Here is a 286,087-nt window from a genome sequence, read left to right on the forward strand (position 1 = left end):
CAGGGCTCAGGCACAGCAGCCCACCTACACCCCAGAACACATCTCCCACCCGGGACCCCACCAACCCTCGTTATTTCACGCACCCACAAGCAGTAGACTTTGGGATATTTATTCCTAACCCATGCCAGAGCAGGGTGTCCAAGGGAAATCCTGTGCACGGTGAGGGTTTGGTGAAGGGATAAGACCTGGACCAGGGAAGCCTTGTCCTCGTTCCGGCAGCAACGGGACTTGCCACTGGCTTTTTGGGGTGCAGAAGGCTGAACATGCTTGTTGCTTGAGAACAGGGAAAGCAGGAGGAAGGAAGCAGTCCAAAAAATCAAGGTAGCCTTGATGTGCAATCACAAGCCACTGCAAACACGGGGGATTTAGGGAAGAAACCCAAGTTGCTGTAAAATTGTGAATGTGAACATAGAATTTAAAGAAAACACAGCATCCTTCCATGAACTGTACTGATTTATACCATTTATACCATGAACTGTAAATTTATACCATCTCTCCAGTTGTGCCTGCTAAGAATAAAACCAGGGATGCACCATAGCCTCTGCTCCCATCCTATAACCCCTCTGTGAGCTCAGGCTTTATTTTTAGCCCGGCTTCCTCTGTCTCATCTGATTTCTCCGGAGAGATTTTTTTCTCCTAAATGCCACTCTCCTGCTAGAAACTCCCATTTTCCCTGGCACTGCGGGAGGGGTTGACATTTTCAAGCAAATTTGAAAGATAATTGAGTCAAATTTGGAAAAAAACTGGCAGTCCAACAGAGAAGAGTGAGTTTAAAAGAGGATCCTGGAGTGAGAGAGAAGTGGGTTGCAGACATCAGAGTAGCTGGTCAGTGGCTCCGAGAAAGTCAGGATTACTGCAGGAGGAAGGAAAATAGGATATTTTCCTTCTTTCTTGCTTTGATTTGGCTGGTGTATCACTGCCAAGCTCTTGGTGACTCGCTCTCAGGCAGTTTGCTGCGAGTGCTCAGTGTTGGTTGCTGGTGTTTGGTCCTGTGATGTTGTTTCTGGCTGGCAGTGGGTTGAGCTCATGTCTTGTAATTAGTGGGTGGGCTTGAGGAGACCACTGCGGCTTCCGATCTCTCAGGGAAAGAGAGAAAATAAGCAGGATTAAGGAATTTTAGAAAATTATAGGCATTTTCATTTCACATAAGCCTTGCCAGGAGCACCAAGCCCTGGAGAAGGACGGCCACTGCAGGACACATTGCCCATGGGCAGGACTAAAGGACTTTGTTTGTCATCACAGTCACCCAAAAAACCCTCTCTCTCTGTGTGTGTGTGTGTGTGTGTGTGTGCACATACAGCCCTGCTTGGGCTGGCAGTGGCCCTGGGAACACGGCACTTCTGCAAAATCAGAGGGATATATTCCATCTGCAAGCACAATTTTGTGCAGATTCCACTTTTAGAGCAGGATTACTGTGACTGGAGGGTTGCAGAGGGATGTTAGAGCAGGAAGAGCACTGGCTCCTGTTCGTTTTAAGCCAAGCCTGTCTGCTGAGGTGATAATGCTGTGAGTCCAGACCAGCCCACTCCCACCATTGGACATCACTGGAGCTAATCTCCTTCTCACTCACATGGTCTTCCCTGCAGCAGGGAGAGACAGAAAAGCAGCCACAAATTCCCCAGGAAAATGCCAGTTGTGAACCTGCAACAACTGAGGAAGAGCTTTAGGAGTGCACATAGCGCTTGAAACTGCTTTTCACTGGGATCTCTCTTTGTCCTTGGTGTAGGGGCCTGGCAGGGGGTTGGGAGACTGATCCCCAGCCGATCTCATCTACCACCCCAGTGGACATTTCCTCCATACATATTCACTCAGCAGCATTTCAAACTCATGAACAGCTGGTACTTGGTGCTAAATGCACAAAAAACCCCATAAGTTCTATTTCAGGTGGACATTTATTGTCCTGCTTCTTCTTCAAGGTGCAGGATACAGGCATCCCATTACCATCTGAGTGAGAGGAGGTTCCACCTCCAGCATCACCAAGCAATCCCTTGCTGCTGTTTTTCCCAGATAACATTTTTTTTTTCCTGTCAAGATCTGATAGCAACTTTTGTCTTGAGAGAAGGACTGATCTGGTGTTCAAAACAGAGGGGATCTGACCAGCCAGGCAATGAGGCAGATGCCTCAAAACACAACTTTTTGAACTACAGTAGACACAAAAAAACCCCAGTATCTACTTTATAACTGCAAACACAGATCTAATCCTGCACATCTTGCTCCTGGGAATGGCTTATCAGGAGGGTTGTTCTACACAGTGGCTCTATCAGGTGCATTTATCTCTCTATGTACATGTATATGGAAAGGATATGTTTATGTATTCTGTCTCCCCCTCAGTGTAGGCATTAATCACATGCTGCTCCACCCAAAAAACCTTAAAAGTGGCCTATATCTTGTTGGCAATGTCTGCTTCCACCATCACTCGCATGATCCTTGTTTGAGGGTTTATTGCACCACAGCTGCCACCCTTAAAAAAAAAGCAGTTTTTACCAAAAACCAGTGAGGTTTGGGCAAGAGCCCATTGCTTTTTCTATTATTGCTTCAGGCAACCATTGTCATCCCATGGGGACATCTCGCCCTTGGGATGGTGCCCTTTGCTGGCACCCCTGCCATTCTGCACAGATCCAGTGCTGGGGCTGCACCCACCTCCAAAGCAGCCAGCAGCCTCTCTCTCCCCCTCTCCTTATTTCAGCAAAATAACCCCGCGATTATTTTTCCACATGAAAGTGCCCCGGTGTTCAGGTGGACAATCTGACTCCGGCTGAGCCGCCTGGAATCCCTGTGGTTTTGATTTTCAGCAGGGAACAATCTTATCAGCCCAGATTGTACACAGAGATAGGGAGCCCTCGGGTAGGGTTGCATAAGCACAGATTGCCTCAGCTGGGATGGGGAGGGCTCCACTCCTGTATTTATTTGTTTTCCCCACCGAGGGTTTCAGGTTCTCCTGGTGATCATCATTTCAGCTTTCTTTGCCCGCTCATTGTTTGAGCAGCCAAACCTTCCTCATGGATCACTGGGCAGGAGGTTCAATTTAAATCTGGCCTCAGCCCCCGGCCACTTCCATGTTGCCTTGAGAGGTTTCTTGCAAACAGGGCTTTTTTTCCCCCCCCATCTCACTATGATTCTGCTCTGTGCAAGGATGGGATGAGGCTCAATTTGGGGTGGATGTGATTCTCCCCTCCCTTGGCACACCCGTTTTGGCCTCTTCCCCTCCTGCCAGCTCCTCTTTCAAATCTGGCAACCGCGTGGGCACCTGGTCTCCGATTGCAAAGGCAGGATATACGGTTTCCGTGGAGGCCATCAGCAAATAGCTGTGGCTACGTAACCCTGGCAGAAGAGAGGGATGAGGACAGAGAGGCATCCTGAGCAAAGCAAAGCCCCCAAAACGTCATCCAGAAGAGCACGGGGGGGGGGGGGGGGGAGGTGCAGACTGGGATACTCGGGCATCCAAGGACAGCACATGCTGCAGCTGGCACAGACATGGGGGGCCCATCCCATGCCATACAATGCTCTGCTGCCAGGACAGTCCCCTCGTGTGCTGCCCAAGGGCAGGGGCTGAATACACCCATGAGACATCCGTGCTGGTGATCTGGGGTGTCACTGGGACATGGCATGAGACATCACCATGCAAGTCAGAGTTTGTCTCTTAGAAAACTGTTTAGGTTTGAAGTTAACCCTGCAGCTGCAAGGGAGCCATTGTGTGCACAGTGAGCTCCCCTTTGCTGTGGGAAAACCTTATGTCTTGGTCCTGTTCTCAGCTTTTTCCTCTTGGTTTAGAGGATTTTAAGAAATCCCCCTTGTACTAGTGCCTTTAGATCATATAACATCACTGTTTTTCCTTCTCTTGGGTAGATTATCAAATTTGACATATCCATAAACCAGAAGGGACCACTGTGATGATCTGGTCTGCCATGAGCCCAGATCAAGCCTGCTAAACATCTCCCAGAAAGTCATCACCGTGTAGGGTGTTGATTCTCTTCCATACTAAAATCTCCCTTTTAGGCTTGAATTTGGCCATGACTGGGTGCAGACCAGAGTGTGGGGGGGGAGGGGGTGACCAACTGTTGATCATCTTGCTGTCACAGGCTTTGGCCACACCACTGACCCCTACCACCCCACAACCAAGTTCCCACGGGGTGATGAGAGTCCCACAGGCCACAAGCAGAGCCCCAAAGGCCCTTTTGCTGAAGGTCTCCTCCAGCTCAAACCTTGCCTGATGGGGAGATCAGAAGCAGAGCAGACAGGGATCCTGCAGCTCCCCGTCCTCATACCCTGCTTTTCCTTTGCCCTCCTGAGGGCTTTTTGAATCCAGTCCAAGTCACTCTTGGGACCTGGAGGGCTCAGAAGCAGATCCTGCACACAGAAGTAATAGGTGGGTCTGGTACAGCCCCATGTGGCATCAGCCTCTTCTTGGCCAGCTTGTTGCACTGAGTATGTCTGTCCACTTCATTAGGCATCATGTCTCCTGGGGACAGCACAGCTCCAGCATCCCCACTGCATCCTTTGCCTGCACTCTTCCATCCAAAAAATAATCCCACCTCCCTGACAAGCACCATCCTGGACCTCTGGGGATGTTTTCACAAGGTGCACTTCTGCCAACAGATAGTCATAGAATCATAGAATCATAGATTAATAAAACCATAGACTTGTAGAATCACAAAATGGTTTGAGTTGGGAGGGACCTTAAAGACCACCTAGTTCCAAGCCCCTGCCATGGGCCAGGACACCTTCTGCTGAACCAAGTTGCTCCAAGCCTCATCCAGCCTGGCCTTGAACACTTCCAGGGATGGGGGATTTCTCCTGGCTCAAACTTTGGCACCTCCCCCTCCCACAGGGTGGCAGTGACATGTAGCCCAGCCTGAACTGTCCCAGCAGTGTAAAACCAGCATGTGCTTCCCTCATCATGCACCCAAAAGACACCAAACACCCAGGAGAGGATGAAATATGTCAGGGCATCCCCTCCTCAGCTCCACTGCAAAGGGCACATGGCATTAACCACCAGTTGTCCCATGTGCCCACAGGGTTGGAAGCCACCGTGACGGGGGACAGAAGTGTCCCCTGCAGCTGCTCATTGCTGAGCCTGAACAGCACTCCCAGCTCCTGCTCACTGGGGTCCTGCTCCTGCAGAGAAGGGATGCAGTGGGTGGGCAGAAGGCAGCCACTGCCTGTGGAGACAAGCAGCCCCTGGCTGGGTGCTTGGGCAAGTTCTCTGGTTCCTTTGTGCTGGTGCCTCTGCCCAGCCCTGGAGGGCTCCCAGAAAGGGAACAGCAGTTCATAAACTGGTGCTCCTTCCCTCTTGCACTCTTTCTTTCTGTGGTTCCCTGCCAGCTCCGGGAGATTAGGCATACATGATCTTAATTCCCTAAATACATCTCTGATTTGCTCCAGCATGACACTGCCCTTCTGTTGAGTGAAGCGTGCATCGAGGCTGTGCCCATCCCCAGCCACAAAATCCCTCCAGTGCCTGCATGGACAGGGCTACAGATCCCTGTGACACCCACCACCCTGCACAGGGCAGTGGGAGCAGTGGAGGGAGGGACAGGCGCCCTTCGGGGCTCAGGAGATGCGCCCTGATGGTTTGCAGATGTGATTTCATTTTTCAATTGTTTCTAATTTGTTTGGCTTTGGTTTATTTATTTTCTTTTTTTTCAATTCTAGAAAAGAGACAATTTCTTCAGGGAGTGTTAGCAAACGAGTCTCATTTGGCATTGTTTTCTAGTCAATTGGTTTTGTGTTGCATTATTAGGAATATTATATTACATAATGATAAGGCACTTATTTTGGGGACTATAAAGGGAGACAGCGTGGGCAGCACCAGCCGCCCTCCCCACTTCGTCATCTGCCCTTGATCTGACCTTCAGTAGGTCTGTCATCTCTCTGGGTCTCAGTTTCCCCTCCTGTAAAACAGGGCTGATCCCTGCTACAGCTATTAGCTTAAAAGTTTTTCCATCCTTAAGTCATAAAAAGAGGAGTTTTTCCAGCCTGAGGATCTTCCATACCTTTTCTATCATGGCTGAAAGCCATTGGAGTCTGAGCAGGTACAACACTGTACCAAAGCATCCCTGACCTCTGCAGATCTAAGCTGAGGATGAGAAGCTAAGATGGGAGATGGGAAGGAGTTGCTCTGCCCACAGAAGCATTTTCAAAAAGCACTGGACATGTGAAAACAGGAAACTGTAATTGAACTAAATCTGCCTCTTTAACCTCATTATTAGGATTGGGATTATATGCTTTGGAGAAAGTTCAGCCTCTGTTTAAAATTTGGGGAGCTGGAGTTGAATGCTAGCAACCACAGGGGGGAGAGGGAATGTTCCTGTGCTTGGTGAAAAGTCCAGCTGGAAGGAAAGACAGGGTGGCTCAGGATGGGGGTTCAGCCTGGTGCCCTTTCCAGACAGCATCAGGCTGCTGCTGGGGGTAGCGCTGATAATCTCTGGGGAGCCTGGTAATTTGCTCTCTCTGCCTGAAGATTAAAGCAAATTTTCCTTCATTTCCATATTTAAAACTGTGTCCGCATCCAGTTGGGAAAGATGACAGTGTCTCAGGTTACTTTGCACACTTGAGCTGCACTAAAGCTCCCGTAGATCCGGCCTCTGCCACCTCTGCTCTCCCCACACAGCACCTGGTGCCCTCAGAAAACCTGACGGCTTTGGCCACAACAGGAATAGCAAAGTCCATCCTTGGAGATGAATTGCCACAGCCGGGATGTCCAAGCACTCTGTTCTGCTCCTGCTGATGACATCCACACACCTTGGGCAGGTTACAACACCTGACCCTGAAGGCAGTTTACACAGACAGCAGCTGCGAGCAGTGTCACACCCACACTGAGCTCTTCCTCAGGTGCAAAATTACTGACAGCAAAGCACATTGGGCAGGCAGACAGAGAGATATTCCACCTGTGCAGTGCCCATGAGCTGCTCTCCAGAGAGTAGCAGGAGTAAGGGAGAAGCTCAGAGGTGAAGTGTTATCTCGGGGCATGTGCTGTTTCCTTTACAGAGTCTGCAGAGTCTGAAGCACTTCAAGAACAGTTAAACAATTGTTAAATAGTACTTTATCTTCAGGCTGGATAACAGTGCAAGCAGCTGATGGCTGCCTAGTAACAGGCAGCTCCATAAACCATCTACCCGGGAGAGAGGGAGTTGGGATATCTTGGTCCAATCCTGCCTATCCTGCACACCCAACCTCATTCCAGCTGCTGACATTCCCAAACCTGTGCGATCAAAATGAAACTCCAGTGTCTGGCTGTTCAGGTCTCATTTGCAAAGATACAGAGTACAAATGTGCCACATCTCAGCTCTGGGCTTCTGGAGTTGCAGCTGGGGATGTGAGAGCTTTAGGGAGCCAGTCCTGGAAATGTTGCACGGGCTGAGCAAGCATCCACTCCTCATGGCGAGCCTCTGTGGAGGATTTGTCAGCACGTTGCCCAGGGCTGTGGGGCCAAGAGTGGGACCCTACCTGCCCCTCTGGGAGGCTGGGGGGCCGACAGGGAAGGGGAGTGGGCAGGGGCTGGCAGTGGGGCAGGGGCAGGGCAGGCGTGTGGTTTGTGTGCGGGACAGCGCTGGCTCAACGTGACATAGGAAATTAACTGAGGAGAGAGAGAGGAGGGGGCTGGCTTTTTCCTTGGGTGTTTGTTTTTATACACTGAATTTCCTGCTTGGGGAATCCAAGCACACCCCCACAACCCCCCAGGCTGCCCCCAAGGTGGAAGAAAGCTGGGGAGAAACGGGCTGCCCGTCTGACACTGATGGAGGAAGAAGCGCTTACGGTAGAGGTGACCTTTCTAAATCCCTGCTTTGGACAGACATTTCCAATAAGTGCTGAAGAAAAGCCTGCCAGTTCCAGCTTTCTCAGCCTGCTCTCCATTTTCCTTCCATCCTCTCCAGGCTGAATTTAATCCGAGAAGGTTCCTTTGAGCTTTTGTGTGTTGCTGGGGGAGATGTGGGCGCACAAGGGATCGCGTTACAACTTTCATTTCCTGAAATGTTTGAGGGAACATCCAGGGTTTTATCCACACATCAGGCAAAGTTGAGGGCTCGGATTTCAGGTCTTGTCACTCAACTGTCACCAAACAAATGAGCTTCTCAGAGCTGGAGACGGAGAGAGCTACCTGCTATTCATGACCCCGAAAGCAGGTGATCACTCATGGGAAAAGCAGGTAGAATTAATCATTCCGCTGTTCTCCATTTCCTCCCCTTTTTTGGCTGACCTGGACACAGTGTGAAATCTGTCCTGGGGGGTGAGCGGGAGTGGAGGGGCGCGAATTAACTCCTTCCTGCCGGTGGAAACACAAAGCAGCGCTAGGTGAGAAAGAGCCCCAGGCTGCCTCCCCAGGCTGGCTCTGCTGTGAAAAGCTTGCTGCGAGGTCAAGCCTAATCGAGAAGAGCTCAGCAACCTGCGCCTGGCTCGGCTCCAGGGCCTTCCTGCTCCTACCTTCCTGTCGGCCGGGGAGTTGTTTCCAGGGAGGTGCCCACAGCACCCTCCATCCCTCATTGCCGCCGTCCGCCTGTTGGCAACCTCGTCCCTCTCCTTTTTGGGGAAATGGAGGGTCGGGGAGTGGGTAGGGCTCTCCGGCCGGGGGCGGTGGGGCACGGCGTGCGCGGTCCCGCTCTGCTGCCGTCGGGCCTGAGAGCACCCCCGGCCCGGAGGTGTGCGCTGGAAAGGGGGACTCAGTCAAGGGGGGCATCCCCTGGCAGATCCCCCTCACCCTCCGACAGTCAGCCCTGCCGCTGCCTGTGCTCAGGAAGCGCCTCTACGCTGTTTGCTTTGAAAATAACCCCTGGTTTGTGAGTCCCTGCTTGGCTTTCCCGCCGCGCAGGGTTGGAGCCTCGGGCAATATTTATCCTTCCTCTTCAATGAGCCCGTGGTTTGGGAAAAAAAAACGGAGCTGGGGCACAGAGCCCACAGCTGCTCACCCGGAAAACCTCCTTCGTGTCCAGGGGGTTTCCCCCCTTTCTGCCCGAGGGGCTGGGAGCGGCTGCGCTGCTTTGTGACGGATCACGGCGGGGCTGGACGAGTCCCCCGGGAAGAGCGATGAGGGTCCTCGGGAAGGGCGAAGAGGACGATCCTGGACCAGGGGGCAAAGACCCACCCCTCCCGTCCTCTAAGGTCCGAGCGGGGCGCGGAGCGAGATTCGCTCCCGGTCACCCTCCTGAGCCGGGCACCCGGAGTCGGGGACGCTGCACACGAAGAAGGGGGTCCATGCTCCCTCCACAACGTCTGTTCTTGCCCCTCTCCGCAGACAAGCAGCTGCGCGTCCACCCGCGCGGTTTGCGCGTCCCTGCGCGGGATTTGCGCCCTCCGAGCTGCTCCCACGGAGCCACGCTGTGCCCCGCCCGGGCGAGTGATCCCCCACTGCCCCGATTATGGCCCCGCAAAGGGTCGTGGGCGCAGGAAGGCCGGCGGGATCTGGGCCAGGTTTCCCGAGGGGGCGGCCAGTGCCCATCCAGAGGGAGAAGGGAAACCATCCCAGCAGCCCGGGCACCGCGCCCCGGCTCCCCCGCAGGGCGAGGGGTGGGCACGGATCCGCCACCCCGTCCGGGCGCGGGTGGGAGCCCCACGGGGGGCTCTAAATCGTGTCCTTGTGCCAAGGCCGGCGGATCCGCTGGGGATTGAGCGGGAGACACGCAGAGCGCTCCGGCCGGGCAAGACCCTCCTGCAGAGGGTGACATTTCTCCATGGCCCAAGACCCCGAGCACAAACACGGCAGCGACTTAAATAAACACGCACTTAATGATGCAAAACGCTAACAGGGGGGACCGGTACCAGCGAGGCCCCGACGGGGCGGGCGGTGGGGGAGAGCCGCTCCCTCTCGGTCGGGAGCTCGACTCCCACGGGATTATTCCAGGCAAGGCGGGCCCCCTCTCCCCGTCCTTCCTCGGTTAGGAAAGCACCGGCTTCCCCGCAGCCCCGAAGCACCTCCGCTGCAGCCCGCGGGGAGGAGCGTAAGGATGGGCAGAGGGGCACGAGCAAAGATATCCTGCAAAGAAAAGCGCAGCCTGGATGTTCTGCCATCAGCGTTGTTTAATTTAGACTGTTTAGGTACAATAGAAAATAAACCTGAAAGCACATGCGATTTTTGGTAACAAATACTCGAGACAGGCAGCGTCATCCGCGGGCTCTCTGCAAGCCGGAGGAGGGAGGCGGCGAGCGGGGACAGACGGGAGAAGGCAACGGGGAGCTGGCGGAGCAGCCCGGGGGATACTCGTTTAGGAGGAAACGGCCGTCGACTTTTATTATTACTATCATTCTCCTAACTTTTAGCCACATTGTTGCATTTCACCACCAAGGAGGAGGAAGCTGGGGGATGTGGGCCCACAAGAGCCCACTCAGTAACTGCATCGCACGGCCGCACTCAGACACAGGCACTTGGTAAAACCCTAATACTGAAGCTTTTGATTTTTTTCACTCTTTTTTTTTTTTTTTTTTTTTTTAAATTTAAACTACATCGAAATCTTTCTGGTAAAGCTAAATATGAAAAATGTAAACGTAACTTCCCCTTCCTCCTCCCACTCCGACACAGGGCTCAGTACAGCGGTTCGCTCCCTCTGTCCCCCTGTCTCAGCTCCTCGGGGATCCAGCCGGGCAGCAGCAGGGATGTGCTGGCCGCCCCTGCCCCACTGCGCGCTGGGATTTGTTTGGGTGGAATCGGATCCAGCTGAGGTTAGGTTTTCTATTTTCCTTTTTTTCTCTCTCTCTCTTTTTTCTTTTTTTTTTTTTTTTTTTGTAATTCCCGTTGGGATCAACTTGTTTGAACTCGAAGGGTTGACGAGGGTTATTGCCGCTCTTTGCGTTTGGCTACGTGGAAAAAAAAAATAATAATAATAAAAAAATCGTGGTGATTGTGGGAGATGCTGGGGGAGGGGGGAACCGGAGCAGGAGCCGATGTGGGGTTGTGTGAAAAGAGCCGAGAGTCCCGTTAAGAATCAGCGGGTGAGCTGTAAAACCGGGTGCTGTCCTCTATGTACAACCCAGAGCCTCTGTCCCCGAGCAGAACCTCCTCTCCTGATCCTCCGGCCGTTCACCGAGGGCCTTTAGGATCCCAGATCCACCAGGCTGGACGTGAGGGGTCCCAGCAGCGAGTCCTGGAGCTGGTGGCCTTGGAGGCTGTGAGGGGTCTGGGATGTGGCTAAACCGCTCAGGGAATAGCCGGAGCTCCTGGCGTGGCTGAGGTTCCCCTGCAAGAGCAGGACCGAGTTCTGATCCGGACTTTGGGGAGGAGAAAACTCTTCCTCGGAGCTGGACATGAGAGGTTTGCTCCCATCCAGAGGCGAGAGTTGGTTCGGTTTGTTGGTGGCCGCGTTGTTGTTTTCCGTGTTCTCCCTGCAGAAAGGCAAGAAAAAAAAAATCCCACAACGAGGATGTTAGGGCGGGAGGGAGACGGCGGGGATGGGCACTGTGCTAATGTTCCCCTTAAATCCTTCATATTTAATTCCAGCGTGGGAGCAGATGCTTCTCTAGCGGGGGGGGGGGGGGAAAATCCTAATATTTTCATAACGAATCATCCCCATTTCTTTTACCCCTTCTTTAAATAAGCGCACACCGCACAGCCCGGTAATTTAGGTGAGGAAGAAAAAACTGGAGGGAGGGATTTTTTTTTGAGAGGAGATTTTTCTTTCTTTTTAATTAAAAATGAAAGTGCGGCCGGGAGACGAGCAGGGTGCGAGATTTTCTCCTGGAGGCTCGATGGGGAGGTTGCTGAAGGCGATGCCCTCCGTGGCACTCTGTTTCTCCGGGCCAAGCTGCCGCCTCACTCCGAGGCCACCCCGGCGCCTCCCGGGGTGGCCTCGGTGCGGGGCGGCGGCTCGGCAGGGCCAGCGTGTCCCCATCCCGGTCTCCTTCCGATCCCCCCCACCTCTCCATCCCGGAGCTGCATCTCCCTCCTCCTCCGGGCTTCGGAGCTACCCTGACCGATCCCCGGCAATGCCCGACCCGGCATCCCGACCGCTTTCCCGGCGGCTCCGGGACGGCATCGCTCCCGGTTTGCTCGGGGCAGCAGGCGGCAAACAAAGGCGGCGGAGCGGCCTGGAGAGGACGGTGAAAGCCTCGTTTGTTCCCCCCGGGCAGGTGGGGTCGGGGTTGATCTCGAGTGGAAAGCCCACTTGGGTTTCCACAGAAGGAGAGACGCAACACGGTTTATGATTTTAAAAAATGAGATTTGGAGGGAACCGTGTGTTTTCGTCGCTCCCATCCCATCCACCACCGGGTACTCGCCGCGCTCCCGGGGTTCCCAACCGACCCCCGCAGGGTGGAGCAGGGAGAAGAGGGGGAGATGGAGTGGATGGGGGGATGGCACGTACCTTTCCTTCGCCTCCGCCGCTCGGTCCCGTTGCCTCCTGTTCTTGAACCAGTTGCTGACCTGGGTGGTGGTGAGACCGGTGGCTTCCGCCAACTCCCGCTTCTCCCGGGGGGACGGGTAGGGGTTGTGGGCGTACCATTCCCGCAGCACGCCCCGGGATTTCTCCTTGAAGCAGTAACTGGTTTCCTCGCCGTCCCAGATGGTGCGGGGCAGAGGGAATTTTCGGCGGACGCGGTATTTGCCGACGGCGCCCAAGGGTCTGCCCCGCAGCTTCTCGGCTTCCACGTAGTGCGCCTTCAGCCAGAGCTGCTGCAGCTTGGGGTGGTTGTGGGGGGAGAACTGGTGGCTCTCCAGGATCTTGTAGAGCTCGCGGAAGTTGCCGCGGTGGAAGGCCACCACCGCCTTGGCCTTGAGGACGCTCTCGTTCTTGTGCAGGTGGTCGCAGGCCGGCAGCGACCAGAGGAACCGGCCCAGCCTCTCCAGGTTCCCCCCTTGCTGCAGCACCTCGCAGACGCAGGCGACCTGCTCCTGCGTGAAGCCAAACGACGGCAGCATCGACATGGCCGAGCGCGGCGGCGGCCGCAGGAGGACGAGGAGGAGGAGGAAGAGGAGGAGGGCACTCCGCGGGAGCGCGGCGGCGGAGGGGCGCGGGGGAGGCGCCCGCCGGGCCCGGTCCCGGTGCTGATCCCGATCCCGGTGCCGGTGGCGGCCCCAGAGCGGGGAGGCGCTGCGGCAGCCGGGGGCGGTGTGTCAGGCTGAGCGGGGATGCTCGTCGCTCCGCCGGGGGGACTTTGTCCCCGCTCCGCCGCCGCCGCGCTTAAAGCGCCCGAGCCCCCGCGCCGCGCTGATTGGGCACCCCCGGCCCGGCCCGGCCCAGCCCGGACAGCCCAGCCCAGCCCAGCCCAGCCCGGCCCGGCGGGCAGAGCCTCGGCACGGGCGGGCGGGGCCTGGCGGCGGGGACACGGCCCCGGACACGGCCCCGGCCGCGGCTGCGCGTCCCGCCGCCGCCTCTGCGCGGGTGCGGCCCCGCCGCCCGCGCCCCCGGGCGCATCCCCGGGGAAGCTGCTCCCGCCGGGCTCTTCTTGTCTTTCTTTTTTGCTTGCTTGCTTGCTTTCTTCCATCTTTTTTTTTTCTGCCCCAAAACCCCTTTCTCCCCCTCCCCCCCTCCTCCTCGTCCTCACCCCCCCCGGCCGCTGGCCGTCCCCTGCCAAGGCACCCCGTATTTAATTACCCTAGTGCTGAGGATGAATAAATAATGGTTTGGTGAATGGCTAAATGACACGCGGGGACCCGTGCGCCCCTTCCTGCCCCCAGCTTTGCCCAGTTCCCCTCGGGGGGGTCCCGACGGGTCGGGGCAGCCCCGTGCGGGCGGCGGGCAGCGGCGCTGCACCCATCGGCGGCGCTTTAATTAGCCTAATCCTCATTTGCACACCTCACTCAAAAGCAATTATTTGAAAAATTAGAAAACAATTAGGCTCCCTAAGCAAAGATAATCTATTGTCAGCAGGGAGGTGAGGACAATGCGGTGAGATAAGGGCAGGGCGCGGGGGGCAGGGGGTGCCTTTATGGCTGTATTTATCTTTGATTAGATAAGTCGAAACCCGTATTTTCAGCACACTCCAGAACGCTTTGGATTCAAGAATGAGTTCGCTCCGTGGGTGTCAAGAGCCATCGCGGGGCTCTTTAAAACTTGTTTGTCCTCACTAAAGACAGTCGGATTTATTTGACCTTCCAAGTCGGATTTATTTGAGTTTAGTGCTCCAAGTGAAGAGGAGCCCGTTCACAGCCGGGGAGCCGCAGGGCTCGGAGCCGGGGCCGGCGGCTCTCCCGCTGCCCGCTCCCTGCCCGCAGCCTCTGCCCGCGATACGACATGGGAAAGGCCGGTCCCGATATTTTCCTAAATCCAGATTGTTGTTTTTCCCACGTATTTCGCGTCTCGGGGCTGTTTAAATTAAGCCCTTGCCACCCAGTCTGTACAGCGACTGTACTATGTCCGCTGGAGTCAGGGCTCTTCCATATCCCATGACCATGTGTCTGGTAATTTTCCCTTGCCATTTTATTTTAGTACTTATGATGTTGCAGATGAAGTCTTAAAGAGCTGCAATGTCCTCCCAGAAGGAATGTCTGCTTGGAACAGATCCTTATTGACAAGGCAGCTGTGTGGGGACCGGAACGAAGCCTTAAACCCGGCTCTAAAATCAACTAATACCCTAAAGTCTGGAGCAAGTGCGCAGAATTATAAGGCATGGGCTCGCCCGCGGCCGCGTCCTGGAGGAACAGCGCCCTGCCCAGCCTGGGGGTGGGCTCCTCCATCGCTCCTGTCTTTTGTTATTAATTTTTTACTTTATTTTCTTCTTTCTAATAAGGTGCTCACTTCGGGAAGAGCAGAGATCTGAGGGTTTGTAACTTCTGGATGAGAAGGAGAGAAACGCAACTCGGGGTTGAGAAAGCCCCTGGCCATTTTAACGAGAGCGGCTTTTTCTTGCCCTCACATTTCTTCTCTTATTTTTTTCTTTATTTTTTTTTCTTTTTTCCCCCCCCCTCCTTTAAAAGGTCGACAAAACAAACACTGCTCTTACTGGAAATAAGCAAATTATCCTAATGTGGCCGGCGGAACTGCTGATAGGGAAGGGCGAGGGTTGAGCCGAGGCATCCTCGCGATTCCCGAGCGGGACTTTATTCTTGCGTCTCATCAAAACTCACACAAGGAGGGGACTGACCCTCCGGGATCTACCTGGGAGTTACTGCAGGCGAGAACCGCTCAGCATCAATGTTCGTTGTGGCCCGGGGTTGGTTTTTCGAAAAATTGGGAACCTTTCATTTTAAATCGCGGAAAGAGGTCCATGTATTCCCAGAACACCCCATCCCATTTAACCCTTGAAAACCACCCAGAGAAAAAATAGTTTCGAGCCGCTCGAAAAACAAAAATAAAAATATAAACCAGGCAGATGCAAATGAGGATAAAGCTACCGAACAACACAACGGCACGGAGCTGCCGCCGGCCGCTCTCGGTCCTTCCTTTCCCGGCGGAGCAGGAGCAGCACGGCAGCATCACCCCGGCAGCATCACCCCGCTCCCCGCTCGGGCAGAGCCCCCCAGAGCTGTCCCCCGCCGTCGGGGCCTGCCCGCTCCGCGCCCGCGGAGAGGGGGCGGTCGGACGAGGGGCCCTCCGCTCCTCGCCCCCCTTGCCCGGGCACCCATCGGCTCTGTTTGTGCGGGAAATTCATCTCTTCCCTTGTTTATTCGATGTGGTTTTATACAGCGCGAAGCGGGGATGAAGATGCAGCCCATGCAACGCTCTGCGGCTTTTCCTCGATTTCGACAGAAAGCCAAAACAAATCAGGAAAAAATAGCCCGAATACATCCCCCCTGTACCCACGAAATTAGAAATAAAGCTCTTTCCCAAGCAAAAATAAATTTTATTTTTTTTTTCTTTAAGTGTGAGGGTCTGAAGGAAACAAATAGAGCAACTAAATAAAACCAGCAATGGTTTTGTTGTTTTTTTTTTTTTTTGGAGCCGCGTCTCGTCGGGATGAGGAACCGGGGCTGAAGGCTGGGAGCCGGCGGGGCAGAAACACAACGCTGCCGCTTGCCGAACCTTTCGAAGGCGAAATCCAAAACCGACCCATTAAGTCAATGAGGTTTGTGTTGTAGAGGCTCCTTTCCCATCCACTTGCTGTTCTGAAAAATAGATCGCATTTCGTTATCTCGAGTGAGGATCTGCAACGTGATACCGGATCCGCGCCGCCTTCCCTGCCGAATGCGAGGCGCAGGGAGACAGCCAGCTTCCCGGCTTATTCCCCAACAATAAAGGATTTGTATTTTCTTTCTCTCCCTCTCTTTCCCCCCCTCCCCCCCCGCCCCTTTATTATTCTATTTTTTAATGAGGAAGGACAAACCCCTCTCCATATGCACGGCTCTTCTCTCGCAGGAGCCTCTGGCCCGGCGCTCCTGCAAACCGGTGCGACCTTTAATTGCTTGTTAGTAAATTGCCCTCCCGACACCTGTAAAAACAAAGCCGGTGTCCGCGGGGCGGGGGCCGCGTCCCTGCCCGGGCCCCCCGGGCCCTGTACCCCGGGGGTGCCCGACGCGGGGGTCCCCCCGCACCCGGCGGGGTCAGGCCCGGCCGGGGCTGCCGGAGGAGGGCAGGGCCGGGCCGGGATGGTGGGGCAGGATGAGGATAAGGATAAGGCCTTCCCGGCGTGGCCGATCCCCAGGGCACAAAGGGCTCTTTCTTCGCGCACTTACCGGGACATTTTTCAAAGGATTAGAGGTGATCACGCGTTGTTTTTTTTTTTTCTCTCCGAGGGCCGATACGTCTTTCTGTTCCTGTCCCCCCTCCACCCTTATTTTCTCCTGCTTTTCCCAAAGGACCCCCAGTCCTTGTCCCCCTCTATTCTCTTTGCTAATGTACCTCCTGGATGCTGATTCTTTTAAGCTACGAAAAATTTCCTTTTGGGAGGTGAAACCCTCCAGCTCCTCCTGTTCAGAGGAAAGTGCTAGTGATGGTAATATGGGGTGACACTAAATAAACAGTTAAAGCAGGGCTGGAAAGATGGAGTTAATTATCCAGTGAGCTACATTTAAACCGAGACCAGGAGGGGCTGATTTGTTTTGGCGCAGGGAACTGAGAAGGAGACGAGCCATCGAGGTCTCCTTGCCCCTCTCTGGTGGCTCCTTAACTTGTCCTTGCTGTCGCCAGCCCGGGGACTGGCGTCCTTTGGCCTGGGTGGGGGAGCCCCCGGCTGGGACCCCCGAACCGCAGCCCGCCCGGCCCCGAGGCCGCGGAGTTGGGAGTCTCTGTGCGAGCCGTACACGGAGGAGGGCCATTTAAGGGTGCCCAGAGATGGGGGTTTCCCCCATATTTGTTTGCTTTTTCTTTCCTAGAAGTTAGATAAATTCTCGTCCTTGAGGCTAGCCGGTGCCTGTGCTCTCAGGTAAGTCTGCATCCGAGCAGGAGCCCCGCGATGCGCTTTTGTTTTTTAAATTTTCCCTCATTTTCCCTCCTCCTCCTTCCCTCTTTTCCTCTTTTTTTTTCCCCTCCCTCCTTTTTTTTTTTTTTTTTTGAGAAGTCTGATATTAATAATCCCCGTATGCCCCGCTTTCCGGGTCATTACGGTACTGCTGGTCTCTAATCAATCCTAATGCGATGGCAATTGGAGTCTCTGATGAATGCATCTCAGGTTTCTTGTAATGGCTCTACCACATTTTCCTGGACCTCCTTCTTTAACCTGAGATGCCAGGGGGACGTCTCCGTTCTCAGCTGCTGATTACTTCAAGATGTTTGGGCTGGTGTGGGGAGAGAGGGAGCGAGCGAGGCAGCCTGCCCCTGAATAATCTGGAACTGAATTGGATGAGCCATTTCCTAAATCAAAGGACAACGGCGGGGTTTAACTCCTTTTCAGCACAGAAGCCCGCCGGCTCGTCTTCCAGCCGGCACTGGCTGGGCTGCATCTCCCCCGCGTGTCCGTGTCCGCCACACGACCCTCGAGTGCCCACACGCCCCCGGAGTGCGCAGCTCCCCCCGTCAGTGGCAGTCCCCCCACGCGGAGGGGGGAGACCCCCACCCGCTGCATCCTCAGCTGCTCACACCTCCTCGAAGCCCCTGAGCGCTACCGGGAGGGTCTGCACCCCCACCCACGGGGGGTGGCAGTCCCACGGCGGGAGGTGGGATTCCCGCTCCAGGAGGGGCTGGGAGCCTCCCGCGGGCGCGCAGTGACCCGCGCGGTATCAGCGCGGCGCTTCGCGTTTGTCGCGACGTTGTTTTCCTCTCGTTTCTCGGCGTAATGGCATCTGCCGGTACCCGAGACAATGGTAGTTGCAACTCCTGCAGCCTTATTTTTTTAAATTTTATTTATTTATTTATTTATTTATTTATTTAAAGTAAGATAATGCAGCTGGAATTCGGCTGCGGCCAAACCAGGCGCGGGGCTGCCGCGGGTTCGAGCGCTGCTTCCCCGCAACCGGCAGGATGTTCCCCCGAGATGTGCCTCCTCCGTGAAAGAAAAACATGTCCCTGCTGCCCCTCCGCAGCCACTCCGCGGCCGGCAGTGGGATATGTCCCAGCGCAACCCGACACGTGTGGGCACCTTCGTCTGCCCCCCTGTGAGAGGAGGGTGTGCTGGAAGGGGGGGGGGAGGGGGGGTGGAATAAGTATTTGAAACGAATAATTTAATTTCTCAGCGCCGGATGCGATGTAAAAATGAATCCCCGGCAGAAAATCAGCGAGGGGTAAAGCCAGCCCCTTCCCCGCGGGGTTTGGCCCTCTGTGGGGAGGCAGGAGCACGGTCGCGGGGGGGGTGGTGGAATATAAGTACTGAGTGGGTGGGTGGGTCCTCACTGCACCTCAGCGGTGCCACATCTGCCAGGAATGAGTCACTTGCGAAAGAGAAAAAAACTTCGGGCGCCTTCTGCGCTCCAGGAGGGGCTGCTCCAGCCCTGTCCCGACGGGGTCCCGGGGCTGGAATGGGGGTGCAGGGCCACCCACGCCAAGCCCGCGCTGTAACACCCACCCTTGTACACCCAGACACCCCACGGGCAGTGCCCCAGTGCCCACAAATACCCATGTGTGCTCACCACCGATGTGCACACACACACCTGTGACCCTCCCCGGGGTGCCGACACCCCAAAATCCACCTGTGTGCACTCCCCTACCCACGTGTGCGCACATTCCCCCCCCGCCCGCCCCGAATGCACACCCTCCTGTGTGTACAGCTCCTCATGTGGCACAGACATCCCTGCCTGCCCTCACCTGTGGGCAGGCACCCGTGTGAGCACACACCGAGCCATGTGAACGCTCCCACAGCCCTGTGTCCAGGTGTCCACCCACGTGTACACCCCCCCCCCAACACGCGTGAACCCCACACCCGTGACACCCACCCAGGAGCACATGGACCATGCCCACGTGTGTCCAGGGCAGGAAGACGGATGCTCAGGAGTGGAGCGTGGGCGGGTCCCATCTGTCCCTTTTTTTAGGTGATGGCTGGGGCAGGGGGGCGCTGGACACCGGGAAAACTGCAAAAAGAACCTAAACCTCCTTATTAAAAAAAGAAAGGAAAAAAAGGGTGTGTGGGGAAACGCGGTTTGTTTTGGTTTTGGTTTTGGGTTTTTTTGTGCAAGACACTGCAACAGGTTTAGTGCAAAATACTGGAAAAGAAAATAAGTTAAATTTCAGGCCCTTCCTGGCTTGAGGAGGGCAGCCCAAGGACCCCCTCCTTTCACATCATCCTCTAGCCCAAATCCTTCTCCCCACCCAGTAATGCCCAGTCATGATTCATGCTCAGAGCAAGGTGCTTGCCCAGTGGCTGGAAGGGTGGCAGCTGGACCAGGGACAGGATTTACATCCAGGGCTCTCTTTGCCTACCTGCTTTGCATTTGGGTACTGAAATATTTCCATTGCTGGGGGACTGTGCCAGTTTCAGCTGGGCCAAGGGAAGAGGCACCATCAACCCCTTGTATGAGTGTGTTTGCCTGTGGTGGATCAGTGGGCACCTGCCCAGGGGGATATGGAGTTGGGGGGCAGCAGGCCCCTGCCTGCAGGGATGTGGGGTCAGGGGGACAGTGAGTGTCTGCCTGCAGGGCTACAGGGTTGGGGGGCCCGTCCCGCACCCGCCGCCTCGGTGGGTTTCCGAGTGAGCTGCAAGGAGGGGACCTTTCACCTCTCATTAGTGATGCCATCAGTGGCTTGGCAGAGCAGAGCTGAGGTCATGTTACATATGGCACACAGTCTGTTCAGCGCCGGCAACGCCAGCTTTGAAATTTTAGAGAGGGGAAAGGTCACCTTGCGTAAGCCGAGGTCTGGGGGTCCTCTGCTCTGTCTGCGCCCTGGGTGGGTCTCCATATGCCTCTGTCGTCGCCAGCCTTGCTCTGTCTGGCCCTGAGAGATGCTCAGCTCATCATCTCTTCCACCTCCTGAATTTGCAGGGAATCACTTAACTGATGGGAATACTTTCACACTGCCTTTCCTTTTCCCTTCCGGAAAGTCTCTCCCAGCACTGCTTTTTTTTTTTTTTTTTTGTCCTTCCCCTTCCCAGCATAAACCTGTCTTGAACAGCTGATTATTTTTTCAAACAACATAGAATGCAGCTTTCCAGAAGAAAATGAGTTGTCTCTGTTTATCAGCAGATCTGCCCAGACAGATAAGTTTACCCTTTCTTCAGACCTGGGTGTATAATTTCATAGACCTTCAAAAGTGTTGTGCTTCCATGGTGATTAAAACTTCTCGCTCCTGAAACTTGCTGGGGCATTTCAGGTTTCATGCCACTGGATCTCAGAAAAGCACATCTGTACAGCCGTATTCCTTTCATCTGAAGAGCCAAAAAAAAAAAAAAAAAAAAAAGCTAACCCAGTATATTTTGTGTTTGGAAAAATATGACACATTGCAATAAATTAATTCCCGGTTTAATTCACTACACTGAATTTTAGTGGGCTCCTGTCAGAGCTTCCTCCGGAATGATTCCAGAGGTGATGACTGCGGGGAAGAAGTTACCAATTTCTCATGTATGATGGCTGACAGGTAAGTTCATGCCCCTTCTCAGCCCTGCTGCAGAACCTTATTTTGCACTTTATTTTTTAAATACTTGGGGCCTGATCCTTAAGCTCTTCAAGTAACTTGGCCGGGACTCTCTGGTATGCAGCTGTTGCAGGGAGATCTTCAAAAGGACATTTGCTTCTTCACAGGTCATAACTAAAAAGGCTCTAAATGAAATAGATGCTTATCTTGAGAATCCGGGAGAAGCTGGAGCTGAACCAACATGCGGTGTGGATTCGGGATACACCTTTCTGCCTGCTCCAGTGAGGCATCCAAACAGCCACATTAAAGGGAGCTCAGTCTGATTTCCTAATAGGGCTACTCGTATGGATTTTAATTTTTAAACAGTACTCTTCTGCTGCCTATCAAAGAGGGACCTTGGGAGCAGAGGTATGAGACGGCTTATTTTCAGAAATGGAAACAGATCTGTTTATGGTTTTTGTCACAAATGATGCTCTCCCAGCACAGGGTTAAACTCTGCCCTTGGTTATTGAATGCAAATCTGTCGATTTAAATGGAGTTCATTGCAAGTGGGAACAGGATTTAGCGGTCATTTTCCGCTGCTGCCTAATCACTGTAGTCTGAAGAAAAGCAACATATGTATAATGGTAGCTGAGATGCAGGAGGGGTGGAAGCTTTCTACCAACAAGAACCACATTAAATAATTAATTCCCAATTGCCTTTCTACATTAGTGCTCTCAGCTAAAAAAGCCGGTCAGCTTTGTAAGGCCCCAGGCAATGAAACATTTGGTGCATTGTCAGTCCAAAAGTGGACTGGTAATAGATATCCAGCGTGGCTGGGAAAGTGCTACTCTCCATCCTGCCATTTACATATTCCAGCTGCGCAGCCTCATTCCTCATCCCCTCCTTTGCCTTACTTAAGTTTGACAGGACAGCATCTCCTCTGAGGTGGCTGCTGAGGAAGCCAAAAATGTATTTATTTTATCAAAAAAAACAGAGGAGCTTATTGTTTGAGCCTAAAAATGGGGTATACAAAGTTGGTCTCTCTTTTATCAGCAGACAAATCTGATGGGTTAATAAGGAAAGGACTGAATTTCCCCCTCCTTTCCCATTTGCCCCTCCTTAACCCATCTGCTGGTCCCCCAAGCTCAGCCTGTCACCTCAGGTCACGATGGGATCTTCTGGGCTCGTACGTCATTCACAAGAAAGATCTTGCCATGAGAAATGAGTTAACAAGCCTTTTGATGTGCAAGTCATCAGAGGCTGCTCCGCTCACCTTCTGAGATAAAAATATGTGTGTGTGTGTGTGGAGAAAGGTGAAGAAGAAAAGGAAGCATTGGAATAAATTGCCCCGGGAGGTGGGAGATTCTCTGTTAAAAACAGGTCTAGACAAACATCTGTCAGAAAATACCGACGTCTATTTGATCTTGTCTTGGATCTGGGGAAAAGACTGAATGGTGTTGTCAAGTCCTTTTCAGCCCCGAGAGAACACAGTTACACGCTCACATGTAGGTGTGTGTATATATATATATATATATATATATATATATACACTTTTATATGTATGTGTGTATAAATGTATGTATTTCCACAATTTTGGTGACAGGCTCTTGGCCTCCATGATACTTTGTGGCAGTGAATCTTGCAAGCTAATTACACACAAGTTTGTGTCTCTCAGCTTCATTAAATTTGAGTTTCAGTTCTGTTTAATGTCCTTTGTACCTTGAGTGGATCAGATGACAGTGTCTAATCTACTGACTGTATTTCTCTCCGCTCCCTTTTTTCTCATCTCTTTAAATATCAAGTGAAGTCATTTCAATTCTTGGAGATTTCCAGCAATTCCACTTATGGAAGAGCTCCCAAAGCACATCTGTGAAAGCACATGGGGTTACACTTAGTGAGGTAAGGTCATGAGAGTAGAAACTTACCTTTATTATTAGTTGTAATAGATGGGTACTTGGAGAAGCTGTTTGGCTGAGCATGAGGACAGAATGAAATATTTGGGGGATTTTTATGAAAGGCATTCACTTTCCAAAGCATTCCTCTGCCTTAAAGTCATCATGGTCATGGCCACTGCTGGCACACCTGTATCTTCTTCCCAAGCATACGGACCTCAGCAGGACCAAGGAGCTGTAGGATACAGCTTTGAGGAGTGTTGGCAGCTTACTTGTGTTTGTTCATGGAGGATGGAGAGATACCAAGGGCCAGAACTTTGATCCTTTACACAGGAGCCAATATTAAATACAAATACTTCCATTAAAATTCATTTGAAAGGGAGTTTTACCACAGTGACACGTGGAGGCTTCCCTAAAGGTGGGGTCCTGTGCAACTCAGCATTGGAGATAGAGGAGAGGCTGCTCCGCGATAGAAAACTTACACTCCAAGTAGGTGTAAAAGAAGTTTGCAGGGCTGTTGTAGACAAAATTGTATAGTAATTCTTCTCTCACTGCTGCCAGAGCACATTTACAACAGGCGATGCAGATATTCCCTTGACACTGTGGCGAGTGCTGGGTGGAAGCAGGAGATGCTACAGGTGAGTTCGAGGAATCAACATCAAACTTTGCAGCAGAAATTGAACCCTGAATTTCTGAAGCCAAATCTAAAATGAACCAGGCTGAAAAGTTCTCCGTGATCCAGGCTTTTAGCCCCACTCCTAGCCTTCATGAGATCCCGTCCATCTTATCTTTCCCAAAGATCTGTTCTCCCACAGCTAAAGCATGAGCAACCACTTGATGTTCCAGCTGAAGCCACCTGCTGCTGCAGAGGACATTAGGGCAGTAGGTTGCACTCTGAGATGACCGTGGAGGGGACACACCGTTACTTCTGCCAAGACCACAGCAAGGTAGCAGCCCTCTCCTGGGGACAGGTAGGGGCAGAAAGTCCTGATACTGCCTGAGAACGAGCAGCTGGAGCTCCTGAGTCCATCCTTGGGCGGGGTTTGAAAAGCAGCTGTGAGTTAAGTTCACCTTTTGGATGAACCCTCCTGGCAAATGGCGAACTGAACTCTCCTGTGTGTTCATTCAAGGACTGTTTGCAACAGGGAGGGGAAGGTGACTTGTGAGCTCCTTGGGTGTATGAAACCAGCAGGGCTCTTCCAGAGTGTGCTGTGTCTCAGCTGATCATGGCATGTGACACAGGTTTTGACATCGGGACAAGGAGCTCAAAGGAGCTCTTTGCAAGCCAGCTTCCAGCACAGCTTGGTTAGGCTGTGCAGTAAAGGCAGAGGTGAGAGAAGGGAGTGTGACTGTCCCCTATAATCGTGTCCAAGGGGAAAGAGCTATTTAAGGGGAAGGACAAAACGGGCATGGGATGGATGGGCACAGGCTGGCTGTGAGCACACATGAGCTGGATGTTGCAACAAGGTCTCCAGCCATCGGTACCTGATGCTCTGCAGCAAAGGTGATAGAAATCATGGCAGTTTTACAAAGGAGTTCAGTGAATGTACAAAGGGTTGAGATGGGCTGTTCCCCTGCTCTCATCTCACCCTTAGTATTTTAAGCATCACTTTTCCTGAGGTCTGCCTGCACAGGGTTGGGCAGGCATGACACTGTAGTCAAAATTCCCAGCCAGCAAGCAAGTCCCTGTTTGCCTTTCCCAAGTGGCACATTTGCATGCAGTGGAAGTATCAGCCATGTCAGATAGTCTTTTGGGGGTAAGGCAGAGGAGGAAGGGGTGGGGGGGGATCTTCCCCCCATTTTGTTTTCTACATTCCTTTTTCTGGTGAACCATTACCATTGTGGCTGAGGTGGTTCGTCTGATGCCTCTTGGGTTTGTACTGCAGCCAGTGCTTCTGATTCTGTCTGGCCACATATTGTATTTGGCCAGTAGGCTCTCTCCAAAAATTCCTCTATTTTTTCATGTTTGGGTTTTTTCTTTCTCTGTGGCATTTTAATATCTCACAGCAGGCACCTTTACCAAGAGATTAAAGGTCTACAAACAAATGGCTGCTTCACAGGCAAGCTTTAACAAAGGTAACAAGTAAGAACCTTTCGTAAAAGAGAATTTGGGGAGAATTTCTTGAGTGTGGGTAATGCTTTTAAAACATTTCTTCCATGATACTGAGGAATTACAAACAATTCCTGAGTTAGTATTCATGTAAACCACTAGGAATTATTCAGATAATAAAAAAATATTAAAACCATTTTAGGGAAAACTAGGTGAGAGGGAAGCTGTATTGACCTTGAAAAGTTTCTACAGTGATGAGAGAAAATCCACATGCTTTTGGATGGGGAGTAGATGCAGTTCAGCTATGGGGAAGAAAAGAGAAGAGCTACAAATCCTTTGTGCTAATAATTCTTTTAACCCTCTGGTTGAAAAACCATTGGAAACATATCCAGGGCTCTGCTGTAGCTGACTTGCCACTGCAGATCCAGCCTTTTTATTGAGGTTAGTGAAAGCACTTCAGAGCCTTGCTTGGCCCTGGGAATTGTGAAGAGCTGGATGATGAGGATCACACAGACAACAGACTTGTGCAAGGAGCAGGGATCCCTTGTCAGGGAGATCAGGAGTGGGTTTGTCCTACTGTGGACTTGTGTAAATGGAGTTTTAACTCAAACCCTTCCCTTTCCACGATCTAGAGATCTTTTCTCTTCGTCACCTGAGAGTTCTCATGTTCTCCTGTTCTCTGTTAAAACTTCCCAGCTGGTAAGTCTGGGGAGCTTTTTGCCTGGCAGGGTTTCTTCTCCCACATCCATCCACTCCTGCCTGGCACGTGGTATGGGATGCACCAGCAGGTGCTGGAAGGCTGCAAGGGCACAGGTCAGGAGTGACAACAGCTCAGAGTCCTTCCCAAGGGCTGGTTTTGGCAAATTCCAGCCAGGTCCAAGGTCATGGAGGACTCTTTACACCAAGGCAACAGCATGGTCCTGGCTCAGTGTGGAGCTGGTGTCCTGTGGGATGGGCTGAGGCTGTGGCCATGATGGAAGGAGCTCAGTTACAAGGACTCTGGGATGGTGGTGAAATGAAGTGCAGGGGACAGCAGTGTGGAGATGGACTAGCTAATTAATGCACAGCTTGATTAGGAAGCTGGAGCCAGGCATGCAAGCCCCACATTCCTCCTCTGCCATTCCTGGTGCTGACCCCTCTCACCACAACTGCAACGTAGGGAGCCACTGGAGTCCACTATAGGTAAAGTAAATATTGTTGTTTCAAATACAGAATGGTTCATTCTGTAGCAGAACAGAGGGTGCCTTCTCTTTGAGAGGCATCACTGAGCTCAGGGGAAATTATTGCAGCCCACCCAGCTGCCAGCAAGGATGCTCTTTCTGACAGTCACAAGCCCTGGTGCTGGGTGTGCCACCTGAAACCCACAGGTGAGAAGGGGATGTGCTTGGGGCTGGTGTGAACACATCCAGTGTCTCCAGAGACTGTCCATTGCCTCCTTCCTTCAAGCAGGTCCTTTGCTGGTGTTTGGGCCTAGTTTCGGGCAAGGTGCCCAGGGCAGGATGGAGTCACTGTGGTACCAGTGGGAGCTGTGTGGGGCATGGAGCAGTGGGAGCAGGGGAAGAAGCCAGTGATGCTGGGGCAAAGGAGGGGCTGTGCCCTTCCCCACTGAAGCTGTGTAATCCTTTGTACAATCCCTTTAGCTTCGATGGCACCATGTTGATTTACAGCACTAATGCTTTGATCCAGAACGTGATGGACCATGGGACACGAATTAAAATACGAGAGATGAGTGTAAAGCTCAAGTTTCCATTAGTGGCCAGCTATTTTGTGAAGACGTGACCACAACCAGGTGTGAAGGTCTTGCAGGAGATGAGGGAAAACCAAGCCAGTCCAAACAGATTTGTTAGAATGTGAATGGGAGCACAGCAGCGCAAGTGCTATTAATAGGATTTACACAGATTAGTAAACTAATCTGTGCATTTCAGATTGGATTTCACATTATGGAAAAGAAAATTAAGCCACATACCATGCAGACTTTCCAGGCAGTGATTTGAGAGTGTGATCTATTCGCTGGCTGCTCAGGAAAGATGTGGCAGCTCCATTTGGTGGGTCAGTGACACCCACTGTGAGCCCAGGAGGTGACAAGGAGTGCCGAGCTGTGCTGGTGGATTTGGGAGACAGACAATGAAAGGAGCAGCACTGCAGTCTGCTTAAGGAATGGCTCTTAAAATGCACTTAAAATGCAGGAGGTAAAGCAGTGTCCAGCCTTGGCTCCATCACCACTGGTGCAGAGCTGTCCTCCTGACTTGCCTGAAATGAAAAGGGAGGGGAAGTGTGAAGAAGAAAGGCTCATAAACCAATCGTATTCTGGGCTGCATCAAAGGCAGAGTGGGCAGCAGGTCCAGGGAGGGGATTCTCCCCCTCTACTCTGCTCTGGAGAAACTCCACCTGGAGTTCTGAGTCCAGCTCTGGAGTGCCCAACATAAGAAGGATGTGAAGCTGCTGGAGCAAGTCCAAAGGAAGCCACAAAGATCTCAGAAAGCTGGAGCACCTCTTCTGTGGGGAAAAGCTGAGAGTTGGGGCTGTTAAACCTGGAGAAGAGAAAGCTCCATGGAAATCTTACAGCTCCTTCTAGTACCGAAAGGAGCCACAAGAGAGCTGGAGAGGGACCTTTCCTAAGGCCTGGAGTGATAGGACAAGGAGAAATAGCTTCAAACTGAAAGAGAGTAGGTTTAGATTAGATATAAGGAAGGAATTCTTTACTGTGAGGGTGGTGAGGTGGAACAGGTTGCCCACAGAAGCTGTGGATGTCCCATCCCTGGAAATGTTCAAGGCCAGGTTGGATGGGGTTCTGAGCAACCTGGTCTAGTGGAAGGTGTCCCTGCTCATGGCAGGGGGATTGGAATGAGATGAGCTTTAAAGACCCCTTCCAACTCAAACCAATTTATGACTCTGTGATGAATGACTTTCCCTTCTCTGTATGTGGACTGAAGAGGAGAAGAATTGGCCAGATGTTATTGAAATGGGAGGGAAAAGGCCTCCTCAAAGGTGAAGGGCAGAGTGCTCTTGCTGTGCCCTGCTCACACTCCTCCTGGTGCACAGGAGGTGGATGGTGGGCAGGAACAGGGAGGTGAGAGGCATTAGCACAACTTAGCGAGAGACCAAGCACTCAGGCCAGTTCTGAACACTTGTCTGTGTAAGAGGTAAGCTTAATAGTATCTTAACAATGCATTTTATATATATTATATATATATACACATTATATATTATATATAATATAATATACATAATTTATATTATATATGAAAATATACTGTATAATATGTTTAAATATATTTTTAATATATATTTTCTGTTTCACCAGTGGGGTCTAGCCTCAGTATTTTGACTGTGCCATCCCAGATGGGTGAATCTCAGCCTGGCTATGCCTCTTGCCATGAAGGAGGGAAGTGCTGTGCTGTTGTTGTACTGAGGGGGAGATGGAAATCCAGATGTTTAGGAACTGTATTTTTGGTTCCCAAAGGTTAACATCAGCTAGTATTGGGCTGATGTTCAAGCTAATATTCAAGCTGCCTCTGAGTAGGGCTTGAAAAATAAAGTATAACCCATCTTTCTCTTCACGCTCCCTGTTATTTTGCAAAAATACAAGTATTTGGAACATTTCAATGCCCATTATAGTCAGGACTGAAGGAAGAACACCATTACCCTTTTAAATTTCTGTTTTAGGCCAAAGCTTTAGAACTCAGAGTGAGCTGAGCAGTCCACTGATTTCTCTTCTTGCAGCATCTTGTTATGTTGCAGCAAATAATAAGTCTTGAAGTTGATTTGGTTGACCCGGGAGAACAAACACTTCAGAGTTTTCCTGGACCAGGGCTGAGGATGGTAGTTAATATAAGGCACATCAGGAAGGTTTCTCTCCCTTTTCTGGCTCCTTTTCCACAGCCTTTGAGGTTCGTCTGGTCTTTGCAATGGGTGATAACTCAGCTGAAAACCATTTGTTACACCCAGGAGCCATTTGCTTGTGATAATTATGGATACACGGATATGCAGTTTGTATGCAGACAAGTATTTAGGTTCGGTGTTGAGCTGTGGCCTTGAGTAACCTGGCATGGGATGGCTTGTGCTGCCAGTCTCGATGGGAGCTGCCAGGCAGAGGATGATCTGAAAATCCTGCCTGTGTCATATAGGGATGTGGAATGAATTTGCTTGAATTCCTGGAAAACAGAACTGCTTGTACAGGTGCTGATTTTAAGAAATGCATTTGTATGCTGTTTTCTGGGGCTTGTGTTTAGGTCAGTGAAATGTTTCTTCATCTTGAGTTATACTGAGGTTTTTAAAAAATCAGCTATTGGCTTTACTGATTAGACCACAGTAGTCTAGTAAATTAACTCAGAAATCTAATTTTAAGTTTAAGGGAAATTAGGATCCAAAGGCATCTTTGACAAACATTCTCCTGAATTCATAGACCATTTATTAATTTTATTTCCAAAATGGTACCTTTTTGATACCCTGGTTTATCCTGCTGAAGTGCCTTGTTGCACACAGTGCTATCAGACCCAAAGGCTTGGAGAGTAAGATGCAACACCAGCTTTGAGATAAAATGCTTATATACAGTTAGATAGATGATATACCTAGATTTGTATGCATTCTGGTTTGGAGACCTTCAACACCTCCACAATTATTTGCATTTTTTAAAACAAGGAACTTAAGAATGAAGTTGATCAGGAAGCTGTGGCCGTAACCCCCCTGCCTAATTCTACTCTCTCACCAGCTACTGAACATTGCAAAGCTCATAAATTGTGAAAGTTGGCAAATCAGAGCATTGCTTAAGTATAAGACTGAGACTTGGGGCCAGGAGATTTCAGTCCTGTGTTACCTGGGATATATCATCACTGGCAGACTTGTTGGGATTCGGTTTCTACCAGCTATAAAGTGAGATTCTCAAATCATGTCGTGCCAGCCTAGTTGCCTTTGATGACATGATACACTGTTTGGAAAGGGAAGAGCCATTAGAAGTGACACAACTTGGCATCCGTCAGCCTTCTGATGCTGTTCCATGCCCCGATGAACTGAGGAAATGCGATCTGGGAAAAGTCCCTGTAGGATGGGTGGGAAATTGTTCTGAAACAGTGATTATCTTGTGGTTCCAGGTCAAAATACCACAATCTCTTGATCAAGTGTTTCTACTCAGCGTGGTGTTAGTCAGTGTTTTCAGGAACATCTCGGATGCTGGAAGAGGGTGTGCTTATTAAATACAGATAAGCTGGTGATCCTGCACAAGTTTCACAAGGTGGAGACCTGGATCCTGAAACACTGGCTGTGGTGCCTATAATGGAAGTAGAGCTTGCAGGGCAGGAGGCCCTGCTTCCACTGGACTTGGCTCTGGTAAAACCCAAGTGGGAGTGTTGTCTAGTTTTGGGCTTAGACACGGCTCTGTAATTGCCTTCCAGTGTTGTACGTTAATACCAGATGATTATTTTCACAGGGATATTTAATTTATTATGGCTTCTAAAAAGATCCTCAGATTTGAGAATAGCTAAGAAATGAACAGGAATAGGCTCTACCCTGTACTTTAATCTGAGGGGCTGGTCCTCAGTCCATCAGCAAATGACTAATCCTTGATTGCTGTGAATGTCATTCACCTGAACAAGTCTTGCTTTTGTAACCCAAACTGTAAAAATTCAGACCTTTGTAGGGAAATCTGGAAGGAACAGGAGCACTTCTCACCATGTATATGTGAGCAATACTTGCTGCCATTACTGGTTAACAAAGATAAACCAAGAGCAACTGGTCAAGTAGCCTCATTTGCTGGGACTGACTTTTCCGAAGGAATGGGATGAAGCTTTCCTGACTTGAGGTTCAGGTTAACTCTGCCTTTGGTTTGCACAAAAACCCTCCCACAGCAGCTATAGGAAGCTATTCCTAGAAGCTGAGGCCAGAAGGGATTCACTGAGACCTGCCATGTGTAGCAGGAGGTGCCAAATGTCCCCCTGGCACCACTCTCCTGGGCCAGTAAATTGTTGTGGAGCCATGGAGGACTGGCTGGCGTGGTCTGATCTGGGATCAGGCATCCTGCAGTGCTGCTGGCCAGTACAAGGCGGCCCTGCCTGGTATGTGCAGCATTCCTCATACTCTGGGAGCACTTCCAGGCTCTTCCTGATAAAACAATACCTCGAAATAGGCTGCTGTCAGCAGCCTGCTTCTAGGTACTGGTGTTTTTGGAAGTCCTGGGTTCCACCACCCTCATATGAAAGAGGTCTGGGGGTTGAGGGGAAGATGGCAAATGAGAGCAGCCCCTAAACATCCCCTTCAGAATTTATCTGCGGGGTCCTGAGAGGTCCTAAACAAAAGGTGCTGTGGGGAAGACACTGTGGGGACTCAGCTGAAGCACCTCAGTGCTTGCTGACTGGGAGGATGGACCTGCTGTGGTCCTGTATCCAGCCCTTGTCCTCGTGGGCAGACATGTAAAAGTGGCCTGGTGGCAAATCTTGGGGACACCAAGCCCTGCAGGTGGTGTAAGAAGTAAAACCACCTCAATATTTTGAGGCTCTGGGGAGAACACCACTACATTTATAGGGAAGAGGAAGAAAAGGGCTATAGCAGCCTTCAGGAGCTAATTTGACTCCTCACTAAGGGGTGTTTTGTGCCTAAATCCCTCCACATGCAGATGATATTACACCCTTAGAGGTTTCAGCTTTTTCTCTTACTGATACTGTTTGAGCCTTCTTCTCCTTCAAGGCCAACACTAATGGGGCACTCAGCCCCTGCTGCCTCTGCTGCTCTTCTGCCACAGGCTCTGAGCGAGGGGCCAACACATTTAGCAGCAGCAGGTCAGGAATCTGTGCCTGTCTGGGGGTGTTGACCCTCAGCCCAGTTCCCTCACGGAGTTTTGGGACCTGGTTATATTATATGTTGCCTGCAAGAGGGAGCAGAGGTTGCTCCTCTTACACAAATGCATAGTGAACCTCAAAATAAAGAATTTTCTTTTAGACTTAGTCTGGTCAGTGCATACCTGCATGCATACAGCACAACAGATAATGTTTTTTAACACAGACAACCTTTTTATTTTTATGTGCTTTATAAATGTACTCGGGTTGGTACAGAGTGTTGTGTTCCAGATCTGCCTTCTGATCCTGCCTGCCTTGGTTTGCCTAAGCAGCAGTAAGCAGCAAAATCCCCAGCATTTTCCTAGGACATGGGTAAGCTGTAAATTCTCACTTGTTGTTGATTTATTATTTTAGGAAACCACTGTTTTAGGACATGCACAGCTCAAGCTCCGAACTAACCCTTCCCCACTCTCCTGAGCATCCCTCCCCCCTCGGCTTCTTGGACTTGGTGGGAGATGAGTCGAACGTTTCTCAGATTGCCTTGATGTGGAAGTGGGTGGCTGGGAGTCAGTCCTTCAGGGTCTGTGTTTGTAGGAGCAGTTTCTCTGGAGCCTGAGTGCTTGCAGGCTCAGGGGTGCTGGTCCAGGGCCAGCCTAGTTATTGACAGGGCTATTGGTTGGCACCAGGAGGTGGCTGTAAACACAGCAAATAAATAAAAGAAGTAAACTCAGCTTTGGTGTCAGCAGCAAGTCCTTCTGCTGCTTTCAGGGGACATCACATCCAAGTGGGATTGAGCTCCCATGGAGGCAGCATGAGCCAGTGGGCAAAGCAACAGGGGGAGTCAGAGACCTGGCTTTGCAACCTGGCTCTGCCACCCACTGCCTGCATTGCCCTGAGCTCATCACATCACCTCCCCTCACTGCCCTCCTCCCCTCTCCCATTCCAGCCTGGGTTGCTTTGATTTCTGTGTACTTTAAGTGCCTCAGGGGAGGGGCTGTGTTTTACAGCTGCAGGCAGTGTAAGGGATGCCATCAACACCGAAATCATGGGCTGTCAGCTTGCGGACTGGGAAAGAAAATGATGTGTAACGTTCTGGGAGTCCTTTTGGGTAATGTAGGATCTATCACAGAGCACTTTGGCTCCAACAGTGAAGCTTATTGATCAGCCCCAAGTACTACAGACTGTGTCTTTCTGCCCGAGAAGTAGCAGGATGAAGAATTGAAGTACTTACACAGGAGAATATCGTACATGAGTTATTGAGTAACCATCAGCTCTGCTCCAGGGCTGCTCTGTTCCTCTGGACTGCATGCAACTTCTGAGCATTTTATCTCTTTCCTTCAGCTTCTGGAGGCATGTGCCAGCTTCTGTAGCACATAAACTAGGTGCTATTTTTATTGAATCTGGCTTTAATGCAGTAGATTTTTCACACGTGTGTTGGTTTTTTATTGTTGGTCTCATTCCTGAACTTTCTGGCACCTCTAAGCATAAAGTCGGTTATGTGCACATTGTTTGGCAGATGAATTCCCATTTCTGGGAATCATTTTCCTTCTAAAATGTATTTTTATATTAAAAATGTGATCTGTATCCATATACCGGACTAAGACTTCAGCCCAGAGATTTCTGCAGCCAGAGATCACCACAAGAGGGGATGCAGCCCTGTGAGGAGACCTCTGCTTTCCAAGCCTTGGGTATTTATATTAAAATCCTGTTTTACTGACCCAACCTCTGCCTCTTGGAGCAGCGAAATTTCCTTCTGATCAAGCCAGAAATAGGGGATAATAAGTGCTGTCTTCCAACATTGTCTCCCTTCCCAGCTTGTCTCCCTGCTAGATCAAGAGCAACCGCTCATCTCCTTGAGACTTCCCACTATCAGCTCTATCCCAGCTACCGCCTTGGCAGCCCCCCATCCTCCCTCCAGCATCCTCAGGCCCCGTGTGAAAGGCGGGGGCTCCGGGATCCAGCTGCCCACCCTCCCAAAGGTGCTGTCCCCCCTGCACAGACTGCCAGGGAAGAAGGAGCTGTGGCTGTGTGTGGTTTTCTCGCCCAGGGTGACCTGGAACACATCTGCAAAGCCCTCCAAAGTAGCAGGAATGCGCTCAGTTAGGACATGATTCATCCTGCATACCGCATGGGTGGCTGCTCAGGGAGAATTCTGACATTTGCATATGCTGAGACTTTCCGCTTCTCTTGCTCTGCAACCCCTGCACTTCGTCTGCTCGAGAGCATGAGGGCTGCACAGCCAGAAAAGCCTTCCCAGAGGGGATTCCCTCCAGCTGGATCAAAGCCAGCAGTGGTGGTCCTGGTGGTCTTCCCCCCCCCCGGGCTCCGTTAGGAGGCAGAAACGAGAGAAGCTGCTTGCAGCCAGGTTGAAGGATGGCTTTAGCTCCTCAGCTCCTGCTCCAAGCAAAGCTGGGACAGAGCTGCTGCCCAGGGATCAGTTAGGAACTTGGTATCTGCAGGGCAGGAAAATATTACCACAGACCTACTGCTCAGGCAAAAACCAAAGCATGTCACAGGGGAGTGCTACCAACAGGACTGAGCCAAGCGCGCTGCTCCTGGGGAGGAAACAGGAATTGGGCAATAAGGCAATTGGTTCTCTCTGCCTTAGGGCTGCTCCCCCTGGATAACTGGATTTACTTTGGCAGCTGCAGAGTGCGAGTTGGATCAGCCTCAAGCAGAGAGGGGACATGTTCCCGGGATTGGGAGGTGACTCCCTGTGCCTTGCCACCATCACTGGAGCTGCGTGGAGCGAGTGGGACATGGCTGCAATGAATGGGAAAGGTGGAGGAATGGTGAATAACAGTAGGGAAAGGTAATGTCTTAGTGACTAATAACATAATGGGTATTACATTTTCACTGGAGCTAATAAAAAAAAAATCTCTCAGACCTCACCTTGCTTCCTGTGGCATAAATAGAACTTAAGAGGCATGTGCAGGCTGTTAATTACCTCTAATGAATATATAGCTTCAGCAAGTGAAACTGTTTCACCTGTACAGATTAGTCTATTTGAACTTACTGTCGTTCATTTTGGCATCAAAATCTTGACTAGGTAATCCTGGTACTTGGAACACAGATCTAAAGTAATATGGTAATATGTTTAAATCCTTTAATATCAAGGGAACATAAAATTTCAAGCTGTTCTCAAAAGGCTGCCAAAACCAAGTCTGACACTATGGGAAAAATTTTTTTTTAAAGAAAAATTTCAACCACCACAAATTTAGCAAATAGGAATTCACCTACCCAAAAAAAAGGCCCTGACATAGAATGCATGCCAATGTCACAATGGCAGCCACAAGTAAATACTGACTAGTCCTAACTAGCAGGTGGAAATGTATTTTAATAGTATCTAATTAATTATGGTATAAATTTGGTTTGAGACACAGATTTAATAGCTAGGTTCAATATGAGATGTAAGATTTATGGGTTTTAATTTAGTATTTTAGAAGCAAAGTTAGGGTCTGACAAAACCCCCTCAAATCAACAGAGAGTCTCATTCTAGCTTAAGTAGGGCTTAGATCAAATCTGTGGCAAGCACAGGCGCTCCTAGTTGCCATCACCTTCATGATGAGTCCTTAAAAGCCAACTTACTACTTTAGATTGCTTTTCAAACTCAAAATTCAAAGCCCTCACATGCTATCCACACAGAGATATTTACACAAGATGTGTATAAATATAAAGTTTATTCAGTATAGTGTTTAGAAAAATAAGTTCACATCATCTCAGAATACAAATAAAACACTTAATTGTCCAGGCACAAACCCCTATTACAGTACAACAAACATACATACTTTAGATCTCTTTGGTTGGGTAATTAAGCACAGAGATGTCTGATGATACACTCTGGGGCAGCATCACCTAACAGTGCAGTAAAGTCTCCTTGATTATTCCCTCCTCTAACGTGTACATTCCGCTTAAGTTTCGTATTTGTTGTAAGGCACAATAAACCCATATTGGAGAAGTAACTGGTTAGTGTTCTGGACAAACAGTACATGCAGCAAAAAGAACAAACATCCTCTGAATGTGAATCCTGAAAGTCAGAAAATTCACTCCCCCCCCCCCCCTCCTTGAGTTCAGAAATTTAAGAAGCAAGTTTTAAATTATATGAAACATACAACTAAGGTATAAAATATCCTTCAAGGTAATAACTGCTAGGAGATACAGGAAGACTTCAGGTATCCTTGCTAGTAAAATAACACAATTTTTGTTTCCAGAATTATAAAATTACTATTCTTTTGATGATTTGACATACTTCTTGACCACAAGCACTAGGCAATTCATGCCCCCCAGAGTCCTGCACACACATTTCATATGAAACTGGAGAGATGCACCCTCTTGTTCATCTGCCTTTGCTAAGGAAAGTGCACAGGCACTGGAAATCTCTGTGTGTGAAAAGCTCCTGTGCACACAGGGCCAAATTCTGCCCTGCTTAATTTAACTGAAAATAGTTATTGAGGTGATTTTTCAGGATTTGAAGTCAGAACCTGCCCATTATTATCATCAACATCAGATTGACGGTAATAACAATAAAGACAGTTCCAGTCTTACTTCTGGGTAAAGTTGCTTTCTGAATGTGTCTTCCTGAATCCACAGATAGGGAAAAGCAGTAAATGGGAAGAGGTATATGCTTTGATAGACTGTGACTGTTTGGTTTTACCAAAGTGTCAGCCTTGTGCTCTGGTTCATGCTGCCACCATCTACGGGGCCAAATTCGTCCCTGACCTAACACCAGTGAAATGAATGGACCATATTCCCAGCTGGTATGAGAGGACATTAATGGAAATGTGCTAGTGTAGCCCAGCTGAGGACCTGGCCATCAGATGTCCTTGATATTTACATTGCTGAAATGTCCTTGTAGGTAAGACTACAGGAATAATGCTGCAAATAGTCCAGACAGAGCATTCAATTTAACAAGTTTTCTGCAAAAATCTGGGTGGAAAAGAGGCAGCTTTAATCAAAAGCAGTAAAGAACAGAGGGGTTTTTAACATCGTGCTTTGTAAGAATTTGCTTAAACTTTAAGCGTAGTTTTCAAAGCTGAGTCTGGGACCAAAAAAGTAGTAGAATTTGGCAATGTTTCCTGTAAGATTACCAGTGGACTTACAAGTTACAAACATATGTAAAGTTGAAATGATCCTTTATTCTCATCCATAACAGAGAGAGAGGGAGGGAGGAGAAGGAATGTGTATGCCAGATAGACATACCTTCCATTTAAACAACAGAATGTGATAATAAGGGCTGTCTGTGGGGCTTGGACACTCACTGCCTTCACATGTGTGGGAGACCAGCATCCATACCCCCTAAACACCACGTTAAATCCTGGGTTTGGGAATCAGTGGAGTAATGCCTTATTTACAGCAGCCAAGGATCCATCCCTGGACACTTTTCAGGGCTTTGATTATTGTCTATTTAGAGCAGTTACCCTGCTTGCTTGAGGGCCACATAATAAAAACTTAACCTTGATAAGGAGTAAAACTACTTATTTAAATTTCTATTTTAAAAACATTGTACCGTGCAATGAGTCTTTATATTGTGCATATGTACCTGCAGAAAACATGAGGTTATAACTACGTTATCTGGAGGGAATGACACTTATTTTCAATGTGAAAAAGAAAGAGTAAAAGATAATAATAAGTTACTTGATATCTGGAAGACTAGAATAGATTAATCTTACTTTGTCCCAAACCACTGCTTTTATGTACATCCTCCACTCCCACTGAAGAGTGGGAAGTCTCCTATTAGAAGTACCAGACACTCCAAGATACATGCCACTGTAACAACATACACAGTTTTCATGTCAACTGTGCTGCAAAGCCATGGAATTCAGAGCCTCAGTAACACAACGAATGCAAAGGAGGAAAAAAAAAAGAGTAACAGGTACTAGTGTAACACCACAGTCTTTTCAGTTATAAGACCTGATCTCACCAACAGGTGCTCTGAAATATTCCCTAGCTTGCCTCCAAATATAGTCTGAGCTTCACAAACCAAACATTAAGCCTCAGTGAACTCCATCAGAACCAAGCACACATTCTTCATTAAAATGACAATGATATAGGGTATTTCTAATTTTCCAAATGGCCGAACAATTTCATGCAAAGCATTTACAGCTACTATTACTGTTACTGTCATCACCATCTTGGTTTTATGGGTGAAGAAGAGGTGGGAAGCAGATTGCTCATGCTGGGGCCCAGCAAGCAGATAAACAAGCAGAGCAGACAGGAGAACTCCGGCCTATCCGATTCCCTGCTCACGCGGAGCTCCCCTGAACGTCAGGGAAAGTTGTGCCAGGGGAACATACAGCTCCATGTTCTGCTTGTGATAATCTCTGCTTTAAAGCGCTTGCCTCAAGCACCCTGTTTGTTTGGGAGCATGTGGGGACAGCCAACTGCTAATGGGCTGCTTCTGTCTGCAGAGAACCAGCGAGGCCGTACAGCTGCAAAGTGCACCCCTTGCACACTTGCTCTTCCCTTTCCCTGCCCTTTTCCCTGCAGCCCTAGGGACTCCAGCTTGCAGCACGGACTCCAGTGATCACCAACAGGGCTCAGCTTCAAGGTTCCACAGAAAACCTTGGAAAACGCGCTGTATTCAATATAGTGCAAAACTGCAGCGAGAGCACCGATGCCACGCGCACGGTGCACGGAAGAACCTTCATTCCTCAAAGGCTTTCCACAGAACCAGTTACAGCCAAGGCAAACAGACTGGGATGTGCTGCCTCAATCATCCTTCCTTTCCATTTTTTTGTCCTTTACAAGTGACCTTGTTTTGTCCTGAGCCTGATTCGGAGCCCACAGAAGCTTATGAAAAGATTTCCCCTTGCCTTCCAAAGGCTTCAGACCAGGCCCCTGATGAGGATAAACACATGCTTTAGTTACTGTATATATTCACATTAGAGTAAAAAAATAACAAAACAAGACCGCAAGGATTAACAGCATGTCATTTTTGTACATCTGCATTCTTCTTATTATTTTAAAGCTTAAGGACGTGCTTTCCCATGCTACAAAAAAAAACTCCTCTGGAGGAAAGGTAAGATCTGTTCCACCTGCCCAGAGCCCACCTGCTTCTGCTGTCCTTGGGGAGAAAGGTGTGGAGACCCATCCCCAGCCAGGCAGGGACCATGGCTGCTGCCAGGAGCCCTTCAGAGCTGCAGTTCCCACCATCAGCCCTCAGGCTGCTCATCCTGGAAAGATCTATAAATACACACACAAGAACACTCCTGGATGGAGACCTGCTTGCTCAACCAGCAGCCGAATCCCTCCCACACGGGCTATTTGGCCAATGGGCCCGTGTAAACATTGGGTTCCCCTCCCTGGCCTGCCCATCCAACCCTTCCTGCTCATCTGCCCGAGGCTGCAGCCAAGACCTTTCCCTTGGCACAACAGCTGTGCCCATGATTCCTCTCCAGACTCCTCCTGCCCTGGTGAGGAAGGACCCACCTCTGGCTCTCTGCACCGCCAGTAAATGTCACCCACGATGTCCAGAAGACTTAAAATTTCTCTTCTTACTCGTGCAAGTACCCAAGTCAGAGGGTCTACCTGCAGAAGTAAGGCATCAGGATTTGGCCCTGAGGACGGATATTTGCAAATCAGTGTTTTTATGCCTCCTGCCACTGTGCTTTAGTAACAAAGATAAGGCCACTAGAAAGAAAGGCACATGGAATTCTGTAAAAAATACACAAAAAGGTTCAACTAATTCGCAAATTACTAACAAAACAAACAAAAAAACCCCTGAACACAAAGACAGAGGGGGTAGAGACAGTGACCTCCTGGGTTTGTGAGACTGGGAATTCATTTTCTAGTTTCAGTGTGATTAACATTTTACTTTTACAGTCTATTGCTTGAAAAAAACTACAAAAAAAGTAAAACCTTGTCAGAAATAACTACGCTTACTTCCTGCTCAAACAATAAAAATAAATTAAACAGCCAGAAAACGTTTTCCTTTTCAATGCATTGTGTCTAAAGTGAAAGGGAACATAAACCATAAATAAAATCCATTGTACTAATTAAAAAAAAAAAAAGTCTCCTTTATAAGAACTGAAACAATATTTACATTCATACTGGAGAGAAAGCTTCTGAGTTGCATAATTAGAGTTTCAAATGATGCTTTTTCTGGTGCACTGACAAAATGCTCGCTGCAGCATTTAGAGACCTGTACATGATTGATGTGAGATTTTTGGTTTGAACGCAAGTCTGCTGGATAAAAAGCAAACACACCAGTAACAATATTATTCGTGACTTTGTTTCATTTCTTAACCTCAAACAACATAAAAGTAGCCGGAGAGGTATCGTCTAGAGTTCCTTGAAAATTTCTCAATGCCCATGGACTGGAAGTAAACAGCAAAAGTGACTGCATTGTTCCTACGGTTTTGGAGCGAGATTTTTCTATCTGAAGTTAGGAGTGTATACTTACTGTTCAGAGTATGTTGTACTATGGAGAGTCTAGTTAAATTTTCAGGGTAGCATCTGGTAGCCTGTACCCATTCACTCAGTACTTGCCTTGGCATTTCCCTTCTCCTTTAATCTGCTTAAAAGAGAATACTGCATGCAAACCAAGTGTGGCAACCTAATTCCATTGCTGGAAATTCCTCTGTACATCAATTCAGACCATTCAAATGTTCTTCTGGTTTCTTTAAATGAAAAAAAAACAAACACCAAACAAACAAAAAAAAAACCAACACCAAACACCCCACTCGGTGCTTGTTAGGGCCTCAACAGGAGACTTATCTATTAAAACAGAAAGCAAGGGGAAAAAAAAAAGTTACAAGTCTTGCATATCTTCATCTATCTGAACTGTCTGCAGTTTGGCAAGTTCTTTTTTGTCCGTTTCCAGTTCTTCACAAACTGTGTCAACTATATTACTCATAACATACTTGGATTTGGAATCCAGCATCATTAAATTGCCAGTTGACTTGCTCTCAGAATTAGGTAAGAAATTCTCTTTGACGTCAGGTACGGCTTGCAGGACTAACCTGTGCTCCCTGCCAAAATCCTGGTGTACTTGTGCAGAGGGGTGGCTGACACGGTCTCCGCTCGTAGAAACTATTTCTCCAAGCACGGGCTGTGCAGTGGAAATGGACAACAGATCTTGACTGGTAATGAGGGAACAGTTCTGAAGGGTTGCATAGTTAGTGTTGCTGATAGATATCACTGTAGAGGTACTGGTCACGGGTGATGACATGGACTGGCTCTCTGAGATACCAGAGTTCAGTTCTGCAGCATTTAAAAGAGTTGGTGGCGTGAGGGAAAAATTATGGGAGGGCGTTACATTCACTAACGAGGAGGCCAGGGACTGGAGTCCTCCGCTGGATATATTTTCAGAAGACATGTTTACGTTTAATTGTGTGTTCTGACTGACTGGCATCAACTGAGAAAACACCAGGCTTCTTTCCAGTCCTTCTTGCTTGACAGAGCCTACTGCCTGGCCCGAATTGGGAACTGTATAAACCACTGCACTCGGAGCGAGGGGGCTGAAGAAAACCTTTCCTTGCTGCACTGTTGAAGAGTCAGTTGTGAAAGTTCCTCCATCAGATGTGCTGGGATTTACTGAAACATTACCTAGGGAAAGGGAAGCAAAAGAAAGCAAAACAGAGATTACAGCTGGCAGAGAGTTGTGCAGGTATTTTTGTAAGAAGTTCTGGTCTTTTTTATGTTTGCAGTACATAGGTATGCTAATATCTCACACAACACTGAACAGCAATTTCTTTAACAGGTGAAAACGAGGTTGGTATAAAGAAATAAAAGCTGTTAACAAAAACAGTTTCTAGAAAGAAAAACAAACAAACAAAAGGGTTCTGGTATATGAGGTATCTTTCAGACTCTAGTTAGGGGCAAACAGTCCCCAGCCATGTGACTGAAATGAACGTGCTTTGGCCTTCACTAGTTGCCACCACTCCATTTCTAAGAATAGAAGCATGAAAAGCTATTAAAGATAGTTCAGTGACAGACTACAGCTTGTGTGTGGGAACTGGAGACACGTCACATGAAATCCACTCCTGCTGGGCAGAGCCTGCCCGAGTCAACCTGCACAGAAAACATGAAAAACCGGTAATTTCTATCAGTTTAATGAGGTAGTCTGTCAAGCAGTCGGATCTATTGCCTTTCACCTTGCTTTATCACATATTTCTAAAATCCTAACCCTGCCACATCCACCACACTGTGTAGAGTCACCCAGCACTGCCTCCCCTTGCTGAAAGCCACAGCACTGCTCGCGTGATGTTGCAGTGAGCCAAAGCAAGGAGAGGTGGCCAGAGATGACCTGAAGTTGTTTTTACTGGACATAGCATGTAAGTTGTCATTATGATACCTCCTAAAATAAGAAATACTGGCTCTTGGCACTGGGTCCCACTCCAAACACCTCTCTTTCTCCAAAGCAGTTTAATTATAGAAAGCTACAGTTGGATGCACCTGAAGTTTTCAGAAGTGCAGCAAAGATGAATTTCTCACATGGGAAACATTTTATCTCCCTATCAATTTCGGTTTATCAATGATAATTTTTTGGAAGGTGTTACGCATATGTGTAAACCAGAGAATAAAGTGAGGCAATTTGAAGTTACCTGTCAGTATTATTTACTGTGGCTTACTTAAAATAGCCTGCAGCATGCTTCACTTGGAATAGGCAGCCAGCTATCCATCCATCTCATGTTAAAAAAACCCAAAACTTTTCTCTGCACCAGACATATGGTGGACCACTCTCCAGTGGGAATCAGCATTTTTAACAATGGGGAAAATGTTAAAAAGAGAGGAGCTTATTATGAATCTGAGGACTTTCAAGCACAATACTCCCACATTACTCAGGGGACAGAACTTTCTCACCGTTGCTGACTGTCAGTTTATGCCTTGGAGCATGTGGATTAAGTGGCTTTTGTAATTACAGGTGGCATTCAGACTAAATGTCTTCTCTCTTTAATCTTGGTTAAACTATGTACCAGTAACTTCCAGTGCCTGTGAGTGCCACATTTTAGGAGTTTATAATTGTGCACCCATTTAAAATGTGTTTGTACAGCTCCAGTGTTCCTCTCCGTGCTCCAGCAAGAATAATTCACTCCCTATACACATTTAATTCAAAGAAGTACATGAGCACAATTTGATTTTCCTTACAGGATTCACAGCTCCCGAAACTAAAGAGATTCATTCCAATTTAATCATTTTCATAACCAAACATACAGTGTCTAGTAAGTAACAAAGCTGCTCAGTTCTGCATTTTAACTGACCCGCTTCAAAACAAGGATACAGAACCAGGTTTGTGCTCCCTGGGATTCTTCCTGGCTGGCTGCAATGTTCAGTCTATGGTATGTTAAGACAAACTCTAAAGCAAACTCGGGGAGGAGCCTGCACACTTGGCACGTGAACCTGTGATGACATATTTCCCTTGGACTGAGGGTAGCTTTATCCAAATACCCTCACATTTTACATCTACGAGCTATTGCTTACTTCGATTGCTTCCCTCAAGTTTAATCTTTCTTAATTATGGAACAGAAAATGTACAAGTGTAACTACTTGGTCTTGTTGTGTCTACAATAATTTAATATGTGTTTTTATGACATGCTTTGGTTAAAAAAACAAAAAACCAAAACAACCGCCACAAGGGCAACAGCTGTAACAATTTCCAGCTGCCGCAATTTTCATTTTTATGAACCTTCTCATTGGAAGAATTCAGTGGTAAATGGGGAATATTTTGACTACTGAAACGTGTAAAATTTACAGATATTTGTGAAGATTGGTATCACAGACTTCTGTGAACAGCATGAGATGAAAGCGGTGTAAATTACCAGACCTCCTTCCCTGGTCTTAGCAGAGCTCAGCCTCATCTAACAGTCTGCCCACGAGCATAACCCACTATAAAAGGAAGCAAAAGGTATTATTTGATGTTATTTGATGTTCTGTGTGTGGCCATGGCAGAGATACAACCCTGGTACCTTTGAGAAAAAGGATCACAGCTTCTAAAATGCCAAGTGTGCCTGATTCCAACTTTTTCCTCATACCTCTTACTGCAAGAGACAAAACTTTTACCTTGTGAAGCTGCCACAGAAACAGGAGGCAGCTGCAGAGAAGAAAAACCAATGCTTCCGTTCAGCAGCTGGCCATTTGTTCCTGAATTGGGGATCTGGACAATGCCATACTGGTTTATTTGGACAGGAGCAGTAAAAGTAACTACAGAGCCTCCATCTTGGGAAGTAGCAGTTTCTACGCCTTCCCTTTTCACCTCTGAGCTCGGTATCAATCCTGGGAAAGAGACCGGGATGTTGCTAGGGCTGAATGTGGCTGCTGTGGCGTTGGGGACAGAAGCCTGAAGGAGTTTGAAGTCTTTAACATCTTCTGATGACGATGATATTATGTCAGTAATGGACACCCCGTTGCTCACAATGCTCGACGCAGTTTTGGGTGAATTTAAGGTAACTGTCTGCGAAGTGCCCACGCTGAGTCCATTGAGTATGACACCGTTGGGTCCCTGAAGAAAAGAGCTACCATTGAGGAAGACAGGAGAGGTACTGGCAGGCACGAGGTTTCCATTCAGCAAGACACCAGACGAGCTCAAGGCTATTTTAGTGTTTCCAAGCTGCTGCATGTAGACGGGCTCCATGTGGCCAGGAAGGCTGAGGCTGGTAACGCCATCGGATGAGCTGGAGAGTGGATGGGGAGATAAATCCTCCTGTCCCTTACTGGATTCATCTTCTGTGCTAGGGTTGCCATCTGACTCGCTATGGGAAAAGATGGAGACATGACATTGCATTACCACGGCATGCCAGGATCTCTGCACCAAGGCTTTAACACAGTTTGCGAGAGTTTCCACGAACGTTTTTTTTCTGCCTTTACAAGGCACTTTAAACGAATATTCAAGCCAAATTGGGGGGGGGGAGGAGGTTTCTTGGAAAAGAACACATCAAGCCAAACACTCGCCGAGGAGAAACTTTACAGACTCGGGTTATGGAGTTGTAAATAAATTCCTCCATCCCGGCGGCCAGAGGGGGCTGCCCGGCGCGGGGTGTCCACACGTGTGAGAGTCGGCCGCGGCCATTTGGCAAAGCGCTGGGAGGTGAGGGAAGGCCGGGAAGGCTCTGCCCGCCGCCCCCGGCCCGGGGGAAGGGGGGGAACCCCGGCCCGCGTTGCCCCCGGAGGCACCTCCGGCCGTGCCCGGCGGCCGGGGGAGGGACAGAGGCTTGGGGGGCGGCCTTTGTGCCTCCGCCCGGGGCTGCGTCGGGGTTTTTTCGCTGACTGGTCCGCCCTCGGCTGCATTTTTCGGTCGCTCCCCCCCCCTGCCCGCTCCCTCCCCCCTCGCCCTTTGATGTGTCCCGCGGAGAGGGGCCGCGGCGGCACAATCGCGCCCTTGGTTGAGAAATGCCTTGGGGCCCCCTCCGCCGGCCGCTTTCCCTCCTTTCCCTCCCCGCTCCCTTCCTCCCTCCCTCCTTCTCCCCGCGCTTTCTCCCCCCTTTCCCGTCCCTTCCCGGGGGGGAAGGCGGGGGGAGAAGGGGGAAGGTCACCTCCACCTGCCCGCGCCCCCGCGGCGGGGAGGGGGGAGCCGAGCCCGAGCCGCGGGCGGAGCGGGGCCGGGCCGGGGCCGCTCTCCCGCCCGGGAGCCCCGGGAACCGGCCCCGCTCCCCCGCTGAAACCCGAGCCCGGCCCGCTCCCGAGTCAGGTTTCAAAACAGAAGGAGCGCCGGGACCCCGCGCGTCCTCCGGCCGTCAATGATTAACTCTGTCAGGCGCGACAATTGAATAAAAACAAGGACCCGGGGGGGGACACACACACACACACGCAAACACCCCCCGTCCCGTGTCCTCCCAGGAGCCCGCCCGGCGGCTCCCCCGGGCCGGGAGCTGCCCCGGGAGCGCGGGGCAAGCGGGTCCGGGAAGTTTCCCCCGCGCCGCCTCGCACGGCCGGGCCGGGTGGGTGTGTGGGGAGCGAGGGAGCGGGGAGGAGGAAGGAGGGGAGGACGAGGCGCACCGAAGGTAAGCGCCATGTTTGCAAGGGAAGAAAGAGCCGGGAGAGGGAAAGGCAGGCGGGAGAGGGGGGCGGGGAGGAAAAACTTTTCCCTCACCTTTTGGACTGGGTCTCGGAAGGGTTGCGGTCCCGTTGCCTGCGATTCTTGAACCAGTTGCTGACCTGGGTGAGGGACAGCCCCGTGATCTTGGCCAGGTTGCGCTTCTCGGCGGGCGAGGGGTATCGGTTCTGCTTGTAGAGCTCCTTCAGCGCGTTGCGGGACTTCTCCTTGAAGCAGTAGACCGTCTCCTCGCCGTCCCAGATGGTCCTGGGCAGGGGGTATTTCCTCCGGAGCCTGTACTTGTCCACCGCCCCCAAAGGTCTGCCCCGGGCTCGCTCCGCCTCGGTGTAGCGAGCCTTGTACCAGAGCTCCTGCAGCAGCGGGTGGTTGGAGGAGTCGAAGTTGTGGCTCTCCAGGATGCTGTAGAGCTCGGCGTAGATGCCCTGGTGGAAAGCCACCAGCGCCCGGGCTTTCATCAGGCTCTCGTTGCCACGTAGCAGATCGCTCGGGGGCAAAGACCACAGGAACCTGGCCAGGCGGTCCAGGTTCCCACCTTGCTGCAGCGCCTCGCACACGCAGGCGACGTGGTCCGGGGAGAAAGCCAGAGGGGTCTGCGAGGAGGAGGAGGAGGAGGAGGAGGAAGATGAAGAGGAGGGAGAGGAGGCAGCGTGGTGGTTCCTGGCCAGGAGTTCAGTGTGGAGCAGTACCTGTTCCGCGGCTCCCTCCTCACCGGCGGCGGCGGAGCCTGCGTGCTCCATGGGGAACGGGGCAGCGGCGGGAGGGGGCGGCGGCGCGGGCGCCTCGGGGGCTTCCGAGAGCATTTCCATCACATTTTCCTCCTTGATCTCCACCGCGATCACGATGTCGTCCGTGGCGGGGGAGGCAGAAGACATGTTTCGGTTTAGTTTTCCTTTTAATTTTTTTTTTTTCCTCCTTTTTCGTTTCTTTTTTTTTTTTCCCCCCCTTTTCTTTCTTCCCCCGGTCCCGCCCCCCCGCCCCTCCCCCCCCCCCCCCCCCCCCCCGCGGCGTCCCCTTCTCTCCTCCTCTCCCCCCTTTCCCTATCTGTCTCTCCTCCTCCCGCTGCAGCCGATCAGGTTTCCCCGCGGCCCCGCAGTGACCATCCGGGACCGGCGCTGTGTCCCGGCCGCGCTCCCGCCGCTCCCCCCGCCGCGGCTCCCGCACCCGCCGCAAGACTATGTGGCCCCGCCCACCGCTGCCCGGGCCGCGCCCGCCTATTGGGCCGCGCTGCGCCGGGAGGGGCGGGGCCACGCCCGTCTCCATGGCAACCGTCAATCAAACGGGCGCGCGCCCCGTGCCGCTCCCCCCCTCACGGCTCCACCTGGAGCCCCCGCGGGCGGGCGGCGGCGGCGGGTCCCGGCACCTGCGGCTCGCCCTGGATGGGGCAGGCGGTGAACTTTCTCCGGTGCTGTGGTTGCCCCGGGGTGAGGCACCTCGGTTGGGACGGGTTGTGGCGTGAAGGGACCCCGCTGCGTCCGGTTCTGGGCTCCCTCGCTTCAATAAAGTCATTGAGGTGCTGGAGCGTGTTCAGAGAAGGAGCAATGGAGTTGAGGAAGGGGCTGGAGCGGCGTTTAGCCCGGAGTAGAGTAGGCTCAGGGGTGACCTTATCGCTCTCTACAACTACCTGAAAGGAGATTGTAGATATCTAGGAGTAGGTCTCTTCTCCCAGGTAACAAGTGACAGGACGAGAAGATGATACACATCGTTAGGCTGTGCCAGGGGAGACTTAGGGTGGACATCTGGAGGAATTTCTTCACAAAAAGGGCGATTAGACACCGAAATGGGCTGCCCAGGGAGGTGGTGGAGCCACAGCCCCTGGAGGTGTCTAAGGAGAGACTGGACGTGGCACTCGGTGCCATGGTCTGGTTGACACGGTGGTGTTGGGGCACAGGTTGGACTCGAGGATCTCGGGGGTCTTTTCCAACCCAATTGACTCTCAGCGATTCCTGTTGGTTACTCGTAGGCCAGTGCCGCCTTCTCCCCCATTACAGCCGGCTCTCTGGGGCCGGCGCAGCCCCAGCCCCAGCCCCACGGCCGGACGGGCGCTGCCGGCCCGCTCGCACCCGCTCAGCCCGGCGGGGCCGCGGAACGCGCGGGGCGGCGGCGGGCGGCGCCGGGGCCGTTTGTCGGCGGCACCGGAAGGCGGAAGGCGCGGCGGGCGGAGGGAGCGGGGCTGGGGCGGCCATGGACGACCTGGGCTGCCCGCGCTGCAAGACCACCAAGTACCGCAACCCCTCGCTCAAGCTCATGGTGAACGTCTGCGGGCACACGCTGTGAGTGCGGCCGGGCCGCGGGGGCACCGGGCGGCGGGCCCCGGGGGAGGGGTCGCTGTCCCGGCCGGGCTGGGGGTGGGGGCGGTATCTGCGGGGCGGCGGCGGGCCCCTCGTGCCGCCGGTTCCTCCCCCGGCCTCCGTGGTCAGGCCGAGCTGGGTCCGGTGCGGGTCTTCCCTCTGTGCAGCGAAATTCCTGGGGGGAAGCGGGCGGGAGCCCACGGGACCCGGCGTGTGGCTGGGACAGGCTCCTGTCCCGCAGGGCTGCGGGGCTTCGGGGTGCGAGGCCGGTAACGCAGAGGAAAATAAATTTCTCATCGACTTAAACGCTTCTTATTTGTATTTAACGCTGTGCTCGAATAGTTGAGAAACATAAGAAACATAAAAAAGAGGTGTTTTGTTGTATCCTTTTAACGCGTTCATTCTCCTGAATGAAGAATGCTTTGCTGAAGTTTTGAAAACCCTCCAGTGAACCAGTGCAGATGGTCGTGTTCACTCATTTCTTTTTTTTTTTTTCCAAGAAGAATTATGCCTTTTTTTTTTTTTTCCCTTTCCCCCCAAAGCTTAACCCTTAGATAATTCCCAGCACTGGCTCTACCTGATTTAAGTTGCAGATAGTCTGAACTCATTCACTTTCAGACCTGGAGATCATCCTTAATGTGGAAGTTTAAAAGGCTGTACTCTACATTCTTTCTGGATGTCCATGATAGAAGCCTCATACTGCAATAGCAGCCCTTTCTGTTTTTTTTTTTCCTGATTATTTTTGTTTGGAGCTTTTGTGTCTTTTCATCTTTCCTGTGATGTATTTTTATACTTTTTAAGCTACATGTGAATTACATTCAAAACACCCAGCCTGAAAGCTTTTACTTGACTTAATACTGTGTTGGAAGTGAACTTGATACTGCGAATGAAGGAACTGAATTGCAAGAAAGGATTTATCTTACTGTCTTAGGAAAAAGTAGAAAAAGTGTTACCTTCCATTCTGTTCCCTGATCCTGTTCTCTGTGGCCACACAAGCACTTGTGTTGCCATGAAGGTGTGGATCTCCTGGTGGTGGTGGTGCAGGAGAGGTGGCATCAGGAGTGTCCCTTTGGTGACAGGGGTGCTCTCTGTGTCCAAGTGCAGCATTAGCTGAAGCTCAACAAGCAACAGCCAAATTTAGGCAAAACAGAGCAGATTTAAAATGATCCCTCGGTCTGGTATTCAGTGAAGATCAAAGGACTTGTGGTCTTCATGATCTTCTGCTTTCAGGCTCATCCAGAGCCTCTTCCAGCAGAGGACAGCACGTCTCAGTTTCCTTTCCTGCTTTGGTTCCCTGTGTTTTGTTGTTGTGGTTTTATTTATTTATTTATTTATTTTGTTGTTGTTGTTGTTGTTGGTTGTTTGTAGCTGAGCTTTACTTGAGAAAATGGTGTTTTGTGCTTTGGTGGGTGCAGCTGCTGACACCGTGTTTGGCGTTGATGTCCTTGCCTTGCTTCTTGTTTCTGCACGACTTCTGCCTCTGCTTCCCCCAGCTCTTGTTGTTTGCACCTCTGTTGTTGCAGAGTAGAATCTCTGCATTTCTTTGGTTTTGTTGTAATTAAGGACTCTCCATCTTGATCTGGTTCAAGTGTGTCACTTTCCCTCTGCATTTTCCTTCCCATAGCTTCTTTAAGGTTGTGGTTTTATTACTGTTTCCATAAAATGTTACAAAGGTTTTGTGCTGGAAGTTGTTTCAAAGTAATGGTTAATAAATTCTCACAATAACTAATCCAGAACCTGGAAGCTCAGATGATCCGCTTGTGAATGAAGGGAGGGGGAAAAAGGGAGGTAATTGACATTTTTTCTCCCATAAATTCACTGTGTTTCAAGCACAAGGAAGGAATGTTTAGCTAGTTCTCAAAGCAAGTGAGCTAAAGGAAGTTTCTGGTGGAGATTTATCCTTAGGCAATCCATTCTGATAGTTTGCTATTCTTACCATTGAAAATACTTCTAAATTCCAGTCTACATTTACTTGCTATAACTTAAACATTTAAGAGTTCTAACATGAAGTATACCTTGTGAACTCTTGATTACACCTCTTCTGCAGGAATGCATTGCATGTTTTGGGGGCTTTCTCTTTGGAGTTTTCCACTCTGAAGAAATCCCATTCCTTCAGTCTCCTCTCTAGAGTGATTTTTTTAGAAATTATTTTTTAATACGTCTGTGGTCTGTTCTCACTGTTTTTCTTGAGGCCTTTTCCACTTGGTTTGAATTTTGCTGGAACTGGACCTGCTGTTCCCTCTGAGTCCTTAGTACATCAGCCAGAGTCAAAATTATTTCATGTGCTTTTCACACGATTCACATGATTTTACATGATTTCACATGCATTTCGTACAGGCAGGATGATGAGTCTTTATTTTTTTGCAGTGACATGTTTGATTTATTGTCAGGATAAGCCCAGATTCTTTAGCCCTTTGCCACCCAGCATATCCATGGGCAGAACAGAATTTAACTTTGCCTTCCATGTTGTGTTTTGCAATTTATTATGTTTTTGCTCTGTTAAACAACATGTTACTTCAGGTGACTTTTGCACTTGGTTCAAGTGACTTTAGATTCTGAGTTCCTCCATCCAAGCTTTTGAAACTGTCCCAGATTATCCTCTGTTACTGCCCCCATATTTTCCAATGTGTAGTTTGTAGACAAAATGTTGTCAGGGAGATCTTTCTTGTAAAAGAAAGAAATCACACCAAGGCAGAGCAAAATATGGAGTTGCCTGCAGTGAGCTCCTTGCTGAATAACCCTCTTGCACTGGTTACTTTCTGTAGCAGTGGAGAATGAGAAAAGATTGGAGCCATGTGAATGGGCTTGCTATCAATTTTCTCTCTTGACTGAAATAATGGCAGCTTATCTCTGGGTGTGGGGTTCTAATCATCTCCCAGTACTTCAGTGTGTTCTGCGTTTGTTTCAGTTATATGACTGTCAGTTTAAGAGTGTCAAAAATCCTGTTAAACCAAAACTATTTTGCCTGTAATTGCTGTTTTGCTACCTACTTTGTTACTGTGTCATTGGATAGAATTATATTCCTTTGATGTGATTTTTTTTTCCTAAGAAATTGTGTGTTGAATCTTATCTACTTCATTATCTGAAAGAGGTAATTTGTCTGATTATTTCGACATCTTCCCAGGGACTGATGGTGAGCCTGACTCTGGTTTGTGTTTCCCTGTGTGTTTGGTTTCCTGCTCTTTAGAGGCAGGTGCTTTTGTCCTTCTCTAGGTTGTTGGCACTTAATGCAGAGAGCAGAGATGATCTGCCTTTGTCCGTTTTCAAAGGGTAAATATCGCACCTACCAGAACTGAAAACCTTGAAGTACTCTTAATATAACCCCTGGAAATAGTCCACAGGTTTATGGACTACACATCCATGGGTTTATGGAGGCTCATTAAGTTGCCTGCAATTGCATATTGCCTTTACTGTGCTTTCTGTTTGAAGTTTCCCGATAAATCTGCATGGAAAATTCAGAGTCTCGGCTTTGCTGGCTCGGGAGGTTTGGAGCAGTTGCTGTAATGCATTTCCCAGTTCTGGCTCGTGCTTTTGCTCCTTCTGCTGTGATATGAGTTACATTAGCCAGCTAATCCGTCTTACTGAGTGGAGATTGATGCAGAAAATGCCCCAAGTGCTTTGGCATCATCTGTTAGAGATTTTCCTTCCCACTGAATAGCGGGTTAATGTGCTCCTGCTTCAACTGCTCTTTCTTTCGCTGCAGGCATTCTGAAGGAATATTTTCGTGTTGCCTCCTGGTAGTTTCTTTCCTAAAGCTTTAACCTTTCCTATTCTGTTAACTGTGCTGTTCACTTAATGAGGTGACCTTCAGTGATTTGCTTTGCCCTTGTGCAAAATACCTTGAATTTCAAATTATTGAAGAGCCTGTATTTAGCTGAGATGATTTGTCAGTAAACTTCATATTTTTTTCTCCTGGGTTACTGATAGCTTGTGGTTTTAGCATTTTGCCATGAGTTTATTTTCTTTATTTTGTGGCTCCCCGTTTTCCCTTTTCAAGAATTGTGAGAGTTGCCTTCTTATGCCTTCTGTTAGCCAGGTTGTTTCCACTTTCATGTTCTTAGTCAGTTCCTCCCCTTTGATAGAATGAAACTAGAAGAGCCCTTGTTTTTATCATGGCTTATTTTTTTTCCTCTTCTTTTTTTCTTTTCTTCTTACCTCCTATATAAAAAAAAAAGAAATCTCCAAGTATCTGAGAACTCATTGGGCAGCGTGTGTCCTGGTTTTTCCTTCTTTTTTTGACAGATGCCTGCAGTGAAGGTTCCTCTTGCTATGAAGTCCTGTGCTTTGGAGGTTTGGCTGTTCATTCTTCTCCTCTTCCCCACCTCATTAATTTAAGTCTCTCTCATCTGAGGTAGATACTCTGTGTGAGAGTGCCCCTGTTGGCCTCCCACCTCTCTCTTACTCCGACCTTGGTTCTGCCAGTGTGTTCATTCTGGATTTCAGCAGTAACGTGCGGGGAGCATTTCTCCTCCCTCGTCCTTCGCGCATCTTCCCGTGTCAGTGGGCTTGACCCTGCGATAGAAGAACTCACAGTGGCTTTCTCCTAACGCCACATGTTTGCCATGTTCAGTTCCCCTGTGGTCAGTGGGGCTCTGGAATGTGTCTGCTTGTGGCAGAGCAGGATCATTGTGCTGATAAGCACAGCAGAGCTGTGGTGCAGATAAGGGATAGGCAGGTGGCTGCAAGAGGATGAAATGGGACATTTGGCCTCCGGCTGTAAACAACCTTCAAGTTGGAATTCCACTGGAGTGTATTCCAATGGAACCAAGCCAAGGCTTACAATTATGGGAATGGGGTTTTTTGGGGGGTTATTTCTTAGCAGTTTGTTTTCCTTGGTTGTTGCTTCTTGACCAGTATCGCCAAAAGTGTAATACCATGTGTTTTTGGCATCAGAGTAATGTTAAATAAGCCTTTTCCACTATAAATCTTCCCTGTCACTGGGAGGGAGGATGATAAATTAGCAGTTAAAAGTTGTTTTAGGATGGGACTTAGTAGGGAAATGCTTAGTTCAAGAATAATGAATGTCTTTTTAAGTTTATTTTCTTAAGTATAACAGAGGTTCAAGGCATGAGACACTTGGCTTTAAAAATGCTTTTGTGCAAGGGACAGTGTGTCAAATCATGGAGCAATACTTAATTCAAGTTCTGCAATGCACTGGTTTCTAAGGTGCACTGATGGTTTCGCCTTTTAGAAGTCCACTCAAGAATTATATTCAAAATCCTTTGTGCATGCATGACAATTTTTGATTATTCAGACGATTTCTAACGTCTTTTCTGAGCATGCAGATGCTGGGTGCGTGCTTGCCAACGGAGCTGTGATCCACCTGGCTTCCCTTGAGACCATGAATTATCTTTTACTCTGCCCGCTTGGATTTCATGGCCTGTGTTGGGTTTTAGGAGGGAGGTGAAGTGTATCCCACTGATTTACTTTCATGGAGAGGAAAGGAAATGCATCCATCAAAACCTGCATTACAAGAATGTTAAGGTTGCTGCTGCAAACAGGAGAGGGTAAAGAGATTTATTCTTGGCTGTAAACTTGGACCATATGGTCTCCAACAGTGACACACAAAAATCTTAGGTAAAAAAGGTGGTTAATCTGGGGTGCTGGATCACCATTGTTATCCCACTGCCTGCTACAGGGAGGGGGGAAACTGGTGTGTGAAGCAGTTTCTTAAGAGTCAGTCCTGTTGCTCCAGCTACCTGTGACCCACCCTGGATTGCAGAGGGGGGAGATGTGGATGTCTGCAGAGCAGCAAAAATAAAGGAGCACTTTTCCTTCCCCAGTGTCATGCCAGCTGTTGTGCTGTCTCAGCAAAGTGTCTTTTCCATGCTTGACATCTTTGGGAGACGGGCACAGGGACCAGAGCAGCCTCTGCAGAAAACTGAGAGGCTTGATTTCAGCTGCTGCCTGTGGAGTTTTGGGATTTGTTCATGTGCTGCCACAATCTTACATGGTAGGTAATGTACTTGCTCTACTATCAGTTTCTCTGCTCTCTTTCTTGTTCACAAGAACCGTGTGGAAAGGTGTCTGGGCTCCTTATTAAAATGTCATTTTTCCCCTCCTGTTCCCAGAGGGAGATGTATTTATTTCTCATTTAATTTGTTAATAAAGCTTCAAAACTGAGACAGCGTAAAAACGCTCGCTGTCTCTAGGCCCAGCTTTGTGTTGCTCAGGGGAGACATCAATTCACCAAGTTGTGTTGTGGGGATTTCATAATCTACCCTGCACCCTGTTATGACTGTTCCAGGGATTCATTAGGGGGTAAGTGCATCTTTGGAGAACTCTAATTGCGGTGCCAACGGCTGCTGAAACCAAGAAACAGAGTTTTCATTATTTGCGTATTTATTTTAATGTTAGGAGCTTTTTGGAGTTCTGGGGCTGTCAAATTCCCCGGGAGTTGGAAGTAGGAACATCCCTGGTGAATTCAGGGGAGCGGGGTCTCATGCCAGTGCGTGGGGCTGGAGTCATCTGAAAAGAAGTTTGGAATCTTCTCGTTTAAACTCCTTCCAAGTGAAAGGATGGCTTGGCTTCCTGCTGCATTCTTCTCTGCAGTGTGGTTCAAGAAAATGCCTTTCTTCTAGGATGGGGGGGAAGCCCTGGAGATTTTGGAAAAATAACATAAAACTGTATTTCAGCCAAGTGAGTTTGAGTGAAGAAGTCCAACTGGAGGTAGGCACTGAGGATCTGTCAGAGCTGTAACTTTTAACCTGAGCACGTGGGAATTAGGGGGCCTTAAATGTGTATTCGAATTTTATTTGGCAAGCTTTTTTTCCTTAAGAAAATACCTTGAATGCAAGATATACAAGGACAATGATTCAGGGCTGTCATTTGTAATGTAAAGGTTGGCTGATATGTATATGATTTTTAGGCCAAAAAAAGTGGTGTGTGGGCTTTGGAGTGCAAACAGTAAGGTATGCTGGTTCAGCCATGGAAATGTGGATTCAGGACTTGTGAATGGGCAGCAGGCACAAGGAAAAGAGTCACCAGACTCTGGTACTTAGTGGACCCTTGCAGGAGCTGATCTGGTTTGCTGACCTGGCAGAAGATGAGAAACTTTTTGGTCAGTTGATGTGGTGGTGTTTATACAGGACTGGTGAGTTGGTTAGTCAGACATCAGAGGTGGTGCAAGGTCATTTATAGGAATGTGCATCCACAGGAAAGGTGGAATAGGGTAGAATAAAGGACCTTCCTATGGCACAGTGTTAATTTAGCCTTTGTGCAGCTTAAAAAGCTGGCTTATCTGGGAGAGCAAGTGCTCTGTTTTGTCTCTTAGGCTTGATTTCTTGCTGCTGTTACCATATCACACCTCAAATTAGATTCCTGGATCCCTGCTGGTGTGAAAAGCATAAAGTGGTCTTGGTGGTCTAAAGCAGACTGGGACTACATACAGCTAAAAATCTCAACCAGAGCAGAAAAGTGGTGTGGTCCAAAAAATGCCTACTTTGCTTTTGGGAGATAAGTAATGACAACTATGTAATGCATTTCAATCCCAGTGATTTCCATCTCTGAGAGAATTCTTTTCATTTCTTCTGGGTGGCTTGAGAGTTGCACTGGGGAGGTTTTTATTTGCATTTGTCAGGTCTACTATAGGAATTTAACTAGTTGGTGGTTTAAATAGTTGCACAATCGTGGCCTATCTGCTTCCTCAAAGGAAGAAGCAAAATGACTTTTTTTTTTTTTTTTTTTGTAAAGTGGAATGTATTCCCTCAGAAAGAAATCTTTTTCCTGACTTCTTAGGGAGCAAAAATCTAGGTCATCTTTCTTCTTAGTCTTTTTGGAGTTATTCCTGTTTTTATTAATTGGGATTCAATGCTCTTTGGATCCTGTTCCATCCCGTTAGTCTTCCAAAGTCTCTCCAAGTTAGTCATGGGAGGTGATTAAATCATTGCTGAAATACCACAGAGGTTATTTCCTTCTGCCACTCAGTTTTGACAGTGAATATTTACTTTTACATTTGGCTCTGAATCGTGGTCTTAATACTTCTGATGAAGTGGTGTTAATGCTTCAGTTAAATTCTTTTGTTTTAAAACTGACATACTTAGAAAATCTTCTCTTTTCTCTGCTGGGCTATCAGTTGCCATGTCTGCTTGCTAATACTTCTTGTCTGCTCAGCAAAGCTCACGGAGCTCTGCTCTTCGTTCCCTGTAAGTACTTTTTGGAAATTTTAAGTTGTGGTTCCACTCTGTGATGTGATCTCAGCAAGAGGAAAGCTGTTGTTTATATCCTGGCTCTCCAGTCAGTAAATGGAAAAATAAATTCTTTTTTCCTTGGTTCTGAAAATTCAGTCTGGTTAAATCTGCAGCCTGGGATTGAAGACTGTTTATAAGGATGTGTAGTGACAATGGCTTCAAATGGAAAGAGGGTATGTACATATTGGATATCAGAGAAAAATTCTTCCCTGTGAGGGTGGTGAGGCCCTGGCACAGGCTGCCCAGAGAATTTGTGGCTGTCTCATCCCTGGAAGTGTTCAAGGCCAGATTGGACAGGGCTTGGAGGAGCAGAAGATGATCTTTAAGGTCCTTTCCAACCCAAACCATTCTATGGTCATGAAAATGTGTTTGGGTCCCCAGCTTGAAGAGTCTTCTAACATACTGGGCTCTTTTTGGGTTGGGTAAATGTTTACCCTGCTAAGGTTGAATATTGTAAATGCCCAGCGTGGTAATGGCCCAACACAGGTGTGTGTAAATCTCTGTGGTGAAAACAAAGGCTTCTCCAAAAGAAGCCAAACACAACAACCTCTTAAACAATTTTATGTTAGGCAGGTTTTTCTTTTCTCTTTCTTTTAATTGCATCTACTGCATTTTAATGGATACCAATAATTCTGTGGGTTTGTGAGGAAGAAGGACATCAGACTTGCTCCTGTTTGGCTGCATTAGCTGCCAAATGTTAGTAAGCCATTTGCATAGGTTTACTGTTTGTGAAATTAAGTAAATATATTCTTGAGTCATTTTAGGAAACGTGTCTTGGTAACTGTAAATTCACAGCAGGGCAGATCCGAAAGTGCCCCTTTGGGGTACTCAGAGGTTCCATTTGTGTGCATGTTCTTTGTTTGGGGCTTTGGCTGGTTGTTCTTCCCCCTGGAAACCGAAGGTGAAATTTGAAGAAAAGCTGGGTCAACATTTTGGAAATTGAATTGAGTGTTTCACTGTTCACATATGATTAGGATATACAAAAAAAAAAATTCCCTGATAGTAACAGACTGTAGGACAGGCAGCAGGCTGAGCTTGTGTTGGGGACACCTAAATTTCATATTGCTGGTTCTCTCTGTGGTTTAATAATGTGCAGGAAACAGTGGATATTTCCTCACAGAAATGCCACTCTCACTGTAAAAAAAGTTACAGGTAGTACTCCTAACAGTGAACTGAATTTTGTAATGGCATTGGCTTGGTTTTCCTTTTTATAAAAAATATTTTGCAGGAATTAATTTGGACAGGGCCAGATCTGAGAACTTACCAGAAACTGCTGCTATATGTGACAAAAATCACCTAAGAACATTTTTTTGATGGTCTGAAAATGATATTCTAAGGTTTTTTTTTTTTTGTTTTGAATATAACACATGAAGGGGGAGAGAATGTATTAGGAAACTCTTGCAGGGTTTTTTGTGTGGAATGTGGGTAACTTGGCAAGTGAGATAAGTGAGAACAAGATGGCTCTGCCACAAAGGAACAATGAGGAAATCATCTGGTCTGATAAATATTTTGGCTTTGAACTGAGAAACATGTAGGTAATTATTTTTGCTGTGTCCACACAGTTCTGCCTCAATGACTGGCACTAAGGTTAGTTTCTGTGTCTAAGAATTTGCAGAATCCTGGGCTTGGTGTGAACACGACAACTTCTTTAGCATTATAGAGAAGTGGTTCTGCTGAGCGGGATGGGCAAAGTGAGAAACAGGTTTTTTGTTGTTTTTTTTTAAGAAGCAATCTTGAGGTGAAAGTTCCCAAGAAGGTGGCACTCTCCAGTTTTTATTGGTGCCAAGCAGTGTGGCCAGGCTGTCACAGCCTCTCTGCCAGGGTGGCAAAGGAGGACTGATGTTCCTAGACAGCAAAAGGCGAGGGAGTGGTTTGGCTAATGCTGACACCTTCAGACTGCTGAGCCAGAATGGGAAGTGTTGGGTCTAACTGGGCAGGAAAGTTTGGCACTGGGGTTAAATGTATCACAAGAGCCGGGGCGAAGGAGGAGGATCCCTGGTCCCAGACAAGTGGAGGCAGACTAATGTTTAATGTCTTTGTCATCCTTACTTGCAGGGTGTCATGTGTTTTTCTGTAAAAAAACCCAAACAAAACATGATGTCTTTGTGGGGATTAGGGGCTGAACAATCTCGGTAGGTACAGCTAGTGACTAGATAATCTTTGGTATGAACATATGAATAGCCTTGAGTAAACAGAAGAGTTCAGATCCTTCTGGGAGTAGCTGTCTGTGGGTTTTAAAAGACTGAAAAAATTGTCCTTACACACCCTGAACGGAGTCAGGAAGGACCATTGGTGGCAGTGGTGGGGTTTGATAAGCCTGTGACTGATGTGCTGTGAACTGGAGATGAGAGGCTGCCCTTAAATCCCCAAGATCCCTTGTTCTAGGAAAAAAAATGAACTTATCTATAGCTTTGGGATGTGGTTGTATTGTATAAAGGGGGACAGGGAGGTTAACAGGACTGAGGGCAGTGCCAGGGTGATGGGATGTTTTTGTGAACATCATCAGCTGAGCAGGCTTGGAGGAATTCAGGAGCTGGAGAGACACTTGTCTTTTGAGCTCAGTCTAGAATAGCTGTATTTGTTTGAGCCTTTTTGTTTCTACTCTTGCAGCAAAGGCTGACCTACAATTTTGCTAAACAAACCCTAGATTTCTATTCTATCTGCCTGGTTTTGGGGAAAGATAATACAGGAGATGTGTCCAGAATTAGCTGTCTCTACGTGGGCAGTATCTCCATGATGTGTGAGTGAAACAGCCCCTTGGAGGTTTGTTTCTTAGGATGAGGCTAAAGAACTCAAATTGCATGGGATCTGTGTGGGAACCTTTGCTGCCAGCTGACAGATTTTGGAAAGGAGCCTTGTCTTTTGCAAGGAACATGTGACTGGGAAACATCTTATGGCTCTAGGGAGACTTTGAAATGCTGCAGGGGAGTTGGAAGGGGAAGCTGACTCCCAGTCCTATCATGTGGCAATAAAGAAGCAGCAAAGATCATGAGGGAGACTTGTTCGGAGAAAGAAATATGACTACGTGAGAAGTTGAGAGAAGGAGTGATGGCTGGGCTAGGGAAGGGTTTAGAACTATCTGGGAAGACTGAGGAAAAACTGGAGCTAAAGAACTGTGAGATTCTAGGAGGATGAAGGCATGGTGGCCACGGGAAGATCAGAGGTGAGGATAATGAGTGTGTGTGTGCTTGAACATTGTGGTGAAGAGGTGTAGGTTCCTAAAGGGAAATTAGCCAAGCAAGGAGTCTGTGCCTAGATCCAAAGCTCTTGGCCAGGGGAAGAAGGAAGGGTGCAGAAGGAGGTTGGCACTTGGATCTTGTGTTCTGTCCCTGGGCTGGAGCAGCACCTGGCTGTTTGCTTTACAGAGCCCTGGGGTGTGTTGGCCGAGTTCCTGGAGCCCAGCATTTTGCAGGGGCTCTGCTGTGCCGGTGGGACGCCCCTGTGGAAGTGCAGGCTGGGCTTTGAGCAGAGGAAATCCTATGGAGCACTAATGCTAATCACTCCTAAATCAGGAATGTGAAATTTGGGCATGCTTCAGGCATTAATTGTAGTGGCTTAATTTCCTTATCTGGTAATGTGGGGATAATGCTGCCTCATGGTGGTTTTGAGAAGGTCAGTTATTTAATGCTGACTCTGCATGCCAAAGAAAACTGGGGGGGGGGGGGAACAGTGAACATGTCGAAGCAGGATTTGAGCAGGGCAGAATAAACAAGGTCTGAGGATAAACCAGCATTGCCTGCATGTGTGTTAGCTGAGCCTTGCCTATCCAGAGGGCTGTAAGAGGTGGGAGTCCTAACAAGCTGGGAAGAGCAACCCCACATCCCAGTTCCTGGCAGTTCATGCACATTAACTCTAAGGAAAACATGTAATGCTCACCCTGTATATGGTGCAGGTTGTTAGAGGAATAACATGACACTGAGGCCTCTACCCTGCTGCCTGACTTAGTTGACATAAGGTAATGGATATAGAGGGGAGGAGCTGAGTAGCAGCCTGGTTGCATAAGCCTTTTTTTTTCCAAAGGAAACCGGCTGATGTGATGTGGAGATATAATAAATTTATATTGTAGTGCACGACCACAAGAGGGATCAGACCACTTGAATTTTCACTTTTGTGTTTTTGATTCTGCGTTCTTTCATGTAGCCTGGGGATGGGTGTTCCACATATGGGGGTTTTAATTGTTTAACTTAATATTAGAAATGTAGTTGAATAATGGGCTTGTGTCTAGTTTTTCTGTCACAGGTCTATTTCCTGGCTTCAGTCTCTGCAGTAAAATTAAGGCTGCATTACTGCATGACTTTGATAGATAGTTTTACATTCCTGCTCGCACAAAACGTTATCTCTTGCTGTTTGCTTGGTAAGGCTTCATTACCAATGCTCGTGATGTCTTTTTAAGTGAATATTTTAAACAGATGACTGTGCCATTGAGTTCAGAACCCGTACAGAGTCTGTGTTTTGTACGAGCTTGATCATTCAAACCTCATTTTTCTCTCCCGATTCCTCTCTTCTGGAACATCAGTTGTATAACTGACAAACATATACAAGACAAATGCTGATCTGAAAGTAATCATTCCTTGAATATAATGGACCACAATCCCTTTCTCTTACACCTAATTAGTCCAAGATTTTGTTTTAAAATTCATTTGTTTTTTAGGGAAAGTAGAAAGATGCAAAGTTGCTTGAAGGAGAATTGCCCCAACTTACTTGCTCTGTGTCCTTCTCTCACAAATATAGAAGCAGCTCTATCATTGAAAATTTAATGAAGCTTTCATCAATATAATGCTGTGCCTCTGCATTCTCTGAAACACATTCATATTTAATGAGCTTCTAATTCTAATTTCAGGTAACAGGAACAACTGTATATAATCATAAATCTGATTTGTTTGTGAACAGCGTGTCCCACGTCATTTACAATTCCTAAAGTCGTCACTGGTGACTTTTGACTGCTTTTAGTAGTTTGGTAAAAATGTTTTGTTTCAGAACTTTATTATTTTTGTAATAAAATCAGCCTCAGGAGACAGAAGCAATGACCTTAAAGCAACGAGGTGGTTGTCCTGGTATCATATTTGAGTATTTATGTGGAGTTTTTTGGGGTTTTTTTTTGGTTTGTGTGTTTTTTGTTTTGTTTGTTGTTTTTTTTTTTTAACAAGCCTAAGGTTAGTTGCTTAGTTAAAAAATACAATAGTGGGAAAATATTTTGGAGTGTGGGGGAGCTGGTAATACTGAAAAAATATACAATTGTGGATAATTAATTACAGAAGATGGAAATAGTCTAGAAATAACTGTGAAAATGTCCTACTGCACTCTGGACAGCCTCAAACTGAAGATTTCTATGAAGCATCCAATAATGTTGCACTGCTGGGCTCGGCTGGAAGAAACAACCAGGCTTGTTTGGCTTTTCCTTACTGGGAGTGAATCATAATTCTGAAAAGATGGTATTGTTTACCAAATTTTATGCGATAACAGCACCTATGAGTACATTTACATTTTCAATTAGAAAAAGAAAACATTAACACTGAAACATTGTTTTGATCATGTGAAAAAACTTTATTGTTCTCTCTGCTTTATTTAATTTACGGCCCTTTTATTGTTTCTCATAATCATAATTGACACTTATCCATAAATATTTAATTTGTGTTTTGGAGGTTAATTGCAGAAAAAGGCCGCATATAATGTGATGCCATTGAATATAGCAACATAAAATTTAATAAGCAGAAACATTCTCTACTACACATAGTATTGCCTTTGTTATTATACAAAGGGTAATGTGCAGAATGGTATTCACTCCACCCCCTTTCATGGCAGTATGCAATTTTCTGTTTCATCTATTAAGGTTTTTGAAAAGAAATTTTAATTTAGTACCAGGAGAAAGCTGCATTTGCATGGCACATGTATCCTGATTGCTTTTGACAGTTCTTATTTTCTTGCTTTAATTTAGTTGGAGCGTTACACTGGCAGAGCTGATCAGGATGTTTTCCCACATGTTTTTTTAATCCAACTTCTTATGCACATTTTACCAGCTTTGCCAAGGAAAACAATATGCTGAACATATTATATGGATATTTTTAACTGTTTCAGGTGTGTGAAGCAGCCCCACAATTTTATTCAGTCTTTAACAGGACTTAACACTTGACCTCGGTGGTCTCCTCTTGGAGCAGACCAGGAGAAGGTGTCGGACTGGCACCTCCTGGGAGGGGCAGCTCTGGAGCAGGTTCCTTGGCACTGCCAGCATGGAGCACTCCACATGGCACAGGCTTGGGTGGAGGCCCTGAGAGCACAGCCAGCAAGGATGGGGCAGGGAGGAGCTGCCTTTTGTCCCCTCAGTCAGCTCTGCCCTGCTGCTGTGTGAGCCCTTGCCCAGGGGAAGGAAGCTGTGGGAAGAGCAGTGCATCCTGCGGTCCCTGCGGCACCCCGGTTGTAATCCCTGCTCCGGATGGTTCCCGCTCCCTGCTGCATGTCCCTGCAAGAACACTGCTTTTTTACCTCCTGAGTTCTCCTCTGCCTGATTTTTAATGCTTGCAGAGTCCCTTTGCTTACTAGAGGAGGTGTGGTGTGGGCGAGTGAATCTGACACCTCCTAAAGTGGGAAAGTGAACGTTTGCTGTGCAGCTCTGTTGTGGGGATCTCATCCTGGGCAACGTCAGCTCTGTATCAGTGACAGACACTGATTTCTGTATTTACTGAATTTAGGTTGGCTAATTAAAAAAATTCAATTTTCTAATTATAATTCTTGTTTCCTGGCCATTTGGGATGCAGAGCAGTACAACAGAGGAATGGATTAAAAGAACTCTGCTAACAAGACTGTTGTTTCAAAAGGCTGGCTCAGTTCATCAGGGGCTTGAGTGCCAGTGTAGCCCCACTCATGCCAGTAACCCATTGAAATAGAAAGACTCTCCCTGTGATGATTATTTTTGGGATCAAACCCGTATGATTTATTTTCACTGCTAAAAAATGTACATCAGTTTTTCTGACAGTCAATTTTCTGTTAAATAGTTTACTTAACAGAGACAAACAGTTTATTTAAGATAAGTTGATAGCAGTAGACTTGGAGTTTGTCCTAATGCAGTCACTTTTCATATTTGGTTTGGACTATTTACAGTAGAAGCTGAAGGTGAATGAGACGAGGGAGAGGTGTAGGTTTGTGTTGCCCTCCCCCCCCCCTTTAAATATTACCAGTTCAAAGGTCTGAAATTTCTGTTCCTCATCTTTCCCTGAGTGATATCAGATCTTTTACTTGCCAGTCTTTAGCACTGACCTCTTTTGACTAAAGATTGCAATAAATATGCTGGTCAAATTTCATTTCATGGTGAGAGCATTTTTTTTGGTGCAAGTTTGGAGTGACTACATTAATAAAACTCTGTTTATTTTCCTTTCCTAATATCTGCAGATTTATTTTTTTTTCAGATTCAGTAACGATAATTTGAGTATTTTTACCTGAAATCTGTTGAGGAATGTATGAATTGCATGTAAAAGCTACATTCCAAGCTTTGTTTTGGAGTTTAGCACCCAGAAATTAGAAAATACTAAAAAAAGGATTCCTTGTTCAGTCTTAGTGTGATTCCTCTGTGTATATGGTAGGGTACTATTATTGATGTAGAATGGTATTTTTTATCTTGCAAGACCTGTTTTAGGCCATAATCAAAGAATATTTTAATCAGTTATTGTTTGGATGTATCAAGCATATGTAATGAATAAGAGGATCATTGATTTCTTCCTTTTCTGTAGCACTCTGGATATAAAACTTTTTATGCCTATGTATTTCTCCTGTGATATATGTCACTTACTGATGAGAAAAATTATCATGCTTTTGCAGGGATCTCTACATTTTTAAATGCACTATAAGGGGAATGTAGAGCTTCTTTTCCATCCACCTTTCACCCTCAAACACAGAACGTGCTTCCACAGCAAACAAAACCAGCCTTTTGAGAGCCTCATAATGAAAAATGTTGAACTTAGGTTGTGCCAATCCTATAAATAGATGTTGGGCATTCCAGAAAAGGGGATTTGCATTAGTTAAGGTAATTATGCTCTAGCTTTGCTCTGCAGTATAGTTTTGGAGTTTTTAGGAGTTTTATTTTATCATGGATTCATGGAATGTTAAGGGGTTGGAATGGGCTATAAAGATCATCTAGTCTCACCCACCCCTGCCATGTGCAGGTACATCTCCCACTAGACCAGGTTGCTCAAGGCCTTAAATTTTGTGTTACAACATTTAGCTCGTAGACAACTGGTGGTTTGTACAGCCTGGTGTCTGGGCAGGTAATTCACTGGATCATCCCAGTGCTGCTGAGCAAGACTGAAAACTGAAGTTCTGGTCCTGGGGAAAGGAAGCTGGGTATAGAGAGAGTTTCAAAAGGAGTGGGGTTATAAGGGACGTGCTTTTTTTCTCCCCCACTTTGATTAGTTATTCTGTTTGCTTTGTTATCCATCCTCACACAGGGTTGTGTTGTGTGGGCACACCTGAGGGGCAGGAGGCTGTGATGCCAGTGCAGGGACAGGGAGGAGATGGGGATACACAGCAGCAACGAAGTGTTTTTGCCACCAGACAAAACCTGTTGTCCAACTGCCCCTCTGTGTGATTTCTGGGACACTTTGGCTGCCCTGTGCCTTCACGTGCAGGTTTTGTCTGTGCATTTTTAAGCTGAATTAGAGCAGAAGGGCTGTGCTTTGCCAAGCATCTGTGGTCGTGCCCTTTCAGTGGTATTGTTGCTTGTGCTCAAAACGTTATGACTCTTCCCACACTCTGCTTCTAGCACAAATGAGCTTTGTGACTGGCCATGCTGTTGTAAAATATTTTTATGCTTTGTACATGATCAGACGTCACTGGTCGTGCCTTTTATGTATAAAGGCAACAGAAGAGAAGTGGTGTGCTTAAGAGAAAGAATAAAAATTAGTGGCTGCAGGTGTGTGTTGACTTTCACCTGAGTCTCCACGGTTACTCCAGCTAACTGAAATCCAGGTGTTCCCTGTGTCACATGCCTTCTTCTTGGCACTGAGTGCTGAACTGGTTCAGGAAGGTGATCAATTTTAGCATTTTAGTTATCAGCTCATTAGCTCCTCGTGCTGCTCTAGAGGTGGCAGGGCTTGAATATGGGGTGGGAGACTATGGCAGCCCAGATCTAAAAGTAGGATAAGCTACTGTAGGACTAGACGTGCATTCCTTTGCATTTGTAGTAGCCATGTTTGATGCCAGTAAAAATAAATACATAAATCTGTATTAGGTACCTGTATGTGTCTTTGTTGATAACTTCAGTGCTGTCCTGGTAACATTTCTACATAAAGGGGTAGGAGTGTGTCACCCATGCAGAAAAAACTTTGATCTCAAGTGATCCCACACAATCTCCCCAGTACATGCTGTGGGAGTCAAGATGTTTGTTTTAGTTTACAACCTGAGCTTGCAGAGGAGGCTCTATTTGTCTTTTGCTCAAACACTGTATAGCTTGGATTTGGATTTAGCTTAAACAAAACCCAAGGGACTGCCTCTTCATGTTATGTAAAGTTTGTTCCTGAAAATAAAAGGATCATTTGTGGATTACTGAAAGTGTTGCAATTTGGAAAGAGCTGTGCTGGGGAGGAGACAACTTTCTTCTTGGAGTGGGGAGAGTTTTCAGATCTCATCTCATTCAGGTCTTCTCATGGTCCTTTCAAAGCTTGGGCAGGGGGATTTGGTTTACAGTGGATTTCTAAAATTGTCACCAGTGTGAATGAAAAGCTGGTACAAGAGATTACTCAGGAGGGTGCTCAGTATGGTCCTTGATAAGAGTGATGGTTTTTGTTCGGCTTATTTTTCTTCTCTACATAAATGAAAGTGAAGATAATACAAAGCAAAAGTTGTTTGAAAGGTAACAGGAATGACAGTGAAGCACGTTTGATCTTTGCATCGCAGCTGTTACCACCAATCTGCTTTTTCTATTTTTTTTTAATTTATTTTTTAGCATTGTTTACACTGGTAGCAACTAGAAGACCTTTCATGAGTCCCAACTTAAGAGTTTTCTGCAGGGAGAGGAAAAATCCTTGAATGAGCTGTAGTCTAAAGTAAGTGGATTTGAGCAGGGAAGGTGAAGATACAGTGGCAATAAGAAAAGCACAGTTTATTCCTCAGTTAGTTGATAGAGAGTGTATAGTGCTGAAGTGCTTGCTCAGTTTCGTGGGTTAGTTTTCTGTGGAGCTGCAGGATGGGATGGGGAATAACACTGGAGTTAGAGCTTCATGGAGCATAGGTTTAAGTATTTGTGGCTTTTAATCTCTGTGCTGTTTTTCTCCCCCTCCCCCCCGTGAGGCAGAACAGGTGAGCTGGTGTCAGGGGATGTTTGTGCACTATCAGAGGGATCATGATGCAAGTCATCTTTGTCCCCTGGCTTGGGAAACCATCCCACAACTTTATGGTGCAGGTGGAGAGAAGGACAGGAAAAGTCATGCTCCCATCAGCCTCCTGAAAGTACTTTGTGTCCCCGCAAGCAAGTGCTAAACTTGGGGGCTTTTCAAAGTGTACTAGATGCTGTACAGGTGAGTCAGCCTTTTGTGCTGAGGGCCAGGTGCTTGACTTATTTTCAAGCTGGCATGCTAGGACACACTGGCATTCATCACTTTTGTAAACACTCCTCAAAGCTGAGGAAGGCTTTTGTCTTGTAACCGGTTTTCCGTAATGCTCTGGGAGTGACTGGCTTGACGCATTTTCCCCAGGTGGCATCAGCAGCCTGTGAAACACAGAGGAAGCATTTCTGGTCTGTGACCTTTACAGCAAGGTGTTCTTCAGGGAGGACAACCAGCAGTGAGTGTGTCTGTATTTTTGGTACTTTGCCCAAATACGTGCACTTTTGCCTCCAGAACGGGAAGTGAAAGACTCCATGTCTTGGACCAGTCCTTTGGGCAATGCAGTTTTGTCCTTGCTTTTCTGCCTCATGTGAATTTGGTGGTTGACAAGTCATTGCTGAAGAGCATGAAGAAATACCTTTTGTTTTTAGTGGTGGAAAGATTGTTGCTGGTATTGGGAGTGAAACAGAACAGGGCTGTGGTCTGTTGTGCCGAGTTTTATGTCAAGTTTAGGCTCTCACTTTTCTGAAAGAGTGTTCAGGTTTCCCTTTAATAATCTATTAGTCTTTATAGCCTTTGTTTCTGAACAAAGACCGGAGAGTATTTGTCTGTAGAAAAGAACAAGTAAAAAGGAGTTCCTAATGAGTTTTCCACAATATTTGGTGTGTAGCCTCACTGCTAGGGCTGCTTGGAGAGGGGAACGTTGGGGAGTCCTGGATCCACACTGCGTTGCTAGGGAAAGCAAAAACTCCAGTTACATGGGAATTATCCAGCGCATGTAGTAAGTGTTTTCTCAAGTCTGTATCTGTCTTTTTTCTTTTCTCCATTCTGTGTTCTGAGGTTTTTCTGTTTGCTTTCAGTAGGCCGTTGTCTTGAGAGGCCTGGTCTTGCAAACAGTAATGAACAGAGTTTTTATTTACTGTTGATACCTGTGGGACTGTCCAAATAAGTATATGGAGCTGAATCCAAGACCCCCTTGAAGCCCACCAAATATTGTGGTTTTGTTTCCACTCCTTCCTTGAGACCTCAGTTTCCAAAGGACCGTGAAACCACTTCAGCTCTCCCGGTAGTAACTGGCTGAAGGATTAGACCACTTTTGTTTGTTTGTTTTTTAAATAGTAAAAAAGACCTGAATATATTCACATTTTGACGTGTTATGTCTGAGAATGTACAAGCTGGGAGCTGTTGTTTAGCCACACATTTTTTAGCTTACTTGTGATGAAGTATTGAGTGTTAACATGCCTGTTAAACTAGTATTTTGGGGATGGGAAAAGTGACTTAATTGTATATTGTCAAACCCAAAGAACCTCTTTTGGCCTGGCCATTTAATGGACCATTGAGCTTCACTTGAATCTGGTTTTGCTAAAAGCTGCTGAGCAGAAATCACTTGGGTTTGTCTTTCACTGTTCACTGCTGTGTAGGTGGGGGTACGAGGCAGGTGCTGGTGACAGTTTGAACTGTGACGCTGTGCCCAGAGTGACAATTGCTGCAGAACCAAAACATACCATTATCTTATTAGTGCATTCACCTCTTCATGCAATTAAACCATATTATGTTTAAGCTGCCTCCACTATCCACATTCCCACAGTTTTAGCAGTTTATAATTTAAAGCCTGTGAGAATTTGACTGAGATTTACTTCCACCTGTACAGCCTGGGTAGGAGTTGGGTGTCATTGTATCTGTGTGGTTAAGGGCAGCTGCCCTGAGAAGTGAGAGTATTGTCAAGGTCTTCAGCAAACAGATAAGAGGGAATGACCAGCAGAAAATAACCCTTTGTGGGGGAGAGTCTCTTCCTTTGTTCCATGAAAGCACTTTCAGATAAAAGGTGAAAATTGATCATCCTGGTATTCTGCTGAGTTAAATTTACATAACAGCAACGAAATTCCCTTCCAGTGTTTAAAAATGCTGATTTCTGCAGAAAACCCAGTATTTCACAGGTGCCTCACTCAGTTCTGTCACTGGAAAGTTTTGCAAACAAGTACTTGTCAGTTCTGGAAACTATAATATATATTGCTGTTAAGGTGATATTTTGGGGTGGAATACTGAGTAAGCATATATGTCTTAAAACCTTCTGAGTCATGTATTCTATTTTTTAATACAGAATGGTTTTGAAGACTCAGCATGCTGTGGTGGAGATACAGCACTAAGCATAAAGAGACATGGAAAGGTGTCTTAAAAGGAGGAGAAAGAAGGGAGAATCTTATGTACATCCCTAGGATCACCAACCATAGCATGTTTTTTACCGGGGAATTTTGTTAAACTGGTTAACTTTGTACATTGGATTCAGGTCGTGCTGCAGTGGGTGTCACCAAACTCGTTTTACAGGGTTTTTCCAAGGAAAACACCCATTATGGTGTTTTGTGAGGGCCCTGGGTAGGCTGGTGGGCTGTAAATGGCTTTTTCAGATGAGCTGCAGTTGCTTTTCAGCTACTTGTGTTGCACAATGGTACCATGAGTCATGAACCACAGCCTGTGTCTGTAACTGCATTCTTTTCAGGGTTTAATTGTTGAGTGCAATAGCCAGGGTACAGACTTCAGGATCTGCAAAAGACCCATCTTTTCTTTATCTTTGCCTACCTTTGTTTTATTTTTGTTTAGTAAACTTGGCTTATGTCCTTTGTGTAAGTAGGCAAGGTGATCAACTTCTCTATAGCATCTTAATGTTTCTTGGAGAAAATGCTGGTAAACACCTTACATGTCTGTCCAAAATGTTGCATGTGGTTTTAGGGGGTGGAAGCAGCTTGGATTGCACTTCAGGTAAAAGTTGGAAAGTTAAGGAAGTGCTTGAAGTTCATGGGAGTCTGAGAGCTTTAGAGAACTTTAAAAAAATATTATAAATAGCAGGAGTAGATTTATATGAAGTAGACTGCTTGCTAATTGTAGGTGTTGGTGGTGAGTTGAAATTGTCTGTGTGACGGTGTTACAGTCGTGGTCCTCAGCATGAAAGTAATCACCTCCCCAGATGTGTGCCACAGCACTGAGCTTTCAAGCCAGAAAAATTCAGATTTCATATCAACATGGAATCATTGGGTTGGAATGGTTTGAGTTGGAAGGGACCTTAAAGATCATCTCAGTCCAATGCCCTGCTGTGGATAGGGATACCTTCCCATAGACCAGGTTGTTCCAAGCCCTGCCCGACCTGGCCTTGAAATTTCACACAACTGTTCTGAAAAGCCTCGATGGAAGGAGCCTTGTTTGCCCAGGTTATCCCCTGTTGGCCATCAAGGACAGTTTGTGCATTAAGCTTGCAGGATTGAGCCCAAAAATTCATTGTAATACATAATTCCATAAAATGATGAGAATATTTTAGTCTGGGATCTCCTTAGAGATTCATTTTTGTGTAGAGAGAATTATGTATTTTGCACACATACAGCTTACTTTGGCCAAGAAGGTTAAAGGTGATCAGTGTTGGCGGGCATCTCCAAAATGTCAGGAATCGGAGGGGTCATTGCCTTCTGAAAGGCTTATCCTTTGCTTTTTTGGGGTTTCTTCACTGGGTCTCCTGATCTGTTGGTCATCATGGAATTTGCTAGTGCCCATTGCTTTATAGGAGGGTCTGCAGAATCAAAAAGTCATGTGGAAAATAGATGTGTTGGTTTTTATATTTTGAGTGAGCGGTTGTGAAAAAAATCCTTTTCATTACTGTGTATAAGCTTATCATTTGGATTAGACTAGGAGCATGTAAAAAGCATGAAATTCTGTGTTCAAAGGCTTTTGATCTTCCCAGAGTTGTGTGCTGGAGGGTTTACACTCCTGATTTGTTTTAATTTGACTGCTTTAGTGGCACTAGATAATATCAAGCATTTACCGTGTGTGATTTATATGGAGAAGGAGAATGCTGTTCACTGTTTCTCAGGCCAGGAACAATGTTCTTTACACATGGCCTTAATACAGTTGTGAGCCCAAACAAATGCTGCTTTTCAGTACCTGCACAGATTCCCTGTAATTATGGAGCAGTGTGGTGTTTATGGGAGAACCTGGAGCATTGTTGAGTGTTCCTCAGCTGATGTTTGGGTGAAACAGAGCAGCTCAAATATTGTCTGGGGCCGGATTTCCATTTCCTTACTTGTTTTCAGTGGCTTTTTACTTGATCAGTGGGACTAGTGGGCTATGATGCCTCTAACCATGGAGAATGGTGGATTTTGGTTGTCTGCTGAAGTAGTGAATGGAAATGGAGAACTTTTTGTAGTTACCATTATGCAGATACAGGAATGAACAAAAATGTTCTGCATAACGAGTAAATTAGACCAGTCCCACAGACGGTGGCAGGTGGGGTTTGTGCTAAAACAGGCATCCAAAAAATACTTCTTCCCAGCTATTTCCACACACAAATAACAAGCAAACAGCAAATCTGTGCTCCGAGTTTGGCGTTTATACACGGGAGGAGCTTCACATAATGATGAACAGATTTGTGGATATTTATCTGACTTCAAATCATTTGACAGCAGTTCGGTCCTGATCAGCTCACCAGTGTGGGGAGGCAGCTGTGTGTCATCCTGCCTCTTGTCCCAGAATGTGCCTCCACTGCTGAGTAACTACACTGGTGTGTTCTGCTTTGTGTGGTTTGTGGCAGAACATGTACTGATATAAATACTAACAAGAATATAATGTATTTCATGAAAATGTAATTTTTTTTTTTTTGCTTTTGTCTCTTTGATCCTCCCTTAATACAAGTCTTCTTGCTTCTTGCTCCCTCTGTGCAACTGATTCTCTTCACTGACTCTCCTACTAACAAATACTAAAAGAATGAATACACGTCACAAATTTCATCATGATAAAGTTCTTCAAAATGTGCTGGAACTTTGAGAGAACGGTTTGTGTTACGCCTCGGGTATGGTGAGCAATGTGTTTGCTCACTTACTCCTTTGTGTTTGATAACCTGTGAAGCTGCTTCCAGCTTCCCTGGAATAGGGCTGGGTTTTTATTCCCTACTGTCTGTAGGAAATGATTGAGATGCCAGTGTAGCTAATGAAGGTCTGATACATCCTCCTTATTTTTTGTTTAATACCTAAAAGTAGTTGCATTGAATATGACCTTATAATTTAGCTTCCAAAAGTTTGTGTGACTTTCACCAACGAGTTTAAGGTACTGAAATAGCAACTGCCATTTATTTTTAAGCTTGAGGAAAAAAGCATTTTTTGAAATGATTAAATTTACAATGCAAAAAAAATGTTCCCTACAAGGCTTTTAGTAGGTCAGGATCTCTGCCACCCTTGAAAAGGGAATTGCAGTCTGACCTGCTCAGTGGCCAGCGTGGGATGGGGGAGAGAGGTTTTGGTGTGGTTTTACTTCTTTTTTTTTTTTTTAATAAGTCAAAACATACTTATTTTTTGAGATTTGTTTCACTGGCCACGTGTTGCAGATTGTAGGATATTTCAAGACATCCCTGAAACATTGATCGTGCTGTGTCCCACCAAGAATGTAATCTTAAGGTCTCCACTGTTTATGAAACACAGTCTATATTTTATCTCCTGCTGAGAAAAGATGTGATAATGGTTGTTTAGGGATTATGTGAAAATGAAGTGAGGAATGACCCTTAAAAATTGGTAGGAAGTAGGAGATTCCCAAATGAGCCTAGGGAGGTGGGAGAGCTGTTTCAATTGCTGCTGTTGGGCTTTTGTAATGAATATCTTCTTTGCAGTTGTACCGGTGAAAATTAAGGTTGGTGAGATAAAGAAGCGTTTAAAGAAAATGAGGTAAAAATCTGTTGGGTAGAGAAACTGAAACTACAACTGTAACTCGAGGAATTTTTAACTCCTGGATTCGTTAGTGCTACAGTGTCAGAGAATGCAGGCACAGAGCCTGAGAAGGTGCCTGTGCTGCTGAAAGAACATTAATGGATCAAAAGTGCTGGCTCTGGGAAGTGACAGGGCACACATGAGGTTCAGGCACAAGTTAGCACAGCCACCCCTAAACGAGCCATCCATTTCAACAGGGGGTGCTTTACTCGGTTTTGGGTTTGTTCTTTACACGTCCTTTAACTTTTTTAGGTTAAAATAAGAAATAGATTTGTCAGAGCATTTCTTTTTAACATATACTTGCCTAGGCTTATTTCTTGGAGGATTAAGTCTGTATTTGGGTGAAAGATGGCAATAAAATGTTATTAAGTTGCATCTTTTCTTTGTTTTTCTTTCTTCTGATGAGATTTTCCGCAACTTAATGTTCAGAATAATTTAGGCTCTGCTCTGTAAGGTATTTAAGGACTCCATAGAGATCATTTTTCCTTCTCTGACATCCAGCTATTCAAATTGTAATAGTAAAGGCAACAGAGGTTTAGCAAGTCACTTCAAATGGTGCTTTAGGGCAGGAAATAAATAATGCCCCAATCAATTGAAATTCCAGTCGCGAATTGGGATATGATGTAAAATTACCTGCATTAGTCTGGGAAACCAGCGTGCTCTCAACAACAAAAATGCTACTGAGTCCTTAGAATTCAAAGGCTACTGGAGCTTTTGGTCTGTCTCATTGAAAAAGCAGCAGTTTGTTCCCTAAGGCTGTATTGGACTGATGAAGAGGCGGGAATGATGATTTGTTGAGTCATGACCACAGCCCTTTGCTGCAGAAAGGACTTTTTACTGTGCTGATAGAATATATCTCCATATTAAATTGCATGTTTTATCTGAAACGAGACAAGCTGAGGATGTTTATTCTGTAGTTTTCTTCTGTGCTGTTGTATCAGCTATTAGAGACAACCAGAATGGTGTGATCTTACTTTCTTTTTCCACAATGTGAAAAAAGTTGATCCAAGTGAATCAAGTTTGGATCTCAGACCTATATGTTTTATGGTGTGTGCCAGATAAGATAAATTAATTGGGGTTTGATAAAAGAATATGAATCTGTGTAGTTTGTGAAGACTGCTTTAGACTGATGGCAGGGTGGTTTCTATTATGAGCAGAAGGAACAGATGCTAGAACATCTGTGCTGTGCTTGTCATCCTTTAAAATTTTTTTTTCAGTATTCAAAGATGCATGCAATAGTAGCTTTTTTTCCTCCTTTTTTATTTTTCTTCCTAAGCTCTCATTGTCTCTGGGCTTCAATCATTAGAGCAGCTAACCAGGACCAACCATGGCTAAGGCTGCAGGCACCTTCTTCGTTATCAAATCTAGTTACCTGTTGAAGACAATCAGCTCATCAGATCCTCCCTGGGAGCTTATAGAACTTTTAAAAACTAATTATTGTAAATTTTTTTTTAAACTAATTTTTGTCCTGTTACTTCTGTTGGTTCTGATTCCAGACTCCCACTATGGTGACTGATGAGAAACACAGTTTCCAGTATGAATTTTTTACTCTATTGGTTGGACTCGTGTTAGTTTAAATAGCTTTTTCTGCTGTTTCTCTTGAAAAACCAGTCTTCCAAATCTTGTGATCATCTAGTTGCCCTTTTGTGCATTTGTAGGATGAGCTCATCTGTTTTGAGAGTGAGTGACCAGAACTGCAAACATCACTTCAGGTGAAATCTCACATCCTGCTGGTAACTCTTCCTGACAACAGCAGCTTTTCTGATGTGTCCTTAGGCTCCCTTTTCATGACTGCACCTCATGGCAGAGGGACCATGAGGTGCTATTTAATTGGTATGGAGGTGTCTCTGCCTCTGTGTTGTGCTCTTTAAATGATGAGCTCCCACAGTGACTTTGTGACTTGTTTCAAGTGCTTGAATTTTCGTTCAGTTGTGTTGCCTTCTGTTTCTATTGTGGAAGGACTTGGCTGTAAAATAATCTTGTGTGCTTTGTTTAAAGTATTCTGAAATAATTTTTCCTGTTCTTTTGATTCTCTTATTTTTAGCAATCCTGAAAAATACTACTAATCCTCTGTCTACTACCCCAGCTGTTATTGCATTCTTTGTGTTCTAACTGGGCTTCCACTCACCTTTTTAGAGGTGTGTTGATCAAGCAATTTGTAGGTTACCCTGGAATAATGATCAACACTTCATGGGTTGTGTTCTCTCTCCTTGTAATACTTTTGGATCAAGCTAAACTAGCTCAGTATGTCACAAAAGCTTTGTAAGAGGGAAGGGAAGGAGAAACGTTAATAAACAGCATAGGGTGCTGTTGACTCAGATTGGGAAGAGGAACAAGCAGATTTTTATGCCCTCCCACCCAGTGGATATCCCTTGGATCTTAGTTCAAGGCTCTTGTTCAGACTGTGACCTGCCTGTGTGGTGAACCCAATGGGAAAGTTTGTCTGGCTGAAAAATAACCCAAAAAGTAACCCAAAGAATAACCATGTGGCTGCACAAAAGTTGTTCTGACCTGCTGGAGAGGACAACAGGGCAAGGACAGTGCACAGCAGTGCAAAGACAGGTTACAGGAGCTTCTCTGGCATTGGTGCTGATTTAACATGTAGGGATAGAGTTTTAGTGTTCCTAGGCTGCATATATAAACTCAGGGTTGTTGGGACTTTTGCTGCTCATCAGAATGGGAGCTGGTGTCTAAACCTTTGAGTTCGATCACCCATTTCTGACAAATTAGGTAAAACCAGTTGATTTTATTGTATCATAAGCCAAGATTTATGCAGGAGCTCCCACTTTGTCATGGCAACTTGTTCTTTCAGTCTTTCCAAGCCGAGCAAGTTCAGTGATAGAGAGGACATCACTTCATTACACTTGGCTTTTTTAGCACTGACAGGGGGTTCAGAGCTGTCCAGGACACGGACGATGCACTTACTGCCCCAATAGGCTGTTTCCTTCAGTCGTTTTTAGTTGTGTGTACAATACACCCACACTGTGTCTGTGTTTGAATAGCTTAAGGAAGCTGGACTGTGTACTTTTTATACTTTCAGTGAAACACAAGCCTCTGCTCTTGGCAGGAATTTGGCTTGGTTCCTCCCAAAAGCCACGAGAGATGAGCCAACATATGCAGATCATTCAACAGGTATGTTTGCAAGAGACAAGTCAAGATCTTGATTTTTGAGAGAGTTTTAAACCTTTGCATGTGTCCCATAGGGACCCCAAACCACTGTTGTTTTTATGGAAAACCTTGGTCATATGCCTGGTTCTCTTACAGATGTGTCTTATCAGCTTTATCTTCTTACTTTCTGAGATTAGGAATGAAATATGGGAGTGTCTTGTGACAAGCCCTCAGTAATGTGGTCATGATATCCCATCATGCCACAAATACCTTTTAGTGTTTTTCCCCTTTTACCATATAGCTGCATTTCCTTGTCTTGTTCTCACATGCTGTTCCCGCTCTAAATACATTGAGAGTACAGGACAGAAGGTGAAAGCCTTGTTTTGGATCAAGTAAAAGTTTTTTTTTTTGTGACTATTTTGGGTCCCCAGAGCGTTTATTTTCTGTTGTCCGTGTTTTATTTTTTTCCCAGTGTGATTTTCTTGTGTGTGCAGGTGTTTGGTACAACTGAGTCAGTGGATGCTTAGAGCACTTCAGCAGTCAGACCTGTCAGCCCTGGTGTAGGACTTTCTCACGAGGTAACACATGGAGACAGAAGGAGAAGGGAGCAACGTGTCTTTGATGGAGTTCTGTGTGGGATCTCAAACTTGTTAACCATAAGTATGTTTGTCTTGAGACAATGGGCAACGTTGAGCTGGATCATGTCTCAAAAAGTGCAGTTTCTGCAATTTAGACAGACGGGAAATTTCGTAATTGTGTCTTAAGTTCAGGTGTGCTGTGGGCAGCTGCTGGTCCTCATAGCTACCCAATTTGGTGTTTGCTGAGAACTTGCAGAGTTCTCATTCAAGGAGAATAAAGCATAATAGAAGGGTTATTGACACAGTTGAATTATTATTTTAGCGCATGTGTTTGCCCAGTAGAACATAATGGATTTGGAGTAGCTGTTCTGGTACATTGGGTAAATTCTAGGTCAGTTTTGGTGTGCCTAATCATTGTGAAAGCACTTATTTCTCAATGCCACACAGCTGCTCTTGAAGTGTCAAGTACTGGCCTGTTGTTTGACCAAATTGACATAATGGTGCTGTAAGACATGTTTTTATGATTGTGTTCTTAATTGACTAGGCAGTAGTATCTCATAAATAATCACTTTTATTTAAATACCTATAGAAATGTTTTCTCTATGCTGTCCACAGTCAATACCAGGTTTAATTTTTTTTTTTTCAAGTTAAAACAAAAGGCTCATCTGTACTGGATAAATGTGAGTTAAGTTTCAGCTTGCTGCAAATTCTCTTGTCAGGTCCAAGCCACTTGAAATGTTTTTGTAGTGAGATGTTGAAACACAATGGGTGGTGGAAATGTTTCTGTTTATTATTAATTGAATCAGTATGTATTTTTTTTCCTTAAAATGCCAGTCAGTCAAGGCTGTAGTTCAACCACTACCTGGTCTACTTTCTTTCTGGTGAGTGCAGCTGAGATGAACGGGTCTGTATAGCAGTGCATGTACATGAGTGTTTGGAAAATAGGGTTAACTGTGGTTGTCTCCTAAGTTTTTGAGATGTCTGGGCTCATTTAACCTCCTCCTTTCTGCAATACGGAGCAGAACTCGTCTGACAGAACAAAAATGAAACAGAAGTGTGTGCGTGCATCCTTTTCCCAAAAGATATAAATAGTCTAAAAGGAGGATTGTGTGTTTAGCAGCTTGGCAGATGATGCTGGGAATTGACATAACACAGATATAGGGAAAGTACTGGAGTCTCTTTTTGGTTTTACTTTGTTGCTTAAAGGAGGGGGTTCAGATCAGCTCTCTGGAGTCTTGATATTTCTGAAAAAAATGAAATGTTAGCGAAGTAATCTCTGAGATTTTGTGTTGCAGTGTATGTGACTGTGGGCTGAAGAAAAGGGAGCTGCAGACAACTGCAGGTAGCTTATCAACAGTGTTTAAAACCCAAAAATTCATATCTACTGATTGATAGTTTTGATTTCTGCTGGAAAGCTGAGATGTGTCCTGTTGCCATAATGAGCTGTAGTCTCTGTGTGGCTCATGGGCTGCTTGTGACACCTGTTGGTTTACTAATTGAAGACAAGACCGATTGTGGGTTTTTTGGCCAGGTAAGGTTTTGAGAGCATTCTGGAGGTGTCTCCTTACAAGGTGAGAACAGCAAAATCCCCGTGGGTGAGATTTCACAGAATCTGAACAGGGACCAGGGAAAGAGTAGTTGGTATCACCTCTCAGCTCCCTCTTGTATTTGGCACTCAGAGAAGAGATGGCCCAAAACACGTAGCCAGCAGCTTCTACAAGTGCTTGAATAAGGATTTATGAATTGCTGAAGCTGAGGTGTGAAAAAGAAAAGACTTGTCCCTAACTCCCTACTCATATGGGAGCTCATGATCTCATAAGCTCCTTTATTCTGATGCTCTTGGAAGTGCTTGATGTCATTGCAGTTACTCTTCTCTCTCTTCCCTCTGCTTTTGGGATCCCTAAGCTGTAACATGGGAGATAATTGCTTTTGCTCGGTTCTTCTGGATTTTTTGAATCACAGAGATCATCACTGCCGCAGACTCTGGGAAGAACCTGCCTTCTAGGCTGTGCCTTTTAGTCCATCAGCCCAGAAAATAAACCTGCACTGGCCAACTGCAGATAGCTGATGAGCTCTTGGCTATGTAGCAGGAACCACTGTGGGTTATGAGGATTTGTTAAATGTACTGAAGGTTGAGAAATAAACAGGTTTGGTAGCTGCTCCCTCCAAAGGGGGCCGTTCTTGTCTCGGTTCAAGTATCTCTGTAGGAGAACATGAAATTGTCTAACCTAAGCTAAGCAAAAAGCCTGGGGATGTTTCTAGAAGCATCTTTGATTTTAAAAAAATCTAGATGTCATTCTGTAAGCTTTCTCATGTGTGTGTTTTTTGTTGGTTTTTAATGTTCCCTTGCCATAAATCAAGTCATTCCATTTCTGTAAGTAAATTTCCCTCTGACATCAGAATTGAGGAACAAGTGAAAACACATCGTTTTTGCTGATTCTTTCCACTCCACTTGTTTGTGGTTCAGGTCTTGACTATGTATTGAAGACTGTTATTATTTTTTAATCTAAACTGGTTTTTCCATAGTGGAGAGGATTATTTGTTTTGTGAGTTACTTAATGGAAACATCTTGGTTATAAAAGCAGAAGAAAGAGGGGCTTAGAGATTTTAAATATTTGATACTGTTTAATGAGTGTATCTACTAAAAACAGGCTTTGTAAAGAAGGGTAGTAACTCATTCTCTAATATTCCTAGTCAACAGCAAAAACCATAAAGATTTTTTTTTTCCTGAAATGATTAATGGCTGCATATCTAAAGCCCTGCAAATTTTTGTAATGCTCAGCAGAATCTGCAGTTTTATAAGAGAATATATTGTACTCTACTACTTGTGAAAATAGCTCTTCCTCTGTTCTGTTTTGTTTGCTCCCTTGCCAGCCAAGCTAGAAAAGTGAGCAGCACTATCGAGCTATGCTAATTTTGTGAGCCATTTTAATCTGTTCACCGTCCCAGAGGCTTGATTCCTTATCTGCCATCATCCCTTCACAAAGGGAATGTGTGGGGAATGCAGGATTGGGCACAAATCTTGTAACCTTTGAAGACATTCTGTCCAAAACAAACACTTAGTTCCAGTAAGTGTAATTTAGTTGATAAATATCTTAACAGTTTTCTGGAGAGGAACCTCTGCTTGTTTACCAAAAGCATTTTTAGTACAATCCTGGTCCTGAAGTCCATGAACATTGACATGAGGGCATGTAGTGCTGTTTGTGCACAGATGGTGCCAAACCATCTAGATGCTGTACTGTTTGCTTTCCTCAAAAATGTGGTGTTGTTCTAGACTGCTTAGAGACCGAGCCTTTTGTTTAATATTTCATGGAATGAAAGAGAAGAACAAGACAGATCAAACCAGTGTCCGTGGAAATGAGAACGAGCATACTGATATTTATTATCCTGGTGTCAAAGACCAGGAGACTTGATTGTTCCTGGAGGTGCTGTGATGGCTTTTGTTGATGGCATTACAAATTGTAAGAGTAGCTTCCCTGTCTCTGTGCACGTGTAACTCCTTGGATGTTTTCTGTTGGTATCTTCATCCCAATTAACAATTCTTCAGGATAAAACTCAAATCCAAAAGGTAATGGAATGTCTTGGTGTGTGAAATAGAATACAGATTGCAGGGACTGTGAAACCTTGGTGTGAAGAGGAGAATCAGCAATATCACACATTGAGTGTTTTAGATCTCGTGTGAAGCTCTTGTCTTCAGGCATACTCAGTATTGAACCAATATATAGACCTGATTTTTAAGCATGAACATTTATCATGCATATGAAAAATTGCCAATTTAAGGCTTCTGATTTAAAAAAAACTTATGGCCCTCTGTTTTGGCCCTGATTTGAAGGTGAATTAAGTGTTTTGGTGCTTTGCTCATTTGGGGAAAGCATGTGTTGGGCACTGAAAGATGCACTGGATGATGTCCTGCTTCCATAGTCAACTGTCTTTACACTAAGGCCTATCAGGAAGAGTTGGACTTGCAAAGAAATGGAAGGACCTCCCAAATTACTGTGGTCTGTGTGCCATGAGGAGCTCTGTAATACCAGTTGTGGTGTTGGGCTGTCCCTCTGCTGCCCAGGATGTCTGGCTGTTGTTTTGAGTTGAGTACCTTTGGTGAAGTCACAGAAATTGCTGCGTATCTTGAATAAATAAATAAACCACAGACAAAAAAAAAAAAATTATGCCGTATTTTTAAATTTTACAGTACAAGGTAAATTTTTTTCAAGTCACATTTTGAAATCTTTATTTCAAGACATGAAATAATTCATTCAACCCGTCTTTATAGAAGTCTGCCTTCCTGATGTTGGCCTATGCTCTGGCTTTTGCCGCCTGCAGTGAAACCAAAAGGAACTCTGAGTGGGATTTGGGAAATGGCTTTTTTTCCTTCCTCGAGGATCAGATGGGAATGTGTGACCACACGTCGCCGTCGCTGGCAGAGTGGCTGCAGTTTGTGGGGGCAAGAATGAACAAGCCCGGAAGGAAGCTTGGGATCTAACTGTGTGTATTAAACCTATCCGGAGATGGAGAGGAGGGAGGATATGGACAGAGTCCAGGTCTGCCCTTGACTTGTCCCACACAGCCCCCTTTGAGTTCAGAAGGAATTATCTACAAATAAATATAAGGGTGGATGTGCGTGAGTGAGCAAGAACGTGATCACCTGATGTGGGATTCCCATAGTGAGGTGTTGACTCATCTTTTCATGTATGGAAAGCTATTTTCCAGCCCTAGAAACAGTGGTTTCAGTTTGGGAAGGCATCGAAGCACTTATATGAAGTGCTTTTCCTTGAAGGGATTTTTCTCCGTAGTCGAGTCCTGTGTAAACTTGAAATATCGATTTAGGGAAGGGGGGAGTGAAGTAATTTCAGGTGCTACTGTCAGTGTGTAATATCCTGCACATAGAGCCCCTGTTCTGTTGGTCCTTAGGCAATACCATGACAAAAACCCAATACAGACACCTGCACTTGGATGCACCTGCCGAGTTCTGTAGCTTTACACTCCTTTTTCTATAACTTAGGAAAGAAGAGGCAGGGGTTTTCTGTGCGGTGGCTGCTGCACGGAGAGAGACACATAAACAGCACGAGCTGCCAAAATGAAGGAGACAGTGAAACTGTCTTTATGTTGGGCCCTTGCATCCATGCACAGGTTGGGGGAGGAAGGAGAAAACCCTTTCCCTGCCTTTCCTGCTTTAGTAGTGCTTCTTCTGTAGTGGGAACCTAAATTGTTTTCTTTATATTCATTATACTAATTTTTCATTATTTTCTTGAGCCTGTGTTCCAGAAACGTGTGAATTTCAGACCTAGTGTGCTAAAAAAGTTTGATCTTTCCTTCCCCAGATAACTTGTGTTTATAAATACACTTCATTTTCTAACCAAAGGAATTCTGGAGCAGGAAAATGCCCAACTAAATTCAAGGTCTGCTCTTTAACATTGGCAACTGCTGTGCAAGATGCATTTCAAAGCTGAAAATGAAAGTTCTCCTTGTGTTAACAACAGCAAAAAAATTCCTCTTTTTTTTTTTTTTTTTAATTCTGAGATACAATTGTGTTTGTTTTGCACTTTCTAATCTTGAAAACAGAAGCTGGGTAAAACTGGTTGGCTCTCCTCAGCTCTGCCTTTGCAAGGACTGGAACCAGTTTAGCTGGGGGTAGGTCAGCAGAGTGAAAGTTTTGTTTAAGATCCTTCGCAACTGTGTCAGTGTTGTTTTTCTTGACTTGTTTAGCTTTTGTGCTGGGTTTACGAAGGTGCAACACAACTTAGCCCTTAATGTACAACTGTTTTGGCTTCAATATAGCAAAGCTATAAATAGGCACTCCTTTGCCTCCCCAGCAGTAGGAAATGACTGCAGCAGGTGTTGTCCTCTGCTAGAAATTTGCACACTATTACTACCCAAGTAATTTTTTTAAAATTGGCTTTCTTGTTGTTTGTTCTTCCTTTATTAAATGCTGACTGACTGGTCAGCAAGCATCACATTAAAATAGGAAATCTTCGTTAAGACAAAAGAAATAAAAGCAGATAATTTTGCTTTACTTCTGTGCAGCCTCTGTGTAAAGTTTATTTTATGTGCAATTTTAAAAGTATTACCAGAAGGCACAGGAAAGCTGCATAATGCTGGGTTGCTGCCTGAAATGGTTTTTTGGTCCTTTTGGCTTTGCCTGGCTGGAGTTTAGCTGAGGTTTGTTATAGCAGTTCCTCTGTGGTAGGACTGGTAGATGCTTGGAAGGCTTTGGGCAGGGTTTGTATCTGTGCTTGTACTGAATTGTCCCTTGCACTGTGGCACCAGAAAATAAACTGGGCTTTTTGTGCAGCAAGGTGGTGCTTAGAGCGAGTGAGGATGTTGCAGCACGGCCCATTCAAAACGGGTTTGATGGTGTCAGTAAACAAACTTCCCCTCAACACAGACCCCATCGTTGTTTGGATTAACTTTAGGTCCCAGCAAAGGGACGGAGTTGTTTGGGCAGGGAGAATAAATGTGTTTGTGCTGCCGAGATTGTTTCCGTTCAGCCGCGGTGCAGAGCCCTGGCCTCCTGCCGCACTTGGGTGCTGCAGGAGCGGTGAAATCCGGGGGAGATGTAGGGTGCAAACAAGGGGGGCAATCCTGTGTGTCAGTTCCTGTTTAACACCTGTCTGCCCTTACACCCCTTCCTTTCCCCTGCAGATGTGAGAGCTGCGTGGAGCTGCTGTTTGTGAGAGGGGCTGGGAACTGCCACGAGTGTGACACCCCCCTGAGGAAGAGTAACTTCAGGGTGCAGCTCTTCGAGGACCCTGCTGTCGACAAGGAAGTGGAAATTCGGAAGAAAGTGCTGAAAATGTGAGTGTCACCAGTTTAAAGAACAGAAGGTGGAAGTATTTAATGGATCACAATTTTAAGAAATCTACTTTTCCAGTAGTACAGAGGAGATTTTTTTTTTTTTTAAAGTGACGCAATAAAATTTGACTCCATTTATCATGGAGGGATTTCAAAGAATATGATTTTATGCAACGACTGAGGACTTAATTCTCAGTTAAGCCTTGAGGGATTCCTGCTTAGCATTAGAAAATGGGTGTTTCTATGTGGCCTCCTTTGGCAAAGACTTGCCTCCTAAATGGAGATGATTAGATGTTGAGGAGTACAGCTGCTTTCCCTTTGAGGGGGTGAACATGGGAGTAGGGCAAGAAACAGGACCTTGATTGTTTTGTTCCCTGGGGACCTGTTCTCAGAGTTGAAGGCTGGTTCCCTTAAAAATCAAAATGGACAAAATAGAGTTCACATTGTTTTTTAACTTCACACAGCAATTGTTAGTGGAAATGGTTCCCTACAAGCCTGGTGTTACTAGCCTGTCATGCAGATTTGAAAGCTCTTGGAATTGAGATAAATGAGTTCTGAAATTGCATCTCCCTCCTTGTGGCCAAGAAACAGCATTTTATAAGGAAATAAGGGAGCCAACTGGTGTTTGATAGAAGAGGGTCTGGTGAAATGTAACAAACCCAGAGAGAGTTGTGTGTGCAAAAACGAAAGTACAGGTAAATTGTAAGCTTGGCAACCTTTTATTTGAGATTTAGTACAATACTAAATAAGTCACGATGATGATGTGGAGAAACTGTGTTGCTGAATACCAAGATGCTGATGTGGAAAGCGATAATAATTTTGATGTTGGATTTTAAAGTCTGCTAAAGTTAACAGAAGTCAAACTGGAATGAAGTCAACTGAGTTGACTAAACATGGAATGAAGTTTACTTAGAAGAGAAAATATTGGAAAATGCTTGGCCCACTTTGTTTTGCTGGATTAGTTTTTGGGAGGCAGGAAAAACACCTCCAAATTGGAATTTTGCCTGAGTGCTTGGGATTAGATTTTTGTTACTCCTGGGTGTTGTGGTCCATGGAGCAGGCAGAATCTCAGCTTTGTATTTTCTTGGGAAGAAAGTCTGCACATCTTGACTTTCAGAGGCTGTCCATGTTCTAGCCAGCTGTCTCTTCATCTTTTTACTTTTTCCAGCTATGAAGAGGTGAATATGAGTCCTGGAATGGTCTATTGATATGAAATGAGATAATTGCATAGCATTTTCAGTTTGCTGCTGACATGTGCTTTCTGTTGTTGGCACAAAGCCAAACTCCCTGTTCCGATACTTCTAGAAAAGGGTTTTTTTTCTCTTTTTTCCTGTGGGTGTTACTGTTGTCTCTGCCTTTGTTAAGAGGTTGACTGGGAATGACTCTGTCTTGGCCTCTGTGCTCGTGTTTACCTGTAACCCTGGAAAAGGAGTCGGCAAACAGTAGGCAAAGATAGCACTGATTTATTCCAGGCTGGCTCCTTTCCTTTGGAACAAGCACTTCTGTCTCCCATGAAAGACTCTGTATATTGGTCAGTTTGGGAGCTGCAAAGTACATAGTTGATAAAACTAGATCAATACTTAATCAGCTTGCAGCAAGAGCCTTGTTGAATGGAAATTGCATCTTTGTGTGTTGTATAAATACTTGTTTCTCTTCTCTCAAAGATACAATAAAAGAGAGGAAGACTTTCCCAGTTTAGATGAATATAATGATTTCCTGGAAGAAATAGAAGAAATTGGTAAGTCCTAATGCTTGCATTTTTGATGTGCCGTGCTCATGAGACCATAGGCTTTTGTATTCTGACTCAGCTGCTTATGAGAATGTCTAAGTCAAGTTTCTGTAATAGGATTTATCATAGTATCACATTTTTATCTAATTACTTTATTCTGCACACTTTTAATCGTATTTGCTGAACTATAGGACATCGTTGAGTAAAACTTTTTATCTGCCAGAGAAAGAACACAATCCAAAGAGGAAACAGTGCTTTATAGCTGGAAAAGAAAGGCTTGCAGGGTACTGTCAGTGCTACACTGGCAAAGATTAAACAAAGAGAGGAGAAATTGAAATTTTCATTATATGCTTCCATTAGCTTTATCTACCATGACAGAAGCCATATGGTGTCTTTCATCATTTCTGCTTCTACAAGTACAGTAGTTGAAGCTGCTTTGAAGCTGATGACCTTACATACCACTGTGGTAGCATTTTATGTTGCTGTGCAGAAGGAGGAGGTTTAGGAACAGACGTTGACTTCTTTCTCTTTGGATTAGCTGAAGCAGAACTTTGCCCTTTGGGGAAGGGACAATGTTATCAACAGAGTTTATTTTCTTCTTAGTTAGGGTGACTTGTGATTTATGGTGGACTGATGGATTTTGCTTAGAAAAACAAGGATGTGTTCAAAGGAGTGACTCCTAAATGGTTTGTTTCTTGATTTTTATGAGCTTCTGAGGCTTTTCTTTTTTTTTTTTGACCTGGAGGAAGAAGAGGTGACTTAGAGCATGCAGGAAGGGCAGTGAATGTGATTTGAAGGAAAACATGGAGATGCCACTCCCCTTCAGTTTCTCAAAGGAGCCCTTGCTCCTCTTTGCACTGTGGTGTTTTGTAGAAATGTATCCAATACACTTACTGCTGTGAGTAATGTATCGTGTTTTTGTTGGCATCAGAAGGCTGAGGCTGGAGAGCCAAATTGTGTGGCTGGGAAACACCAGTCACACTCATACGGGTCCAAATATCTGGAGGAGATGATGTGGGTGTAGTTCTGTTTGTATATTTTTCTGAATGGTATGGGGGAAGGAGGGAATGAGCAGAAAGAATGGTTGCATCTTGGCCAGAGGATCCTGGAAGAATCTGTGTGCTTATGGAAGGGAAAAGAGCTTATTTATGTAGCATTAAATGCAGTTACCCCACTTACTGCTGTTGCAGTTTTCAGCATCTGCAACAAGGGATTTGAAGTCTTGCCTGAAATTGCCTGAATCTCATGAATTTGTGCAGGACATTATGATTCTTCAGCTCTTGGGATTAGGTGGTTACATTTCAAATGGTTCCAAAGTCTGCACTGGGAACTTGGTTTAGAAGCAGCAGGAATCCAACTGGTCTTGGTAACCTTGTGAAAAAGAGTGAGTTTGCCAATAATTGTGTTGACCCCGCAAATGCATAATGAAGAAGCTTGATAGAGTCATTAGGAATTGGAGTTAGTTGCCTGAGAGGGACACCTAAAATACTAAAGGAAGTCTGATTACCTCTTAGTTCCTTCATGTAGCAGCCAGGGTGATGAGAGGAAAAAAGGGGTGCAGTCAGAAGGCTCTTAGTTTTCACTGTCAAAGGGTTCATTTGTGATCTAACTCCAGACAGATCCCAGAGGACAGGTTTGACTCAACAACACTACTTTAGGCAAGAGTTCAAGCCCTATTCTCTCTCCCTGGTGACAAAGCCCACTGCACACGTATTGCTCTCCCCAAGCCCTTCCCTGCTGTGCTCCTGGGCAGATTTCTCCACCTAGAAGTTGTCTGGTGGATTCTTCCAATGCATGTGGAGAATGGCATGACTGAATAATGTGTTAAGGGTGTATCTTTGACTCTGTATGGTCACTTCATATTATACTGCAGAGAGTAGTTATTTCATTTTTGTGTGTGTGTGAATTCCCTGCTGGTTTGTGCACATGAAAGACTGGGCTGCAAGAAGGGAAGGAAAGGATTTGGTTGTGCAGGGCAGTTTTGCCTCATGGAGCCAACGTACAGCTGGTTGAGAGTAGCTGGTGGTAGTTGTTCAAGCTGCCAGGTTGGGAATGTAGGGAGGCAGAGAACTGGATTTCCCCTCTCTCCCCCTGCCCCAAACTTTCAGTTTTTCTGCGGGAGGGTCAAAGTGTGGCTTTACCTTGTTTTCTCTTTGCTGGGAAGTTTTGTTTCTCGAGTTGTTGTGGGAGTTCAAATAATTACTTAGCAGAGTCAAGGTGTAAGCATCAATTGTAACCTTCATATGACCCTGGCACAATTCAGATAGTTTTTCCAAATACTTGCAGCAATTGCACTGTCTTATTCCATTGATGTGATACATGACCTCACTGGAAACACATTTTCCCCCCTTCATATCAGCCGTGTTATACTTACAGACTTTTCCTATTTAAATAGAAGAGTTGGGTGGTACAGCAGAAGCGTGTGTGTGGGAAGGTCAAACAAACATTGGGGTAGTCACCTTTTAAGATTTCTGTTATAAAAAACACGTTTTTGAAGTGGTTTAGAATGTAGCCACTAAATAATGCTTTGGGCTAAAATGTGTTGTTACAAGGCTTTAAATAAAAACCACATTTTAAAGCAAGTTTTCACCAGAAGAAAAATCAGTTGGACAATTTGAGAACACTGTAAACACAGTTTGTTGTCATTAACACTAGGAATAAAAATAAAGTGAAAGGGTTAAAACCTGCCTTTGGGAAAGGTGTGGACAACATCCATCTGAATGAGTCAGGTCTGTGCCCATATGATGAGAGCGACAAGGTTAAACCTTAGAGTGTTGCTACAAGTTGCAGTTTCTGGACATAATGCGAACTTTGCTTGTTATTTCTATAAGGTTTTCTTCTTTCCCCAGAGGTTTTCTTCTTCCCCAGGGTATATCTGTGCCCAGTTTTTTTTAAACCCTGCTCTCCAAGCAGGACCCGCCTCCCAGCAAGTGCCTGGCACCCTTCTCCTGGTACCTGAGTGAGGCCCGCAGGCATTACCACAACACAATTGTTAGCAGTAATTATTGCTTTTTAAAAACATTCAGTAAGTTCAGCTTGGAAGGAGGCTGCTGTATTTGTGCCCTTCGGATTCCTGCCTCTCCTTGCTCCTCCAAGACTTTGTGCAATACCGGCTGCCTCGAGACTTGTCTTACTCAGAACATTTATCTCACAAGTGATCCTCGGATAGGAAGGGTTTTGGTATCTGTGATCACTTGTGGGTTGTATTGTTGATTGTTTTGCGGTTTGTTTTTTTCCTTCTGTGTGTGTGTGTTCTCGAGGATGGTGTTGCTGGTCCTGACAGAGGCAATTTCCCAACTGGAAACTGGGAGGCTTTATCAAAGAACCATTTCAGTCATTTCCGTGTGAAGAAAGATTTCACACTGCTCCAGACAAAATGGTCTCTCTTAGACTGATGGGGCTGAATGAATTCTATCATTTATGACTATGCTAAGGTAATTTTCTGGAAAATTATTGACCCAGTAAAAGACAACTGAGGATAAACAGAAATAATTATTAATACCTAACTAGACTTTTCAGGCATATCTGTGGGTTTTCTTTTGTTTCTGATAATTATTTTGTTATAATCACAGAAATGTTGGTTTGGAAGGGACCTCTTACAATCTATTTCATCTGTTTTCCACCTCACCCCTCTCCTACCCCTCTTAAAAGTACAGGGACCAGGCATCAAAAACACCAAGAGAAGGTGCCAAAGTAGCCCGGGACTCCTTGGGCAGACTGAGGGTGTGGCTGTGTGGTTTGGGCTCCCTCTGCCCAAAGCAGTTGCTCTTCTACCATTCCCAGCCTCTCGCTGGGGTTTTATGAAGCTGATTATTAAGGAGTTTTTTGTAGTGGGATGGGAGGAATATTGTTTATATCAAACTAATGCTAATAATGTTTAGTCTGAGACTAAAATGGAGATTTTGATGGACTTAGAGTCCTGCAGTGGAGTCATATTCATTCATACTGCTAGGTCTCCGGGCAAATGATTGTGCCATATAATTAAAATTTTTCTCATTTTCTTTTTTTATAGCTAGGAAAATATTTTTCCATTTATTGTAGAATTCCATAATGAATGTTGTTGTTTTGAAAAGCAGTGAAAGTCTCTCTGTAGAGGCTGAATTTCAGAAGTTGGGAGTTTTACCTAAATAGAATGAAATGTTTCAGAAAAACACAATAGTCTTCCTGTTACACTTCAACAGATGTCTCAAGGCAAGTCATTTTATAAACCAACCAATGTGAGATGGATAAGTAGATAAATAATTGTTGCATACAAAACAGCTTCTGTTTCTTTTCCCTGAAGGGTTTCAGGCCTCTTATATCGGCTTATGCTATATTTCAACATGGACAAAAATAAGTCTGTCTTCTCTTTGAAACCTTTTCAAACCAGCCATCTGCTTTGCCACTCATATTCAGATCTACACCAATATTTTTTCAGGGTAGGTGTGGCTTATGAGTTAGGGATTTTTAACCCTTTCTGGTTTTTTTATTTTTATTGTTTTTTGTTTTTGGTGGTTTTTTTTTTTTTTTTTTTTTTTTTTGTTATTGTTGTTGTTGTTGGCCTTTTGAAAAAGGGAAGAATTATATTTAACATAAATTTCTGGCAAAACTCAAAGCAGACCAAATAAAAAAGTGCTGCTTAGTCCTTGCTATGTAAAAGGTAAGATGTCAAGTATTAGCAACTGTGTTCTTTGGTTTGATATTTGTTGGTTTTTAAATGCCAAGGAACTTGTGGAGGGGAGAAGTTTCAAGAGAAAGAAAGAAATAATCTCTTAATTATTTTTTTGTAGCCTAGTGCCCCTTGCAAAATAGACTTGTCAACTGTAATTGCAAGAGTACAATGGCAAGAACTTGTATTCCGTGAATACTGATGAAAAGACGTTTGAAGCTCATGAAAAATTTATTAGAAAATATGTTGAAAGATGTTTTGGTGGCTGGTTGGCCTCTGGTAACCATGCAGTGTCAAAGGGCAGAGTTTGCTTTGCTGCTGAGTACTTACTGTAGGAGGGAAGATGCTTTTGTCATGTATTAAGGGCAGCTGTTGACACTGATGTTGATGTAGAGACATCCAGGTTACACTGCTACCCTTTCCACTGTTCTACTTCTTTTTTTTTTTACACTTTTTTACACTGTTTCAAAAACTGATTTTTTACAGTCTTTTTTACAACTGTTTCAACAAAATGTACCTCTTCAGTATTTTCACTCTTGAAATGTGGGCAAGCTAGTGTTGAGGAGCAGATGCTTAGGACCAAGATAATGTTCTTCATCAATCACTGTACATCAATGTTCACTGGGACAAATCTTCTCTGGCCTTTGAGGATGCTGAAAGTTTGAATCTTTCTGATTGCTGATGTCCTACAATATCCTTGAGTGACAGAGCAGAATCAGATGGACAGAGCAGATTGGGTATGAGCAGATCTGACTGTTGGAAGGGTTGTATCTGTGGTTTGGTTCCAGCCACAGCAGAAAAACAGAAGGGGAAATAAAGTCTTTCACCTTGCTGTGAGCAGAGCAATGGGCTTTTAAGGTGGCTGTGCAGGTGACTGCTGAAGATTTCTCAAACACTGATGAAGAAATAGGTTCCTTACATGGAAATGTTGCTTCCTATCAGGTACCAAACTACTCAGTAAATACTGGAAAATGCACTCACTTTTGTAAGTAGTTCCTAATAAAGGCAAGCATTTGCACATGTTTAAAACTTGCCTGCTCTCCTTGTATGAGTTTTAAGTCTTAAGCTTTTGGTTTTACAGACCAAATTCTCACTGGTTGAACCTATTTAAGATAACTGAGAAAGGGGTAAAAAGCCAAAGCCTGAATGTTTCAAGCAGCAATAGTTGCAAAACAGGGATCATCAACTTATTGCTGGATTTATTTTTAGAGAAATACTCAAGATGTTCAGGAGCCTAAAGGCAGTTTGGCATCTCATCTTGCTCCTCCTCTTGCACCTGAAGGTGGCATCTGGGCATCCTGCTAGCACAGCATGTCTCATGTGCTATTTCTTTCTTGTGTCGTCATTGAAGAGTTTAGAGAGCTGGTGTGTGGATTTAAGTTGTAGGAAGTGCTGACATTCCCGTGCAGCTGCTGTCATAGCTGAACTCTGGGCTGATTGTATGCCAGCATTTTCACATGACAATTCTTCTCTGCCCTAATACTCAAATATTAAAGGTGCTTGTCAATTGGGAACCGTAGGCTGGAAATTTGGAGGCCAAATCTCCATTAAAATACAAAAAATTTAGACTGAAGTAATGTGTTTTACTAAGGAGAGGTTGCTACAACCCGAAAGTTTATGTTTGTCACGATATGAAATAGGAAAATGTTATGCCTTTTGGAGGAAAAAAAACCCCTCAAACATTTGGAATGGGTAACTTGCTTCCAAAAGCCAAGGAGCTGGACTTCGAATGGCTTGTTTGGGTTATGGCAGTGCCCAGAGGTTCCACTTGAGATGAGATCAAGACCACAGGGATAAGTGCTGCATTTAGCTATAGTATGGAGATACAGCAGGTGATATATAGGAGAAAGGAAGCTTTATTCTCCTTTTCCTGGTTCTTCCCAGTGGGAGACCTTTAGTATAGAGGTTCAGTGATCTGGAACAGTAGCAAAGTTAAAAAATTGAACTCAGGTGTTGATTCTGAAATTCTTGAACCACCAACTCAGCCTCCATCTCAGATCTTCCTTCTGAAGTGAAGATACTGGGGTGGGGTTGAAGGAGTTTAGCTGATTTATGAGCCAGGCTGAATTGAAATGTCAGTCCTCTTGATACTGTTTATTATTTGGAAAAGAGGGGGGAAATAGATAGAACATTTTAGGGATTTTTTTTTTTGTTTAAGGATAGGAATTCCTTCAACTGTATCTTGCTGAACCCTTTTTGTTGCTGTTAGGGCAAATGGAACACTGTTGATAATTGTAATATGATGTGGTGCTCCAGTACTTCTGGAAAGGAAGTATTCCTATTCCCATCTGTACACTTTTATTACTTCCCCTTTGTTTCTGTTAACACTGCAAAGCATCCAGGGGTGTTCTGGAGTCAGAGCAGGGGAAAGAATGAAACCTGTGCCTGAGAGGAGGCACCTAGGAGCAGGACTACCCCTTTTGACTCTACAGCTGGGTTTGTAGAACTGAACTGTATCCTACAACTGTAGCATTTCCTTGCTTTTTCCCCCGTCCCCATTTATTCCCTGGCTTTGAATTCTTGATGTTTCCTTTGCTGCTCTCAACTGGTTTGCCAGTCAAGGCTCTTCATGATTTGGTTTGCCTAGAACCCTCCTAATGCACATTTCTACCATGTTAGCTGTGGAGAGGATGAAAGAAGGGATATAATCTTTCCCAAACTGAGATGTGAGCTATCCTGATGAGTAACAACAGACTTCATGCTGCTTCCTTCTGTTCCTCTCTAGCAGCCTTACTGGTACAAATGACTTGGCAGTGGTGCAAGTGCCCAGGGATCATTTGGCCCTGGTTGCCTGAAAGCCTATGAAGAGAGAACTAGACTAAAATCTTCCAAGTCCTGTGCTGGTGTGTTCACAAGAACCTCCTTCCGTTCCTCAGGGTCTGACTGAGCGCAGTCACTACGCGGTTGTTTGCTTGTGAAGGATTTATCAACAGCAGTGCAAATTTCTTCGCTGCTCTTGACAAAGCTCTTGGAGGCTTTGAGTGCTGTGTGTTGTGAGTGTTCAGTAGCTCTGAGGCCATGGGCATGAGCCCAGCATCCACTCTGGATGGTGATCACCGAGCAACTTCCCAGTGATAGCGGCTCTCAGTTGGAATTCACTTGACCCTCAACTGAACCAGTGACCCAGGGGTGAAAGGCTCAGGAATTGTATCAAATTACTAATCATCCAAACCATCTGCATCTTTCAAGCTGTTGATTATAGACACTGTTCAATTTCTTGAGATATCTTCTGTGCCATGTGTAGATAATTGGGAATGTTGTGCTAAACTGTGGAACTTGCTGGCCAACCCCCCTTGCTCATGATGACATGAGATATACTCTGTCACCATTGGGAGACATCAAAAGAATGTCAGTTAGCCTATTAATCTGGAAGCATCTGTAGATTCCTCCTAATAAAGATAATTGTACATTGATGCCTTTTAAGTTATCAAGCAACGTGAATTTTTTGTGTATACCTGAAAATTCAAACAATCTCTGACTAGTCTTTGTGCATTAGATAATTTTATGAAATAGAATGACTTAATTTCTAACTTTGTCTTAATATATATGTGTTTGGTGTAATTTAATTTTACAGGAATCACTGTGTTCTTAGCTGTAACTGCTACTTGGAAAGGTCAATGTTTTATAAATAACATGATCAGTATCACAAAAGAGGATACAAGACTCGGATTTTATTCTCCTACAAATGTGTAAACCTAAAGGAACTCTACTGGCTTCTCTTGAAGTTTGCAATGACTTAGCAGATTGTGTCCGGCTTTACTGAGCATGTTTAAGTAAATTCTGTTACTGCAATGTTTATATCAGGTGCTAGAAGGGATAGAGAACATAAGAGTCGTATTTCTTTGTCATAGTCATGCATGCTGACCTAAATACTTTTGCTTTCTGTCTTTATGTAGTGTTTAACTTGACCAACAATGTGGACTTGGAGAACACCAAAAAGAAAATGGAGCTGTACCAAAAGGATAACAAAGAAGTCATTCAGAAGAATAAGTTAAAACTGGTTAGTTAACTTTTCTCCTCTGCAATTTTTATTCATTAGTTGAAGAATTAAAGGATTTGTGAAGTGCTTTGTGTGGTGCCTTAAAAACAAAGCTAAAAGCACTATGCAGATTTCTCTTTCTGTTTCAGTATTTAGTTTGATAGCTGAAATGTAGTTATGGGAAGAACTTGAAAGGAGGGACAGGCAGTAAAGCCTGTGTCTAATACATCACCACTGCATGTGTGCTGGCAGTGTCGTTGGACAATATCCAGGAGAGATGAAGTTCATTCCTATACCAGGACAATCGTTCCTTTCTCATCCGAAGGAAAAAAGGAATCCAGACGCAGACATTAGGAAGCTCCCAGGAGAGAGTTGTAAAATTGAGGGAAAGCACAGGTCTGGTTTATGCAAAATTCAGAATGAAAGATGTTGAAACAAACATTAGAACTCTTGTTCAAGAGCTGATAACAGTAACGTCAGGAATATTGTATATATGATCTGTATGCAAAACACATGGTTCGTTGAAGATTCATTCATTAAAATATGGCTCAGATATCTTTTGGCTCTTTAAAATAAACTTGCAAGCATTTATTCCTGTAAGACAAGTTTAATCTGCTAAATATTTTTTCAGTATAAAAATACACACTGTTATCGGTTCTTGAAGCAAAATGTCTGCCCAGAGTGTGACATAACAGGGTTTTGTGTTTGTATTACAGTTGCACTAAGGACTTGCTTTCAAATCAGTAGGGGTGAAATCCTCACTCCCCTGAAGTCTGTGGCAAAACTCTGAGTGATTTCTTTAGCTCTAGGATTTCACAGGAGGAGATTGGAATCTGAAAAATGTTTGTTTGAACCTCTTCCTTTTAAAGGCAGGGAAATTTCCCTAGGGGTCCATCTCTGATCTGTTATCCTGTCTCTGACACTGTGCAATATCCTATGCTTCAGAGCTTGAAGAGACCTGCCAAAGCTTTGGCTTCACATCTTATTTTACAATGTAGCTGCAACCTTGAGGGTCACTCTGTTAGCAGTGTGCTTTGCCTGCAGCCCACCTTCCCCTCATGGAGGTGACTCTCAACCCGTGCAGGAGCTGTGTGACCCTGTCAGGCAGCACCATAACACCCTGTGCCCACCAAGGCCCCCAGGGCCTCCTGTGTTCTGTACTGTTCAGTCCTGCTGTGCTGGAGGCTGGCTGGTGGCAACTGGGCAAGCCTGTGTGAATCCAGACTCACTGGAGATCTGGAGACGTTTCTCTTTTATTTCTTTTTCATCGTTTGAAACATTCAGCATTTCTTTTTCGACAATCAAAACATAATAATAGACTTGACACAGTGACTATTACAAAAACTGCACAATATTGCCCATAAATTTAACCCTCTCCTAAAAGCTGAAGGGTTGCTTTCCCTCTCTAGCTCTTCTTGGCAGGTTTTGGAATGTCTTAGCTCCATACGTGGTAAAAAGTGTCCAAATATTTTTTTCCTAAACCTCTCCCAGCCAGTCATTGTCCCTTCATTCTTGGACTGATGTAAATTTTTCTGTCCATTGTAACAGCTTGCTTCTGAGGAATATAGATATTTTCTGTCCCTCATGGTGTTTTTGTTAGCCTTTGCCTGTTCCAGTTTGAATTCTTGTTTGGGAAGCAGAAGGGACCAGAGTTGAATGCAGTATTGCAGCTGAGATCTTAATGCCTCTTGTAAAGAAATGCCTGTTTTCCACCTCTGTTGGAAATACATTGACATGATCCTAAAACTGTGCTTTTGTAGCACTGCCATGTGGAAGGTTCACAGTCAGTAGTTGTCAGTGCATCATTTTGGTTTCTAACTCGCAAATTGATGTCCCCAAATCTGTGACCTTTAAAGTTATTTTGATCTCACTTTTACTACTTTTGTCTTTGTGAGCTTGTCATTCTTGCAAACCAAAATATTAAGTTACTGAATAAGTCACCTCAGGATTTGAATAACTGTTTGTTCTCCTGTCAGTACAAGCCATATTTGTCATCTTTGTAGCCAGTTCCTAATGACTTTGCTACTTTTTTACTAACCCATCTATTAGATGTGTAAGTTTGATGCAGGACCATGCAAGGAAAAACTTTAGGTAGCCAGGTTAGGAAAACAAAAATGTGAAAAACTATCTAAGGTCTTGTCATTATAAATTGATTTTTATATATAGATATTTATGTACACTAGTTATTTTTAAAAAACCTTGCACTTGGAATGAACTACAGCTTTCCCAAACATGCCTTCTTCCTTAAATACCTGCAGTTCTCCAGTCATGGGGTAACCTGTTCCTTCCTACTTTGTCACTAGATATTTAATTTCATTTACTGCTTTGTGCAGTCTTGAAATAGTTTTGTCTAAGTTCTGTGATGTGAATCTGCATGTTTTCTTGATTGTCCTTTCCTGAATGTGATGAAACATTATTACACTTTTTATTTACTTCTTCCACTTGTCTTCTTGAGTTTACTCCAGGCTTCACTGTCATCTTATTCTTCAGATATCAGGACTGTGTTTAGATTATCTTTAGGCTGGATACAACCCTTGCTGCCTATTGAACTCGTCTCTCTTCTGTTTTACTGTTCTGCTTGGTCTTCCTTTCAGAAAGAATTTGATCTGACATGTGATAATTCTTCCATTTTCCTGTAGTGTGGTCTGGTTTAGATTTGTGTATCAGTTTACTTATTTCTGACTATAATTTTTCTGGGCTGATTCCTCGGTCTGGGTCTGTCACCACTTCCCTACAAGTTTTCTTCTGTTCCAGTGCAAATTCCAGGCAGTTTTTAAAGATAAATGTGGAATAGCCTTGGAATGTCTTAAAGACATCCCTGAGCTCTTCAGTTCTGTTGACTGAACAAACTAAATCCCTTAATTCTCAGAAACAACCTCAGTTTGCAACTTGGGGATTTTCTTGCTTTGGTTTTTTCCTTTCATTCAGTGCAAAGAGAACCCAGTTCCAGGTGGTCACTGGTTGGTGACCAATGTTTTACCAGTGTCACTGCTCACAATGGAATGGAAGCAGCTCCTGTTGGCTCGGTGGCAGGTGACGAGATCTGTCAGCTCTTGAATCCAGGACATACTGGGCCTTGCTGGGACCCATTGGCTTGATCTGCCTGGTGAAGGGATGTTTCTCAGCGTATTGTGGCCAATATCAGATTGCTGTGCTTTCTGAGAGAACTTTATGATTGGAACAAACTTTACTGAGCTCTTGGCTGCAATGATGTTTTCCTGAAACTGCTTCCATCAATAAATCGTCCATTTAAGTTTTATAAAATTTTAATTATCTCGGTGTTTTTACTGCATCTCCCTTTGCTTTAGTCTTTTTGGTGGGGAAGTTTTGGAAAGTGTTTCCTGGATGTTTTTACCTTCTTGCAACAAAACTGATGTTCTTTTGATTCCCTCTTCTTTATAAAATCCTTTTTATTTTCCCCTGTCACTGAACCCTCTTCTGGTTTTTAATTTCATTGTGATTTTTAAATACAGATAACTTAATAGTTTACAGATTAAAAGAAGACTTGTCAAGAAACAGATCTGTAACAAAAACTAGTAATTTTTTACTAATAATCTTTTGTTTCATCTCATGTCACATGGCTGCAATCCAGGTTATAGGAAAAATTCCTAATTTTCTGTGACTTTTTTTACAGTTCATGCTTAAATGTTTTAACTTACAGGCTTCTTAATATTCACCTATTTGTAATTTCTTATTTTTCTTCTGCACCACTGATAAGCACAGAATGTACTTTGCGCAGAAGATGCAGCTGGTGGAGGGGACGATCAGGAACAGTATTTTGGGATTATGTTTTTGGTCACTGTACTTATATCACTTGGGTTGTAAGATGTGTGGGAATAAAGAAGGGTTCCTTTTAGGGTGAAGATATAAGGAGAAACACCATTGTCATTCTCTAACTTTTAAAGAGTTGGATCCAGACTGCAGGGAGCACCAAGTTAAAAATCTAACTCCACACTGGACAATAAGAGGAGGTAGAATAATCAACCATAATCATCTTAAAATTCTACCTAAAATTTTACTTTAAAAGGTAGAATTCAGCTGCTTTCCTCTTGCGTGGCCTGCCCTGGGTCCTTTGGCAGGCAGTGGAGCTCTGGGCTTACTGTGAGCCCATTTCTGATTTCCCTTTCAGACACGGGAGCAGGAAGAGCTGGAGGAGGCTCTGGAGGTAGAGCGACAGGAAAGCGAACAAAGGAGGCTGTTCATACAGAAGGAAGAACAGCTACAGCAGATGATAAAAAGGAAGAATAAACAGGCACTCCTGGATGATCTGGTGAGTAACAAAACCAGGGTAGCAGTACACTGACATTCATCTCTATCATGTGTTAATTCCCCACCGTTAACCAACTGCCCCTGTTTCCCTGTCTTGCATGTTTTGTGTTATTCATTTCAATGTTGCAAACAACTCTGGTTTTGTTAAGCTAAGGGCTGGATGCATCTGGGATTTGTAAGCTCAGTTGGACTCTCCCACTGTTAACTTGTTAAGCAGTTCTGAATACTGGTTGATAGCCTGGTGTGTTGAAGCAAAATGGTCATTAGGAGCTACTTTATGAGCTCAACCACCTCTGCAATGGAGACGGAGAGCAGAGGGCAGTAACCTCAGGAGTTATTTGAGCATTGGTCAGCCCTTTATGGGTCAGGGCACCTAAATGATAAGTGGTCTCTTCGTATTCAAAAACTACTAAAAGGAAAAGATTCTTGCCTTGAGTGTGTCCTGTTCTCTTACTCCAGCTTCTCATGTATGAGTTGCTCCTTTTGAAGTGAACAAAGCCTGAGTTCATTTGAGGGGTGTACAGATAAATGGAGAAAAACTCAAGTTACTCCTGGAAACTGTTAATATAACCGATTCTGCATCTAAAATGCAATGAAGTGTGGCCATAGAGAAGCTCAATAAATGTGTTATTTAAGCAGTAATTTCAATATAAGTATTTGTGCACAGATGTGCACACACAGAGAATCATGTCCTCTAACACCTGTGAGGACAGTCTCTGTGTAGCAGCACAGTAACACATTTCCTTGAAGGAATGCAGAAAAAAGAAGTATGTATCCATACACACAGGTGTTCAGCTATTCAGTGTGGTTTAAAGCTGTTTGGTATGTTTAAATCAGATAAATCAGAATTTCTGTCTTGTTTCAATGCATCTCACACTAATAAAGTGTTAATTCCTGCTTTGTATTCTCAGTTTATACTGAAGATACAGATGCTTTTCTACTTTTCCTGAAAAAGCAGAGTTCCTCTCTGAGCCAGTGCAGAAGGCACTGACATGAAGAGAGAGGATAGAAGTGTAATTTAGAAGTTTTAGGGCCTCTTCAAGAGTTGCCTTTTTCCAAGCCAGGGGTTCTGGCAACCTGTCATTGGTTTTCCTGAAAGGAGCTGGTGTTTCATTTTTGGTAGACAAAACCAGAGATGAGCAGAAAGGTTCTTTGAAAATTCCCAAAGTCTGTAACTTTGCATCCAGCAATCTATTTTCACTTTAAAGGTAAATGGGCTTACAGTTCACACAATTAGGAATAGTGGATCAATTAATAAAACCTCCACTATGAATTTGAATTTAATTTCTCAGAATATGGTTCTGAACTGGTTTCTAACTTACTTAAATCCTGTTCTAAAACACACTCTTAACTGACTAGAGACCAGTGGTGATGTGTATTTGGTTGTTTTATTATTATTTTTTTTAACACAGTAGTAGATTTTACTGGAAACCTTCACCAGATGGCTTTCAGAAAGAATGGTTATAAATAATCCTTAAAACATGACTAAAATAGGTAGTTTTAACTGTGATTGCATATGTATTGCTATTAAAACATATCTTAATATTCTAAAAACAACATAAAGGTGATTTTTAAAGGCTGAGAAAGGAAACTGAGCAGTTTCAAGTTGTATGTCTGTTTCTGAAGGGGCACTGTCAACTTAAATTTGAGCCAAAACTTGTTTTGTAATACTAAAGCTTTATAAAACCAGCACTTAAGTGTTTGTGTAATGACTTATAAAGTCTCTGGAAAACCAACAGTTGTTAAACAAATAAACATTTCCTATGGTCTCTGAAGTCCCTCTAATGCTGTGCTGCAAATCTGAAAATGAAGCTGATCGTAAGTAAAACTTAATTAAGAAATGCAGCAAAAGCCAAGCATAAGCATTAATAGTGTAAAGAATCAGGTGTAAAAAAATAATCTTGTATCTAAGGTCGCTGGTTCTTTGCTAAACCAACAAAGATTAATTTCTGGCTACAGAGACACCAGTGGCAAAAGCACTGACTCAGCAGGATTGTGAGTGCAGAGGAAGGTGGGAAGTTGACATTTCACCCGTTGGTTTTGAATCTTCTCTTTTGGATAGATCACCTGGTGTGGGCAACCTACAGCCCAGATCTCCTAGGTCTTGGTAATTTTTTTTCCAGGATTGTCCTTGCCACTGGACAGCAAGAGAAAATTTAAGACAAATTTGTTGTGTGTGGTGCAGGTTGAGATACTGGGTCTTTCCTCTTCACCCTTTAGTACTGAAATCCTAAGAAGCTGTGAATCTCATAGAATCATAGAAATGCTTGTATTGGAAGGGTTCTTAAAGACCATCTTGTTCCAACCCCCCTTGCCATGGGCAGGGAACATTCCACTATCCCAGATTGCTCAGAGCTCCATCCAACCTGGCCTTGAACACTTCCAGGGATGGGGCATCCACAGCTTCTGTGGGCAACCTGTGCCAGTGTTTTACCACCCTCACAGTAAAGAATTTTTTCCAATATCTAATCTAAACCTACTTTCTCTCAGTTTAAAGCCATTTTCCCTGTCTTGTCACTCCAGACCCTTGTAAATAGTCTTCATCTTTCTTGTAGGCTCCCTTCAGGTACTGTAAGGTTGCAATTAGGTCACCACAAAGCCTTCTCTTTTCCAGGCTGAACTATCCCCATTCTCTCAGCCTTTTCTCATAGGAGGGGTGCTCCTTCCCTCTAATCATCTTGGTGGTCCAAGTCATTATATGTGTTGTGGTGGTTTTGTATGGAGTAAAGGTCTCAGTTGTTTGCAAAAGTGCTTGAGAATGCTGTGCCATTTTCAAAGAGTCTGTAATTTAGGTAGTCCAGAGGCAGGGAAAAAGGCACAGAAATGTCTGGTATTTAAAGTGCTGTGCAGCAGGCTCTGGTTTTTGACCAGCCTGGGGAGTGCAGCAGCTCTTTCAGAAAGGACTGGTCCTGGGGCCAAGTTTCCATGAACCCATCCTAGACTGGGAACAGGGAGGGGAAAGCTGGTGTCACTTGGTGGAGAGGTGACCAAGGCGTTGTGGAGGCTCAAATTTTGCAGGCCACTGGAAGAGCAGTTTGGTGCTGTACTTGTTTTGCACTCCAGTACTAAATTAGATGCTATAGTATCTTCACTTTAAGTGACGTCTTTTACAATAAAACCTCTCACTTTAAAAGCATAGCACCTTGTCGTAATTTAGACTTGTAGTCTCAAATGCATTTTATACGTTATTGGAAGATTGAAGGCATTTTCATTATTTGCTGCATAAACTCTCTCACATATATACAGAGGATTCTCAATCTGCTCTTAGATGTCTTGTGTGTTGTGGGATTTGCACTCTCTTGTTCAAGAGGACACTTCCCAGCCACGAGCAAAATGAGATTGCAGCACATGGCAGAGAGGCAGGTTTTCCCTGAGCTGTGGCCTAGCTTGGAGCCAAGCAAAGAGCAAGGTGCCTTAAAGACACCATATCCACACTTTCACCAGAACCTTGTGGGTTTTGAGACCGATCTTTCAGCCATTGTTGCCATTGTTGCCTACAACCAGCAGTTTGTTTTCCCATACAGAAAATTGCTGCTGTGGGTAAACGCTCACAGCATTGGAACTTTCACGTGTGTTAATAGTTAACAGAAGGGCTCTGTGTGCACTCAGAAGGACAAACAATCAGGATGTGGTGCCTTGCTGGCACGGTGTGGGTTTCCCACAGTTGTGTAATCTGGTCACTGGGCATTGTGAGAACTCTTGAGAAGTTGGTGCGAAATTGGCTTCCTTGAGTTATTTTGTTAGAAATGCAGTGAGTGTTTGAGGAATATGAGAGGACAAAATGAACCAGAGATCTCTTCCCACTCTTCCCTTCTCTCCCAACATGATAGATCTGATGATTAAAAGAATTCAGCATCCTTAACCTCTGGCAGCTGGCAGCATATGCTGCTGTGTGGTGTTTAGAGATGTACAACTCTTGGAAGAAGCAGACTGTAAACTGTTGCATTTGTGGTCCAAGTTTTCTTCAAGTTTTATAGAAATTAGATGTCTCTTACTGTCACTACAGTTTAGATTTTTAGCATCTTCCCTCTCCTCCTCCCAGTTAATCACAAAAATGTGAGTAGGATTATGTGTGTTAGTTGTTCTGTTTGTAATTTTGGAACAGATTTTACCATGTGAGGTTTTTCTACTTTTAACTTGCAATCTGCTTGTTAGATAAAGGGAGTGTAACAAAAAGTAGAGAGGAAAAAGGACTGGTAAGTGATGTGAAAAGTCAGTGTATAATGTGACTGTTCTTCATGATCACTTCAGAAGATTTTTCTTGGATACCATGAAAACAGCAAAACATGTCATGGCATTAAAAACATCCAACTTCTTGCCTTGAACTAAGTAAAAAAAATCACAGTCCAGTTAATGAAGTTTTGTGAGTAACAAATATGATTTCATAGTTCAGTGTTTACTTCGTTTTTGAAACAAGTGTATGTGATGTTTGAGGGCCTTAGGAATAAAATACTGCACTAGAGCAGTTCAGGAAGAATCCATCTGAACTTCTTCCCTACTCTCAACTTTATGGCAGTTCTAGCCAGGAATTCTCAAGGATTTCTCTGTGTGTGTGGATAGTTGCATTAGCCTCTTAGAAAATTACTTAGCCAACAATTTCCTGACCCTCTCAGGAATGCAGTTACATATATGTATGTTAATAATCATTTTGTCCTGAGAGTTTAAGTAGTTCATTTGCTTAACTATTCATTTTACTACTTTATATATATATTTTTTTTTTTTAAAATTGGCTGGCTTCCCTAAAAATAAGTTGCTGAAGGAGAAAATAAATATGCTGTTGGTTGCACTTACAATAGTGCCATTGTGCAGAGCAGAGCAAGGATCATTTCCAAACGGCCTCAGGTGAAATCTAATGGGAAACAATTTCAAACTGGTCTGAGTTCATTGGTAGAAAGAATGTGTCTTAGATAAACATCTGATCCAAGTTATACTACTTGGTATTATTCCTTCTCTGATTAAGTTCTAATTTTTTTTTTTTTTAATTTTAATAAATATAGTTGCATTGGCCACTTGGAATAAGGAGCCTGTTATATTGTCTTTAATGTGGATTCTATAAAAATGGTTGTTTGCAGGTTGCTCTGATTTATGGGGCTGCTGCAGCTTTTTCTTATTACTGAAAATGATCTTTTTCTGCGAACTGTTTCTTAAAGGATTCTTGGCATTACGCTGCTCTCCTAGTGATGGCCTTGCAGACACAGCTTGCAGTTTTGAAGAATATTAATTAATATTTGTTTTGGTTCAGCATTCAAATTTGTTCCTCGTATGTTTACAGGAGAGCTCTGATCTTCCTGCTTCACTGCTTTTAGCTCAGCATAAGGACAGATCTACTCAGCTAGAAATGCAACTGGAAAAACCCAAACCTGTCAAACCAGTCACGTTTTCCACTGGCATCAAAATGGTAAGACTTGCTTGTTTCTTCTTTTAACGCCTTTCAAAAGGCCAAGGGTTTCCTCATAAGAAATTCAGAGGTTATTTAAACCTGAATTGCGTATTATGTTAAATGCCCTGTTCTCTTCCAATTAAATAAGTAATTAGGAAATTAATCGAAGAATTTCATCGTTCCGCTGGTTGGAATACTGAGACGACCCACTCATCACAAATACATGAAACATTTTCGTTGCATAGTTGTCAAAAAACAAGCTATACCTCTCTCCTTGCAAAATCGTGGTGTCTTTGAATTATTTTTCTTGGTTTTGTACCAATTCTGGAAGTTGAAATTTTGGAAGTTCAAGATTAGGCTTCACTTTTTTCAGATTTTCTTAAGCACTGGAGCAATCTGTGAGTATGAAACTGACAGTCTAGATAATTATGCCAAGGTTAAGGACATTATTTTCATTGTTATTTGGCTCTAGGAAGCAACAAGTACTCTTGCAAATGTGTCACTGCTACGGTGGCAGCTGAAGCCTCTGTGTGTAAATGTAAAGTTGGAGGTGGGAGCATGAGTTACTGATCTTTTCTGCACCTTACTGGTCTTCTGTTTTGTATTCTTTTAAATCCCTGCATATTTTAGGCTTTGTATTTTAGAACTGATAGTGGTAAATGACGTCTTAAAGATAACCAACTCTCTCCACCCTTCTCAATACCCAAGGCAGCAAAGCAAAAACCTTTGCATTAAATTAGTTTCCTATCAGCAGTCAATTTATTTTTGCCAGGAATATTTATACTGTGTTCATTATCTGCCAAAGTGTTCGCAGTGTAGAAGCATTTGCAGCTCATTTTTCCAAAAGTAGTGCCAGCTTTTGCAAAGCTGTGTGGATTGTTTTCTTGTTTTCCTGTTCTATAAATTGATCTTCTTCCAATTTCTTTTAAAATCTAGGAATCTGGGGGAGATTGATATGGTTTGTGAGATATTTTCTGTTTGTGTAGGAAAGCCAGTGGATAGAAAATGTTTGTTGTTCTGTTTAAAAATACTCCAGTTGAGTGCCTGTACTTCTTCTTGCTGTGACCTTTCTCCTGGGAAAAAGAAGATAACCTTACATTACATGATAAGGACAGCGGAAGTATTTTCTAATGCATTTATAAATTAATATTAAATGCTGTATATGGTAGTGGAGATCTTGAGATCTGCAGCCTTAAGTACACTTTATCTGGGAATTGTTAAAGACTTGGATGAAGAGATCTCTAGCAACACGACATTTAAATCTTAACATTTGGAATAACAGAGGATACATCAGATAACTAATCGTTACTATACCAGTGTTCAGAAAATGTGAATAGATAACTAATTTAATTTGTTCAATCCCAGAAAACAAAAAAAAAAGCCTCACTCTGATTGAGGTTAGTCCTAAATTAAAAACGAACAATTTAACTGTATTTATTTCTACTAATGTTTTTAATAATAAAGTTAAGGATAGGGGTATTTCAAGTTGGTGACTACTGTTTATGGAAAATGGATTGCATCAAACAAAAGTTTTACATTGATAAAATTAGAGGTTTTGTTGAGAAAGGTGAATGTGTGCATATTTTCTGTACAGGGGGCTTGATTTAGGTATTACATCACACCAATTTTTAGAAGTATATAGAAGTATTTAGAAGTATATTACACAATAATAACAATATTGAGATTCTGGACAATAAATGTATTAAGTGGCTTAATTGTAATTTTTAAAGTAGTTAAACAGAGAATGTTCTGTGAGTGTTCTGCTAGGACGAAGCTCAGTGCTTGGAAGCAGATGTTGAATTGCTGTGGATGATATGCAAATTGGCAGTTTATGGGGCTGCTTTGACAAGTTGGCCTCATTTGAATGAATGTGTTCTAATATGGTTAAATACAAAATTATAAATAGGGGGGTAAATAACAGGCATTGTGAAGAGGACTTGGAAGTTTAGCTAAGCAAGTAAAACAGTTTGACCCTTCGTCACAGCATGTGCTGGGTGGACCTTGAGTATGTGAATAACCCAGCAATAAATAGGAAAGGACTTGTCCTTCTGAATGCAGTGTTGGGAAGAGCTGGGGACTGGAGAGTTCTGCTGACTGCATTTTGAGTGCAAAAATCAGAACACAAAATGAACAAAAGTCCATTCAAAGGCAGAAAGATCTGCTTTCTAGTGTGATCTGTGTCTGGTTTGGGAGAAGGTATGACTCAATTTACAGTAAGTACCTCCTTCACACAGAACATGCCAAATCTGAGCAGTGCAGCCATAAATGCAGTGAGATCCAGTCACCTTAGTTAAACAAATGGGATCTAAATAGGAACTGAAGGAACGAGTGAGACCTAAAGTTCACAATGCTCCAGCGGTTAATTGGCCTCACTGTTAAAACTGAGTCTGGAATGCAACGAAATCTCTGATTCTTGATGTTTTCAGATTAGGATTGGGGTGTGTCTTGGAAAGTTATTGTAGTCAAACGCAAATTGCTGGGTGCAGAACAGAGTTAGTTTTGTAACAAGCAATACTGCCCGTGATTTGGTGGGGTTGATGATCCCTGATGGTGTGTTCTGGTGACAGTGTAAGGTGAATCCACACCTGGATACTCACCTTATTGATAAGTGTATTTTCCAAACTGAGTGTTTTTCTAAGAACCCGAGATGCCCAGTCCATTAGTTTTGTGTAGGTGTACACGTGGAGTAGGTGGAGCTTTTGTTGTGCTCTTTATAGTTGCTTTGGCTTTACTCCTCTCTAAGCCATTGGGGTTTGCACCACCTGTATTGGTAGGGGCAGCTCTAGGGGAGTACTGGGAATTTCTTAAGAAATATAGTTGTAATTAATCATAGAATCATAAAATCTACTGGGTTGGAAAAGACCTCTGAGATCATCAAGTCCAACCCTTGATCTGACATCACTGTGGTTACCAGACCATGGCACTGATGCCACATCCAGTCTCATCTTAAAACCTCCAGGGGCGGTGGATCCACCACCTCCCTGGGCAGCCCGTTCCAATGTCTGATTGCTCTCTCTGTAAAAAATTTCTTCCTAATATCCAACCTAAACCTCTCCTGGCAGAGCTTAGTGCTCTGTTTGGCTCAACAGTTCTGCTCATTCGGTGTATTTCTGGGAAAAGCCTCCTCTCGCTGTCAGAGTTTCGGCAGCGCACATTTAATGAATCACTGTGTACATTCTTCTCCCGTGCTTTTAGTTTTTCCTTGTAGTTTGGTCACTGACCTTTTCTGGTGGGTGTTTTCCTTAATTTTGTTTCAAAAGAAAGGAATCCAGATAGAGCTAGCTGAGATGCTGGCTAATCCAAAGCTGGTGTTTACACAAAGGCTATAAAAGTGTGCCAGTTGTGGCAATCCACGGGTTTGGGGTTTTTTCCGGCTTGAACATGAGTGTTTTTCCTAGGAAGGCCTTGATCAGAGATGCTCTTCTGCCTGGCTGCTAATTGAACATGTTTCTCTGTGTCTGAATTAGGAGGCATGTCCATTCTAGTCTCCTGGGCAATGCTCAAGGAAGTTGGCTCATTTAAGGTGTCATATTAGTGCTGTGAGTTCCTCTGCTTGCAGTGGGAGGAGGGAATGTCTTTCACTTGTAAGCTAAGCAAGAGCATCCCCTATAGCACGAGACAGACAATTAGTTCATGGGGACAGGGTCTCCTTCACTTTTCCTTTTGTTAAATTCCTTCTTTTTTTTCACCTTTCAAGTGGAAGCAGAGTTTGTCTCTCTAGTCTACTGTTTAACTTTTTCAGTAAATTGTATCTTCTGTGCACCAAGTTTACCTTCCAAATCGATCAGTTTGATTTACCTCTGTGAGTGGGGGCGAGGAAGTGCTTTGGAGCTTTCTCCTTATCATAGTCTTCATATTAAGAAATACACTTTAAGCATATCTGAATATTTAAAACAGTCTTATTTGATCTCAAGTCTGTGTAAAGCCACAAAAGTAGCAATCATTGCAGTAGTGCTAAAAATGCTATTTCCTGTCAATTCTGGTACTTCAGATTTTAGTAGCTGTCAAAAAGAGCAAAGGTTGTTAGGAATGAATGATGTTTCCAGTGTTTCTAGGGCTTATCAGGGGGTGCAAAACAAATCTAAGTCTGGCAAGAGAATCGTTCCTCTGTTTCTTGGTGAATGGAGTGACCATTTCTGGTTGGAGGTAACTTTAATGTGAAGCTCATTTTGAGATGTAAAAGAGATGCTCATATGTATTGCACACAAAATGGCAGTTTGCAAGTGCAACAGGAATTAATTTTGTTACAGGAATTCAGTTTTCTTTTTATGTCTCTGGCATTTACAGGACTGTAGGAACCTTTTGGTGCTTGTAGATCTGTGCTTTACGTTGCCGTTGTGGTTAAAAATGCATAGAAGTGTGGACGTATTTAACTCCTCTTTAATTCACTGGTGTGGGAACATGGAACCTTTAGAGTCTGTGGCCCAGCCAGTTCCATATTTGTAAAAAATGAGTGCCTTAGGCTTATGCTCTCTCCAGCATGTTTCAGGCTGTCCCTTTTCTGTTCCTTCCAGTTGTATAATGTTCCTGTTCTCCCTTCCCCCAGCCTCCCAGGACACTTTGCCTCTAGTGATGGTATTTTTGAAGTAATCTCATGTAGTTAAAAACCCAATTACCTCTAATTGGATTGCCAAAACACTCAGGAAAACAACATAGGTGTCCTCTTGCCTGCTACCGCATGGGAGAGTTTGCCTTTTTGCATTTTGTCCCTGAATGCCTCAGAATTAATGTAACACGTCATTGACCTTTCATTTTCTGCCGTCATTTTTGTTTTATTACTTAATAGCAGTGGGGATATTTATTAATAGAAATATTAGTGAAGAGTGCTGTACATGCTTCGTCATTACCAAGATGGTCTCTGCCCCTCTGAATCTGCAGTGTAAATAGATGTGTCAGGGAGGGAGGGGAACCAGATACCAGGAGGGGATGTTCTCTCCCAGGATTAAACGGCAGAGCAGCGGAGGAAGAAGGAATAGGATCCAGCCCTGCTGAATTCCTAACCTCGTGGCTCTTCCGCTGAGCCGGGCTCCATCTCCTGTCAACAGCACCCCTGAATGGCAGCGAATTAAGAGTGAAATATCTGCTCCAGCTACTGCTTCCCTTGCCCAAATCACAGCAGCGATGTTAAATATAACTTTGTGGGTCTGAACGTTGCCCGGATTTATTCCAGTTCTTGTAGTTTTGGCTTATTAGCAGCTGAATGCTGGGGAGAGCAGCGTGCAGTCTAGGGCAGCCAGAGCTTGCAGGAGGGAGCAGTCACAGCATCAGTATTTCAGAGGAATGGATTTGTGTCAGACACAGGATGTCTAGGACACCTCAGGAATGCGTGTTACCACTAAGCTGCACATAACAAGTGTCAGGGAATAGATTTCATACAGCGTTACACTTGCAGTATTATTCTGATGGGAAATAATATTCTTATTTTATGTTATGTGGAGCTATTTCTTGTAAAACATTGACCTCATCAGCTCAGGTCAAATTAACTGTTCTTTATTATTGCCTTTTCCTGCAATATTGCTTCCTGTGCAAACAACTCCTGAGCGGCTGCTCCTGTTTTTCAGTCTGTTTCTTTTATAGCTTGTGGAGCAATTATCCAAAATCCTGTTCCAAACGCAAAAAAAGTCTGTCAAAATATCTTTTTAATCAGTTGTGCTCCTTCAAAGTTGCTTAGACATATGCCAGGTACTCTGAGGTAAGTGAGGTGCATGTCACACTGTGGTTTAGACTACAACTTTTCTGCAGCTCCCACGGGGGCTTTGCCACCCTGTCTGTGTGTCTAGGGACTGTTTCAGCCTTTCAGCTTTGCTTTACTGACTCTTGCTGCTCTGGTTTGGTTGGTTGGTTTGTCGGTTTTTGTGTAGTGTGTTTTGGTGTGTGGGTTGTGGTGGTTTGTTTCCTTTTTTTTTAAGTGCTTTTAGTTTTTGCCTCAAGTTAAAAAAATAAATCAGTCAATCAAGCCCTCCTTCACTGTTAGCTCAGCTGGTCTGTCTTCAGGCTGAAACTCTTCAGATGGAATTGATTTCTTTGAGATCTATGCCATTTTGAGTTTAATTGGTGTTTTGTTTTTAATCTTCGTTTGGCTCGTACTGCACACATTTCTCTTTTACAGCTGGGTGGAATATTTTCCTTTTCACAGCTCTTGGTAGTTTAGAATCACAGCAAAATCACAACACTTACTTTCAAGAGGAGCTGGTGTGTTTGGGTGTATTGATCCTTTCGGAATAGATGTTTTTGTTTAGAGAGCATGCACGTAAAGGTAAAATTTCCAGTGGCACTGAGCATTAGGTGGGTCTGTACCACTGCATTGCCCTCGCAGTCTTGGTGCCTGTGTGTGGTGGCTGTGTCCCAGCTCAGTGCTCTGACACTCTGGGCTGGCTGTCAGTGCCATGAAGCTGAGTCCCTTTGCAGAGGAAAGCCAGATGTCCCAGGCAGAGGGCAGTTACAGTGTGTTCCAGCAGGTCTCTGAATGAAGGTGCTCAGGGAACGAGCATTCCTGCCAGGCAGCTTCCCTGGAGTGGAGATTCTTGAGGTTGTGCATTCTTGCCCTGTGACAAGTGGGATTCTGCAGTTGCTAAGCACCATTTCCTGATTCCTAGTAATGGTATATATTGTGTATTGCTTTAGCTTTGGATTTTTGTCATCAATAACAATGCCTTGTTTTTAGCAATGAGCACTGCATTGATCTGCTGAGAAGGATAGTACTTCTGAAAAGAAAAAAGGAAAAAGAAACTGTGACTGCTGGATCTCCACTGTCTTTGACAATACGTGGGTACAGAATTCAAACATATGAACTGAGGGACACCAAAAATGCTGGATGATATAACTCAGGTTAGGACTAACGTGTTGGATTTAAAAAATTATCCAGAGCTCTGTGATCCACATACTGCTCACTTAAATCTCATAGGTTTATATATACAATATGATTGCATCTTCCGAGTGGCACGTTGGAGAATGATTAGCAATAGTAAATACGTTTGTCATACCAAGTCCCTAGCCCTCTGTTTATATAAAGATGTTTTGTTAAGAGTCAAGCACATACATGCAGAACTGTGCTTTAAGTTTTTGAACTCTGGTTTTGAAGTGTATGCCAGATAAACTTTATTTAAGTGATCTGTCATCAGAACGCTTCCTTTGCACTCCAGCCCACGGACTGAAATCCAAAACATTAACTGGGTTCTGGCCTTACTAAATAATTACTGTTATATCAAAGTACGTAAACATTCAACACGTTATGTTGACTTAATGAATTTTTTTTTTCCTAATGTAGGTAAGAAGTATTTCTGGAGAAAAAAGGACGAAAGTAAATGATAGTGCTTGTTATTCCTCTCACCTCATTTACACCGTGATGGCCTTGGAAAAGGAGGCTGGATTTTGAAAATGCGGTTCTATGTCTCCCCAAATCTCTCTGCAGGATTTCTGTTTGGAATGCCTTAGGAAAGATGCCATAGCAGAAATTAAGCTGTTTGGTGGACAGACATAATCAGAACTTCTTGACCTGATTCTGTTTTATAGTTGGTCTCTCTTATACTGCTCTGTTAAAATAAATATTTGTTCATTTGCTTTAAGGCTCCTTTACGTGGCTAAAGCAGCACATGTTTATATACACATATTAGTATAAATACAAATCAGGCCCATAAGTTTGCACAGCTGTAATGATTGGAATTTAGTAAATGAAATAGTGCCAACAGTGTTAATTGTACAGGAGTGAACAGCACAACTGATGTACTTGTTAGAGTGGCTGTAGCCAGCAGTGGAGCAGGTCTGAGCTTTAGCTGTCACTTTTATGAATTAAACTGTTCTTAGGGTTTGGGGGGTTTTGAGGTTTTTTTTGGTTGTTTGTTTGGGTTTTAAGGTGTCCTGTTTGGTTTATGGAGTTACCCAAGAGCTTACTTGCTTGCCCAGCTCTTTACCATCTGTTTGCAGAGGTACATCTCTGTTCACGCAGCGTGTTTTGGTCCCATGAAAAGGCTTGTAGGGAGAAGGCTGCTGGAGGGGTCCAGCCAGGTTGTCAGCTGCTTCCTTGCTTGTGTGGGAACAGGCACTGGGATAGAGCATCAGGAACTGGGCTTCAGGCCCTAATGTAGGTTGCCCAAATTCCATCCCAAGCGACAGCCAGACCTGCCACTAGCTACAATAGCACAAAGACACTTTGTAGAGTGTTCTAAGGAAAATGCCATTTAAATCAGCCTGAGATCCTCCTGTTTCTGAGTCTTATAGCTCTGAATATGCCATTGCTTGAGTAGGTGTTACTATGAGCAGTAAGGAGAGATCTGACTGAAAGAAAGAAGGTGGCTGAGAGGAGAGTCCAACAAAACAGCTGGCAGGGAAATAAAGAATAATAAAAAATTTCTCAATCATTGTTTGTTTTGGAAAGATCATGCTTTAAGCACATGGAAATACTTTACACATTTGAGAAGTGCTGACTTCCTACATGCCTTGTGAAGGAACAGCAAATCATTCATATAATGTAAACACATTTATAGATTGTTCCAATATAACTTTTTTCAGTGCTGCTGTTCTTTTTAACAGGATACAATTCAGTGCATACATGCTCTTTTGATGCTATACTTTGACCAAGAGTTGCAAACATCATAAATGTTAAATCTTAAGAGTTCATGCTAAATGAGCAGTGCAAAGTTATTGAACCACACTTTTGATGCAAAAAGTTGTTAAATGGCGCTGCTCGATGCACTGTTTTAAAGTAAACATACCAGAAAGGAGTGCTGGGGTGAAACAGAAAGAAATAACTTGTCCAAAAGTGTGAGTATGAGGAGACTCCTTATTTCTTGGTGTAGAGATGGTATTAAAAAATGGGAGCGGAAATTTCCTCTGTGAGCGTGGAATTTTAAGTCACGGAAGCAAAATGAATAAAGTGAGAAGCGTTGGTGCCAAAATTGCAGTGGATCCTTGTGGAATTGTCTAATCATAGTTCTGGGAGGGCGTCTTGAGAGGTCGTGGGGTCCTTCCCCCCACTGTGAGGCAGAGCCAGGGGTACTTCATGCCAGGTACTGGTCTAACCTGTTCTTAAAGACCTCCAGAGATGGAGGCTTTGCAGCCTCCCAGGCAGCCTCTGGTAGCACTTACTGCCCTTGCTTTTACATTTTGGGGGAAATTCAGTAACTGTGTGTTTCCTTTGACCTGATGCAAGTTCATTTTCTGCCTAGGTAGGTGCCAAGAGTGGGTTGTTCTTTGCTTTTTTGTGGGAGGTTATTATGTACTTGAAGATGACTATCTGAAGATGACTATTTAAAGAGGACTTCACAGAACTAAATATTTTAGAATTTAGATATAAAAAAAAATAGTTCAGATGCCTTAATTTTCATTTAACAATAAAAACATTAGTTTCTTCTGCAAATGGTTGGTAGACTGTCTCCACTCTACAGACTAGATGTGAAATGACATTCATCAGCTGATGACTTTTTAGAGAGGAAAATTCTTTTAAAGAGAGCATTAAGAACATTTGAAGAATTGTTGTAAGTTCGATGAAGGATTTGAATCCATTTAGGGAAGCTAAAGTAGTAAATTTGGATATATACCTAGAAAAATGTGTGACCTTTTTGCCATGATCCTTTCATTCCTAGCATTTGTCTGCATTTGTGAGAACATTACATGTTTTCTTCTAATCCTTTCTTCTGTTGCTGCTGATCAAAGCAGTTCTGTGTCATTCTTTCATCTTCTCCGTTGTTTACCTGGAGGAGCGCTGGTGACCTGGAATGGCAGAGCTGGGATAACATCTTCACAGATTCCTCTGAGTCAGTGGCCGGTTGGGCTGTGTCTGTTTGTCTTGCTTTGAGAGCAAGACAGGCATGTGTGTGCAGACTTATCTCACAGGCTGGTTTTATTCCTGGTTATTCCATTTCTCAATGAATGGAGTCTGTTTTCCGGTGTAGAGGATGTTGTTCTCGCAGCACAGATGAAAGATCTCCCAAATGCCTGTGTTGTGTTCCATGCTTATTCTCAGGGCCACCTTCAGACAAATTTTGGGTAAGCACAGCCTACACCTGGCTTTTCTGAAATTCTTGCCAGACTTCAAGGGTCATGCAAGGAGAGCCAAGAGAAGGACAAAGGGATGGTCATAGCGGGAGGTAGTCGCTGGAAGAATGTGGCAGGGAAATCAGTACCAAGTGCTGGCAGCAGCAGCAGTGGTGCCGTGGTGGAGCATGGGATCAGGGCTGGGGGATGGGGAAGCACGGGGCAGCTGATCAGATGGATGGAGGGAACATGGGGAGACATGGTGCCATTGCTCTGAGTGGGGAGATTTAGGACAGCTGGGAGTGCATGGGATGAGAGTCTGGGGAGAAGGGCTGAGGGGTTTCTGCATGAGATTGGGAATTATAGGAGAGCTCTAGGACAGAAGGATTTGGTTCTGGTACTCATCTGTCTGACTCAGTTCCTCTGTAAGAAGTCTGGTCTTCGAGGACTGCGGGGGTTTCAAATGTACCATCTCCACACCTGGTTAACCAAGTGTTCTGGCTGTAGGCAGGGGTGTGGGATTCAGGGCTTGTGTTTCCCCACAGCATCTTCTGTTTTGTGTTAATCTCTGTTCCAAGGTACATCAGCCTTACTAATATATTAATTTCCTACAAAGAAAAAATCATCAGTGTGCTGGTTGAGGCCGTGCTGCGTGTGCATGTACCACATTTCTGCACCTCAACTCCTGCCTAAGTGAACACAGCAAATAAATGAATGTTTGCTACAGGGTCTCGGTGGAGTTGACTTTTGAGCTTTAAAACAGCACATTTGTGAATTAAAAATACATTTAAAAATGAAGCTGTATTTCAAATGAGCTGTTGCGGGCCCTAGTTTTAATTAGTCATTATTACCATCCAAGGTGCACCCATATTGTGCTAGGGTACTTGCAGCAAAAGATATTTGGATCAAAGAGACAACGTTCTGTACCAAGGAGACTTCAGAAGTGGTTTTCCTTAAAAATGTTTGTTCAGGTGCAGAGGGTGGGAGAAAGGAATCTTGTTTTAGGCAGTCGGCATTGTACATCAAAAAGTAAATGTCCCCATATACACCTAGTGTGAGCTCAGAGTGTCAGTCAGGGTGCCTCTGGAAAGGAATATTGACAGCATTGGCTAATAATGAAAGAGAAATTATCCTTGTGAAGAAGCACCTTGGTCTTTGAAAGTTTGGCTTATCTTTATTCCTCCTAAATGTTTTGGGTTTGTTGAGGCTTTTATTTTAAAGGAGAAAAACCCCAATAAGAACATATATTAAAGTGGACAATTGACTAGTTTAGTTTGTTGTTTTGCTGCGTCTGAAAATAGTTGCTACACTGGTAACTCTTGTATTTTGGGGAAGTGTGAGGCTCAGGCGTAGTTTGTGAGATGTGTTATAGTTCAGTGGAACGTGTGGCAGAGCAGTAAAATCCTCTGCCTCTTACCAAGTCGATAATAGCATGGTAATAGCTTGTGTTTTATGCAGACTTCTTTTCCAGAATATAAAGTACTAAAGAATATTGTAACTACAGAGAAACCTGCTTTGACTCACTTAGACAAATGTGTGCAGCGGTATGGGCAGGAAATGGAAGGACAGAGAGCACATGTGGAACCATCTATCTAAATTAGCTGGATGGGGGCCAGGAGACTGGAGCTTGCAACGTTTGCTGTGATTCATAGAAAACAAAACGATGGTTTTGTGTAAGAATAATGGTTCTTGTATTATTCTGGGCCAGTGAGGTAGATCCTGCAGGACACAGATGTACCTCTCAAGGTGGTGTGTGTGGAATGGGAAGATGGTGGAAAGGTAAGTTTGGAGGAAGGAACAAGTTAAAAGTGAGGGCTGTGCAGAGGACGAAAGCAGCATGTATTTTTAAGTCTGAGGTCCATTCTCCTGTTTCATCTCTTGAAAGAGAGACAGAAATAAATAGAGCATTACTCTCTTCTCCAAAGCATAGAGAGAGAGTCACAGAACCATGATTGTCTGCAAGACGGTTGGAGGCAGTGCTCCAGGAACCAGGAGCTGCTGGGCTGGGCTGCGTAGATGTGCTGACAGATCCAAAGGGGATCTGTGTAGGCACCTGATCCTCACCATCCTTAAGCACTCCCTGGCACTGGGACTTGGGGTTGCCTGTGCTTGGGTACCTGTGGACACGTGTACATGACTAGCATAAAAAAAAAAAATCCACATACATCACATGTATCCCAGACTATGTAAAGATGGCCAGCTTGTAATGCTTCCCTGTGACAGGCCTTTTGGGTTCAGACAAGCAACGTTTGAATAATCAGTTAGTAAATATTTGAAGAATTTTCTGCCTTTCCAGAAGGGTGGCACTATCCTGGCCGTGCCTGCACGCTGAGGATGCCCCATTGTCATTGTTGTTTACAAGAAAACATGATAAGGGTTTCCTTTTCTTGGGGGGGGGAGAGGAAGAGGGCTTGGCTTGAGAGCTGATGGGAGGATGTAGAGGGGATTGCAATGGGAGCCTCAACCTTTCTTTGTCTTCACCTATTCAGTGTCAGTTAGGCACCTTAATCTTCCCCTTCATGGGATGATGCCACATTGAATTCCCATGGTAATTTAGGTAGAATTCTGATAGGCCAAGAATTTATCATATCAGGCACTTCTAAAATCTGTTTGGAACATGGGGTAAAAAACCCAAAACAACACAATCCCCTTAAGGTGCAGTTTACACTAAAGCTTAATGTTGCATCAGTTTAGTTGCATTGATAGTGTTATGTACAGCATTTGCTTTGTGCTACTTTTTAACCTATTTTGTGTCTGGTCAGTTAAGTGAATTTGAAATACAAAAATTAAACAGATGTGTCACTTTTAAAGTAATAGAAATACTCTTGAAGAATGTTGTACCCATTTAGCCATTAGTTGCTTTTAGGTTTTGTGTTACTAACTTAAGCTATAGCTGAGTTGCCAGGTATAACTTCAGCATTAAGTCTCTCTGTCACCTGACTGAAAAACCTTTGGATTTTTTTTTAAAAAGGACCCTGAATAAAATCTTGGTGGTATCAGGGTTATTCTGTTTGTCATGAAGACCGAAGTATAAATGTAGCTGCTCTTTAATTCTTCTTTAGTGTATTTATGAAGAGGCAAAGTGCATAGCAACTGCAGCTTTTCAAAGTGTTGAATTTCTTCTGTAGGAAGAAGCCTCCCTGTAGAACTGGGGATACTTTATCTTTGTTGTTAAGTACAGCACTGTATGACCATGCTGGTTCACCTTTTATTATCTTTAGTCCATCTCTGCTCTGTCTCACTGGTAGCCTCAGGCTAAGAAATGAAGGAGTGGGCTGTGCTGGAGGTGGCAGAGTTGGACCTGCAGGTGGGAACTGAATTTAGAGGGTAAAAACCACTGCTGCATATTCTGTTTGGGAAAACCTCTGCCTGCAGCTCTGGAGCTGTGAAAGTGCAGTCTGGAGCTGGAAAAGGTGGGAAGAAAGTGTATTTTCTTGTGCTTTTGCATGGGGAGGTTTTTGCTGTTGTGCATTCTGTTGTCTTTGGTTTTGCTGGCACAAAAGGAGGAGCAGGAAAGTTGAGGAATGGCCATCTGAGGCTTTTAGGAAGGGGAGAGAGAACCCCTACCTGACATCGCCTGTGGGTGACGGGGAGAGGCACACACAGCAGGTCCTTATTTTGGCAGTGGGAGGTATGTGTGTGTGTGCATTGTCAATTGTCTGTGACAGCTGATGTTGGGGGAAGGGAGCTTTTGAGGGGAATTCAGAGATTTAGATCAGGGAATATGTGCCTCAGTCAAAATGCTTCTGTTGTAGTTAATACCAAGTGACTAAAGCTAGTTTGAACATGATTTTTGGATTGAAGTATCAATGCAACTTTGGTTGGGTGGTTTTTTTATGTTGGTTTCCCCACCTTCCCTAGGAGAACATGTTTTGCTGAAGGATCATTTGGAAAACCTGAAAGAATGTTGATGATGTGAGTGACAGGGTTACTACTGTGACCACTTGGACAGATTCATTGAATTTATAAAATCTTCTCTTTTCACAGTTTTTTTTATGCCTTTATTTGATTTGATTAATGGCATCTTGAATTTTGTTTTAATTATTTGCATAAGGTCACACGAAGTATTAAGTTAAAGCCATGGAAAATAACTCTGCGAATTCTTACTGCTCTGAAATTTAATTAAAAACCTGCAAACTTTGTCATTCATCATTTTACCATAGGAGTGTATTTCTTATGGAGACAATCTAATATCCTGCAGCAGCTTCATGGCATTACAGAAATAATTAATGGACCCTTTTAGGGCAATGTGTGTTGCTACAATGTGGAATAATACTTCAGTGTAGTCAGTGAATGGTGTGCTTAGGAAACACTAATCCCTTGTGTATAGTAGCAGGAAGTATGAATATTACTTATTAATAATAATATAAAACACCTTTGCACACATGCCTTTTTCTGGGCATGTCTACCTTTTTGTAAACGACAGCAAATTTTAATTGCAGAAAATTGGTGAGAAACAAGAAGGATTTGTGTAATTAAGATGATCTGTTTATTTAAAAGTCTTCAGAAGTTGTAAGAGATGGAACTTAGCTGTATGTGAGGGATGACTGTTGTGCAATAATGCCCCTTCATTCCCCTTTCATAATAAATCTCCGCAGAGTATTCATCTAAAGGGCTGGATGCCAAAAAGAACAGGTTCGACTTGTCTGTGAGGATTTACACCACAGTAAAATGCACAACTGCTTTTGTAGAGGTCATTGTGAAGGTCAGGGAGCCAGTACTAAGGGCTGAATGGGAGCAGCCTGGAACAATGGTGTGAGAGGTTGGGCTGCCTGAAATCTGTGTTTAAAACCTCATCTGAAATGTAGCAATGAGCTGGAATCGTTAAAACACACGACTTCAAAGCATCCAGGCTGTTTTGCAAGAAATAAATGGTCTCTTTTCCAGTAGTTTGCATCTCATACTCTCTGCTGAATGTAGCTCCAAGCTCAAAAAGCAAGAGTGCACCCGATTCCTGACAATTAACATTGAAATAACTGAGTATGTCTGATATAAATGCCCTCAAACTGTTAATAATTACCTCTGTCCAGTTTTTAAAAACCCCTAGTTGATACTGGATTTAATTATCTGAAATTTGGCACACTTTTTTTTTTTTTTTTACAAATAAGGTCTGAGTTTGACCATAGGGTCTCTATGTCTTTAAATAAAAGATGATGATCATTTCAAATGGCAACCGGCCATCGGTGAGGTTTAGTGCAGAGATTAATTAGTAAACTTTGGAATGCGCTACAGCAAATGCAGCTGATTGGCAATAGCATGTGGAGCAGCAACTGGTGGAAAGCTGGTGCTGCTCAGCAGCAGAGGTATTTCCAAAAAGACTTAAAGGGTGCTGTGATGTGCTGTGCTTTAAATGGCACTGTGCTGATTGCATCAAACCACCGGTTCTGCGTTTATGCAGTTTGGTAAATGCACAGATTAGGGAGATCTGATGTGCACTGGAAAAGGAAGCAAGTTTTCTTGGGTTGTTTTGATAAGCTGAGGTGCACCCCATCGATAAAGTGATGTCCCTGAACATCAGTTTACAGGGGATTGTGGTCTATTTGCAGTGCATTTTGCAATTTTTTTTGCTAGGAAGACAAATGTCAAATGCTAAGATAGGTATTATTCAAAAAAGATGCTGAAGGGAATGTGATCAATTCAGTGGCTATTGCAGTGAGCTATTCCTTAGAATTCTGGTCTGCTTTTTAAAATGATACAAATTTCTGAGTATGACTGCATGATTTATAATTGCTTGCTGTCTTTGTTTTAAGTTTTTAAATACATGATTAGAGAAATTTGGAAACTTTCTCTGTTAATTGGCTTTCTAAGATACTTAATCAATTTGGTATGAGTAATGGACCCTGTTATGTATAGTCCCTAATGGGACTGTTTTTTCAATTTTTTAGACCATGGGATTGGGGTCCAGATAATAAAATTAAGATGATTTATACAATAAATAACTATTCTTGAGACTTTACTTGGAAGTCCAATATACTTCTTAAAATCTATTTAATAATGTTGTGTTAGTCTCCTAATGTCCACCTTCAGGTAGAGAGGGATGGCCTTCTTACCATTTAGACTGGTAAGAAAACGCTCCAAAACCAGTGGGTTTTTGCTTTGGAAATGGCTTGTGCATCTTGACTAGACTGGTAAAATCCATCAGACTACCTGTATCCTGAGCTAAAATCTGTCCTTTTATGCTGATGGTATCACTGACACGGCCATATAAATTTTTGATCTAAGACTGACGGAGGTGCTTGATCTCATAAGATATGGATCATCCTGGCTTTAACCCAGGAAACCCTTAAGCACGTGCTTTAAAATGAAGGAAGCATGTATTCCTGTTGGCTTAACCCTCAGCTCTGTGTCTTTGCCCTTATTGCAGTTCACTCCCCAGGGCCCATCCAGGTATCCTGGTGGATCTGTGGACCAGGCGATGGCACAAGTTGGTGTCCAATACCTGGTTGTGAACTGCTCGACTTGGAACAGTCCACGGAAGGACAGGGAGCGGAGACTGGAGTCCTCAGGGTGCTGGTTGTTTCTCTGGAGGCCTGTTTCTGCAAGCCTCTGCTTCCTAGACCGTGGTGTTTATTGCCACAGGTAATTGCAGCGCAGCGGATGGGCTCAGTTTACGCCGTCAGGTTTAGGCTTGCTTGGCTTTGTTGGACTGGACTTGTAGGCCACGATCCAGACAAAGTAATCGGAATGCGACGGCTCCTTTGACTTTGTGAAGCTCTTTGTTTGCTCGAAGCTGTGTAGTTTTCTAAGCTGAATCATTGTTGCTGAATCTGGGTCTAAGCCCCAGGTAAGTGTACGATAAAATTTTCTGATAGGAAATAAATTTGTTAGCTTGACGTGCCTCTAAATAAATCCCGTGTGTAAATGTGCACACGATTGGGGAATTACAGGGTTGTGCAAACATTCTGTGACAGTATTGGTTTAAAACTGTTTAGCTCATGCCCTTGTTTATTTGTGTCTGGGTGTGTCTGTGTGTACACACAGAATAGAAACCTCCATGCACATAAAAAGCATCTCATTAAAAACTGCAGCATTTGGGCACAGTAATCAGCTAATTACTGAGATGTGGTTATTTTCTCAAATAAATCTACTATGTGTATGTACAGTATACACATCCAAGTACATTGCAGAGCATTATGAATAATTAAAAGGAAACTGTAGCCCTTTGCAGAAACGAATGCAGCAGTGCATTATCCTGGCCAGGCTGCTGATTTGCTGTGACTCAACTATTGTATGAATTATAGAATGCTCTTGATAGCACTTGAGGGCTGCCTCTTATATTGGTCTAAATCTGAGACAGGAAAGGTTAAACAAAGTCTGAATTTCGTTGACTTGGTAGCAAACAATCACTGCTTTTGCTAATGCCCTGGAATGGCTGGTAGAGCTGCTGGAGTAGCTGAGCTGGGGATTAGATGATTTTGTAAGGTGAGCTGCTTTTGGGCTCTTGGCAGGCTTTTGTTCCTTGTAGGTCCCTTGGTCAATGCTCTGTCCTAGCCATAAATGTTTCAGCCAACACAGCAATGGCTATGAATAGAGAATGGGGGGAGAAAAAAGTTGATGCAGGGTGGTGTTTTAACTGTGACCCAAGATTAATGTGAAACTGAAGGAGAAAACGTGGCTTTCTCAGTATACTTCCAATTGATGAAAGTTTACATCCAGAGCCAGGGCAAAGTTATTTAGGCTGGTAGTGATTTAAAGGGTGATTTGAATTTTTTGTTAAAGCTTTTAGATGTGGCCCTGCCATCTTTTGCTGAAAATATAATTTTCCTAAGAGTTATACATCTTAGCCTTCATTTTCATTTTCTTGTCAAATCTTGGACAATTCAAAACAAAACCCCAAAACCCCACCCTGGATTATTAAGCCAAATGTGCCGTGAAAGCTTCTCAAACAGCTTGCCTTGGCACGCTGAAATTAATGTGGTTCTAGTCCAGCAGTGGTGGTGGTGAGAAAAATACCCCTCCAAACTGTCAGCACTTGGGAAAGGAAACACAAAAACCTATTATTATTCATATGTACTCTATAGAGTTTCTGATTTGCTCAACGGTGCGGTATCAGTTACTGCGATGCCTGTAGCGATGGGTTTGTGTTTCATGTGATGAAGTGAAACAGCGATGCAGATGCACAGTAGCCCAGTGTTGCTGGATGGATGGCTTCCAGGTAGATGGACTCTTGGGCTGACCGGCTCAGGAGGCAGTTTGCTGTGGTCAGCCAAAAAATCAGCCCTTGCTGGTGAGTCTGGAAGTGTGCGTGCGCGCTGAGTCAGTCTCTTTAGAAAGCTGGTGATTGTAGTTCTGATTAGACTCAAAAGGCTTGGCAAATCCTAGTTGTGTGGGAAGCTCGAGTGCAAAAACTTGCCTAATTTTCTTTATTTAAATCAGTATCGTCCTGCCTGAGGCCTTTTGGAAAGCACATCTAAGGGGACGCTGTTTTAAGTTAACACAGTGTCTCTCGTGTTCACAATAAAGGGTACTTTCATTGGAAAAGGATGTGCTTACAGTTACCTTCCACAGGCTTTTGCCATATTAAACGTGGAAGGACTCAACTCTCCTGTATGCACACAGTGTCTTTTGTGAAATTTGTACTTAGAAGATTTGATATCTTCAAGTTTGCTTTATGATCAGCAATTCTTTGAACTCGCAAACAAGACAGTGTGCATAACTTCAAATATCCATTTGAAGTCTGATTCTGAGGAATGCTTATGGGGATTTTGACCTTAAAATGTGAAGTTTGATCTCTGTCTCAAAACTGCAGTTTTGTAGCGGAAATGTAAATACAGTCTGAACTGTTTCTAAATACCTTTAAAGTGTGCTGTGTCTCTTAAAGACAGGGACTTTATTCCAGAGATTCTGGATATTCAAACCATGGAAACCTATTTCTGTTCATAAGGCCCAAGATTCAGGAGCTGATCTCTCATCAGCAAAGCTCACTCTCATGTGCTTTTGTTCAGGAGACACCGATCCATGGTGGTTTAGCTCTGAATAAAACATTTTTGGTAATTGTGAAACCTCATATACCAGTGAAGGGCTAAGGGTGGAAGCTGACTGAGATGATTTAGAGTTTTATATAAGCACATAAAGCTGTAAGTTGTCTTGTTGTGTTTGGGTTTGGAAAGCACTTTTTAACTACTTTGACATCTCGCTTTTATTCTCAAACATCTGCTTTAGATTGTTTGCCATAAAAGTGTAAGAATTAATCTTGCCCTCGTTTTTGTTATTGCTACCAGAAACTGAACTATTTTTATTACTTCTTGTATAGGGATTTGGATGCTGAACTATTTTCAGAGTTGAGGAGAAAAGGAGTTTGTATTTTATTTTCTTCCCCCCCCCCCCCCCTAAGCTTACAGGTAAAATTAATTAAATTAGAGTTTTTAAGTGCACAGAGATGTTAGACACGGCTTGTTAAACTGTATAATAAGTTCTACTGTGCTTTATTTGGTCCAATATTAAGAGTTTTAAGGGAATTCAAATGATCAGCTCATTTTGGTTTTTTTCTCAGAGCAGGAGCTTCCGTGAGCCGGGGTAAGACATTTGCATCATCTGTGGAGAGCCTGGTACATATTTTACTGAACGGATATAATATATGAAAGAGAAATGAAAAACTTCCTATATGTTTAGTCCTTTGATTAACAAATGTTCTTAATACTTGTTCTCAGGGCTTCCTTTCTCTGGGATTCCAGCTTGTTTGTGTTGTTTCCCAAGCAGCAGCCAGTAGCCATGGCATGGGATGTCAGTGCAAGCCCTGATCTCCAGCACGCTGCGTTTGAGCGATTCCCTTCCTTGTGTTGGGTGTTATTAAATGTCAGAGCATTCTGCTGATATGGGTCCATCCAGTACTTATGTCAGAGCATACAGGAATCTTCCTTTCCACAATGGAAGTGTTGTTTTTAAGGCAGAACTGTCTGTTGTAAGCCCATAGCAGGAAATACTCAGGCAGCCTCTCTAACTTGCTCAAAATGCGGTGTTTGTGCTGCAGTTGCTTTCACAGCAATCTCCTCTTTCAGAGCCTGTGGCAACACTTGCCATTTTTTTATTTGAATACAAGTGTTTTAGCAAAAGGGTTCACAAAGGAGCCAGTTAACAAGATAAAACAGATGAGGCATCTTTTTATTTTACAAGCAGATAAATAGGATTTTTCTGGGACTAACTGAAATTACCATATGATTTTTATCGCTGCTTTTGCTGCCAGCTTCTGTTTTGTCTGAGACTAGATTTTTCATGGCAGGAACCATTCCTTTTTCTTTGTGTCAAGGGTGCCTTAGATATTTCTGGTTATTGTGCTTCAAGGAGTAACGAGGCTGTAGCCACTGAAACCAGAGCAATGCAGTAGGCTGTGGTAGCTCGTGGAGGGACTTTCTGCATCACTCTCAGGATCAGACGAGGTTTACAAATAGGCTCCTGTGGAGTTCAGTGAACCCTGTCCGAGGGACTGGTAAAATTCAGGTACCATTGAAAGTAAGTACAGACAACATGAAAAGCTGTCCTGTGTCTGTGGTTCAGACTGAAGCATCATTTTGATACATCCACTTAAAACATAGAGGGAAACTTGCATGGAAAGCAACTAATCCTCTCTGGAAGGAAAAAGGAGTGTGTTTTGTGCATATTAAAATGCAGTTGCTTCTGCCCCAGGGAAGTTTTTTGTTTAGTTTGGGAAAATTACTATGTGTTTTCAAAGCAGTGCTGTGAAGTGTGTGTTACGTTTGCAGTATGTCCCTTCCTGTCACAGAATAATTGGTTCATGTTTACTTGGGCACTCTGCATGCAAATGAGGAAAAATGCTAGGAATAGTACTTCCACTTTAAGTAGCAATTTTCAAATATGTTGCTAACAGGTTTCAGTTTTCATTTAAAATTTTTTAGTAAATACAGTCCACAAATATGAAAATGTATCTTGTACTGCTAACATCTGACAGTTTCTTAGTTTTTTAGCTTTAGACTTCAGTTTTTCTAAATTCCTCCTTTTTATCTTTTTGCCTGTTTCTAATAATTCACTCTTCCTGTTTTTCTATTTTATTCGTGCGTTTCCTTTCATCTGCCTTTATTGTCCTTTTCTTCATATTTTATTCCTTTTTTTGTTCCTGTTGCTATAAAAACTTCCTTGCTTTCTTTTGCCAGACAATTATCAACCCTTAACAGTCTCTCCTTAAAATCTAGCTATTCAAGGAATCTCACTTTATTTCTTCCCTTTATCAGGCAGACATAAGCCATGCTGAATATGATGTTCTGCATGTTTATCAACGTTTATCTGGGTCTAGGCTGGATGCTCAGTAAAACAGGGAATATGTATCTTACTTTCACACACAGAGTTTCTCATCTTCTGCAGGCCGAGGTCAGCTTTCTGTTTGGTTTTGTTATTTTAAGCAGTCTTTAGTTTTAAATCATCTATCAGACTTTGCATTCCTCAAAAACAATATTGTAGAGCTGTGGCTGTTGGGATGGGGGGAAGCTGCTTTAGAGAATCCCAGGAAAGAGCAGATAGTGCAATGATGTATAGCTCTTCGTGAGCTGCTGTTCTAATACAGTAGTTGATTTTTGCAGGTTCCACTGTTCTCCAGGAAATCCTAAATAATTATCTTGCACAATAGAGGGATTATATCAGCATAACACACAGCTTTACTGCAACAAAATAGGAACACCAGGAGATTCACCTGTGGGGAGGCTCAAACAGTTGTCACTGGTCAGTGAGTGATTGGCTGTGTGCTCTGACCTCCCCTGCCCTGTCTGTCCCTCTCGATGTTATTCCTCGTGATGTACAAAGTGGCATTTGCCAAATTGATTTCTACTTCACGTCCCTTGAAAAATTAGGCTCTTAATGTGTGTATTTAAAACAGTGTTGTGTTAAAACCCTAAATCCTGTAATTAGCTTGGCTGCTGTTGATAGTTGATACTGTGCTCTGTTGATAGCCAAATCAAAATGAGCAGGGCTCCAGAAGTCTGATGGCAGAGATGCAACAAAAGTTTGCTTAATTCTGTTTAATGTTGCATTACCAACATGGCACACTGAGGACTGGCTTAACAAAGTGAACAGAGCAGGGACTTGGAGTCACCTGTAGTGAAACATTTATCTGAAAAATGGGAAGAGCCTGCAGTGGTACCCTGAGAAGGGCTGTGTTGGTGAAAACCATGGTAGGAAAAAGAATGCTTGAGCTGATAGTGAGGTTTGTAAATGCAATTGGCGTTCCCAGGGCATCGGAACACCACACAGCAGCCAGTGGCATGGCTCTGCAGTGTAGCTGAAAGTGGCCAAACAGGTCTTGTGTGCAGGGTAAAGGTCCTGGGACCAGAGCAAAAGGAGCAGAAGCAGTTGAGCTGCATAGATTGGGTTGCACAGAAGTGAGTGCTTAGGAGCTGAGGCAGAGTTGGGAGCAAGATTGAGAAACCAGTGCTGAAAACCCAGAGGGTGACCTGAGGGCTTCCTAGTGACATGAAAATGCTGTTGTGTTTTAATTCTTTATTTCCAAAAATGATGCTGTCTTGTGTAGTGGGCTATCCTTCGAACAGTGCTGGAGATTTTGAGGAAAACTTGGCAGTTTCCTGCAGGAGCTCTGGAGTCTCCGCTGAAAACAAGCGAGTGACTTGTTGCAGCAAACATCCAGACTATCCCCTGAATCCTGCCTGGGCTTCAGCAGGCAGTGCTGGAGAGGACAGTCCCAAGCAGGGGCTGCAATCCATGGACATGAGGAAAGGGCACCGGGCTTTTCTGTGAAGGGAGCAGGCACTAAATCTGCTGCTGGCACAGACCCAGCAGAATTGTATTTCGGCATGTTAGATGGACACGGGCTTTATTCTGAGAGATTACAGAAATGGGGCTTTTTGGCAGGAACTTGAAGATAAGTCTGGTCAGGTAATTACTTATGTCAGAAAGTTGTAAAGGAAAATTTTGGAGGCAAGTAGAACTGATGGTGTGATTTAACCCATGTCACTCCGTGGTTAATTGCCCAGGTACCTGTTTGTGTATAACAAATCACATATCTCTGACTGTTAATAGCTTCTTCAGTGCTGTTGATCTCCTGGTTTAATTCTGCCATTCCTAAAGAAAGCACATCTTTTAAATCTGTTTTGGCATTTGAAAATCAAATTAAGTTACTGTGGAGGGGGAAAAAAAAAGTCTAAATTTAGTAGTTTAGTCAGATTGTTATTAGGCATCTGAAATCACCTACCTCAGGGAGAAGGGAGGGTCACAGTCTCCTATCTCTGGTCCTGCCACATGTGATCAGATTTTGGTTTTGTGATCAACAGGAAATCTAATGTTGATTCTGTTGCTTTCTATCAGATCATTTGTTCTCTTTCAGTTTTGCTGCTGGAATATCTCAATACCACTTCTCATAATTGAGTAAAGAAATTAGATTTATTGTTGATTTTTCAAGAGCAGAAGAAAGAGAAGTTGATTTCAGAAATTCACGTCTTTGGAAAAGCCTCACTGGCTTAGGAATTTTAGGCTAAGGAATGGAATTATACATTTTAGTTTGACATTCTTTGTGTTTATTTAAAAAGGCTGTGGAAGACAGAGAGGGTAAAGGTTAAAATAATATTAACTGAGCCCTCCAAATCTATCAGTTTCATTCTCCTTTTCCTGAGTATTACTGTAGTCAAAGTAGTTAATCAGAATCAGAAAACCACATTAGCATTGCTGACATGTATTTGTCAATAGTGAATTGGGAGGCTGGAAACTGGAGGGGGGAAAAAAAACCCCACAACAACCCAACTTTTGGCTCAGACCACATTGCCAAAGATATTTGCATTAATATCTGTAAGAAATAGTGCTAACATGAAACCTTTCCAAAACCTGAATTCTGTTACGAGCTTAACAGTAAAATAGTTTCCTAAGACTGAAAAATTCAAGGAATTTATATTTTTGTTTTAACGTTCTCTTGAAAGCATTTGGATAATTATACACTCAGATGATGGTGTGTCAAAAAGGGCCTTTGTTAACCTCTCTGTTGTGCCACGTGCAATCAAGCAGTGTCATGCCCTGGCATCCCACAGGCCTTGGTTCCTTTTATGCTCCTTATACGAGGCAGGGGAAGGTGACCTGACAGTGAAAAGGGTTAAATAAAAATAACATTGCTGCAAACTGACTTAATGAGACATAGCATGAATACTGCTATTTCTGTTATCTGACGTGTACTGTGCTCTGGAAATGTGGTGATAGCAGAGCTGAGTAAGGTCCTAAGCAGAGAGAAATTAAAAAAGCAAAAAGATTGGCTGCAACAACTCATCCAGCTGCTGCTAGTACAGAAACATGCCTTGTCTGGACAAGTTTTACTGACCCCAGTCTCTGGCTTCTGTCTCTTGCCTGGGGATGTTTTTGTGGCATAGCTGTTCCTCCTCTTTCCCCTACTAGTGCATTTTTGGTGTCAGTCTCCTTTCTCCTCCTCAGCACTTGAAAGATTTCTGAGGAGACTGTCAGTTGTTTCGTTTTGCTGCAGAGGGAAGGAGGTGAAGGAAGGCGGGGAAAGGGAGAAAGGACAGGATGGGAAGAATTGTGAACGCTGCACCTTGAGCAGATATTTCTGGACTCTGTTAGCTAAAATAACCTCTTCTGCCAGCAGGCAAATACTGATATACCTGACATTTGCCAAGAGTCCCCCAAACCCGTGTGAAAGGTGCACTGATACTCTATAATTTTGATGTTCTAGTAGCCATGATTCTTCCTAAAAGAGCATTGTTTTTGTTTAAAATAAACTCCTTGTCACTGCCAGGGCAGCTCTTCTCTGTGTATAATCCATGGCTTTTCTTTTATTAATGCCATGTTGTATCACAGTCTGAAACCAAAATTGGCCATGGCTGTTGTTTCTTATTATTTCAACTGAGAGATGTCTCAAACAGTATATTTGAATAGTGAAAAGTAAATCAACGGGGTCAGTTTTATTTCTAATGCAAAGGCATTATTTAACCCCCCCCTCCCAATTTAATCCTGTATTTCTCTCCTCTGAAACCACACAGTACATGAATGGGAAGTCAGTTGCTCACAAATCCACTGCTGTGCAGGCTTTTACATAAACAAAGTCCTAAGGATAAGCAAATGCCTTCCTTCTAATTAGCAGCATGTTTTGTGGTTCCATACATTCCAATATGTAATAGGCAGCTCCAGTGCCTAAAATAATCCCAGAGAAAACACTCGTATGCCGTGAAGATAGGGGTGGGAGGGAGAGGAGGCAGGAAAATGTGTTGTCTCTGTTCTTGGAAGCCTTTTCTATCTCCGTTTGGATACTGTCAGCTTCTTTTACACAAACATTACAGCATCCAAGGGGAATTAGAAATACTTACCCATGACCACAACATCAGATTTTAGGTTTGTCAGGAGAAAGCAATGCAGAAGTAGGATCTTGGCCCCAGTGCTTTCATTTTGGTTTTAGCATGCTGATAAATGCCTCCTAATGCTGGAAAGAGGTAAGGCTGACTGTCTAGGTGGAATACAGGAAATTTAAAAGTCTTACCTCATAGATTTGAAATGGGTTTTGGATCTGTAAAAATGCTGTGTAAGTCCTAAGTAACAGTTATTGTCTTTAAAGTTACACAGCAGCATCCCCATTATACCAGTGTGTTATCAAGCTGTTGGGGACCACTTGGGACAGAGAGACAAAACTGGGATGCTTCTGGTCAAACAGCTTTTAACTGAGATAACAGTGGTCAAATTGAGCCTTTTTACCTCAACAAGGTTTTCTTTTGTGAATTGTCTTGTCCCAACATCAGTGGAAATAGGGAAGGCAATGCTTTTGGTTTGCATCCCAGCCTTTTGCACTGCTCTTTACCATACCCACTGCTTGGGACCACACTAACCTGGGCAGGGCTAAACAAGCTGGAAGCCCATAAGCTCAGGAGCCTAAAGGCCAGACAGCTATAGGGCAGGAACAACAGCTGGTCGTGGTTTTTTTTTACCCATTGCTAAGTGGAATGTAATCCATATTGCCAAAGCCCATCAGCTAAAGTTGTGATTTTGGGAAATGAAAACAAATGAGCTGTCTCATACAGCTGCATAATCTCCTTGAGGTGCAGATCTGCTGGCTGGACACAATTGTTTTGCCATGCAAAAGTACATCCTGGTTCCTAACACTTGCACCTTGGCCCAGGATGTGGGTGAGACCGACATAGGAGAGAGTCACTGCTTGGAAACTGATGAACGAAAAATCATTTGCCAATATTTAATGGTGAAGATAATTAACTATTGCAACAACTTACCTAGGGGATGTGCCTGAACCTTTATGATCTGACATCTCTCAGCCTAGATTGGACACCTTTCAGGAGGAGGTGTTTTGGCTGAACTGCCAGTCCTTGAGCTTTGTACAGAAACACAAAATGTCCTGGCTGGTGCTGGGCATGAGGTCAGACCAACTTGAGGGTGGCCATCTTCTGATGTTCTGCTGCTCTCGAGGCCACCACAGTGTGTTGGTGATGCAATTCCCCACCTCACAGAGAGGTTCTGGTGTGGCTTGGTGGCTTCCCCACTACCCATACACTGGTGCCCCCCATACCACTGGTGTGCTGACCAGTCACCCTCCCCACTGGTCAGAGGAGCTCCCTCACAGTTACTGGTTGGTCATCTGGGAGTTCGTGACCATCGTGATCCCTTCTGACCTTGGGAACCCCACAAAGAGAGGAAGACAAATGGAACACATTCATCCTGTCCTCCTAGGAGTTCCCAGGGGTGGGCATCTGTAGCAGCATAAATGGTGGTGGGAAGAGAGGCCAGTGATGAGCCCAGTCCACATGTCAGGAGCCTTCCCCTGTCTCTTGGCCAATGTCAGCTGAAGTTGCTCATTAAAAGTGTTGGGAATGCACCAATGGCAACTCCACTAACAGTGAGCAGCTGTCCTGGCGGTGCCCTCCAGAGATGTGGCTCCTGCAATCTGAGCTGCTCCCTTTTTCCACACACAAGGAGTTTCCCAAAATATTTACCAGGGTTTTGATCTTTGCCCGAAACCGAATTTTCTTTTCTATGGCTTGAACAAAATTTGGGTATGGAAAGAGTGAGACTTTTCACTGGCCAGATGAGGCTGTACACATGTAAAATGTCTACCTCTGGTTTGGTTAGAGTCAAAGATATTGCTAAAAATGGAAATCTAAAAGTCTTATTTAAGCGTTAATCTCTTACAGTGCGTGTAACAGGCCCACATATATGTAGTTACAAAGTACAGTATTTTCATGAACTTGAATAGATTGTAAATTGACAACTTCTAGCAATATAGAAGACCCCACATTTGTGTCTTAAGATGTCATAAAGTGGAATAGAGCTGAATTTTTAACCTTTCTTTTCCTCCCTTCTTTTAATATGCGGCAGCCTGCTTTTAATGTTGCAGCAATAGTTTGTGGCACAGAAATAAGTGTGCTGACCATGAGAGTTGGAGTGACCCATGGCTCAGTGGAGTACTTCCTTCACCACGTTTCACCTCCAGGACAGTCACCACAATGGTGCTGGCAGAGGCCTCTCCAGGCCCCCAGGCAGTGCAGAAAAAGGCTAAAACTGTCTGTTCTCATCACACACATAGAGCCATTTCAGTGGAAAACCTGAGCTACTATTTCCACAGAGATCAGCTAAGATCCATGACAGCATTTCTCAAGGACTTGCGTCTTCAATTTTCTTAGCTATTTTCTGCAACTCTCTAAGCAAAAATATCTCTGCTCCAAATTCAGAAAGGTCACTGTCCTCAACCACAAATTTAATTAACAGCGTTCCCCTTCTACCGACCTTTTTTTCCCCCTGTCTTTAGTTAATTTTAACCCAATGTCCCACATCGGGAGCCTGTAGTTTCCACTTGAGGGAGTAGATGCTCACATGAGTGGCCCCAGGGAAGCTCAGCTCAGTAAGTGATCACCAGTGGGAGCCAGGGTTATACACAGCATTACACCATGGAAAGCTTCCCATCTCCTGTTGCAGACAAAATGTCTACAAAAACAATACTACTACTTTGCTAAATTCTTGCATTTTGCAGATGGGAAGCTCAGTTTCTACAGGGAAAGCCAGGCTGTTTTGGGAGACCTCATAGTGCTCTGTCTTTTTGCTGCTGCTGCTAATTTTTGTGAGCACCATAGAATACAGTAGAAAATTGAAACTGTGTGAAAGATCAACAAATCAGTGTAGAATGTCACGCAGCAACATCTGTTAACGTTGGCTCTATCTCATATCCTCCTGACCCCTCCTTTCCAGCCACAAGTCTCCTGTTTTGTGAAAGCTTGGAGTGATAGGGACTTGGAGAGGGGGAGATGGGAGGTGGAAATCTCACTATTTCTCAGTGGTCTGAAGGGCTTGCAAAAGTACCATCTGGAATGAAAGTTTAGTGCTTGTGTGTTTCTGTATTTTTAGCTATGAAACAAATGGGAATTTGCTGAATGAATTAATTGTATTGCTCTGTAAAAGTGTATCTTGAGAGCCATTATATATGGGAGCTTGCAAAGCCTGCAGAGAGAAAGGAAAGCGGCTTCCCTTTCTAATGAGGGCTTTCAGGAAATCATTGATTACAGAATTAAGTGGTTTTCTCAGAGACATTTGTTTGATAGTACTTCTGATAAACAAAATTTTAACCTAATAATAATTTTACTAGTGACACTGGAAGCAGTTGTGCTCTCTAATGGTAAACTCACCTTCAATAAAACTTGCCCCCTTCCTCCTACCTTGTCCAAACAGCTATAGCTAGTGAAACATCACTTCCAATCTGTAGCTCCCAGTAAAAAATTTAAATCATGAAGAAATAAGTGATATAGTGGACAAAATGTTCTTAATGGGATGGTCTTTATCTGGACCAGGTTAATGGTATCAACTTGTTCTAGCATTGCTTTTAAATAAAGTCAAAACAAAACCTTGACTTGGTATACAGCAATCTCTTTTTTTTTCCTTTTAACAGGGTCAGCATATTTCACTAGCTCCCATTCAAAAGCTAGAGGAAACTTTGTATGAGTATCAGCCCCTGCAAGTGGAGACATATGGACCACAAGTTCCAGAGCTTGAAATGCTGGGAAGGCTGGGGTAAGTAACACATTTTAATTGCCATTTCATGGCATTATAGCTGGGACTGTTACCATCTTCAGATTGCCAGGGATTTTTTTCTTTCCTTTCCTTTTTTTTTTTTTAAAAGCATCTTAATGAAATATTAGACTTCCTGCCCAACCAACATTTTGTTTGGGTGGATAAGCTGAAATTTTTGGTCCTCTAGCCTTTATAGATCTATTGAGAGCTGGACTGGATTGCATTAGTGTTTTTAAGGTTGTCCTTGGCAGTCGTGGTGAAGTAGCTGTTCATTTTCAGTTGCACGGTATTAAAAAATAAATAAATAAAAATCTGGGGCTTAATTTACCCAGCTGTAAGCCAGTAAAAATATTAAAGTTGGGCTGTTTGCCACGGAAAAGGGTAGATTTACTTGTCGGCTGCTGTCTACAGTCAAACTGCGTTTGTGAGAAATGAAGCACAGAGCTTAACTTATGTCAAAAAATATAATGCAGGGCTGGTCCAGCAGCAGCCTGGCGGCATCATGGTGTGCAGCCATGTTTGGAAAGGAGTTTGGAAGCCTGCTGTGCCTGGGTAATGGAGGATAGGAAGTCCGAAAGTGTGCTCTCTTTTGTGAGATGTGTTTGTAGCTGAAATGCCAGCTGAAAATGTGTAGCTACTGGGACACAGTCACCCAACTCATCATGGCCTAACTTTCAAGGTCAACAGCACTTTCAGTGCCTGAAAAACTACATGGCAGAACAAATGTGCAGACTGGCAAGGCAAGAAAGAGTTTAAAAGATAACAGTTTACATTTGACTGTGCAATATGGGAAAACTGAAGCCACGAAGTACTAAGCAAAGTTGAGACAATTTAGTGTGCAGTTTTGGAGACCACTGAAATCCAAACAGGAATCCCATCTAGTTCACTGGCATGGGAGAGAAATTGTATGTCATCCAGAAAATGACAGAGGTAGATAGACTTTTCTGAGTAAATAAACAACCTAATGGTGCTTTAGAGAACTCAGGGCTGTCTGGAATTGAGGTTGTCTCCATTTTTACTGTTTTTATGTCCTCCTGATGGCTGTAATTTTTTATTATCTGATACCAAGCTTCTGAGACCAAATATTAATTAGCAGTTTAAACTTGGGCAGAGCCTGGTTCGGCCTTCACCACCTGTTTGGATGGAGCACAGCTGTGAGGGACCTCCAGTGCGAGGGGAGCTTTGAGGCCCTCCCAACCCTCAGCCCCATCACAAATGAAAAAAGATGACTTGTGCAGGGAGGATTCCCACTCCCTGTCCTTTTGCCCGTGTAAGGTGAGTACTGGTGTCCAAATCCACCAGGAACCCTGTGTGATCCGTGTGCATCCCATTTAATTGCCTGTGACAGTGGTTCAGAGGCAGCACAACAGGTTACAAAAGAGAATCCTTTAAATCCTGCGTTTGCGTCGCAGCGTCCGTGTGCGAGCGTATCCAGAGTAGAGTTTGCAAACAATGCCACAGTCTTTTCTTGGGAACACTTTGGAATGTGTCATTCTCCTCGTGTGAGCCTGAACAGCCAGGGTTGCTGGGCTTGGCTCTGGAGGAGATGAAGGAGTTAAGAGCACAGGGGTGGCTGCGGCAGCAAGGGGCAGCTCGTGGGTGGGTTGGTTGGTTGGTTGGTGGTGCCCACCAGAAGAGCTCTGCTGAGTCCTGAGGCTGTTTGCCATTCCAAAACAAATACATCGAAGCTGTGGGTTCCCAGCCGGTACAGCTCCAACCCTATTCCATGGGGTGTCTGAAATACCTTAAACTGTGCAAGGCTGTTGGTTTATGTATTTGTGTTTCTGTGTTTACATGAACTCATGCGCATTTCCTGTTGATGATGAATGCTTAACTAATGTGCCTCTGTCACTGCTTTGGGGGTTTTCAGGCAGCTGCATACAGCTGCCTGGGTGAGGCAGAAGAGCTGGGCACAATGATATCCACTCCTGCTAAAGATTTTTAGTTTCCTGTTCATTTACACTCATAAAAGGCCAGACAGGGCTTTGAGGCACCTGGCCTAGTGGGTGGCATCCCTACCCGTGGCAGGGGGTTGGAACAAGATGGTCTTTAAGGTCCCTTCCAACCCAAACCATTCTATGATTCTAAATGTATTTAATCTTAGGGGTTTTTTTAGTTTCTCCCTCTTTTCATTTTCCTATTAATAATTGTGCAGTCTGGCTATTTATTGCTGCTAAATAGTTCCCTCAAATGTGCAGGCTGTTATCTGAGTTTCTGGAGCCAGAATTGTTGCAAAGACACTGCCAACCTGGAGACTTTGAATTCTCTTCTGGTAGCATAATTTATTGACTTCTTTCTTTGTTAAGGTACAATTTATTCTCTTCAAAACACTCATTAGAATGGGCTTTTTGAATATTCACATCTTAACCTCTTACCTTTTGCAAGACTTGCTTTAAGTTTTCAGTATCAGTGTTGAGTTTATTTCTTAGTAAACTGCTGTGATGTAGGACAGCTGGCAAGGAGGTCTAGCAAAGAGCAAGAAAAAGGGTTAATCCTTAAGGGGTCACTTAGAACATTTGTTAGGGATCTTTCATTATTTAAAAAAAATTGCTTTTTAAGATGACTTGTATTATTTACTTATTAGACTTTCCAAAGAACTTTGTGAGCAGACAAATTAACTTGATTCTGCGTCCTCCCACTACTCTTCTGTGTGGACTTTGCATATTTTGCAAAAAGGGAAATTTGTGTTCAAATTGTTTTCAGAAATTTGTTTTCAGTTTCCCCTGGACATGTAAATTTTCTTTTATTTTGCTAACTACTGCAGAATAGCGTTAACATAGTCGTGATGCATTTTTTTGTTAGTGTGTTGGAAGTCTGAGAATAATGAAGAAATAGATTTTTTTTTTTCCACCCCAACACAAATGATTGGTTTAATGTGTAGGGGTTTGTGTCCTTCAGTCCCCTGGTAAAGGTCACTTTGGTTGTTCAGACTGTGAGGACCAGCTCATGCCTGTCTCAGCTGTCAAAGGGAAACGTGACTTGGAGAAGGGGAGAAGACACGTGTGAGAGCATCTCCCAAACCTGTGGTGCTGCCCTTGGAGAAAAGTCTGGTCTTGGATCACTGTAACATTCCCATCCTGGGTGCAGGCTCTGCAGCTGCCTGTCCTTCCAGGGCTCTAATAGCCCTGGGTCTGTGTGACTTGGTCACTGCTCTGAGTTACTGAAGTGTTTAGAGACACGTGTTGGGAAATTGTTGGTTTCTGTGTGGAGTTGAAGGCAACCTGCTGATGGGAGTCATGTTTTGAGAGCCTTGTCTCTTGAATTGGTCCAAATCTGTTCAATTGCCAAAGTCATTGCAAGGCTGTGTGACCTACCATGGCTTTCAGGGTGTAGAGGAAGGTGGCTGGGAGAGAGAACATGAGGAGCACCTGGATGCTCGGGCACTCACTGCCCTTACTTTACTTGGAGGTTTTCTTAGAGGGGCAAAAAAGGTCTGTCTCTTTTTCTTTCTTTCTGATGTTTTAGCTGAGTAGGCTGAATATGTGTGGTTGGAGGTCTGCATTTTTCTTACTGCAAAACAAAAGAAATGAAAAATATAACAAGCTGACATGCCAAGTAGCGAAAGAATAACCCGGGATGGAAATTACTGTGTTATTTTAAAACTGGATGTTTGATATGTAGTTTTGATTTTAAAGAAAGAAAACACAAAACAAAAAAGAAACCCCGAGGATCAAAATGATGTTTGTTTGAGGTCTTGAAAAATGTAAAGACATTCCTGGCAGTAATTGTAAGTATGTATGTCAAGCAGGAGCGGCCACACAGCGTTCTCACCCCCAACTATTTACAGCTGTGAAGAGCTGTACACAAGCTACTTAAAAACTGACTGTAAATCAAAAATCTGCTTATGTGATTAACATTTTGGGTAAAGATGCACGAACTTCATGTCTTGAAGTTTAGAAACTGTCTCTTGTAATCCAAAGTGGATCATCCTCATAACACAGTGCCAGTCCTATCCTCAATGTTCTCATAAAACAGAGGTAATTTACAAGGAAGATTAAAAATTCCTATTTGCATTGCGCTTGAATTCTTTATGTTAAGGCAGAACTTCTGTGCAGACCTTGTAATCAAGTCAAGCTTGGGCTGCTTAAAATAAAATTGTGTTTGCCTACTTAGCTTTGGAGAGATATAACCTGAACATATACATGTGTATATAAAAAATCAGGTTTGCTCCAAAAATATCGTCTTTTCTCTAGGGAAAAATGTGAATTTCCATTGATCTGTTGACTTGTTTTCACGTATAACCACATTGTTAGGAGCACTGCAGCTTGTTTAAATAAGATGAAGAAAATGAAGTTCAAGAGTTACCACTAATGTAATGAGGATAGGTAATATACTTTGATAAATTAAAAAAGTAAATCTAAATAAAATGTCATTTTAAAAGATGAGGGTAAGAACTGAAGCAGAGTGGGAGCGCTGTGAAAATCTGTACATATAATGAACATGTTTTAACCCACTGTTCTTTTTAGTTTGAACAACTGGATTGATTCATTCCTCTTTTCCTTGTGTAGGACAGCTCAGTCATTTTAAATTTTGCATTAAGGTGAGGTTGGATTTCATATCTGCTAGAGCTTTGTTAGTGTTTAATTTTTAACCTTCACTTCAAGTGGAAAATTTCTGCATATTTCTTTGTTGTACAGTGTTGTAGTGTAATTTAAAACACATGTAGAGTTCTGGCACTTAATGTAGAAATGACTCGTGTAACTTCTTTGCTGTCAATCATTGTGGTTTTTTTTTTTTTTTGAAGTGAGGCAATAGTAAGGATGCTCTCCAAACTATTCTTAAACCATAGCTGAGCTGGTCTTTGGCTGGATTAGTTTTTGCTAAAATCCTGTCAGTGTCTGTGTCGGGTTCAAGGCAGTGAAATAACTGAGAATTGATTTGGAATGGGTGACAGGAGCACTGGGCTTTAAAAAGTCATAGCAGGTGATTTTTCACATCTGCTCTGTCACTGGGGTATGCAGATATTTCTTGAATCTTGGAAGAGGAGAAAAGCCACAAATGAAGGGCTGATTTGATCTGCTTTGGCCCATTGATTTTGAACACTGAATTCATTCTGCTCCTTTTAATGGAATCTAGTTTCTCAATAAGCTCAGTAGTCAGAGTCAAAAGATTGAGTGAGAGCAAGGAAAGCTTGTCTTGCTTTGGAGGGCAAGTAGAGGACTGCACTCCTTGCAGGAATTCTCTTGGCTACCAAGGCATATGGTCTGAATTTCCCAGAGTCTCCTGTTGCAGGGCCTGATCCTCAGTAGAGAGATCTCTGTCAGCTGCAGTGGATTTTGAATCAGGCACCTAACGAATGAGAATTGGCCAGTAAGGAGTGATTATTGCCTTAAAGACACAGATACATTTGCATACAGCCTCTTTTTGCTGTTTTTTGTTCATTTTATTATGAATAATTGAATAAAAGCCTGTGAATGACAATACCAGTACTGCGTGGATGCACTTTCTTGGAATAGTGCGCTCTTTCAAGAGAGGATGGACCAAGGCAACAACCGTGTATAAACCATCCTAATTTGTTTTGATGTAGAAACTGTCTGATATTGCTTTAGAGTACCACAGAAATCCTACAAATTTCATCTTAGAAATCCTACAAATTCAACATGGGGGGAGGTAGATTAGCACCAGTTTTTCCAGCCGAATGGAAATCGAGGAGCGCAGCCTTTAGTAAGTCTGAAATCTTGCTGTTTAAGAAATCAGCTTTCTGGCAGAAACGTCCGTGAACATTTCAAACGACACCCTGTAGAATATGGTGTTTTGCATGGAGCTCTTCTGTCAAGGTCATTAGCAATTGAATATATTAAAAGTGGCCTGCTTATGAAACGGAGAGTTTTGCTTCCTGCCCGCCCACCTGTGGGTATAGTGTGGGTTCTGTAACTGTAAAAGGTCTCGGGGGGGTTATAAAAGCAGAGAATATGGAAAATATATAAAGAAACAAAGAAGGAAGCCTGAATACACCATGTAGTTTCTTATATGTAAAGTTGGCTGTAGTTGTATATGTACCACTAAATTAACCTCAAAAGCTGGCCATGACAGCAGAATGTCCATAGTGATTGTTTTTGTTGGCGTTTGGCTTCAAAATTAACTCATCGATCTAACACGAGTCTCTGTGCTCGGAATACTGCTCTGGTAATGTTTTTTTACTTTTTCATGCAATCATGGAAAAAATATGTTTCTGCTCGAAGCAGTTGTCAAACAAGCTTCTTTCATCGGCAATCAGACACAGGGCAGCTGAGTAAGGCTGTTTAGTCTAGAATAAATACTCGAGAGATTACAAGGTCGCTGTAGGAAATGTAATTATACCATTTATTCTAGAATAGTCTCTCTGTAGTGTGGGCTTGCTGAATACTAAATCATACATTTATTAAAATACTAATAATGTGAAGAGGAAAAAATCTTTCAGAGCCTTAAAATAAGGAGTGGGGATTTGTCTGCAAACTGTACTACGGGATGAATCAGTAAATGTTTAAAATTGTTTCAGAAGATCAGGATGGTAATACTGGCTTTATTATTGTGAATTGGTAGGAGGCAAACCCTGAGTTGTCTCTGCAGGTGTAGGAGCAGTACCCACTCATGCAAAGGTGCCTGCCGAGGGGTTATAATGTGGCAGGAGGCATCCAGCAATTGTGTGGGCCAAGTGCCCTATTTTTTGCACTCTTTGTGTCTCACCAAATCAAACCCTTGTTACTACCAGCCATTTAAAAATATCTGATTGTCTGTGACAGTTCTTATCTGTTATTGAAAGCCCTTCTTTGATTTCATCCTTCCCTTCATCTCCTGCTCTGATATTGCTATTGATGTCTGGTTCTCCTGAGACTTTTTATGTCCACAGACTGTCCTCCATCTGCTTAGAAAAAGTGTGTTTTTGTAGAAGGTAAGTTTTAGATCTTCTGTTGCTTCTCTGAAAGTTTGTGGTAAATTTGAGGTCAGTAGTTTTTGTGCTCAGTATTTTCTTTTTCTTTACGTTTTTTCCTTCCTTGCTTCTCCTGTGCTCCATGATGTTGCCCTTTTTGAGTCTTTCTCTGACTCCTCAGCCAGATGGATAATTGTGTTGGGAATTGTGTAGTTGCCACAAGAAAAAACAATACGTTTTGCACGTGCAGGAGTGATCTTTCCTGCTTATCTCTCACTTCAGCAACAACAGGGCCTCAGTGTCCTCCAACTTTTGTAGTTCTTCCTGGGACAGAGCCCCAAATGCTTTCTTTAAACTCAGTGTTGGACTACAGAGGCAGGAACACCTTAGTCGTGAGGAGTCAAGTCTTGACTCTGACACTGGTAAATGTAGTTGTAAAGCAGCCTCCTGAATGAAAACTGTTTGTTCAGGTATCAGTGGCTGCAAAGGTGAATTACAAGTTCTGAAATGTCAGAGAGAAGTGCAGGAGTTTCTTTCTTGAAGTTTTCTGCAGCTTTTCAAGCAGTTGCTTGTAATTCTTTAACCCCCTTCAGCTAACTGTTGCAGGAGTCAATTATGTTTAAAGCTTCTCTGAAGAAGTGGTAGGAGTGAGGGATCTCTTCCTGGAGGAGCATGCCACTTGCCAAAGTCACTAATTCCACTGATAAATTTGATCCTGTGTATGTAACTGATCTGGGTGGATGATGAGATTTTAAAGAGCTGGTAGTCTCTCTTTTCTTATTTTGATAATGACCCTGTGGTCCCTCAGATTATATCACACTGGAGGAACTTTTTGAAAAAGTGGAACCGGAGAACCTTTCTTAAGGTTTGATGTTATCCCACCACATGTGTGATCTCTTCTTTATTTTTCCTAGCTTCCTATTAAAAAAAAATAAATCTGAGTATTGCACACCAATAAGAATTGGAGATTTTAGCTCCTTCCAGTCCAGCAGTTTGTGCATCTGTTCCCTGATTGCAGTTGGACTTGGGGGAATCACAAAAAAACGTAATATGTGTTTCCTATCATAGTCTATAGCTGTTTTTAAAATTTTTTTTTAGTGGTGCTACCTACCAGGGGGTTGAGGAAAGTACCTGCAATTAAAATGGTTGGCTGGAAATTATATATGCACACATCTAGGAACTGATTTTCATGGCTTTGGCTTGCTGATAGTTAGTTGAAAACTGTTCTTGGTTAACAAGCCACGTAGTGCCAGGCTTCCAGAAAGAATTGAGTTGTTCACTTCTCCCTCTTCCAAATTGAAGCATTTGAATTAGGCCACATTTCTAATAACAAAACAGGGGTTTGAGCATAATTGAACTGCACAGCTGAACTATTGCTCAGGCTTGAAGGTAACGCCACCATGGTTTTGTTTCTTTAACTGGTATTAAATGTAAAAACATAAATCCTTTTCAGTGGGAGAGGAGAAGGGGAGATGGTTTTCATTTGGCATAATTTCCTGTGAGACGTGGTTCTAAACAAGGCCCATATTTACACAAGACAATACAGTTTTACATGTACTGGTATATCCAGCACATTTTAAAATTGTTTAGCCAGTCCTGGGTATTAAATGCCTTCACAATAAATGTGTTTAATAAAAGTAGATGAAGTTTGAAATAATTTTTTAATAATTTTACAGTAGAAACACCAGTTAAATCAACCCCATTGCAGTAATAAATGTCACAAAAACAATTAATTATAGTTGCTTGCCACTGCAAAATCAATTGTATAACTGTTCTTCTAAAACTGACTTTTACATTACTAAATCCTAAACACTACACTTCTGTAACTTGTCAGAATCAGGTTTTGGTTAATAGATATTTTCAGTGATGTAATGGGAACTTCTGGCTTGGAGTCAGAATATAATGGACTGTGATTAATGTTTTAATAAGCACTTTTCTTCTACTTACGATGCAGCAGCGAAATGGTTTCCTGCTTAGATTGATAGAGCAGCAGGTGTGCATACATACTTTTTTCTTTCAGTAGGAATAAGTTTTTCAGTGCTTCTGCTTGAAAACATTTAATGTTTTTCCTCGAGTCAAACGCTGCTGATTTGGGGTTTTCAGTTTGTTTGTTTTATATCCAGCTATTGCTGATATTTGTCATTTGGAAGTGGAGGGTGCCACGGAAACCTTTTCAGTACTTAGAGTAATTGCTTTGCAAAAAGGGAAACTCATTAGTTTAAAAAACAGTTTTGATATATTGATGTTTTCTTCAGTGAAAGGATTTGTTTAAAATAGTGTTGGAGTAATTCGAAAGTGTGCGAGAACAAATATAGTGTTGAAAATATTAGCAGGTTAGATTTATTATTGAAGTTGATGTAATACACTCGCTACATGCTTGGTTACTTTTGTACTGGAAGTGGTTGTGTTATTCTGTATTTTAAATATTTCTACACAAAAAGTAATTTAGTCACTGTTTTTAATGACCCATCAATCCTGATTTGTTGCAGGGATAGGGTTTTTTTTGCTTAGGGATCCAGTCAGCTGCTGACCTGGTGGTGTTTCACCTAAGGTGAGCACATTTTCCATGCTCTTGACTTCCTGCTGATATCAGTTGGTGGTTGTGCTCTTGGTCTCCACTGTTCCTCTGCAAAGGAATATATACACATAAAAAAATAATAGGCAAATAAATATATAACCACAGAACATGAAGATTACCTTCTGTGGAAAACGAAATATTCTCTTTTCTTTCCTTCTCCTCTGTCCTTGTAGACTCGATAGGAACAACAAATATGCTTGTGATGAGAAAAGAATGAAACCTGTAGAAAGAAGGGGTCCCATGTTTTGCTGGCATTATTCCACTAGACAAGATTCCAGGCACCTCTGCTCTCTCATGTCTAGAAGTTGGGTGAGCCTTTCTGGAAGGATGGGAAAGGTGCTGTGGTTCTGGTTCCAATGCAGGTTTTCTTCTCTCTAGAGTCTTTTGACACTAATTGAGATTCAAGATAGTTTCTCCATCTCTTTGTTCTTTCCTTTAAACATGGGAATCTTACTGACTCCTCTGTTCTCAGCAGCATCAACCCATGCTTTAATTTTCCCACCAACTTTGGGGAAAAAAATGCAAAGATCAGCATACTTGAGTTTTTAATATGTATTGAGAATTTTACCAAGCAGCCTTTATACCTTGGGTTTGTGCCAACTCTGTGTACTGGGGTAGTGTCTACCTTGCACAGAGAAAGTTGCTTATGGTTTCCTTTATTTGCTACTGCTGCGTTTGTCTAGTTCTCCCTTAAAAGGATGCAGGAGGTGAGTGCTGGCTGCTATCTTTATTTCCTGACTCTCTTCCAGAATTCATGAGGAAATGCTCCTGAATACAGCCAAAAAAAATCTACACCTCTTCTCCCCTTCCTGTCATTAGAAGGTTCTCTCTCTCGTCCCCCTCTTTTCACATTTGGGCCCTGATGGATTGGGCAGACTTCTTGCTCTGTGGTCATTGATTCTGCTAATTGTCAAAAAGTATTCCAGAAACAAGAGAGAAGAGCAGATCTGCACTCTGAGGCCACCTCAAAACTTGGAAGCATAAAGGCTCTGCTGTTCCAGACTCTCTTCAGCACACAGTTAACTTTGGAATGAAAAGTCCCACAGATACAGAGTCTCCATATAATCTGAAATATGGAAACCTTATCTTCCTTTTTTATTTTTTTCCTCATCCCATGATGCAGGTACATCCTGCTCTTTTTCTAACCAGAAGAGAGGCAAATATTGTTGTGAAGGCGTGAGTACAATGAGGAGTTCACCTTCAGGACTCTGCCATGACTGAGTAGTCCCTTGCCTTGAGCAGTCCATGCTGTAGGATCCTTCTTGATCTTTTGGCTTCTATCTAAGAGCAGTCACTGAAGTTGCTAGTTTTGTATTTTGTATTTATTACTTCTCTCTCTTTTTTGCTCACCCAGAAGTGGTTGATTCTATGATTCTATAATCTACAGATTTTTTAGATCTGCTGTATTTGTTTAATTTATCCAGGTCTTAAATGTGCTTGGAAAAGCATGGACTAGCAGAAGAACATACAAAACTGGTGTTATCCGGTTCTACAAACATCTGAGCCATCAACAGTGTCGTATCAGACCGTGGAGATGACAGCAATGATAATTTAGTGCAACTGCCCTCCTCAGCATTTTTGCAGTTCTCACAGTTAACACCTCCAGACTCCTTCCCTGGCTCCTCCAAAGAGCTGTAGGAAGTTCACATGTTCCCTGACTTGTTTTTGGTTCTTGTGTCAAACCACTGTTCGGAAAAATTCCCGTTGAACTTGCTTGGATGCTGAGGGCTGTAGGTTTAAAAATAAGGGCTGAACATAGGTCCAGTTCTGCTCTCAGCCCTGGCAGAGGGATTTGTAGTGGCTTCAGTGGGAACAGGATCAGGCCTTACAGAAGTGCCTTTAATGTTCCTACCCTTGGGCAGCCTGGGTGGATACTACTTTCTTTTGCAACCCAGTGGATGAACTGTGTGTGCTCCCAGGCACTTCCATATATTTGAGCAGTGTGCTCACATGGCTCAGGGATGTTTGCAGATGGGGCACAGGAATGTAGCTACCTGCAGGACAGAGTGGGCAGTGAGGCCATGGGCTGGCACTGCAGGCTGTTCATCCTCAAGTTTGTAGGTGTTTGGCTTTTCTGGGAGCTGTTGCCTGCTGGTTGATTTTCCTGTATTTGGAGGCAAATGCTGAGAGCCTGCCTGGAGCTCTCTGCTCAGATCAGCTGCCTGTATGTACTGCAGCAGCAGGTTTTACAGGCTCTCTGCCCTGGGAATTCGAGATCAGAAAGGAACAGAAAATCAATGTATTTTCTTTTAATGCTATTTTTATCCCCTTAGAAAAATACTTTGTGAGTGGGGCTAGCAAATACAAGATATTTCAGTGCTCGTGTGTGGGTCCATTTCATGCCTTCCTCACTCACGTGTGCACGTCATATTTCCATAGTAAGGTCAAATTGCTGAAATCTATGGTAGTTTTACATCTAAGCTCCTTTTGAACCTCTCCTTTTTTTCTTTTTTTTTTTCTCCTTTCCCCCACTGGTGCTTTGTTTCATTATCTGAAAATGGGAATATCTGGTTTGAAATATCAGCATTAGGTTCTGGGAAATACTTGTTACTTCCAGTAGAGAGAACCACACGAGTTGGACTGGCTGGGTGGAGGTGATAATACTGTTGTTTGCAAAGAGAAGTGCATCCTCTATTTTGGGCTGCTTTGAAGGATGTTATTTGCAACAAATCCCAGAGTTTTTGTTGACTCATGACTTATATTTTGGTTTTATTCAGCATTTTTTTTTTGTCCTTTGAGGGCTCCAGCAGCTGAAACAGCATCATCTTACCCCACAGCAGTTTCAGCTGAGCCTGGTGTTTGAAATGGCAACACTGCTAAATGTTTGTGACTTGTTTTTAGAACACCATTTCAGCTGCCACTTTCCTTAAGAAAGCAAAATGAAAAGCAAGAAATGCAAATAAAGGAGAGGCTTTAAAATACTTCTGACGTAAAAAAATATAAATTAAAAAATAAATAAAAAATATTCAGAAGACATACTAAATTTAGCAGAATTTCTTGAAGTAATAGGAAAGTGACATCTAAATAAGCATTGTGTGTTCCTGGATTCCCTTCAGCTTCTTTTTCTCCCCCTTTTCTCCAGCCCACACATAAACTCATTGCTTACATTCTCTCTTGATGAGCTGTTTCCAAAAAGTTTGCTTTTACTCATGTAAAACGCTTGGATGCTCCCAGAAGAATGTCTGCCACGTGGTGAGGGTAAATGTAGGGGAGGAGAAGAGCTCCCCAAAACTCTCTGCTTCCTGGCAAAGATGAAGAAGAGACTTCCTGATGAAGATACTACAGTGGTACTATTAATTCTTCCAAGTAGAGAGTAGGAGTTAGGGCATCAAGAACAGCTGCTTTGAGGGCATGATCTGTGCTGATCATGCAGGAAACCCAGGAAAGCTGTTGTTTCTACTGGAATTATTTTGTTGGTTTATATGTTTGTGTGTGCATATGTGTGCATGCAGAGATTGTTATGGAACATTTTCCATTTACAGTGTGATAACTCCTTGTTGTTATTGCTGTTGTGTTATTAGGTGTTTTGTAGGCATATCAAGGCAGGGATTGTTTCAGCAAGTGCAGCTGAAGTTTTTTTGCCCCAGAAGAGAGAAGGTAACACTCAAGAGAACTTACTGCAGAAAACCAGGGTGAACTCTGAATAGACAAAGGGAACATTTTGTAGAGCAACTAATAGAAAGAAGAGTCTGTTTGGCGAGTTTTCATGAACTGAATTGATTGAAAACACAAACTAGTTTAGGATAATCAGAGTAGAGAAGGAAAGGTATCGGTGAGTGGGGCAGCATGTGCTGCTTGGAAAGGTGCAGAGCTGCAGAGGAAGAGACTGACTGTGCAGGGATGAATCAGATCTCATCCTGTCAGCGATTCCTCTGTAGCCTTTGTTACATCAGATAGACTGAAATCCCTAAAGGCAGTTAAGCACCAGAACACCTTTGGAGTTTGGCTTCGGTCCACATGTCCTCCCCATTGCCCTGCTTGATATTACTTTGTGTCTGTACTCACCTCCTTACCTCCAGAAGTAACCAGAACTCAGGTTTTGTAAGTTGGCCACCATTAACTTTGTTGTTTTCAGTATTAATTTGTGGTGCTGTGTCTGTGTGTCCCATCCTTTGCTCCTCACTGCATGTCCTTTGCAACTGAGCTGTCTTTGGCTGGAAAATGTCCATGTGAGTAAGTGCTGCAGATTAGCCTGAATCATTTATCTGTTTTCCCAGCCCCCTCAGATTTTTTGACAGATGTATATTTTATAAAGAGTGACTTTTATATTTTCTTTCATATCGTAGATGAAAGTTGTTGAGTATCATTGGGATAAAATGAGATCCCTGCAGGGAAAATACCCCTTTGGATGATGAATCCCCATTTACACTTATTTCTTGAGATCTATCAGTGTAAATCATGGTTAAATATTTTTTGGTGCATCACCTATGAAACTAATTTGCATGTGGTACTTTAAGAAAAAAAAAATACTTCCTGCTTTTGTTGTAAACCTCAAGGTGAGCTTAAGCTTTTTATTGGGGTGTCTCACTGGGAGGTGTGTTAGTTCTTGGGGTGAAGAAGTTTTAGTTCTTGGAGTAAAGACACTTAAGATCAGTATTGGTTAAACTAATCCATAGATCAGTGTAGAATATATTCAGCAGCAGTGCATTAAATGGACAGAGCATATAGTGAGACCTTTTGTACTGCAGTGAGATTAAGGGATAATAATTCTGATGCAGAAGGATAGCTAACTCAGAAAGAATCATAGAATCAGCTGGGTTGGAAGGGACCTTTGAGATCATCGAGTTCAACCCTTGATCCACTACTGCTGCAGTTGCTAGACCATGGCACTAAGTGCCACATCCAGTCTCTTTTTAAAAATCTCCAGGGACGGAGAATCCACTACTTCCCTGGGCAGCCCATTCCAATGTCTGACCACCCTCTCTGTAAAGAAATTCTTTCTAATATCTGACCTAAACCTCCCCTGGCACAACTTGAGACCATGCCCTCTTGTCTTGCTGATAGTTGCCTGGGAAAAGAGACCAACCCCCACCTGGCTACAACCTCCTTTCAGGGAGTTGTAGAGAGTGAGGAGGTCTCCCCTGAGCCTCCTCTTCTCCAGGCTGAACAGCCCCAGCTCCCTCAGCCTCTCCTCATAAAGAAGACTCATAAGATTCCCATGGAAATAGTACCAAATTTTTTTCCTTGAAGAAACTGAATGTTTTTCACACAAAAAGTGAGGAATTTACAGATTTAACCTCCACAAAGAGTTACAGGAAAATTGTGTAAAACTTGTGGTAAAGTGTGGGGGCTACCTTTGAGTTGGCTTTTAGGGCAGTTTGGTCTCTCGTGTTCTCCAGCCTGTGCTGGAGCAGCGCAGGTGGTCTGGGAAGAGCCAGCTCTGCTCCTCCTGTGATTTTTGCTCTTCTGTGGCTCCAACTGTTAAAGCCTTTGTAGTACAAGAAGTTCCCAGTCACAGAGGGCATCACATTAGCCCTCAACAGATTTATGTGCCATAATATAAGCCTTTGATATAGTTTAAGCCTTTGAAAACCTCCGTAGCACTCGTGTGGCAGATAATGCAATACTTGTGTGGGGCTGCTTTAAAGTGAACTTACAGGAGTGCTCACCCTGCTGATGAGGGATCGATACAGGGCTGTGCTCTCTTCCCTTCATTCCCATCAGCAGCCTGTCAGATGTGATGCACCGCGCTCAACCAACTTAATAGAAACTATTGGCTTTATTCTCTTAGTAAAGAGATTTTATTGGGCCAAACCCCCTTTCTTGTCATTTCTTGTCAGAATGTCTGAGTGCCTTTGGTGAGTAGAACACAACTTTTTACTACAGAATAGGTCCATGCCCAAATAAAAGTGACTTTTCCTTCTGTGATTTGACCTTCATTGCTGCTCAGGGACTTGAAATCTGCAAAGGGTACACAGAGACCCTGATGTTGTTTCCCAGTTATGCATCCAGTGAGTGCTCCCAGTTCCTGGCTGCCATCTGGGAGAGCTGCAGTACTGGTCTAGTTGCTTTAAACAGTGGACTACAAGGAGATGCATTTTGACAGCAAAGTTTTTTCAACAACTGCATTACCCACCATGCTGCTATAGGTTCATTTATGTTTTAACTGGAGAGCTGCATTAAGCGCATTGTGTGCGTTATCTTTCTCTGCTGCCTTTAATCATGAGGTTTGTACACTGGTGTACAGTAAATGTTAAACTGGGGCTAATGGGAAATGGGTTTGGGCCTCAGTTGTAGTGACCACAAAATGTGATGAGATCTGGCCCTTGGTTTATGATGCCAAAGAGTGGCATCACATGTAATCTGGTGACGTCACTGTGTACGGTGTTGCATAAACCACTAATATGTTATGTAGTCTTAAAATAAGATAAAACACTTGGTTATAACATTCAGTGCATAAACATGCATATACCTGTTTATGGCTGTATGTTAAAGCAGTGGCCCACACTGTTTCTTAAATTTTCTTGTTCTAGCAAGGAGCTCTTATATCTTAATAATTTGAGAAATTAAGCAGTTCAAGAACACAGAGCAAGAAAAAGACCTACTTTAATTTTCTACAGATGTTTATGATGATTGAAGACTAAAGGAGTTTCATAATGAAACAGCAAATTGCATAAAAGAGGTTAAACTTCAGGACAAAGTTACACTGCATTTTAATATTCAAGGGGAGTGTATCAGGTACTAATCAGGTACTAATACACTAATAATCACTCACCTTTTGTCTTGCAGCTTCTGACTTGATGTAACCACGGAACTTCCCTTTAAAGCACAATAATTTCTTTAAAGCCTGTTTGATCTGTCAAGTAGGTGTAGAAGCTTGTGTCAGACATGAAGAAGAGAGCAGAGTCAACTCTGACAGATGATACAAATATGGTGAAGTTAATTCACTTTGCCAGGGGAGAAAATTCTTCCTCCCAATTATTTCAAATGTCAGACAACTTTCCAGAGGTGGGGAGGGAAACATGCCTGAAGGACAATACTGACACTGTGCTTTTCTAGTAGGTGCTTGCTGTGCTTTATTTTTATTTTTACCTTTTTTTTATTATTTAAGCTTTCAAGGATAAAATAATAAAATCAACTCGCTCAACTGCCTCTTTGTTTTAGGATTCTCAGACCTCATAAATCCACTGCCCTTCTGTGGTCCTCTAGGATTTTCTGCCTGTTTTTGTGAAGATGAAAACTTTCGGGAGACTGTGAAGCAATGAAGCCTCAGACTTATTTTTCTGCCAGTGTTAGGTGTTCTGCTTCTTTGGCTTCAGATTGATATAATTTAAACTCTGTCAAAGTCAACAGGTTTCTGTCACATTCTAAGTTTTTAGTATTTGGAAGGCAGAGGAGAGGACTGGGCTTTTGACTCTGTTCGTTAATCCCTGGTCAAGCCTATAGCCTGTCTCATACATAAACCTCTGCAGCTTTGTGTTCCAGCACCACATGATTCTTTTACAGAAATTTCCTGTCAGTGGAGAAGGAGCCAGCGAGGCTGTCGTGGTAGGGGTTATTGTTTTGAGGAGTAAAACTCCATTTTCTCCACTCTGATGCCTTCTCCTCCCTCAGCCCCGTTTTTGTTTTTAGTTCGTGGGTTTTTCCACTGCAAGTGTTATTGCCAAGAGATGATAAGTAAAATAAATAATAAAAAGTGATCGATGTAGGCAGCTTTTTATTCCCTATCACCTTCTCCTGAGGTTGGGATGGGTGTCAGAGCAGTGGTGGGCAGGTTGTGCACACGTGTTTGTGTGTGCACATGTTACACAAACACACAAAGCTGGGTGTCTGTGCTGCAATTAAAGGGGTCTGTGTCTCTGGGATACATGGAACTTCATCCCCAGTGAGACTGGGTAACCAGACAGCATTCCCTCTCTCCAGTGAGTGTTACAGGTAGTCACATGCTGCAGCAGAATAAAGATAAAACTGCTGCAGGAGGTGGTTTTTACAGGCTGGGAAGTCCTGCCTGGCTGACAAACATGAGGTTCCTGTCCACTGGATGGGTTTTGCTTTTCACTGGCTGAGCCCTTTAGGTAACCAGGGCTGAGGATGGTCACCCCTAATTAAGGCTGCAAGGTGATCAGCATTTTTGGGGGATAAAAAAGAACAAACCCTGTATTCAGGGTTTTTTCACAGTGAAGGTAGAATCTGTTTCCAATGTTCTTTTCTTTTGTGGCCCAGCTCTACTATGTATAACCAACCTTTTTGTGTCTCACTGTTCAACAACTCTTAACAACCTTTTCAAGAGCTTACATTGGTAAATCTGACAGTGTTTATATTTCACGTGGTTGGTTTCTTTGGTTGTTTATTGCTGGTTTTTGCCATACAAAAATGCTAAGAACATAATTGCAAGCCCATCATGCTAGAGACTGTACACCAATTTAGAGGTGTGGAGAACAATCCGTGCCTTGAGCTGCCTAGGAGTGGAGGATGCCATTTATAAAAGAGAAAAAAATAAGTAAAATGCAACAGAAACAAACTATCATGTTCATTTCTTCTGCACTTGACTCTCTTCCTGTTCAGCATGGCAGTACTATCAAAATTTTTCATTCTTATGGCTTCTCCCTGTCAGTATAACTGTTCCAGACCTTCGGTAGCCAAGAACTCCATTCTGTTTGTGGGTTCCAACTTTTTACTCATCCTTGCATCTGGTTTTGTTGCCTTAAACCCCAGATAGTTTCAGATTGACAAAATATTGATCACAGTTGCATTTGGTTAAATCTGAGGTTAGTTTACATGAGTCAGTGATGAAATTGCATGTGACACTTTTTTGGACATTGGGAATTAATTATCTTTTAAATTATTTTTTGAGAAACTTTATTCAGCTACTAAATGTACTTTTATTAAAACAAGCCCTTAGTATGCATAATTGAGATTTGGAGTCATGGTAAGTTTGTTTTTTCACATTTCTTGGAGTGTGCTTTCAGTTTAGCTAAACTAAACACCATTCTATTTAGGGTATAATTTTAAGAATATTTTTTTCTAATTCTGGCAGCAAATGCTGTGACATTATAATTATGCCATAAGCATTCAATGTTTATCCATCATAAACTGGCTGTAATCCCAGTTCTGGAATACAGCTTTCTTGTTGCTCTTGTTTCTTCAAGTGAAGGGGTAATTTTGTCCGCAGAAACGATTTCTTAAGAAAATCCACCATTTGGGTTAGTTACATACTAAAGCAGCTCAAAAAGAAAAGTCTCTCTTTCCCTCTCAAGTCATAAATTATTTTTGAAGTTTTCTTAAAGAAAATTCACTTTTAAGGATGAGTTGAGCCAGCAAGTACTGTTCAAAACCACTTGATTCTTGCATATACTAAAATATTGTGCTCTCTCAATTTACGAATGGGAACTGGTTAAATCAATACAATCCGGTGTTGTTAACACACCTGTTAATTTTTGGGTTTCAAAGCAGAGCAGGACACAGTGATACACCCCAGGGGTCAATACTGGGACCAGTGCTCCCTGTTCTCTTCTTTCCCAGCTGACTGTGGGAAGGAGTGCACCCTCAGCACGTTTGCAGGAGATTACAAAGTCCAGAGGAGCAGCTCGTGCACCAGATGGTTGTGCTGCCCTTCAGGGGGACTCTTGTGAGTTCAGCAAAGAGAAATGCAGGGTCCTGCACCTGGGGAGGAACAACCCCATGTGCCAGTACAGCCTGGGAGCTGACCTGATGGAAAACAGCTCCGTGGAGAATGACCCACACCATGGTGGCCATGAGCCAGCAGTGTGTCCTAGTGGGAAAGAAAGGCCACCAGTCTCCAGAGCTGCATTAGGCAGAGTGTTACCAGCTGGGAGGTTGAGGGAGGTGGTGATCCTTCCCCTCTGCTCAGCACCAGTGATGGACACATCAGGAATGCTGGGTCCTGTCCTAGGCTCCCTGGTGCAAGAGACATGGACATACTGGAGTGAGTAAGGATAGGAGGGATAGGAGTATCTGTCATGTGAGGTGAGACTGAGGGAGCTGGAACTGTTTAATCTAGAGAAGGGGAGGTTTGGAAGGATCTTGTCAATGTGAGTAAATACCTGATGGCAGGCATGGAGTTGAAAGGGACAGAGCCAGACTCTTCTCAGTGATTCCCAGGGAGAGGGCAAGATGCTGCAGACACTAATTGAAACACAGGGAATTCCATTAGAATGCATTTACTGCAAGGGAGGTCAAACGCTGGAGCAGGTTGACTAGAGAGTTTGTGAAGTGTTCCTTCTTGGAAATGCCAAAACTTGACTGGACACAGCCCTGAATGACCTGTTTGAGCTGACCCTGCTGTGCAGGGAGGCTGGACACAATGGGCCATTCCCTTAAGAGTTGGACTTGATGATCCTTGTGGGTCCCCTCCAACTCAGAATATTCTGTATGTGATGATAATAATATCTTGTCTCCCTATGTGCCTTCCAGCCTCAAAATTTTCTTGGTGTTAACCATCTTTCCGTCTGTCTGCTCAGACTCTGCATGGCAAGGTGAGAAAATGTCACCAAATAATCAGCAACAAGATGTGTAAAATAACTCTAGATATTAAAAAAGATATTACTTATTTCAAGTTGAGGACTTCTAAACTAGAATCCACTAGAAAGTATTCAGGCTGCCTTTGTCTTAGTTTCTTTTTGCAGAGGTCTCAGAGGTTGCCCATGAGGGTGGTCCTCCAGTTTCTAAAGTGGTGTATGGGATGCTGAGGCATGAATTGCCATCACGTGTGGGGTTGGTAACATGAAATCAGTGGAGCTGCATTGGTCTAAGACATGATGAGTGGTACAGCTGTGAGTCACCCTCAGGCTTGAGGTGACCTAGTGTTAAACTGGCTTTCTGTTCATGTATCTTGCTGTTAGATCTGTACTTTCACCACTGAAAGTGGTGAATTTTCTGAAAGAAACAAGTACTGAAAGAAAAAGCCACATCTGCTCATAAAAGAGGAGCAAATTGTCACAGTGTCCTGGTACCAGTGGAATGGTTGGGCTTCCAAGTGCTCCTTTTCTGCTCCTGGAGAGGGATGGCTGTGGTGGGGGAAGCCTGAGTCTGACCCAGTGCAGCTTTCCTTATCTTAAAACATCTTTCTCCAGCTCTTATTCAGGGTATGATACTGAACTTGGATAATGCCAACCAGATAATAATCTAATTATCTGTAGCAGAGCAAATGGCACTGATTCTTTGTAGCAAAAAGCAATAGTGTGTTTGTTGTGTCTTTGATCTCTAAAGTGCTCTGATGTGGTGAGATCATCCTGAGGAAGCACTAACCAGCCTTTCCTTGAGTTTTGTTTTTAACTCCGTGTAAAGGCAAGAAGGAAAAATGAAATTGAATGTGTACTTATTGTGATAATTCATTTTAGCTTACAATTAGCTTGCTTTTCAAAGTCTCTGCACAGGACTTGATATTGGAATGGGATATTGGCAAATGACTTTATTAGTTTTCACTGAAAAGTAATATATCTGTCAGCTTTTCACTATGGAGCTTGTTTTGCTCTCCAGATCAGTAAGACTGCTGGCTTCCCTTTCAAAACTGATTTTCTTTATTGGTGTGTTTGCTTATGTGTCTTGATAACCCTTCCAGTTACTGCTTTAGAAGATGTGGGAAGGGGAAGGATACTTGGTCCCTGAGGGTTGCTGTAAAACAGTCACTGCTCGTATGAATGAAATATTTCCATACACCATAAAACTTTATCTCAAAGATAGTCTTGAGAAGTTAAAATAATGGTAAATATTCTGTAGACTAACTCTTGCAAGGGCTAAATAGCCTGGCCTTGTTCCAGGGAGGCACTTAACAATGTGCTTAACTTTAAGCGCATTGAATATTCTTACTGGCCTGAGTGAAAAATCAATGAGGCTGCTCACATGCTTAAAATAAGACATGTGCTTAAGTGTCTTTCTGGACCTCAGCCAGAGCGTTCAGCCTGTGAGATGGGCTGAATTCTGACTGTGGGCAAAAGCCAGTAGTGTTTCATTTTGCTTGTCGTGTGCCTTTCTGAAGAATTCATTGATATTGTCTGTGTTTATTTTAATTGGCCTCCATTTCCCATCTAAGCCCTACCAACTCCAAAGCTCTGGGGGTAAAATAGATGTGCAGCTTAGGGCTGTCAAACAGCTTGTCAGGGGTAGTACTTAGACTGTATATATTGCTCTAGAGCAGGAACTGAACCTCAGAAAAGCTGGGAAAAGATGAGGTGAAACGTGATTGTTTTCTTTGGTAGCCAAGGTTTTAATATAGAGAGAAAATGAAGAGGAGAGAAGAGAAGGGCTGGTGACACGTCACACCTTTTCAGTTAACATAGTTGCTTCTTAGGAAACATTAAAGAATGCAGACAGATGCATTAATAATCCACTGGCAGTGGCTGTGGCCTTGGCAAGTCGGCTTTCCTACCTACTATTGATTTTTCTGCCTCTCAGGCAGCAATTTGCAATGGGTGGCGTGATCCCTTACCCTCAAAACGGGCAGTGAGATGAGCTGTCATGGCCAAAATAATTTTTACTTTCTAGCCAACCCCTCCTGTTTCTTCAACAGCATCTTTTCCTGCTTAGATGACAATTTCCACTGCTGACAAGTGGGAATGATAAAATGTATGTACTGTATTTAAACACAAAGAGCCTCTGTGGCTAGAGGTGCAAAAGAGCCCACCTCAATGCACTGAGCAGCAGCTTCACTCGGGGAACCCACCCCTCAAGTGCTGTAAATTTGGGATGTTACTGGTTAGCAAGTGCAAAAGCAGTGCAGCCATGGGCTCCTAGAAGAAATCTTTGCTGTCAACTCAGACTTACATGACTAAGGAAATAAAGTGTCATTCTCCTCCCACTGCCTTTTGTTTTGCAACATCCAGACATCGCTTGTCTTCCACTTCCCCTCCATGTTTACGGCTTCCTCCTTGCGTTGCTTTTTCTGTTTCTTTTTCTGTTACAGCCCATGCAGCAGATTGTTCTTCTTATACTGCCTTTGAGTGTGATTGCTGATAGTTCTTCACCTGTCTTTTGCTGGAAATCATAGGATGTTCAGGGTTTGGAATGAACCTTGAAAGTTATCTAGTCCTGTCCCCCACCCCCACCACAGGCAGGGACACCTCTTTATTTCCTTATACATTTGATTTATACTGGATGAGAGAGAAACTTAGAGTAGTTGAAAAGAAAGTGGCCAGAATCAAGGAAAATGGAGCATAAGTGTTTTTTAAAGGGTTAAATATGTAAAACTAGAAGCAACCAGCTGATACTGAAGAATTTTACATGTAATTTCAAAAGTACCTCCTGAAAATGCATCTCCATGAAGGAGGAGATGCCATTTTTAGCAGACCTTCTCCCCAGTAAATCTCGAGCGGTTTTGAATGAGTTTGCTTGTAGGTTGTTGTTTTTCTTTCAGCTGCAGGAGTGTGTTTGCTGTAGCACTCTAGGCTGGGTTTCAAGAATGTTTCAGGGTAACTCGCAGCGTATGTTTTTATTGTGTGCTCTCCCCAACGGTCATTTATTTCTTTCAACTGCAAATTCCTCTTTTGCTTGAATAAAAGCTCAATAGAATCACCTGTCACGTACAGAATTTCACCTGAATTGAATAAGAGGCAATTCAAGGTTCAGATTTAGAGGGTATATTCATATTCAGGGATAGCCAATGATCTTTTAAAGCGTGAAACCATGTGCACTAAGGATACTAGGGCAGAATTAAAACTGGAAGAGTGGATGGAAAATGGGATTTTGGAGCTGTTTTAACTGTTTTCCCCTTAGCTTTTCTAAAATCAAGCTCAAGTCTAGGTCTCAGTATATCTGTCTGCAGGTGTCTTCAATGTGACAGAGCCTTCTGCCACCTAGTGTTACTGGGAGCTCTTCTCATCAGGGAATCACCAGATAATTTATTAAATGTCATTATTTATTAGCAACCCCCTCAATTGCTGGGCATGCTCTGTGAATCCTTAAAAGACATTTTCTGACCAGAGGGTTGGAGAATCAGTTCAATCAGTAGGCACAACTTCTTTAGAGACAGTGTTTGAGGGTGCAGTTTGCAAGTTGAGTCGAGTTGTTAACAAATAATCCGTGGAGAATTTCAGCAATTGTGAAAGTCACTGCTCCATAACAACTCTGTTAGCACTTTTCTCCCTCAGGTGAAAATAAAGGACTCTGCCTAACTCAGCACACTCCTGCTTTGGTATCTGTGCTGCTGCTGGTTCAGGATATTGGGTTAGATTGAAAGCAGCAGAGAATTAAAATTAATTCAACATAAATTATATAAATTAAAGAACAAGTCCATTTCGACACTTAACTCATTGTCTTTTTAGGAGAGTAAAATGAAGTTCTCCTATCATCACTGCCATTTCCCCCCTAGAAATTCCACCAGGGCACAATGGAGAAGGACAATAAAATCCAGAGAATTACACCCAGATTTCACAATAGAATTGTCAAACTGTTAAAATAGAAAAATAGGCGTAATGATGCTTTAGATTTAAGCCAAATAATAATAGCTCCTACCATATGCTGACAGATAGGAGGAAACTGCCTAGGATTGAAGGGGTGGGGGTTTTCCTTCATTCCCCTGCAAAAAAAAAATATTTTCAGGAGAACAGAGCAACTCTTTCCCCTCCTCATCCCCCCACCTTTGTGAGCTGTCTGAGTGCCCTGTGACACAGAGTAGGGCTGAGTGGCTCCTTTGCAGGTCGGTGTGTGAGAGCTCAGCCCAAAGGCTGCACAGGACTGGGGCAGATGCTTCTAATCCTTCGCCCAGCCGTGGTTTTGAGGAGAAGCCTCACTCCGAGCTCCTGCCCTCCTCTCCTTTCTCCCTCCCACCTCTTCCAAGCCTTCCTGAGGAGCAGATGCCAGCGTGGCTGAGAGCTGTAAACTTGATCCTCAGCATCAGACTTAAATGCTGACCTGATCAGCAGCAACCAGAACCTGTGGCAGCGGAGGGTCTGATGCATTAGAGCACTAAGCAGCTGCAATACCAGGCAACCTGTTTTCACCTTCTTTTGACCCGAACAATCTCATCCTTAAATACCACCATCCAAACTGCAGTCTCTTTGCTTTCAGCAATTGTACTTTTCACATGCTGCCTAAAGAAAATAGCTTTGGGTTCTTCTTGTCTAAAATGAACAACTGTGAGCACAGAGCAGATTTGCTCTGTACTTGTGGGTATTCATTTGAGATAATTAGTGGGTTTGGCAGCTTTACTTATCTAATCAGTATCAATGCTCTAAAATTTCTTGTGCATCTTGTGCTGTTTTGTTTGAGTCATATTAAGCTGGAATTACCATATGACATGAATTCGTTGCTACCCGGTCAGCACAGAGGATGCTGTGTCACAGTGAAAACAGAACAGACCGTCTGACCTGCGGAGACCATATTTTCAAGCTGAGGTTATAACCAGATTTTTCTATGTTTGGATGATGTTTTATCCATCAACAGTGATTTGGGGGCAAAGCCTGTGGCTGTGCCTGATACATGAGTCACTCTGGGGCTGTGTCCTCCCCTGCTGGGACTAAAGCATAGTCCTCTAGTGCAAGAAAACCTCTAAAACTGTCCATTTTCCAGACTTGGGCCCAAAGTTAAGGTCTTTACCAGAGCTCCTGGGGCAGAAATATCTCCTCTTGGCTGGCAGCTGTCCTGGACTCTGCAGTTGTGGTCCTGAGCTAGTGGGTGGCATCTCTGCCCATGGCAAGGTGGTTGGAACAAGATGATCTTTAATGTCCCTTCCAACCCAAACCATTCTATGATTCTATAACACAACCATGACCATGCTTGTGGTCTGTTGCCACAGAACTGTGCATCAAGCAAAATGTACTGAAAAGGTGGTGGTGGTGGTGGGGAAATGTCTCTGCATCTCCATCCCCTGTCTGTAGGTGTTCCTGACTGAGTGCTCTGTTCAGAAAGTGCTCTGTTTGCTTTGCAGCTGCATAATTTACATGGAAGCTGGTCCTGGAGGAATCTTTTTCATGTAGCTCTCTCAAAGCCCCAGTTCATCAATATGGAGTGGTTGCCCTGCGCTGGGGGATTTATGGCACGCGGTGGGGTGTGCGGAAGACGAAGAAGAAGGCAGTGTGAGGAACAGTAGGGAATTTTTATCCTGAAATAAAAATTTGTGTGTCCAAAAGAACTGTCTTTCAGAATAAAAGTTGTGTTCTCTCTTTTTGCCTGCAGAAGTGATGCTGTATTCCCAGAGTCAAGCCCAGAGAAGCGTTCCCTGAGCCCCGGGGAAAGACACAGTGGTGTCTTTAAGACTGAACTTGCCCTATCCTTAAAAAAAAAGAGATAAACCTAAAAGAAAATAATCCTGACTCAGGTAGTAAGATAGGAAACAATGGTTAATTTCCTCAGAGTAATAATAATTCTTTAAACATATCCATGTTCTTCTGGTGACCTTTGTCCTAAACGTGAGGAATTGGAAGGCAGGGGCAAAATAAGGAATTTGGGGATCAATCCCTGCCAAAACTTTTCCACAACATGTTACGAAGAGAGCTGCTTTGCAGTTACAGAGTGGTGGCTTAATGGTCTTTTTAGCCATTGAAAAGAAAAAAAGTACAAAATCATAGCTGAGAAAAGGCCCTTGTGTTCAATGACATTCTTCTCGGGGTCAAGTACGAGCGGAGGCTGATTTAGTCATAGACTAAATGTAGCTGCAGTTCTGCAGTGCTCCCGAGTGTAATCCATACTAGTCCTGCAGGGCGAGTTCCCTGCCGGATTCCAGCGGGGACTGCAGTGTCCTTGTTGCGCAGTGAGGCTGCTCAAGGGTGTTAAAATGCTTAACTTGCAGTTGTTTGAGCACTTTCTGTGATGGCTGATTGATTTACTGTATCTGGAAGTTCAGACCTGGAAACCCGAGCGCGGGAGAATGCCTTCGCCGCCGTGGTGAGCCCGGGTGTTGAGAGGACAGACAGCTGGCGGGTGACCTCAGGAAGATGACAAATGGGGCACCAGGTGCCCCCGCTCATCCAAGGGCGCTCCCAACCCCTCTGGAGTTACGGAAATCACTTGCGCTGGAGGAAGGCTTCCTGTGAGCAAGGCTTCTAGAAATAAACATTAACCTCTTGTTGCCAGCTACGGGCGTGGGGGTAATGAGTTCAAGCAGCTCTTTGGGAAAGAGTTGAAGCAGAAATCCTTTCAGTTCAAAGGAAAAGGAAAAACAAGTCCGTCCGAATCGTGGTGGTTTGTGCATATTTTGGAGCTGGGAACGTCGGGAGGAATGTGTGGGGCAGAGATATGTGATGAGCAACAAGAAACAAACTCTTCACACAGCATAGTCAGTGATGGCTCTTTTCTGACATGTGTGGAGCCATTAAAGCAACTAAGTGTTTTACTGGGACACAGGGAAGCACCCTGTCAATTGAAGAAAGAAAAGTCTATGCAGAACTTGTATAAAATATTCTTTACAGGGTTGAAGCACGTGAATAAAAAGAAATTGTGTAGCCTCTAGTTTTCCTTTGCTTGCAAAGGATTCATGTATCTGCAGGTTCTGCTTTCCATTTCCTGTTTTTATTTTAAAGCAGGCAGTCTCGTGCTAAAGTGAGGAGAACTTTCAGATAATCATTGCTTTGAATCTGCCCTGCAACAGCACAGAAAACTATAACCCATCTTGCCTTAGACAGCTGAGGACGTGCCTCCTCTCTCTGAAGCTTGCCTAGTGGGGTTATGGTGTATTCTAGCACCTTCAGGGCTGTTTTTCTTTTTAACTAAAAAAAAAAAACAAACAACAAAACAAGATGATCTCTGTCATTGCTTTAACTTTTGAAGCTTCATTCAAGATTTCCCGCATTAGCTCAGATCGTCAAGTGCTGCAAAGACAGCAGTGGCTGCTCTCTTGCACTGGTATTTACATTTCCTGAGGCTGGAACTGTAACACCTCATCTGAAGTGGTGCTGCGTGATCAAATGCTAAGAGAACCTGAGTAAATGTAGCATTTTATTATTATCAAAATGAATATGCAGACACCTACTGTGAATGCTGCGCTCACGTGAGGGGCCAAATGTGTTTCTCAAACATGCACTGGATTCACACACAGGAATTTTTGTCTAATGTAAATCTCTAGCTTGCATAATTCCTCAGTGAAGAGAGGTGGTTTATATAACTTGTTAACATTTCTAACATCTCCAGGTACAATTGGATTTGCAGTTCCTTTTGAGGATGGGAATAGGTGAACTTGCACCATTTATGAGGTTTATGTCTTATTTCAAAATCTGTAGTCTGTATAGTCTACAATGCTTTAAGTTGATAGTCTCAAGTTCTGTAGTCCATAGTACTTGGAGTTTATAGTCTTATCCACAAGAAATAGTTGTATCAAGGTGGTGCCTGCTTGGGCAAGACCCTGCAGTGGGACTGGAGTTGTCCAAAACCCGTTGCTATGGCAGTGCCTGCAGAACCTGTCCCAGGGCTGCATCCAGCCTGCAGCAGAGAAAATGTGCAAAATGCAGATTAGGTCAGAGGAGTACAAAGCTTCCTTTATTCTAGAAAACCTTTTTCATCGTTAGTTTCCTGTCTTTACACTTTAAAACATCCACTTCTTTTAAAATTGTATCAGACAGTTTCTGTGGGGCAGAAGGCATTTCTCCTTGTCCTTTGATCTCAGTTCCTCCGTGCTTTTTCATCTTACCTCTAGGCAATAGCACTGGCTTCTCAGTTACTCAAAAAGCCCATGTTTGTGTGTTAAATACATGTGAGTACCTGAGTCTGGTCTCATGTCTATTTAAAAACTGGAGCAGCAGTGGAATTGCAGTGCTAGGAAAATGCTGGAGAACCAGGTGGTCTCTAAAACTTTTCTTCCTTTAAATTTCTTTTTTTACCAGTAGAGGAGTTGGGTTTTTTATGGCATATTTGCTTAGGAGTACTGAAGATGTATTTTGAGGTAGCTGTCACAAGGAAATTTCCCTCTGTTCCATCCCCCAGAGTATTAGCTTTTCAGTGGAAATGTTTGGTCTCTGGAGTCTGGATTTCATCACAAAAAGAGGAAGTTTTCAAGGAAAATAATATGGGAAAATCTGATTCTGTTCTGTTCCCCCACCGAGGACCTTGTGTCTTTGCATTTAAAGGTTTTTCTGCTCCAAGGTTCACAACCTCACTCACCAGTGCCACAGGTAATTTGTAATAAACTCTGAGAGGGGTCGTTAGATACATCTTACAGGTTACGTATGACTTTCACCATTAAAAAAGAAAACAGTTAATGTAAAACATCACGTAAAAGTGCCTTGGTTTTTATGTTAAACAGTCTGAAAATTCTTTTACTGGTCACTGCAGTAGCTGTGGAAGGACTGGGAAGGAGCGAAGCTGCTCCTTTTGGAGCAGGAGCACTGAGCCCAGAGCTGCTTCTGGGTCACTGTTGCAGCAGGACACGTGTGGCTTTGGGCTCCCAGGATCAGAAATGTTTGCCCTTTCTTATGAGCAAAAAGAAGGAGGAATAACTCATCACTGATTTTTACCCTTGGAGTCAGAACTGGCTTTATCAGTGACAGCTGTTTCATGGCTAATATTACTTTTCTAGGCTTTTTTTTTCCTCTTTCAGTGTCCAGTAGCAGAGCTCTGTGCTCTTCCATCTTAACTGAGGTGTGTTTTAATTTCAAAGTACTTTGTTTCACCACACACAGTTGACACACACTCCTGCCCTGACATACTCTGACAGCATTTGAAACAAATTGCTATTTAGAAAAAGCAGATGGAGGAGGCTAAAAAGAATCACTAGAGGTCCTGCATTTCTTGTATTGATTTGGAGGGTTGGGGGGTTTCCTGGCTTTTCTACTGGGAAATTTTATTTCTGGTAGAAAAGAGTTCTTCCTTTAGAAGACCTAAAACAGAGAAATAAAAGTTCTAGGAGCCGTGAATTCAAACTCTCAATTAGGAGGTTTTTTTGTGATCCATAACTAAAGCAAATAGAGATCCATTAGAGTCAGAAGGAATCTGCTGTTTAAGAGTTTACTGCAAGATGAAGGCACTAACTTTTCCTTGTTGGAAACTGGAATTAAGATGGTTCTGCAGGAGGTTCTTGGGGCATGGGTAAGTAAAATAGGCTGAGCAGGTTTGTGGCAAATGGAAAAGGGCCTGGCACTCATCTGACACCTTGGTGAGCAGTTTCTGCTCTTTAAGCCCTCAGAAACTAGCACAGCTAAGCAGTGTTAGTAATAATAACAAACCAGACTGGTTTACTAAGCTGTCTGCACACCACTGCTGTCTGCAGGTGGGATTGCTGGGGCTGCAGGAGTGTCTGTGGTGGCTCGCTTGTCTTTGGTAGGATTTTTCAGCAGCCAAAACTGTATTGTGGTATTTAGAGTGACTTTTTCTTACCCCCTGCTCTATGGGCTGTGTTGGGTCCATAAGGTGCCATAATCTGGGTAAAAATATATTCTTTTTCTCTCTGCCTTGGGGTCTGTTGTATTTGGACCTCATCATGCTTAGCATTGTTTAGACATTCACACTGATTGCTGCAATTGAATACTCAGAGGCACTGGGGAAAAAACCTCAAACAAATAATAGAACCCCACGGTGATTGCAGCTATTAAATAGATTTTCTTTTTCCCATTTTATCCTTGCTGTCTGGGGGGTGGAGGAGAGGAGTGGCTGAGGGCAGGTGCCTCAGTGTCATCAGGGCTGGCACTGTGACCTCGGGCACGGTGCAAAGAGGGATTGAGCTGGACTCAGGAGGAGCCCTTGCCGAGTTTATGGCTGTGTTAAAGTTGCATTCCAGGTTGGAACAGGCTGTGTTGGCTGGTGTTCAGCAGAAATTTCTGACACCAGTAATAGTTAGTGGGTTTGTTAAGATCTAAATTCAATAATTGTGCCCAAATAGTGTCAGTAGTGTCTGCTAAAATACATTAAAGACTGGGTTTTTTTTATTTTTGAGGACCTGGGATCAAGCTTGTAACTCCATGGAAGGAAGAATTGCTGCTCTGATTTCTTTGAGTACCAGCTTTGTGTCTTGTGATTTTGCCCTGCCTTAGACATTGCAGTGTCCAAGACAGGGAGAACCACACCATATTTGAGTAACACCCAGCAAAGGCCTGTTCCCAAATGAATTTCCCGGGGTTATTTAACAGAGAACAGCAACGAACTCGGCTCATTTTATAAACAAATCCTGTTTGGCTGCATGGACTGACTGTGGTAGAGCTGACTGGTTCAAACAAAAACAGAGCTGAGCAGAGGAGCTCAGTTTGTACCTGCTCAGGGACTATAGAGTAACCCAGACTGCACATTCCTGAACAAAAAACAGGCCAGACACAATCCAGTTTCTTTGTGCCTCTGTTGTCTGATGAGACCCAGTCTCTCCAAGCTTGCTCTGAGTAATGCAGCGATAGCTCATCCCAGGGCCTTGGTAAATCTAATGAAAAGAGTGTCTCCAGAAAGGTTCAGGAATGCAGCAGCCTGTGCTACTGCCTTGCTAATGCTTCACACAGTTCTCCAGACTGGAGTATTTTGCTCGCTTTCATGCAACCACTATTTATTATTTAAATGACAAATCTGGAAAATTTCCCAGATCTAATGTCTGCCCCATTACTTTCTGTCTTGGATACTGCAGATAATCAGATGAGCAGTAAATCTATTCTGTGGAATAGAATTACGTTATCTTTTTTTTTTTTTTTCCTGTCAAACAACTTGTGAATGATTTTTCTTTTCTTCACCCCCATAAAATACCTAATAGATGAAAAAAAAAAAAAAAATCCGTGTGCCAAATCCAAGTTATTCCACGTGTACCTCCAGCGGCGCATCTGCAGAAATGCCAGTGGGAGTGTATTTATCTTCTGTGGATGGGGAAGATTGTGTGAAATAATTCCTAGCACTGATACTTTCGGTTGGGTGGGTGAAGGGAAGTGCTATGGGCAGTTTTTGGCATCTTGGTTCTTTTCGTTTGTTTGTTTAGGTGGGGGGTTTTTAGGTTTGTTTGTGTTTTGGTTGGTTGGTTTTTTTAGCCGGGTTTGATTGTGTCCTTTCTCCATCCTCTCTGATGGTTTCTGAAGTCCTTCCTGAGTTTCTCTGAAACAAGAGCACCCTGTTGAGCAGCGAGGGGACATTTGCCAGTGGTCTCAGGTGTTACTGAGCTGCTGTTGGGTTCTCTGGCTCTCGAAAGCAGCAGCACCAAGGGGTGCTGAGGCTGCCTGGGCCAGGCTGGAAAGGCACAGGGAATTACCTCCCCTGCCATGCTGAGCACCACTGCATAGTTCTCCAGCTGTCCTAGTCCTTCCCAATGAAGTGATGGTGACACAGCTTTTGGAAAAGAGAAAACACAGAGAAAACCTGCTCCCAGGAATGACCAGCTTGATTCTGAGCCTTCACACCGAGTGTGAATTGCACCTCTTTCCTTAAAAACAGGAGGCTTATTTTTCTGCCCCCCCTCCCTCCCCTCCACAGTGATGAGAAACTGAAGGTCAGGAATGAGCCCCCTGAAGGCTCATGAAGAACAAAACACGACGTGTTTTAACTGATGTGAAAGGTTAATGGGGAAGATCAACATCCAAAGGCTGCAGTAAGGAAAGGGGGCTTGTTTGGGCAGAGCCTGAAGCAAAGATTCAGCATTACAGAGAATGGGAAGTGTGAAACTGTGGGGCAGGGAACACACAGCCCTTTAGCCCTGCTCAAAAATAATAGTGCAGACCTTTTTTTAACTTCAGAGTTTAGTCTGCCCTCCGTAAAAACAAGTTACATTAAAAAACTGTGCACCAGAAAAAGCAAACCTCATTTTCCTGGTTTCTGCTTATAAGATTTACAGGTACTTAAAATAAACCTATGAAAAACAGACCCAGTGTGCTGGAATTTGCTAACTAGTGAGAGCAATTACCTCCAGGTCCCAAGACCTAACGGAGCTTGGCTTTTTGGAAATAAAACTTGGCAAGCGCTTCTTCCTGCTGCTGTTGTAAAGGTGCACATGAAAAGATGTGCTGACCTCTGCCAGAAACCCCAGGAATCCAGTTCAGAGAGATTCTCCTGTGGAGGGGATGGCTGGATTCGGGCAGCGCAGATGGGGATCGGTGTGGAAAAGCCGGCGAAACATTCGCTTCTCATTGTGTGGCTTCAGCGTGGCAGATTCTTTGCAATTGCCTGGTGTACCACAGTAATTAAATGGGTCAAGAGCAGTAAGTTCAGATACTTAACAAGAAAATAAAGACCTCACTTGACAGCCAGCAGCGGGTCGTGCTCGTTTCACAGGAGTAAGGAGAATTAATGCAGGTTGTGCAGTGAAAGTCAATCTGAGCCTTTTTGGCAATGATTTTGTATTGCTTCAGAGATCACCTGCCAATTAACTACAAATGCTGTAATGGCTGTAAATCGGGTATCTTATGAAACTAACGCTCCAATTTCAGATGTCCTAGAAAAAGGGAAACAATAGACTCTGCTTTTCTCCTTTCAGTGATATGTAAGTAAGAAAAGATGAGAAAGACACAACCAACCTTTGTTAATATTGAAATGTAAAATAATCCCGTTTTCACTGGACTGTTTCATGCATGAAGGGAAAATGAAGTTTGTGTAATGAAGTAAATATGATAGAAGTGGAATCCGAGATGGAAATTGATTTTTGTAAGACTCTCCAGTTTGGAGGGTGGAGGAAGTTTCACACCAGCGTTTCGAAGGAAATTATTTGTTGTTGTCAGTATCCATTGTTCCTGGCTGGGGGAAGGAGCTCCTGTTTCCCACAGCAGTTGTAAAAGTCCTTTGGGAAGGATGAGATCTTCCTCCTAAAATATTAAGGAACAAGTAACAAGAATGTTAAAAAAAAAATAAATTTAAAACCGTAAAATGTGTTCTACCACAAACCAGGAGCTTTCTGCAGACCACCTCCCCTTGAAAGTTAAGAGATGGGACCAGGTTTACTGCTGTGTTTGTAGATTCCCTTTGGACTGAGCACTAATAAAAGGGTTTGTGCCCTCCTGCCTATGTCCATGCTGATGGGAACCAATATCCAGCAGTGAGAGTTGGGCTCCATCACAAGCTGGTCCAAAGCAGCAGAGCTCAGCTCAGCCACAGGAGACAAATTAGGTGTCTCAGCTTCAGCATCTCATCAAGAATCGCTCAGAAACTTTGCTCATGTCTGTGCCTTGCAGTTATTAGGTGCCAGAAATACAGTTTTTAAAACTGTATTTAATCATTTCTCAGTAACCTCTTTTTCTGCAAATTTATGGCATCAATGGGTATGACTGTTTATTATGTCTTACCTATAAAATCTGACCTGTTTTATATACTCTTTATGGAAACAGTGTACAGTCATAAATTAAAAGATGCAACTGTTTTGGATATTTTACTGGTGGTCCTGTATTTTCCTGCCAAAAGTACAGCTGTTTTAGGTTTCTCGGGATAACATTATAAAAGGCTGTGTGCATTTTGCAAGTTTATGCTTGAATTGCCAAGCCAGAGGTGGAATGACTCAACCTTCCCAGGAGCAACATGTACCAAGTGAGGAATCAAAACAGCCAGCTCAAGTGGGGCAGCTCAGATGGCCACTGGGAGAGAGGCACTTCTTGTTCCTGGTGGTGTATCTGGTGGTCAGGGTTTGAGATGATTGTCGTGCTGGGCTGTGGATCCCTCTGTGTATATGATGGGGTTTTGGTGCAAAACTAGTAGAGAATCTGGTCTTGTACCTGTCTCACGTAGGGTTACACCGTGGAAAGAAGCCATCCAGGCCCCCCTGAGCAGACACCTTTAATGGGAGCTCTTGGTGTGTGTGGCTGGGTTGGAGCCCTTGGAAGGAGCCAAGGGGAGCCAAGAGTGTGTTGGTGTGCCAGCACAGGCAGCGTGTTTCCATGTCAACTCGTCAGCCTGGCAGGTTTGGGGGAGCATTAGATGACTCTGCAAATGGGTGGTGATGCTTAATTCATGAGGAAGTTTAGAGGCTTCTTTAGCCATAATGTTGACGATCTGATTCCCAGGTGTCAGTGGGCTCCAGACACAGATAGGCCTGAGAGCACAAAGCTCAGCCCTGAGGTTGTCAGAGGAACCAACATTAACTGACAGAGCTGAAGCCCCCCTGTTCCTGTGGGAACCGAGAGCTTGTGAGTTGTCCTTGTCTTAGAAAGAACTACAGAAGGGTGGAAATGAACCCTCCCCAGAGCAAGCAGAGAATACAAACCTGTGAATGTCCTTAGCCCTGTGGCACTGAGCTGTCTGAGTGTGTTGGTTGGGGCAGCCTGGCTGACGGTGCGTCCTGGTTTTAACTCATGGAAGATTTATCCTGCTGTGTTCATGGGTGGCTGGCAGTGGGCAGCTCCACCTCTTTGCTTTCTCCCAGAAGCAGCCTCCACCTCACCGTACCGTGCACTACACAGGTGTTTGATGTGTTCATTCCTGCTCTAAAATGACGCTGCTCTTTGCTGCAGGTACCTCACCCACGTACGAGCCGCCTCTCCGCAGGATCTCGCCGGGGGATACACGTCTTCCCTGGCTTGTCACCGAGCCCTGCAGGACGCTTTCAGCGGGCTCTTCTGGCACCCCAGTTAGCCAGGGACCACTGGCCTGACACCAAGGGACAGCCAGCAGGACAAGAAGCTGATCAAGCCAGCAAAGGTTGGGGCAGAATCGCTGCCATCTGCGATGGCCGTGCTGCCATCGCTTTCTCGTGCACTTTTCTGTGCAAAACCAGCTGTGTTCGAGTGTTAAAGGGAAGAAAACAAACCCTGTCTGCACGAGAGCTTTGTAAAATGGTGAGGTACATTTTTGTGGAGGGGGAGGCTCGTTAGTCATGTGGCACTTTGCTGAGGGAGGCTGAAGCAATAAGCCACATCTAATGGGAGATGTGAATAACTCAGCTGTGTATGTTTGAGGCTTAAAGAAATACACTTGTAAATTTTTTTTTTTTAAATAAAGCCAGACTTTTTTATTAAAGTTTGTGGTTTTACTCTTATTGCAGGGTTTTATTTGCACAAGCATTTAAATGCCATTTTGATTATAACATTTAGTGTCAATATTCAAGCCTACATTTTCTTCCCATAAAACTAGTTTCCCCAAGTTTAGACAAGTGGGTTTTTCCTCCTGCCAGCTGGATGAGATGAGAAACCCTGGAACTGTGCTGACACAACTCCTTCTGGGTGACACTTGGTTCTTACCTTTGCCTGGAAAACCAATCTTTAGCTGAAAGTCTTTCTGCTGAGTTCCTCTAGAAGCAGTCTGAGAAACAAGACTGAGTCATTGAAGCAGTTAAAATTGTGGGGTTATTTTTTGGGGGGTTTATTTGTTTTGGTTTTGTTTGTTTGTTTTCTCCTGTTTAGCTCCATTTGCAACTTTTCTGTCCTGCACTCAGGAGCTTCTTTTGGCGGGAACATCCCTTTGCCTGGCTTTTGGGATGACCCTTGCCACTTGATTTGCTGCTTTCATGTATTCCTTCCCCTCTCCTTGTAGTGGAATGTTGACTAATGGCAGCAGAGCTGGGCTTCCTATGGGAGGACTGGACCTTGCCATGAGTGAGTATAAACTGCAGGAGATGGGAAACTGCTCAGGACAGGGAGCTTGGACCACGTTTCATGGGCCATCCATTAATAGCTGTTGAATCCTGCTCTGAGGGGTGCACTAAATGGATGTATTTTTTCTATGCTGTAATAAAGAGAAGAACAAGCTCTATTCCAGACTCGGTGCTTTCTTTATTAAGGAAAGTAGAGGGAGGTGGCAAAATTTCCCTTGCCCTTTCCCTGAAATCCTGCCAGTTGTGCCCGGAACAGCTGCTGACAGGGAATGTTACATGCAAGGCAGAGGTGAAAAGATCACAGCCTGTGGAGCACCTCCCTGCAAGGGGCAGGGGGCCTTGGACACAGAGCCTGTGCCTGGGTGCTGTAGGACTGGGGGTGCAGTGCCAAGAGGCCACTTCTGTTGGAATCCATCCCTGAGATGAGCGCTGCTTCCCACCTGGGATTCTCCTCTCTTCTCCTCTCTCCCTGAGAGGGCTGACATGCCCACCATTTTTCCAGTCCCTGGGAGTTTTTTTTCCTTCTGTCACAGGTGCCTGACATCCTGTTGCCAGGTACAAGATGGCACCAGTCTTCTTGGGATTCAGCTCTGGGACCCTGGGAGGGGATAGCAGCAAGTAGGGAGAGTCTGTCCTTTTCCAGGCTCACCCAGACTGGTAAGGATGCACCTCACCAATGGTCTGTTTGTATTCAGTTTGTAAAGGCTCAGGTCATGCCCTAGCAAAAGCAGAACTGCATATACATATTAATTATGTATCATTTAAATACACTCATTAACTTGCCTCATTTGCTGTTTCGTGTGGAAGGGTTGTACACACAAGTGGCAACTGCACAGGACTCTGGAAAACCTCCTGGTTATGAGTATAGCCACCTATCATCTGCTGATTTGCATCTAAACCAAAGTTATGCTGCTGGAGTAACACTGGCACTCAGTCCTTAGGGGAACAAAACCTTCCCTGCCCTGGGATCAAATCCTTCCCTGGGACGCTTTAGTGACGTGCTGGAAATCAGTTACACACTTGACTTGCTCCACCCAGAAGTGGTGATCAAGGCCGGGTCTCTGCTGGTGCAGTAGTGCTGAGAAGCCCTGAATTTGGGCTGTGAAGCAATGGCAGAGTTACAGGGACCTGCAGTCTGTGTCAGGCGTGTCAGCAGAGCTCACAGGCTCACTGCATCGTTCCAGAATGGTCGAGGGCCTTGTCACTCCAGCAGCGGTTGTGGAGGGCTCCAGGGAACAGGAGCCACTGTCAGATGTTTATGGGAAAGGCAGAGGGCAGCAGCTGGAGAGCAGCAGAGCAGGAGCACAGGCTGGGGGTGAGAGCCCAGCGCGCTCCTGGCGCAGCAGTGCCTGGGAGGACACACAGGCTGGAGCTGCTGAGACCACAAAGGCCAGAGGGGGAAGGCTCAGGCTGCAGTGCAGTCCAGGGAGGAATCTGTATGGCAGTGCTCAGGACAGCACGGGTGAGTCATGACGGCCCTCTCCCTCCGGATTGATAAATGTGCTCCCAGCACGGGCTGTGGAGCCAAGGGAGAGAAAGGCTGTCACACTGAGCCACGAGCAAAACAAACCCACGGCCCTTAGCGGTGCTTGGGTGAGAACCAAACATCCTGCAGGCTGCAGGCTCCGGGGATGGAGCCACAGCAGCAGAGCCAGGAGTGGGATGGACATCTGGTAAGGGAGTTGCTGGGCGTGAGCTGGGAGTGGGGACTGAGGGGAAATATCTGACACCGAGAGGGCGAGCTGAGTTCCCCGGCCAAATAAACTGTTTGTGGTTCATGTTGCCCAACAATAGTTTGGACGGGCAAGAAAAGGAAATCAAAGGCAGAGGCTTTTCAAATCCCTGCAGAATACAAGCAGCCAGTCAGAGAGATCATCCCGGGACTGCAGCAGGGAAGCAGTCGGAGGTGGGGGAGAGCTGGGAGAGGGCAGAGGCACAAAAGACACGGGAGGACACAGTTTCAGGAAGAGAGGACTGTTTTCCAGGTGCTGGTTTCAGTCTGGCACTTCAATACAAACATGTACTTATTCTGCAAACGTGCAAAAGGCATTAGAGTCTTTCCTGCTCTAACAGTGGGCAAACTCAAAGTCAGGAGTCAACTAATCCCCAACTAAATCTCAGTGTTCAAAAGCATTTTTTACTCAAACCCATAGGATATGTGGCTATTTGGCCCTGTCTCTATCTCAGGTTAAGTTTCTGAAAGGTCATCTTCCTTACACAAGGGCTGCTTGTGCATCTGCTCACCGTAATCCAATATTCTGAAACAGCAGAATGTTTGTCAGAGAGAATCCAAGGCAGGGGTTATATAAATCACTTTCCTAGAACCGGCAAAATATAAAAATCTGTTCTCCCCACAAACTGCACATTATCAAAATGCCACAGCAGAAAACCACCCCAGGCTGTGTCACTGAATCAGCACAGGGCGTGAAACAATAGAGAGCAGAGAAGTACTAAAGCACACTTATTACAAAAGAGCAAAGTTTTAATTTTTTTGTAGTAACAACAGTTTCAATCTGCTTATCGATCCCACAATTAAAAAAAAAAAAAAAGGTAAATGCAGGAAGCAGGGCTCCCAAAGGAAAGCTGCAACATGCACTGTGCATCTCGCTGGGTAACACAGGTATGCTGTGAATAACTCAACAGGTAAACCAGAGGCACCCTAAATACCCTTTACACAAACTAAGGTAGTCACCATAACTCCAGTCTTCAGCTCAGTAACTTCTCTTCAGAAAAACCTTGGCTGGTACACAGACGTTTTGAGGCTGGTTTTGCTGGAAAAAGGTTAGAAAAAGTAAGTTATTTAATGTGCAGTAAACAGACTCAGCTAAACCACAAGCCCTGGAATGCTTAAGGGATTTAACAGGAAGAGATGAGAGTTAAAATCAGGATTAACAGTCACAAACGAAAACTGTTACAGCAGTAATGGGGGATCTTTACTAAATGCCAAAAAGGACTTTCAAAAAACCTGTATGGAAATAGATTTTGACCTACATCTCAGTGCTACCCAAAACAGCATAAAAATAAGTTTCATGGCATTAAAGCTTTAAAAAACCCTCCTTTCCTTAAGTTCATGTAACTGCAGCCTTGTCACGTGCTGCAAAGCCCAAGATCACGAAAACCAACCAGTTTCTACAAGTACTGCAAGAAACAAATGACCAACTATTAAAAAAAACAAACCACAAAGTAACCAAATTCAGCACTGAAGCTCTCTAAGGGTGTCCCTGTCCAGTTAAATTGCACAGAACCTGACTCTGCTGATGTGGTGGCTCCAGCCCTACACTGAGTCCATGTGAGCATAAGGGAGAAGGTCAGAGCTGGGACCAGTCCCTTGGAAGTGCACCGTTCTGGGCAAAAATGCAGCTCCAGCTCTTAAGTACCGAGCTAACAGAAAACTGTGTTTGGCATTAGATCACAGACTCACTGAATATCCTGCGTTGGAAGGGCCCACAAGGATTGCTGAGTCCCCATCCTCCCCCAGTACACAACCCAAGGCATAAAGGTCTGCTTTACGGCCTGTGGGGTGATCCTATCCAGTCCCCCATGTTTCTGGGGAGGCTCATGCTGGGATCTGAGGAGCAGGCTGCTGTTTCCAGGAGCATAGGAAGCCCTGCAGCTGCTGCACACATGCAGGCACTCGGTCCTGCCGGCCACCTCCGCACTCATCCCAAATCCAGTGTCGCTGTCGCACGGGCCTGAGCGGCCCACAGGGTGGGACCAGCCCGAGGCAGCAAAAGGTGGAGCCTGAAATCCCAGTGCCACGTGGGAGGGTTGTTCCTTACCTTCATCAGGGCAGGGCCTCTTGTACAGCACATCTGCTGGGACCTGGAAGCTGATGCACAGCATCTCCTTGTTGGGCGCCACGTTCCTGACCGGGAACGTAGAACAGCGTCCACCCAGGGAGGTTCCCAGCGACGCCTCCGCTCGTTCCTGAATGTCTTTGGCTGGGTCCTCGTGCTTGGAGAACCCGTAGCAGTGCACAGTGGGAAGGGCAGCAGCACTGCATGGCTCCCCGACCAAGAGATGCCTGAAAACATCCAGGAATTCAACAGCCAGCGCTGGCAAGTTCATGACTATGTGGAAAGCGTTTTTCTGCTCCTCCTTCATGAGTGGGAGCTCTTTGCTCAGCTCCTCCCGTACCGGCCCCCGGAGGAATTCCCTGCCATCCATGTTGAACGCTTTCACTTTGGTCTCTACTTTGTTTAGCCTGCAGTTGTGCAGGAGCCAGTTGTAGGACTCGGGATTGAGGTCGTTGGCGAACACGCGGCACTTTTTCTTTGCTGCTGGAATGGCAAAAGGTCCGATCCCAGCAAAGACATCGAAAAGGACATCGCCAGGCTTCAACAGCTCCACGATACGGCCGTGTTCCGTGGAAAGGCGTGGGTTCCAGTACACTTTGGAAAAGTCCAATTCATACGCAATGTTATTTTCTTTGACCTGAAAGTCCAAAACATTTTCTGTGTTTAATTATCAGTAATTCAGAGAGCTAAAAACCAAGGTGCCTTGTCGAAAGGTAATGGGTGCATCAACGTTTGTCCCACTGGTAGGACACAGGAACCTTGTAAAACTGGATCCAGCTCATCAGAAACTGCCATGAGGAATGTCCCCCACTGTCAATCCCGATGACTGGGTTATGCCTGTCTCAATCACCAGGTGGAAACAAAGCAGCAACTTAAAAATGACCATAAGAAAAAACGAGGCTTTTCAACAGCTTTGTGGCTGACTGACAACTCCTTTATTGAAAGCAGACCTTGGGAAGATGCCTCAAACCCTCCTTAGAGGAGCCCACACAGTAAATAAGCGTCTGAGAATGATACGGCACAAGAACAGGAACCCTCAGCCAAAGTCAAAGCCACTGGGAGCCAGTTCTGCAGCTTGAAAAATACTGTATTTCATCTCTCAAGGTGACATAGTCTGGAAACTGATCCAAACCCAAACTTTGGAATGACCACTATCTTAAGAACAGACCTGAAAAGAAACAGTATTTATTCAGATGAGAATGGGATGCAAGATAATACTCTCTTTGCACCACCACACTGGAATTGTGTGACTCCAAAGTACAGTAACTTCAGATCCAAATCACCCCATCGTTTGCTTTGCCAGCAAGAAACATCCTGAAGTGTATCTGCAGTGCTGGGTGCAGCCCCACGGTGTGCCAGGTGTAGGGTAACACCATCTGCCCAGTATTTGATCCTCGCTGCTGCCTTGACAATTCAATTGCCTTCTCTGTGCGTGTACAGGATGTTCTACCAAGATATTCAACCTTTTTATTTGGTAATCTAATGTCTTCTCTTCTGAAAGTATAAAACTGCTCACAGATAGGGAAAATATTTTTGTGGGAGCCGTGGCCAAGTTTCCAGCTACAGACAAGAAACCCTACGCGAAGGATGCCTGGCAGTCCCACAGTGATTGCACCTGACAAATGTCAGGACAGAGGAGAGAGGAGGTTTGTCTTGCTGCTGTCAGAAAAGGAAAAAGGCAAAGGCAAAACGTTGCCTGAGTTGCAAAGCCAATCAGATTGAAAACAAACTCTTAGGTTCTATACCAGCCACCGGACAAGGCTTGGTGACACTAAAAACCTGCATTTTCTTAGATCAAATCCGCTGAATATTTTGGCTTTGAGAAACATCCCCCAGTACAAGTTTGTCATTAGTATCTCTGTAAGAAACCTTTACTGCAGCTGCTTTTACACAGCATTAAATCTAGGCTGTGTACTTGAAAGAATAAGTGTCTTCATGATCCCTATGGCTGAGTTTGCCCTTGGCAGACCAGGACAAGGGAATGCAGAAGTAACAGCCAACCTTGATGCTCAGACAGGTGTCAGGAAGGGCACTGTGCAAAGGAGTGGTCTCAACAGCATCCCTGCATCATCTCTTTCCAGAAGATGCCCTTGGGTTTTAGCATATTAAAATTAAAATACCAGGGGGAAAAGGCCTGTACCTTGGTTACCAGGTTCTTCTCTCCAGCGAGCACTTCCATTTCAAAATTCCTGTATGTGCTGTCAATAATATTGGTTTTATTCACTGCACAGGTGATTCCTGGATTCTTGTCAATTATAACCTGGCCTGAAAGAGACGGCAAAAGATATTCTGGTTACGGGACCACAACCTTTTAATGTTCTGCAACAGCCACAACAAACCTGCTGTTAACAGTTAAAAATAACAAAAGTAAGTGTGTGTTGGAACAATCTCCCTCTGCTGACTCAGGGTTGCAGCTGTGACACCTTTTTAAGGCACACACTTCCCCCTGAGCCAGTGCTCAGTGCAGAGAGAGGAGAGAATTGTGCCCTCTGGGCACAGCTACAGCATCAGCACAAGGCTACTTGAAGCCAAAATAAAAAGCAATCAGAAGTTTTCTTTGTGCAAGTGACACTTCATAAAATATCTTCTGGGAAATATACCAAATATACAAATTACTTTTTTGAGAGGAGCAGTTTTACCTACCAATCAAATGTCTGTAGGGCAGCTGGTGGTCCCTGAGATTCAGATGTGCTATGTGGCCAACACGGCTGAACCCCGAGGTGACCTCCTGACCCTCAGGAAGCACCGCTCGCAGGATCTCCTCCGACTTGAAGTTCTCGTAGGTCAGCTCCAGGTTATACCTGGACACCTCGGGATCAACACCGAGCTCTTTCAGCACCTGCTGCTCTGATTCTCCCAGTGAGAATCCTGGTATTATATGAGGATCCAGGATAACAAGTCTACTGTCCTCATCTTCTGGATCCTCAACCACTCGCCTCAGACCGGGACGCTGCAGGACCGACTGTTTTAGGGACTTCAGCAAACTATTTACAATTTCTTTCTTGACTTTAAGAGCTGGAACAACAACTGTCCTTTTAAAAGCCTCTCTGTTGAGCAGTGTCATCCCACGCACTCCAGGATGTGGTGAATACAGTTCTGGATTAGCTTTATCCTCCACGGTTTCAGGCATCGTGGAGAAAGTGTTTTTTCTAACTACTACAAAGGGCCCAGGTATTCTGCCAGAATATTGTGCCAAGAGCATCCAAACTGCTGGAAATGATGTATTTGATGCAGCTGTCCTAAAATGATTAGTTTTCAGTAGTCTGGCAGAGTATCCAAATCTCCACAAAGTCCTAGAAGAGAAATTATTCATTTTATAGACATTATGTAATCATTCCATTAAAAAGGCTGCAAATCACATGGATTTGCTGTTCTCTTAAACCAGAATTTCCATCTGTACCAAACAATCCACAATAGTTTAGTAAAGCTCTTTATTATAAAATATATACTGCAAATGTCTGTTATTTTGCAAATGTGTTTTTAGACTTAAACACCAACTAACTTCAAGCAGCAAGATAATCCCCTCCTGCCAAAAAACAATGACCTCTCCTTGTTCTAACAAATGTGATATTAATTAAGTAAGCCACATGGAAAGATTTCTACTGTCTCGATCCTACTGTTGGATCCATTCTGTGTCTGATAAAATTCATTACCAAGCAGTGGTTGCTAGAAAACAGTTTTTAGCAATAGTGGTCATGATCACTCTTTGGTGATTTCTGCCTCCCAGACCCCAGTGTAAGGTGTTACACACTCCACAGTGTCTTTGCTCCATGGGCTGCATGCCAGGAAGATCATTAATTAAATCCAGTGTTCCCTATAAGGCCCAGGGGAGCACTAGAAATGGCTCTTCCAGTGACCGAGCCCCATTCTACAGTTCATCCATGGGATGGGGAACTTTTAAAAGTGGCTTTACCCTCCTCTAAATGGTTTCCTCCACTAGAGATAGTCCAAAAGGGCCAATTTTCTGACTCTGCATCTGCTGCTCCAAGGCAGGAACCAACGGTTTAGGCGGTGCTCAAGGCTGGCATCTCTCCTGACCTCTTGGGAAGCTTGTTTTGAGATCGGGGTTTGATAGAAAAGATGCAAACCTGCTCTGAAAGGAAACTGGTTCTCCTGCCTCCCTCAGCCACTGCCCTCCTCCAGGGTTCCAGGCTGTGCAGTCTCTCCTTCCCAAAGCTGCTGTGCCCAAACCCTGGCAAAGCTGGTCCTGCTCCCATCCTCCCTGCATCTCCCAACCAGCCCATTTCCCTAAGCCAGGCTTTTGGCAAAGCAACTCCTTCGCCTGTTGACTGAGAAATTAAACACTGCATTCCTAGAAATCCCTCATCCAGAGGCCTGAGCATCCCTGTGTTTCTTCTCCTGGGGCATTTGCCTTCTCCCTAGACGGAAACTATTGAATCAGTACTTCAGGATCACAGAATCGACTGTGGTTGGAGGAGATCTCCGGGATCACCGAGTCCAACCTGTGCCCCAACACCGCCGTGTCAACCAGACCACGGCACCGAGTGCCCCGTCCAGTCTCTCCTTAGACACCTCCAGGGACCGAGACTCACTACCTCCCCGGACAGCCCATTCCGATGCCTCATCAGCCCTTCTGTGAAGCAATTCCTCCCGATGTCCAACCTGAACCTCCCCTGGCGCAGCTTAAGGCCAAGTCCTCTCATCCTGTCGCTTCTGGATAAGCCCACAAAATAAACTCCCCCCTCCCACCCCCGCGCTGTATTCTGGCTGGAGGCCACTGCACCACCTTCCCAGGTGGGCAGAGCAGCCTCTCCCTCAGCGCCGCGATCCCGGTTTATCCCGTTCTTCCCTCAGGGAAATCTCTCCCCGCTCCCTTTCTCCTTCCCCCCCCGCCCTCACCTCATGCCGGGCCCCGCGCGCCGCGCGCGCGCGTCATCGCCGCCGCGCCGGGGGAGGGCGGGGCCAGAGCATTGGCCACGCCCCTCCAGGATGACCACGCCCCCCCCGCGCGCCCCAAATAGGGCAGACGGGGCCGCCGCTGCGACCACGCCCCCTTAAATGGTCACGCCCCCCAAAAAACTGGCCCCGCCCCCGGCGCGCCCCTCAGAGCGCTGGGTACGCGGGGGGCGATGGCGCCGCCGCCCTGGGGGTCCCGCAGCGCCCCGTCCCTGCCCGCCCGCGGGTGGTACCTGTCCGCCCGCCTGCAGGACGAGGAGGACGAGGAGGAGGAGGAGGACGGGGAGTCCGCCCCGCTGCTGCTGCCGCCGCCGGCGGCGCGCAGCGTGCGTGTGAGGGGCGGCGGGGAGGGAGAGCCCCGAGGGGGCTGCGCGGCCGCGCTGGGTGCGGTGTGAGGGGGAGCTCGGGGAGCTCGGGCTCAAAGGTCGGGCGGGCGGGACGGGGCTGTGCGGGGCGGCTCCGGGCTGACACCTGGGGAAGGGGGGGGCTGAGCTGCTGCTCTTGGTGCCTTTGGTTCTGCTCGGGATCCCTTTGGTTCTGTGAGTGCCGAGCGCTCGGAAGCGCTGCCATGTGCCCACGCAGGGAGAGCCTGCTCCGAGCCATAAATCTTCTTTTTTGCGCTCTACTGTCACTGTACTCAAAGGCTGTGGGCATTTGGGATGCCTGCGGGGCAACATCGTGTCGTTGTGTGCGCAGCAAGGGTTTGCAGGGTCTTAAGAGTGAGAAATGAGGTTTTCTTGATTTAGATTAAGGAAGGAAAAGTTGACTGTGGCCCCCTCCCTTAAATTACCTCCTGTGAGAGACCAAAACGCCTCTAGCACTAATTGCACTTCTTTTTCTGGGCCTTTTCACAGAGTTCTTCAAGTCGTGGTTCCTCCTTTGCTTTCTCGGTGTTCAACCTAATGAATGCAATCATGGGCAGTGGGATACTTGGCTTATCCTATGCTATGGCCAACACAGGGATCATGGGCTTTAGGTAAGTTTTCAGTTTTTACATATCCTCATTTTTAAACTCAGCTTGTAGTTTTAAGTGGAGCAAAACTTGATTACAAAGGCTCCTGTGCAAATCTGAGGAAGAAATAAATAGCATGTGCTTTTCAGAATTGTTGAATAAGATCTTCCCTCTTTGGTTTAGTCATTCAGATCAGGCCTGACATAAGCCCTGCCCAGACGTTGCATTGAATTGCCACATGGTGGCAATTTCTTGGCCATTACTCCTGATAGATTGGCAGTTTCCTTTCAAAGCTGTTATCTCCTGTAGTTCCAGCAATGGGCCTTTGGGAGTAAGGAAGGATATGTGTCTGAAAATTGTGAATCAGCTTGTCCTTTTGTTTGCACTTAATTGTTGTACCTGCTGACCTATGGATAATGATGCCAAAGTCACCACAATTGTCACTTTTACCATTTTCTGAGTGTTGGTTCCACTTCACTGGAAGCTGTGTGTTTGTCTGTGTGTATGTACACACACAAACTCCTGTGTTTATGTCCTTTTTGTAATCCATAGATCAGGCCTTTGCCTTGTATAGCGTGTGATATTCTTAGTGAACAATATAAGGAGCAGGGAACTTCACAAGTATTGGGAACATCAGGGACCACATGAACCATAGTCAGCAGATACAAGCCACAAAATGAGGAAATCTTGTCTTGTGGTAGCTTAATTCTTGCAAAAGTAACATTCTTAAAGCTAGAAAGTGCATTGTGCTGTAAAAGTGCTTTAATTGTGACTATTTTGTGGTTTTTAGTGTCTTGCTGCTGATTGTTGCCAGCCTTGCTTCTTACTCTGTGTTTCTTCTGCTCAGTATGTGCACTCAGACTGGTAAGTGAAAAGGGTTTATCTAACAGTGAGCTCTGAAGTATTTCCTCAGCTCTGTCACAGAATATGTGATATTGATGAGTGCTGATTGCAATTAACAGCATGTTAACAGGTAGCCGTGCCTGGCTCACCCGTCTTGAAATATTTAACCTTTTTAATGATTATTATTTGCCATTTAAAAATCTGAGTTCGAGGTTTCTTGTGAGCTGTCGCTGCCAAACCGACTGGTTTCCAGATTTTCGGTTTTAATTGTTTTTTTCAAAAAGCCTCTCTCATCTTTCCTAATATACACATCCTGTATTTCTGCAGCGAAATTATTTTGGTGCAGGCTGGGCCACGCTACATCAGCGTGTGCTGCTGCTTTCAGTGTAGGCTTAGGAGCAATGAAATAGCAGCCTTTAATTCTTCTGCTTGTAATGTGTGTGTTTTGTTCCTAGTTTGAAATGGATGCCTTTCAGTTTTTGTGGTCAGGTTGGAGCATCACAATTGTCGTGGTGCGTTATAGATGCAGGTTTTGACGGCATTTTTTATGCTGAACGGGAAGTCACGTTCCAGTCCTTGGGAACTGCCCTGCTTTGGGAATGCTCGAGTAGAAACAAATCTGCTGATGTTTTAATTCTTGCTTCCTTTAGCTGTAAGTGAAATGCCTGCTTCCCTGAGTTCTCGTACACAAAGATCACGTTACAGCAGGAAGTCTCTGTCTTTTCCAGTCACCTGGTTATTGTTTCCCTCTCATCTGTTTTCCTCTCTTTTCAAAGGTGGTGGGAGAAAGCTTCCGCTTCTTTCCTCCTTGGCTTTGTTGTCTTTAGCTGCCTTTGGTCTCTCAGATGATTGCTTCCTGATTCTTCTTAGATCTGCTGCTCCTGTCCTCACCTGTCCAGTGATCTCCTTCACACATTCTTAAAAAAACACTCCTCAGAGGTAGGGTTACTTTTATGGTTGATACTTTTGGCTGCTTAATTATTTGGGATTAAGTCTCTGGTAATGCTTTTCTCCTCCTGGAGCTCTGCTTATTAGAAAGGAATCAGAACCTGAAACAAGTAGGTAGAAATGTACATGAGAAGCAAAAAAAGGGTGCATTTGAGGTAATTTTCATATGGCCTTTTTTTGCCTCTTCTTTCAGGCTGAAAAATTCTGTATTACATGGGCACTAAGTGATATTAGGTTGCAAATGGTAAAATACTAATTTAATAATAATAATAATATAATAATAATTACAGAGTTCCTTGCACCTAAATTACGGTGAGAGGGGAAAACTAAGGATTTAAGCTGTTTGAAGTAAGAAGAGTTTGGATGTGAACCTAGACACCTAATATGTGAGAATGTTGTCCAAAGCAACAGTCCACCTCGAGAAAGAATTTTTAAGATGCAGACAACTGAAAGCAGGGAGCACCACTGAAGTGACAGGATGAAGTATTTCTTGTCTGAAACAAGCACTTTACAGTTAATAATTAATTATCACCCAAAGCTGGCAGGTAGGACTAGCACCAGAACTATGTCTGGATAAGTTTGCTGGATTTATGACCTTTTGCATTTTATTTTATTTTTTTTTAAAATAAAATCTGAGATTATATTCCCTATAATTACTGTCAGTTATTGAAGTAATTAAATGTTAGATAGAGTTCTGAGTTTTTCCTTTGAACATTGTCTTTAAAAAGTGGGAAATATGACCCGTTGTACCTTGACAAAGTACATGTTTGATTCCAAAGTAGGTAATTAAATGTTTTTCTTTAAAAAAAATCACATTCATTTGTGAACAGTGTTATAGTATCAAGCTTAATCCGTGGCAACAAATCAGAAAGAAATTTTAGTATTTTTGTATTAAAAAACAAGCTAGAAAAATTTAAAGGGGGCTGAAGAAAAACCTTTGAAAGTGTTTGTAAACCGTTCGTTAGGAAAGAGCTGACTTATAAAATACCTTCTGAAAAGGAAGCTCTGAAAATGAATTCCATTTTAAACAGAGACCAGGATTTACTAAGCACTGGCATTTTGGTTGCAGTTTAAAAATAACTGAAGACGCTTCTTTATGTTGGTCTGGACCTCGACAAAATCCCGAGATTTGTGGAGACCAAAAGGCTTTGCAAAAAAAAAAAATATTCCCAAGTGTCAAGTGTTGTGTTGGGATTAGTTTAGTCAGTGTTTTCTCCTTCTGTTAATTCAGTACGACCTGTGTTGTTTGGGGCTGATAAAGGCTGAGCTTGCTCTGTAAAGCAGAGGAACTGGGAGTTTAAATGGGATGTACTTTGAAGTTTTGTGGCTTTTTTTTTTTTCTTTCTTTGTTTTCTGAGTGAATCACAAATATTGCTGCTGCTATACTTGCCAATTTCACTTCACGTTCAGAGGGGTAATTTCCATGGAGTGTTAATGGCATGATAAAAATTAAACCAGTCAGGCAGAGCTTATTTATATAAATTGTCCTTAATATTTTGATCCATATATTCTTGAAATCTCAAAAGTAATGCAGTTAAGTGTTAGGGGTTCCCAGTGTTCACAGAACTCAACTGAGTGCTGAAACAGAAATTATTCTAAGGTTTCATATTGCTGTTTTGGAATTGTGTGGAAAACTGCCAGTTCTTTTTGCTGATAACTCCTCACACATATATGCTGTGTATTTGTTGCCATGTGGTGCAAACAACTCACTCTTAAATGTCTTTTAACATTTTGCTGATTTTTATTTTTTGATGCCATCGAAGTTGGCTGCCTAAAATGCCCTTTTTTTTTTTTTCTCTTGTGATCAACAACTTTATTAATAAAAATAAGAAAAATGCAGGATAAAATTTAGTAAGACTTATTTCTTGTTTAATTGTATTTGTATATAACTCATATTCGTGTAACCGGAGGTTTAAGAGATAATCCAAGTTTATGCTGAGAGCTGACTGTTGCTCATTTAATTTTATTTAAAATAATCTGTTATTTCATTTATTTTTTTTGTAGTGTGTTGGTGTCAGTAGTAGAGCAGCATGTGAAACTGAGAAAATCATGTGAGAAAATTAACGAAGTTTTGTTAGGTTTGGGGTTCGTTTTGATTTTATTTTTTGTTTTGTTTTGTTTTCCACCTCTGCTGCATGTGTGCAGAACTTCAGTGAAATAAAACCACCTAATCTTGGGCAGTCTGAGGAGTCTGAGGCTCCAGTCCTGTCACCTGATCTCTGTGTCTCCCGTGTCATTTACTGCAGTGGGGCTTCACTCAGGTGTGAAGGGCTGCCCCAGCAGCTCAGGTTGCAGGGCTGGGCCCTAAATTAAGATGTGACAGGAGCAGTATTTTGCCAAACAGAACCAAGGAAGAGAAACCAAGTGTTGTGACAGTAAAATTACATGGGTTTGAGATGAATTTTTACCCTCTGAAGGGTTAAAACTTGTGGGGCCTTTTCATTATATCCCGAGAAAGTGAGTGGTTTTTCTCAGGGAACTTTCATCTTTTTGATATCACTTGAGTTTCTAATAACAAAATACAGAGTAACAATGAAAGGCTTTAATATGATTTCCTTCTCTCTGAGAAGGGATTGCTTTGAGTTACCAGCAATATTAGAAGTGAGCTTCAGCTAAAACCCAACAAAATTATACAAGAAACCACAGGCTGGTTTAATGTCATTATGTAAGTTGGGTGCAGGTAAGGGCAGGATTTTTGTTTTGTTCTGGGTTTTGCTTTGCTGTTGTTTTGGTTTAGTTTTGTTTTGTTTTTTTTTTTTTAATAATAGATTTTAAGCTCTCTTAAAAACAAATAGTGCCTGACTTTTAAAAGCTGGTGAGATGGTGTTTATATTTGTAGAAAGATGAAAATTTATCCTCTGTTATCATCTTTATTTAAAAGAAAAGTGTGCTCTTTTAAGAAATAAAATATAGAAATATCTTAAATCTAATTCTTGAGGCTAATTTCATAATTCTTCACCTGTGGAAAAAGTCTTTGGAAGAAGGCAGTTTGTCATTAATGTATGACTATTATTTTTTAAATATTAGTACTTTCAATATTAAATTGAGTTTCTGTTGAGTCTCTGAATGTTTGAGCACAGAGCTGTATTTTGTAGCAGGAGTACAGGCGTATATAAAAGCTATTTCATAAATAAAAAATGCTATAGAATGCTCTTTTGACCTGAATTATGTTCATTTAAAAAGGGGGAAGAAGGCAGAGATAGAGCTTCCAAGCGATTTTGAAGTTAGAAATATTTTAGCTTTTTTTTTTTTTTTTTCCCTTACTAACAGCTGCCACTTCTTATGAAGACCTTGGCCTGTTTGCCTTTGGATCAGCTGGAAAGGTGAGTATTTATTTTTACCTCTCTTTTCCTTCTTGGTCTCATGCTTCTGATGTGCAACTGTCCCTGGCATCGTAAAAAGGCGTAGATGAAATAAATTGTATAATTACTGATGCCTCAGTGTGCTGGAAATTCTGTTACAGCCTGAAACTTTTTCACTAGGTTTCAGTTCGTGTGTCTGGACTGTGGGAGCTCAAACTTCAGTAAAATGTAAAATAGACCCTCCTTAAAATGCAAGGTTTTGAGCTGTGAGTACAAATGTGCTCCCTGGCGTTGTTGGCCGGTGGGCTCAGCACTCAGGCTCAGGTTTGTTACTGTCCCCTCGTGCTGGAAATTGCTGAGGGACAGGTGAGTGATCCACTGGTGGTGTTCCAGCATTTCACAGGGATCTAAGGTAAGGGATTGTCTTTCATGCAATTTCCACAACAGGAACAACTAAGAGCACGTGGTATTTTTTTTTGTTTTGTTTTATTTAATAAACTCTTCACGTGAATGTTTCTTACTTGGTGTTTTATGATTAAAAAACTCTTAACAAAAACCAACAAACAAACAATCAAAAAAACCAACAAAACCACCAGTAAACTAAGCATTTCTGGTATAAGAGTAATCAAAATGTTAGCTGTGCTTTTTTAGGTGTGTACTGGATCTGTTTTTCTAACAGACAATGTTATCCAGTAATACTGGGTGCACAGGAAATATTGCCTGTGAGTACTGCACACTTACTATTATGAATTCTATGCTCTGTGTTTCAGTAACTAAAAGCAGGTTTTACCACACAGAAGTGTGATTTTAATATTTTACTGAAACAATGTAAATTTTTTTTTTAATTAGTTCCGCTCATCAGGCTGGAGTCTGATTTTTTTTATGTCTTAATGTAACTGAGAAATAAAACTGAGATATCAGGTGTTTGTGAGACTTCCATTAGCAAGAATAAGCTAATGAGTGTAGTCTGAGGATCAATATTTATTGATCAAAGTTCTGAAGTGATCAACCTCAAGAGATAATAAACCTTGATATTAGCAAAGTATGAAGTGCAGTTATTTTTTACTGGAGTTGTTCTGCACACATTAACCATAAGCCATTGCTTGTGAAGCTCACAGAAATTTAGATCTTAAGGACAAAATAAATGTGACTCAGTTTGCCTTTGCCCTGAACCCAGGGTGAACATACATAAACCAATCTTGGCAGATGTTTGTCTGATCTGTTATTTAAAAGCTTAGATGAAGAAATTTCACAGCTTCACTATGTAGCCAATGTCAGTAATTTTTTTTTAATTCTCCCCAATATGCTTATCCATAATTCTCAGTTTAAATAATTTGTGCTAAAAATTATCTTTTATTTTCAGTGTGCATAGAGAGCACTGGAATATTTTTAGTTTGGGAAGCTGTTGTTTGCCTAAAATAATTAACCAAAGTTCACCCAGTTTTCCTGAAGAACACTTTTCCTGAACACTTATCTTTCCATCTTGAGGCATCTTTGATATTTATACAACTTTCTTAAAACTTGCCTGCAAAACAGGCTTTGCTGTTTCTGATTGTGTTATCTCAGACTTTCTCTATTTGCAATCTAATAACTCTGAATCATATTTCTGAGATCTTCCTGAATGCCTTCCTTTTAACTGATCTGGTTGATTTTTAGGCTTTTCTGGTTTCACCACAACCATTCTCATTTCTAATCTGCCCCTGAGCAATTCTCACTTCAGTCAGGCACAGACTTTTTTCTTTTGCTTTTTTCTCACTCATGAGGGAATGATGCAGTCAGACCACTGTAGGATCTTGCTTGAACTGATAGCTTAGGCTGACTAATTACTCTGACTAATTACTGGCTGATTAATTACTCTTGAAGTAGAGCAGATATTCAACCTTATGGTGATTTTCTTTCGAACATATTTTTTCTGAGATTCGTGAGGATGGAAATTTTCTGCCATTGGAAGATTGCTGATTCTCCCTTTCCAAAGGGGTGAAGTATTTGTTTCCATGTATGGCAAACTCCAAGATACCATACTTTAGGGTTTTTTTCCTTCCCTGGGTGACTTTTGAACTGACTTTGAATTCATTTAAAGTCTGAAATGATTTTCTAGTTGATCAGTTGAAAAAAATGGCAACTCTGTTCTCAGATTTTATTCAAAAGTACAAATTTGTTTTTCTTCTCACTCTCACATTTGTGGCTTAATTTTTTACCAAGTTGACTTAATGGTAGCACTCATTTAGGAGTGTCCTGCTACATCAAGAACAGCAGTGTGTTAAAAGAAAAACTGCACTAGATGATCGTGATATTTTAGAACTGAACTGAGAAGAAAACTTTATAGCCACTTTTAGGTTTTTTTTTCAGTTAGAAGTTAATTTTCTTTTGGATTCAGACAAGTATTTTAGTAGCCTGTGATCATTTTTTGCTCCCATATCAGCCCAGTATGAATAATCACAAACACTGAAGAAAAAGTCTGTCTGGTTTACAAGTTTAAAAGAACAATGACATCCCTGACGGTTAAAAACACTCAAGTTTTTGGAGTGAGGGAAGTGCACTTGAGCTTGTACAAATCTCTGCTGTCTGTCTTTTCAGAGCTAAATGATCATTTTCATTTGTATTCACCTGATATCAGTTAGGATGCACTTATATGTTTTCAGTGATTTAAAACCCTGGTCTTGTGCAAATCAAACTTCACTGAGTTACTGCTTTGTCGTCTCAGAATGAAAACGTGCGATTTTCAGGAAGAACTTTTTTGCTGTCGTGTTCATTTTAGATTGTGTTGGTTTCCATGTGTTAAACTCTTCACTAAGGAGAAGATGCCCTTCCTCTCAGGACTAGTTATCGCTGCCACATCTGGTCTGGTTAAGATGATGCACATGTGTTTTATGACTGCCGGGGACATACGATTTTAGTTACCCTTACCCTTTCTAAAGAAATCAATTCTTTTTTTATAGGTCCTGGTTGCAACGACAATAATTATCCAGAATATTGGAGGTAAGAAACTTCAGATGCTCCACATTAACTGTGTGGAGTATAACCTCTACAGGCTACACAGCTCCACAGACACCAAAGGCAATAATTAAATTAAAGTGCTCATAAGAGGACAGAAAACTTAAAGGAAAGGCTTTTGTGATCATGCTGAGCAGAGGGGCTGTAGTCATGGGGTAGATTGGGGAAATTATGGGGGTTGGGTTGTGTGCCTGTTGCTGCATCCCAGGATGTGGAGCACATCCATTGTAGCTGGCACTGCTGGTTGGAAGGGGCTGAGGAAGCAGCATCTCTGCTCCCCTGTTCTGTACATTTGTTTCTGGTAGCTGCACTTTATCAGATCATGTGTTTTGGGTTTTGCTGTTGGAACCTGCCTATGCATTTTAGTTATTTGTGTAACAACTGCGTGTTTACTTAGCTCTGATGTTTCATATGTTCTGCATTAATGGGAGCCTTTTTTTACCCTGTTAGTTCAGTACCTTGTTATTTGGGGGAGTTGTTTATCTTCCCAACTTAGTTCATGTGGGCTGATATGCTGACATATGCTGGGCTGTCCTCTTACACTTATTTTGTCTTCCTTGGTGCATGGCTTAATAAAATTACACTACTTGGTTTTGTATTTAAACTCTTACTCAGGGATGCTTGCATATCTGATGGTCACTAAGTGGTATTGCCCTTAGAAATTATTTGTCTGAAAGTAGACAGTGTTTAACAGAACAATTTTAGATTTTTTTGGCTCTAAATGTTTTGGATATTTTCTTTTAAATGAGGGAATCATGAGAAAGCTCCCTCCTCTGTCCCCTACCACCAAGAAGTCACACATTTTCACGTACATCAAAAGAAGGAAACAGCATTCCAGTGCTGTTCTTTCCTGTAGGATTACCTGTCAAGTCCAGACAATGCAGTTATTGCTGGGTTTTGTCACTATGTAGAGATCTAGAACTAGACCAAGTAACTGCTTTCATGATAAACTTGGAATATTTCTGTATGCTGAAAGTTCCAATAATAAAAGCTGCCCATTTGAAATGGCTGTGAAAATCCAAGCATTAATTTTAGGCAGGAGTGACCATATCAATTCCAAGATTAAGGACTATTTATTCTTACAGGTTTTAGAGGATGTTCTGTAGCAATGAACAAATCTTTTGATTTCCTTTGCCATTTGAGTGGATCTCTAAATACAGCACTAGAGGAGGGATACACAGTGCAGGTTCTGGAGATTCTGGGATCATGTACAAGACTCTGTGGTCAAAGGAAATATGACTCTCATTTCTTTCTCATTGCAGTTCATAACCTTCTCTGTGTCATTTTTAATAAAATTCAGCTCAGTACCTCTAGAGCCCCAAACTAGTGTGTGCTGGGTATTACCAAACCCCTTATTCCAACTTCTGCAGTGGCTTTCTGTGCCTGCAAGTTGGGCCTGGTTTGCCAACCAACGGGTTTCTGTCAAACTAATTAAAAAGTAGGGGTTTGCAAGTTGAAATGCTTCTTCCAAATATTTTGAGTGACCTCATTTCGATGGAAGATTTCAAAAATTCTGGTTTGGTGGTTCTGCTTCCAAGGGCAACAGGTTTCATTGAGATGGCTTATGTATCCAGTACATTCACTTGCAAGGGTGGCTTGTTTTCAAATGGACTGAAGAGAGGAAGCTGACTCTCCTGCCTTGAGTCTGTTGGTGTTGGTAGGGCTACACGTGCCCCAGGCTGTGAGGGTGGGTGATCTGGGGAAGCCTGGGTGGCAAGTTGGGCCTCTGGCACCTTCTCCTACACAGCAGATGTGTTGTTCTGTCGTTGCAAGGAGCTGTCACAGCTTCTCTTTAGCATTTAGAGCTCTGTCTGGGAGCAGAGCTCCAGCTGCCTTATTTCTCTCCTTAACAACCACCTTTGGCAGTGCCCTGTGATGCTGCAGCCCAGGCCAACACTGTGTCAGGAACCAGCTTTGAGGGGGACTGTACTGCAGGCTGACAGGCTGCTGAAAAAGAATAAAGAAGGTCAAATAATTCTCTTCACTTCTCAGGGCCTTGTCTCTTGAAGGACTGCATGGAAAGACAGGATTTTTTTCTTGTCTTTCTGGTCCTTCTGCAGATTTTAAATGGGAGTGGTGCAACTGTGGAGTATAGTTTGTCCTTGAATGGGATCCATGCTGGGATTAAGTATAAAACTTGGGCTCTGCCCACAGTGGCTTTTGATAGGTGTTCCCCTCTCTTTGTTTTTCTGTCTGAAGGGACCAGCAGCACGGTGCCTGTTGGGCAGACATCCAGACTCTGTCAACATCTTTGATGTCAGAGTAAGGCTAAAAATAAAATTGTTTTCTGTTACCTCTTCCATCATCAGACCTGGGCACGTTGCATCATACAGTGTCTTATTTCACAAATGATGGGAGAGCATAAGATAAGGAAAGATGCCTTGTGGCTAAAATAAGCAACTCTGCCAGAGTTATTGTCACTATCTGCATCTGCTCTGGGCTTTTTTTACAGTTTTGTCTGATCCCTTCCCAAAATAATCTAAGTGCAGAAGTGATTTACAATAATTTGTGGTGGAGAGAGCGTTTTAGTATTCATTTTAATAGTTATGCTTTCCAATTTGTCATCTTTGCTTTTTTTTAAAAAGAAAGCTTAATGTGCAAATTTGAATGTGACGTTCTAATTGCATGCACTGAGGGATTTGTGTAGATAGGGGAATTGATTTTTTTCTACTGGCAGGATATCTAACTTAAAAAAAAATAAAAAATTTTGTACAGCTGCAGGAAAGCACTGGTTGGTCAAATTTGGAATTTAAAAGGTTAAAAAAAATTACTTCAAGTGCACTGCTTGGAATTTTAACGTGTGTCTCTAACAAGAGTGCTCAACTTTTCCTGCAGATTTTTAATCATCCCTTGGAACACTTTGTAATGTTGATTCAAGTAACACAAATCAAACACCAAAATCCATTTAAGTACCAAGGATTAACTCAGGATGCATCAGGATAACGCAATATCCAAATGTAAATTAAGGTAATTTTAGTACTGTGTCTTAAAAGACTTTATAGAATATGTACAGCTCAGAGTGATTAAACTTGGAGAAGACTTGCCTTGCTTTCCTTATAATCAGTATGTTCTTGTTCTTGCAATGTAGGTATTGTTAATAAAGGGAAGCCAAAAGGTTGAATGGGAGGGCCAGTGCTACTAATTTTTACGTTGCTCTATTTGTCAGCATTTTGGCCCAATCCAGCAGCCCTTTAATGTAAATGACTAGTGACTGGTTACATGTGAACTGCCCTGTTCTAGAAAGGGCTGCTTAGTTGTGTGTGTGGGTGCAAAGTGGACATGAAGCGGGGGGGACCATCACATTGCACCTACCGGGCTGTCCGTTTGTCCATCCGCTCCTCCCGACCCCTTCCTGCCACCCACATCTTTCCGTGGCGTGATCTTCCCGGTGTCCGTTTCTTGCCTGCTGTGCAGAAGGGGATCTTGAAGGGTTCCAGATCCTGTCAGGTGCCCTCAAAGAGAGGAGAGGGCAAGCTGTAGCCCTGGAGGCACACGGGGAGGGAGGGAGGCTGCTATCGAAAACACTGAGTTCCACGGCTCCGCTGGCTCTTCGTGTCATCCTTCCCAGGAGCAACTGGAGTTGGACGGAGTCCCTGCTATTGTTTTCATAGCTTTGTGTTTCTAGGAAGTGAGGGATGAGGCACAGGGGGCCAAAGCCCTTCCCCCTCTCCTGCCAGGGAAGCTCTGTGAGCTTCCTAGGTGCTTTCCCAAGGGGAGGAAGGCAGACAGTAATTTCTCCTTCTAGAATTATCCTCTCTGGATGTGACTGAAAAGGAGGCCGCGTGCCCGAGAGAAAATCATCAGGAATCTTGCAGCGTAAGTAGTAAGGACAGAGAAGGGCTGATTTTAGCAAGGCTGGTGGAAAAATGGAGGCAAACACAATGAAGCATTGCACAAGAGCAGCCCCTTGCCAACACTAACAAATCTCCAGCAGTGAGGTCTAGCAGGAAGCATGCGGAGTTTTCCAGCGTGCTTCCCAGGGCTGCGGGCTGCCATCAGCTCAAGGTCACCGCTGCTGGAGATGGGGCCTGGTGGCTGGGATACACACAAACATCAGCCCAAACTGCTGAGAGCAGGAGTCTAATTATTTAAAATTTATTAGCAGCGGGATTAAGTGCTCCAGTAGAACCTGCAGTGCAGACGTGTAGCTTGGGTGGGTCCCTGTGAGGAGTTTCTGCGACGGGTTTTATTTCTTTTCCATTGATTCGGATAGGCTGAGATACACAGGATGCTGTGGGTCAGGGTGAGTGACTCACCTGCCTTGGCTTGTGCCCAGGTAGTCATTCTTTGGAACTAAGCTTTCCGGAGAGCTGTCCTAATCTTACAAAGAATTATTTGCTTTCTAGTATAAATACAATTTAATTCACTATAATTTCTGTAACTGGTGCTTGCCGATTTTGTTGCCATATTCTGCACTCCACATGTTCTCAATAGGTACACGTTTCTCTTCTTTCTAAGAAAAAGTAACGAGGGGAAAAGAGGTTGTTCGTGTCCCTGGAGCGCTGTTTTATCCTCGGTGCTGCCTGAGCACTGTAGGCAGTAACTGGAAGCTGCAGGATTAGTTCCAATGGGCGATGCTGTCCTGCTGCATTTTATGGCCTGTTAATACAATCAAGGTGACAGACAATACACAGAGACCCCACCGTGAGTGCAATACACCCTAAATATGTATTTACATTCGGGTGGTTCGTATTTTTCAAGCGTCCCGAAGTGAATCGAGAGGCGTCACCACCGGGAAAGGCAGATAACTTAAAAACAGCAGCACCACCATCTGCTGGCCTGGCCCGGCCCCACACGCCCTGGGCCGCCTTCCCGGGAGAGCTGCCGGCAGCCCGGCGCCTCGGGAACCTCCAGCCTTCTCCTGCTGTATTCCACATCCCCTTCCCTTTGTTTTTCTGCGGGGTAAACAATGAAATATTTAACTTACCTCCTCCCCATGCAAATTTATATACGTGTGCTTTCTGTGAGTCACTGCTTGCAGAGACTAAAAACCTTGTTTTATCAAGTTAATTGGGTGTTTTCCTATTGCAAATTATTTTCTTTTGTGTTTTTTCTTTTTTTTTCCCCCCAGAGTTCATTCATTCTGCAATTTAGTTCTAAAAATATTTACAAAATTTGTTTCAAATTTAAACAGAGCAAATTTTTTTTTTCAGAATGAGGGGGTGGGTGAGAATAACCTTTTTGTAAGCAGAGAGGACAATACTCAACCAACTTTGGAAATAAATGAATGGTGCAAATTATGGAAGAATAAAATACAGCTTGTTACATGCTGAGACCTGCATCCTTAATACCTTAAGAAATTACTGAGCTTCCTTAAAGTATGGGAAATCTAATTCTGTTTTCAAACAAACTCAAATGTTTGTTTTCACAGCCCGGTTTGCTTTTGACCTGAAAGCCTAATTATCCTGACTGATTCAAAGTGAGGATTTCCAGTGCAGAGCTGCCTTAATTAAGGGCAGGTTTGTCAGCTCCTGTACTAATTTAACAATTGATAACCCATGCTCCCGTGTTTTCCTGTTGCAGTGAATAGTTCTTGGAAGTTTTGACACTGTAAAGAATATTAAACCTGCTTTAAGTAATAAAAAAGAAAAAAAAACTTAACCCCCCAAAAAACCAAACACACAAACAAAAAAACCCAACAAAAACCACAAAAAAATCCCAACCTGCAACTGTACTTCAGAATGGAATATGTGATGAACTATGTAGGAAACTTTTTTTTTTAACATAAATGTACACATGTAATTAAACTAATGAAGTTTTACCAAAATAAATCTGCTGCCCAAGTGCTCCCTGTAAAATAAGAAGGACTTTTTGTTTTTTAAGCTTGCCATAGGTAAGTTCCAGAAAAATTTGGGTAAAAGATAAAGGTAGAAGGAAAAGGAAGTAGGGGAGCAGAAATTCATTGGGATGAGTGTCCATAATATGAAGACTGGCAAGGAAGTTGACAATGTTTTTCACTTCTTGGAATATCTCCATGTTAACAAACATCTTTCACACATTTCACACACTCTATTCTACATATGTATTTTAAAAGAGACAATTTATCCCAAGATTTTTTTTTTTAAGTTTCCACTAAGAGGAAATATTACAAACAATCCATCGAGGTATTGGGAGGCTTCTTAAAATTGAATATGTGAGGGATTCAGTGCAAAATGAACACAAAGAGCAGACTTTTAAGGCCATAAGGTGTGAGGGCTGAAATGGCTGATGTTTTGCAGTGGCATCCATCCGTCAGTCCTGGTGTTCCCACAATTTGAATTACATATAAAAAGCTCAGTGCAACACTGAAGTACTTCCTATTCCATTCTTATTCTTTAACAGGAAGAATGGAAGCTTGCCCAAAATACTCCCTAGTTTCACTTTCTTTCCTGAGCTCCTTCCCTGCTTTCCTTTTTAACTTTGCCACGTTGTTTGGATTAGGACAGATTCCATTTTAAACAACCCCTGTATCAGCAGAGGGAGGCACGAGCCCAATGGGGTTTGTCACGTGCAGTTGATACGAAGGATGCAGCTTGGATGGGCTGGAGTGTGCAGGGACTGGGAGTGTTTATTCTGCTATTTCTGCTCTTCAGCCTCTAATCTTTTTCAGTATTTTGGGAAAACTTGGTATCTTCCTGTCTGAACTCTTTAGAGGATGAGAGTTAAAAGCATTTTCATTTATCTCCTTTATTTATAGATATTTATGAGGAATCCCTGTTTTACCTGATATTCCCCCAGCTGAAAATCAAGATTGCTTTGTCTGCTTTTGACTCCCGAATATTTTTGGAAGTAGGAGCTGTGGAGCCTGTGTGCTTTTATTGATCCAGTCTGGTTTTTTCCCAACCTTCTGTCTTCTCTTGTGGGAAGGCTGGAAGGGAGCTTGCTTCCATTTTTCCACAGTGCTTATCATCTTTATAGAGCTCTAATATTATCAGTGGTAGATAAGGGAAAACTGATCAGAAAAGTTGGTCAGCCTGTTTAGTTAAATGATTTGAAGGGATTTATCACAAATAAATTTAATATATATATATATATTCTCTGGTGTAATTGCTGTGGACTTCAGCATTTGGTCTCATTTTGGGTAGGACAATAAGAAAAAGTTACACTTTTTTTTTTTTTTCTGATAGCCAAAAAGCCATCTACATGTTTGATTTTAAGACTGGGCTACCTCAGAAGAGATATTTTGGGGACAGTTTTAAAAACATAACCTTGGCTTCCCTTTTCTCCAGCACCTAATGTTTTTTTCAGGTAGGGGCACATATCTTCAGTGTTGAACAATGTTGTAGCACAGCAAGGGCATTCTGAGTAATATATGCATGGTATGAATATTTCTAGAGAGTCACAGCTCATGGTGGCACTGCAGGCTCTAATAATGGAAGTGTAAAGCAAATATATTTTGTATTTATCAAACATCTTTTTTTCTGTCTGAGAGCTAATACCAAGCTTTCAGAACAGGATGAAATGATACATATTTTAAGAGTGTAGTTTCTTGCTGCTTTCAAGGAGCCTGTTGAATAATAAACTATGAATATGATTTTGATTTCTGCTGAATACTGGTTTATGGCCTGTTGAGATGTTCAGAACTGCTTAGTTCTCCATCGAGTAGCTCCTGGTGCCTACTGAAAATTATCTAAAAATAGCATAATACATGCAAATTTGGGACCTGAAAATTAGGAAGTGACTGTTACGAAGATTGCTCATGTAGTTGTAATTCAGGACTTCCTGCATCTGCATATTGCTGAAGCCTCAGACCGTGCCCTTGCACACAGTTTGTTCTGCAGGAAACCTGTCTCGTTCAGTCCCAAAATAGATGTCTCATGTCAGTATTTCCAAGTGGAATAAATCAGAGCACACGGTGGGGTTTTGTTGTGCTCCCTTGTGTCACAGTTCAGTCTCGTGGCTGTGTAATCTCTTCCTTCCGTTCCACATCAGGGCTGCCAAGGAGAGCTGACATTTAATTTGCACAATGTAACTTGACGTGGCTTCGCTCGTGGTGGGTGTCAGGGAAGTGAAGTACAATTTGTTTTCTGGAGCAAAGGATACAGGACTTTTTGTCTGTCATGTTCTATGCGCTTTATTCCCCGAGTAGGAATTCCTGCTTTATTCCTATTCAAGGAATAAAGTGCGCAGAACACGACAGACAAAATTCTGTTGCATTGTTTTAGTTTTTTTCTTGGTTTAGTTTCAGCTTTAAAACACCAAACAAACCATGTTCTTTGCTCACTTTTGTAGCGTGTCTCAGAGTTACACAGTGGTTAGTGTCTCACTTGGCACTGAGTAAAGCTACAAGGAGCTGCTTCTCTGAGGACAATTAAAATTGTGTTTGTAAGTGAACTAAAAGCAGGATTTGGCTTTTGAAACTGTATTTACTGTGGGCATCCTGCTCAGGTTTATGTATGAGATTCAGGTCTTATTTAAGCATCAGGATAGAAATAAAATTATTTATTGTTAATTATTCACCTTGTAGAACAAATAAAAAAATATAAAGAGGGGGGAGAAAATCCTACTATGTGAGATTGTTTCCCATATGCCCAGAGAAAGGAAGAAAGATGCAAGTTTCTTGGTGCAGGATTGGCTCCCTCCTTAGGAGTGGAATTCAGTGAAATAGGACTCCTCCGAAAAACAAAGAGTAAGTGCACAACAAAGGATAAGTGATCAAATGATTAGCCAGAGGCTAATAGGAATGCAAGGGCAGAGTGACAGATTGCATATTAGGAGGAAATCTGATCTGGAAATTAATTCAAAGCTTTCTGCAGCGGGGACTGCAAAAGAACCAGTTTTGAAATCCTCCTGAAGGACATAAATATGTGCAAATTCTGACTTGCTTGTGTATAAAGTATTGTGTCATACAAGAAAGGGGGCTAATGGATAAATAAAGTTGAATTACAATTTAGCAAAGTTTTCCTCTCCCTCTTATTTTTTTTTTTTTTTAAATTTAGGGTGAAATCTGCATCTGCCTGCAGCTTAGTGTGAGAAACTGTGTTAATTTACTTACAATCTAGAAATATGCATGCTGCAGCCTTCTCTGTGGTTGGATCTACATTCTGTTGTATACAAACAGGAGAGTAAATCAGGACAGCAGATAAATAGCTCACCAGGCACAATCAACAACTATGTGTCAACAGGGAAATGCACTTGAACATTGGAAAAAAAAGTGCTTTTAATTATGAAGAAGTGAATATTTCCTTATTTAGTGATGTGCCAAATTGGTTTTAATTTAACCTTGTGGTAGGTAGATGTCACTTTGTATTAATAGAATTTGCTTTCTTTATAGAGACCACATTACCTTTCTTCAAAATGTAACAGTAACTGCTGTAGGACACCATTGTCTGAGTCCACACTTCTTTTCTTTTAAGGTTCAAAACATTCCTTAAAAAAAATCCCTAATCAAATATCAGCTTATGGAAGTTTGCTGATTTACCTTTCCAAGATGTATGTTTTAATTTTAAAGCATTAATAAATATGGCACGGTAAAATCCTACAGAATTACTGAGTACAGAACAGTAAAACTGGAACACAACAGATAAATTTTTGACAAGGATTAAATGTAACTAAACTTTTATTGGCAAGTCACTAAAATTACTGGATGCTGAAGGATGGAAATTAGTTTCATGTAGGCTTTGATATTTGTTGAAGCTCTTTGTAAAGCTGATTTTTCTGAGTAATTTTCTGCTAGTTTTTGATTCGTTTAAACCCTTGCTGCTTACATGAAAAAGTGACATGAACAGTGTGTGAAGGTGTCAGATTAGTGTAAGTTGTAATTTAATAACCCTCCCATTTATGCCTTTGATCATTTTATGTAGTAAAGGAGAAAACTGACACAGTGAAGGAGTTTTTGGATTTATGTGTTTGTATCATTGCTTTCTGCTGAATAGAGTTATAAGCACTTAATTTCAAGTCAACGCTTTTGTAGGAGTAGCTAATAATTTCTCTTCTGATTGGCAGTTCCTATATATTTTGCACTTGATGTTGTTGCTGGGATCTTCTGGCTGGTGGGTTTGGCATGAGAATCAGGGGTCTGTCACTGATAATCCTCTTAGCTCTGAGGGCCAAACTTTGCAGTAAATAAAAATCCCTTTGAAGTCCTATTCTTGTATATAAATTTCTGTCATATGATTATTTAGTACAAGAGCAGTTGAACAACACTAAAAACAGAGTCATTAAAAAAGCCTATTGTGTTGATAGAAATAAATATTTTTTACTCTCATCATTGATAATGTCTTGTGAAGAAGAATGAGGAGTCCTGCAGCCTCGTCGTCCGTCTCTGGCCCGTGGGTCTGTATTCCCAGGTAAAAGGTCAGACCTGTGTATTATATCATCTTGCCTTTTAGTCCTTTGGATTCCAAGACTCACATTGTAGCAGTCTCTTTGGAGGCATTAGCTGACATCAGTGCAACACTTGGGGACTTGCAGCTATTTTTAAAGGAAGTGTGTGAGAGAATAAATTCTGGTTCTGGTGCCGCGGTGTCTAATGCAGAGCCGGGCTGTTCCAGCCGGAACCACGCCGGATCAGCCGTGCTGGCTGTCACAGCCAGAGATGTTGGTATTCCTCTGCTAAATCTGTCCTGCTTCTCTTTGCAGCCATGTCATCTTATCTGTTAATTGTGAAGTCTGAGCTTCCCGGGGCTGTTGCAGGGTTCTTGAGTGGAGCCGAGAGCGGGTAAGGAAAAATGCTTCATGTCATGCACTCTGTATTTGTCCTGAAGGAAACAGCAGATCAGGACTGCTGAAGGAGGTGGGTGCTGACACTTCTTCTGATCTGTAAAAAAAATAAAAGTAGTTATTCACAGCAGTTGTTGGAATATAAAATGTATCTGGCAAGTGCAAGTGTTCTACTGCACACAGAGCGGGATTCTTTCCTCATAACCATTTCCCATCAGACGACCTTAAAGTCAGTGGCAAAACTCCATCTACAAGAATCTCCCTTCTGTAAAAATTTAAAAGGGGAAGCAGGATGGAGAGGAGGAGAAACATTTAAACTGCTGTCTTGTTATCACTTCACATATTTCAAAACCACAGTACAAAAAACGGCAGGCATTTATATTTAAATATTTTGTTGTCTTGCTCTAGTAATTGGACTTGTCATGGGAAAAATGCCAGGTTTCCAGTCTTGGTTTATAATTCCTTGACTTGGCTCCCAGTAAAGAAATGATTCTTTGCAGTTGAGCTGTAAAGCTGTGTGTGAGGAGTGTGTCCCTTGCATTTTCATCAGAACTGTCACAAGGAATCTGTGCCTGTGCTAAGGCAAACACTGCAGCTTCAGCACTGAAATACCTTGTTTGAGTTCTTCCAGTGCTGCTGTTCCAGTCCACTGTCATTCATAACAGTGTATCTTGGATGGGGTTACAGCTGTTTTTCCAAATTGCTATTTTCAGATGTTTTGAGCTCAAAACTTTGTCTGGATTGAAATGTACTGAAATTGTCTCAAGGCTGTGCAATGCTTGTATTATTCCTGAATGCTGTGGGTGAATTTTGAGTGAAATCAGTTTGTTAAAAGGTACCTTAGTTAATTTTATAATTTTTCACTTACATCTTAGAAATTTTATAATGAATTTGAGAAATGAACTGTGGTTGTAATCTTGCTTTCTGTCTTTCTGCCCTCTTGGCCCTTACAGTTTTAGTAAGGTTTCTGTTGGTTTTGTTTGGTTTTTTTTTTCAAGCTATTATATTTTATGTGTGTATGTAATTTTTAGACTGCTAATGTATCTCTTCCAGCTGTGGTAGTCATCAGCTTTTCAACTGGGTGCTATAACCTTCTTCAAGATCATACATTAACCCCACTCTTCATACACACTGGCCTTGAGCTGCTGCTCTATGTGCTGAGTGTGTGTTCCAGTCTGTCTGTCCCCAAATTTAGTATCTTTACATCTCTTACTACTGGTTTTAATGTTATGTCAGCTCTGTTCATGCAAAGTGACTTTTCCCAGCAAAGACACTCTTTAAAACAAACAGCTTAAGAAAACTCGTAGTAGGCAGAACCTGGAGGTCCCACATGTTGCTTAAGGGATTTTTTTTGTCTGGAAAAGGCAGCAGGAAAAACTGCTTTATTAAGGTGGCTGTGTGATAATGCACCTCAGATCTTCTGGATGGGAGCACTGGGGAAGGCACAGACAGGTTACAGTGCTGAAGTGGTTATTACAGATCACCTGGGCTGTGTGATCCTCAGTGCACTGTCAGCACTGCCAGCACCCACGCTTCTTCCTTCGCTGAAATTACAGTTTGAAGTGGGAATGAAGTTCAACTTTGCATTTGGAAAGAGCTGAGATTGACCATAGGGATCCTTACCACGACTCCAGTGATGATTGGCAGCCCAGCTCTCATCCAGTTTCTGCCTCTGTTAACGGGAGTTCTTCCATTGATCAGTATTTATTTGACACGATTTCCCTCCTCTAATACTTGTCCAAGCAAAGTTTTCAAGTGCAATGGTCAAGCAGTGTTCCAGCTACATGCACACAACTGACCTTCTCTGTATGCTGACATCTATATTTTATTTCTTTTGCCATATTACTGGCCATGGTGGATCACAATCCTTTGTTTCTGTGGGTTTCCCCACAGATGGTAAGTGTACGTTTTTTCCAGCAGACATTTTAAATTGTAGGCAATTTTTCAACAAAAATAGGTAATCAAATATCAAGCCTAAGCAACAACTTATTTATGCAAAGGGCATAAATATTGACTAGTTTAAATCAATTTCTTTACCTGGATAACTTGTTTCCAGATGTGGTTGCACGACTGTTCTGTTTTTAAGCCATTATAGCATCTGATACACTTCCATTTGGTGCAGCATTTATCTTTAACTGTAGTTAGAATGTATCAAAAGTGTCAGCTAAACTATCTGTGAAAGTATTCTATATGCATAAACCCTCCTGAGCTGCACATTTGGGAAAACCATTTAAAGAATGTTTTGTGCATTAAATTGTTCTCATAGATAAAGGTTGGCAGGTGTGTGTGTGTTTGAAAGGCTCAGAGCCAGTCCAGCACATCCTCGTGCCTTTTTTTAAAAACAAACCCATCCAACATGAACACTTGTTAATTGCAGGTGGAGATGTTTCTGGGTGCATAACAAGAATTCCACGTAGTTTTGATGACATGAGCATAGTTTCAAATGAGGATTGTGTTAAAAAGTTGTAATCTGTGAGCCCTCTGCTAACATTTAATGACCCTGTCAGAGGATGTGATTGATGCAATTAAGTTGTCTTGCTTGTGTGTTATACAATTGATATGGACTGAGAGTAAGATCCTAATTTAGAACATATGAATATCTTGTTCTGCTGAATTCGGGAATGAAATTAAAGCGATTTATAAATGTCTGCTTTCAGTTAAAATATGGAGGAGGGAGGAGAAACATCTGCATGCCAAAGCATTTTCAGTAGAGTCGAGGATTTATATTCTGTATTTCATATTTGGAACACTTTTATCATATGGGATTAAATTTGCAGATCAAATTGATTTTAGAGGCAATATCAAAACATTTATTCTGCCTTTGGAAAATAAGTGTATTTTTACAACAGTACTTTGAGGATAAAATGGGTGTATTTTTTGATAACCAGGAAATTGTCCCCTATTCAGATTTTTTTGAGGTATTTTTCAGTATAAGAATTGATATTCCAAAATTAAGGAGTTTACAAAATTGTGTTTTCTCCCTCCCATCACCTTATTGCCATTTTCCTCTCTCTTCCCCCCTTCACCCACAGTAAAGGAACCAAAATAATTTCCTCTCTGTCCTGCTGAGCTTGTGAACCTTGACAGCAGCTGTGGAGTTGCTGCATGTTTAGAATCAGGAGACTGAAACAGAGGTCCCACATGCACACATAGTGCATTATACTTATATCTAGTGCCATGATGCTGTTCCTCCTGATCTGAACATCCACCATACTGAAAGAAAAAAAAAAAAAAAAGAAAAAATGTAAAAATATGTGAATGCTAAATGACAACAACGTGAAGAATAAATACTGCAGCAGGGAGCTAATCTTGGCAAAGTTGCTTCTTCACTGTAGCAGTAGGAGACTTAGGCTAATGATACACTTTTTGGAGAATGATGTATTTTAACTAATTTTTAATACAGACATTGTCACCTAATGGTCATTTTGGTTTCGATTTGGTGAAGATGCCCTCAGCCTTGAAATCTCTCTGCTCGCTTTTATAACACAAGAGGCTGCCCACGATGTACAACAGCAGTTAATATACCTGTAGGATAATTCTTCTTTAACACAGGTGTTATGGTACTTTCCCTATGATAACTTGAGGTGCTGCCTGTTTATTAGGTGCTAACCATATCCTGGACTAAATAAACTGGAAGGTCAAAGGTCAGGGTGTTTATAGGTAGTAAAGTTGGAGGCTGATGTGCAAGATGTTTATCAGTACAGGATATGGTTATTGCCAAGTCAGGGGAACCACTCTCAAGATGTTTCTGTTTCTTAACAACTTATCCATCTGTGCTCTCCTCAGTTTGGAGGTGGGATTTTTTGATACTTCGAACAGATTTTAAATGCACGAGGACTTCACGTGCCTCTACAAGGCTTTTTTATTATGTGTAGTTTTATGGTTAAATATTATAGCAGATTTCATTATCATCATTTCAGTCTCTTTTGTCCTTCAATTCTTGTGTGGATGTATACAAAGAATGAGTGATCACTTTGTGCAAAATTGAAGAACATCCTCTTTATTGCTGTACTTTCTTATACCACCTCTGGACAGGAAACATAATTTCCAAGCAACTGAAAGTTTATTACTTTGTTGTTTTCTTCTGTTGCTCGAATGCTGCAGTGATAGCTGTGATGAAACTTGGGTAGAAGAAAAAGTTGATACCTTCAGAAAATGTAACTGTGTTTCCAAACAAATCGGTTGGGTAGCTGAGCTTTCTGTCTCACACCTCTTGGAAATGGTGAGGAACTAAGGTCATGGAGAAGTGATAAACTGGAAGGGAAGCTCAGCAGTGAGTGGGAATTGATGTTGTTGTTTGTGCCAGCAGTGTAAATAGGCACCTCACTGTAATCCAATTTAAAATACGTGTAGTGTGCTCTGTAAGTATTTCTGTTGGAAATCTGTAGAGTATGAAATCCCCTTCCCTCTGATCACTGCTGTGAATCAGGGCAGGGATTTGCATGTTGTGCTGCTGAGAAATAACTTGACACACATCAGACCCCTGATCCATGCAGACCCTTGCCTGTGGAATATTGCAATGCTGGTTAGTTTGGGATGGTGCTCTGCCCCCTCATTATCTGGGAACTCTGTTTTATATCACAGTATAGAAACTAGGAATACAAATTCATGTAAATTGTGTGTGAGAGCGGAAATGATTTCTTTTTCTTGTCCTAGTGGTTATTTTGTCTAAGATCACAGTTCTAAATGAGAACATATTTTATAGGACTCTTGAGCTTTGTATCAGTCCTAAATAGATTTTCCAACAGGTCTTGGTACCTCGATGGGAGGCTGCTGCTGCTCATTACTTCAGTCTGCATTGTTTTTCCTCTTGCCCTTCTTCCTAAAATTGGTGAGTAATTAAAGGAGAGAAGCGAATATTGTTCTACTTTAGTAGCAATTACGATTGAAGACTTTAAAACCTTAATGGGTTATTTATTTATTTAAACTTGCACGGGGCTGGTGGTGCTGGTGACTGCTTAAGTGGTAGTAGTGTGTTCTGCCTTCCAGCCCTGCCTAGTTAACCTATTACTTGGGTTGCAGTAGTATTTTGTCTGCAATACTAAAATAAAATCTTTACAGCAGAACATTAAAGAGCTGCATTTACTTACAGCATGCCATTAGTGGTAAGCCAGTTCTAATTCTGCCCTACAAAACTACATAAATGATCTGTGACAGGCAGTTGGAATGTTGTTATTCTGAGTCCTAAGCCCCAGATACCAAGCACTGTAATAGAAAACATGCCTAAAATGTAAAGCTTTAGCTGTACATTAGGATCACTTTCCTTATAAATTCTCTTTTATTTTTACTGTTATTTTACAGGCTTTCTTGGCTACACAAGTAGTTTATCATTTTTCTTTACGGTGTACTTTACTCTTGTGGTAAGTTAAAAATCTCTGCACAGCTTATATATTTTTTTTTTCCTTATTGTTTGAATGTTTTCATAACACTGTTTTGAAATTAATTGTCTTCCCCTCCCCCCTTAACTTCTTATGTGAAATTTAGAGTTTTCCTAAAGTTCAGTATGTGCTTGCTTAGACAGATTACATTTGTTTTGCTGAGGCTTAGAAATGTGTATGAACTTCCAAACATGTGAAAAGATTTAAAATAATTATATTTTGGGCTGGTAAATGTAACAATATTTTTGTTTTGCTGACAGTGCAGCAAAGGGAGCTGGCACATATATTTTTGTTTCCCTACTAGCAGAGGAATGGAATTCTGTTTTCTTAGCTTCCAACTATTACTTACTGCAACTAGTGCAGAAGAAAATTTAATATACTCCAAATAAATTAAATTTACATGTATAATGGAGTGACAGAGTTCAAAAAAAGGCAAAGAAAACTAGAACTTCATTAAGGCAGTTTACAAGATTCATTAATACGTCAATGACCTTATTCTTCTTTCCAGCTGAAAGGAAAAGTTCTTTTCTCTGAGCCATATGGGGGCTTTTGACCCTGATGTTCACCCTCTCAAGGCCCCTGTGAGGTAGATGTTTCCAAATATCAAAAGTGAGACCTGCTAGGCAGATCTAAGAGGGAAAATGTGCCTTTAAGTTGCACTATTTTTCTTTTTACAGGGAAAAAGTGTGCTAATGCACATGTGTAATATGTCGTAGAACCGAGCAGCTCTCACTCTGTCATCTCTTGGAATCTTTTTTGGGAGCCTGGCAAAATGTTCCCCCTCTCCCCTGTCATTCTGGCTTGCATTGACTTGCATTTAATACCTGTTTTACAAAGGGATAAACAGAGTTGAAGGCAAGTTGAACAAACATGCCATCCAGGAGACCAAGGCAATCCATTAGGAACTAAACCATGTGATAAAACCAAACTTCAAAGCTGTCAAAACATCTCCCTGGGGTATCCCTGGAGAGCTGCAGTGTTTGTAGGACCTTGGGAAGTATTCTTCTTAAGATGAACATTGAGGAGCAGCCACAGCCCCTCCAGAGCTAATGGAAATTAATTTGTAATATTTATAAATTACCTTAACTTTTGACCTCTCTCCTAAAATTTATCTTTAAGAGAAAAAAAAAAAAAGAAAAAAAAAGGGTAGAAAAAGCACTAACTGTAGTGCTGACATAGGCCTTTGACTGAAGCTAATTGCAAGGGTTTTAAAACCAGTTCAGTTCCTGGATTTCGATGGGAATGTGAGGAAAGCTGTTGTAATGGGTGGATGCATTTGAAAGCAATTTTGGCCCCTGAAAAAGCAAATGTGTAAGGAAGACTTGTGTGCAGCCATGTCAAGCTGGGATGATTTAAACTAGATTTTACTTTTGATTCTCTATCAAAAAGATGGGTAGGAAGTACCAATGAAGGAGCACGGACTACTGGATTTCTTTGGAAATGGTTCAGTTTGTGTGCTTACTCTTTGTTGTTAAATGACAAAGGAGCAGCCACAGTAAATCTAATTGAGGTTAAAATTTTTAAAAGCCGTCACAGATATTTAAAGAAAACCAATACTCTTCACAGAATAATCTCTCCTACTTCTTTAGGCACTGAAAGTCAAAGGCATTAAATGTGGTTTAGTTTTCATATCTAATTGCTTTGAAGTGGGTGATATGTGCTGTTGAAATGGTGTTTTAGTTTGCACACTGTTAATTTCTGTGTGGCAGATATGTTTTAATTTGTTCCAGAAGAAAACTGTGTTAGTCATATGGAAGTGATATAATTATATTTTGCATATACAGTAATTCTGGGCCTTTTCAAGTGCACACCATCTGTTCAGCTTTTTACCAGGAAGCCACATTTTTACTGCAGCCTGCAGAAAAGAGAGGTCTTGGTCAGTCTGGTCAGTGAGTGCACTGAGCAAAGGGCTGGAGACTTCTTTGTTCTGTGCTCTGCTCTGGAGCTTAGGCAGCTCACAAATTTTCCCTCTGTGCTTTAGAAGTTTCAGTATCTTCAGTGCCTTTTCCTTTAAAGCCAACATACTGGTCCTAGTCCTCACTAGGAAAAATTTGCAAACACTGAGATGAGCTGATCTGGGAGATAAACAAATACATATTAAATTCAAAGCCAGATTCTGTGAGGTCCTGAGCACTTTCATTTCTGATTGTTGAATACTTCCCTGACTTGAATCCTTAATGAAAAGAAATTATGATTGGTAAACTTCTTTTTTACTGCCTCCCCTCTTGCTGTGTTGAATACTGGTGAAGAGTAAAGACACATTTTGTGTGTGTGTGTGTGTATGTGTGTGTAGACAACATTATTGGTAGCTTGTTCAAAAAGGTGTTAATGATTACTGATGGTATTTTTCTAAATCTCTTGTTCCCAGAACAAAATGTGATGCAGATTGGGAACCTGCCATATGTAATGAATGATGTTATGCACTCTTTGCTGAGTGCTGTCAGTACTGCTGGAGTAAAGAGGTTCCTGTTTTCCCTCTGCAGGATATGAAAAGGCAACATCACTGAGAATATTAGAACACTTTGAGCCTCTAACTTGATTTTTTAGCAGTGTTTTTGGTGTGGATTTAAAATACCTTATTTCCACTAGACTTTCTCTTTATTTTTTTTTTTTTTTTACTTAAAACCAAATGTTTGTTATACTCAAAAGAACATTTATATGAAATAGGCTTAAAGTTCTAGAGGAAGGTTGTGCTGCCTGTGTGACTACTCAGCTAATTGGGCTGTGCTGCCAGCTTAAAAATTTCTTCCTGTTGGGGGGACCTCATTAGACTACAGTTGGAAACCCAAACAGATTTGAATAATTAAGCAGGTGGGAAAATATAAATATAAATTTTAAACGCACCTAATGCATTTTATTTTGTCCTTTTTTTTTTAGTTTCCATTTCTTAATCCATATTACATTTATTATAGAAAAACTTTGTTCAGCTTTTTAGGTTCGGCTTGGCTTGTCCTCCCTCTGCAATGTTTATATATAACTTTGCTCTTTAGCTGGCAGGAAACCTTGCCCTCACCACTGCCAGGCACATTTTACTTTCCCCAAACCTTGCCCTTCAGCTCCATGGCCCTTTTCAGTGCTCAGGAAGCCAATCCCAGCTTTAGATGACACTCCCACAAAGCCAACTGCTTTGGAGCCTTCTCCTGCATTTCCCCTATCTGGATGCCTTTAAATACCAGAGAGGCCCAAGTTATATTTTAGTGTTTGGCCTGTTCCTCCTCCTCCTCTGTTTGCTCTTCAGTTGAGTTTCTTGGTGTACCCCCAGCATGGCCTTGTCCCCTCTCACATCCTCCCTCAGGTGAGGGTACGGTTCCCCTGGCGCAGAGGGAGACAGTTCAGACAATCAGTAAATGGCATAAAGCAGTGCCAGTTTACTGTCAGAAACATGACTGGAGGATTTCCTTTGATAATCCATTTTCACAACGTTTTCAGGCTGCTGTTGAGCTCCATACCTTGAGTTAGTTGTTCTCCTTGTGCAGTCCAAGACGTGTGTTATTGCCACAATGCTCTCAGCCCGCCGTGCACTCTCAGTTCCCTTTCCCCACATTTTGTCTGGAGGTAACATTTGTTTGCTTCTCCTGGCACTGGTGACAAGAGGGAGCATCTAATCCTCTGGGAAACACCACTTGGCAGCGAGCAAAATGTGGTTCTCTGAGCCAGGAGAGGCGCTCCCTTCCATGTTATTCTTCTTGTGAATCCAAGTCCTTAATTAAGTTTTTAATTATTTGCTCTAGGCTTCAAAAGAATTATAACCTCTAAAGCCAGGCAACTACAATAGGAAATTAATTAGGGTTGAGGAGAGCAATGCAACTATCATTTTAAACTGGGCTCCTGAAAAAGGAGGTAGCATTTCTTATTTTAATTTCCCTTTGATTTTCAGCCCTGTTGCTTGGCAGTCCCTAAACCAGCAGGGTGTAGCTAAAGGCCCAATGACATTCTGGGACAATAATTGCATTTATTGTTTTTCCTTTGCTTTCTAGTCCAAACCATATGTTTCTGCCTTTTAAGATTAGCCCTAGGCTCTGCTCTATCTCTGTTTAGGGCTCGTCTACTTCGGGTGCGAGCCTGGGATCGCTAACCCAGCAGCCATTCCGTACGGGAGGCCCTTGCTGTGGAGCCCGGGGAGAGTGGATGGGGAGTGCTGGTTGTATTTCAGCTCATGTCAGAGCCCATTGCAGTGCCCCACCTCCAGATCCCCACACCATAAGGCTGCCAGCTGTGCAGAGTGAGCAGCTGGATGGAGTGGCACTGACAGGCTTTTCTGTCAGAATTTCCTTCTGGTGGCCTGTCTGCCAGGCAGGCCTGGTAATTTACTGTGGGTGTGGCTCCCTGCTGTGTGTTCCAACTGGCTGATATTTTAGCTACGTGTATCTAAATTGAAAACTGATTTTTAGGTTATCATTCACACATCAAATGTCTGCTGTCTTTGCAGGTTATGATTAAAAAATGGTCGATCCCTTGTCCTCTACCTCTGAGCAGTGCCATAGAGGATTTACAGGTAAAGTGCACTCTGTTTTGAAGTTCTAATTTTACTAGTAAACTGTAATGCTTTTTTTACATTAACACTTTCAGAATGGCTTGCAATTTAAATTCCTTCTTTTATTAATCATCACAGAAACTGAAAAGTTTCATGTCTGTGGCTTGGGCTTATTCTTTCATTATGCCTTTTTTTTTTGTGTTTGTGTTTTACAGGTTTCAAATTCTACTGGGGATTGTAAAGCAAAGCTCTTTCATCTTTCAAAAGAGGTAATCTCTATTAACAATACACAAACTTAAAGGGGGGTAGTGGTTTTTTTAAAAAATTGGGGTTTAAGCCTTATCCAGGGTAAGCTGTCCTTCTGTAAAACCAGTTATGGGCTGCTGAAGTATTTCCTATACCTGCTGCCAAGTGTTATCCAGTCTTGCTTTTTTTATATGCGAAGGCTGACTGTCCAAGTTAACATTTATGAAAATATTTTTCAAGTATGACCAAAGAATAAAGTCTAACAGATGCAGCAGTGGTCATGATGCAATCAGATCAAACCAGCTTAATGTGCCCTCAGCTGCAAGTCAGTGATACTTGGCTGTAGGTACTCTCTTAGCTCCTGGCAAGGCAGAACAGGTTTCTTGATACTGCCTGGACCTAACCTTAGTTTTTCCATACCTGAAGCTAATTCTTCAGGACTCATGCAATTTTGTGCATCTCGTTGGGTGCCAGCTCTGGTATTTGTTAATTAATGTGGCTTTTAAATCATGTCACCACCCATCAAGGCTTGCAGGAGAGGAAGTGTCACGTAGAACCCTAGTTGCTGTGGGGTGAAGAGGAAGGGAAAAAGGTAAGATTAAACCTGGGATAGCCCTGTAGTGGAATTTAGGAAGGACGTGGTTGCATTTATCTGAAAAAAACCAAAATCCACCCTCCCAAGAAAAAGGGAAGGGGAAATTAAAAAAAAAAAAAAAAAAGCTTGGGCAATGCATCCATGAGGCAAATGTTATCTGTAGATCAAAGCAGACCAGAAACATCTACTGTGAGATTCTGGCCTTTTGTGCTTTGAAGAATCTTGAGACTCACCTCTAGTTCTTTTTTAAAATTGGCTTTATCAGTAGAAAGTGGCATATCTTTACCAGTATGGGCCTGATTATGTCAGCACAAGAGTGTTTGTTGTAGTTCAGTTTGTTCCACTTGGCAATTGCAGCAAGCCATACTGGATGATTCATCTCTTTTATTACAAGTTTTTGGAGTAATAAACCACTAATTACGTGGTTGCAGCTTTAATTACATAACTCTCTTAAACCTTCAGATGCCAGAGCATGTTATATTTCCTGTTAATATTTCTATTTCATGCTGCATCCAAATTTTTGTCAGGGAGCGATAAAATAATGAAGTCAGGATGAAGGAATCAGCAGTTTGACAGGTAGCTATGGATATTAGAATTTAGAAAACTTCTTGCAGAATTTATTGAATGATGTGCTGACTCTGGGGCAGATCCTTACTCTTTCTACATAAGCAGTTGGCTTCAGTGTAACCAAAAAAGAATCTTGCAGGTTTTGGCCTATAGACAGCATGACTTCTCCTGGTGATAAAATAGTGAGCTATGACCACTTGAAGTGATATGACTTGAAAAGGTCCAATTTTGTGAGATTTCTGTGTTGTGGAGATTTATCTCAAACCATTAATGTGGAAATATTTCCTCTGACTTCCAACACTTGAACTGAATTCTGAGTTCATCCAGATATTTTTCCAACCAACAGTCATAACAAACAACTTACAAGATGTTTTTCTTCTATTTTAGAGTGCTTATGCAATACCAACCATGGCCTTCTCTTTTCTCTGCCATACCTCAGTCTTACCCATCTACTGTGAGCTCCAAAGGTAATGTATGAAAACACTTGAAATACTAAAATATAATTATAGCATTTCTGTAATATTTTCTCTAAATTAATCTTCAATAATTTTTATTTTCAAGTCAGTGCCATCAAACAATGCTGACCAACTAGCTCTCATGTTTTTGGGAAATGTACAGTTTTAGTCTGTACTGACTTTTACAGGAGAGAAAAGGAGCAAATATGGTTCATCAGTGTCAGTATATTGTCCTGGTCTGGACAATCTCAAAGACAAGAAAGGTCATTTGTTAAGGTACCTTAATAGTAAATTTTTACTGCTGTAACTGAATCTGCATTTATCCATATCTGATGCAGTGGGGTTTTTTGACTCAGATTCTGTTCCTTACTCTGAATAGATATCATCCTGTATAAATCAAATTTTGATTTAAAAGATACACTGGGATGTCTGAATTCCCTACAAGATGGGTACAGTGTTAGCTGTCTGCTTGAAAAGTGCCCTTTAATTACCAGTCTAAAAATACTTTAAACCCCCTAAATATTAGTGACAGCACAGAACTCAGCAAATACTTGGTGGCCTTAAGTTAAGACAATACTTCTTGTGAAAGTCAAGGTACTCTGTAGATGGTGCTGTGTTTAATTGTCCTCAATACAGATCAAGAGCAACACTGATTTCCTTTTTTTTTTTTTCCATTTTAGTCCATCCAAAAGTAGAATGCAGAATGTAACTGTCACAGGAATTGGTCTGAGTTTCCTAATTTACTTTATATCTGCTCTGTTTGGGTACCTGACATTTTATGGTAAGTGTGTTCTTCAAGTATTCTTTAGAATGAAAGTTAATGATAAATGTCTTCTGCCTGAATCCTCAGAAATCTCGTTCCTGTCAAGAGTTAATAATATGCCCAACACTGACAACCTCACTGACTTCTCAAAGTGTAACATAGCTAAACTTCCCAGGGTTTATGCCCTAAAATGATACACAGACAAGATATTGGTCCCTAAAGTGGAGCTCCTGGTCTGCTGATGCTCTCTAACACTGTGCAATTAAACTGATTGCCACTATATCTTGGATTGTATAATTGCATAATTCCCAGTTAAAAGCTGGGAACAGATTTATCATGATCTGTAAGAAATTTTGAGATCTGATAACAATCTGCTTGTCCAACAGGTTCAAAAGGTCTGTTCCAAGGCTTTACCTTCTACCAGGAGTTATCACTTATTGACCCTGTGATAGCCCTGTGATTTGTAGTCTCTAAGTAGCACCGAGGCTGTTGCCTTTTCTGAGAGGAATTTGACCCACAGCAAGCCAGCCCTAATGCTGGGAAGGCATGGAGGTCTGCAGCATGTTTTTCCCATGGAAATCCTTATTTGAAAGGATTGCAAAAAGTGCTTTCTTCATGGTAACTTAGTTTAAGTATAATGTAAAGACAAACCAGAGAACTCCAGAAAAAAAAAAATGACAGAGAAGGCCTGAATCACAGAATTTCCCATCTACTTCTGTGACTTGGATGCAGTGAAGAGCAATGACAAAAGACTGGGGAAGGATTTCAAAAATTTAAAAGGACAAACTATGAGCTGCGTTTTTCAGCACATACTTCTGGTTGTCAGTAGTTCATGTTACATGTTCCTGAGCCAGAAATGTGTCTGTTTGATACATGAACTGCACCAAGAAGTGCCCATTTCTTAGAGATGTTGTCGACATAGTGCTTGATGAAGTAAATGTACCTTTTTATTACCAATCAGAAGAGTGGGTGGGGTATGACACTTGCCCTACCAAACTCTACAGACACCTTTCATTTGCTGTAGAGTTTAGGTGACAGTGTGCTTCAGTACCAGTGTAATAACTCTGCATTTGGACTTACAAATGCTTCTGTTACAGTTTCTTAGTTGAGTTTAAACCTAGATGACTTTGTCTGTGTGACACTCTTGGCCAGATTTCCCAAGTGCACAGAGAGATTTCAGACCCCTTACCTACATAGTGGCCTTTTTTTAAAGGTCCATCCCAACCTTGGCACAAGTATAGGTGAGTGTCCTCTTCACATAACATCACAGTGGGGTGCCTTTTCCCAAGAAATTTGGCTCTGTGTGTCCTGGTGTAAATTTGAGTTTGTGTGCTTTGCTCTAACCTGCTGATTCTGGAGTAGTTTCATACAAATTCTGTCACATAAATGCATCACAGTCATCTATGAGGATTCTTCTGATGTCTTCTGAAAGCTGACCCTTTTTATAGGATGATCACATGCTAATCTTTATTGATTGGAATGAATAAAAATTCCTATAGGAGACAGTAAAGCAGTAAGACAAAAGTGTTCTGATTAGGATTTCCTCTCCTTTCAGAGTGTTTTATATTTCTTGATCATAGGGATGGGATTGTGTCTGAAAAAGCACCAAGAATATTGGCTTTCAGCAGCTAATAATACCAGATTTTGAGGGAATTTTGTACCTTTATCCCACAAGTGTAGGTGTATGTCTGAAAATATTCCCTTGATACTCAGAAACCTTTGAATAATTATATGGGGAGTCTTAAAGCCCCTAATAGTGTATCAGCCACTATTACTGTTTCCTGAGTGACTCCATGTGGTTTGTTGAAAAATTTTGAGTGCAACTCTGGGGGGTTCAGCAGCAGTGCAGGATAACCATCTGTCTCCAGGTGAAATCTCAATAAGAAGGGGAGGAAAAAAATGGGAAAAAAGAACAGTCCTGGAAACCATCCCAGTTCTTGTTACCTTCACTGTCATGACTGGGACAACACTCTGTCTTGACTGTAGCCTTTTATTCTGTTACACTGGGAACATTTTTAGTTTTCTGAAGCCTGATTTCTTTTAGTAATTCTTAGACTCAAGAACCTGAAGTGCTGGAATCAACAGTGGATGTCTGTAGCAGGGTTGTTTTGTTTGTTTCCCCTTGCATACTTCTTCTCCTTCTCACTTTTTAGTTGCCTTTTTTAACTAACTTATTTCTTTAAATAGAGAGAATCTGTTCTCTGGTCCTAAAACACCAGCCTCAGAAAATGTAAAACATTTTATTTTAAATTGAAAACAAAAGAAGAGTTCACTCTTTGAAAGGAGACATGTTTCCTCTTTCTGTGGTTCACATGGCTTCTTCTGTTTTCTGTGAATTTGAAACTTCACAGGGTGACTGGACTTTGGAAATTTTGGTCCATTCTGAAGTCCAAAGAAAGCCCGAATGCCAAAACCAAAAAAAAAAAAAAGTCAGGGTAGCAGACTGCTTTCATGGCTCTCTGACTTTTGCTGTTAAGTTAGGGAAAATTTTCACCTTAAAAGGGCAGTGGTTAAAGGTGAGGAATTCATCACTGATTCATCCCTTTTTGGCCCACTGAGGCTGTTTATCCTTCTCTGTGCCATCCAGCAATATATTGCTACCCACAGCCAGTAAAGGCACATACACCAGCAGAGTTTCTTCCTTTCTTTAAATTGGAATTGCAGCTTGAAATTTTACCGTGCATTTCTGGTGGAAAAAAGGAAATGCAATTCAGTCAATTTAGCAAAATTTAATTTGTTTCTGGCTTCTAATTCAGCCAGAAGACTCTAGTGTTGACTGTCTCAGACACACAACAAGTTTGACTGTACACTTCGGTTCATGTTGCATCATTTTTCTTTTTTATGCTGCCTCCTTTATATTTTTATGCTCTTTTTAGGCAGCTTTGGCTTCAGCAGAGGCTCTGCCTGGACTTGCCTCCTGAAGATTTTTCATTTTTCTGAAGATTATGTACTTTACTTTATCACTAATGCCAGAGTGTATCTGAATCCCCCTTCTCACTGTGTTAGTCACAGACAGATGGATCCAGCTTAATATGCCACGTAAATTATCTTAGTCCTAAAATGATTAATAAAGCAATTAATTTTTCTTGTTTCCAGACAAAGTGGACTCTGAATTGCTACGAGGTTACTCCAGGTACCTGCCCCATGATATGGTCATCATGACTGTTAAAGCAGCCATCCTGTTTGCTGTGCTCTTGACAGTCCCTCTAATCCATTTCCCAGTAAGTACTCCTGAAGCTGGCAGTGAGCACTGGGAATGCTAATGCTTTGCAGAGTGCAATATTTGAGTCACATCTAGTCTTGTGTATCTTATTCACTTGTCAAGTGATTGATCAAAGACCACATATTTGCATATGTTCCATGAAAGCTCCAAAATAACAACTAACCACTAAGCTAATTTGTGCTCTTGAGACAGATTTCAGATTAAAACTAGCCCACAGCATTGTTTTTAATTTAGAGAATTCAGAACTTCTAAAGTTTATTTAGTTTGATTTTTTTTTCCCCCCTTAAATTGAGTTTTGCTGACTTGGTTTTTCCTTTCTACCCACGCACACCCCCCCACACAAACACACTTATACTTGAAACTCAATTTAATTGTAAATTAAAAACACACATTGACCTATTTCACAAAATAAACCCCTACTTTAGTTTATCAATACCATGGTAGAACTGACAATTCATTCAGTTATGACTAAAAAAAACTGTGCATGCAAAACTATGTGTATAGAAATATTATACAGATTATGTATCAGTTGGCAACATACTGACATTTGCTACCAAGGATGTTCAGAGAGACAAAGCACTGTCACCCAGGCCTTCTTTTGTCCCTCCTAAAAAGGAGTAATTCCTTAAGACTAATATCCATGTGATGGATCTTGCTTTAACAAAGTAATAAATTAAACTCTATGCTGCAGAAAGACAAAAGCATTAAACCATTTCTAAATTTTTGGCATTTTGACTTCTAAAATATTCTTTCACATCTGGAATGGTATAATTCCTAATGTAATGAAAGTGAAGTAAGATTAAAATGTAAGTATATGTATGTATTTACCCACACAATGTTTCTCTTTGTATTGTGTAGGCAAGGAAAGCTGTGTTGATGGTATTTTTCTCTCATCTTCCCGTGTCGTGGATTTGCCATATCCTTGTCACTTTAACACTGAATACAATTGTTGTTTTGTTTGCAATGTACGTGCCAGACATTAAGAATGTATTTGGAGTAGTTGGTAAGTTCTTGTGGTGGTTGGTTTCCTTGGGTTTTATTTCAACTTGAAAAAAATTCAGTATATGGTTCTGTAATGCACTTCAGTCTTCTCCAAGGAAAATCTTACTTTCTGTTTTTTAAAGGTTCAACCACATCAACCTGTTTGCTTTTTGTATATCCTGGACTATTTTATCTTAAACTTAGCAGAGAGGACTTCGTATCACCACAGAAACTTGGGGTATGCTTTTTTTTTTTCCTCATATGCACTAATAACATTTAAATAGGGTCATTTTAAATGCATCCTAAGACGCTCTAGAGCACAAAATCCGAGGGACAAAGTTCTTGTTGCAGCTCGCAAAATCTGTGAGCATTTTGTTTTATCCTTTGTAGTAGCTCTGGTTTTTCTGAAACTCCTTCTTCACCAGGGATTTCTGACAAGCAGTGTGTCCATGTACTGGACCATTGATCTGAGCTTGTGCCTTTCCCTACAGTTTTCAGATGTTGACTTCTAATCCAATTTCTCCTCAGTTTTTACACGTTACTCTGATGTTGTCTGGGCAGCTGGGACAAAGCCAAACTGCATTTATGTGAAACAGTTTTTATGCTTCTTTTCTATGCAAGCATCTTTTTTTTTTTTTTTTTTGTCTTCCTTTTTTTTTTTTTGCTCCTCTTTGTGGTTTCTCTTTTGGTAATAGTAGGTTAAGTTCTGTTTGGGGTTTGTGCAGTAGGCCTGCTTTTTGCACTGTAACTGCTTGTCTTCATTTTAACCACTGCTCAGCAGAGCAACTTCATGCCAGTTACCAAAATGCTGACAAACTGTTTGTGTATAGTCTTTCTGCCATTCTTACAAATCACAGGGCTGCTCTTGTACTGACAAAACAGGGAATCTGAAAGAAATTCTAATCATGATGCTCTCTGACCATTTAAAGTCAGGAGTAGTTCCAGCAGGTTTGGGACCTTATCTCTTGAATGGTAATTTTATTATCATCTGGCTATTAAAAAAATGTAGAGAATCCATTGTAATTTTAATTGCATTTTGAGTAAAATACAAATTCAGTTTCTTAACTCCTTCAGAGTTGTAAAGGGCAAAATAATTTTTGTTTTGTGCAGATGGATAAGTGTGAGCAGGCAAACCAGACTGCTCCAGAGTTCCCACTGAAACTGTCCCAGGCTTAGTTTAGTGTCCCCCTAAGCAGATACCTTCTGTTTGAAGACTGAGGAATTTGAAATAATAAAGATCATTTTAAAAGATGCCATTTATACCTGTTCTTACAGGTTTTTGTCGTCATTGATCATAAACCTTGGACATGTAAAATGCTTCCTCCAGCAAAACATTAATTTTTGCTTCCCTTCCTTCACAGGCATGTGCCTTGGTTATTTTTGGCATTTGTGTTGGCCTTCTGAGTTTAGTTCTAATAATTTACAATTGGATTGATCAGTAGGAGCCTGTTGACACTGTCTGAACTGAGCTTCAGGAGGACAGGAAGAACCAGAGACGTGGCAACACTACTGCAATGAAGGCTTGACATCCTAAAGAAACACTGACCAAAGCTGCCTGTGGAAGAAATAATGCTCTTTTCAACTATGTTTGTGATGGTCCTGCTTTAACCTGGAATCACTCTCTTCAGTTGCTGGACAATTAATTAGTTTTTGCCGTTCTGACAGACTGTTTTTTAATGATGTAACAATGACAGGTAAAAAGGTCTCCTGAGAATTTCTGCGGTGCAAAAATGGTTATGGGGCAGATAGTGAACAAAAGTAGAACTTTGAAATAACTCCCCCTTTAAAGACAACGAGGTGAACAGATGTTACATCAGTCATTATGTGCATATCATGATACTTCCAGTTAGGATGGTGCACGTTATCCTAAACTGTGCAAGACTTCCATTGCTTGAATAATTTCCAATATTTCAGCCAGTTCATAGTAAGAACTTTCTGATTCCGAGTGTTTACCCTAATTTATCCTAAGATGGATCCAGAAACCAGCTGCCTTAGCCCAGTTTAATGGGCACGTCATGATAATATTTGTTAATTGCTTTTTGAAATACAGTTTTTGTGTGTCAGCACACTTGAATCATACTGATGCAATTGTTAAATTAGCAGGCTTTGCCCATCAACCATAACAGCTTTTAGTAGCATTAGGAAGTACTTTCATTTTGCAGTTAGTAATAGACATTTTTCAATTAGTATCTGCTTTTGAATACTGCTCAGTGTACCTCAGTATTTCTCCCAGTAAAAGACTTCTTTTTCTCTCTTATTCCCATTTTTACAAGTGTTACAGGTTTGAACTAGAGTGTTTCCATGTTTTATGTTCTGTTGTGTGTCAGAGAAGTTTTGGGCTTGAAAGGTGAAAATCTGTCTCTGTTGAAGACAAAGGGAAATTTTACATTTGTGGGACTTTACCTCAGATCTCTATAAACTTCCATGTAGTCCTTTATAATTCCTTTTTTCCCCCTAAATGCAACGTGAATGCAATTTTCAACACCATCTGGGCTTTGCTGAATACAGTATTGAGTGCCCCCCAAAAAGGTCCTCCTGTAGGTAGAATGGGAGCAGTGGCTGGTATCCTGGTAAGGTTTTTAACATTTGTTTCTGTCAGGTGGCATCTCATGGCTTTAAAGTGGCCTAGTTTCTTCAGAGCCTTCCTGCCCTAAGGAAGCAAAGCCTGATTAAATGTGCTTGATCCTCACCTGTCTAATAGGGAGGAACAACAAAGAGTAGAGTTGGAATCACCTTCTCTATTCCTGAGCCTGAAAACCAGGATTTCTCATGCCAACAGATCACTTGGGTTTCTTGGGATCCATAAGATACTTTTCATTTTTGTTGGATGGCCTGAAAGCACCCGGGTAGTGCAGCTTGGTACTGCCTCAGGAATCCTTTTTGCTTGGAAATATCCTTCTACTTAGGGCTTTAATATAGAAACAGATATGTGTGGTGAGGCCTGGGAACTAACTCAGAAGTTTTGGTAGGTTACCAAAGAAAAGAATCCCTGGAAAATACTGCAGTTATTTTTATAATAAAGTTTCTAGCAGAGGTTTTATGATTCCAGGTGAGCCACCTAGTTTGGCAGTACTAGAAACAGCATGTCCATTATTGGCCAGGGTTTCCAACTCATTCTATAGCACTGGCAGTGGCTTCTGTCAGCTTGTTTAACCAGCAGAAAACCAACGTGACTGAGAGGTGTGACATGTTATCTGCCAAAAAAAAATTAATTTCACTTTATTGTTGCAGTTCTCCCAACTTGTTTAACTCTTGATAACCGGGTGTAGCTGCCCTCTGATATAGCTGTGTCTTGTGGGCTTCATTACACTACAGGGATTCAGACACTCAGGGAATCTCTGGCAGTACTGTAAAAAGCTAAATATATGTACCTTACAAAAGTGTGCCTTCAGCAAGCAATGACAGCTGTACACCAGCAAGTGATTTTCTGTGTGACTGAACCAAAACTTCGTAGGAAAACAGAAGACCTTACATTGATGAGAATGAACTCAGGGATTTTTGTCAGACACTAGAATTTAGGTAGTGTATTTATTAGAATTTTTATGGAAATTCTTTCTCATTTATTATCTGCTCTCGTAAATACTATGGAGTGTACCTGTAGGACATCACTGCAGTCACTTTATTTTAAACTAACCAACAAGGCTTAACTCTGAATACTTAGATGATCTGTGAGGGGACAGGAAGTTGGCAAAGCTTTGCTAAGCTTTTGCTCTTTCCTCCTCCCCCTGAAAAAGCTGAGTCTTGCCATGCTCTGTTGCCCCCAGGCAGCTGGGTTTGTGTGCATCATCTTAAAAATGTGACTGAGAAAATACCTGAAATGCAGTGTTAATTTTACAGTGGATTCCTGTCACGCTGCAGAAATCACTACAGTATTGTTTTTAATCCCTGGGTATTATCCTAACTAGCCTGGCTATCCACTGACTGCCCTGATAGGTAGACTTTGGAATGATGAATGCCAGTGTATGAAGTTAATACTTGGTGAGGATGAATGGAAGCAATTCACAGCTCTGCTGAGCTCTATTATTACATTTTGGCTGTGGTGCACAAGGGATAGCACGGGGGGTTACAGGATGTCTGTTACCCTTCATCTGAAAAGGAGTTAGAAATGCTGCTACTTCTAAGTTTCTGTAATACTTAAAATATGGAGGGAGGGAGAGGGGCAGAAAGAGAAGGAAATTCTGTTGCCAGATTTAGAAGGAGGTATGAGGGTTGTCCACAACAAAAAAGCAGAGTAAGAACACTGTTTTTATCCTTCACATCTCCCATGACCATTCTGTGCCTTGTGTGTGTGTTCTGCTACAACTGAGTATTTTGCATGAATTTTTTGAGGAAAACAGACCTCCAATCTGGAACTCTCTGCTCACTCAATATTTTCTTCTTTATTCTTGTGTCTGGATTTTTTTTCCTTCCAAATTTCCAGATTTATAAATTTCAGTGATTCCGCTTTATTACATGTCATTAGCATTTTCTAACCTTTTCTGCGGACTGGACAGCAATGGATGAAGGGACCCGCAGCATTTCTGAGCTCCCTTGGCAAGGTTCCCTTTCCCCAGCTGAGCAGGAAGAACAATGTAAGAGATGAAAATTCATTGGTTGCCTTTGATTTATTTTCTCTGTTTCTCCTGTTTCCATCCTTTCTCCATTTGAAGGCTGCTCAGATTTCAACTGGGCTGTGGCAAGCTGGGTGTGGAGAGTGTCTTTTGTAACCAACATGGCAGGAAGGAGACTGACAAACAACAGCCCTCGAAACTGGGCTTTGCATTGTGGCAAATGCTCATCTTTTATTCCCATATTTTTAAGCAGTTTGGATCTTAATATATTGATTTTCGTGGCAGGATTTTGTTTGAAATTGTATAGTGAAAATTGAGACACAGTCAAACTGTCCCATCCTCTTCTCTTTAGAGCAGGGTTAGTGACCTCTGTGGATATTTTGCCAATATGGCCCAGCTCATTTAAAATGAATTCCTGAAATTAATTTTGAGGATTATTTGTGAAGAATATCAAGCTCTTTCATTAGCATCAGCTTACACTGATATTACTGTAAAAAATAGAGATAGACATATTTATCAATGGATCACTTAAAATACTTCAAGATTAATCAACTTGTTTCCAAATGTCCCTACTTAAGGAGATGGAAATTAATATTTCTGTAGTGGGCATCCTAATGTGCTCTTCTGATTAAAGACTGAAGTTCACATCAGTCCAGGAGCTCAAGTTAACATTGGTTGTTGTAGAACTCCTTTCCCAGTTAGATTTATTTTAACACTTGACCTGAGATTGTTGGTTTACAATTGACTTTCATGTTGAAAGCAATCACTGTGTTTTCTCTGCCTACAGGGAAACGTTTGGATATGTTTACTGTTACTGCCAGTGGGAGAGAATTTTCAGTATTATAAAAGTGCTGCCTAATTTCTGCAGTTTGTGGTGGTGTTTTTGGTATTTGCATTTCAGTTGTGATCGTCCAGCCACGCTTCATGTGGAAATGGAATTCTCAATAGAAATTCATGTAATGATCTGTGTGTAAAAATTGCCCAGCTCATGTCAAACCTCTGTGTGGTACAATAAGATTTTCCTTTTTGAGTTCTCCTTGCCTCAGGTTCGCCGTGGGACAGCCAAGGCGTGTCCCCAGAAAAGCCAAACAGAAAATAAAGAACAGTACTTGTGTAACTAATGATTGGCATCTGTGCTTTGTGTGTAACGTGCCCGTTTGGTGACACACCCAAGCGTTGTCCCCACAGTGGTGCTGCTGCCACCCCAGCTCGGGATGTAGCATCGCTTTCACCAGGGAAGGGCATCCTTCTTAAAAATCGTTCCTGGGTGAAATGGATGCAAAAAAATAACTTGTCCAGCGAGAACCGCAGGTTTTGTCCTCCCAGGTGTTGGTTCATGGACAGCAAACCCACCTCTTCTGATCTGCTCCCTGTTATAAACACAAAGCAGCAAAAGTGATCCCGGAGGCTGTGGCTGTGCTGTGCCAGCACTGCCTCTGGGATGTGGAAGGAGGGTGACCAGCTGGTCTGGCAATGCAGAGTAGGGTGAAAAATGGCTCGTGGAGACCCCTTGAGGAAGGGCATTTTTGTTCAGCAAGGTGAGAATCAGGCAGGGAGGACAGACCATTCCATTAGGGAATAGCAGCAAGAGGAATGATGGCTGGCCAGGAAGGGCTCTGAAGGATGGATGTGCTTTTTTGACTGTAAACCACAGTGCTCTCCAATAGCTGTGTCCCGTGAGTACAGCTCCAAGCACTTTTCAAGGTCTGAGGGAGTCCTGAATATAAGGAAACATGGAAAAAAACCCCTCATTATTGTGCTGCTGGCTCGATTCCAGAGCTGTAGGACTGCTCACACACATGGAAATGAATATCAGCAGCTCTGTGTTTTACTTAACGGTGTTTGCCCCAACTGGAACCGGCACCAAAGAGCACCAGCTAATTCTGTCCTGTGCTGCACCAGCTGCCCAGACCTGGGTTGTGTGTCCTGTCCGTGCTCAGCCTTTCTCCTGCCTGCAGCAGCACTGCTCACACGGCAGCGACGCCGACGCCAGGCAGCCCTCAGCACCTGGTTTGAATTTAAAGCTCGTTTACACATGATGTCACACTTTTATTGTCAGCCCAGAGAAGGTCAGGACAGTTCATCTTGGGAAGGTTTGCATTGTTGAGTCTTTACATTGCTGCCATTAATGCCTTCACCATCTGAGCTGCATTCCAGGTTTCAGGCATGATGTAATCGAAGGCACTGGGTATCTGCGATGGACGGGGAGGCTGATGCAGTGGCTGATCAGCCTTGGGGTGCTGAACTGCTTTTCTCGAGACTTGAGGGTGGAAATTCTTGCTCCATGCATCATGTAGCAAATCAGGGATCTGGCCAAAGAGAGTTAATGAGCCTTGGAAGCTCAGGGCAGTTGTTCCAGTCTGTTGCCTTTCGGGAGCCCGTCTCGCCGCTCCACAGACCAAAGTGAGACGGTGTTCCTGGGAACCCCTTCTCCCCGGCCTCCCAGGTAGCTCCACTTGATAGTGGGATTTACAGTCAGGCATGGAGAAAAGATTTGGGGTGTGGTTATGATGGGGCAGAACCTGTCAGGCTGGAGTCAAGGGCCATGAAAATCTCAGACTTTATTCTCACCTCTGGTCACACTCTGGTGTTCCACCACATTGGGCCAGAAGTGGGGCTTTAGCACAGCATTTTCCCAGCTGGGTTTGTGCAGCTCATGGCTGTGAATCTCCTGTAGGAAGGGTTTAAGGAACCTGCTTGTTTTATAGCATCCTACAGGTCTGGCACTGGGATGGCTCCTGGCATGTGCTCTGCTTCAGGATTTCAATAAACAACTTCCATCCTTGTTAAAGGGATAGATGAGTGAACGGATGGGTTTTATTCACTTCTCAGTTCACACTTATACAATCCGCTTGTCTTTCTCCAAATATAAAAATCAGTATTTGATCCTTTGGGGTGAAGCTTTGGAAGAGCCTGAGCAGTGAGGCAGAACCAGCTGCATGTTGGTGGGTACCAGACGTGGGCACAGAGACAGCCTGGACAGAAGCTGTGCCGAGGAGGCTCCCTGCTGACTGGTGTGTGTGTGTTTGGCACTGGGGCAAAGTTCTGGAATAACATTGACCTTCTCCTCCTCTTGGTCTGTTTTGATTGGTGGTCTAGGAGGCTCCTCACTCCTGAGCTTTGGGTAGGGGTGCAGGGGCATTGACACTGTTGCTCACTGACCAGGTGCTGACCAAGTCCTTTAGTGCTTGAAGTTCAGAGGTGCAGGGAGCTATAGGTGAAATCACGTGGGTGAGGGATGCAGATGGAAGTGCCCTCTTGATGTTGTTGACATGTTTGAGTACAGGGTCACCGTGCACATTGATCTCAATGACAATATGTGGTGTTTATGCCCCAAAATTGCTGCATCTGCAGAACACTGGTCCTTTTGCCCCTCTGGAATGTGTGCTCTCCTCAGGAGCAGTGCAGCACAATGAGGTCCTGCTCACAGGCAATGGCTTACCAGGCACTACTGGTAAGGAGAGGTGAAGAGCTGAAAGCCCTTTCCTTGCATCAGTTGATATTTATTCATTAACCCTGTCACAGGAAAGTGGGCTGCTTCAGATTTGGTGAGCACAGAGACCAGTGAAGTGCAAACACAGCCATTCCTCTGGCACTTTGGGGTTGCCAGCTGTTACCACGACACATCCCTTCCCAAGGATCAAAAAGGGCTCCAGGTGGGCATGAGCAAGAGCAGCCTCAGCTGTTACACAACCAGGGCAACCAGATCTCGTGCACAAGTGATCCCAGATGGGATTAGGGAGGAAGGCCCATAGCTTGAGGGACAGCATCCCACAACAAGGTGCGCCCTGTGAGGTCTGTGATGCTCCTCGGCAGCTGTGGGGAGACAGGAGCTGCATGGACATGGTAATTTTTAATGCTCCTCAGAGTGTTGCAACTGGAGCCAGATCCAAAATTGTAGTTGAAATGGTACGGTTTTCCTTTTGGTATTTGCTGGCACAGTTTCTGTTGCTGTTTACAAGACGTTTCTTCTGGAATCATCTGAGCAACGGGAACATTCATCTGGTCCTTTTCCAAGGGGAGATTACTCAAATGATGGTGGAGAGACATTGTCTTGGCCTGGCTGCCAAGTGTTAGCCAAAGATATCTGCCTTTCCGTTCCTTAATCTGACAGTTCAATTTGGTGGGTCAGAAGCCAAGGAATGACATTTCCCTAGGGGGATGCAAAGCCTCAGGCTGGAACTACATGGAAACCTTGGACAGATTTCCTCCCCCCCCAAATTCTGAAAGTCAATATTCAACACTCTTCCAGCCCCTGAAGCTGTTCCACCAGGGCCAGCACTTTGTGTTTGCCACGGCTTGTCTAAACAAGGCCGTTCCCTTTGAGCAGAGGTGTCGCCGCACATTCTCCAGCATCCTGCAAAGGGGGAAACATTTGGCTTTAGCACTTCCCTGCCACCCCTTGCTCCTGCTGCAGGGGTGGAATACAAACACCGGGGCTTTAGGGGTCCCGGGAGAGGCCGAGTGAAATTCCTTGCTTTGAAATGAACATTAATGCTGAGAAATGGACTCCTTTAAAGAATGTAATGCTGGGAATAAAGAAACTCCATGTACGTTCATGTTTTGATAGCTCAGCATTATCCATTAGGCTCCAGCATCTGGGATTCAGGAGACTGTGGAAGCAATGGTGATTTTGAGGGGTTTGAGGTTTTCGAGCACGTTTTAGCCCCAGCTTTAACTCGCATGATTTGCCTCTCCTGGCTTCAAGGAGAGTTGGAGCGGTCCTTTGAAGGTGTTTTCTTAAGGGACCTTTCCACTGTGAAAGGGTAGGGAATCAGCCTTGGCCGCATAAATCTATTTGGAATTGACTTATAAAGTGCTTAATTTGCCTTCTATTAAAATTCCTTGTTGTCCCTCCAGTCCCTCCAGCTTGCTGTTAAGTGACCTCTCGGGAAGCTGAGGATTGAAGTCCCTTTCTGTGCCACAGAGGGAATGTGCTTGACTGAAAAGGTTGAAAAAAGAGAGTCCAATGGGCATTGCCTGGGAAAACACGTGAGGTTTTGTCTGTGATTCGGTGAATTTAAGAGCTCTTTGTTGTCCTGTGCCAGCCCAGGGGCTTTAGGTGATGATAAGGGGCACAAGCAGGTGACATGGGGACCTGAGGGTCAGTCTCCTTTTCTGGTGGCATCCTGTGGCCCAGAAAGTTTAGGAGGCCAAATGCCAGAGCTTTTCAATGATGCTGGAATCTTCAGGATCCAGCCCCTAAAGAGGGCCTCCTTCTGCCTGGGCTGGGCTCTGACACAACCAGGCTGGTTCTGGAGCAGCCACAGAACTGTTGTAGGTTGCTCCAGCAGCAGAGGAACCAAGGCACAGAAATTCCCCAGCCCTTCTGCCCCCCAGGGAAGGAGGAAGGTAGAGAGGAGGAAGGAGCAAGGTGAGGAAGGATTTGTTGGGTTGTCTCTTGAAATTGTGGTGTTTTGCTGACATGACAGTCCATTTAAAAGCGTGTGGCACCATCCCTGCTGTGCAGGGGGGTCTGTGGGGTTGGGAGGGTCTCTGCTCTGTCACCCTCTGTGTCTCACTGCCTGTGCCTCCCTGTGATGGTTGCCTGGCTTGCCCTTACCCTCCACGATGGTCCCATTGTGGTGACCCATCTTGGAGCCTCATCCTCCTCCTTCAAGGAAACCAGAGGAGAGCCTAAGGTCAAAGCCTGTCACCCAGCCCCTTCTGAGCTGGACATAAACACACTTGCTTGTCTCCAAGGGTCCAAAAAAGCCACAGAGGGTGGCTCAGTGGGTGGGGGACGTTCCCAGCGCCAGCCTGGGACCTCCCAGGCCGCACCACTGAAATGACCCCACCAGCATTAATGCTGGGATTATTTAACCACTGTCACTTCTCAGCCCTCTGTGATGGGCAGGTTGCATGGGCAGAGTAGCCACAGGGCTTTGTGATGCATCCCAGCAGCTCCAGCTGGTTTGGTCTCTTCTGAGCTTCACCAGGACAAAAAAAACTTCAGTGGGAGCTGCCTCCCACCCAGCCTTGGTGCAGGGACATGTGTGGGGCTCAGAGATGGCTTTCCAGGCAGGAGATCCTGGAACAAAGCAAACCTTACTTCCAACTTTCTTTGCCATGTGGTTAAGCTTTGCTGCTGCCAGTAGTGAAATGCAAAACTGAGCTTCACCTGAGGCCATTGCAGCAAGTTTTTTGACCTGTCCCACCCAGGCTGGTCTGGTTAAAGGCTCATCTTTTCTGGTTTAATTGACACCACACAAGCAACCAGTTTGCCAGAAGGATTTTTAAAACATGCTTGGAAAGCAGCAAGTGTCATTGTCTGGAGCTGCTGAGCAAGCAGAGTTTAGCAGGGTGGCACAACTGTTTTTCTTTCTATTCTCAGCAAAAAAAGGTGGAATCACAAGGAGCGGAGAGAGCCATTTGCTGAACCTGCATGTCTATTTTTACTCCCCTGCTCCATAATGTTCCTAGAATAATTTTTTTTTTAGTGCACAGCAGGGTAGGAAAAAACTCGTGCTGATGGCATCTCTGGTATCCCCATTGTGCTGGGAGGAAAGAGGCAGCTGCTTTGCTGACCTGTCACTTCCATGAACCCGCATTCCAGGTACAGAGGCCATTTGCTCATCGGGGTTTGTTTGACGAAATGGCCACCGGGTTTTATATATAGATCCTGCCCGGCCTGCCAAGTTCTCTCAAATTCTTGTAGGTTGAATGAAGTTGGAGGGGGTGGGAGAGGATTAGCTTGAAAAATAGAGCTGCTAATCTGCCGGTGCCTCTGGGAGAGCCTGCGGGATGCCCTGTCACCCCTGGGACTTGGAGCATCCGTGGGCATCCCGCTGGGAGAGGGAAGCAGGTGGTGCTCCCACACGGCCTGGCACTGTGGGCTGCTCCACAAGGGCTGTGGCCACTGCCGGGGTGCCACAGGATTGAGTGATGGGGGAAGCCTGGGAGGAATATTTATAGCTTGTCTCAGTGCTGGTGATTGCCATCCCAGGGATGTGAAGGGCACAAGTGTTCAGGGCAGCTCCCCAAGGACAGAATGATGTAGGGTTTGGGAACACAAATGTCCTGACAGTGAGGGCAAGGGTTCTGCAGTGTGGTCTCTTACCAGGAAGAGCCCCCCCAGCCCCTCTGTCAATGGGTTTAGAGGAGAGCAGGAGAGAACACCTGGTTTGGGTTTGATGTTAGTTCCTGTGCCTGCTTTGTCTCAATAATTATTTTTTTCTTTCTGAAAACATTTAGGGTATTTGTCACCTTTCCTTGAACAGAACAGACTATCTCCTTCAGAATTCAAGTATCTGCTTGACACTGATGTGGTTTTGATTGTTATTTTTTTATTGGTCTGTGCCAAAATCTGACTCTGGAGTCCCAGGGTAAGCAGCAGAACTGTGCCATGTTGCCAGTTTTGACCACTGCAGTATGAACTAAAGAATTAGCAATGTCTGATCATCATATAAAGGCTGTAGGGCTCTGAGGCCATGCTAGCAGCCAGATTTTAGTCTTTTAAAAGAAAAAATCCTTTTACTTCTTGTGATTGTAAAACATGTCTGGGACACACAAGAGCACAGCCAAGGCATGCTCAATACATTGTTGTGAAAAATCTCATGGTGCTCAACACCAGCTCAGGAGCAGAGCTTGGGGCTGGATCAAGGTCTTGGATACTTGGATTTGGTGAGGTCTTTCAACTCCTTTTATAAATGAGCTTTTGAACAATGAGCCAGCGAGAAGAAGAGAAGCAGGTGGCCTCAGCAGACTGTGCAGAGCAGGGAATTACAGCAGGTCCTTCTCATGAGGAAGGGAATGAGCTCCTGAGCAGGGCTAAACACACTGTCCTGCTGCTTGTAGAGAGCTCTCTGTGTGTGTGTGTGTGTGTGTGTGTGTATGTGTCTCCTCCAATAAAGGAGAGATACCAAGGCTGCTTCCCCATGGTGATGCCAGGGGATTTGGGAGGGTTGGTTTTGGGTTTAGGATAGATGAACAGCAGATGACTTTCCAGAGGCTGGTCCCACAGCACATGTGCCCTCGGCAGCCACCACCTGCCAGCCGGGAGGTTTCATTCCTCGAGCTTGACTTTGTTTGCTGCACAGGGATTATTTGACTCTCCAGTGATACATGCCTCATTTGCTTTGTTTTTTGGCCAGCTCTGCTGGCAACTCTTGTTTCCTCCCAAGGGTATTGATACAGGAGACATTTCGCTGACAAAATCCCTGTCAGTCCCTGTGCACGGACATGGGCCAGGCACCTGTCTCCCCCAAGATTTCCCCTGTGCACACATGTCCAGGAACTGTGGCTTTGTTCCTCAGGGAAGCCTGGCTTTGATTTCAGCTCGGATTCCTCCCTTCCTTTTCCTCAGGCTGCCAGGCCCAGCACCAAGATCAACCAGGTTTGGAAGGCCTGGGCAAATACGTCTGAGCTGTCAAAATCCACACCAAGCGATGAGTCCTGTTGCCTTTGCTGCTTTCTGCAGTGAAATTTGTTGATATTTGTATGCACCAAAGGGACACTTCAGTGCTCCCCTGCGATGGAGATGTAGCACCTGGTGAAGTGGGCACACAGTTCTCCTGAGTTTGGCCATGGTCAGTCTCTATCCCCAAAGAGGTGGGTTGCCACCACGTACCTTGCTCTTCTCCAAGCCCAGCCTTTCCATAAACTCTGGTATTGTTAAAAATGTGGGTAAAATATTCTTTTTTTTTCTCTCTCTTTTTTTTCTTTTTTTTTTTTTAAGCCTCATTACTTAATCACCTTTCTGCAGTGTTTCCTGAATTATTTCACTGTGCAGTTTTCTTGTTGATCCAAGCTCATCAATAAGAGACCTTGGTGATATCCGTTTGGTGGTAGGGAGAGTCCTCTGCCATTTTGCTTGCACCCAAGAATTCAGGGAAATGTTACCCAGAGCTTTCTGAAAGGTTTGGCTTCTTGCCAAGATTGCATCAAAACTTTTCACACCCAGAAGCAAAAATTTCTCAAATATCCTAGGGAACTGAAATCCATGGGAGATGATTGAAAGTTTATCTTGAACCAGTACATTATAAGTCAGATATTGCTGCTCCTGCAATGCCAAGAGTAGCTGGTACTGTTACTGGGACAGTAAGACCGGGATGTCCTTGATATGCTTTGCTCAAAATTCCTTAGATGTCTGCACTGGTGTCTGTGTCATAAATTATTTTGAGGGATTCCCAGTAAATTTCATAAAATTTGCCACTTCATTAGTTAAAATACAGCTAAGTAATAAGCTTTCATAAGATTGGCTCAGGTAAAACCACTGCTGCAGTTCACCTTTCTAAGCCAATGTATCTGCAAGAAACACCTGGGGTCGCATTTCACTTTTAATGGATTTTTTCTATCAGCCAATATTGTGAGGCCAAAAGCACCAACTGTGTCTGCTCACAACACTAGTGAGTCTTGCTGGGAAATGGGATTTCAAGGATGACTTTGAGGCACATTTCAGCCTTTAGTAGCTGTAACTAAGGTTGTTCTCTGACCATTCTATCCTGATGTGGCTCATGCAGAGCACAGCTCATATCTTGGAATTGTTTGGGTTGGAAGGGGCATTAAAGATCACCTTGTTCCAGCCCCCTGCCATGGGCAGGGACACCTCCCACTAGACCAGTTTGCTCAGAGCCCCATCCAACCTGGCCTGGAACTCTCACAGAGATGGGGCATCCACAGCTTCTCTGGGCAACCTGTGCCAGTGTCTCACAGGGAAGAGTTCCTTCCCAATATTCTAAATCTCACCTCTTTTATTTTAAAACCATTCCCCTTGTCCTGTCACTATCTGCCCATGTAAAAAGTTGCTCTCCTGTATCATCTCAGCTTGGCCAATTCTGCCTCTTGGCCTCCCATGGGAGGTTGGGCACCAAAACCCTTGGGAGCCCCCACACCTACATCCCTCTGTATGTCCAAGATGGAGTATGGCTGTGTCTCTACAATTCCAATGATAGCACAGGAGTGAGAGTAGGTCTCCCTCTCACAAGGTCCCTTTGCTGGAAGGAGAGTATGCTCTTGAGTAGTAGCAAGCTTCAGAGCACTGGGAGGAGATCACCCCCTTTCAAGGTCCTCCTGCATGGAGGATGGGGAACATTTGCCACTCAGAGGTACTGCAAATGCTGCTGAATGCTGCCAGCACTTTGGTGGGGTGGTTCTGTCACAGCTTCAACAGAGCCATCAGCTTTGGCTGAAAAGTGCAAGTCTGTGTCTCTGTGTCTCCTGGTTCAAACATCACTCCTTGAACTGTCAACCCAGAAAAAATCTGGTTTGTTCCTCAAGTGCTCTTGCTTTGCCCAGCTGTGAGCAGCAGCACATCCCACATATGCTGCTGGGGCAAGAAGGCTGAGGTTTGCATTTATTCCAGATCAGGCATATTTACCATGTAACCTCTACGGGGAAATAGTTCCTCTGGAATCACTGAATCTGCTAATACATGAGGCCTTTGTACATAGGTGGTGTGGTGAGGTTAGCGCCCTGTGACTGGCTTGTTCAGCGCAGCGCAATAAAAATATATTGGGTTCTTAAGATGTTGACCAATGGGTTTGGGAAAGAGATGATTGATTCCCACAGCTGAGAAACAGGGATTGTAATATGTTTTGCCAGAGGAGACCGGTTTGACGGATGAGTTCATTTAAGGATTATGCTATAGATAGAGCTGTTGACAGAACAAATTTGTTTTTATTTTTCATCAGTAGGTATAACACAAAGCAGAACTAATTGAAAGTACTTTCCTTGTGGCATCTGGCTGTGTTTCTTGCTTTAAGTCTTTCACACGCTGTAAAATTACACCAAGGGCTTTTCTTCGCTTCCATTTGGTCTCCAAGTTTTCCATCACTGTGTTGCGCGTGGGTTCCCAGTGTGTCAGACGCCTTAGGAAGTTGCAGACTACACAAGAAATGGAGCTGGGCCATTGTTCCTTCTTATTGTACGAATGTTCTTGTATGCATCACAGATCCATGCTGGGGTGTCCTCACCCCGGGGCTGGTGGCAAAGCTGAAACATGAATGACCTTACAGATATCTTTGATGGCGTTTTAAACCGTGACCTGCGCTAAATATCATCCCTGTGTGGAGTGATCTCGTTCTGTGTAAGGCCCAGGCCTGGAAGGTGATTATGTTTACCCAAGGAGGTGTTCTGAGGTTGAAGGAAGGTGTTGAGTAAAGTTCTGGAAACAGCTTTTCCAAGCAGCCAAAGTGAATAAATCCCAGAGTTTCTTCAGGGATTTGGCTCGCTGTGTTCATTGCTCTCCTGGTCAGACTGCTATCGCCTGCTGGCTCGGGCTGGGTGATGGAAGCAGGAGCTCAGCTCCCCAAGCACTTCCCTCTGCTGTTTGTGGGATCTCTGTGCTGAGATCATGCAGACTGTCAGGGTGAAAGACTGAGCTCTGTGGTTCAAACTCGTCCTACAGATTTGATCTGTGGGTTTTGGCTTGGGGTGTTTTTTTCTCTCTTTCTTTTTCAGTTGTGGTCAAATAAGAGTTTTCCAGAACTGTCTCACACAGGGCCAAAGAATAGGAATGCAGCGAGCACAGCCAAATCGACGGACTCACAATCTCAAAGGAGAAAATACCCCCAGGTCGCTGCCACCAAGTCCAATACCTGAGGAGAAGAGCCCATGTGATTTCAGGATTACATTGCAGGCTGAATTCTAGCCTTCACTTGGCCTCAGACCTGAACTTTAAGCACCAGCCAAAACATAATCCGAATTTGAGGACTGGCTATTGGTCTGTCTCCTCTCCTGCTCCTCACATGTGCAGTCATTCAACAGAAGCTGAAATGTGTTTTCCCTGCCAGGGGCCGTTGGTTTCCAAACAACTACATCAGCGTGGTGAGTGATGGAGTTTCCATCAACTGCTGTAGGCCAAATGCAGTCATCTGAATTCAGGTCTTGGCAGGTATAGAACTTGGAGTTGTCAATGATTTTTATATGAAATGGTACCTAATTACGATTTCTCATCCTGTGCTTTAGTTCTGTGAAAGCTCTTGGAACTGCAGATGAATGGGAGCTTTTTGTCTCTTAGCGAGTGATATTTTCTGTTCTTTAATTGACCTTTGAAATAATTTAGTCTGGGCTTGGATCTGGGTTAAATATAGCTGGTTATTTTCACTCTGAGTATGTAATACATGAAAGAACCTAGGTATCCTTTGAATGTGTTTTGACAAGTGCCCTGTCTGTGTTCAGGTATGTATTTATAAATATTTGTGCTGTGTGTATTAAAACGACACTTCCAAAAGCAAGTACTTTCTCTCCTGTAGCAAAATATTTGTCCAAAGTGTAGTGTTCGGTTTCCAAAAAACGGGCAGTTCAGAGAGGGTAAGACACTTGGAAAGAAGTGAGCAAGGAGGGGATGTGGGCTGAGCCATCAGTACTTATGAAGTGAATGAGGAGCCATTATCCACTTTATCCCATAAAACCAGGACTAGATGGTGCCTAAAGCACTTGCCAGACAGCAAGGTTAAAGGAAGCAAAAGGAACTATCATAAAATCAGAGAATATCCTGAGTTGGAAGGGACCCACGAGGATAATCAAGTCCAACTCCTGGCCCTGCACAGCACCATCCGCAAGAATCCCATCATGTGCCTGAGAGCGTTGTCCAAACACTTCTTCAACTCTGGCAGCCTTGGTGCTGTGACCACTTCCCTGGGGAGTCTGTTCCAGTGCCCAACCACCCCCTGGGTGAAGAACCTTTTCCTAACATCCAACCTAAACCGCCCCTGACACGATTTCAGGCCATTCCCTCAGGTCCTGACACTGGTCACCAGGGAGAAGAGATCAGTGTCTGCCCCTCCACTCTCTCTTCTACCAGACTTCATGGCACTGCAGAACACCTTGCTAGTGGTGTTGTGGGGGCCAAAGCTTTCCAAGGATAGGATTAACCAAACTCATGGAAAACAGCACAAGCAGTGCCTGTTCACTGCAGAAGCCATATGAATACAGCATCTGTCTTCTGAAGACTCTAAACTACTGTGGGCTGGGAGCTGGCTGGGTGTGGGACAACTGCTCTTCCCTTTCTGATACTCATTTCCAAAGCACTTTTTACTGACTACTGTCAGAGGTGAGATGTTGAGCTCCTGTTCTTATTAAAGATGATCATTCTTATCTTCCTAATTTATATGACAAATCCATGAAGTCTAAGGTGCTACTGCCTGCAAAACAGAAGCAAGATCCCAACAGCTTTTTGCCTCCAATCCCTTGCCTAAGGCGGATTTCAGTTCAAAAGAGGAACAACCAAAGAAAAAGAATAAATTCAAAGTATTTGTCAGCATTTCTTCTGTGTTTTCCACATACAAAATCCCTCTCCCTTGATTTTCTCTTCTCTTTTCATCCTGATAGCAGAGACACCCCATCTGAGCTGTGATCCCCCCTTCTCTCCATACTCCAAAGGTAGGAAATATTTAACTGATTTCTTTTTTCCCACTTTTTTAATCACTTCTCATCTCATGTTTGATACAGGAACAAGGTCCCGCCTTTCCTTGTTTGAGGGTAACGCCCGAAGCTGCAGCCTCCCTGAGGAACTGGCTCTGGTTCATCATTACCCTGCTGTTTATGTAGCCATTTACACCCAGGTTCCTCTCATTTGCAATGTGCAGGTGTCTAAGAAAGGTGTAAATGAGTGTCTGGAGTAGACCAGCATCATGTCTACTCTGCTTCCTACTGCCAGTTCTTCTTTAGAATGAAAGACCTGTCAGGCACTGCTCTAAGGGACATCAACTGCTCTTACCTTTTCCCTTTCCATCGGGGTGGGACAGTGCAAAAAGATCAACCCAAGTCCAGAAAGTGTGGCTGCAGCAGTGGGAGTGAAGATGGGAGCATCACATGCATTTTTGGGATGGAAAAGGTAAAAATGGCCCATTCTCAGAGAGTATCACAGAACCACAGAGTATGCTGAGTTGGAAGGGACCCATAAGGATCACTGAGTCCAACCAAAACAACCTCTGGCCCTCTCTCCTGACAGCCTGTGATCTGAGTCATCAAATTCCCTTCTCCTGTAACTGCTGCTGCCACTTTTCAGGGGGTGGAAAGCCCCGTTAGCTCAGATCTACCAGTGCCACTTGGCAGCTGTGGTGATTTACAGCAGAAAAGATTCATCGTCTGCAACCTGTCAGGGCAGGATCTCCAACTTCATTTGAAACACTCCTGTTCTTTCAGATGATTTACTGCCCAAGCACAACGTGGTCATTTTATCTCTCTTCTCCTCCCCCTGTGCCCACGACAGACTGGATCCCACTCACAATCCCCTTCCAGAGCTTCGGTGCCGAGTGAGTGGGATAAAAGCCGCTCCATTTTCCGTGGGCCCTCCTGGGCAGTTCTGCTGGAAGACGACTGCGTAGCCAATTGCCATGTTCATTTTGCTGGCACCTCCAGCATTTTATGTGGTGTCTGAATCCCAACAGGCACCTCACGCCTGCTAATGGCTTCACAGGCCAGCCAATCAACTGGTTATTTACGGCAGGCACGTCTCAAAACCATCGGGTCAAGTTTTCCTACCCTGACGTATTTTTTTTCAGGGGAACACATAAATCCTCTCCTGCCATTTGCAGCTTAAACCCTCCTGAGTGTGAAGCCAGTGGGTTAAAGTTTCCAGCAATAGTATCAAACTGTATTTTAAAGGGTTGTTCTCCTGACTCTTTAGGGGATTGGGCACCTCATCTGAGTCATGAATCAGTTCACACCGCATGATTTATAGGCATTAAGCTCTCTCTTTGGTGTCCTTTAGCTCCGGAGTTGGAAGTCATAACCAAGGAAATTGAGACCTTTCCATTGTTCCAGTGTTTTTGTGTTTAAGGTGCTCCTCTGAAAAGTCTCGGTGACATCTTCATTAGGTGCTCTGAAGTGAGATATTAGAAGGAATACAGAATTCCTACATTTGCAGAGTCTGATCCTGCTGCTCCAAAATTCATAAGCTCACAAACAGGAGGATGAAGCGTTTATGCAAAGTGAACTCTGGATTTTGTTATCAAACCTCTAAGGACCGTAACACTCCCTTTACTTGGAGCTGTGTAAATCTTGGTGCTAGAGCAGTATGAGTCAAAGAAGTTAACCAGAAGATTTCCCAGTCTTCAAAACTTCCCAGTCTTGAAGACTTAAACACCAAAACACAACTACCTATAGCAGCAGCTACTGTGCATGAAGGGTATCTCAATCAGAAAGCATGGGGTAATTCCTGGGCACACTCTTTATAAGTGGATGAAAGAGGATCACAGTCAGTTTTTCTGTTCAGCCTGTACTGGTATCTTTTCAACATATCTGCATGTTTAGAAGTGAAAAATGGCTATTGTAAAGTGAAGTAAGGAAACTAAAACAAACCCCGTTTCTGAAGCCATGAACACTGTGCTGTGTTTCAGTGATTTGAAAAATAAATTGCTTATAAAAGTAAATTAACTGTTAATGACACAAAGTGGAATTTTTGTCTGGTCTCATGTCATAAAATAAGCCTTTTCCTTGTCAGGATATAAGAAACCTTGAAACTGATAACACGCTGCGAACATACCTTCGGCTTTCAACATTTCTAGATTTTGGAAAATATTATCTTACAGATAAAAGGCATTCAAATGGCCTTGCCCACAACACTTAATATTAAATCTAACAAAATTTCATGTTGATAAAACAAGGGATACTTCTCTCTGTTGCTGGGAGCCTGTGCAGGACGCTATGGGATCCATCATCTTCCTTTTCCCAAAGGTCTCAGAAGAAGCGACTGGACCTGCTGGACACTGATTTAAAGTTGTACAGGTAAGGGCAAACATGACAATGAATTCAGCCCTGAACTTAATGTTTATTTCTTCAGCCTTCCATGGGAAAAAACTCAGTACCTGGCAGAGCACCTTGAACTTTCTCAGTGCTACAGCCCACGCAAGGTGGCCTCTCTTGCTCTCAGACCTCACTGACTTTTCCAGCCCTTCCCGACCCTCCAAGTACTGATTTGTGGACCTTGTTCCCCAAAGGAATAAGTTCAAATCTTGACATTGAGTCTTCTAGTTCACATGGGACTATTTGGGTGACAATAGCACATGAGAACAAGTGTAAGGCCCTCAGGGAGTGTCACCCCCACCCTCTGCGTGGAGCCTGCTCTGGAAGGGACCATCAACTCCAGGTTTTCTCTGGAGGAGAGGACGAGGAGTGACTTTTGGGAGCTAGCCTGAAATGTACTGAAACTGTGTGGACTACCAGGTACCACAGGGTGGATGGTCTTACATGTGTTCATTTAGGTCCATGCTCTGGAAATGATGAAGGCCCATGTCCTTCTTGTCACTGATAATGACTTCTGCTGAAAAGAGCAATAATTTCCACCCAAGATGACTCACTATTTGCAATGTTTTGTGGCATTTCTCTGTTTACAAGTGGAGACCACTTAAGCACAGCAAATTTTTAAGTCATGGGCATTTGTGAGCATAAACAGAAACTAATGAGATGATATAAACACCAAAGTGTTAACCCTTGAGTGACCTCTGAAACAACTGCATGAGAAATGTGGGGCTTAAAAAAAAAATTCTTTTTGTGGCACTTCAGTGGGTGATTTGAAGAGTATTTTCAAAGGTGAACGGGTCCTTGTTAGAAGGTGGCACTGCACAATGCATGCAAGTGTAAGTCTCTGATGAAAGTCAAGGCAGGCACCTGGAGAGGTTCTGGAAAACAGAGGTTCCTGGGCTGTGCTGTTGTGTTATCAGCTCCATGGCTGAGTGGGGAACAGGCACTGTGTGTGGTGGAAGTTTTTAAAATGATTTTCATCAACATGATTAAATACTTATTACATGAGTCAGCCATACGGGCTTCATTAAACCAGTGAACTCAGAGGAGCCTCCTCATCTGTTTATGAAATCCATCTGGAATTACGGATGGCTCAGGAGAAGGAGGATGAATGCAGCTCAGTGTGACAGAAGCCCATTCCCCTCCCAGGAGCCTGCCTGCACTAACACACACTGCACTCCTTGCCCCGCAGTCAGGGAAAAAGGCTTTTATTTTTCTTTCTGCACATTCCTGGGCAAAGAACCAAGGCCTGCCATGACTTTGACAGTGAGACTTTAAATATACCCTGTCGGGATGTGACACAAGCACCTTTTTCTGGTGGCAGGATATAACACAGCTTTAAAAAAGAAAAAAAAGTAGACACAAGCCTTTGCACTGGAGGGAAGTGTACCTTGAAAGGAAAGGCTTAATGAACTTTAACCAGCCTTCCAAGATCTTTATTAGCTGCCCCTTTATCAAATTAAATTCACACTGTGCTAGGCAGCTTAAGTACTGCAAGTTGATGTCATGTGCTAAGTGCCAAAGTAGGCTTTAATTGGCTGTTTAAATGAGAAAAGGGGTCCTGCTGTGCTGCACATGCACGTACACACACATACAGCCAGGGGGGGCCGGCGGGACAGAGCCTGACTTGGGCTATCCCCCTGTGAAAATACCAAAACAAGGGACCAGTTTTCTCTTTAACCAGCCGGAAAGGTTTTGCTCTCTGTCAGATTGAGCCCCTTCTCTACCACCAGGCCAAATAACTGAAGGAAAAGTTGCATGAAGCCCCCTAAGCTCTGTCCCCAAGGTTGTAGGTGACACGAGGTGTCTTGTCCGTGGCTGATGTGCTTCAAAGTAAGCTGGGATGAGATGTTCCTTCCAGAAATGTCATCCCATGAAGTCATGCAGAGCTGGCTCTTGGTGAGCAACATTCCCAAGGAACGCCTGCCCATTAACCTGGCAGGGTTAAAAAAAATTAAAAGATTTTTTGTGTTGGTCACAGCTCGGTTTCATCGATCACAAATTTGTCACAGATGTCAACAGGAGTAGCCAGAGCAGTAAAGGTTGGAGGGAGACGAGCAGGTCACCTGTCCTGCAGAAGGATTTTGATCTTAAAAATACATTGTGGGAGCAGCAGTGGTGGCTGTGGAGTTAAGATTACAGACAGCTCCGCCCCTAAAATGTGGGGTCCTTTACCTTCCCAGTGGGAATCTCTGGCCTCCCAGGAGGAGTAGTTAGTCACACGTGGGGAAATCCTGCTGGGATTGCTTGCGTGGGATTGTCCAAGGCAACCACTTGCATGACTAACAGCTCTACCCCTTTGTGAGAGGAATGAAAAATGAAGTGGCGGTGGCGTTTCATACTCCTGCGGCCCAGAAGGAACAAGGGTGAAAGTGCTGCTGGAACTGGCTAAATTTGAACAGTTGTTTTCTGTTAACACATGGCCTTAAAAAATGTGATTTGAGAAGCTTGTTAGAGAGTTAGTGTTAACATCTAGTCCCAGTGCAATTGGGCCCATCTGGGCAACAACTCTCCCCGAGCATCCTGCTTTCCCCATCCAGCTGCATCCTTCTGTCCCACTCATCTTCCTCACATCCCAGGGCTGATGCTCAGCCTTTGGTTTGATCTGCCATGGTGGCCAGCTCCAGAGCAGCCTGGAAACACCCTCCTTACCCATCTGGACCCACGGGGCTGAGCAGCAATGGCAGTGAGCTCTCAGCTTGCTTTCCGCAAGAACTGGGATTGGGAAGCAATGGCATTTGAACCCCCTTGGCTGTCGCTCTGCTGTTCTGCTGGGCAGAGATGTTGGTGGTGCCTGGGGGGCTTTGCAGCAGCATCATGGACTACAAAGCTTTCTCTTCCTCTTTCTTTAAGCATGCAGAAAGCAATTTTTCACTGATGTGGCAGGTCTGTCCTTCTTTCTTTCTCTCCCTCTTCTCCTTCCCCTGCCTTTACTTCCAGCTCTTTTCTGGTTTCCTCCCAGCCCCTCTCATGTCCCCCTCCCTGAGTCTACCTTCTCCCTCTCTCTTTCCTACCCGCTTCCCCCATTAAGCTGGACACTTTGGGGAACTCCTGTCTCCTCTCTGCAACTTGCAGCTGATTTTATCTGGCCCCTGAGGATGGATTTCATGAGCCAGCAGCCAGCCGAGGTGCAGAGGCTTCCGGCACTTGCACTAACCTGCATTCCAGCATTAAAGATAATGGATACAATGGAAAATCAATGGAGAATATGTAACTTTATCCCATTCATAGCTTCATATTGCATTACACCATGGCCTTCAGATACATAAAAGTGATATATGGCTGAACCTGGCAGGAGAAAAAACACAGGAAACAAACATCTTTGGTAAGAATCACAGTTTAGGTATAACTTATATAAAAAATAGGCCTAAATATCTTTTGTTTTTCATTAAGTTTTATTTCATAATTATTTTCCAGTAATATGCCAGAGTGTAAAAAATAAATCAAGGCTTTGCGCATATTACAGATTTCCCTTGAGTGAGGTAAGAGAGAGAAAGAAAACGACTGCTTGACTTTCCAACCTCAGCCACATGCCAAATCTGTCAGAAATACTACTTTTTTATATTATATCAGTGGAGGAAATTATTGCTGCTGTTATCTGCCCTTTGGTCAGGAGCATATTCTACACCTTAGCTAATGTGCGTTTGTGGCACAGCCACCTGCACTTTTTCGAGGAGTTCATCTAATTACAGGGTAGATGAGTCAGGCTGCATTTCCTATGGGCTGTCTTCAAACATAGGAAGTTATTAATACCGATTAGCTGAAAAAGTCCAGGTCTTCTCCACGACGTTTCCTGGCTAATATTAGACACACCTTCTGTACTTTAAGGTGTGATGGCTGATAAGAACCAGTAGTAGGGCAGCTGGGGGTTTACAGCGGTGGGTGCAGTGTGGGACACACTGTCCCAGGAGGGTTTTTTTCTTACACCTTTGAATGAATTCAAGAAGACAGGCTTGGGATGGGAAAATAAAAGCAGCAGGCACAGTCTGGGATGTGCGAGTCCCTCGGGAAATGATGAGGGAGCGGCGCGGCGCTGCCTCGTCTTGGTGCCTGGCAGCAGAAGAGAGTTATTGGGAAATTTTCCCTTCACTAGAAAGAAATATCTCCCCAAAGGAGAGCTCAAAGTTCCTAGGAGATGCTGTTGTAAGTCTTAAGATCCTTGTTTTGGAAGAAGATTAAAAGAAACTTGGCTTTTTAATGAGAATTAAGCAGCTGTAGCCAAGATCCAACAACAGGCACAACAGAGACCTACTGGGATGGGAGTCCCTGCAGATGCCTGGGATGAGCAAGATTTGGAGACAGAGGAGGGCATAATAAACAGCCTCACTGAATAAAGTGAGGCTGCAAGGTCTATTTTCAGGTCTCCCATCAATCTAAAAATACCTGCTGGGCTGTTTGCTGACCCCTCTTTCACCCTTTCCCTGTCTCCTCTCTGCAGACTCCAGGGGCTGTTGGTGGAGTCCCAGCTTCACACTGTGACTGTGGGGGCTCCTCAGGACTCCCATGTTAACCTGAGCTATGAGACTTGTCATCATTCCATGTGAAGAGATAGAAAAGGGAATGTCCTATGGCACAGTGGATGGAGGGATGGGACCATGGTGGTAATGGGAAGCTCAGCTCGTGTCTGCCTCTTGGATGGGGGAGCATAGGGGTCCCCATCTGCCTGAGCAATGACTGTGGCTCAGAGACACCTGGTCTAGCTCTGGTGAAGCAGCAAAGGGGTGGAAATACGAAGGCAGCACAGTTGGCCCCACTGGTGACAACAGGGACTTCACTGGTGTCTTGTGAAAGATTTCCAGATGACAAACCAGAAGGCAGAAAGAGGGACAGATGGACAGCGTTTTGGAGATTTATCCAAGTCGTGCAAAGGGGAATATGGGACACAGCCAGAAAGTTCTTGAGACATAAGTGATTATACCTTATAAACCAGGTAAAATAATAAAGTTCCAGCAACCAGGATTGGGAGCCAGAAGGATGGAGATTAAATGCTTTAAACATTCACGAACCAAATCTTGTATCACAGACGTCTTGCTGTTTTATCTCTTGATTTATTTTGCTTTTGCAAGCCACAGAAAAATGGTACGTGATGGTTTTTCCTTTTCAGTTCCCACTAGTGAGTTTGCAAAGCTTGCCAAATGTGAAGAACTTCACAGAAATCAAGAAGAAAAAGCTTCCTGGCTGGCTGGTTTTTCCATTGCTTTCTCAGCTGTACCGTGGTGGCTGCTATAATTTATTCTGCAATCAGAGGGGACAATTGGGCACAGCATTGGCACAGAGTGGCTGGCACATAGCACCATAGCTGCTCTGGAATCTAAGGAAAGTCAATTTTAGGTGAAAGGACTGAGTTCTCCTCGCTCCCTGGGTAAAGGAGGAATGTCTTTGCTGAGGGCTGTGGCATTGCATGGGCACAACCTGGTGAAAAGGGGAAAACCAGGCTGCAAAACCCTTTACTCCTAAGGTCCCTCAGTTTTATATTCTTAGTCAGAGTACATCATACCAACAGGAAATTATGCTTCCTTTCTCCCTCACTTTTCTGGGTTACATTTCAGCTCCTCCTGTGTAACACAGCTAGCACAGGTGAAGTTATTTTACAGCATAAAGTTGGTGCTTCTCCAAATAATTAAAGCAATGTTTATAACATTATGACCCATAAAAGCGATATTATCCTCATTTTACAGGTGTGAAAATCTAGACAATTTGACCATGGTGTTGAAAGGAAATTATGTTGAACTCACAGCATTGGATTCATGTAACTCATCCCACTTCTTGACTGTAGATCAGAGTTGCTGCAGTCATGCTCTATAAATACCTGCCAGCAAATATATATGGGATATAAAAAAGACTAGCCTTGCCTCAAACTTTGATTTAGTCTAAATGTATCCTCCTAATACCTAGTTTTTCTGTATTTGGTCTAAAAAGCTCATAAATTGAGTCACACGAAGAAACTTTGGGAAGAAGATTGCCTGAAATAGGGCTTCTGTTGTTGGAGGCTGCTGCTCCGCACACTAACCTGTGCCTTGCATGTCTCAGTTGCAAATGAGATGGAAAATCAGAGCTGCTTTGGCCAGAAGGCCAGAAGCTTATCCTGGATTTGGATTCTCCTTTTTTTTTTTCCCTTTCTTTTTTTTCTTTCCTCAAACAGAATGTTCAATTGCTGCACTGCTTTGCAACACAGAGAAGCAAGATTCAGGAGTTGGACTTCAATAATCCCTGTGGGTCCCTTCCAACTCAGAGTATCCTGTGATTCTGTGAAGATACTCCCATTTCTGTTCACTGGAAGTGGGATGGATCTGATTTATAAAGTAAAATGACATGCACAGAAGTAGGCAAGAAACAGGGGGGAAATCAGTGAGAAGCTACTTCTAGGGAATTATTAAAAAACAGAGGATAGGATTTCTTCCTTAGTGAATTGTTTTTACCCAGGAACATTTAAGTCCTAAAGCAAATCCAGAGACTGTTGTGAGTTTATGACATATGACTCGTATCTTGAAAGTTTACAGCAGATTGCAACAGACTGAGATGACATTTAGGCAGCTGAAGCCACATTCACTGAGTTATGTTTCATAGGGAAAAATATACTGCCTAGTGGGAATGTTGTGCTGTTGGGTGGCAGCATGCATTATTATTAGAGATGGCAAGGATCTATGTGGCCTTTGTACTTGCAATGAGAAATTTTAAGCAATTTGGAGCTTATGGGCTGGGTACTTCTTTGTTTGCTTGCTTTTGTATTGCTTGGGTTTCTCTGTGTGCATATTTTTGCTAATGCAAAAATAGAGCCTCTTTTATTGCAACATTTCAAAGAATTTTCCAGCTTAGATGAGCCAGTTTCCAAATCAAAAGGATAAACCCTGATGAAAAGTTGGCTTCTAAATGTGAAATTGTTCATTGTCCACATTCTGTTGGCTTTTAAAGGAAAAAAAAAACCTATTTCTATAATGCAGAGAACTCACATTTTAAAGGGGTTGTAGCCATTCTCTAGCAGTAAAAAAATTGTGTCAAACTGAGGAGGATATTTTTTTCCGCCACTTTTCCACCACTTCTGGTTTCCTTATTCTGCTTGCAGAATGCAATCAAAGACCCCCCCAGTGAGTAGGATGGAAATGCTCAGAAACTAAAAATAACTTTGATTTCCAAAGCTCTGCTCATCTTTGAGGAGCTGCCCAGGTCTTGTGTTTCCGGTGACTTTGTGGATGTGAGTGACATGTTATCAGTTCTTCTGGATGCAGAACCATTACTCACACACCAGTGGCGCTTGTGGGCACATCCAGCTCCCACCTCCCAACCCTGGCTGCCCATGCTGGCTTTCCTGCTGTCACATCTGTATTTCCTGACTCCATCCCACAGCCTGACCCCAGCACTGTGGCCCTGGTCCCGGTGGGAAGGCCTGGAGAAGGGCTGTGCATCCCTGCAGGTGTCACTGATGTAGGACCATGTAACACATGGTCCTGCCTTAATAGGGGAAAGAGAGTTTTAGCCCTTGGGGAAGTGGTCTGGGGCATTGTGGGGTGTCTGGAATCAGGTATGAAATGTCTGAGGCACCAGCAGTGCAAGACAGTGCCACATAGGCATGGCAGGAGTTAGTCTGTAGGGTGCAAGGTGTTTAGGACCCTTCTCTCCTCCCAGTAAATCCAGGTCTTGCACATCAAGACGGATTTCACTTTTCCAAATAAGGCCGTGAGTTTTCCAAAGTATTTCAAAGGCAGATAGTATCTCTGCAGGTTTGAACACTGATTCCTCCCAGTTTGAGCCAGGATGACTCAGATCTCGCAAAATGGAGCCAGGAAAACTATTTAAGGGGTCTTAATTCTAAAGTGCTCATCTACCTCTGCACCAATTCTGTGGGTTTTTTGTGGTGTGTAAAAGGCCATCTGTGGCAGGAATAGGGAGAGCCCCAACACCCCACAGTGCTTCTACAGGGTCATATGCTCCTTGCCAGGTTTCCAAAAAAAAAATTGCAAAGTGGACAAGTTCAGGTAAGCAGTGCTTGGGTTGTGTCCCAAAGAAGGAAAAGATTTAAAAGACTTTCAAACAAGGTGCTCCATGGGAAAAACTGGCTCTAACCCAGAAAATCCTCAATTCTGTATGAACAGAGAGGCTGAAGTCCAGCCTCTTCACCTTTACAACATCTACTTCACCTTATTGCAGCCTTTCAGTATCTGAAGTGGCCCTACAAGAGAGCTGGAGAGGGACTTTAGACAAGGGCCTGCAGGGACAGAACAAGGGGGAATGGCTTCAAACTGAAAGAGAGCAGGGTTAGATTGGATATTAGAAAGAAATTCTTTACTGTGAGGGTGGTAAGGCCCTGGCACAGGTTGCCCAGAGAAGCTGTGGATGCCCCATCCCTGGGAATGTTCAAGGCCAGGTTGGATGGGGCTTTGAGCAACCTGGTCTAGTGGAAGGTGTCCCTGCCCATCGCAGGGTGTTGGAACTTTATGATCTTTAAAGACCCTTCCAACCAAAAACATTCTAGGATAAATATAATTTTTTTCCTCCTTTCTGGGTTAAACAGCCTACATTTAACTAAAGCTTATGTTGTATTTGCTTAACACAGAACTGTTCCCTAAACCCACCCTAGCTCCATTCCTTCATCTGAAGAGGTGACAAGATACAAACCAAGCCACCTGTGCCCTCCAGTGACTGCTCTAATGATAAAGGACCCCCACCTAAGCATGTGTGCAGAGCTGCTCATGTGGATTTGCTTGGCTTGCATGTCTAGTCCCTGCTTTCTCAGTATGGTGTTTTCTATGGTAAAGGCCCAGTAAAGCCACTGCTCAGACATTTTACATCATACAACAAATATGATGACACTGACATCTTCATAGTGGGTTTTGTTGGGTTTTTTTGTTTCCACAAAACAAACTCAAACTTTGAATCAAAACTCAACCTCATCTCAGATCATGCTGCATTACGGGAACTAATACAACCCGTGAAGCACTGTGGACCTTCTGGACAATTTAAGCTCACCTGTCTGCCACATTTTTTACTTTATGTTGAAGGAAATGTGGTGGTTGCTGGTCCTCTCCTCCCCCTGCTACAGCCAAATATACTTTTCCCATTATGCCCTTTTCCCATGCATAAGTTTGGCACGAAGAGTAGATGGAGGACAAGAGACTGCCCTGTACCCTGACTTCTCTAGATAGACTACATCCATCTCTTCCAACAGTCCTCCTGCTGTCAGGACTGACCACCAGAAGGTGAGTGAAGAGATTAGTTATTTAGTCTAAAAATAGATTGATGTAACCTGCAAAAGCCAAAAAATACAATCTAAAAAAAGACTGATCTCTTTTCTCATATTCCTTCGGTTATATAGTGTTTGATGATGAAGAAGATGATGATGCAGCAAATTAATTCCTGATTCTGCAATTGCTTTTGGGAGCTGAAAGATTTCCTGACTAAGGTGACAGATGGGTCACAGAGGACAGAGAAGTCAGTCTTCTTGATGTGAGAGCTGGGCCAGCTAGAAAATTTGGCTAAACAAAGACATTTGTAGCACTTTTCTGTACCCATCGGTAACTCAGAGAAGTGTGAATGAGAGAGGGTTTTTTTTCCCTAAATAATGCAAAATTGCACTGGAAGGGGAAGGCTCGTCCTTCTGCTTAGCTCAACATAACAGTCTAAAAGGCTGACTGAGAAGGGATGAGCACAGATGAATTTGTAACCATGGATCTCAGCTTCGATGCTGCTGCAAGATTTCCTGCCAGATTGGGAGGGGGGGGGGGGAAAGCTGAATTATCTAGAATCTGTGCAAGTCCTTTATATATAGCTTGGCTCCAGCCTCTAACCTCAACTGGCCTGGAAAGAGTCAAAACCTGAAGTGGAGGGAAGGGAGATGCCCTCCTTGAAGGGGTAGAGAAGTGGAGGAAATGTGTGTTCCTGGCACAGTGAGATTTTCCAAGATGAATTGACAATAGATCTATTTATAAATTCACAAGTGGGCTTTGGCATTCAGTATCAGCAAAAGAAAACACTCCAAGATACTGTGGAAAGGGTTTACAGAACATGCTTGGTTTTTGCAACCAGTCCATTAGAAGCAGTAGTGGCTTTTCCAGAGGAACATGCAAGTATAACAGAAGTAGTAGAGCAGTAGTACAAATATGTGAATATGCAAGTAGAGCACAAGTGCTACTGAGAGAAGATACTTGGTGGCCAGTGGCTTGAAGCATTGTTCAATCCCTGTAAAACAAGAAAAATTAAACTGGTGTATAAAGGAGGAAAAATAGTTCTCTTACAGTCTTTTATTTTGCAACTAAAAAAAAAAAAAAAAAGCCTGGATGGAGAAAAAAATCTTTTAATCACACAAGATTATCCAGAAAAGAATTCCAGAAGTGCCCAGTACAAGATTCTCCCCCAGCGTGGGCTAGAGGAGGTGGCACGAAGGTGAAGATTCAGCTCATGGAAGTCTAGGTCCTGGCAATCACAGAGCAGGAGATGAGGTACTCTGGGAAGGGTTGGGATCATGAACAGGCAGTGGACACAGGCATGTGAAAACAGGTGGAGAACAAGGGATTCAATCTGAGTCTTTGGTGCTGGTGATGGAGGGATCTCTCCAAAAAGGCCTTAAACAGGGATTAAAACTGAATCTCTGGGGTGTGTCCCCAAAGACTGGTTAGCCAAAGCAGCAAAGGCATTACTGAGCGCTCTGGATTTCAGGAGATCTGAGTGAGGAAAGGTGTTCACAGCAATTGGCTCAGGGCTGGGGGGCACAGGTACTTGCACCTCATTTTCCCTGTGTGACTCCTTTTGCCCTCGGGGACAAAAACAATCACAACTTCCTCCTGTGATAGGTTTCCAAGAGAGGAAAAGTGCAACATGGTTGAGACCTACACTGAAGTTGAGGGAGTATGCACTTTTGTGGATCAAGTATGGGTTCCTGCTCATCAGCTGAGCATTTCTGATAGACAGCAGGATGTTACAAAAAAAGGAATGATTGGAAAACATGGCTTTCAGAGATGTGTGTGCGGCAGGGCAAAGAGTTGAAATAAAAACAAGTAAGTTCTCAAAATCGCCCTTGGACTTGGGCTGGCACAGGGCAGCACCTCTAAATGGTGGAAAACAACAGTGTAAGGCAATTTCTGAAAAGGAATCAGGATCTGTTTTCCAGATCTCAGAGAGGTACAAGTGTTAAAAGTGATTCAGATACTGGCAGAAAAAGGCTCATTGAGCAACCACTCCTCCACTTACTGGGAACAGTAGGAGAGGCTTTATGGACTACCAAGAAAATGAATTAACTAAGCATAATTAAACCTGCAGTCATAGAATAGTTTGGGTTGGAAGGGACCTTAAAAGTCACCTAGTTCCAACCCCCCAGCCACAGGCAGGGACACCTTGGATGAAGGTCAGTCAAGCCCTGACCTGCACCCAGTCCTTACTATGAAGTGAGACAGAAGCACCACTTTCCAAGTGAATGCTGGAAAGTTAAATTCAATCATTTTAAAAGATGGCTGTTACTCGCATAAAGAGATGGTTTTCAGAACACTGTAGGGGCTCTTTTTATTAGATCCAGAAACACAGTGATGGATACAAAAGGCAAGAAGGTAAGAGTCCTGCCCTTAGAGCAAGACAAGGCTTGTACTCATTTAAAGGGATGGCTTTCAGCTTGAAAATGCACCATCGACTACTAAAGAGGCTCTGTGTGGTACTTGTCATTTGTCCAGTGTGTTGTATCTTGCCAATATCCTGACATATGCCAAAGTCTTTGAAGGGGAACTCATAAACCATTTATAAGTGGTTTGTGATAAGCTCAAGGCAGACCATCTGAAACAAAAAGAAATGTGAGGAGCCCTGAAAAGAAATAATTTACCTTTCACACATTGTGGGGGAGAACATCAGGGGTGGAAGAGAGCTACTCAAGTTTAAGCATAACCACAGCATGGAAACAACTGGGTAAAAAATGCCCAAGAATAAAATTAAATTGGAAACTGCAAGGGGTTCTCTCATGGATATGTTTTTATAGGAGAAGTTAGAGTTTATGAAAGAGACAGCAGATTCCAAAGAAAGAATAAATATTCCTCAGGGACTCTGAAAAGACAGATGGAACAAAAATAAGCAGGAAGATTAAAAATCCCCCAGGAGGTTTGTACAGGAGAAAGCTCAGACCAAGCTTGTGGTATGAAAACATCATGACAAAAAGTAGTGGCTCCTGATTATGGCTGTGCCATTTGTAGCCTGTTCGTGGTCCTTTTCTCTGCTTGGTGTGGACCCAGAAAGAGGAAGGAGAAGGTGGGAAGAGCATGCTGTTCCCCTGGAAAACAGCCTCCCAAAGAGTGTGTTTGGTCTCAGGTTGGTGGTGGTGCCACTGGTGTCTTCCCTTCTCCAGCTTCTTTATTTAATGGCAGACAAAAAATCCCAGAGCAGAACACAGGACAAATGGTTAAAAAATGAGTTATGAGGCTAGAGGGATATTGAGACATTCCCAGGACAGTTTTATTTCCTATATTAAAGAGGCTGGTGCTATTTGATAGAGCAGACTGGGCAAGAACAGCGAGGGATAAAGCAAACATAAGGCACATCCTGAAAAAGAACAAAGAACAAAAGGTTTGGGGCAGCGTGGTGGTGAGCAAAGAAGCAGCCTCCTGCTGTTTGATCTCATCATGTCCTGGCACACGGGGATCAGTTTGCATTTCCTAAAAATAAACAGAATGGCAGTGAAGTGGCATCTGACTGCAGCTCAGCTTATGTATCCTCGTGGAAACACCCCGAAACCATCTGGGTCGAGGGAGGTGGCAGGACACCCACGTGTACGTACACTGGCACTTACAGCTCTCCACATGTTTATTATAAAAAGAATTATATGCTACAGAACTGTCCTGTAACTACACCAAAAGCAAAACTCATTTGCTTTCAGCTCCTCTTCAAAGAACTTAAAAATCCATCTCCTCTTGTGTGCACAAGGTGCCCCTTACATCACAAAAAGGGTGCTAAAATAATGGGGTTTTTTATGGTACAACAGTTTCGCAGTTGTAAAGCAGGAACATGAATTTCAGATATGCCAAACAGCCTGGAATTCCTTTGGTTTCAATATTCCTGCTCTCTCCTTCTTTGAACAGTCATTTCTTTTGATCCTTTTCTGTACCTCTTTGCTGCGTTCCACCTTTTGATACCAGAGGACAACTTCTGTGTAAAAAAGTGAATTTTGAAGTAGTCTCAGAATACTTTACATTTCTTTACCCTAAAGTTCACAGAGGGTAATTCATGTCCTCAATCCATGCCTGGCTTAAGGGAATCTTCTGCAAACTGAATGAGAACTCCCCAGGAAGTATTTTTGCACCCCCACCCAGAACTTTGGCCCCGAGCATGTGAGGGAAGCCTCACATGAGATCAGCCTATATTGAATCTTAACCAACATGTTCCCAGGGTGTGGGAAGGATTATACTTGTTTTTTAGAATAAACCCCAAGCATTGCACATGCAACATTAAGAAATGCGTGCTAAAACTTAAAGCTGATCACAGACCTCTATCTGATTTTAGAAACCAGTAGAGCATGTGGTATAAACCAGTCACCTTATTTCATAGCATATTCCTGAATCTCAAAGCACAGAATAGTGGTGTAGCTTTTTTATTTGTTCCCAGAAATCAGATTTTACTGATAATACAATAGTCCAGCACTCGTTAGTATAAATTACTGCTTCACCTTAAAAACCACTCCACTGTGACTCTCAAGGTTCATACATCTTAAGAATTGCACTTAAAGAGCTGTTAAAGAGCTGTAAACCTTAATGCAGTCATAATAGCCCTCAAATCAGTGGTCTGGAGAAGAAGAATTGGAGCGCATTGCATGAGAGTTTGTCACTAACTAACTAAAACCCCAGAATATCTTAAAACATCAGAGGGCAGTTGTTCAGGAGGGTGTGACTCCCAGTGGCAGCCTGGCCAGCCTCAGGAAAGAATGTGTATTTTGGTTTGGTTTTTAAAAGCCTACTTGGTTTAGCTGCCGAATGCTCTCCTAGTCTGCAAGGAAGTTCTCTGCTTACTTCGAAGCTGACAAGGAGCAAGCTGCTAAAATGAACAGTTACACTTTTTCCATGGCATCAAACTTTTTCCTCCTCTTTCAAAACAACCCTAAACTGATAACTGTGAATTAAAATGTGGTATCTGGATTTTTTTTTTCCAGTGTCCCAGAGCTGCAGCTGAGACGGGAGCCGGGTTGGATGCAGGTTTCCCATGGCTTTTCCTAGGTCAGTGCCTAAGGGCTCAGACCACCTGCACGGCACCTGCAGGCGAATTATTCAAGGTAATGAGCCTGAAGATCTCCACTTGCTGTCAGCTTCCTCCCTCATTCATTTCAAATGCTGAGCTGTCACAGAGGGACTGTGACAAGCATTCTCCCTGAATGTGAGGGCCTCTTTTTTTTCTCCGGAATTGTGCTGGAGGATTTACTCACCCTTCAGCTGTTGGTATTTCCAAGGTGGACAGAATGCTTAGGAATACCACCAGCAACTACAAACGATGTATCTCAGGTAACATCAAAGTGCAGATATTCTGAATAGACCCTTGATTTCTGCTGTGTCCTGCAGGACAACCCCTAATTTTGATCTGTTCCCACCTGTGACACCATTCACACTCCTGGGACATATTCATTGAAATGGGACATGAATTCATTGAAATGGAGGCAAAGGGAGCAGAGGGCTTTGTGGTATGGGGTCAGCAAAGGTGGGGCACTGGTGGCCACAAGACCCTGGTGAGGTGTAGGGAAGTGTGGCAGAACATGCTCCCTGTGTCCCAAGGGTTTAATCCTTTGGAACAACCAGCTCAGAGGGCTGTACACAGCAGCAGGGTGCTAACCTCCCATGAAATGATGAGCTTCTTCATGCTGTAGGTTGAAATCCTGTGTCTTTCCCTGTGTCACATTGGCTTCCATTTGGACCCTCTCCTGAGCTCTGACCTAGGAAAGCTCTCACAGCCCTCTTGGCTGTGTCAGGGGACAAGTTTTAATCCTTACACATGCACTGTGTGATAAAACCTGAAACAAAGGGCATGCCCATGATCACCTGACCCAGTCAAGGGCTCTCTGGTGAGGCCTGGGCTGGCTCAGGGGATGCTCTGCCTTTGTGAGTCCACATGATGGGGATTGCCCCTTGTTGTGAGCCCTGCTGTGGGCTGGGCCTTATCACTCCAGAGGTGGTGGGCACAAGAGGCCAACAGTTCTCATTGTGTCTGTTGATAACTGCTGGGAAGAATTGCTTCTCTAAGCTGCGAGGGAAGGAGCTGCACCCAGACGTTTCCTCTGACGTGGTCTGCAAGGAGGTTCTGGCTCAGGATGTCAGGTCTTCACACAGATGAGCTGGGAGATGCTTTGGCACGTCATTTTGAAGTGGTTTGTCCATCAGTGTTTGGCAACATCAAATTTCTCCGTTTTTCTGGCTTTCCAACTTTTATCTAGCCACCCCTTTTGGCAGGGAAGGTATGCCAAAGTATTTTCCCATAAGGAAACAGAGCTCCTGGGTTTTTCTGCAGTGGCACCATATGATGCTTTTTCTTTTTTGCAAGAAAAGGAAATGTTTAGAAAAAAGTTCAAGCCACAGATGTTGGATCTGTGGATACAGATTATTTTTTTTTTAAAATACCCTAAAGTTGGGAAGTGCTTGCCCTAGAACAACAGTTGGACTGTGTTCAGCTTTCTAAAATAACTGTGCCCAAAATCCAGACTCTGACCCCACCCTTCAGGCTCATGTCTCTTTCTTTAGCAAAAGTGGAAATAGAAATTAAATCTCACTTTATCTGAAATTTTCAATTCATAACACTCTTCATTTTTTAGTTTTGTTTTCTTAATAATTTGTGGTGGTTACAAAACGGGTCTTTTGACCTCTCTTGCCCTCTCAACCAGCAGTTTTCCAAGCCTTGTCCTTCAGGGGTTAAGGAAAGGAGGCCTGAGAGAAACTGCCACTAATTAACTGTGACAGCTGAAATCTTTGAAATTGCTATTGAACTTGGAACCTTGTGTGCTATTGTTCTTCGCTCCTCTGCTGGAGTCTTGCGTGATGGTGGTTTGGATGGAAACATTTTTGGGCAGGTCCTTGGAAAAACAATGGGAAAAAGCCGTTTTAAACAATCCTGTGAAAGCCAGCAGTGGCAATACTGACCAGAACTTAAAGATTTGATTTCATGCATTTGGATTTGAAGGGGAGTTTTCCTCCAGGTTGATGGCAAAAGTCCACCTGTCCATCAGCGCTCAGGGACGGGGGACCAAAATCTTTCCAGGTGTAAGGACTAACTGATGGTGCTGTACATCTACCCAGGTGACTACTGTGGATTGAAAACAAATTTTGGAAAAACACAGTGTCGTTTTCAGCCTAGTTTTCAGCCTACCAGTCAATTGCTGCTTATAATTGTGAAAGCATCAGTTTTTATAAGGTGTCTTGAGATACTTCTTAAAGTATCAAAAGTATCTTGAGGTACTTTCCCACCATTCCTTCTGGTACCTGTAGTGAACACAAGAGGTCTACAAAAAGAACTGAACCTGAGCATTGAAATCTTCTGCTGGATGGCTACCTGTAATTCTTCTGAAGATGGCACATAGAGAAAAAGAGAAGAGAAAATGAGTCAAAACTGTATTTTCTCTGGTTCTTGGCCACTGGTGAGCAATACTGGTTTGGGTGTATATTTGTTCCCTGACTGCTTTGCCACATTATTTCAGCTTTGCTAAGGGATACAGATAGTGATCCCTCGACAGACACTCTCTTTGTCTTTGTGGAATATTTTTGAGTGAAGGGGACTTTGGACTTGGCTCAATATTTTTCTTCTGGGCAATTATGGTTTTCTGGCCTTTCCAAAAAAGAATACCATATCCATGTGTGTACTTGTGTCACCCAATCCCAGATTTAATTAAGATGACCACCAGATTCATACCAACCCAAGCAGAAATGTGGGACAATGTCCACAAGCTGCCCTCTAACTTACGTAGGATTGTTTTCTGTTACCACAGAGTAGGACCTCAGGAACCGAGCAGGATGTACCTGCCAAGAGTGTTTAATGCTGCTGAAAACACTTCTTTTTGGGTAACCTCAAAATGCTCCTGTTGGGAACCTTGAAGTCTGCTGTGCTTTAGAGAAATTATCCCCAGACCTGCCTGGCTGCTGCACAGTGCCATGTCCTGTTCTCTATGGATCAGCTCTCCAGTCTCCAGATTAAATGCATGCCCAGGTATGGGATAGATAGAAATGTCTTCCCTTTCTCAGTATTCAGTCCTGTATTAGCCACTGCAAAAGGCACAGCTCAGCTACAGAGAGCTCTGGAGTCTCAACTGACCCCGGATGAACCTTATCATAAAATAATAATAAAAATAATACAGGAATATGAGTCCTGTAAATCACTGACCCCTTTTGAACATAAACTGGATCTCTTTTAACATTTTTAAGATTCATTTACTGCTGTCTTTATGGCCAGGTTGTATGTCATAATGGTATGGCCAGGTCTTCAGCTGATATAAATCCCAGAGGTTCCACTAAAACTGTCATTTCAGTTTTGATTTACAGTTGCCTGAGTGAGACAGTCCCTGTGCTATTTCTATTCAGATAAGGAGCTAGTGAAAGTTGTTATCAGAGCATATAACACTCTAATTTTTCTGACTTTGGAGACAGATTAGAAAGCAGATCTTTGGAAGCCTCTTGACTTGGACTGATGATATTTGAATTTTAAATATCTTCTGATTTGCAACTGCAATTGCACTTGCAAATTTATCAGGGCCTTAATGTTATTTCAGCATGCCTGAATAGCTGATTTTATTTGCTTGCTTTGTGATTAAAACTGATGGGAGTAGACCACAACTTCATGCTGTGTTTCCATATAGCAGAGTAACTACAGAACAGGCTTTGAGAATATATTTGCAATGCACTTTCTTAATCAAGTTTTTACTAGAGAATATGCCCACTTCTTTGCATGTACACTTACTTTCCATGTGTTTAGAGCATTCAGGAAGTTTGATTATCCTTTAAAGCCTGGCAAGAACACTTGTCAAAATACCACTTCTGCTCTTAGAGGTTAAGAAGTAATTTATTTCTTGACATTTGCTAACTTATTCTCCCTTGAAATCCTTGTCTTGTACTTGATATGGACATATCTGTAACTGACTAATTAAATTTCATGATAAACCTAACAAAAGCATTTCTGACAGTTTACACTTCTGGTTGTAATCATGAGTTTGGACATAAGAGGAGCAGCAAGAGTGGGCAAGGCAGCAAAGAGAAAAGAAACCAAGGGACCTGAGCTGCTGCCAGAGATGTGCTTAGAGAGAATAACACAGAGAATATGGGTGAGCAGTTGACTGCAATAAGACCAGGTGTTGCCCCCATACATTATTTGATTCCCACTCTGCTCAGAGAAACTAGATTTGATTCACAAAGAGGATTTGAGTTCATAAAGAGTTTTGATTATAGGGGTAAAAAGAATAAAGTCAATTTCTTCTCTTAGTGGAAACAGCCAGTGAGATCCCCAAAAAACCACTGAACTGCTGGAAGACAGCACTGAAGGGACTCTCCACAGGACCTCAGTGGCAGAGAGCAACAGGGCAATTGGTGGTGACTTCATCCCTGTTCTCTTGGACCTCTTTTGCAAGAGCAGAATGGCTGAGGGGATCCTGAGGAAACCCAGCCTCTTCCCTCTGTGTACAGCTCCTGCTCAGTGTGTCAGAGAGCACCAACAAAATCGGGAGGTGAGCCAGGAACTGCTGAGCCTGCTGAGGTGTTGCAGACCCCCTAGTGCGAGGCGTGCCTGGCCAGGATCACCCAGGACATGTGTCCCACCACCACACCAGCCAGGTTATAAATCCTTGCACAGACTGGACATCAAGCTGTCTGAACCCATGGAAAAGGAGCATCAGCCTTTGGTCCAGGGTTGTTGATAATGGCTAGAAATGTTCATTTTAAAAAATGAGGTAAGTGTAATGTTACTAGAAGGTGGAAAGCTTCCAAGCCTGATCCTGCCTCATGCCCCTGCTGCTCTTAGGCTTGAGACCAGACCTTAGGGGCAAGCTTTACCCTCCAGCAAATATTCACTGTGACGTTGTAGTCCCTCAAGGGAAAGGAGGGTTTATGATGGAAATGATGATGGAGTATTAAATGCCATGGTGCTTCATGAACAGCACAGCTACAACAACAACACCCAAACCAGGAAATAGGAAAAAGGTCTTCTCCATGCAGATGGGGAGGCAGGTGATATAACCCTACTGTACGTAACACCAGAGACTTTCCAAATCCTGCTCCAAATCTTATAATCCCTTCAATCCTTAACGGTTCAAAATTACATCATCATTTCCTCCATTTCAGACAGAGCTTTACCCCTTCTGCTTCTTAGCTGCAGTGCAGCCTAATAGGACTCATACTTCTTCATCTTAAATGGAAAAATGTATGTCAAGGCAAAACAAAGCACAGCTTCTAGACCTCCACAGGGGGTGGAGGGGGCGTCTCATAAATCTGTATGTGATTAAAGGCAGCTGCAGATTGACATGGACAGTTCGAGCTTGTCAGTCCTTTGTGTGATAGATGGCTGTTGGAGCAAGACAGCAGTGGCAAGCTCAAGACAATGAATTTCCTGCACTTCCTAATCTTATTGCCGAGGATCGGGAAATACATGGCTAATCAGCCCTGGATTGGTAACTCCAGTACAAGCACTGCTAGTTTTCAGCCTGGCCATTTATTCTTAAATCTTTCAATCTCTTGTTTCAATAGCACTGAATGTGGAGAAGTACAATGAATTCCTTTCTGGTAACCTGAGAATATCAGCTAATGGAAAAAACAAGAAGTGCTCTGCAACTATATTAAATTTTCAGGGATTTTTCCCTCCTGCCCCCAACTGGCTGATGTTAACATTTTTCTAATGTCCTTGAGATTACAGCAAACAGCTTGCAGGAGAAAAAGAAAAACAAACTCCACAAACAGCTTGAACCACATCCTCAGCTGGCACAAACTGATGCAACTCTCCTTTTTATACCAACTGAGAAGCCAGGGCACTGCTGCTTTTATTTCAGCTTCACAACACAGTTACCATCATAAAAGTAAGATATTGAGATGAGTTTCACTCCAAGTGACATCATAAATTAGTGGGGAGCATGAAATGTGTTGGCAGAGCTAGAAGGGGTGCTGTGCACAGAGTCCATTTGGCACCAGCAGCCAGACTCCAGGATCCATGGAGACGCATCCAAGGACAGAGTCTTGCATTTTGTCTCCTGTTTTTATGAACATCAAGCTGATCTGTTTGTTTAGAAATGGAGGAAGGAAAAATAATGATGAAAGCATACATCTGTAGCATGGTGGTATTTCTGATTATTTGGCATGTTTCACTACAAAAATTGAGTGGGTTAAGAGTCATCTCACTGTCTAAGGCCTACTCATGCTGGTGTTTCCAGGCAAGCAGTTCCCCACTGATGTTAGAGACAAATAATAGGTACACAAAGAAAGGAAAAAGATGTAGCTGATGGAAATGATCATGTTAGACCTACAGGGTCAGCCTGCCTCTAGTGTTCAGGTATTCAAGTTTTGGCTTAGACATGAGCAGTTCAGATGTTTTCAGTCCCCTGTGGACATTTGAGCAGCTGAAAATTAGTATAAAATGTAAGTTGTCCCTAATGAGCAGTGAATGTCATGACTGAAAACTGTCTCAGGACATTGTCTTTCACCTCTGATGGAGAAATCTTCCATATGGGCAGATTTGACCAGCTCTTGGCAACTTGGAGCCTTCACTGCAGCATAAATAAGAGAACATCTGGCTTACACCAATCTTTAGTTTTCCATGCCCTTGGGAAAGTCATAGTACTGACTCACCCTCCTCTACACCCTCTGCAGGATAACTCCATATCAAAGATACCTTGAGAAACAATATGCTTTGGTCTTTAACAATATATTAATATTTGAAAGATAGCATAGAACAGAACAGAATAGAATAATTTCAGTTGAGAGATACCTACAATGATTGTCTGGTCCAACTGTCTGCCCATTTCAAGGCTGACCAAAAGTTAAAGCACATTGTTAAGGCATTGTCCAAATGCCTCTTAAACACTGATAGATTTGGGGCATGAACCACTTCTCTGGGAAGTCTGTTCCAGTGTATGACTACCCTCTCGGTAAAGAAATGCTCCCTAATATCCAGCCTAAACCTCTCCTGGCACTGCTTTGAACCATTTCCACACAGTTGATCCTACACAGTTGCGGGATGTGAAGTTTATGAACAGGAGTTTGAGGATCTGAAGTTTTGGATTTAGATACAACTGCCACATCTCTCAAAGGTATTGTAAGTATTCGTATTTTGTCTGGGAGAAGAGATATTTGGAGAACTGCAAGTCTGGGGCTTAAAATGTACAGAGATACCAAGTTACTAGGGACCTACTGATGTCATTAAAGGCTAAAGCAAAAGGGACTTTTAAGTCAGGAGGACTCTGATGTGCTCCAGAAGATCCTTTGGAAAAGCTAACTCCAGGATTCAGTATTTGCTAACTGGAAGACCTCACATTTTGCATTTGGGCGACTGAAAAATTGCTGCATGGAATTTGGAAACCATCTTTTCAGAGGTGAATTTTGAAGACAAAACAAAAGTAAGGAACTTGAAGCCACTGCTGTTTTGTATAAAGTGGGTAGTAATTGCTTTTTGGGCAGTCTCCCTGTATTTTCACAAAACTGCAATACCTATTCCAAGTGACTGTAGTGTAAAAAACTGTGCCTGGCAAAAAAATCAGGCCTGGCAGCAACTTGTTTCAGAACTTTGAAAATGAGATTAATGAGGAAGAAGGTGTTGAAAAAGGGAGCCAAACAAGATGGAGATTGATGATTTTGTAGAATGGGCTTTCTTGTAGCACTTCTCAAGTTTTCTTGCTTTTCATTTATTTTTACATTATTCACCTGGAAAGAAAAAAAAAATCCTGAAGTTCACGCACTTCACTGGAAAATGCTGGTCTCAAAGAGATATGTTTGCTGTTTTCACATGGGAACGGTTACTACTTGGCATCTATTCTAAATTCAAAATGCATTGGGTCTAATTCATGTGTGTTGCAGCCTTCTCAAATTGCGGGATTTCCAGTCTGGATGCATTTGGCCCAGTGTGCTCTGCCTGTTTTAGCTTCAATACATTATGAGATTGCTAGTTCCATATCCCCTGAAGGATTATATTCTTCCTTGGGCACAGAGCCCACTCAGGTCTCTGTGTTCCACTAAACTAGACTATAAAGAGTAGGTGCAAACCCTGCACAGGAACTTCACTCATCATGTCAATACCTTTTTGAGTTGCCCTTCGAAAGAACGTGTTTAATGATGGGCTTGGTGTGCTCTTCCCAGTCATGAAAGCTCTGAGGATTGAGTTCTTCTACACAGCTACCCTTAATGTGGGGAATAAAATCCTACCAAACCCCTTCAGCTCACTGCCAGTGATAGAAGTGCCCATTAACCGGTGTGGTTACACCACCTGCACTGTTCTGCTGTCTGGGAAACATCCTGCATGTCTGCACCCTCAGCTCCTGGTGGGAATCCTCCAAAGTAAACTCCTCCATTTGCCTCTCCAGGTGCCACACATCCCTTGTTCCTGGATTGCACAGAGCTCAGACAGTGCCCTCCCTGTATCAATAGGCTGTGCCACCTGTGGACAGATGGGCAGGGGTGAGGAACTCAGTGGGAATTTTGGGTGATGTGATGTGGATCTCATGTAGCAGATTCAAACCTCCATGGTGTTGCCTTGCTGTAGCACAACACTGCAGATGCCTGAGATACAGTCCTTGCCAAGGAGGAGAAGAGGATCACGAGACAGGGCCAGGGCTGTGTGCCTTACCCTTGGTGTACAGGACTTGTCTGAGCTCAGCCTGCAGGTCGCAGCCCAGAAAGCCTGAAATGACCCCCCCACACTAAACTCCCCCAAAATGTCCCTCAGTCATGCAAGTCTGGAATGGCTCTGTGCATCGAACAGGCGGGAAAGAAGAAGTAACAAATAAGAGCTTTGCTGTCGTGTTTTGCTGTTGTTTGACTAGAAATCTTCATCAGGAACTAAACCTGAACCTGCTGTGACTGCGGTTCTAGATTGGGATGCAAGAAGGGTGTATGAGGTCTCCAGGCATAGTTTACCCACAGCCTTGAATAAATCATTTGTTTCTCTTTTGCAGGAAGGGTTCATAGGCCTGTCTTTATCTGTCTTATCCTGGTAGACTCTAAGGTGCTTTGTCAAGGCCATGGTTTGGAAAGTGCTAAGCAAATTTGGCCAAGGCCCATAGATGCTCCTGTAGAACAAGGCAGGAAAAGCAGCAAAATTTAGTGAGATTCTTTCTCAGGAAGGAGGGAGGGAGAGAGAACCTTTCTAGAGCTGAATACTGGCTGTATTAGCTACAAAACTAGACTGAAGTTCAAGGTAAATCCAGTTTCTTTTGTTGCCTTTATTAAAGGCAAAAATCTGATAACTTCTAATGAGTATAAAATGTAAATCTAAATTACTTAAGCTTCATCAGAAGACTGGTCTTCCATTTGGGAGTAGCCTGTGCAGTTTTCAGTGTAAGAAACAGGCCATAACCCCTCCACAGGCAATACAATTAATCAAATAATACAATTATGCTAAGCCAGTGCTGATGATCCTTTCAAGGGATAAGTATAGTTATCCTGGCTCGCAAATAAAAAACAAAAGTGATTGAAAGTTAGAACATGGAGCAAATGGACGATTCTGAATCCTCCCTCTATTGTTAAACTGTACAAATCTATTGCTTTTCTAATAAATATTCCCAGCTCAAAGCGTTTTCTTGCCAATATTTTCAGCAGTGGAAGCCAAGCCAGAAGGTTCTGAAACCAGCATATTGGCATGGGTGTTTTTTCTTCTCCTTCTTCTAATATACCATGGAATCTAGTTAAATATTTTTCCACTCCTTACTTCTCTCTGCGTCTTCTGGAGAAAATGTGAGTCCTATTTCCTCATAAAAATATCTTAGCATTTGACAGGTTGGGTGTCTTTGATCCTGAAATATTTTTGGATGATTTTTCTCCCCCACTTTGACTTTGTAATATAACGCTCCATAAAAAGTATATGCATATATGCAACTTTAAAAGGGGATCCTTATTTGAAATTAAACTTTTACACCAATTAACCTCCTCCCAGTGCTCTATAAAGTGCAGTAAAAACAGTGCTCTTACAGAGACCCTTGCAATTCTCAGATTGATGCCTCCCTGGCTGTGGAACCCAGAACATCTGCTTTAAATTAGCTCTGATGGAAGGTCTACTTGTAAATGCATGACTTAATCAGCCTTACTAAAGTAAATGGCACATACTGTAGCAGAGGGTGCTTCAGAGTCAGACTCAAACCTGTCTTTCTTTTGAAGCAGAGAGGGGGGAAAAAAGGGGGGGCACAGAGGGGGCAAACTTTAAACCAAAGGCGATTTCTTTTTTTTTTTGTCTTTTATGAGCTGACATTAGCAGACGTGTGGCTGTACCATAGCCAGTCTAACTCCCCAGCACCATGTGCAGCTGTGCAGGGTAAGCCTGCCTTGCTCCTCCCCACCCTCATATCCCCATGCTTTCAAGCCCCCTTTAGGAGAAGGCTGCAGAGAATTCCATGGAGGCGTGCTAGGGAATCTTCTTGTTCGCCTGAAGGCTCTTGCCCAGCATCCCCTGAGAGTGCCCAGTTTGTCCTGAGGGAAGTCTAAGGGCAGCTGACCCAGCTGACTTCCTCCAAGGATGAGTCTCCCTGCATTGTTCAGACCCTGCTAATCTTCCCTGAGCAAAAGGAGCCACAGGCTTCCTGTTGGCTTTTAACAGTGGGGATTGTGAGGGGTGAAGGGTTGCAGAAGGTCCTTATGAGGCTGAGTGACGGGGCAATAAAATGACAGATGAAATTCAGTGTATATAAACAGAAAGTGATGCATGTGGGGAAAAACAACCCTGGATTAATTATAAAATGATGGGCTCTGAGCTGACTCTTATGACTAAAAAGTGAACTTTGAATGAAAACATCAGCTCAGGGCTCAGAAACCACCAGAAAAAAAGAAGTAAATTGAATGCTAGGAATGGTTAGGAAAGGAGTAGAAAGCAAAATAAAAAGTATTTCATCACTCTCTATAGCCATGGTTCATCCACACCTCAAATAACATGTGTTGTTCTGCCCCCTCACCTGAAAAAAGGGATACAGTAAACTAGAAAAGGTTCAAAAAGGGTAAAAAGGATGATCAAAGGCTTGGAATTACTTCCATATGAGAAATTATTGAACCCAGAAAAGGGACAGATTAGGAGTAGGGGTATGACAGACCTCTAGAGCACCAGGGACCAACTGTTCACTGTCTTTTCCCTGGAAGTGTTCAAGGCCAGGTTGGACGGGGCTTGGAGCAACCTGGTCTAGAGAAGGTGTCCCTGCCCATGGCTGTGGAGTTGGAACTTATGGTCTTTGAAGTCCCTTCCAACCCAAACCATTCTGTGATTTTTGTAGTACAAAAACTAGTGCCCATGGCACAGAGCTAGTAAAAGCCAGGGTAAAAACAACAGGAAGTTTTTCTTCACGCAATGGTAACAAGAGCTGTGGAATCCCTACCAAAGGATGTTATGGATGCAAGAAGTTTGGTGGTTTCAGAAGAGGACAGATGAGAATTCAGAAGAGACTAATAGGGTAGAGAATCAGTAGATAGGACATAGAGAAAATACTGCCAGAGAAAGAAAACCCAGAAAAATTAGAACAAAGTGAACAATTAGAAAAATCTAGACAATAACAAAGGAAAAGGACAAGTAAAATGAGAAAAGGCACTGGGGAGCCTGAAGAACGGATTTGGAAAGGGATTAAGGGATTAGTCTCACTTGCAAGCTGTGTAAGAATGGTTGTAAAATACACATGGAAGGTACAAGGACACAGACCAAAGAAGTCAAGAAAAATGGGACAAAGTCACAAAGGTACAGGTGGGTGGGAACGAGGACCATCGAGATTGCTGGAGAGGAAAAAAAGTAAAGTGAAACAAGGGGGAAGAATAGTCAGGGAAGTAAGTTCTGCTGTTTGTCTGCCGAGGAGGGAGAGCTTTATGTGCAGAACAGCAGATTGTCACCACCTCAGGACAGTTCATTAATACATACTGGTCGTGCCGAGGCATCTCATATAAAAACAAAGTGGAAGAACAACATCATAGATGGAAAATGGGGTCCATGAAACTCTGAAACCACCCAAACCAGGGTAGTTGTGCAATCTTAATCTGACTCTATTGTTCTTTACAGGATAATTACTCCAGTATATCCTTTTCCAAAAATTAACCCATGCATCTCGTTTCCTCTGCCCTTGCCCACAGCAGTTTCATCCCCTCTACTTTTGAATCAGGCTGCTCTCTACCTTTGCTGGTGGATTGAACACTTTCCAACAACTTACCAGCTCTCGAGTTCTCCAGTCAGAAGGTAAGAAGCACAACAGCCATTCACTGAAAAGACACTAAAATTGGTTTAACAGAAAAGAATCAGTATGTTTCTCCCAATCCTATTTTTTCGAAAGAGACAATTCCTTTGTTCTGAGTAAACAAATCTTCTAAAAAGGCCCACATATTCAACCTGAGACTTCCGAAATATGTGAGAAATCTCTGCAATCGCATCTGCATAAAATATAAGCAATCAAATTTAGTGCATTGCAATGTCAAATGCTGAGCAATTGCAATAAAAGGCAGCACAACTGGTCCCACATGTACCACAATGAACAGCAACACCATTATGCCATTTTTTTCCTCATTTTGGAACTACCTGTACTTGGAAAGAGAGAAGTTTTAAAGTAACAAGTGTATACATTAAGAACACCTAAAAAGGGAAAACCAGGGATGCTATGTTATCAAGTGTTAATGTATTTCACTTTACATGGATATCTTTATTTTCTGCAGTGTGCTCCAGGAATGCACATTAGGACATGTGAGTGGGTCCTGGTGGGTTCAGTGGAACTTTAATGTGTACTCAAGTGCTCCTTTAAACCAGATTGAGGCATTTCCAACCCAGAAATAGTATGCTAATATAAATCTCAATAGGCATATTAATTTAACGTTCCTGCTTGCATCCACAGTCACTGTGGGTAGATAAAGACTTTGAGACTGAGATAATTTAGGGTCAGAGTGCAGCATTAGATTATGTAGTCTAGTTTAGCAAAGAGTAATCCACTTACTGAGGGTAGCTGTCTTCTGAGACCAGTAATTTGAGTTTGGCACAAGGCTACATTGGGTTTGGCTGGAATTTCTCTTCCAGAAAGGGACATAAAGTGGTAGAAAGCCTCTCACTGTCCTTGGTGATGAGTCCCTGCAATTATCTCTTCAATATTTCCTTTCAAGAGTTAAAACTCTGTTTTGCCTATGGGTTTTTGTGACACCATTCCTTTTCACATAATCATAGGATTGTTAAGCGTGGAAATGACCTCTAAGATCAAGTCCAGTCATCAACCCAGCACCCACTATTATGTTCACCACTAAAACGTGTCCTCCAGTGCCATATTCACAGGGTTTTTTAACACTTCCAGGGATGGTAACTCCATTATTTCCCTAGGAAACCTGTTCCAGTGCCTGATGCCCCTGTCTGTGAAGAAATTCTTCCTAATATTCAACCTGAACCTCCCCTGGCACAAGTTGAGGCCATTTTCTCTCATCCTGAAAAGGGTTAGAAAACCATTGGTACCTGTCATTTTGGTGGAGAGGCTTATATACTGCTATTAAATCACTTTTCAGTCTTCTGTTTGTTTGTTTTTGATGAGCAGAACAGTCAGAGCTGTTTAAGTGTCCATCCATCATTTTCTCTAGCCTTTGATCAGCATTTTTGGTGCACAAAAGAATCAACATCCAACACATAGAATGATTACTCCCATTCGTGTGGCTTACTGCATTATAGACCACACTTCGCACCCCACAGATGGATGCTTGTTCAGAAATCCTCCTGATAAGCCATGCTCAAAAGGCCTAGACTTTATTTTTCTGAAAGGAAAGACCTGCAAGAGTGGTTTGTGATGTTTGGCAAGCAGCTTTGTCTTCGATTTCCTCTGTTGAGATGCTTGGGACTCTTTGTCTGAATTGCTCTGTGCATTACAATATAAAAATATGGTTTCTGTGAAAAGCCTCCTCTCCCTCTGCTGGTTCCACTCAAATCAGAATTAAACCAGAGTTAAATGGAAGCTTTCAAACCTCAGGACTTCCTGGGGGCCCTGCTCTTTGCTATCAATCCATCATTTCTTTACAGCCCATTTTCAGATGCATTTGTTAGAAGTTACTCTCTGGCTACACCCTTCTTTTTGTCATAAATCAGTCACTTCTGGCCTGAGTGGACACTTCTCAGTCCTTCCAGTGCCATTCCTGCCAGCCCTCACAAAATGCAGCAGGCTGAGTCATACCTCAGGAAAAGGTCTGTAATTGCCCAATTTCATGTTATTTCTTTTCCATTAGAGAGCTAAACTAGAGGTGACCATTTACATTTTTGAGGTGATGCATATTCTAAATAATGCCTTGTTGCTGCTTTCTTCCTCTTCCACTTTCTTTTTGGGTTATTCATTATATGTGATTCTGAAAAACATTTATTTAGCATTGGTCTTTCAGTGTTAGAAAATATGAGACATATTGATTGGTAGTTGCTCATGTGAAGTTGTTTAAATAGTACTTTAAAAGACATTAAGCAGCATTTTGCATCAAAAACCACTCAGACACATGAATTTGGAAAGATGCTGACTAGACTCATATTTCCTGTATTAAAACACTTGTATAAAAATGTGTTCTTCTCTGATTTATCAAACAAGCAAATGACCCTCTGGAGAGTTTCTGGTTCAGACAAGAATACCTAAACAAAATCTCAGTGAATCACTTGAACTTGCTAGAATTTTTCCATATGAAGATCATTATAAATGTATCAATATTATGGTGTGCACATATTCAGTACAAGCCTGAAATCTGTATCACTACGGTGTTGGTTCTTGAGATATATGAGTAAAAATGCACACAAGAGTACCAGGGAGACGTACAGAGAATATCAACTCCTTAATCACATTTGGTTTGCTATGTGCTGACAAAATATTTAGCCAAACTTACCTCCTTGTCTCAGCACCACAAATTTAAGCTTTAATTATAATTTAATTATATTTAAGTTTTTTTTCCACTTCACATAGTTATCTTGCACACTTAGGGACAAGAATACACCAGAGTGAGACCCACTGAGCAGATCTTAGCAGATAATTTGACCCATCTGTAGGATTTAGGAGTAGGTTGGGAGATGTCAAAGTATTTTAAGCAATTTAAAAGTCATATGTTTAATTCAGCCCGTAGATACAGATGCATAATAAATTCTACCAGATGTTGCAAGAAAGGCAGGGAATTGTGGGAGACACGGGAAAATCAGAGTGAAAAGAGAGAGGACAATGTGCAGCTTTTGGCTTAGGCCAAGAATTCGGGTCCTGATCTGAAACACAAGGGGTTGACAGAAAGATTCCTGTTGTTCTCAAAGGCTTTTGGCTAATATTTCCTAATATTACCTAAAAAACATTAGAGGCAGTGAGGCACTGAGATATCACATGGGTGACAGCTACAGTGCCTGATACAGACTGGAAGGATTTTTGCTTAAGCCTGAGTAAAGCTGAGACACAGACATATGGATGATAAATGTGTGTGTATGTGTGTGCATATATATATATGTACATACACATATTTAAAATGTGTCCTATGGAATTACTCTCTTGCTCTGGAGCCAGAGAGGAGCCTGCTCCAGCCTCAGAAGTGACCAGCCCAGAGGAAGGGTGGTGGGCTAAGTGTGCTTCTGACCCATCGGCTGTTGAGAAGGAGCTAAATTCCTGTTTAGGCAGAGAGGAGGAAAGCTGCCTGAACTGCTGGCAACAGCAGCTACTTTGGCTGCTCAAATTTGGGACCTCCTAAACTGTAAAAGAAAAAAAAAAAAGGGTATAAAGTACCTGATAAACATGTTCCATGAGAAAGGAGAGGAGCTGGATTTCCCTTTCTGCCACAGGGGAAGCCTGGCATGAACTGTGGCCAGGGAAGAGAAGAAGCTAAAGATTTGTTTGCTCATATTGTCAAAGATTAAATGCTAAAGCTTAGGCATTTGAAACAGTGAGATCTGAACAGATGTGGACAAGAAAGATTAATTACTCACTAAGGAAGGAGAGAGAGCTGTGGCTGACAGGCAGATTGAAGGCTTGGATAATGTACAGAGGAATCTCAGCCCTGCTAACAGAAACCTAACATGCTTTTGGAGCAGGGGAAGAACCTGGAAGGGAATGCTGGTGGGTCTGAGTGCCCTTCAGGTACACACTGCCCAGTAATGCTGATCTGTGATCACCAGTAAAGTACCTGAGAAATCCTAGAGATGACTTGGGTGAGGAATTCACCACAAAGTCCAAACAGGTCCAATAACAACCTCACAATAAGACTGAGAGAGGGAGGAAAAATCCCCTATAATGTATCTTCCCTGTGGTTTAATTTTTTGCACTGTTAAAATTTTTCCATAATCCAAGCATTTGAGCAACGGTTGATTTTGGACATTTTAACAAAATATCTCTTTTAAAAGTCACTTGTTCTAGGACAGTGAACCAGACAGCACAGGAAACAGCTTAGAGAGCAGCTGAAGGAGCAAAATTAGAGGAATTTATAGTGCTACCTCCACAACAGAAGGAACTTCTGAATTCAGGATGGCCTGTCCCAGCATGGATGGAGCTCCCTCTCCATCCATACAGCGGTAAACTGGATTGGAGAGAGTCTGTTGCCTTCTCCTGGGGGGAGGATTGAGAAATTAGAGGTGAGACTGCACATCCCACTTCAGTCTTGGCTAAAGTCCCTTGGGCTCACAGATTTGCATCATGGTCTGTGCAACTTTCTTGAAGTCAGCATTACAAGTTCAGCCGTGTGGTGATGGGGGGAAGGGATCGGGTTGCCATGACTTCACTCAGTCAGTTTTTTACTCTCCGTATAAATATATCCCAGTTTTGTTACCTTATGTTAAAAATTGCTTTTAATAGACACAGTGGAATCACAGCTAACCCAGACAGAAGTCGGACGGGGTTGTTATTTCTCTTCTCTCAGATTTTTGGGGCAGGGAGGCCCTCCCTTGTAGTGTCAGAGCTGCAATAAACTCAGGGCAATTTGTGACTGTTAACAACAGTAGGACAGTACCACCACCTCCCCACCATCAACACGGGTCTATTATGATGGGATTCACATCTCAAGCTTGTTCAAAAAGTGCCTGTCCCATCACAACAGGCCTAAATATACACGGGTTGGCTTCCCGTGTTTGCATAGGGACACTGCTGAGGCTTTTTCAGGTCATCAGTTCATAAGAGTGTCCACCTTAGGTTAGCCAGGAAAATGCTGCCAGGAATTGAATATATTTTTCTAGTCAGTAGTGAAAAATATTCCCTTCTGGATCTTTGGATTTCTAGACCTCTGTGAAGGCAAAGATGATCAGCCACTTCTGGAATGACTGCTAACCACAGGATTTCACTCAGACTATTTGTAATGGAGAGGCATTGTAGGCCAAGTAAGTGCCTCAGTACAGAACAGTGTCTTTGGTAATTGCTAGTGCCAGCATGTGAGAGCTTATCTGAAATGTTCTGTGGTTCTGCATCAGGCATGGGTGTTTACAGATATCCCTCATAAACTGATACCTTGTTATAATAGTCAGCACAGTGACCTCCAGAATGGTTCTTCTGCTCTGTTACTGAAACATGAGCAGATCGAAGTCCATGTGGGTGAGTGTCTACCCATGTCCTTCTGGAAGTGCAGGAATTAACTCCATTTCTGCATTTCATTTTCTAGGAAGGGCTGTTTTCCTGCACTTAATGCTCATCAAGAGTTTACCTGATTCTGCAGCGTGAGAACTCTGAAGTTACAAGTTGTACTTCCAGGACTTCAAGGTTCGTTGAAACCCTCAGATGTTTCACTATTGCCTTTGTTCTGTATTTTCCTTCCCTTATATAACTCCTGCTTTCTCTTAGTTAAAATCCATGCTGTGGTGGCCTGGGATAAAGTATGTTAACTGTGTCTGTGCATGGAGTGAGTAGAAGCTACTCCAGAGTTTCCCTTTCAGTGAGAGGGCTCTGTGACACAAACATAAATCTTTGAAGTATGTGTTGAGCCAGCTGCTACATCATTTAAAAATAGTCAGGTTGGTGCCAACAAGACAGATCACTCAACTTGGGGGCCATAAACAGAAATCAAAGGCATGCATTAACAATGCCCCAGTGTTTGTGTGGTTCCATGACGAACCCTCTGCCCCTTCTAGCACGTATGTGATGGTGTTACAGAAGAGCCTGCTGTCACTTCTAGCATGGATCAACATTGCCCAGCCTGGGAAGATGCTGTAGTTGAGGGCTGTATGAAGGGGGAAGATATTTTCTAACTTTCTGTGTTGGACTGCAGTCAGTTTTCTCAACTTCACAATAAAGGAGAGGTTTTAAGAGTTCTAATAGCCTCAGCAGCTCTGGTGACATGCCATTTGGGTATTAAATACTTGTAAAGGGTCAAAACCTATGAAGTGGTCGAAGGGAAAAGAAATGAGGTCAAAAGTTTAAGCCATGATACACAGTAGGCAGGGAGAACTCATATTTTAAGCAGTCTAGACAGCATATTAGCAGAGAAAGCTTACTGTGTTGTACTCTGTTTATGGGAGTTTTCCATAAACTGCAAAAAATATTAGGAAAGCAGCATAAGCAAAGTTTTTCCTTTCCCTGTTGAGAATAAACTGCTGTGCAGTTTTATGTTCAAAGAGCATGGCACCTATACACACTTAATTCAAGTAAAAGGGCCACCAGGCCTTAGGCAAAAAGATGAAAAAAAAAAAGTTTATTTAAGATGACTTTTTCCTGCTAAAATACCCCAGACCATTAATTTATGTATCTGTCTGGAGACAGGTATAACATAGCTGATGGTGCTTTATAGCAGATTTAGGAGGCAACTGTAGTGCTTGGGCACCTGTGTTTTTTATGTTCATGTGTATATATTTTCTTGTTTTCAGAATGAAAAATATGCAGTCTTGATCCATTTGCTTTACTCAGCCCGTCTGAAGCTTTTTTGCCTCCCTGAATAAAAAGCAAAGTATGTGGCATTTTCAGTCCATAAATCTTGGTTGCTGTGGGCTAAGTTCTTCTTGCAGCTCTTATTTAGAGTAAGTTAATGAGGCCAACACCTACCCCAGGGCAGAATCTGGACCTCTGAGGCTACCTGGGTAAAACTGCCTAAGTGGAAGGATGGATAAAGGGACTTGGGTTCAGCTCCTGGGACTTGGGTTCAGCTCAGGGAGCTCAGCTCTGTGATGTGATCCCTGAGTTCCTGGGGGAAGCTCCTTATGGTCTCTCAGGCTCCATGGCTGTGCTCCATGATGGTCCTGGATTGCAACACTTACACCCTTTATTTCCTTCAATTTTGTGCTAAAAATTCATGCTCTTATCTGCCCCTTTGCATCAACACAGAAGTGGAAACGATCATTACTTTGGTCTGACATGACTAAAAGTCCTTTTGGGGCAGGGAGCACTTTTTTTCTTTGATTCACTTCTACAAGAAAGTAAAATTGTCTCAAGTACTCTGCTAAAAGCAGTACCATCAACAGCTTGATTATGTTGTACCATACAGTCAACATTTATAAGCTCTAATCAAGATGTTTTTGTCAAAACTCACTTGAGAGTGAGTTCAGGTAAACCTCTAAGCTTACCTGAACATACTAAACTACAAAGAGGGCACTGAAATAGCATCCACACGTGTGTATATCTAAAATACAACTGTCAAAACAGTTTTATGCAAAACACCTCAGCTATTCTATTTCTGTCTCACTGGTTCAGACTGATCCTCTAAACTGTGAATTCTTAGTCTTCATGAGCAGGAAGCTCCTTTCTGGACTATAAACCACCAGCATCACTTTTTAAGAAACACAGGATTATGTAGGAATTGTTTCTGAACTTTAGATCAGGAGTTTCAAAGCTTCACAGTGGGAATTTCAAAAGCCCCTTCTGGAAACTGTGCTGGGCCACTGCACAGTAGTTTTTTAAAGCCCTACATAAGTTCTGAGTCATGCTGCCCTCTTACCTGTGGGTGTTCAATATTAGACTGAGCACGTTGCCTAATTTTGCCTGTAAGTTTATCTGGTTCAGTTTAATAGTGGCGGGGTATGTATTTTGTAAAAGTGAGTCCATGAGAAGAAAGATCAGAGAGAAAATTTAAGTGGGATTGAGGAAGAGGGAGGTGGGAATATTGGGAAAAAACAAAGATGTGAGAGTTATGTGAGAGAGCAAAATAAGGATAGAGAAAAACCATTAATTAATAAATATGATCTATATGAAGTATAAAAAAGTCCAGCTACCTCCAGTATTATGAGATAAACTGAATCTTATACAAATGATACAGCAAAGGAGTCTTTTGCTGTAACGTAAAATGTAAATTTGAATTAAATGTTCTTATTGCTTGTATACATGTGGGGTCTTAAAGCATCACTGAACAAGGACCCAGAGGGAGAAGAATGAGCAGGTGTTCTTTGCCAGGAAGATAGCTGAGATTTGAATCCCAAATAGGATTATAGTTAAACAGTGACTCTTGAAACAAAGTCAACGTGCTGCAGTCTGGTCACTGGGATGGCAGGCTGAGTATCTGCCAGCCCAGAAAGAAAAGCAAACTTTTCTTACCAAGAGAATAAGGATGTGTGAACTTCTAGCAAGGTAAGCTGAGGCAATTCACATGGAGCAGAAATCTTTCTGTGAAGATGAGAGGAGGGAGGATTTTTAGCAACGTGCAGTGATGAGTCATTGCAACTTCTATTAATATAATTGGCACGTATGTAAATAAATTCACATGTGCTCCTCTGAAAAGTTAGCTCATGAAGTCAGTCAGCAATAATAAACCAAGAAGAAATGCAGTTTCATAGAAACAGTGACCCATGGCATTATTTTCCAGGCATTTTAGAAAGAAAAGGAACAATGTGGTCATTTGTAGTGGGACAAGTGACCGTGTATTTCAGAAATTGTCTTTTAGCTCTGCACAGGTATTTTCATTTTCATACGGTTTCATAGAAAAGTTTACTAAAGAAATTTATGCATTCTCTGATTGCTTACAGACAACATATGGTGTGTAGATCTGGGAAAGTGAATCATCACAGCTCCTTGGAAGTCAATAGAGCTTCAACTATGCTATACCTGTCGACCTGCCCATGTATAACAGGAGGTGGATGAAGTCCTTTCGTGTTTCAGGTAGTGGTATACATAAACACCACAATGTAGAACTGCCTTTCCCCCCCTCCTCATAAAAGTCTGAAACCTGTGGCCTATTATGCCCTTAGCCACCCATTCATAGTTCAGACACCCTTGAGTCCAACATCGTACAAGAAGAAACTTGTATTTTTCTGAACAAAAGCTGCTGCTGCTCTTAGGGTGGGACTTTCCAGACTTATGGGTTATCCTAGTAAAACCCAGGAATGTTTTAAAGGCAGTAGCATTAGAGACCACCAACTATTTTATTGTTGAAGCCTAAAGAAAAATCTATTATACCTGAGATTGACTCTGTAGCTGTTTCTTTTAGCAGGCTCCTTAGAAAAGTAGAAGAACTGAATTTTTACAAGGGCATTAAATGCATTAATTTAGATTGCATGAGTCTGGATATTTACACACAACTATATAATAAGCATGTGAGAAAATAAACTACATTCAGCCATGCCACATCTCCTTTCTAACGCAGAATGCAGAAGAAACAGTATAAACAAAGAGAACCAGATCTTGCCTGTTTGGCACATTACTTTTACTTTTCTAGATGTTTGTCTGTCCTGTCCTCATCAGTGTTATATGCAAAAAAATCATGCGTACATAAAATATGTCCAAACATGCATCCGTCCTCACAATCTTCCCAGGAAAGAGTTAATAAACAGACAGGGAATTCTGCAGGCTGAACACTGAGTCACCTAAAACTGAAAACCTGAAACATCTCAACAAGGTTCAGTGACAATTCCCGTTGACTTAAATGGACTGACTAACTACGTCTGATGGATCTGGGCTTTCCATGCACAAGGCTCTGTAAGAAAGTATCAGGTAAACAGATCGAGTTCTCTTGAGAGCCAAACCAATCCCGTGCACATCACTTATTTCAACACTTGTCCTGCTGAAGGTAATAAAGCAGGTGAAGTGGAAGCACCCCATGGTCAAATGTCTAGAGGCTCTTGTCCTGAGCATGTGACTTTTAATTTTTGGAAACACTGATGATAGGTTTGCATATGGTAGCTCAAACTATATTCAGTGATCCAAATATCTCATCTAGATTCCTAGATGGTAATATGGCTATGCAGAACCTTCTTCACCAGTCATACCCTTTGCCACTATTTACAGCTTTGTTGGTCACTGAGTTAGTATTTCTATCACAAAGCACTACCTGTGGAGGATGTGAATACATAATGCAGGTTTTCAGGGGTGAGGGTTTATTTGAAAGTGTTGCTTGCCTTCTCCAAGGAGCGATGTCCACTCCCTCTCTCAGTGCAGGATGATATATGCAATTGAGAAGGTCTGAGTCTTGCCATAAAACTCACCGTAGCCCTGACACTTGAGACATAGGGCTAGGTTGTCAAACTCTCAGACAAAGAACAGTTGTTCAAAGTACACCAAGGGAACCTGCATCTCCCCATGTAACATCCGCCGTGGTAGCCTAATTTACACCCACCGACCCCAGTCAGTATTTGCACTGCCTGCTGACAGGGAAGGTTCCAGGAACTGCTCTGTAAGAAGGCCTACAGAGCTGGCTCCTTGCCTTGCTAGTTTAGAGGAAAATTCCTGCCAATTTGGCTGTTTTTATGTTATACTCCAAATAATAGAAAAAAAAAAGAAATTGAAAGTGTTGGATAAATTTTGGCCTTATCTTAAGTCTGATTCAAATTTAAATGTAATACTTGACATGGGATTACCTCTTAAAATGTCCTTGATGATTCCCTCTCTACCTAAGAGGGAAGAAAATCAGACACAAAGAAACAATGATCAAGATCTGGAGATTTAAAAATCAGCTGCTGTGCTTCATCCGATATATTCCCTGATCTACCCACACGTTTATACTCTTGCTCACACACAGACAGAATTAATTCATCCCAAGATGCAATTGTGCATCTGTTTTATATATTTGACTAGTCACTTCAGAAATATTTTTAACTTGTGGGGAGCATTTACAAGTGTAAGAGCAGGAAAGGTGACAAATAAAGGTGAGAGTATACATTTGCCAGACAAGAATAATGAGACATAACAACTATGGACAAAAATCTACTTCTCTGTGATTCATCCTATATGTAATCCCCAGCAGGGATTCAGTGATTTCACCTGGAAAGTATTGAGAGATTATAAGGAAATCCTGCCTGTTACTAGGCATAGGTAGGAGTCAGGTCGTCTGCATCCACATCTACAGTAGCACAGATTTCTGTTGCTTGGTTTAAAGGTAATCTCAAGCTGTTGTTTAAATCAGGCCAGCTGCTATTAACTGCTCATCCAAAGCAGCACATGATGATATGAAGCAATAGATAGGAATGCACAAGGCAGGATAAAGTCTAAATAAAGGACCCTGCTGCCTTCCAGGCAAACCCCTCGTTTCCTCAGGTGAACTTTTGCCTTCATTCCTACTAATGAATTCTTAATCTTCCTGCTAAAAATCAAAGGTGTTGTCCTCTCTCTGACAGCAATTGCATCTTAAATTCTCCAGCTTAATTTGCCCTCACACAAATGCGAGCTGAAGGTTCATCTCTGATCTGAGCCCCTGCTTCTTTCCTGGTTACTGAAGTTTACAGGGATTTCTCTTTCCTTCTAATCTAAGGATCCCTCCTGACAGGGCTGTAGACGAGGAAAGGAGGCTGACCACAAAATGCTGAAAAGTGAACTACCTCCGGCTTCCTCCAAATCCTTTTCCTGGTCCCCAAGGAATGCATTCAGGAGACCAAATGCCTCAGGAAGCAGCTGCCACACTAAATACTTCTAGCTGGGGATTGGTCCTGAGACGGTGGGAAAGTTGAACTGGTTTGTAAAATGTAAGTGAAATCGCCTTCGAAACCAACTTAGCAGGGAGCTGCCTCTCAGCTCATGTTTCATGGCACAGAGGAGATAAGAACCACCCTTGCAGTGCAGATCCAAGGGGCTTTTCACACTTGATCTATCAGATATTGTTTAGGGTAAATAAGCAAAATCTTGGTGTTTCATTGTTATGGAACTGGAATTTCTTTTTCCTCCTCCTGAAGGATGACCCAAGGCTCGCAATGTCAGAAGATGTCTGCAGTCATACATTTGAGAATTGTGGAGTTGGAGGGGGATTTAAAGTATGTTGTAGCCTCTAAGATTGTGTTCTGGTACCGCTTCAGGAGAAAGGCTACATCTCAACTTGGGAAAATGTGTTACAAATTAAGAAAAAAAAAAAAAAAGGGAAAGAAAAGCTGATTACATTAGGGGCTTGCTCTATTTCGTATTTTATGCCCAGAGACCTTGATTAGTGCAACTGCAAATGCTGGGCTGAAAAATAAAATAAAAAACCTTGATTCAGTATATTTATAACAAAACTAGGCTATTCTCCAGTTACCAGAGGGTTTTTCTTTTTAAATAAGATTTATCCTTTGCTTTTTGCATTTCTTGGGATAGATTATACAATTTGGGACCACCATCACTTGTATTTTTTCAGAACATAAACTCTTGTAAAAACAATGCATCTCTGTTTTAGAGAGAAACTTTAAGGAAGGTTGTGTTTTGTTTTGGTTTTTTTTTTTTTTTTGGGGGGGGGGGGGGCAGGGAGAGACAGGCAAAACCTTCCCAAATTCTAATTCTCCTAATCCCTGAACTGTTTTCGGAGAGAGGAGCAGACCTGCTGTTTGCAGTGTGTTGCAGGCAAGACCGACCTCTGCAGGACAAAATGGGACAGGTCTAAGGAATATTAGACTGAATGGAATTGTGGCTTGTAGCAGTAGCACTAAAAAGTAAATATTCTCCTATTTTTTGGAGAAAGTCCTTCCTCTCCCCTCTTCTTAAGTAAAAATCAGTGTTTGTGTTTACAGAATGGGGCAGGTGAAATTTTTGTGTGGGCTCCAATCCTTCTCAAAGAGGGTTTCCTTTGCTCCCACTCATGCACAGGATGGTTGTGAAGGGTAATAAACTCTTGCCACTACTTTCACTCAGCATGAGAAGCTCTTTGCAAAGTGGCTGTCGAGCACTAGGGCACTTTGTTATGAATTTGAAAAGTTACACAGTGGTGAAACTCAGCCTAACACTGAAAAGGGGATTAACATTTTTCCAAGCCCCCTATGACCAAACCTGGGATAGGTGACAGGGTGAGTGTGTGTGGCAAATTGGAAAGTGTTTCTCCTCCCACAGGCTGAAATTGAGTATAAGTCTTTTTTTTTTTTTTTTTTTCAAGAGTCCTAGATCAAAAAGCTGCCTTGATTGTTTTAAAGGCTGTTCTGGTTCTTTTCCTTCTAATCACTTGCCAGCACCAAAGAGAGCTGTTCTTGTACAGTCAGCACTGCAGATTCTTTGGAGATCCCAAATCAGTTGAATAAAAGCTAGTAAATCAAACAAGTTGCTCAGTGAGCAGTGGAACTTTTGAATCCAGGATTCCTGTGCCCCTTCAGTGTGGATGCTTTGGTGACTAATAACACCAGTGTCTCTGAAAGTGGTTGGACATGTGGATTCTCTGATGGCTGATAAGAGCTAAGCTCACACTGTGGTTTTTCTCCTCTGAGGAGTCTCTGACTTTGATCTCTCCCCTTTTCTCAGGAGTGAGAAGTAGGAACTTGATGTGTTTGAGTCCTCAGCCCTCCTGTAAGGTTTGGTGGAGGTGACCAGACAGATTCAAGAGCTGTGCAGGGACACGACAGCAAAGACTGATGAACACACACGCACACACACACGGAGTACTTTGGTGACCCTTTAACCTGTCCACTGGAAAACTCAGCACTCCTCTCCCTCTGTGCTCCCTGTAGGCTGTCTGTTGCCCCTCTGGGTGTTTGTTCTTGGCACAGGTATTTATACAGCTGGGTGGTGAACTTATCACAGTTAAAAATGTATGAAGGATTGGGTTTGGGTATTAGGTTTGGGTTAATAAGACTTCATGGTTTGTCTTTTTTTCAGCCAGCACCATTCCCTCCTCTACTTTGCTGCAAGGCTGCATGAACCCATCCTGTGCAGGCAGAAGTGGGTGGCCAGGAGGAGTGGGGTGAGGATGAGCAAGTATTTTGTCTTTACATTGTCAGCACCTGCTTTAAATGCACACCAAACTACAGCCACAGACACCATGAGAGCTCAACTCTTCTTTCTTAAGAAAATAAAACTAAAATTATCTATTAAAAAAAAAAGGTGATGGGTTTCACACCTAGCAGAGGAAGAATAAGTATAAAACCGATGGCCAAAACATGAAAATTTGCTGTTCCAGCAGCTCTGACTTACACAGAGAAGTACTTCTTTTTGCAAGAATTATGAAGGGGGCAGACAAAGCAGAGAGATTTTGCAACTATGTCAACCTCCCAAATACAGATCCAGGCATGAGAATTTGAAGAAAAATTTCAAATTACCATGTAAAAAATAGCAGTGGGGAAGTCATGGTAAGAATATAATAGCCCTGAGGAGATAATCACACCAAAAGCATTGCCTAAGGTTGCTTAAACCTCCATCACTTGGAGTCTTTAAGTCGGTATTGGATGCTGTACCATGGAGGAGGCAGTGTTTCTATGAATGCTGAACAACTTTACTATCTGTCCAGCTTCCTTTTCATTAGATTTTTGTGTCCTTTTAACTTTTTAAAATGGCAAAAAAACATAAACTGAAATTCCATATAACATCTAGATGACTTGCATGTCATTGTTCTGGCTATGGGAGTGTCAGGGAAAAGTTCTGTGCTTGTGTAATGCAGGAGATCTAATCTGATTATTGCAATGACTCCTTATGACCTAAAAGAATCTGTTATGTAGCCTGGGCTTGGGCTACTGAAAAAAAAACAAGTTATTATTGAAATGGAGCTTTTGAGACCTGTTTTTTAAGTGCTGGAAAGTTCTTGGTTTTCAGATGACAATGCTGTGGTCGGTGATCATCTGACAACTGACCATTGTTCTGCTTAGTGGCAAACACCTGCCATAACCAAAGCAATGGCAATGACAACCATTACCTACATTATTCCATGTATTCCTGCTTTATCCTTTTACTGAAAATTTAATTATTATCTTAGTTACTCTTCCGTAGTCTATGTGCTGCAGAATACACTGGAATTTATTAAAATGCCTTTTTATTTTTTTTTTGACTGAGGTAAAATACTTAAGTAATTGATTTGAAGCAGGATTTTCTTTGATTATAACAAAATCACTAGATGCTTGAGCTGCTTCAGTTCCCTGCTTGCTTCCAGGAGGCTTTCATTTTGAATAAGCTCAGTCTCTGCTCCTCAGCCATCTGGCTTTGAGTTCTTCAGCATTTTATCCTAATCCCCTTCATAAGCAAGCCCAGAATACAGGAGTTTGTTCCAGCTCCAGATAAGTAGTAGCTGGATTTTTCTCTCCCGGTTGCCAAAACTGCCACAGCCCATCACAGTCCAGCTATGCATTGTGACCTAAAGGACCTTGGTTGAGGCACTTGGCCTTCAGCTGCTATTTTGGTGATTCATGTGTGGGGAAAGTAAAACTGTGTCTGCAATGCTGATTACAGAATTGGATGTTTTCTTTGATGAAGACATTGCATTTTTGCTATTCCACCCAAAAGTTTGAAGCAGAGCTAGTTAAACATGAGGGGTGGGTTTCATTTGTCCAGGTGGAAGTGCCTACAGGGTAGTTCTCTGAACTGTGCTAATATTCTGCATTTCTTTGTAGTCCATGGAGGGAGAGGCACATGGAGTGTAGGATTTGTCATAGAAGACATCTGAAGTAATTCAGATGAACTAGACCTGGAAGTGATGTAGTTCATTCCCTCCAGTGATTAAAGGGAGCATTAAGTGGTTACAAACCAGACTTTTAAGTGCAAAATCCATTCTAAGTCCTTATAGAAATAAAGTGTCTGAAAGTCTGCAACTTTGCTGATTGCATTTCTTTCACCACGCTCGGGCTGAGCTCTACTCTTCATGAGTACCTTAGGGGGATTCTAACAATCAGGTATTGTAGCTGTGACATTATTACCATAAGCTGTAGCTCAGAAATGCCTCTAGATTAGCTGAAATGTGCTTTCCATCAACACCAGGTAGGGACACGTCTCTTTCCCTTCCTTTTTTTTTTTTCAGGGAGGGCAAAGGGGAGCAAACCATGTCTTTTGCAATTCAAAACTGAACAGTCTCCACTTGTGTCAGCGTTCCCATATGACTTTCTTATAGTACAGTGGGGTCTCATGGAATGAAGGATCTTGTTTCACACACATCTGTCTTTTTAGAACCCACATCACCACAGCAGCAAACACTCGGTTTTAGTGACCTCCTGTGCCAATACTTGTGTCTCATTGGGAAGGGAAAGGATTTTCCTCCCTTGGCAGGTGAACATCTAGATTGTGTCTCATATTCCATCTCCTCAGAGCCAAGATCTGCAGAACATGCATTAGGAAGGCAGCAGTCTTAAGGTCTCTGGAGAATGAGATAATGTTATTAAACTTGTGCTCTTTTTTTCCCTTTGCAACAGTGTTTTTCAGCCTGTGGTCTATGTACCCCTGGGAGTCTGCAGAATACTCCAAGAGGTCTGTGAAAAACAGCTAACAGAAGCAAGCCTATTGTCAGCGGGTTTAAATTCCCTATACAAGGATACATACCTCTTTTGGAAAAAAAATAGGAGGCTTGTGAATTGAAAACTGTTGAAAACTGCAGCTCTGTAATATTCCAAGGAGTAATTTTTCTAAACACTTCGATGCGTGAAGGGTCGGAGGGTGAATTATTCTAGTTTGGTGGTTAGCACCATCACTCAGGCAAAAGCAGTTGCTTTTATAAGCATTTAATTATTTTGTACAAACAGGAGAGACTAAAAATTTCCTACCTCTGAATATCTTATAGCACAGGAATTAAGAAAATCTCTAGGAAGGTGTGAGGCTTGAATTGGGCAGGAAAAAATGTTGAAGCTTAGCACACATGTGGGGAAAATTCCCACCTCCTCTATACTGTAGATATAAAAGCAACAGCTTTCCACACATCTCTCTCCTTGATGTTTTGTTCTGTGTGGGATCTGGTAAATGTTTCCTTGTGGTTGTACGTGTGCTCAGCGTTGGAGTGGTGGTACATGTCCCACAACTAGAGACTGTGAGGGTGGTAATACAGAGGTGGTACTGCATCAGAGTGCTGAAGATCTGGGTTTGTGAGTTGAGCACCAAAAGATGCTTCATGATTTAGCTTTTTGTGGTTCACTCAAGGCCATACAGGAGGTCCTCGACAGAGAAACGATGTGAGGCTGAGTTTGCCAAATATGAGACCAGTACCTTCACCACAGGCTGTGATGTTTCTACTAACACGAGAGAGACCAGATTAAGGATGAGCAAGGGAAGCTTTCTTTCCCCACAGAGAGTTTTTAAAGAGAACCAGCACATGGGAGTGCTACCACTGAGGAAGCTGTGCCAAGTGGCAGAGGGGGAAGACAAAGCCCTGTGTTGTGTGTGGGAAGTACAGAGGTGATGCAGAAAGAAACTTAAGGTTAGATTTACAAACCAGAGAGGTTACAAAGAGGGTTACTGCTGCTCTGTGATGCAAATCCCATTGTATCCCTGCATACAGTTCAGATCATCCTAACGAGAAGCAAAGATGGGTTCATGGTTCTAGTAGAAACAATATTTGGGTTTAAAACAATGAATCAGCTTAAATGGATGAACATCATCGTATTCCTTGAAAGACCTGTAATTCCTGAGGGATTGTCATAGGGTTCAGACATCCTGAGGAACTGTAATTGGATTTTTACCATAAACAAGCATGGAGAAACATGTTTTTTATTTAGATTGTTCATGTGTTCATGCACTTTTTTGCTTCCCTGTTAGTCAACAGAATTTCTGTGGACACAAATGGGAACAGGAAGGGAATATGTCGTGCGGGGAAAGGCAAACTTCCCAAAGCCCATAGAACTCAAAACTATTAACCTGTTTTGGGTATTTAGAAAACAAAATGTTTACCTTCACAAACTTGTTTTGCCTGTAATTTAAACTCATGTTCTCTCTCGTGCTATTTAAGGAGATTACATTTCAAAACCAAAGAGATTTTCTAGGGAACCTGTTTATGTATTAAAGAAGGATGATGAAAGCAAAGCAGCCACAGATCAGTCTTATGGAAGGGATTTCTGTATTTCCTGCCCTCATACTTCTGTGGTTTCTTCTGTTGGAAAGTGTTTTAGATTTTGATGTGACATCAAATATTAAATTATGTATTATATAAATGCAATAATGCACATTAATTTTAGCTTTGTATTTGTTGTCTTTATTGCTTGTATTTATTTGTATTTTTGTTTGTATTTATTATATCTACTAAAGCTTCTGTTTGTTTCTCTCCCTTTTAATTTGTTGTGCCTCTGTCAACTTCTCACAGCAGTCCATGTGTTAGTGGGAGGTTACGCTCTGTTTAGAAAACATGAATCCAATAATGTGGAAAATAACTTTCAGACCTAATTTATTGGCATTGTCAAAGAATTTGGAAAATTTCAAACTTTAAGGTCAAGACAGCTGAGAAAGCAAATGTTTAAATATACCAAAGCTTGAAAGATCGAGTTCTTCAGACTCCCCTTTCTTGTCAGTCTCTTTTTGTTGCTCAAAACTGAGTCAATTTTGCAAGCAGGATACTGTGAATGGGAATGAATAAGATTCTTATTTGTATTACAGTGACAACCAAACAACTTGTAACGATAAGGAGGTTTTCTTTTATGAGGGAAAGAACCTAAGTTGAGCTTTCAGATCTAACTTTCTGTGATCTGACAGTTGTATGTTTGATTTTTTGTTGTTATGGTTGTCTGCTAACCCAGAAAGACTATAATGACAATTTTGAAGCATGGTGATAAAATTGGTTTTTACTGTGGTCCCTGAAAGTAGATAGTGTGGAAACAATTTGGCTGCAGTATTTTAAACAGTGGCTTGAATTGAAATACTTTATTTTTAGAGAACAGAAATATTTCTAAATTTTCTATTTTTTTTTAACCTACATGCTGTATTTCTGTGTTTGTTGTGGCTTCTAAGGAATTGCATTTTATTCTTTTGTCTATTCAGAAAGTTTTTGAACACACCACCAGCAAAAAAAGAAGGGTGGTTCCTAAATACAGTGCTGAAGAGCCAGACCCAAGTCCCACAGAAATGCTCATCCCATCGACACATGAAGAGCAGGGCTGGGTTCACAGTGGGTCTGAGTCAAAACCTTGGAAAACCATTGTGAGCTTTCCCTGTGACTCCAGTTGTCTTTGGCTGATGTTCAGTGAATGGGGAGTCAGTTGACTTGTAATTCTGACCCCAACTTATTTTTATTTATTATGAGTGGACACCAACTGCTTCTCTGTTGTCTGAAATATACTGTGTGCCCTTGAACTTTGACATCTTCCTTCCAAGAGGATGATTTAGACTCGTCTGTGGTTTGCCAAACCAGCGGGCTACATCATACTTTTGGACTTCCGACAGACCATGAGGGACTAATCCCCCACCTACCTTTCGAGTGATACATAAAGCAAAATATGGAAAACATATACGAGGCCTTATGAAATAGAAGCATTGAGATCGACGGGGCCACAGTTTGTGTGATTACCTCTGCTGATATGTTCAATTAACAGTCTTGTCAAGGAGAACCTGGCTTTGGTCACTCAACCTTACTTCATTTAAGTTGATAGTCCTCGGCATCCAACAGTGGGATAAGCCAGATTCCTTAGCTTTGTTTGTTTTGGCCTACCGTGTCTCTTTATGAGGAAAATGGTCAAAGTAAAGTGCTTCCTCTGTGTATTTTGACAGGAAACAGTACTAATATGCTTTCCTTTTGTCGTATGCCTTGCTCTTTTCTCTCGGTGTTGTTTAAATATTTTCAGTCCAATGACATATTTATTAACCCACCACCCTCTCCATGGGGTAAGACTTTGATTGGCCCATCTGTAAAGACTCTCGGTTAAGGTGGTTTTTTCAGCGAGAGTTAATAATATTACTACTATTCACGTAAAACTCTGAGACAATCTCTTTAAAAATGGAGCACATTTATCTAAAACAGCTGGTTAAGAGAGCATGAGGGCCCAGCTAGAGTCAGCAAGGTCGGGGGTCAGGGTTAACACCAATCTCTGTGGAACTTTGAAGCTGACATTTTACAGATTATATGTGTCTCAGTGCACAGTGGGCATGGCATATAAATTGGTCTTAGAGGCCCCTATTTGTTCTCTGCATTTTTATGAGCCCACAGAGTTGTTCTTTGAAGCAGCACACACAGAAAATAAAAACTCATTTTAATGTTGTGGAACTATTTGCAGTAAATCATGTTAACATCCTGGCTTTTCTTTAGAGAGATTCAGTGTGTTTTTCCATGTTCTTGGGTGCTGTGATCACCCCTGATTTAATCCTGTATTTTTCATTTTAATCTCACTTCATACATCTTGTCTTCCCTCCTGTTCCTCGCTTTGGTATTTGCACAGTTGTCCTGCCTGGCTGGCTGATTTTAAACTACAGGGACACCTTCATTTTGCTTCGTGTAGTGACTTACCTATTGTAAGTGCTTACTCCCTCCTCTATCAAAAATCTCCTGGCACTATAAACCCCTTGCTATTGTATGGCACTGCAGCCTTAGAAGAAAGCATCTGATTTCAAAGAGACCAAGCTCCATTCTGGAACTAATTATATCATTTATTTTATGATTTATTTTTTTTTTAATTGCTAGGTGTTTTAACTGGAAAATACTGAATTCTGGAGAGCCACAAGGAACAGACACTGTTAACAGAATCTGCTGGAGGTATTTTAGCCACCTAATTAATTTTCAATAAATGCTGCCAATAGGTAATTTGCTTCTGGCCAAATGTAAATCAACTGGAGACAAATAGGGTTAAAATTAGAAATGTGTGATGGGGACAATGTTTATGGACAAAATAACCTGGCACTCCTAGAAATAACTTGCTGACAGTAATAGAAAATTAGACCACACAGACGTTAACAAAAACTGAACATTGTGTGTCACATGGCCCTGGTAGAGTTTCACCAGCTGGACATGCAGTGGGCTCCTACGTGTGAGTCCCACCACACAAGGCCTGCTTATCCTTAATCTTCCCTTGGTATGGATTTGGCATGACATGCCCCAGTCCTCTTCTATGTGGCATCCTTTCCAAGGTGCCTTTTCTCCATTCTCTTTTGCAAAATTGACTTTATGATCCTCTTGAACCTCCATGAAGCCTCAGAGACGCTCCAGCTTGTACAAATAGCCTCTGCAGAGCTCCAAGATTCTGTGTTCTCTGGTCTCAGAGGTCATGTTTGCAGTAGCTGAAGCACAGACAGTTGAGGATTAAAGTTCTCTGATTTTGTTAATTACTAATGGTACAAATCTACATTGGCTTCTGAGAGAAATTTAAAATACAGATTAAAAAACCAAAACAAAACACTTCTTGTGTGTTTACTTTTTTAAATTTCCTCACCCCTTTCGCATGTTCTTCGCTCCTTCTAATCCCATTGTCTTCCCCTCTAGTAAATGAAGTCAGCGTCTGTCCCTCCCTAAAAGGCCTGGTGAGAGATTAATTTCATACTTCCCAGTCTCCCATGCCAGGTGGCCCTTGGACAGGCCTGTCACATGGCCAAGGTCCCACATGAAGAAACACACTGCCTAAATCCCTTCCTGCCCTTAAATTCAAACTATAAAAAGTCTGACCTGGGCAGAAGTAGAGTCTTTATCCATGAAAACGTTCATATGAAAAGAGGAGTGTTAAGGTTTGATGCCTCTTTATTATGGGTCTTAAGTCACTTACCTTTATAATTTAGAATAAATTAGGTAACTTGGTTCAGAGGCAAGGACAGGATTGGTGTTACTTGCTGCTGAGTGTGCCTGTGGATACTGGAAGGGCCCTCAGAGCAGATACCAGCTGCTGTTTAAACAGGGAAGTCTCTCAAAGCTGGCATTCGCGGGCAGACCAGCAGCAGCACTAACGAGTCTGCAGTGACATTGCTGGCCTGAAAAACAGGTCACAGAAAACACAGAAAATGAGATGGGACAGACATAGGCTGCCATTAAACAAACCTAAGGACAAGTGAACTTTGGAGACATTTGTTTGCCCTTCTAGAAGGAAGCTTGCTTAAGTCTCTAGCATTTTCTGAAAGCAAAAAGTTAACATCAGAGGCTTGCAACTCCTGTAAACTTCCCTAAACATAAAGGTGACAAAGCAAACTGATAATTACCCTGACATTTTCCTAGTCTCTGTTGCTGAAAAGACACTCATACAGTCTCAACATTTGCCTGGGTTTAGTGGATTTAAGTCTTGTCATGTTCTGTAGGTAGGATCTCTCTCAACTTCAGGAAAAGGGCTTGGCAGCAAATCTGTTGGTTGATTCAGAAAATCTTTTAACACTGTAGAATCACAGGGGGTCTGGAAAATCTTGTTCATCGTTTTGAAGTCCCACAAAGTTTATTTCTGTCACTTCTACTTTTCTGTGATGGCCAGTACATGGAAAATGGCAACATATCAGACTCCATTCCTGCCTCAAGCAGCCCCAAACAAGGTTGTGTGCTGGCTCCCACGCTGGTTTCCTTCTTTTTCTTGGCTGTGCTGGCGGAGGCATTTTGCTGACATTGAGAGAGGAATATTTATTTAGTTCTATACCAATGGAAAGTTTCTCCATCTGCAGTGCTGCTCATCAGAGATCTTCTTTTTTTCAAATGGCTTAGTGCTGGTAACCTCTCCAGTGGAAGACATTTGCTCAAGCATTTTGCTGAGCAGGCAATCGGGTGGGTTTCGTGATTGAACAGGACGTGCATGTCCGTTCTGTTCCTGCTTCTCTCCAGCCTGGAGAGCTTTGCTGGTTAGTAAGAATGCTGTCACAGAACTTGCCCATAGGAGCAGCCACTGCAAGGCTTTGCATTTGGTCTGTGGTCATACCTCTGTAGAACAACATTGTGGAACTAAGTAGTAATAACAGTGTCTGTCAAAATGTCCAGCTCACATCTTCCTTATTATAAGACATGAAACATACAGTTGCTCCATTAAAATACCTAATCTGTAGAGCCTATATTCTTTGGTTTGCCCTATTTTTGAGATTAGAAGATTGGGGTGAAATACCCAATACACAAATCCTTGTATATTGACAAATTGTTCTCATTGAAAGCAGAACATGCCCGGAGACCTTACTATACGGCTTGAAAATTCTTAAGGAAATACTTTATGATCAACAAAACCAAACCAGCTGTTCCCATTTTGCTGGAATAATGCAGACCCAGCTGGAAAGTGAGCTGGACTGACCCCTGCCCTGAGGAGGCAGCAGCCCACAACAGAGCAGAGTGGTGGCAACAGTGCTGTAAACATCTTTGAAAGAAATTGTGAAATGTACAAAAAGAGAGTGCTGTTCCTTGATGCCCTTGACAATTCCACTTATTCCATGTCTAGCTATTCTTAAGACTCTTGCAAAGCACCACTTTCCAACACACCTGTGCAAACTGAGTGTTTTCTGAACTCACGTGTGCTGAAATCAGGATGAGCTTTCATAATTTTTGATGACATAACAAGAAAGGCAGGTAAGAGCTGAATCCAACAGGACTGTGCAACTCGACACAGAATCCCACTACAAACAGATATTTTAGATGGGCTCCCCAGAGCTAACATAGTTTAAAATGGATAAAGTAAATAACTGGTTAAAAAGATTTTGTAAAGATGAGGACAGATCCTCAGCTGGTAAAAATTTCTGTAGCTCTGCTGAAGCCAGTGGAGCCTTTTTATACTCTGGTGTACTGGTGTTTCAGCCCATAAAGTTGCCCTTTTAATTCCATCATTAATTATGAGCCATATTTTTGAAATTCATAGCCAGACAAATAATTCTTAACATTGTGACTAAACATGCATGTAGGGTTGCAGGAAGAGGGATCAGTTAATCTGAAGAGCAATACGAGAGCAATACACATGAGAAAAGAGAATCTGATTTTGTATGGCATTTTTAGCATATTTTTCTGTTGTATTGTGGAGTGAATTGATGAATTAATCCTGAATCACATTTAATAATCAAGACTCAAGCAATCAATTATGTTCCAGGAACTCTGATTTTTATGAGCCATCTACCTATAATAGCAAATTATTAACTGTGTTTCAGATGGAGTTGTTATGAGTTCTTTACACTGCTAGAAGAACGGATGGTCATAACATCAGACAGATGGATCAGTTTCAGATAATAATCTTGACTTCTGGAAAAGGACAGTATTTTTATTTCTAAAATTCTATTAAGATAAATGATAGTAAGTTTTCCCTAAGCTCAGTGCTACCTAATAGTACAAGCTACTTCATGAGGGACTTAGAAGTCGCTGAAAATACTTTATTTTTGAGTTTATGGACATTTGATACAGTGTTGAATCCATATATTGCCTTTAAACCTAAAAAGCATAACAAAACTCTACATTTTCTGCATTAATCTAGATGTATTTAATTAGCAGTACAGCACAAGGCTGGGAGCCAGGAGGTCTGGGTTGTAACTCCTATGGGGATCCTTTGCAAGCCTTGCCTTGCCTGTCACCTGGGAATAAAAGTCTCTCTAGGGAGAGTTTGCCACAGTGGAACTTAATTTACTGATGTTTTTAAAGCACTTTAAAGGACTGAAATGGGAGGCACAGGAAAAATGAGAATTGTGTGGATCTATTGTGCATCCCAGGACCCTGGTGACTGTTAATGATGGACACATGGCAGAAAGTTTACAGCATAGCTTAGATAGACATGTATTTGGGCACTTACCAAACATAAAGCCTGTTTCTGCTGAAATCAATAGAAGTCCTGTGCTAAGCCTCATGAAGGCAAGACCAGCCCTTGTTCAGGGTCTGTGTCAAAGAAACCCAACTGTGCAGGACACATTCTCATAAAATTTTCTCACCAAAACTGCCTTTACCACAGTGAACTAGAAAGTGCAAAAGGTATGTAGAAAGTGCAAGACACGTATCTCTTTAAATGAAATGGAATTTTATTCTTAATCTCAAGACAGGCTTTTCTTGAATGCTGTGCACAAATTTGTTTTACTTTGCTATTGCTAAATTTCTTGAGCTACTGCCAGTCATAATTCATTTGAGCTCTCATGTCATGATTAAACACGTTGAGTGACTGAATGAAGATGGGAAATGCCAGTGTATATAAATCACAACAGACTGCCAGTTGTTCTCCATTTGCTTCCTCCTCGTTTTCTCCCAACACCCATGATCAATGCTGTTTCCTGATTGCTTCACTCAAATGGAGATGTGTCCTCATCCAGCCTTTCTTACAGATTATTTTATAAAAGCCTCTCTCTTGCTCTGCCAAGTAGCCCTTTTTTCTGGGGGAAGCCTGAGTGAGCCCAGCTGTAACACTCAGATGAGCCAAATCCAGTGGCTTCCATTAATACTGCAGGGGTAAGTCCACATTAATGTGAAAAGACATCTCAAAAAATATTTAGCTTGACTTTTCAGCCACATGAAAAATGCCATTTATTCACATCTATCTGTTCTCATGGATCTACCCCAGCAATGGCTCCTACCCCAGGCCAAAAAGCCTTTAAGCTCACAGCTAGTGGAAAAAGCAGACAGAAATCTGGTGCTACATTTTGTCCCTGGTTGATGAAGATAAAGAAACGTGCTGCTGGCAGCTGTTTGGTTCTTCGGCAGAAGGTCACAAAAAATGATAAGTGAAACACCAAAAAAATGGTAAATCACTCAAGGAATACTAGATCTATTTTGTTTTGTCCCAAAAGTGTTTCATTATAATCATAAACTATAAGGTGTTAAAGGGGTTAACAGGCTCTCAACTCATTGTCAACTAATTATCTTTAAGGTGTTGTCATCACATACTAATCGCTGGGTGAATGCTGGTCCCACCACTGGGAGGTGCCCAACCCCAGGGTGACCTTCTCTCACCTAACAGATGCTTACTTCATTAACTTCAACCATCACTTGCACAAAAAAAAGCTTTTAGGGACTTTCATCTTTTTAAAAGGGCAGGCAAAAAACCCTAATAAACTGGTAGCCTGGTTAGCAGTAGGGGACAGCTTTAGCTTAAGGCACCATGGGTGGCTAAGATGTATGAGAAACAGATGTAAGGCCTTTGGTGATAGGTCTGCACTTTCTATTTATTGACAAATGAAACAGGCAATAGAAGGCAATTAAAAGCCAATGATTGCACACAAACAGTGCAAACCATAACAGCAGAGAGGAAAGAAAATCAACAACACAGTGCAGCTCAGCTTGTTCAGGGCCAAGTGACATCAATTTGGGAAGCAAAAATGTGATTTCTTTGCAAAGAAAATGTTTTGAGTTTAAAGCTGAAGACGTTTGTTCTTGCTTTTGTATTTGGTTTTTCCACAAGGGCTGCCTAGTTACAAGGCACTTCCCAACTGTTTGACGATGGTTTTCTTTCTGTGGTTCAAAGAGAACGTTTAGTATTGGTTTTAACTGATGGAATGGATAAGAAAGATAATCAAATGTGAATAGACAGCAAAGGGACAGTCCTTTCTTGCAACAACTGACTGTGTCAGTGATTTGATATCACACCCCAAGTTTGATAACCTCTTTATATTTTAATATTTTCTTAACAGGCACTTGAGACCTGGACATGAAGAGATAAATTCAAATTCCTTTACTCAGCTTCTCTAAAGAGACAGATTTATCCCTTTTATTACTAATCTTCTGCCCTCAGGAAATAAGCATGCAAGATAGTTTATCCCTGAAAGAACTCGAAGAGTGTGTGTTCTGCCTGTAGGCTGACCTCCCTGATCCCAGAATGTACAGATAGGTAATGTGGGGAAGAGGAGATCTTCTTTGTAGGCATTTTAACAACCAGACTTGGGATAACACCTACTTTTCACTTAATAAGATGAAGGTGCAAATCCATAGGCCTAATTTAAATGCATCTTTATTCTGCAAACCATGATTTTGCACCAGAGGCAAGGACAAAGCAAGCTCACCCTCCCAGGATGATGTTACGGCCAAGCAGAATCTCATTAAAAATCAATTCCTCATGTCCATAAAACAAGTTTATTTTATCTTGTGGGAGCCTGCTGTTAGCACTCACACAGTTCCATTGTGTGGAATTCTTGCCCCTAGTTGTATGCCAAACTGCACAGTGTACCATTAACGAGTTTCAATTTTATGCTAAGCTTTTCAATATTTTTGGTGTCATTTACTGCAGGTTATTTTGCCAGCATGTGGTGTCTTATAACATATGTTATTAATAGTGATGACATGTTTAGGTTCTGAAGGTTTAAACAAGACCTCCAATATTTACATTTATAAAAGAGGGAAATGATGAGAGTGGGACTGGGATTGGCCACTGAAGGCTCCAGCTGTGCAGGTATTCATCCTAACCCTTGCAGGTCAAGGCTTGCTAGCCAACTGTTACAAAAACATAATGCAAAACACATTTTATAAGCACCACAAGACAAGCCAATACAGGTTAATTATCTATTAATCTGCCCTTTTTTGCAGGGGGTAGTAG

At 43.3% G+C, this 286,087-nt stretch overlaps 5 protein-coding genes and 2 long non-coding RNA genes across 12 annotated transcripts; 3 read left to right on the forward strand and 4 right to left on the reverse strand.

Annotated features, from left to right (window-relative positions):
- Positions 1 to 10,422: 10,422 nt before the first annotated feature.
- On the reverse strand, positions 10,423 to 12,856 carry SIX1 (SIX homeobox 1). The gene is made up of 2 exons (XM_027638367.1): positions 12,288 to 12,856; positions 10,423 to 11,310 (listed from the first exon to the last, which is right to left on the reverse strand). Exons 1-2 carry the CDS (start codon positions 12,845 to 12,847, stop codon positions 11,022 to 11,024), a joined length of 849 nt encoding a protein of 282 aa, XP_027494168.1. The 5' UTR covers positions 12,848 to 12,856; the 3' UTR covers positions 10,423 to 11,021.
- A 4,252-nt stretch (positions 12,857 to 17,108) lies between these two features.
- On the forward strand, positions 17,109 to 22,600 carry LOC113944717. Its single transcript, XR_003526763.1, has 3 exons — positions 17,109 to 17,223; positions 20,711 to 20,801; positions 22,583 to 22,600. It is a non-coding gene; the product is annotated as an uncharacterized LOC113944717 (long non-coding RNA).
- Positions 22,601 to 35,150: 12,550 nt separating this feature from the next.
- SIX4 (SIX homeobox 4) lies at positions 35,151 to 46,428 on the reverse strand. Its single transcript, XM_027637692.1, has 3 exons — positions 45,516 to 46,428; positions 43,490 to 44,178; positions 35,151 to 41,035 (listed from the first exon to the last, which is right to left on the reverse strand). The coding sequence occupies exons 1-3, from the start codon at positions 46,349 to 46,351 to the stop codon at positions 40,239 to 40,241; spliced, it is 2,322 nt and encodes a 773-aa protein (XP_027493493.1). The 5' UTR covers positions 46,352 to 46,428; the 3' UTR covers positions 35,151 to 40,238.
- A 1,190-nt stretch (positions 46,429 to 47,618) lies between these two features.
- Positions 47,619 to 167,511, forward strand: MNAT1 (MNAT1, CDK activating kinase assembly factor). Of its 3 annotated transcripts, XM_027637697.1 has the most exons (9): positions 47,619 to 47,749; positions 82,549 to 82,701; positions 84,363 to 84,436; positions 92,972 to 93,075; positions 97,184 to 97,324; positions 102,596 to 102,721; positions 131,511 to 131,632; positions 138,462 to 138,503; positions 166,275 to 167,511. In XM_027637697.1, the coding sequence occupies exons 1-9, from the start codon at positions 47,661 to 47,663 to the stop codon at positions 166,393 to 166,395; spliced, it is 972 nt and encodes a 323-aa protein (XP_027493498.1). In that variant the 5' UTR covers positions 47,619 to 47,660; the 3' UTR covers positions 166,396 to 167,511. The 3 variants fall into 3 exon arrangements, with proteins under 3 accessions (XP_027493498.1, XP_027493499.1, XP_027493500.1); XM_027637698.1 differs by lacking the exon at positions 138,462 to 138,503; XM_027637699.1 differs by lacking the exons at positions 138,462 to 138,503; positions 166,275 to 167,511 and adding an exon at positions 156,884 to 157,047.
- A 2,287-nt stretch (positions 167,512 to 169,798) lies between these two features.
- TRMT5 (tRNA methyltransferase 5) lies at positions 169,799 to 176,049 on the reverse strand. Of its 3 annotated transcripts, none has more exons than XM_027637695.1 (5): positions 176,011 to 176,049; positions 173,794 to 174,443; positions 173,291 to 173,415; positions 171,133 to 171,787; positions 169,799 to 170,124 (listed from the first exon to the last, which is right to left on the reverse strand). In XM_027637695.1, the coding sequence occupies exons 1-5, from the start codon at positions 176,013 to 176,015 to the stop codon at positions 170,060 to 170,062; spliced, it is 1,500 nt and encodes a 499-aa protein (XP_027493496.1). In that variant the 5' UTR covers positions 176,016 to 176,049; the 3' UTR covers positions 169,799 to 170,059. The 3 variants fall into 3 exon arrangements, with proteins under 3 accessions (XP_027493496.1, XP_027493495.1, XP_027493497.1); XM_027637694.1 differs by lacking the exon at positions 176,011 to 176,049 and adding an exon at positions 175,774 to 175,923; XM_027637696.1 differs by lacking the exon at positions 176,011 to 176,049 and adding an exon at positions 175,064 to 175,166.
- A 235-nt stretch (positions 176,050 to 176,284) lies between these two features.
- SLC38A6 (solute carrier family 38 member 6) lies at positions 176,285 to 218,100 on the forward strand. Of its 2 annotated transcripts, none has more exons than XM_027638093.1 (16): positions 176,285 to 176,393; positions 176,922 to 177,043; positions 177,810 to 177,883; positions 182,081 to 182,133; positions 185,052 to 185,091; positions 195,667 to 195,745; positions 200,496 to 200,578; positions 201,049 to 201,107; positions 205,555 to 205,620; positions 205,815 to 205,868; positions 207,395 to 207,474; positions 208,143 to 208,243; positions 211,322 to 211,446; positions 212,307 to 212,451; positions 212,573 to 212,667; positions 213,791 to 218,100. In XM_027638093.1, exons 2-16 carry the CDS (start codon positions 176,970 to 176,972, stop codon positions 213,869 to 213,871), a joined length of 1,209 nt encoding a protein of 402 aa, XP_027493894.1. In that variant the 5' UTR covers positions 176,285 to 176,393; positions 176,922 to 176,969; the 3' UTR covers positions 213,872 to 218,100. The 2 variants fall into 2 exon arrangements, with proteins under 2 accessions (XP_027493894.1, XP_027493892.1); XM_027638091.1 differs by lacking the exon at positions 176,285 to 176,393 and adding an exon at positions 176,581 to 176,710.
- Positions 218,101 to 226,861: 8,761 nt separating this feature from the next.
- LOC113944672 lies at positions 226,862 to 231,243 on the reverse strand. Its single transcript, XR_003526752.1, has 3 exons — positions 231,151 to 231,243; positions 230,640 to 230,701; positions 226,862 to 227,911 (listed from the first exon to the last, which is right to left on the reverse strand). It is a non-coding gene; the product is annotated as an uncharacterized LOC113944672 (long non-coding RNA).
- Between the last annotated feature and the right edge of the window lie 54,844 nt (positions 231,244 to 286,087).

Source organism: Corapipo altera, unplaced genomic scaffold (genome assembly GCF_003945725.1).
Source record: "Corapipo altera isolate COAL_440 unplaced genomic scaffold, ASM394572v1 23, whole genome shotgun sequence".
NCBI lineage: Eukaryota > Metazoa > Chordata > Aves > Passeriformes > Pipridae > Corapipo > Corapipo altera.

Coding starts and splice junctions, on each gene's coding strand:
- SIX1 (XM_027638367.1), bottom strand. CDS start 12,847: ATGTCGATGCTGCCGTCGTTTGGCTTCACGCAGGAGCAGGTCGCCTGC. Junction 11,311..12,287: donor GCGGCGGAGGCGAAGGAAAG/GTACGTGCCATC, acceptor GCCTTTCTGCAG/GGAGAACACGGAAAACAACA.
- SIX4 (XM_027637692.1), bottom strand. CDS start 46,351: ATGTCTTCTGCCTCCCCCGCCACGGACGACATCGTGATCGCGGTGGAG. Junction 44,179..45,515: donor TCCGAGACCCAGTCCAAAAG/GTGAGGGAAAAG, acceptor CTTTTCCCATAG/CGAGTCAGATGGCAACCCTA. Junction 41,036..43,489: donor TTCTGTGGCAGCTTCACAAG/GTAAAAGTTTTG, acceptor CCCTTTCCCTAG/GTAATGTTTCAGTAAATCCC.
- MNAT1 (XM_027637697.1), top strand. CDS start 47,661: ATGGACGACCTGGGCTGCCCGCGCTGCAAGACCACCAAGTACCGCAAC. Junction 102,722..131,510: donor TTTCCACTGGCATCAAAATG/GTAAGACTTGCT, acceptor TCCTTTTAACAG/GGTCAGCATATTTCACTAGC. Junction 131,633..138,461: donor GAAATGCTGGGAAGGCTGGG/GTAAGTAACACA, acceptor TTATGTCCACAG/ACTGTCCTCCATCTGCTTAG.
- TRMT5 (XM_027637694.1), bottom strand. CDS start 175,814: ATGAGAGGACTTGGCCTTAAGCTGCGCCAGGGGAGGTTCAG. Junction 174,444..175,773: donor CTGCGCCAGGGGAGGTTCAG/GTTGGACATCGG, acceptor TTTCTCTTCTAG/GACTTTGTGGAGATTTGGAT. Junction 173,416..173,793: donor GCCCTACAGACATTTGATTG/GTAGGTAAAACT, acceptor CGTCTCTTTCAG/GCCAGGTTATAATTGACAAG.
- SLC38A6 (XM_027638091.1), top strand. CDS start 176,636: ATGTGCCCACGCAGGGAGAGCCTGCTCCGAGCCATAAATCTTCTTTTT. Junction 177,044..177,809: donor ACAGGGATCATGGGCTTTAG/GTAAGTTTTCAG, acceptor TGTGGTTTTTAG/TGTCTTGCTGCTGATTGTTG. Junction 200,579..201,048: donor TGCCCTTCTTCCTAAAATTG/GTGAGTAATTAA, acceptor GTTATTTTACAG/GCTTTCTTGGCTACACAAGT.